General features: G+C 41.2%; 6 protein-coding genes across 11 annotated transcripts; 3 read left to right on the forward strand and 3 right to left on the reverse strand.

Moving 5' to 3' along the window:
• Positions 1-41,291: 41,291 nt before the first annotated feature.
• On the forward strand, positions 41,292-91,016 carry lnx1 (ligand of numb-protein X 1). Of its 3 annotated transcripts, XM_008407478.3 has the most exons (11): positions 41,292-41,583; positions 48,532-49,034; positions 73,024-73,271; positions 77,749-77,904; positions 80,885-81,093; positions 81,747-82,154; positions 83,619-83,753; positions 86,687-86,864; positions 88,317-88,563; positions 89,447-89,605; positions 90,427-91,016. In XM_008407478.3, exons 2-11 carry the CDS (start codon positions 48,625-48,627, stop codon positions 90,560-90,562), a joined length of 2,286 nt encoding a protein of 761 aa, XP_008405700.1. In that variant the 5' UTR covers positions 41,292-41,583; positions 48,532-48,624; the 3' UTR covers positions 90,563-91,016. The 3 variants fall into 3 exon arrangements, with proteins under 3 accessions (XP_008405700.1, XP_008405701.1, XP_008405702.1); XM_008407479.3 differs by lacking the exons at positions 41,292-41,583; positions 48,532-49,034 and adding an exon at positions 57,337-58,100; XM_008407480.3 differs by lacking the exons at positions 41,292-41,583; positions 48,532-49,034 and adding an exon at positions 61,745-61,826.
• A 645-nt stretch (positions 91,017-91,661) lies between these two features.
• Positions 91,662-112,824, reverse strand: fip1l1a (FIP1 like 1a (S. cerevisiae)). Its single transcript, XM_008407477.3, has 13 exons — positions 112,485-112,824; positions 112,332-112,383; positions 109,731-109,789; positions 109,345-109,449; positions 109,127-109,242; positions 108,937-109,013; positions 106,848-106,950; positions 105,503-105,602; positions 100,790-100,841; positions 98,039-98,094; positions 96,761-96,917; positions 91,891-92,016; positions 91,662-91,801 (listed from the first exon to the last, which is right to left on the reverse strand). Exons 1-13 carry the CDS (start codon positions 112,540-112,542, stop codon positions 91,690-91,692), a joined length of 1,173 nt encoding a protein of 390 aa, XP_008405699.1. The 5' UTR covers positions 112,543-112,824; the 3' UTR covers positions 91,662-91,689.
• A 103-nt stretch (positions 112,825-112,927) lies between these two features.
• Positions 112,928-230,901, forward strand: scfd2 (sec1 family domain containing 2). Its single transcript, XM_081606572.1, has 9 exons — positions 112,928-113,870; positions 114,716-114,884; positions 128,978-129,105; positions 138,189-138,364; positions 173,017-173,308; positions 217,225-217,370; positions 222,555-222,689; positions 226,473-226,592; positions 230,680-230,901. Exons 1-9 carry the CDS (start codon positions 113,057-113,059, stop codon positions 230,770-230,772), a joined length of 2,073 nt encoding a protein of 690 aa, XP_081462698.1. The 5' UTR covers positions 112,928-113,056; the 3' UTR covers positions 230,773-230,901.
• A 2,873-nt stretch (positions 230,902-233,774) lies between these two features.
• On the reverse strand, positions 233,775-236,229 carry rasl11b (RAS-like, family 11, member B). The gene is made up of 4 exons (XM_008407481.3): positions 235,672-236,229; positions 235,515-235,571; positions 235,341-235,417; positions 233,775-234,887 (listed from the first exon to the last, which is right to left on the reverse strand). Exons 1-4 carry the CDS (start codon positions 235,784-235,786, stop codon positions 234,390-234,392), a joined length of 747 nt encoding a protein of 248 aa, XP_008405703.1. The 5' UTR covers positions 235,787-236,229; the 3' UTR covers positions 233,775-234,389.
• A 17,741-nt stretch (positions 236,230-253,970) lies between these two features.
• On the forward strand, positions 253,971-266,340 carry usp46 (ubiquitin specific peptidase 46). Of its 2 annotated transcripts, XM_008407482.3 has the most exons (9): positions 253,971-254,435; positions 257,724-257,804; positions 258,650-258,863; positions 260,230-260,468; positions 261,324-261,400; positions 261,483-261,566; positions 261,757-261,954; positions 262,633-262,711; positions 262,792-266,340. In XM_008407482.3, the coding sequence occupies exons 1-9, from the start codon at positions 254,400-254,402 to the stop codon at positions 262,891-262,893; spliced, it is 1,110 nt and encodes a 369-aa protein (XP_008405704.1). In that variant the 5' UTR covers positions 253,971-254,399; the 3' UTR covers positions 262,894-266,340. The 2 variants fall into 2 exon arrangements, with proteins under 2 accessions (XP_008405704.1, XP_081462700.1); XM_081606574.1 differs by lacking the exons at positions 253,971-254,435; positions 257,724-257,804 and adding an exon at positions 257,828-257,931.
• A 10,785-nt stretch (positions 266,341-277,125) lies between these two features.
• On the reverse strand, positions 277,126-283,242 carry spata18 (spermatogenesis associated 18). Of its 3 annotated transcripts, none has more exons than XM_081606573.1 (13): positions 283,075-283,241; positions 282,747-282,911; positions 281,314-281,419; positions 281,099-281,214; positions 280,854-280,972; positions 280,663-280,758; positions 280,424-280,558; positions 279,308-279,539; positions 278,995-279,153; positions 277,998-278,173; positions 277,707-277,830; positions 277,493-277,561; positions 277,126-277,268 (listed from the first exon to the last, which is right to left on the reverse strand). In XM_081606573.1, exons 2-13 carry the CDS (start codon positions 282,831-282,833, stop codon positions 277,212-277,214), a joined length of 1,476 nt encoding a protein of 491 aa, XP_081462699.1. In that variant the 5' UTR covers positions 282,834-282,911; positions 283,075-283,241; the 3' UTR covers positions 277,126-277,211. The 3 variants fall into 3 exon arrangements, with proteins under 3 accessions (XP_081462699.1, XP_008405707.1, XP_008405708.1); XM_008407485.3 differs by having other exon boundaries at positions 282,747-282,954; positions 283,075-283,240; XM_008407486.3 differs by lacking the exon at positions 280,424-280,558 and having other exon boundaries at positions 282,747-283,242.
• Positions 283,243-288,358: the final 5,116 nt, after the last annotated feature.

Below are 288,358 nucleotides of genomic sequence, written 5' to 3' on the forward strand. Positions count from 1 at the left end.
TTAGATCTGAGCTTAAAATGTTTGTGTTGAATAAGAAATTGATTTCAGAATTTAGTAAAGTATTGTATCTTTTCTGTAAAAAAAAGCCTCATCTGATTTGTCCTGGTCAATAAATTAAAATTACAACCAGAGAAAAGGATAAGTCATCACGTTTGGTGTACATGTACACCCTTTTGGTAAATTTTGAAGTTTATATTATAGAGGGTTTTCCTCGGTTAGTTGCTGTAATTAATTAACTAATTAATGTTGGCTATTGATCAATTATTAAAGGGGCGGTATTATGTAAAAATCAACTTTATTGAGCTTAACATCAATTTACACTGTTACTGCCCAATCGAAAACATACCTGGAGTGTTAATTTGACTCTTTCATGCATGTCTGAGAAATCCTTCAATCTCCCATGACAACCATTCAGCTGTGCAAAACGCCTGGGTGGACGTAGCTCCGCCTTCGACGCGCTGCAGTTTCCAATCATTACAGAACGGCCTTCTCCACGCAGCTCCTCTGGACTAGCCAGCAGCAATTAGCAAACATCTGGTGTAACTGCACGTCTGTTGAGCTCATTATGTGAGCTACTTCTCAGTGCAACACTGGTAAAAACATTGTTAAAGGGTCAATAGAGGATCTCTGTTGTGATGAAGGTGGAGTTTCAGATAGTGCCGGAGTTTTTAAAGAGACAGAGACCCAATTTCAAGGCGTTAAATTACAAAGTAGGTTTTCTTTTAAGTCATATTTGATATATATATATATATATATATATATATATATATATATATATATATATATATATATATATATATATATATATATATAGCATTTTTATAACAGTTTTATAGCAGTTACTTGATTATGCAATGAAATGGCCCTAGAAAACATATAATACTTCCCCTTTAATAACTTTCTGGAAAAGATTAGATGTATTCACAGACTGCTGTACCACCAAGCTCAAACATCACCCCCCTCTGCCACCACCCTGCACTGTTTAATGAGCGATGAGAGAGAGAGAGCCGCTGAGACTGAGCAACAGATCAGAGACAATCTCCGTCCTTTAAGGGATGATATGCTCTGAATGTAGGTCTCCCATTACTGGACGGCCGAGCGACGCAGAGCACAACCCCCATGTTAATGCTAATCGCCTCAATGTATTCACTCACACACCCTGAATGATTAAACACACGCCAGGCCTGAAACAAGCAGCCATCCTCCGTCTCACGTGACGCCGCTGAAGCGAACAAGCACTGAAGCAGTGCCGGTCAAAGAGATCCGTTCAGCAGGTGAAAGTACAAACATGAGAGAAGCGGTGCGGGGCGTGACTGACTTGTAGTTTACACAAGCGTCCATGCGGTCCATCTGTGCGCGTCTGGAGTGTTTATGCATGTGGCTGTGTCCCGTGCCTTGGCTGGACTGGCGATAAGTGATGAGGGGTCACGGAGAGTGACCGGGTGGACAGCAGGCGGGAGCACGTCGGCGCGCTGACAGGTTGAAATCTGGGTTATTTGACAGGGATTTCAGGCCGGCCTCAGCACACAGCTGCCACCGGAGCAGGGCGGCGGCGGCGGCAGCGGCAGCCGTGTGTCATTAGCGCTTTGGAAGCCTCTGCGAGTAAAAGCTCCTTCTGTGAGCCGAGAGCTGCCGCTGGGCTGGATTGATATAACTCCCATGTGAATACATTAAAGTACATAAAAAAAAAGAAAAAAAATTTAACTTTCTCTCTCTCCACTTTCAGGAACACTCAAATGTTTGAGGTTTATTTCAGACTTTCTCAAAGCAGTGGTTTTACTACGGGGACAGCAAACCGCAATGTGTCAATTTTCTCTCTCTTTTTTTTTCTCTTTGCCCCCCCAAGGACATTGCTTCTTTGTTGTGTTAAACTGAATCATCTTTAACCTATAAAGATGGTGTCATGTAGGTAGTTCACCATCGGCCGGCTGTCGCAAGCAAGAAAAAATGAGTTTTTCTTACTTTGTTGCATATAAACATACATTAAATTATTTATTGGTCTACAAATAGATACGTAAAGAAAACAACCAACAGAGCAAATAAAGTACAAATTAAACTGGATACACTTAAGACAAAACACAGAACATTAAGTAGTGACATGAAAAGATGGAATTGCTTAATATGTGGGCTTGGATGCTTTTCCCCCCTTTTTTTCTTGTCAATTATTTTCTGATTATTCGTTTTTATTCATTTTTTGCTAATATTCCTTGTTTTAATTATACAGGCTCACAGATATTTTGGGTAGAAGAGATTTAAAAAAACTTTAAAAAAAACAAACAGCCAGAACAAACATTTTTCATGCTTGCGTCAGATGATTGTGTTTTGCTTCTCTAGTTTTCTACAAGCTGAAAAAAAACAAACAAAAAAAACACTGGCAGGAATCTCTAAATTGCCATTAGAAATAACTGTGCATGCTTGGTTGTTTGTCCTATAAAGTCCAGTCCGACCCAAACCCACAGGCATTGTGTCTGAGCTCCAGTCAACTAATTAACTTTAGTTATAAGCCCGACGTTTTTTAAATACAATTTCACTGCTTTCGTTTTTAGGCCGCCATGTCAAGTACGCCGTGGTCGAACATCTTTCAGCTCCATCTTGTCGCTTGTTGCAGCCGGGGGGTGAATCAGATGCAAACCTTCTGGGATGTGTGACTGATGGGAGCGGAGCAGTGTCATTAACTTCTCCCTACTTACTTTATTTATTTCCTCAACAGGTTGAACGCTCTACTCCTCGATTTCGACTACAAGTAGATCAAGACAACTTTATATTGTCTGTTCTCGTTTGGTTTTCTCTGTCCTGTACAGGCTTATTAAACGCGCCACAGGAGCCCAACCACCAGCCCGGGTCAGGCTCGGACCATAAATCTAAACTCTAGTGCGTCTCTGTTTCTGCCACGTAATGGAACGGCGACCTTTCAAGGGTAACTCTCACCTCTCCCCCAATGACAGCCGGAGAGGCACCGACTTCCTTTGCAATGAGGAGCAAATAGAACGCTGGATGAACAAATCGATATTTATCTTCTCTATTTTTAAGTCGGACTAAACGGAGAAACCTCAAGAGGCAGACCGAGAGACCTGAAGGCGAATGGCACGGTGGCGGGCAACAAGTTCAGCCGAGTGCATGCGGGTGGGGGGGCTCTGATTGGCCTGCAGCGGGGCCCCCATAAACAAGCCGGCGAAGCACCAGGCTAAGTGTCCTCTATATATCCTGAAGAGCTAATGAGGAAGTGAGCAGCAGCTGTGCAGGCAGGTGGCCGATCACAAGAGCAGTCAGGTGATTTAGCGAACGCAGGGAAGCTCTGAGAGCGCCGACCGGGCAGGACTGGCGTGACTGAGCTTTGAGGAGTAAAGTGGAGAGCGGATGTTTCACGGTTTGCAGCCTCCACCCTGAACCGACCTCTGCTGCAGGGGAGCGACCTTAGCGTTACTCCTGAATCTGTGCAACTCTATTGCAAATCTTACTTTCCCCTATTGAATTCGGTCTAAAAATTGTTGTATATTTTAGCAAGTAGCTCTTCAAAGAAATGAATCCGTCTAACGTCACCCGGTGCAGAATCGCTTTTCTAAACAGCAGATGTTTTTGAGGTCAAATAAATGATAAATATTTTAATCATCTAGTCACAGGAGCACTTTAAAGTGCATCTACCTTGGCTCTGCGCCATTTCTTTCCCTTCCATTTAAATTATTCGTGCTACGAGTTCATGCATGTTTCACGACATTCATTTTCTCATCGGAAACTAGGAACGCAAACTTGATGTTTATTTTATTTTTGTTCAGAAAAAAACAAACAAACCCAAAAACAAATGAAATACAACAGAAAAAGTAGAAACTTTATTTTTGATTTGTCAACTTGTACTTGAAAATGATATTATACACCTTCTGTCATCACTAATGCATATGAAGGCTGCATGTTTTCAACTTCAGATTCATATATGCTTGAAAAAAAAAGTCCTTCTCAATCTTACCTTCAAATATTTGTTAAGTTGGAATATTCCTGTTTAAAATCACTTTTTTTCTTAGCCTATAATTACAAAACTCCTTTTGATATAAAACAATGTAAACTAATCTGAATTTCTACACTTTGAAATGCTCAAATGAAAAATAACTTTATTTTTTTTGTCTTTGGATAATAAATCAAATAATTGTGTGTTCTTTTTTTGCTCTACTTTCTTAATTTTCAGTGAGAACTACAGATCAGTAAAACCAATAAAATATCCTCTCTGTAACTACCTTCTTATATTTATAACTATATCTTATATTTAATGCCAAGATGTTTTTTAAAAGTCATCAACGATCTCATCTCACTCATAAAAAGTGCAAATATAGGCAAAAATGTTGCAAACGTTTGCAGATATCTATGCCATAAATGTTTAACTTTGCTAAGCTGCTATATTCTCACACTGGTGAAGTAGAGCCACGTCTGTATGACGCAAACCAGTTTCATGGTGGCCATCAGTTAAATACATCAGTCAGCATTGTAAAATAAAGAACCACTGGAAGTTTTGGATGTGGTTTAGCCAAGTTGACAGGCTGTCAATCCAATCTTTATTCACCAAAAGGACAAGATAAGTATAACTTATTCAATCTCACTATAAATGTAGGGGGAAATGATTTGTTCAAGAAAAAGAAGCTTCATAATGTTTAATGCTTTTGTTGGGATTGCGTTATAGGCAATGAAATAAAGTGTCCAACTGGATGCATAGGTTGTCATGGAAACTGTTAAGCAGATATGCTATTTGTCATTAGGCCTCCATCCATTTTCTATACTCGTTTAATCCTGTTCAGGGTCACGGGGGGGGGTCAGAGTCTATCTTTAGCAGTCGATAGGCGAGAAGCAGGATACATCCTGGACAGGTTGCTATTCCATCAGTGGAACGAACACACACACACACACATGCACGAACGCGCGCACACACACACACACACACACACACACGCACGAACACGCACGCACACACACACACACACACACACTCAAATCTGAAGGGCAATTTTACAGTTATAAATTAACCAAACATGCCTGACTTTGGACAGAGGTCGACAGCTGAAGTACCCAGAGAAAACCCACACAGTTTAACCGGACTTTGTCGCAAAGCAAGCTAGTTGCTTAAAGTTCTATGAAATTTCAAAACTTTTGGAAAATCTTCTAGGACTTGGTTTGAATAGAAACAGATATTAACTGGTTAAACAGGGAGAACTTTACTTTAAAAACGTTCAGTAGCAAAGACAGTACTCCACTTCTAGCATCTAAACATCCTGTGGACACACAGGAAGGTCAGCAGGTCGGCTACCTTCACCTGCTTGGAAAAACCACAGATTTAATATTTTGTATCTTCTGGCTTATCAGTATTTTTCCTTCCATCACAGAAGTTTTATATTTTTCAGATTTTTTTTTTTTTATCAACGTTTTGATAAAATAAAATAAAAATTCAACATTATTCTTGATATTGTAGTCCACCAAAATAGAAGCACCAATACGACTTTATACTTTTCCAGTGTCATTAATGAAAAAAGACAAAATGAGCTAAATTTGCCGACTCACAAAGGTTATTTTGACTTTGACTATTTGTTCCCCTACAAGAATGTGTGCTATTTGGTTTGCTAACTTTGGAAAGTCCTCACTAGCTGTGTTTCCATTACCAATGTCAGCAAAACCTTGTTCAAATTCTGCCAATGGTGAAAAAAACACAATTTTGCAGTTATGGTTTTTCCATGAGATAAAAAAAATCTATTAAATACATGCACGAATAAGTTTGTTCACGCATTAAGTCATTAAAAACCAGGCAGCAACATCATCCTCGTTCCACTTCCTGTTGTCTTCTGTCTTTTCCGTCAGTAGTAACATCTGGTTGTGGATCACATTTAAGAAAAAAAAAAAAACTATTTTTTTTTTTCTTAAAAAAAAAGTCTTATTTTTTGCTCTAGGAGCAAAAACTATGAGCAAAAACTGTTAGTTCTTTTTGAAAACAGCACGTTTCTATTAAGCACATTTATTCTTGTAATTCCTATTTGCGCAATTTTATGGTTAATGGAAGCGCAGCGAATGAGCAGAATCACCAAGCAGTTTGTTTTTATTTTTCGCTGACATCCTTCTGCTTATACTAAGACAAGAAAAACACTCACTTATTAGTACCTTAACTTAACCCTTCCAAGTTAGATATCAGTATCTAAATCCAGTTTAGATACTAATATCTGTTACTATTCAAACCAAGTCCTTGAAGATTTTCTAAAAGTTTCGAAATTTCATAGAACTTTAAGCAACTAGCTTGCTTTGCGACCAAGTCCAGTTAAAAACCCATAAACGCACCTGGAAACAGTTCAACAATCTAAAAGTGACGTGACTAGCATTGTTGTGGCCAGTGGGCACTGAGCCTCCTCACACTGCTGCATCCTAAGGGCACAAAGGTCCTTCCTCCCAGCCACTGTTAGACTTCATCACCATCATCGCTTCTACCGTTAACCTGAATGGAAGCGACGGTGCTCCACTAGAAGCACACCAGTCCAGGGTTTCCTGCAGTCTGAGTCCTAAAACTGTTGGAAGTTGCATGTTTATGGAGAGTGGAAGCTGCTGACAGGCAGTCCCCAGGAGCGCCGTAAGCGCTGTCAGCAGCCGTTCAGCAGGAAATTCCCCGGCTTCGGGCCTATCAATGGATCCTTTCAGCAGCAACAGACCGTCTGTGTTCTCGCCAGGTAAGTGAAACATTATTCACACCTCCTGCACCAACCCAAAGGTTTTGTCCCAATGCCAAATGCATGAGTTCATTCGTTCTTTTTTTTTTTTTTGTGGATTTTGTACAGATTTCCAGCACATAGCAGCAGTAGCGCCACCCTGTCGGTGGAGAAGGACGAGCTGCTGCGTGTCTACCTTTCGTTTTTTGGAATAATCTCTGTTGTGCTGTTTTTCACAACATCCAGTGAATGATGGAGAATTAGTGCTGACAGTCTTTTGAAGATAGTGCCAAATTAATGAAGGTTGAGTGGGACTGCATGAATGAGAAATAGCTCAATTTCAGGTCTAATTAAAGTCATGGGAGGAAAAGGAGAAGTTGGAAAAATGAAAAGGGGGGAGGAACATCTGAAACCCAAATCTCATATTCATAAAGATATCAGCTCGGTGTTTTGACTTCATAAAGAGAAATTAAGACATTCTAATGAGGGCTTTGAAGTTATCGTTGATAAAAAAAAAGGAATAAAAAAGGGAAGGGATGAAAGTCGGTGTTTACAAGTCAGAGACGAGAGACAAAGCGAGGGAGGCAGGCAGCTCCTCCAGACAGCTGTTTTTCATCGTTCTGCTTCACGCTCCGTCCATCTTTCTTGTTAGGGACCCGTGTGCACGGCTTTCATCAGCCTCTCTCACATCTCGGGGTTTAAGAGAAGCAGTTTTCTCTCATGTGTTTGCCTTGCTCCGTTACATAAGTCACCTGCTGCGCCGCTTCCAAGCCTGCAGAAATAAGTCAAACAACAGCCGAGAGCCGCCTTAATAAAGAGTTTGTGTCAAATAAGGTGTTGAATTAAAACACGTTTTCCTGCATCGTAAACTTTCCCACATTTGGAAACTTCAGTGTACTTCACTGCGGTTTAATGTGACAGACCCGACATAAGGGTAGTGAGTAATTGTGAAGTGGAAGCGAAGTGATGCGTAGTGAAAAGATTTTCTTTACAGATGACATTCAAACTCTTGCTCAGAAATCACTGAGTTGGGGATTAAGGTTCCTCTGAGTGTCATTAAATTTAAACAATTCAATCCAAAACCTACAATCGGGACTACTAATATCAGAGCATGTCCATGTTTTAAAATGGCCTAGTCAAAGTGCAGACCTAAATCCAACTGAGAATCTTTGGGGAAAAAAACCCAAAACAAACATAAACGTAGATGTCGCTCAAATGTGATGAGCAAATAAATTTCTGTAGGTAGAGACTTGAACCCCAAAAGAGGATTTTACAACTTATTAGCACTCGGCAGCTAAGCAGGCTCATTATTAGGCGTTGAAAATCTTCTTTTAGTTGGTGAGCTTGATGGCACAGAGCTCAGCTTTCAAATCAACTAATAATCACACTGAGTCATCCGCTGCTGGCTGCGAGTCTTTCACCTACCCTTGTCTCGTCTCTGATCTCCCACATCAAGAGGAGTCGAGCTCCTCATCCTGGGCAAATCAAAAGGTGGCGTTCGGATTGAGGTGCCGAATCCTAAGTAAAAGTAACCACGTCTCTTGGAATGAGGTGTTCACTCTCCCGTTTCCTCTCCCCCGTTCCTCCCCTCCTCTACCTCACTCCTTCCAGCTCCTGATAAGAAGACAAAAGATAAACAACCCCTCTGGCATCTGGCATCGATCGCTCCGAGGTAAAAACTTAATGGCTTGGCTCAAAGTAATAACACTCCTGGACTTCTCTCAACTAATGGGATTGATAGACCTTCCTTCCCTCCACACGCTGCCTAGAAACAGTTTGTACTTGGGAGAGAGATGGCAGCAGGAGGATGGAGAAAAAAGAAAAGAAAAACAGATTTAGATCACACTGCTGTGTAAACGTAGCCTTAAAGAGCCGTACATAAAGGCCTGTGTAGTAAACGAACCCAAACCTAGATCCTCCTCTGCAGATGTCTTAATTCTTCTAATAAGAATTAAACCAGCCAAATTTATTGCTGCACTTCAACAATAGACAAGAAGGACACAACTGTTTCTTAAATGAAATAAAATTAAACAACTGATTGAGAAATATCGTACAACATGGCTTTCAATGTGTGGCCTGCATTTGTACTCAGCCCCCCCGTGCCCTGATACCTCTAAATGAATCCCAGTCCAAACAATTACCTTCGATTGATATCTGGTTTTGTTGTTGGGGTTCTGGAGGCAGAGCTGCACTATAGTCGACGTCACTGGAGACTGAGGAAGGGGAGCTGACTGTTTCTACTCCAAACCTGCTGATAGAGGAGCCGATTTGTGGGTCAGCTGAGGTTTGATCAAACTATGTAAGATCAAGTAGTTTGATGTTGAATGACTAGAAAGACCCAAAACCTCCAGGAATTTCCTGATTCCAGCTCAGTAGATATCTAATAAAAGAATTAGCTATGACGTGTTATTGTGATACTTTGTGCTTATATACTCTCACTTTTCTATTCTCTTGAGAAGCTTTAGCCATGTTTATAGCACATGTACATGCTGAATCATGCAACAGTGTCAGGGCCACACTAAGAAATTAAAATGTAAAAGTTACAAGAATAAAGTCAGAATAATATGAGAATAAAGTTATAATGTTACAACTTAATTCTCTAAATATTACTTTGATGTCATACTCTTGCAAATTTATTTCTGTATTATTTCAACCTCATTCTCATGCAACTTTATTCTGGTAATATGACTTCATTGTGGTAATTTTATTACTTTACCCTCATAATTTTATTTTTTAATCTTTTCTTATATTAACATTCTAATACTAATACTCTGTTGTGGACTCAAAACATTTGCCATAACGGTATAATTTCTTTAAACATGTTTCACTTCTTTTTATTAAGGAAGACAAGACAATAAGTACTTTATTTTCATCATTTTAATCTATTCTTTGTTTGCCTCTAATGCTCTGTTGTGGAATCAAAACAGTTGCCATTAAGGTATAATTTTAAAAAAAATAGAATATTATTTGTCTTCTTTTTACCAAAGAATTAACGACATGAAAAAGAGGAAGATGAAGAGAAGAATAAGAAGACATTCTTGATGATTTTGACTTTGAAAGGTTTCCTACATCGGCCTCCAGTGCCGTCCAGGTTCCCCCCCTGCGCTGGGCAGCGTCTGCTCACCAGCAGCTTGCTGGACTTAGAGTATCCGCAGCATTTTCTGGAGTCCCAACTCGATCACAGCCGTGTGTCAGAGTCTGTCATGCTCACATCAGCGTTTCCCAGGAGGAAGCCCAGACTGGGAGCCTGTGCTACCTCAAGCCTTGACAGACCGATGCCTCCGTTTTGTGTGTTCGCAAAACGTAAGAGTGACGCTCAGGCGCACCGTTTCTGGTAACTCAGCCAGCTAATTAGGGAGCTAATTGTTCTCCGAGTCATTACAGTGAATTATGAGATTGAACGGTGTCAGACGCTGAAACGGTTTCATCCTCACGCTAAAAATAAACATTTCGGGAGTCGTTCAGCCGCAGCGCCTCACACTGTGAAACAACGCTGTGATTATAATCAGTCTGATTGTGTTTACACCGTTTTTTATATTACTGTCATTCAAAGTAGGATTACTCTGTCTCGGTTATTTATGAGGGTTAAATGCCGATGACGTGACAGCAAGCAGAGACGAGCCTCTGCCGCCTCGGTGGGAACGGCCGCGACCTCTGACCTCACCTCCCGTGGGTCCGTCCGCCGACCGATCACAGACACTCACCTTCGGTTGTGTGACGGATTGAAATGGATGGCAACCTGCAAGCCACGAGGTCAGCGGAGAGCCGACCCGAGCGGGAGTGTGTTTATGTGGAGCCAGCGGCTCGTTTAACGATTCATCATCTTCAAATCAGCTCCTCGCATTTCAATCAGAGTTCGACAAGCGAGGAATGGGAAAAGGCAGATTCGAGGTGGGCATCGCTTAGCAACACAACGGCCGCCGTCAGATGCTTTTGCATCATTTGGTCGAGACGGTTCAACGTGAACCGATTGCAAAAACTGGAGTTGATAGAACTTCTCATTGAGCGTTGCTCAATGCCAGGGCATGTGAGGCACGTCTGTGCGTATCCCACTCATGGCTTCTGGTTCATCTGGCGTAATCTCTCTGCGGTCGCTCCATTCTTCTGCTTTTGATGATATCGACCCCTTCCTTCTAATCTTCAAAGTGAGTCCTGACGCTCATGAAAATGTCCCCTGGCTCCGGCGTGCGGACGCATACGTACAAACGGGAGGTGGGCTCGCGTTACGTAAGCATTCTGCCATGATAGACGGGAACGCCGGCCGGCTCGTCCTATCTCTGATATCAGTGGGAGATAGCTGGAAGGCACGCTGATACTGAGCCGATAATGAGTTCAGAGAACCTCGCTCCTGACTAATCACTGAATAGATTATTTGGCGTACACTTTAACAAATTGCGTTTTCTGCGAGCGGTGGGGGATTTCGGAGCTCCAGAGAAAAATGAAAGATCAGTGATAGCACGCTCATGAAGCAGTAAGGCAAATTTCTCATTTGCACAAGCTGAGATATTTGAAGCCCAATAGCAAATGTCAGAGAACTGAGATACAGAGAAATGGAGAGAAATAAAAATTTTCTGGTAATATCTTATCTACAGTGTCTTTAAAAACTATTCATACCCATCAAAGTGCTTCGTTTTTTTTCTGAGGTTACAAACAAATTTCATTTTTATGGCATCATAGTGTGGAAATGTTTTTTTTTTCCAACAAGGACAGACAAGCTAATAGGAAATGTTTTGAAAAAAGATGGAACAAAGAAAACCAATTAGAGGTTGGATTCATTTGATACTGAAATAGAGGTTGACCTTAAGGGTGACCTTAAAGGGGCAGTACTATATACATTTTTGAGCTTTACATCATATTATAATGTTATTCCCTCATCAAAAACATACCTGGAGTGTTGCTTTAATTCTTTCATGCAAGTTCGAGAAATCCTTTAATCTCCCATGGCAGCTTTCTGAAATGCCTGGGTGGACCTAGCTCCACCTTCAAGGATGAAGCTCCTCCTCAGAGTCGGCTCCTTCAGACTAGCCAGCAGCAATTAGCAAACACCTGGTGGGACTGTGCATCAGCTGAGCTCATTTTAGGAGCTACTTCTCAGCGCAACACTGCTAAAAACGTTGCTAAAGGGTTAATAGAGAGTGATGTTGTGATGACTTCCTGGAGTTTCAAAGAGAGCAAGAGTTTCTTAAAGAGCCAGAGGCTCAATTTCAAGACGCTGAATTACAAAGTCAAATTTGTTTAAAACATTTTTTGATCTATACATATATATACATAATTTTTATATCAACTGAAGGTAACAAAGTTACTTAAGTGTGGTATAAAAATGGCAGTATGATGTTGGGAAAACTCAGTTTCTTTTTTAAAACAAATCCGTTTAGGGGTTTTTAGGGCAGGTGAAGGAGGTCACAGAAAGACCCATGAATCAGCTCACACTCTCACACATACGCATCTGCTTTTAAAGCGACAGGAGAGTAATATGCTGCTTAAGGGTCTGACCCGGTTCGGAGGTCAAATACTGAATCTGTCCTCGCGCTGATGCTCGACTCTGAAACCTTTGAAGAGGCGTCATACATCATGGCGGGGAGTTCTTCAAGTCACAAAAAAACTGTGGAACATGGACTATTCTTTAATATTTTGGGACAGTTCCCACGTAGACTATTTCAGCATTTCATGTAGCTTTAGTTCTCTTATTTAACTGTCCTCAAATGAAATGCTTAAGATGTATGGTTTGGTTTAATAGACTGTAATCTCTGGCGCTTTTATGCTCAGTTATTAAATTCCCATCTACTTTTACTGTTAACCTTAATAATTTTGGACTATTCTCATATTTTTCAATCTATTGTACAGAATAACTAGAGTTCACATTAACATACATTAACAGTATGAATCACCACATATGTTAATCCTGCTAGCGTGAAATTTTTATCAATCTGTGGTGCCCGCATCGCCCTGATTGGTTCAGACACATTCCGACTTTAGCGGCTTGTTTTGTTGCTTCCTGAACATGTCAGCTGTTTCTCACGGAGCTAACGCAAGGAGACGCAGATAATTATTCACATCCAAGCCGTCATCACATGTCACAACCATTCAGAGCTCTTGAGGTGGTGGAAGAAGAAGGACATATTATTTTCAAAATCTGTCTTTACATACATCGGACACGATTTAATCTCAGAATAAATACAACTAGTTAGCTGTATTTAGCTACCGAAATAAAAAATGTGCCTAGCTACTGTTTTTTGTCACAGTTTCCTCTAAATACACAGTAGAGCCACGCAAACGTGTCTTTGAAAGCAAAGTAAAGAATTAGTAATTACCCTCCACAGTTATTGGCACTCTTATTAAGGAAGTGTGAAAAGCACTTAAAATAAATCGATCTTTTAGTGCAGTAGCACAATCTAACACTATAAAAATTACTGCAGTTCACTAGCAGTAAACGGTGGAGTTTTTTGTTTTTTTTTACCCTACTTACTATCCTCCACACTTGATGGCAAAATAAACCTGCAAACAGGCAGGAAAAGAGTTTGTGAGCTGAGTGAAATGTCTTTAATACAGGCAGAAGGAACAAAAGTCACATAAAAGTCCCAAACCACATAGGAGAACAAAGGGAGAGCAAATGGGGCTAACAACTGGGATAAAATTTAATCAACACGTGAGAGTACAGAATGATCTGGAAAAGGAGAAACTGAACTGAGAAACTTATATGCTGGGAAAGTTGACAGTAGGTGAGTCTGCAGAAGGCGTTGCAGCTAAGGGGGAAAGCGAGGACAGAGATAGCTGAGGGGAACTGATAGGAGAAGTCATAAAAGACACACACACATCTAACGTCAGTTTACAGTGTCCAATTAGCTTAGCCTGCTGGGGGAGACGATGTAAACTTCGTGCAGAAACGCATCAAACACAGGACTTATTTGCTGAAAGGCAACAATGATGCAAACAGAACTGATGGTGCAGATTGCCTACAAGTTCACAAAACCACGCAATGATAACGAAACGCAAAATAAAAGCTGCTTCGGTTACGTGGTTTACATGGAAATTTTTAGGATGGGCCAAAATGTGGGGCACCAAAAATGTTGTGTAAAAAATGTCCGCCATTTATCCTCACTCAATGAAATTAGTTTAAAAAAAAAAACTGCAGCTGGTTTAGGTTAAACGCACTTGTTTTATTTCTGGTTTAAGCTTTTCAGCATTCAAGTGACATTTGAAAATTGACTTTTACTAATAGTTTTAAAAGGTAACTTTTGAACTTCCATTCAAAAGTTACCTTTTGAATTAAAGGTAACATTAATTTAATACCTGCGACAGACTGGCGACCTGTCCAGGGGCTGGAGATAGGCACCAGCACCTCCCGACCACACTAAGGGACAAGGGTGTAAGAAGATGGATGGGTGGCTGGATGGATGGATTAATTTAATACTAGCTAACTAGCTAGCCAACTAATTTTAGGTCTCTTAGCTAAAATTAGTTGGCTAAAGGATTAACTTACTTACAAAAATAACCTACTTGCAAAACTAGGTTTGTAAGGGGATTAACCTTACAAAACTAGCTAGCTATTTAAGGGACCTCGAATTTATTGTATTGTAAGGTGTTAAGAAAAATCTGACTTTTTGCTTCTGCAATAAAATTGCAATTAATTTTTGAACATCTTAAAGCTGGTGTGGACAGCACCTTATGTTATGTTAGCATTTTTGTCTAAGTTAGGGTTAGACAAAAATGCGTTAAATCATTAGTGCTTCTTGTTGTATTCGGTTGGTGAGACCTTATCAACTCACTAGGCCATGACACACCACAACCATGCTGGAGCAAAGAGAGTCTTGTTAGAGCGGTCCTGCTATCTACCTCTCCCAGACAGACGAGCCGCCGCTCTTCCCCAGTTAGCACTCCACCCTCTCTCTCTCTGTCTCATCTCCCTCAAAGCCTTTTCTGCTTTCTTATAATATCCTTTGCCCTCCAGCCTTTCCTCATTCCCCCGTTCTGTCCCTCCCTGTCAGTGACTTTGTGGATTTTTGCATCTCTCTTACATAACGGCGCTCAGGAGACAAGGGCACTTCGATCGATACTTGAAAGGACCGACCCCTGGAGGACTCTGTAAATGCCACGTGGCAACATGAGAGGATGACATTTGTGGATGAAGCTGAGAGACAGCCCTGAAATACCTGCTGCTGCCAGCGGTGACAGGACTTAGGGGAGAGGGGGAGGAGGGAGGCGACGAACGGGGATCAGGCACAGCTGTGGAGGCTCAGGAATTTGAAGAAAAGTATATAAAAAAATAAAAGAAATAACAGGCTGATAAAAACATATTTGCTTTGGGGACACGAGCCCGTGGTGATTCATATGTCTGACTGAGATAAAAGCCAGCTGAATAAATAGGAATAAATTTATGTGTACCAGGCCGTCACAGGGGTGGCTAAACTTTGTTTTCAAAGGACAGAGAAGTAGCACGCGCATTTCTGTAGCAAAACGCAGCTTTTGGGGGAAGGGAGGATGGGCACGCCAAGTTTTCAGCAATGTTTGGCAGTTTCCACAAGAAACATAACTCAAATATTCATTTCCATTCACAGCTTTATATAGTGGATCCAAATCCTGAGTTTTCTTTTGCATTTTAAGCCTGACCTGATTACTACTGAGTTTAAGGCACAATAGCTGAAACTGTCGGGTTAAGTTTTGTTTTTCGGTTTTAAATCAGAGTAAATTTTCCCACATCCTGCATGATGCTACAGTTGGTTGCGCTGTTGCCTAGCAGCAAGAAAGTCCTGGGTTTGAATCCTGATCCGGGGCCTTCCTGAAAACAAAATTGGCATGTTCTTCCAGTTTTCCCAAAATCAGAAAACATGACCGTTAGCTAACTTGACGGGTGTATGCGCGGTGGTCTGTTCTAACCTCGGCTGTTTTATGAAACTGTTTTCATTTCCAGTAGCTTTACAAGAAAGTTGATCCGTTCAGAGGAGTTTGTAGTATCTGGCAAATAAATATAATTGTGGTGCCAGAAATACACTTGGCGGAAAAAAAGCACAAAACATTTCGACCAAACAAAAAGAAAAGTATATAACGCGTCACCTTAACGGCAAAACTGTGTTTTCACTTCTTCGTCCAGGATGTTTTTAGATCAAAATCTCTCTGAGCGTTGGCGGTTGTGACCTGATTCTTTCAGCCAGCGCCAAAGTTTAAATGTTTGTGGCTCACCCTGGGAGGGAACGGTTACAATGACAGATCTGCAGTTTTCTGGGTCAGGGCTGATGTGTGACATGTCATTCTAAAAAAAAACGTGCGTCTGCATGGGGATCATTTGTTTCGGGGTCCGTGTCCTCAGGAGCCGCTTCCCCCTTTTTGTCAGGTTGGAACTGTGAGCATAGGGTGTCTTTTAAATCTGATTCGAGGCACCGACAGGGAAACAAATAGTGCGTAATTGTGAGGAGGAAAGAATAAAACGATAGTTTTCATGCAGAAAAATATTTTTAAAAATCCCTTTTTGTGGGCTAGCATAAATTCACACCACACTTTTCATATTTGTATTTGAAAATAATTTTTAAAAAGACCCAAAAAATTATTTCTTTTGCACTCCTGACCTCATGTTACAGAATGATCTCGTCCGGAGCCAAACGGTAGCGGACGTGCTCAGGACAGGATGAATAGTAACATAACGCAGATGATGAACACTTTGAACAGCAGCTCCAGAGGCATGTCGTATTTTTTATTACATTTTTTTTTCTTTTTAAGGAAACAACCTCCGTGTTTATGTGTGAGGACCACTGATAAAATCTGAACCCATTAAAAGAGTGCTAACGACTGTTCCGCCACCAACGCTATCGATATGGAAAACGGATGAAAAGAAACAGGAATTTTCATGACACGGAAAGCTGAGAAATTATATCAGAATGCGAACCGTTAGTTACCGAAAGGGGGGAAAAAAAGAAAACAAAAAGCTCCCCAGACGTTTAGAATGTGGTGTTCTTTGTTTTATGGGATATAATTTAGGCAAACGTGGGAGAAAACACAGAACCGTTGAGGATAATAAAGATCCCCTCTCTAGCCATCGTTGTTTTTTTTTTTTGTAGATATAAAAGTCGATTTTTTAGGGGTTGTCGTGCCAAACCAGTTATCGCCCCGAGCCAGCTGGCACTGACCACTTAATACATGCTAGATGAGGTAACAGAAGATAATCGAGTAAAAACTGTATAAAATCAGCATTGGTATTACCTTTGAATATCCTTGCCCTGCCACTTTATTGTAATCAGCATAAAAACTTCCCAGTTTTCCTCACCTCTTCCGTCAGATCCAACATTATTTGTCCCCGCAAGTCACTTTGATAAGTTTTGTTAGGGTTCAGTTAAATTTGTTTCTGCTTCCTGTTTTAATCTACAGTACCAGCTTCGTGGCATCATAGTTTATTTTTTTGTTTTACTGGAATAAAAGCGCGCTGGTTTCTGCCTGTCTTGCCTGTCTGCGGCTCCTCTTATTATGACACCTTTCCTTTCATAACAGCGTGACCCAGGGCTTTCTGTGCTCGGCGAGATAATAAAGAAAAGCGCCGAAGCTCGTTTCTGTAGCTGCTGGAGGATTTGCCCAGCTCTTATCGGGGATGTCACTTACACACCGCGGGGAGATTTTTCTTCATTTAAACCCTGAAGGAAATGAGAGTGTTTAAAAGTTGTTTTTTTCTTCAATCTTGTTTGTTTGACTTCCAGTATTGCTCTGAATCACGCATTGCATTTGATTTTATAAATTACCTACTTGGGCTAAATTTATTGCAGTTTGATCTAACAATAAAAACAACACACATTATTTTGAAGAACGACAAAAATATTAAAGTCTGCCACGCGGGTATTTTTTTGCCACCAGGTTGAATAGAATGCCATTTTGTGTCCCTTTCTTTGCTAAACAGCTCAAACTCCGTCAGACACCCACATAATTTATTTAGAACTGAATTCAGGTCTGGACGTTGACTAGGCCGTTTGTAGACATGAACATTCGCCTCAATGTCTTTTGCCACCCAGATTGCTTTAAAATTGCACTTAGCTATCTATGCAACCTCTCTGAGAAATATTCAAATCCTTGCTGAATAAAAGCAACCCCACAGCATGATGCTGCCGCCACCACATCTCATCTCTGGACTGGTGTATTCAGGGTCATTTACTTTCACACACAACGGTTTGTTGGCCAAAAAGTTGAAATTTGCTCTAATTTTTCTCCAACAGAAAAAGAAAACAAACATTTATGGCGCCCTTTCAGAACTTTTGTTGTCTTGTGAAAGTGGGACTTTGAATAAAAGGCACAACCTCTCTATAGTGTGTGTGTGTGTTTTATTTTTAATCAGGTCATCTGTTTCTCTGTGATATGCTACTGCCGTCCTCATTCAGGTCCCTTTTCTCACGTCAGCGTAACGCCCCCGTCGCTGCCTCCGTCACTCACTGCAGCGGGGCCGTGGCGGCGCCAAATCTGAACTCGCCCCGGCTCTGATTCACACGCTACTCCCACGGACATGCGAGCAACACTGAAGCTGAATGATTCAGAATGCCGTCCCTGAGCCAAAGGTGCAGAATAACACCGACCGCGGCAGGGCTGCCACTTCCAGAGCTGCTAATGGAGCACTTTTAGCTTAGTACCTACAAATACCACAATGTAATTAATTAGTGACATGAGGCTGGCAGAGAATTACAGAGCCTTAGTCACCGAGGTGAAGAACGTATGTGGGTGGGAATGGAAAGCAAAGCGGAGGAAATATATCTTGCTCGCTTGCCAGATTTCATTTGTGCTCAATGAAAAATGTATTGATCACGCAGCTCAATCTGCTGCGTGTTATTTTTTCATACAAAGATGGGACACCGCGTTCGTGTTTGGTAGGATTAGGATTCAGATCGTTTGATTACTGTTCACAGTCAAATAATTATTTTTTTTATTCATGATCTTCTCTGCTTTTTAGAAACTGTGGCATGTATTTGTATGTAGTGCCATTTACTCCAATGCCCCTAAATAAAAAAATCCAGTATAACCAATGACTTTTAGAAGTCATCTAATTTATGAATGTAATCCACATTAGTGTAATCTAATATCAGGATAATTTCGTCTTTTTTTTTATGTCATTAGAAAACCAACAGCGGCACACAGACCACTGAACACAGCAGGAAGTGGATTTACCATCCAGTGAGACAATGAGCTACAACTGAACGGTTTTAATCAGGGGTGTCCAAACTTTTTTTGCCACCTTCACCAAAGCCATTGAGTTAGAAGAACTCCCAAAAATGAAATTAACTCAAGCAAATAAAGTTGTCAAATTTTTTTTGTAGGACTGAGAAGTTTTTCATTGTAGATCCAAAACATAAAAAAGGGATGTTACTATATTAAAATATAATGCAATAGTAATAATTTTAAAATTTGTTTGGGCCCCTATTGAACAAATTTATTTTCAGTGAGAGAAAAAGGATTTGGGTCACTTTTCGTTAAACAGTTTAATAAATAAAAGCCATTCTGCGCCTGATCAAAGCTCGGTTACAAAAACGCAAACGCTTTGTGTCGTACTCAACGTTTTCCACTGTAAGAAAATTATAAAAAGTCTAGATCTGGGTCAACCACCTGTGCTGGATGGGTCAACTTCGTATTACTCTCGAACTGCAAACTTCAGATCAAATTATATGCCTGTTGTAAAAGTTCAGATAATCCGCAACTGAGAATGTCTGGCAGGGCTAGAAACTGATATCCAAGAAAAACAAAGAAAATTGGTGCTCAAACAAATACTGTATATACAAAGAAAACAAAAAAAAAAAGAAGCCTGAAAGACTCTAAAGTACTCATAAAGTAATTCTCTCCTGAAGTAGCTGCAGAAAACAGATCAAGGTCACTCCTAAAATTTCCTCTGTTGAGTCACAGACACTTTAGCTACAATGTATGGCCACAAAATCTCGCTGAATGTAACTTTGTGAGATTGTGAGCTCGTCCAGCGACCGCAACCAAGAAGTGAAAACAATCTGCTCCGGATCGTCAGTGGGGACGCATACAGCCGAGGTACGACTGGGCTTTATTTTGTGTACATGAATATCTACCTAAATATAGTTTTATTACACATTTTGCTGTTGAGTTCAGATCAAAAATACTATAATATAGAGGAATAATTCTTACATGACTTCCGTGTGATCAGTGTCCACATGTCATCTATCCATCTATCTGTTTCTTCTGTCTCGTGTTCAAGAACCAGAAGGCATGAACTACTTCCTGTAATCCATCTCCTTTGATGTGATTAGATAGCGGTGATAAACACGATTAATCCCCCACCGAGCGCTTTGCTGTGCATAGGCCTACTTAGAATTGCAAAGCTGCAAAGATCACTCCCAAAGGAAGAGGATGCGACAAACAGCTGAATGTCTTCAGAGCTTCGTGGTGAACTCTATACGAGTCGGCGGCCGTGCTGGACATTTTAATTGCAACATGTTTATTAATCCCAAACTTGCCTTCTCACAAGTTCTCCGTTATTGGATGTTGAAGGCTGAAATGTTAGCTTGAGGCAGAATGTAATGACTGGGTTTCTACATGCATAACAATGAGGTTTGGGAGAAAGAAATGGGGAATTTTTATTTCTTTTATCGTGAGTCTTTTGATCCCAATTTGACACATAGGCTGGTTGAAACGCTTAGTAATCTTAAAACATAATTGTTCTGAGTCGCATGTTTACATTTGTGCCAACCCGTTGTCTGTTAGGCCACGCAGAGTACAATCGGCGTCCGAGGACGTTGGTTGTGTGCTTAATTATCACAGCTGACACTCACCGAGCCGAGGGAGACGTCTAAACAGTTTGCCTGCATTCGGTCCCAGTTCATTTAGCTGCTGCCCGCAGGGCTGAAGCTTTTTATTATGAATGAGGCGCTTCATTGATGTGCCTCAAAGTCAGAGGCTCATTAGAGCTAAAGACTGTGCAGCGGCTGCACTTGCATTCCGATGACTCCAGAAGCTGTACGGTTACCTCTGTCACTTTGTCCGCTTTTACCAATCAAATGAACGTGGCACAACATAATTTGACAGCATTTCTGGGTATATAGTTCATTGTAATTTTTAAAACACTTAAATACCTACACTTAGAAACATTTTATATGATTTTGCTGCATTAAAACTGTAAAGCTAGCTTTCAGAGCATGCAGTCTACAAGCTAATCCTAGCTTGAAAATGTATCTGCAATTAGTTTGAAAGTCGCAATTCTGAATCACACTAAGGATGTTTTCACACCACATAGTCCAGTGGACATATTGGGTACCAAAACTGCAACATTTGTTATATTTTCTGCTGGTTAGGTTCGCCATTTCTCTAACGCTAGACGCGCGCATCTGTTTTGGTTGTACTTACCCAGAATGCCCGGCGCTGTAGTCCACTTTCTTCTTTTGGAGCGGTCTCCGGTCCTCTTAGCATTCACACCACCAGAGTTCACTTCAGCCGAACCGATACGTAAGAGTTTGGTTTTTTTTTTGGTCTGCATCAGAGTTCGATTGCGCATTCACACCACTCTAAACGAACCAGAGTTTCCAGGCAAGCAAACCAGAATTCAATTAAAAAAGGTATAAACAGGGTTGGTGTGAACCAGGCGGCATGGGCCGGCATTAGGGGACATTGCCCGCCCACAGAGTCAGCCGTGCCGCCCCTGGACTGAAAGTTGTTGTTTTTTTTTTTACCTCAGAGTGGCCAGCTCTCTGTTATTCCTATATCAATTTGATATAGTAGGAGCTTCCGCACTTCCCATATCTGTGCCCTCTTGTCACTTTTTTCAGCAGTTAAAACTGTTTAATCGGTTGTTAACACGTCGTAACCCGTTTTTCCGAGCCGCCTTCAAACGCAACATGAACGCTGAGACGCTCGCGCTGGGTTTACACCTGTTCGGCAGCGAAGGAGACCTGCTGCTGCTGTGCAGAGCTACGCAGGTATGTTTTAATCATCGCAGCAAACCAGCTAAACCCAAAGAACTTTGCAGTTTTTTCCCCCAAACTAACCGACTGAGTTGAGTAAACTGTTGGATGCAGGTAATGTTAGTTAAAAGATGACTAGCTAATACCAGCACAGCACGTTAAGCTTATTAACAAGTAGCCTGTAGGGTACTGATGTTTTTGTCTATGTTCAGCTATGTAGATTCGCAAAGGTTATTTACAGACAATATACAAAAACACAAGTTTGAATTTATTTTAGGGTTTCTGTAATCCAAATTATGTATACATTCTTCATTGAACTGGCCTATCTCATTTAAATCGGTTAGTTTCTTAGCATGAAGCTAGCTTTTTAACATAGTTCATACATTTTTCTTACGTGTTTGAGGTCAAGATTATTAAACCATGTTTCACCAGGACAATGGCGTGTTCAGGATCATGAGCTGTGGGAGTTAAAACCATAGACATTAATACGAAGACGCCTCATGGAGCGGGCGGCCCGTTGCTGTAGCAGCGTCCGCCATATTGAATGTGGAATATGTGCCAGTAAGCTAATACAAGTGAATGGACCGAACTTTATAAAGTGCCGTTCTACAAAGTGTTTTAAGTTAATACCTTCCATTGACACATTTTCTCACACACATTAATATTTGGCAATCAAAGAAATTACTAAAGAGAGCGTTTCTAACTTTTGATGTGATTATTTAATTGTTTTGGGGCATTTCTGAATAAAAAGCTTGTTTTATTTGATAGAAATGATTCTGATCATTTTAATATTGAAATTGATGAACAGACACACCTTTACAGTGTTTTATTAAAGAATATATTTACATAATTTCATAATTTAATGTACATTTAACATTTCAAGACAAGAAACAAATAATTTTCCCGTTTTTATTTTTTTATACGTTATTGAGAAATGACTTTTGATTTATAAATCAATCATTGTCAAACCAAACATTATACTACATATTTTTCTTACTTTTTTCCAGATAATAAATATTTATTACAGTATGTTAACTCTGCTATTGACAGCAAAGAGTGAAAATAATTATAACAGAGAAAATTATTTTTATTTCATTACATAAGCTACATTATTACACTAATACTTCAGATTGAGATATTTAAAAATACACAAAAAGTGAAAGAATAAAATATTTATTTATTATACTGGGAACATTGGTCACAGGCAGGGCTGCAGTCTGCTGGTCACACTGGGAGAACTCCAATGACTTCTGAGATGTCTCACAGGCAAAAGCCAAGGATAAAAGAGAAATTATCCAAAAGTGTAATAGAAAATGCATACGATCTATGTTTCGTATACGTTTCCTTCACATTCAGAAAAAGACATTTTCAGCATGTTGGGCTCTGACTCGTAGCATCTTTATAGCTAAATACCGACATGGTGAAGCTGAGCTGGAAACAGACCTAAGAACAGCAGCTCCAGCTCTGATCCTGACTGATCTTTCCTCACAAAATCCACTTCTCCTCTAACAGCAGTTTTTCATCAGCTCTCTCATTAGAAAACAGTATGAAAACATTAGCTGCTACGCTAACAATCAGCGGTTATTTCGGGCCAATTTAACTACATAGGAAATATTTTCTGGTTGTTCAGAAGCGAATTTCTGGCTGCAAAGTCAAGTAATTCTGATCTTTCATCCTTACGTGGGGAAGGTAATCCTAATGAATCCAGTTTGTTACGTAAAATGGTTGAAACAAGTCCACATAGCACAGAACTTAAGGAGCTCCGATCGCCCTGCTGCCACATAGAAGATGGCGGACGCTTTTACGTACGACTCAGCGCTCCATGAGGGGTCTACGTATTGATGTCTATGGTTAAAACCTCTTGGTCTCATGAAAAGAGCACCTTTTGGATGTTAGCCGAGTTCTTGACATGGCTTGTGGCAAAATGCAAGCAAGACGTCTTTTTCAGCAAGAACCTTAAATAAATAGTAGACTTTTGCAGACCACAATTAAACATATTAATGTTTGTGATTTTTAACATAGTTCAGAGAATACCAAAACCTTTCCATTTAACTGGTGATGTGTGTAGGTGACGGTTTCTTCTCACTGAGAATGTTTCTTTCTCGCCGTTTCTGAACGAACCACTAATTTTAAACCGCAGACTGTTGTACTTGAGCTTTGGATGTCTGATGATTACGTCAAAGCCAAGCGTACCCCGATATCAAAGGTGTCAAATACCAAATCCCTGGTTTAGCCTGTTTTGTTGTGACTTGCAGCAGAGATTAGCAGCCTGCTTCATTAGGATCGTAGCGGCTAAAATCCATTTTACCTCACACGTCCACAGGGATGCCGCCAGAACGTCATCAAAGCTTTATTCACAGCAGCGTGAGGAAAGATCAATAGCAAAACAGCCGAATTGAACTGGATGATACTTTATTAGTCCCAACGGGAGATTAGATAAGAGCAATTAGACTCCGCACCTCCGGCCCACCGCGTGCCGCGTTACAAATTGGTGTTCTGTCAGTTTCTACCAGTCTTACATAATTGTCTTGCAGCCGGTCTGACGGGTGCGACCCCGTCAATAGCGGCACGTTTACACAGGAGTAAACAGAGGACTTCAGAGCTCCGTCCAATCCCGTTCGATGCCTTCATTTCAATAATTTAGCATAATGACTGAACACAGATGCTTTTTTCTTGTAATAGAAAATGACAAAAGAGAATGAAATGAGCTGAATCTGTGCATAATTTCCTAGCTCACCGCTCCACTGCTTTCTGTTGATTGAGGCTGAAGCCGCTCTTTGTTGTGCTTCCAGGGAGCTGCCAATGAATATTTACATACAGGATTTAAAGATCGCTTTCTTTTGTGTTCCTCTTCGTGTAATACCAAGAGGACAGGACGTATTTCCTAATGTTGGCCATGTTGATCCTCGAGGGCCTTGTTAGGCTGTTCTGATGTGAAACTTAGTGGCCGTTAGCCTTTTTCCTTCAGCTCACTTATTGACCCTTTCTTAATTAGGTAACAATTACAGTTTAAAATAAAAATGACCTCTCCTTCTGGGAAATTTCTCGGTAAAAAAAATTCTAAAAAAAATAAGTTTCAACTGATTGAGTCCATATTGGTGAACTTTTCCACAACATGTAGATTTAAAAGTCTAAAATGCTGTTTTATGTTAAAAAATTATATTTTAGTGATGTTTTGCAATATTTATTTATGAAAATATTTTGGCGAGGTTTAAATGCAAAATTTATTGTATTGTATTACTAATAATTCAGGCAAGATAAACGCTACAATAGTGCTGACACCAGGAAACCATTCTTTGATAGCTTTCCTTTACAGAGGTACCAAAAGTTTGCACTTTAATCTGATAACTGTGAGGCTATTATTGATTTATTTATGTATGTTTTTGTCAGGCGGAAATTAATTTTACCCCCCTCTTGGGTGCAAACGGGTTGACAAATCGGTCTACTATAATCTAGTTTTAAAAATGAGTGGATGGATGGAGTTTATGGTTCCAATCTGACAGAATTATAACCACAGAAGAACAACAACTTCTGTAAAAGTTGCAGACATTTAAATTAAATATCTTAGTTTCTCTCGTCTTACTTGACTCTTCGTTTTCATGTTGAATTTGCCCCTTTTCACTGGCTCGGCTCGGCTCTTTCAGAGCTTTTTTTTCGGGGCTGGCCCTGCTTTTTAGGGTCCTGCTTCAGAGGGTGCAGGACCATAGACATAATATAAGAGTAGACCTCATGGACCGCTCCCGCCTATTGTCGCTGACGAGATTTAGGGCGGCCATCTTGGAGCGGTCCACAACTCCACTCAGCGTTATGTGTTTAGCAGCACAATGACGTATCAGCGCATTTAATCAATCATAACACGCTTTTTTGTTACTGGAAACCATATTCAAACATCTATCAAAGCTACATTTATAAACAATTGTAGTTCAGTATATTTAAATATACTTAATGGCTATAACAATAGAATAGGAAAGGAATATTCTGATATTGATGTATGATGATCATATTACAAAGCACACAGCAGTTCATAAGTTATTTAATAAATTATTTAGTAATATCAATACATATTAATATAACTATACAAACACAAATAAATAATGATTAATAATGACAAATAAATAATGATTAGTACTAGAGATGTGCCGATCACCGATACCGATCACATAATTATTATTATTATTTTTTTTTTATCATAAACACTACCGGTTACATTATGTGGAAAAAGGAACCATGAATTCACCATAATTTCGACAAAAACTTGTTTTTAATAAAAAAATTTCCAAGAACAAAACTAAACAAAACCGGCATTGTGCAAATTGTACTGCTATTGGTAATACTATCTTTAACAACCTGATAACATATGAAGGCTCTGAAGAGGCTAAATAATGCAAAGAGCCAAAATAAAACCTCTCAACATTGCCAAAAAAATTCAAGTATAAAGCTTAACATTCAAAGGCAAATACAGGATCCATTACAATAAACAATCCAGAGTTACTGAATGAAAACTTCCTGATAGCATGGCGGCTAGCTGATTACTGCTACTTCTGAGTGACTGTTTCTGACTGAGCGGAGTAATTAAGCAGAGCAGGGAGGAGGTCGATTATTTTTTTTAGAGATTATCTGTCTCATGTTAGGACAGCGAAAGTTTTAATACGTATGTAAAATGTATTTTTTTAGGTTAGATGCTGCAGCTTTAAACAGAGGTTCAGTGTGAGAGTCATTACCAGGTGGAGCAGAAGCGGCGCTCCGTCTGTGAAATATTACTACCTGTAGCGCGTAGCAGCAGTTCAACAACGAGAGCAGAACCAGTGTCTTGCATCGCTGCTCGAAGACTTAAATAATTTTGCGGGTTATTTGTTAAGCTTTCTGACCGTCATGCTAATCCGGGTGAGTGTCTGTAGCTGTGGGCTGCTTTACCTTCTGTCTGATCATCCGTCTGTCTTTTTTACTGCAGTGAGCCTCAATGTAGCCAAACTCCGTCAAGTATGGCATTGTTTTTATGTCATAATAGCTTCGTTGTGTTGATGCATTTTGACGTGCTTCAATTTTCCGCCGCAACACGCAAACTTCCCCATTCACTCAGTGTGTTATAGTTCCACATCGCTTAGGATTTGTTGCTGTGCGTTTACGCAGTGTAAAGGAAAGAGGAGACCAGCTGCACAGGCAGGCTGCGAAATGAGATGCAGGTGATCGGTATCGGCAACAAGAGCCAATGACTGCCGATCACCGATCATGCACTTTTTCACGAAAATCAGCCGATTATGATCGATCTGCACACCTCTAATTAATACTAAATAATATTTATTGTATGTATGTATGTATGTATGTATGTATGTATGTATGTATGTATGTATGTATGTATGTATGTATGTATGTACGTACAAATATATATAGATATATGTATGTTTTCCAGCAGACGAGTTCTAGCTTCAGAGTGATTCAGCAGCTGAGATCGAGTCCAAAATCCGATGTGAGATTCATCCATGCTGCAGTGAATCCGTCTCTCTTCTTCCTCACATTGTCTTTAGGAAACCTTCAAAATAAAAACGGAAAATTTCAGATGTATCTTACTTTTGACAGAGTGAAATAATTACACATAAAAAATAGTCTTCACCACCTGTGTAAACTTTACTGGTGAATGTTATTACACGTAATATAAGTTTTATAATATATGTTACATTGTTTCATTTCTAATGTAGGCTCTTGTGTCAGATAATCTAAGTCAATGTTAGAGAATAATACATTTTTTTAGATTTAAGGAATCAGTTAGCCTTCATAGCGGGGCTGAACCCAGTATTACACCAAACACTGTAGCTAATATTAGCTGATATTTCGCCGGTGGACATAAATACAGTAAAGTAATATTCTAATCATAAAATATACACAATAATATGTCCATCTTACTTGTTATCTGTGAAGCCCTCACATCAATAGTCCATCGATCCCAACAACAATATCCCTCAGTGCTGAAGCATCTTCTGTTGTTTTGGTTGAGCAAAGTAGGAGGGCCGACCGCTCCAAGATGGCCGCCGTATTTCCTGCGCTGGAGCAGCCAATGCGGGGTCTACTCTTATATTATGTCTATGTGCAGGACCAATAGGCGAGAGCGGTCCATGAGGCGTCTATCCTTATATTATGTCTATGTGCAGGACCCACCGAAGCAGTTGACGCAAGCATCGCTGCTGCTCACTGATTGGCTGTGGGCGTGGACAGACGGAGCAGCGAAGAGAGAAGAAAAATGAAGGCTTCAATTAAAGAAACTGGTATCACAATTAAAGAAACTGCAAAAAAATATTTGAGAGGTGTAACAACACTGAAGATACTGAGTAAGAGTGAACTGAAATATGTTAAAATCTGAATATTCTTCTAAAAGTGTGTAGCTGAAATTAATTTAAACTACTAGCAGACGCAGTACAGTGTTTGCCTAATATCTGTACCAACAGTAATACCAAAAAATAAGGATGCACTGAAGAGGCATTAGTTTATAAAAGTCGAGGAAACCTAAATTTACCATTTTAAAAATAAAAAGCAGCGGGAGGATGTAACACAGCCTCATCTTCTAAGCAGAATCTCAAAAAGAAGCGAAAAAACAAGACATTACGCAAGAACATATTAAATCGGCGGGGCGCTCCGACTGCATGTTAAATGTATATAATTGTCATACAAACAAAACTAAGGAGTTGCCTAAAAATAATTTCATACTCCGTATAACACTACCATATTTCAGCACAAACACACTGACTTACCTGCCGAATCGCTGCTTCTGTTCTCAGCCTGTTCATAGCAGTGGATTTCCTCCCGCATTATTTTCATCCAACAAATTATTCCACTGAACAAGGCACGTACAGGTAACTTTTAACCACTGTCTTCTTTCTGACGCTGGATATTCAATATTCTCAAGCTTTGCAATAACAAGTAGCTACAAACTGTGTGTTAGCTTTAGTTGCTAAGCTCACCTGGAGCTGCGTTGGTCAGACCATAATATCCTGTGCTCAGAGTTGGAGCCGTTACCATGGTAATTAACGACTGCACCTGGGACAGTGTGTGTAACAGAGAGCAGAGCCTCCATTGACTTATATGGGGTTTTGCAGTTTTTTTGCAATTTATGTCATCATTTTAACTCAGAATCCCACTAAAAATAATAGCTCAAAAGGTGGAGCAAGCTGCACGTTTTGATACCACTTTTGTGGGGGGTGCATGTAGCAGTTACGGCTGCATTAAGGGTGGCGTAAAAAGAATAAATAATAAAGAAACACCTTATTGGGTGTATTATTAGGTAGCCATGCATTGCATAGGCAGGCCCCAAATAGCCTGTCATCACAGCAGATACCCCTCCGCAGTCAGAATCCAACCCTATCTTCTGTTCTTAGGACATCTGCATTACAGGATTAGGGGTCGCCTAAATGGGATTACTGCCATCTCAAGGACCCACTTTGATATTCACTCATTCACCCTCTGAGATTAGTAGACCACTTTAAATTACAGTTTGGTACGAGGGGCTTCAGACACGCTGACTATTTGACGGTCTGTTGCTCTGGTTCTCATTTTTAAAGACTGACTGACACAAGTCTGTACGCTCCCATGTTTCCTTCTATTAGCTTTGCGCCGATCCAACGTTGATCCGTCACCAGCCGCGTTTTCATCCACCTTAAAATTCAAGTTGGAATTACGAAAATAAATTTGCTCCAGTTTGAGCAACTGAGGTGGTTTTTCGGCTCTATCGAAATTGGTGTGATTCGCGAAACTGTATTGGAAGCACTACTTTCGCATCACACGAGTCATGTGGTCAACATGACCGGATGTTACTATTGGAGGGAAAGACGACAGGAAGTGGTAGGATTAGGGCGCAGCCTGTTTTTTAGTGACTTGTCACGTGAACAGACCTATTCATGTGTGATTTTAATTGCGATTCTTGGAAACACCGCCATTGCGAAAATTTTTATTTATTTATTTATTTTCTTTGAATCGCAGCACAATGCTGACAATGGCAAGGCTTGACAAACCTGAAATGTCTGATTGGGCTTACAGAGAGAGAAAGCTCGACACTGTTGTGCAGTCTTTAAGAATTTCCTTTCAAAAAGCTCACCTTGTCTAAAAGCAGAAACATGTGCGTGTGCGTTGCCTAAACCGTCATTGCCGACGTTTCTTTGTTAATGTTAAGTAATGAAATATTCATTTGATTACTTAACGTCTGAGAGGGAGACGTCTGGTTGCGTCTCCCTCTCAGAGGTGCTAACTTCCATGTCTGTTCGGGGTCACAGGACAGCCACGGGGGGAGAGAGACGAGAGGACAAAGATGCAACCGATGTTCGTTGAGGGAGGTGAGAGACGGAGACACGGCTTTGCGTCTGACCTCAGGTTCACCCCATGCCTTTTCCAGACTAACATCGGAGAAGCCGCATTAATCTCTTATCCCTCTTTTCTTTCTTTTTTTGCCTTTTAATCACTCACTTCTCTTAAAACTCTTTTATATACCTCTGCATCCACATCTTCTGATTGAAATGCCAATCTTCTTTCTCTCACCCCTTTTTGCGTTGGGCCTTTCTTGGAAAATCGGGACTCTGCAGAGATTGAGACCTAAAAAGTCAGTTTCGTCCGGACAAAACTGTATTTGCAGATTTTTTTATTTTTCGCTGTCACCGTGGGAGCACGTTTCCCTGCTGCACTGACTGGGTCACAAAGAACACCGAGTCACTTTGCTGCAATATGCCCCGCAAAAAGTCATTTTAAAATAGCCCCATGCTGGTCGAATTTATTTGCAAACTGTCGTACCAAAAATATTCCTAGCCCTTGACAATTTTGCACTAATAATATTAATTAATGTTATTAGCAAGCGGCTGCAGTGGATTGATAAAGACAAAAAGTGGCTGATTGAAGAAAAAAAACTGCTTGGCATTTAATCATATAAAAGTTTGTGCCAGCAGCAGGACAAAATGCGAACAGCTTCAAGGGGTACGAATACTTTTACGTAGCACTGTTGATTTTAATTTTTTTTCTTCCAGCTTACAGAAAAAACGATATTAGATATTTTACGCTAGCTGTCACGTCCCACTGCTGATAGGCATCGGCCTCGTCTCTGTGCTTTATCTGGAAAAGCCAATACACTGAAATACAAGTCATTTCACCTTTGCAAATATGGAGATGAACTGCGCATATTTACGGCTCACTCGCCGCACACAACATTCAGAGTAATTTATATTCCGTCGCCGGAGACTTCTTTTGTAGGCTGGGCTTCATCTCCCACGATGGCTAGAAATTGAATGTTTTGATGGTAGCAATACATATTCATCATTTAGAGTATTGTTGAGGTTGGGAACAAAGTTAATGGAAAAAAAAATTATGATGGTAAGCAAATTGTAAATAAATCTTATCTTAATTGGGGTTGTGTAAGGTACTTATGAATAGTCAGTAATAACTGTTTATGTATTCTAACATTAGGTGACTGTGCTGGAAGCTGAAGCGATTGGCTACTGAAGAAAAAAAACACACAACAGTTTGTTTCAGTGATATAAGATACGTTCTTTTGAATGCAGAGTTGTGCTTCTGCCTTTCTGTCACATTTAAGTGTTTTAGACTATAAAATACTTTTTTTTTTTTGGTCTATTCTTTTAAACAGAAATATTGCAAATTGGCGACATTTCGGAGTTTTCAGGCACTGTCTTCCTGTTTGAGGCCATACCACTGCAGCACAACAGAACAAAAGTCAAGACTTTGACTAGGCCACCATTTGTTAGTGTATGTGTCATGATCCAAGCAAGGTTGACCTATGGGTCACGAACAGACAACCTTTGCCTTTTTTTAATTTATTGTGAAGCGCAGAACACATGGTTCTATCTTCAGTGGCAGGTAAACCCCAGATCATCACACCACCACCACCACGTTTGATTGTTTGTGTGTTGGTGTGGTGTAAAAGTGTTTTGGGGATTGTCAAAATGTCATTTAGCCAATATGAGACAGACATTTGTAGGTTGGTTAGCACCGGTTTTCATCTTGGAACTCTCCTCCTCCTTTTTTTTTTTTTTGCCTTTTTCTTTTTTTTTTTGACCCAGTAGACGTGTTGTTGACGTCGGTCGCTTCTGAGAAGGTTCACCGCTTGTCTCACGTCTTCTCCATTTATGGATCTCAAAGTTCTAAAACTTTAGTCACGACTCTGTAACCCCTATTCACACTGACAGGTGCTTCTCATCTGTTCTTCAGTTTTAAGCATTTGGAGGCACAATGTGTCGCTTATAGAGCTCTTTTTATCCACTTCCTGTTGTCAGGCAGGACAGACGAACCATTTTCGTACTCTGCTCCATCTGTGTGTGACACTCTACAACAACAGGATCTGAACCTTTCCACCTTGACTTATTTGGCACAATTCAAGTTTCTTTTAAGACAAAAACATGAAACTTGTTTTTAGCTCATATTTTATTAGCTTATTTGAGTCAAATTTTCCTAACTGCTTGTTTTTTTGCTGTGTTTTATCCAAACATGTCTTGGATCTCAATGAGTCAATCTATATAAATAAAAGTAAAAAAAAAAAAACATTAAGGGATTTCTTAATGCCTGACATTTAAATTAGTGTGACGAAAGGGCAAAACAGACGCAGTCTGTTCTCACAGCACTGAATGCTGAAGCGTTTGTGTTGTTTTAGTTTTACAGCAGCTGATCTAACAATACGCTCCCTTATAGTCTGAAAGAGAGGCGGCCCGACGCCTCACTTCAAAGGCTGCGTTATCTGCTGGTGTCCAGCCCGAGAGGCAGAGCAGCTGGAACAGCGAGCACAATGGTCACCGCTGCACAGCAACCTCTCCAGCCCAGACAGAGACGTGGTAAAAAAAATAAATAAATAAATCAATGCAACACGGGAATAATCTGGGCCGAATTGGCAAAAGCACAACTCGCTCCAGTCGCACTCCAAAACACGAGGGCATAAAACAAATCGAGACAAATTTTCATTGAAGTGTCAACAAGCACAAAAAAGCTGTGCCAGCGAGCGTTAATGTGGAAACCCATTACCATGGCAACAGACAGGCTTGAAAAAGCTCATGCGATGTCAAAGCGGCCTCGCGAGGCGATTAGACTGTTTCCAACAATTAACTTTTTGACTTGACGAAGATTCACGTTTGGCTCCGAGTGGAACGACACGTGGCCTTGTTAAACGGACGCGTGTCGCTCCGCGGTTTCAGTGGAGACGTTTCAGTCCTCCGTCGAGGCGCTCGGGAAGATCTGAAGCTCCTCCGGATGCGATCGCAGTTAGGCCAGTGGGAGCGGAGGAGAGAGTCGTGAATATTTATAAAGGGTCTGAATCATCCGGTGCTCGGGAGTCAGACGCACTAAACAGAAACACGCTTTCTCGACTCATACAGTCTTCCGCAAAAGCTGCTGCTTTTGCCAACGTCTGGACCGGGAGCGGGGGGGGATGGCTCGTTGCTCACTGCATGCTGTAGGTGCAGATGCAGGTTGAGCTGAATGGAATAAAGGGATGAGAGGATTATGTTTGTTATGAATGAACCAGTCTGTTCACTTTCTTCATCTGGCCGGTTGCGTCACAAGCCCGTTTTTAATCACTCCAAAAATCCAGCGAAAATGATTAAAGTGAGACCGACACAAGCCAACAACAAACCTTTTTATTTGTTTCTGTATTTTTTTATTTTTTTTTGCTTGTTGTTATGCAACCCTTCCATACATTATGAAAGAGAGTCGGCGTGAGATGAGTAGGCCGTGAAGTGACATTTTTCAGGAGGAGCTTTTACTGACAGGAGAAGACATCAAGGTGCTACGGGAGGGAGGAACTCTCCCAACAGATCCTGATATAAATGTCACGGAAAATTAGACTGTGGATGCTCACGTCCCGCACCAGATATCCTCGGAGGAGTGAAAATGTGTTTTCACAGCTGGGACATTTCAGAAGCCGGCATTAAAAAAAAAAAAAAAAAAAGCTCAAAAGCATTTGTACGCGTCAAACTTTTCCCACATTTTGTCACGCCGTAGCCTCGGCCTTTAATGTGCTTCTTTGGTTGGGGTTTTAAGCGAAGATGTAATGCAAAGAGGCACCTGTTTATAAAGTGAAAGGAAAAGGACATGCTTCATTTTTTTGATTTTTTATTATTATTTTTTTGGATTGGATCCTATTGCAGGCAGGGTCAAGTGTAGAACGAAGTAACGAGAAACGAAGTTGAAAGCAGGCCGTCCAAGAGGAATCAGGAGCAACAGGAAACAAAACAACGATGACAAAGAGCGGGGGGGTCTAAAAAGGATTTGTTGTTTACTGGAAGCTTAAAGAGTGGCACAATGACTCCTGTATCTAGCAGGAGTATGGGTTGCAGCTGCGGGCGAGAGCGAAGCGGGGAGAAATGACACGGTAGCTGCGTTTCCATGACAGTTGTGCGCAAAATTTTGTTGACGAGAAAAGAAAACAAAAGATACACAATTTTTGAATTGCGCCGTTTCCGTTACATAGCAAATTAAAATCACACGTGAATAAGTTTGTTCACGTGACGAGTCATTAAAAGACATGCTCATCCTACCACTTCCTGTTGGCTTTGTCGTCTTTTCTGCCAGTGGTAACATCAGGTTGTTGATCACGTGACTCGTGTGATGCGAAAACCGTGTTTCCATCGCAGTTTTGCAAAATATGGTAATTTTGATACAGCTGCAAAACAACTTTATCCTAAACACAAAAACTTTTTATCGAAAAACTTTTTTTTTTTTTTAATTGCCGTGTTTCCATTAAGCAAATTTCTGCTCATATCTCAAATTTGCGCAGTTTTATGTTTAAAGCGCAAATTGTGAAATAAATTATGGGAGAATAAGAGCTTTCATAAGGCTCGGTGGTTTTTTATTTGGGCTCGAATCAGATGATACACAAATCAGCCGGGCTCCCTGTTTCAGTTCCCGCTGCCAATCAGGCTAATGTGCCGTTACCAACGGCAACTCGTGAGTGACATATGTGGGCGGCAGGAATCGCTGCTGGCCCTCTATCACTGGACCAGGATAATGAGACTGTCCCGCTGTCAAGCATCTGTGTCCCTTGCTCTAGTTTTTCCGTCAGCACACTTCTGCTAACACGAACCAACGCGCGCTCATTGTTTCTTCTTGTACGAATGCCTGTGCTTTGCATTGAGGTGTGTGTTGGTGTGTGTGTGGGGGGGCGGGGGGGTCTTGTTTATTTAATTAGTTAGTATAAGGCCGTGTGGGGGAAGGAGAGTTTGTAGGTGGCAGCGAGTTTCATAGCGAAGGTGCGGTTGTAGCAGCGGACACATTAGGTGCATTTATCTTCATTTGGCTGACTGTTGTTGGCCGAATGTCGCCGACTGGAACAGCAATGCTCCAACTCTGTGCTCCCCTCCCACAGACACTCAGTCCATCGCTTCGACTCTGAAAAATGAATGAGACGCACACACCACTCTCCATCCCCGTCTCTTTGTCCCTCTGGACCTCGTCGCTTGCCAGATCCTCATTCCGTATTCCGCTTCAAACTCGTCCCCGTTTCCGATTATGTACAAATGTCTTCCCTTCTTCTTTTTTTTTGTTGCAATCTGGTCTGGTGTCACTGTGACATTTGACAAATAGCGCAGCAAATCACGTCAGCCATTTCTTTTGCGCTTTGAATGATAATATCCTCACCATTGATTCCCGCTTATGGAGCAGATGTCAGGCCGGCACACACACACGCACGCACGCAGAGATTCGGCACGGGGTGAAAAACAGGATTAAAGACTAATGACTTATTGAATAAATCATTATGTGTTTAGTTTTTTTTGTTGTTGCTGCTTCACCAGGAGGGTGAAAATTAAAATCGACTGTCCTACTTTATCAACATACCTTTTAGTGCAAATTAAAAGAAGCGAAGTGAACATGCTCCAGAACTCATCCGTCCTGCACGTCTCGTCTCAGCTGCAGGCTGAAGCGTGCCAGAGGTGGCTCAGAGCCAACCGTGTCACGGCGCAGACTAATAGATGGCCGCTGCCTGACGTGTGGCATTTTTAGTGCTTATGTACCGCTTGTGAGTGCCTTTGTGAGTGCCTGTGTGTGTGAGTGCAGTTAAGCGCATATGGTTGGATGTGTGTGGCTCCGGCCGTGATGGAAAGCCACATTCCATTATTGTTGTGAGTGAAGGGTGAGGGAAACCGTATTAGACAGGAGCACTTGTGTATTTCAGATGCCATTTTGAATTAGGCCGGCACGCTGAAGGTTACCTGCAGAAATCGAAAGTTGTTCGCCTGAGAAAATGCGTTCATGTGAAGGCAGAGGATGTAGACGGCGGGGACTACTTTTACAGACTGAGTAAAACGGAAAAAAAAAAAAAACACTTCCGGCACAGTCTTCGTTTTTATTTCCATTTTATGGTATCAAATAATGCCCGGAATTTAGAGGAGAGAAGCAGACTGCGTTAATGGAAATCATTCAATCGTAGCAATTAATTAACTTCGTCTTCTGGTAGAATAATCAGATTTTTTTTTCTTTCCAAGCGAGCAGTAAGGCAGATTTAACGTGCGATAAATAAAGGCTGTGTTCAAATTGTTCCCTAGTAAACGGCGTCATGCACAGCATACACTAGGCAAACTTTGTTACTGAAGGCCTACTGAAAAAAAAAAAAGATAATTACGACTTTAATGTCAGAATCCTTCTTTTCCAGTAGCCCTTATCCTCTTCTGTAAAATCTCCTGTTTTTCACATCCTAAAGGTATTCTATTGGACTGAGATCTGGTGACTGTGGAGGCTGTCAAAGTACAATTGACTCATTGTCACAATCAAGAACTTAACCTGAAATTATTTGAGTCTTGTTATGTGGATCATCAGTTACCTGGAAGTAGCTGTCAAGACATTTGGTTACGCTACGGTCACAAACGAATGGATGTCGCAGCAAAACTCAGGGGGGCTGTGGGATTTAAATAACGTGCAATTGGTTCTAACAAATTAAACGTATGTGAATAAAATATCCTCCACACAAATTGCTGCTCACTGGATATTTCCTCTATTTTAGGGCATTTTCTGTAAACCTTAGAGAAGCAAACGTGCTACGTTCAAAGTTTTTTAACGTCTCTTCCCATTCTGATGCCTGGTTTCAGCTTCGACAGGTCGTCTTCAGCATGTCTGGACGCCTAAAGGAACTGAGTTGCTGCCATGACGTAAGCTGTTTTGCAAACTGCGTTAGTGAGCGCTTCGGTAAATCTGTAGAATAAAGTGGAACGTGAGTGTGGAGTCCATTAGTTCCTCTTGTTGGAGTGAGCAGCTGGATTGTCTAACCGGGAATCATTAAAAAAAAAAAAAAGAAAAATTGTAAAATGACACAAAATGTTTCCCAAGGTGTATTTCAAGGAGTAAATCAGTGGACGTTTTGCAGTCAGTAAAAGTTTTAGTTGTGCTGCGCTCATTTTAAGAGTCAACAACAAATGAGGCAGCACTGCATCCATAAAAAAAAAAAAAACACTTTTCCATAAATTGATTCATTTTATCCCGTGCCATAAACTCGGGTTTGGGGAGTCGGCCGTTCAACGTCTTCTCTCCCATAAGCTCAAGCAGCTTAGCCAGAGGGCTTCGTTGCTCCAGCAGTGTGAGCACTCGACTACTGAGGAGAGAAAACACACATTTAAAAAAAAAGAAGCATTTTCCGGTTGAAAGATCGCCTTCCCAAAAGTTGCCCCATTTGAGGCCGTTGTGGTCAGGGTAGAAATCCCACAGTCACAACATTTTAAACTAGAATATTTCAGGAAACTAAGAAGCTATCAAATTGTTCACAAAGTAACAATGCATTAAGCAGAGGGGAGCCGAACGGAAAGTTTTAAATTCTAAATGCTAATGATGTTTGGCTAATAAGGAGAAGAATGAGTCTGGCTAATAAAGTCTTGCAGCAAAAGAATGCCTATTTTTAATACCACCTGTGCATTTCCTTCTTTAGCTACTTCTTTGCCTTAAAAATAAAAAATAAAAGGGATATTCAAAAGTAGAATATTTTGCTATCTTAACCACCCTGTCACTACATGACAACATAAATTAACCCAAAGTCTAATAACTGGTTGTGAAACTTTTATCAACCAAAATCATCCATCAAGCATTTGAAATAAATGGCAATAAGTCTTTTTGGTCCACTCATCCTTGCAGAGTCGTTTTGATCAACGCTTTGCCATAGCAACTTAGTTGAAGTCTATATCTTAATTGATATCCAGACTGACTAGGCCACACCAAAACCTTATGAGTTTATTGTTGTTTTAGCTTTTAACGGGTTTTGAAAACCTCGTCTCGTTTCTGTTTTCCTCCAGAGGTGATTTTTAAGTACCTCAGTGGTTAGTATGGTAGAGTGGAGCGGGAGAACAGGGGTGTTGTTTAAAAAGACCTACATCTAATGATGATTTCACACCTGATGATCCGTTAGGCTTATCGGTTTGATCAGAGTCCAAAAATTGTAATGTTTGTGTCAAACAATCCAGACACTTTGAAAAACCTGTTCCCTTCCTCACCGGTGGTGGCGCTGCACCGAGATCGAGATGAAAACCTCTGAAGAAGACACTGAGCGCAACTTCCTTCCTCACGCAATGTGAACAAAAATTGGGTAGCATCAGATTTTAGTAGTTGTATGGTTTTTCTTTTGTCTTTGGTAAACCGCTAGACACACACTTTTGATTTGATTACCCAGAATGCTCTGCGCTTTAGTCCGCTTCATGTTAATGGAGCGGTCTCCAGTTCACTTGTTGTTGATAGACATTCAAATTGCGCCAGAGTACGCTTCAACAGAACCAAAACCTGGGTATTTAGACGGATCAGACTTCACTTTAAACCCGGGCTGATGCACATCAGCTTGATTACGCATTTACAATCAAGCTTACGTTTTATTTTTTCAAAAAGAGGGTGAATACTTTATTACAGGACTGTCGTATCTGTACTAAATGATGCCATCACTGTAATTATTCTGTCATTTTGTGATCCCATCAGACGTTTTCTTATCCATATTCTGTTTCCAGATAAAGTATTTGCATCAGTGCTGTGAACAAAAATACCAACCCCTTTCAACACAGTACAAGTTAAAAAGGAAAGAAGAACATGATAAGCATCTGAAAAATAGTCTGTTTAAGGGGAAATATTGAATGACTTTGCTTTGACCCTGTCCTTTCGGGTTCTCATGTGAAATCTAAGGCAGATATCTTTCATGCGGATTCATGGGGAAGCAGCGATACGGGGAACATATAGCTGAGAAGGGACGGAGCGAGTGAGATCAGCTTCGCCTCAGTCCGAGAGGAAAGGTGAAATGAGAGAAAGCAAAGAAATCGTCCTAGAGAGACGTAGGAGATTGGTTTCACCTGCACTACGGTGTTTAGATAAACTCCAGTAGCGGGGAGCTGAGGCATCAGCAGAAATGAAACAAGATGCAGGTCCAACTCAGCAACTTCAAAGAAAACGCAGAAGAGTTCGAGGAACTCTTGAGCCTCTGAATTACTGCGACAATGCACATTGCATGAGTTAGGAAGAGCGGTGCTATTTTCTGGGCACTTCTTGGCTCTCAGCACATCCTGACATATTATGCCGTCCTCTGGAGGACAGGACGGGTCTTCTGTGAAGGAAGTGGGGGGAGAACGAAAACAGCGGAGGCATCGGGAACCATTCTTCCGAGCTCTGCTGTCCATATTCAGATCTTTGAGTCAGCAGGAAAGCATAGGGTTTCCTTGTTCTGTTAACTTTCTTTGATCACAAGTTTCTGAATGCGATTGCCTCAAGCTTTTTTGAAGCAATATTAGGAACTAAATGCGGACGCTAACATCCTCACAGTAACACTGATACTGTGTTTTTTGGGGGGGGATCTTATATCAAAGAATCAAAGATCAATGTGTTGGCATTCAAACTCTTTTTAAAAAGTTGATGTACAACAGAGTATTTAGTTGATTGTGTACGCAAATAAGGTGCTTAAGAATCAAAGTATTAAGCAATTCAAAGAAGCCACAATGCCTTCAGATAATCTTTAACGTTCATAAGAAACATTTCAAACCTCCCACTTCTGCATAGCCGTGTGTATTGTAAAAAGCTCGCATGCTCTATTTTGTGACAAGACGAAGCAAGTCAGTGAAGTTAGTATTTAAAATTATCTCGTTTAAGCAGTTGAATACCAAATTTCATTGAGTGAGATTTAGTCTTTTGGTCCTGGTTGAGCTTTTCAAACATTTTGTACAATTGCAAAGTTCAATTTTGTGTCAAATGTAAGAAATGTTTTTAAATGTAAGAATGGTGCATGGTTTAGTTTGCAGTTATGAAGATGTATCCACAGTTATGGATACATCTTCCATGGGTTCTTTGCTGACATTTACGATTGTAACATGATCCAATTTGATGTTATTACTTTTCAAGACGGTAGTCCCGTTTTTCCACTGGCTGTATAATTGCGCAAATTGGAATTACAAAAATGAAAAAATTGGCTGAGCGGGAACAATTTCGGCAAAACATTTTTCAATAAAAGGCTCAGAGCTTTATGGAAATTAGTTTGTGTTCCAAAAAACTGCAATGGAAACTCTACTTTCGTATCGCACAAGTCACGATCAACAACCGGATGTTGCTACTGGCGGAAACGACGAAGAAGATGACAGAAAGTGGTAGGAGGATGATGGCGCAGCTTATTTTTTTATCGTGTGAACAAACATAATTTCTGATTTTGATTACTTTTCTTATCTAATGGAAACAGCAATCACAGATTAGTTGTTTTTTTTTTTTTTTTACATTAGTGGATTATCAACAACGTTTTGCTCACATTTGTAGTGGAAACTTGGTGACCGTCGAACAAAAGATAGCAATATATCCAACTTTACATTTTGGTGATGGGAAGCAGAATGTCCATCCCTTCATGCTGATAGTGAAAAAACAATTTAACACATAATAATCTAAGACAATGAATCAGAAACTAAATGTATCCCATGTTGCTCCTGAGGTTGCCGTTGCTCAGCAGTGGAGTGGTTTTCTTCCATTTTTTTTTTTTTTAAGATCAGGTATTCAGCATGTCAAAATGCCCTTGAGCAAGAAACGTGTGTGTCTGTCTGCACACGCAACAGAACAAAAAAAAAAAACATCAAAAAAATTATTGTATTACAAAGTGTGACAGCCAGATACGGCATTGCTGCTCAGACACATCGGGGAAATGGCTCGGCTCGTCCTACGTCAGAGCGTGACTCATAAAATTGCCGTTTTGTGGAGATGCGAGTCCCTGAAGCACCTGTGGCTCACAGACTCTGTGTGTTGGAGGGGAAAAAAGAAAAAAAAGAGGAGAGAGGAGCCATGCCTTGAATCTGGGATAACTACTGTTTTTGTACAAAGCCAGGCACAGGCATGGCTTTAAAGGAGCAGCAAATGTCAAAGAGAGGGAAAACCACGACAGAAAGAGGAAAGCCCCATACAAGCAGCAGGGATTACAGCATCTTGATGTATAGCTGTGTGTGCATTCGCCACATACGTCGAAGCATTATCACCAGTTTGTACGATTAGGGGCTCTTCATTGTTGAGATGTTTACGTGACTTTTAGTGTGCCGAAAGCAGAGACATGAATCGCTGCTGCAACTTTGTATCCCTTCATTATCTGTCGGTTAAAAACACTCGTGCAATTTTGCTTGATTTTTAAAATTCTCCTTTTAAACACATTGTTTGTGGGTGATTTCCGTTCAGACTTTCGTTTCGTCCCAATCCAGTTTCTCCCTCAACTCCCAAAGCAGGTTGGGGCAGTTCTCCTGTTTACCTTTATTTCTTGTCTCCGCCCATCTCACCGCCACTTCCTGATCACCTGGGCCGGCTAAGAGATGAGCAGTTTTTGAGCTCGCAGAAGGAGCTCTGCTCCACACGCCGCGGGAGTTTGGAGTTGGAAGATTTTCCCAAAAGTCAGGGAATGAGATAATAACTTATTTTGCCCGAAGGTCGGTCAGCCACTCAAAGACTCCAAGACCGGGACAAAGTCCTGTTTTGTGAGTCATTTACCTCTCGCTGTTCTCCACCTCCCTTCACTGAAAGGGTTTAATGTTACACCCGCTGCCAGACTCTTACCTGTGCAGGTGAGCGACGGTGCCGAAAGTGAACTTCCAAAATGAGGTTATGTGAGTACGCTTTCACGTTTCTCCAATTCCTCTTAAAGATTAGTGGGTTAAACACAACTTTAATAGTCAGAGCACTTTGTACACTTTGTAGTATAAAGCATGACAGTGATCTTTTTTTTAAATTGGCATGAAAGTCATTTGCATGTATGTTTGCACTTTCTGTTTATAAGTGAGCAGAACATGGCAGGTGTAGATTTTCTGTCACCTGTCAGGTGTTTGTATTTTGTTTTTTTCATTCAGATGTTTCTTCACCAGGCTTCACATCTGGCTGCAGCTGTAGATCACACCGACTCTAGAGCAGTCAGTCAGTATCAGTCAGGCCGCAAACACTCATGTGAACTTTATTTAATGAGACACATTATTATTTATAAATAACAACAAAAAGCGATTTCCATTATTTGGCTTTTTCCCCCTATTATTATTGTAATTATTATTGCATTGACAAAATACGCACAAACTGCATGTAGAGTATCTTGACAATTGGGCGGGGGGAAAAAAGCTGATTTACTTTCTAGCTGGTGAAGCTAAATGTTTGGGTAATGTTTCAGCAGTGTAAGCAGTTAAACAGGAACGCTGCCGTCTTTGTTCTGTCCTTGTTTTGTTGTGCGTGGTTACAAAGCAGATGTTTTCCAGAGAAAAGAAAGAAGAAAAAAAATGGTGGAAGACTTACTGGAATTTTTCAGTGTTTTTGGGGCATGTCTGAACACAACAGACTAACTATGTTGCGGTCTGCATGTGCTGCATCTGGCATGTACTTCTTTTAACTCCTGGCTGCCTGATCTTGATTCTTTCTCTGGCTCCATGATTATATGAGTCCAAAGTCTGATTAGCTATTACTATTTTTGTGTCGTTTGTGTTTGGTTTTCTTTCTTTTTTTATGACCTAATGACTGACTGATCTATTTATGAGACGGTTCTCGCTGCTGCTCCCTGAATCCAGTCACCTTTTATCGGTGGTGTGACTCACAGAGCAACTGCCTTGTGTTGACAAGGGAACTCCGCTAAAAGTTAGAAGAAAAGTTAAGTGACGTTAACACCCCGGTCATCTGTGTCGGTTCGCCTGTCATCTTCGGGGTGTGTTTGATCAGCAGATACGATTCCCTGTCTTCTCCTGAACCCGAGGAGTGGATGTGTACATAGCAACACGCCAGCTAAGTGTGAACACTCTGAATGCTGATGCAGACACAGATACCTCGCCACCGGCTTGTTTTCCACACTCATCAACGGTCGTTACAACAACAACAACAAACAAAAAAGCTGACCTCGCACCGTCTTGTGTCATTATTAAGTCGGATCACAGGAGAGAAATCCGAGACCGATCCGGCAGCGGTATTTTTTACATAAAATACTGTATACTCCAGGCGAAGATTGGGCCACGGTTTATGTCGAAGGACAGTGTGGTGAGTCAAGGATTGCCATGACTGCTTCAAAGACAAAAGAGAAAGGGTAGTATCGACAATGTAAACATTTCTTTTCCTCTTTTTTTCAGCTAAGGACAAAAGAGAAACATGGACACAATGAGATTTATGGATCATGAAAGCCCGCCTTTCTTCTGGCTGTTTGAGCACTTGAGAGGGAGTAGTATAATAATAAATAAAACATTAGTTGATGTGCTGTGGTGGCGCAGGAGCAAAGCACGACCCACGTATTGACGCCTTAGTTTTTGTGCTGGTGGTCGCAGGTTCGATTCCCGGCCTGGCAATATTTGCCGTATGTCTTCCCCCTCTTTCCTGTCGAACTACTTTCAAATAAAGGCCACTAGAGCCACCAGAAACTTAAAATAAAAATCAGCTACAAATCAAGTTTAGGGTGGATTCACACTGGCTTTGTATAGTTTACGGTATTAAAACTTAAGTCCGTTTGCCTAGAAAGTCCAGATCGTTTGAGGAAACGATCAAAAAAGCAAACTCTGGTGCTTTTGGAGCGGTCTTTGGTCCGCTTGCATTCATTCACATATGTATTCGAGTTCACTTCAACCAAACTGAGACCTGTAGGCGGACCAGAGTTTGCCCAAGTAACAAATGTTGTTACTTTGTTCCCCAATCGAACCCAGTCTACCGGACTACCAAGTGTGGAAAGCATTCATAGCCCATCAGAGCTCCCACATCGTCCTCAGCGACAGCATTGGCTCAAACTTCACTTGTCGCATAAGAACCGAGCCGGAGAAAGCCGATACTCCTCCGGCATGGGCGTGTCACCCACTCTTCATTCGTGAAGACTGGGTGTATGTAGAGACAAGCCTGTGTGTGCCATCAGGTTCATATGTTTGTGGTCTCAGGAGCATCTGTGCATGATCTTTTCTTCCAGTAGGGCTGTTTACATCAGGGTCGTTTCAGAACTGCAGCACACATCATCATTTTCCACTAAACCAACCCGGCGGCACACAGTCGGCGCCGAACGAACCTAAGGATGGAGTCCAGTAATCACTGTCAGCATGTCAGTCAGTGCGTGTCAATCGACACAACGCAGTTGACATAAAGGCAATGTGCATATAGATTAAAGATATAAAGGATATTTCAAAAGATTAAACAAAAGCTTTGCCCTTTGAACCATCTTCTCCAATTTGAGGTCACCTGAATGACCAAATTGACTAAAATGCAGTTTTTGGATTCAATCTTAAAGCATCAGTTTTGAAACTTTTGTAAAATCTCTAAGTTGTGACTCATTCGGCTCTTCTTCTGCTGCCCTTTCCTCCTGTGGAAATGGTTTATTGTAGCTCATCAGTCCGGCGCAGTGGCTCAGCTAATATTTCTGAAGAAACAACCTGTTATTGGGTTGCATGTGGGTTGCATTCAGTCCTCACCAGTGTGCAGATTTTTTTTTTTTTGCGCTGCTCTGATTTCCCCAGCGCCGCCTTGAGTTTTTATAAGACCCTAAGCGGATGTTTTATATGGAGCCCCAATTCCAGTTCACATTATTTATTGAATAAATGGCTGTAAAGGAGAAGTGGAAGCACATTATTACCCTGACTCACTCATTTGGTGTGGCTGTCATGTCTGGAGGAAGGGTTAGCAGCAAGTCATTTAGCAGTTAAATAGTTTGTATTTGTAATGCTGATGGAATCTGCCTCCAGCCCAGTGACAAGCAGCAGAACTGATTCAAGCTAATTATACGGATTTATGACTGGTAACGTAATTATTAAAGTTGGGAGTATTTTTCATTACATGACTACTACTGAAAATTAATAATTTTATTGAGTTAATGTAATTAATACACCATCTATTCATCAGCATCATTTGCATGTCTTTCCCATTTTTGGCCCAGTAAGAAACAACCTATGGACTCATACTGGCCCATGCCCCGGTGGTTAAGAACCATATGAGTTATGATTTATTTATTTATTTTTTAGAATGTGTTGGTAATATTAGCCACAAAGTAGTAATACCCAACCCTACAGTCCACTGCTTTCCACCCAAGTTGGGATAAAATCATTCCAGAATCAGAAACACGATTTAGTATTCTGGATGAGTTGTGAACAAAACGGCTTCGGTTTTTGATCATGCCGAGAGTTATTTATTTATTTATTTATGGACTCGCCCCACTTGCATTTCCTGCTGTTAGAATGAATCGTCGGGGAGAAGTGGATGTGTTAGAAGCAGATCCGAGACAACACCACACCAAAGAGCTGCCGCATTCCCTCATTAAACGAGTTTACTCGTGAAAAACTCTTGTATAGGAGATTAGGCTCCGAGAACGGATCATTTTTTCATGTCTGTAAATCTTTTTTCTTCCTTTCTGTCTTGTCTTGTCATTCTAACTAGCATTTGCGTTCGCTCCTCTTCCTCTTCGGTCTCAGGCTTGTTCTGTGATGAAAGCGCTTTGCTCCGTAGATCAGGCCGCACTCAGCAGGCGCCACAGCTTGTGATGAATCCACCCTGTCATCACGCGTTTGGAGAGGGAAAGTTCTACTTTGTTCGACAGTTCGCCCTCTCCTCGTTAGCCCTCCCGCGTTAGATACGCCACAGGCGGGAATTCTTACCTCGCAGTCTGCGGGATTCAAACTGATAATGTCAAAAGGAAAGACTGTGTTTGCTATCAAACACCCACTTACGATGCAGCTCCATGGAGTGTTGCAGACTGAAGCCGGTGTTTGTTGTGCCTTGTAAAAGCTTTCTAGCTGGGGCGGCTGTAAGAGCAGCGGAATATGTTCAACCCAAACAGAAGCAGCGGTCTCGGAGTGCAGTGCTGTGGAAAAATATTTGAGCTCTGGTAGATTTTTTTTTGTGTGTGTTTGTTTTTTGCTTTTTCTTCTTCCTAACCTCAAATATTTCTGAACATTAACATAATTTTAATATAAGACAAATCATCAAAACAAATTAAAAAAATACATTAATTTTTTTATAAAGCTGTTACTTACGGTTACGGAAACACAGTGAGAGTCATTATCTAAAAAAGGAGAAAATATGAAACAGTGAAGATTCTCCAGAGTGACCAGTCATGTGTCAACCTCGCATTCACGAGGTGACCAAAAATAAAACTTCCTTGTGTTTAATAATTCTGGGAAAAAAGCAAATCTCAGTTTTCACCAAGGGTAACAGTTATAGTCTTTATGTTTACGCTTATATCTCTTTTCTTCTTTCCTTTTAAAAATGGATTCATTTGGAAACCACCTTTTGTACATACTCGGTTTATCTTTGTCGTTAGAATTAGACGGGGCAAATACCTTTTCAAAGCTGCTGTACATTTCTATTTTGACTTCACCCTTTGCTGTTGGCGGCGTTTTGAACGAGAGCCGGTGTGTCGTCATGCAGCAGCGCAGAGCCGGCTACGGCCCCAGAAACAAAGCGAACGGAGCGCCAACACGGTCGCTCCTGCCAAAGTGGCGTGTGCCTGACTAGGCCCATCTGTTGGTGTCCATGTGCTCGAAGGAGCCCACCTGCTCCGGGTATGACGTGTGCGCCGGCTGGCCGTCCCGGCGCATCGACCAAAACATAAACTCGTGCATCAGAAAACAACAACTCGGCATAATTGAGACCGTGTCATACCCGGCCGTGGATTAGCAGAGATGAGCGATTGTCGTGGAACAGAGAGCCACAGACTCGTCTGCCACCGTCTGTTTCTGTCGCTGCTGCTGAGACGAGTGGTATTGATGTTCCCACATCCAGAGGAGAAATCGCAGTCGTTCGATATTCGTTATCTCTGTAAATCAAAGAAATGATAAAAAATAATAATAATAATAATAAAAAAAAAGAGACTGCTGCAGTTCTTTTCATATGTGAACAGAAAGGAGTTCCGCAGCCGTCCTACATTAACATTTATGTAGTGTTGAACACATCTCGCTTTTTTCAAGGGTGGAAACATGATTTTTAGCAAATAAATAAGTCCTTTGTGGCTCTATATACTTTTAACTCACTTACACTTTTCAAAATGTTGGAAATAACTTCCAGTTCCCAGTTTATCTTTCAACTGATACCAACTTCAGTTTAAATTTTAATATAAGACATAAAAACAATTTGAATACTTTTTTAGCTCTGCTGACATCAGAGACATGATTGTGACGTAATGATTCAAAGTGACAGCTCAAAAAACTTTAATATTATGAAACAAACACAAAATTATTAGAGTTGAATTTTTAAACCGACTTCAACGTTTTTTCTTGGCGATTAATCTTTTGGTAATGAGGCAGGGGTAAATATCTACATCATTGTTGAAATACATAAAGGGACTACCAGCAGAGAAAGCTGAATGGGGAAAAAACCGATGAACTGCACATTATAGCCTTCCTATTATCTACTTAAAGTCTTACTCTCACTTTTGTCGCCTGAACGAACTCTAAAGACATGACGTAGAAAGTGGGTTGGAACTGGTGTGACATGTGATAAACGAAAGGAAAAGTGAACGAGACACCAGCGAGACCAGCTACGTCCTTTAGCTTAGAGACAATAAAAAAGACAGGAGGGAGAATTGGAGGTTGCAGAGTTTAAGATGATGAGGTTCTCTTCCTGAGTGACGAGGACAGATGGCATCAGGAATGAGTTCGTCAGAGGGACAGTGTTCGATGTTTTGGAGATAGAGCCAGGAGATACCCGACTGAGAAAGTTTGGACATGTTCAGAGGAGAGACGATGATTACATCAGTAGAAGGACGCTGAGGTTGGCGCCATTGGGCAATAGACCAGGAGGAAGACGTAAAAGGAGGAGGACATGGAGAAAGTTGGCGTGAGGGTAGAGCATGCAGACTGTAGGAGTAAAAGCAGAAAAGGTCAATTGACGTGACGACCCATGAAGGGAAAAGCCAGAAGAGAAGAAGAAAAAAAAAGCTTATTTAACTGATCAAAAGACGTCCTCAGGGCATCTCTAATTTTTCCATCACCTTTTACTGCTGAAGTCTAAATGTCACTTATTGCTTTTGATGAATATATGGATTACTTTTTTAATGAGGCAGTTTTTAAATAATGTACAATGTGTTCTTTTCTTCTTCTGTTTCTGTGCTCGGTTTCTTTAGGCTGTAAAATCCCTAAATGCCACTTCCTGATGTCACCTCAGAGTCCTGTTAGCTGCAGGCTAGTCACCAGCAGTCATCCTTCACAGTGCATGGCTCTCTGGTTTTATCTGCTCTTGGTCAGATCACTAATCACAGATCACTTTTACCAAAGACAAAAGAGAAAATCCTACAAAAAAAGCTGACTCTGCTTCATTTCTGTTTACACTTTACACAGAAGGAAGTTGCACTTCTTCTGAGGTTCTCATGTCATTTCCTTCAGTGGTTTTCGCTGCAGCGCCACCACAGGCGAGGAGGTGAACAGGTTTTTAAATTAGTTTGGAATCGCTTGGCAGAGTGTAGAGTGAAGAAGAACCGCACCAGCTGAAAATGTAACAACTGTTGCAATTTTGGTCCCCAATCCTAACAAATAGCAAACTCTTGCAACTTTCTCAACTAACACAACAGTAATCTCATTACCAAGTGCTTCTACATTGTTGTATTTACGTTGCTTTCCTCTTCCTCGCAGATCTTTTCTGCTGACCCCCTGATTGACTCGTGCAGCTTAACATCCCAAGTCCCAGCTTTTCAAATGAGACTCTAGCCTGACGTCGCGGCAGCGATGGCGGAGGCCTCCCCTTTGGACATCTCCCCTACAGACTCAGATGTGTTTTCCCCGACCCTTGAGCTGTGCGCCTCCTGCGGCCACAGCCACAAGCTGGAGGAGAACCACGAGTACATCTACCAAGATGATGTGGACGACGACCTCATCTGCCACATCTGCCTGTCGCCACTCATCATGCCGCTGGACACGCCCTGCGGCCACACCTACTGCAAGGAGTGCCTCACCAGCTTCCTACTGGAGAGTGACTTCTGTCCCGTGTGCCGCACGCCCCTCATGCTGCAGAGCTGCAGGAAGCCCAGCCTGCTGGTGCATAAGCTGCTGGATAAGCTGACCGTGGCATGCCCTTTCGCTGAGTTTTGCACGGAGACCCTGCCTCGCGGCGAGATGGAAGACCACATCAAGGGCAGGTAGGCTCTAACCACCCCCTTCGCCCCCCAAAAAAAAACATGTGATCAGATACTTTAACCTTTTTCGGTTTTTTAAATCCACTAACTATCAATTGAAAGTGGCTTGAAACATACCTGGAGTGTGTTGCAGTATGTGATCCTTTCATGCATGTTTGAGAAATCCTTTAAGAGTTTTTGCTGTGGAAAACGCCTTGTTGGACCTCATCAGAGCTGCACTTTCCACGTTTTTTGAGCTTTCGCCTCAGAGCAGCCCTCCTTCACTCAGCTCCTGCAGACTACCCAGCAGCAATTAGCAAATGCCTCTGCAAACCACATCTGCTGAGCTCATCATACGAGCTACTTCTCAGTGAAACGCTGGTGAAAACGTTGTCAAAGGGTCAACAGAGGAGTTGTGTTGTGATGACTTCATAAAGGTGGAGTTTCAAAAAGAGCAGGAGCTTCTTAAAGAGACAGAGGCCCAATTTCAATGCGTTAAACCTGGAAGTAAAATGTATTTCAAGTCATATGTGATATATATGCCAACTGAAGGTGGCATAGTTACTTGATTGTGCTATAAAATGGCACCATGTGCCTGGAAAACACATAATACTGGCCCTTTAACACAGAATACAAAGTTGAAAAGAAATGAAACATGCTTTTGAAACATTCTTACAATTTTACTCTGCAGAGTGTGTGTGTGTTTGTATTCTGACCTCTGGAGTCACTGCTCTGTGGAATCACCTCTCGCTGCAGTTGGAGCTGCAAGCCTTCATGGATCTGTCTCTCTCAATATTCTTCAACACAACAGGACACAAGCTCAGTCAGAGTGGCTGGAGGGCATCTGAGAACATCGATTTTCAAGCCCATTTTCCACAAACTCAGTTGCATTTAGCTGTAGACTTTGACTAGACCATATCATTACATGAATATTCACTCTTAGCTGTCGCACTACGGCTCTGATTAGGATTGTTGCCATCGAAAGTGAACCCAAGAACGAATCTCAAGTCTTTTCCATGTTTTGCTCTTGCACTGACTAAGCTGTCTAAGCTCCATAGACTCTTAGTTTTCCTGTCCCTTGCTAAAGAAAAGCATCCCCTCAGCATGAGCCTGCCACCACCTTACTTTAAAGCAGAGAAGTTTAGGGGAATCTTGTTAAGAATTGGCTCTGTCTTTAAAACTAAAGACATGCTGTTGGTTTGGTACATTTTGATATCGCAACTAAGAAATTGGCTGAATACTTTAGATTAATTTTCTAAATGAAATGTAATTCATTCTGGGATGCAAATATGTTTAAAATGGCCGCTGTGAAACGGTGTGTGTACCGGCGCTATCAAATGACTTTTCCCATTTCCTGCATGTCCACCTTTCATTCCTCTCCATTTTGAGTTTTTTTTCCCCCATCTGCACTCATCTGTCAAAAATCGCAATAACTTGCAATAGCCATTGACCGTAGGATACCCCTTCCACGTTCACTTTGTCCATCATCTTTAAGCACCGGCTACTGTCCCCAGAGGACAGAGTTTCTCCTCCAAACAGGCTTTCATCAAACCAAAACTCCCAGCTCGTCTGCTCACGTATTAAGATGCAGCGCGGCAGTTTCTCTCCGCTCACGTTAATCCTCATTAAGACTCCCCGTGGCCCAAGTGCTGCTGGGATAATTAACGCATCTCACCAAATATCACAGACAGGAAGCAGAGGGGGGGGGTTTCCCCTTTCAAGTTGCGTCCAAAAACGTGGAAGCTCGAGTTTGTTTGAAAATCCTTAAAAAGAAATCACCAAACCTTCCTTCACCGTTGTGTTTCTACTCCTACACCATCTTTTCCACTCAATCTTTCCTTCTGTCAGTTTCTTTTTTTTTTTCTCCACTGCCTGCCCTCATGTAGCGTGGATGTCATAATGAGATGTGGATCTCTGAGGCTGCCTCCCAAAAGGATTCGGCTGCTCTCCCGTAGTTAGAGGGCGTTATCTGCGGAGGTGAGCGGGGCCGTGTCCGCTGAGATCACCGAACGCATCGTGTGCAAGGATGTGAAAAGGTCTCGGCGAATAACCCTTTTCAACATATCTATCCTGCTCCGGTGATTGTGGCAGTGAATAATAATAATAATTTTTAAAAAAGCACATTTCTTTTAAATTCTGCTCTGCATGGGTCTTTGTAACTCTGTTGAGTTTGGGAGAGTTTTTAATGATTAAAGACAAACCTACAGAGACAAAGTGTGTTATTAGCGTGGAGTCATTATGGTGCGCGGGCGTGAAAGAAGTCAAGTTGCATAATGCATCAAGCAAATGTCAAATTTAATCGCCGGAGACTTTCATTTGCATCTGATTTCCATAGCAGCAGTTTCTTTTTTAGCACGCTAACAATCTTCACCTAAACCTCGGCAAGACGTTCTAATCCGAGCTAAAGGTCTCATAACCATATTAGCAAACAAATTATCCCCCACGGTGAAACAGCAACGCTAATCAAGGCATCGACCGATTATTAGTTTTGCTATTATGAATTCCAAGGCTTGTATTTATAGGTTTAATTGGAAGCAGTTTGTCGTTATTGGGTTTGCAGTGAGACGCGTTTACCAGAGATTGCAGGTTAAAATATTGGGTTCACAAGAAAGGTACAGGGTTTTTTTCCCCCCATACATTTTTTGTTTTTACAATTAAAGGGTCCACAATATCGCAAGTTTCATGTTTATCTCAATCTAAAGAGGCGTAAATACCAGAAACGAATTAAAAAGACTCCTTTATGCGTTTATGCTAAAATATTAAGAGTTTTTATGAATGATAACGTGTTTTAGCAAATCTTCTTTTAGTGCAGAATAATCCAGATAAGATCTGGCCACTAATTATTTCAAATTTAACGTGAAATAAATGCTCATCTGAATCCATAAAATCTGAAAGAAAGCTTTAAGGAAGAGTCTGACGGTAGCGTTGTTTGTGGCTAGCGCTTAGCTAATCACAGCATTTAGATTATTTTTAACAGAATAATCAGAATAGTACAACACAAACTCTTCGCGTGGCAGTATTGTGCGGCAGGAGCTTCACCAACGCTTCTGTGACTAAGTGCTGTCAATTAGTTTAACACAAAGTCTATTTGCCGACTCTAAGAGTTAAGCAAACGCTTTCAGGGTTTCAGGAAAACATGCCACAAGTGGTAAAGTTGGTGAATGCACCGGTGACATGTTGCTGCCTCATTCCACTTTCTATCAAATGAATCTCTTTCCTCAAAGTGCCACATTATGACAGTATGCGGAAAAACCTTTGAGCGGTTTTGCAAATTAAAAAAAAAATGTATAAAATCAAGAAATCACACATATATAAGTATTCAAAGACTTTGCTTAACACTTTATTGATGAGGCATAAAATTGAGTTGTTTTCACAGATCATCCTAGAGATGTTTCTGTAAGTTTTAAGGAAGCAACCTGTGATGTATTGATTTGATTGGACTTGACTGGGAAAGACACACACGTCTATATAAGGTCCAATAGTTGTTGTGTATTGGATAACAACTATTTTGTTGTTGTCTAGTTATAATAAATTTGCAAAAACACTAAACAAAGAGAAAATAGATTAATCAAACTTGGAAAAAGAGCACAACACAACAAAACAACCAGAGAGCTTTGAATAATTTCAAAATATTCAGTACCTTCATATTTCTGGTTCTAGTCCATTTAGTTTGGGTTTGTAGCAGATATAATATTCAGCTAGAGGGAAATTTTTCTACAGCTTCTATGTACACCACAAAAAAATATATGGTGAAATCAAGCATACAGTTTCTTAATGACTTTACCAAAATGTCCTGATGACTCAAATATTTTGTGCTGTTTTAAACAACAAACATAGTCAATTGCATGGATTTCACCTCACTGAAATGATGGACGGATGGACGGACACCATTAAGGTCACTCCACATTATTATTCTGGTCCTTTTCGAACTTTTCAGCAATTTCATGCCTCGCTCATTGAACATCCCTCATATAATCCATTTTCACCTTCCCTCCAATCCGTGGTTGCAAATCTTTTTCCTTTAACGTCGTTTCAATCTGTACGCCACAAAACGTGGCTCGGCTAATATAGATTTTCCCACCTCAGCGATTTTTGACACTCACAATATGCATCATATTGAACAAACTCGATCTCGACACACAGAGAGAGACGAGTCACACTACCTCTAGGCATGACCTCACCCTTCTCCCCGTCTGTGTTTTGATGCCAGTGATAATGCAGTACATTATTTCTGCTGTTTCTAAAAAAATCTGGCAGCGGGTCAGAAGTTGTAATGACTGAGACACGGCCATCTGGTCGGGGCTGATATCATCCTAATGGAATCATTCGTGACCTTTATTGGCTTTCAGAAAGAGAGACAGATATTTTCGAATGCATCCACTGCAAACAAGAGGAGCAAAAATCTTCTCTGATCTGCGGTTTTTCTCGTTGGGTTTGTGCTGTCGGGGCTTGCACTGCGTTTTTTGGGTTTTTTTTTAGTACACTGACATGTAACCGCATGTGATTCTTTGAGCCTGTTTCTTGTTTGTTTGAATGATCGTCGATCCATATTGTTATGGTCCTTTTCAAAGTTCACATTCACGTTTTACACATTACTTTGTCTTTTTGTTCTTGCTGTAAGTATAAATATTTGACTTTTCGGGGACGGCCTCAAGCGCGCTGACGCTTTCTTCTTTTTCTTGCGTGTTTAAAAAAAGCTCGAGTTCTCAAAAGCACTGGAAAATCACAAACATTTGAAATGGAAATATGAAATTAAAAAAACGACCTGTATTCCCTCGCGAAGAGTTACAGAAATGTGCAACAAGGGTGTTAAACTCCATTCATCCGTCCCCAGTCTTCCACTTATCCCTCACATCTCCCTCTGCAGCAGCTCTCTACAGCTCTAAGTTATATCAAAGTGTTTGCAGGCCAGAGGGACATGTAATCCCTGTGGTGAGTTCTGAGTCTGACTTGGGGCATCTTGATCAGATCCTCAGCTGACTCCTGTAGAGGAGGAGCAGCGGCGGCTCCACTTTAAGCTTCCACCAGAGGAATGAACGCAGGACTTTTTACTTAACTCTGAGCCCAGTCCAACCACTAAGAGTGTATACCTGAGGTCGTCCTCTGGTGTTACAAAGACAGAGTTAGACAAAAACGGCTCAGATGTCGTACAGTGACATTATGTCTCGGAAAACCAGCCGTCGGATTCTTGTACTTCCGTTTTCATTTTGATTCGCAAGAGAATCAAAATTACAAGTTTTGAGAAGAAAATTACCAGCATTACAAGTTTTGAGAAGAAAGATGTGAAGTCCTGCTTTCAAACAGAAAATGTGTGCTCTCGAATTATGGCAGAAAAATTCCCCTGGGGCCGTTTTTATGTCATTTTGTTAGAATCTGATGGCTGGTTTTCTGAGATGTTTCTGAAGGCGTTTGGCTCTGATAATACTCACTCCAGTCCATTTGGTTTTAATCTAATTAGCGCAAATCTGTTTTCTTTTACTTGAGTTCACCGAGTTTGTTCCGAGTCAACTTGGTCCAGGTCAGTTTAGTACGATACACTTTGGTTTTTGTGACATCTTTTGGTCCTTGAGTCCGTGTGGTTTTGGTCTGTTTGGTCTGAGTGTGTTTGGCAGAGCTCTTCCTTCACCACACCAGACCCGACATCCAAACCATCTTCCAATATGTTCGTAAAGTCGTGATGGCAAGATTAGTCTTAGGGTGCTTAGTTCATTTAAGACAAACTCTGGTTTGATTGTTTAGATGTGAACACACCAATTACATTGAATACCAGTAGGCGGTGGTCTTGATACACTCCTTGAACTTGAACGTTCGAGATCCATTCAGCATGCATCTCCGATAAATTTTTGCCAGAAATAGCATCAGGGAAATGACTAAAAAGAGGATTGCATTTTGTGTTTTTGACCAGCCCAGAACACAGTATTGGGGTATGTTTCTTACCGCCGGTCTGACCAATAAACAGACTAAACATTCTGGCGTCGTTTGTAGTGACAGGTTTTGATTAGCTTGGAGCTTTCTCTGTGTGAAAGAAACCGTACCGCCAGAAAAAGCGACAAGTTAACAAACAGAAGTTCACCACAAATTCTAACTGATTGGGCTAAAGTAAACCAAACTATATGACCGAGAAACCCCCTTAGAGTTTGAGACGTGTTGCAGATGTGCTACAATACTCAACACACAATCAAAACCTTGAGTCTGTTTTGAAAAGTTTCACCAGAGGAAGATGATGGGGACTTTTCTCAAGTGATTTCCTGCCCACAGTTTCAACGTAGCGAATGGAAAAACAGCACTGTGACGCTCTGTCAGTGCAAGGTACCATTCCTACAAATGGGAAATGGAAAGGCATAATTGAGTGCGAGGACATGAGTGCTTGAGTACGTCATGATGCCGTTTTTCTGAGTTGCTGCTGAACGACGACTCCTCTGGGGCAGACCGGCTTCTGTTCGCCAAAACTGCATTCTGTCACAATCCAATTACTTTTCCATTTCCTGCGAGCCCTGTGGTCTCGTCACTCAAATATCACAGGACAACTGATGCCTCGGTTTCGCTCGCACCCGGCCATTAACATTAACGCACACTGGCCCGTAACCACGCCACCTTCATCCATGAAATATTTAGTCAGACAGGGTGTTTACCAGCTAAATTACTTTCTCGAGGCCATCGGACATCATTGTGAAAATCTGAAAAGCGGGGGAGAGATGAAGCGGAGAAAAAAAATAAGATTTATTCACTGCCTGGCCAAGGTAATTATGCCCTTTGATTTTTTTTTCTGCCTTTCATCTCATTACAAGCAGAAACATCAATTAATCAATTAATTTAATTGGTATGTTATGTGACAGACCAACACAGATTATGTGAAGGTCTCAGTTTGTATATAAAATTATTTTATTGTATATAAAATCAGTACTTATAAGTACCTCTATTTGGTACAGTTGCGTGTAACTTAGGGTATGTCTAGAAACAGTCTTTCTTGTCCATTCTTCTTTGTAAAACAGCTACGTTTTAAGTCTTACTATAGATTCTTAGTTGGATTAAGGTCTGGACTTTGGACATTTGTAACACAAAACATACTTGGATCTAAACCATTTAACTTAAGAATTGTTGTCGTGTTGGGAAGTGAACCTTAGTCCCAAATCTTTTGCTCTCTATTTTTCTCTCTCTTTCTCTCTCTCTTACTCGCTCTCTCTCTCAAGTTTTCATCCAGGACTTCATTAATCTTTCTGTCACCTCTGACCATCTTCCCTGTTCCCTTCTGAAGGAAACTGTACTGATGCTGCCACCAGTTTGTTTTAGTGTGGACATGGTGTGTTTCGGATCCATTTTCTGTCAGATGCTGAAAGCTTGGAATATTGTTTGAAACGTCTTGGTAGATTTATTCCTGACCTATGTGATTTATTCTGGGGTTTTCCAGTTGTTTTGCCTTTGTTCTCTCAAACAAACCTGAGACCTTCACATAAGCAACCACTAGAGACAAATGGCTCCACTGGATTTTATCCAAAAAAGTGCTCAAATAAGATCACAATCGGAGATGCTAAGTCTATGAGAACCTTTTAGCTTTATGGTTCCCTGCTGTTTTTCTGCAAACTACAATGAAACTAAAAATGAAACAGACAAGAAAGATGAAACATCCTTTCAGTTTCTAACTAAAATGCATCTTCTTGAAGTTTTAAGTTGCTGCCAGGAATACTTAACACTGTCAGCAGACGTATGTCTCCTCCAGTTGTTTCCTGGTTACCTGATCGGTCAAACCAAGACGTGCGGCTTTAATCCAGCTTCCGGTCTTTTGCTCAGTTTTCCTTACTAAAATATGAAGATGAAGATTAGACCTTTTTGAATTCCCTCGGTTTAGTACAGACACGCTTCACATCCTTTCGTGTTTATCCTTATCTTTCTCATTCATGCCACTCTGACAAACCCACCCCATCCCAGCAGAGCGTATTGATTTACTGGTGTGTGTTGGTCATACTCTGCCTCTCTCTGTCTCTCTCTCTGTTTTTTTTTTTCTCCTCCACGCTTGTAGGCAGATTCTTTTAAGCGATCAGACCAATCTGCTGCACTGGGAGCAGTCCATCGCTGTAAACCAGGGGTGAGGCAACGGAAAGCAACATATTCTCTCCCTCCCCAGCCCTGCAGGAGCGATACATCCACGGGCAGGGGGAGGTGAATGCAGAACCGGCACCTGTGTGTGTGTGCGTGTGTGTGGATCCGAGTGCATGCAAACGTGGCCGAGCCAATCAGAGGAGTACAAAGTACGTCCCCCCCTCCCTTCTCTGTTTTGGTTTGCGCCATCCCCCCCACCACCACCCCGTCCTCTCTTTAGTGGTTTCTGCTGCAGTATAAGTCACAGCTTGCGCCGTTCTCTCTCCGACATACACACACACACGCGCACACCCGCTCACAGTGCATACGGGCACAAATCCTCTTACAACTCGCCAGTGCCCAGAGCAGATTAAGGGGCTGCACATCTCAAATTGTATTCCAAATGTGCCACCTTTTGTATGGGTTCCCCTTCCTCTTCTTCCTGCACTTTCTCCTCTTCCTCCTTTGCCACAACCGGGACCTCTTCTTTCTTCTCTGCACCTGCTCCGGCTGATTTTTTTATTTTATTTTTTTCCCCCTCTGCTCCGTCTTCAACCTCTGGCAACCTGCCCACTTGGCTCTGCAGCTGAGATGACCAGGCAGCCAGCCTGAGGCAGAAGAAGAAGAAAGAGGAAAAGAAGAAGAAGATCGCACAGACACAAGTAGAGAAGTAGGGGAAGAGCAGAGTAAAAGGGGGAAAGAGTTGAAAAGGTAGGAAGTGAAGGATTAAATCACATCTGAGAGCGCTTCTGTTTGAAGGAAAGCGGGGTGGTGAGGGGAGAGAGAGAGGGAAAATAGGGGGCTGGGGGGTCAGAACGGCCAGGGTCGCAGAATTGGAGGGGGACGGTGGGGGCGAGGGGGAGACAGGCTCAGCTTCAGGGACCAGAGAGCAGGGGTTGGGGGGGGCGGGTGACGGCTGACCATGAAGGCTCTGTTGCTCCTGGTTCTGCCCTGGCTCAGCCCGGCCAACTACACAGACAATTTGGGCAACCTGCACATCCTCTATTCTGAACTGTGAGTACAAGACTCATTCTGCATCCTTCCACCCCCGCCCCCCCCCCATTCACTGACCATCCATCCATCCATCATCCGTCCATCCATCCATCCAGTTACTTGTTTCTCTCACTTTCACCACCCTGGCTGTATGTTCATGAACTCCACCGGTGTTTACATTCGGGATTGTCACGTGAAGAGTCGGTGGTTTGCTGATGCTGCTGATACTTTTGGGGGGTTTTGCTGGAAGCCGTGGTCCAGCCTGGCATGCAGCAGAACCAGCAGGCAGAGCTTTGTGCCGTCCAGGACGGATTCGTCCGGATGCTACGGAGCAACACTGCAGCAGGGCATCGCTTCCCTTCCTGTATTTCTCTCTGCGAGCGAGCGCCTAACTACTGGCATCGACCGGGCGGTGGAGGTGGGGTGGGCAGAGGAGTGTCAGCATGCGTTTGCACAGAATTGTGGATTTTGAGCGCTGCGCACACGGATGCCGAGTCCTGTCGAGTGTTCAGATGTTTGTAACTAGAGCTTGTGTTTGTGGAAAGGGACTTTCGCCTCGGCATTAAAAATGTACAGTCCACCCTACTCGGTTTACATCTTTGTGCACAACGTCGCTTTCGACGCGGGGGAACTTGTCAAAACAAAACACAACAAAAACACAAGCGGAGTCACATTGACTGGTTCATTGTGCTCTCCAGTCAGCTTTACAGTGTCTTTGAAAACTGTAATATTACATAAATAAGCTACAAACGCTTTACTAATGCATTTAGGTGAAAAGTTAAGACTTTAGTGATGTAGAGTAAAAGCACAGAGTGTTTTAAAGAATGTATAAACAGAGTGTAAAATGAACCCATCCATGTTTGACTAGTCCAAATAACATTTATATTTTATTTTTCTATATTTCTATGGTGGTTTTGATGGTTAGAAGTATCAGAAATGCTCCATTTTTCTGTTTTTAAAAGGTTTCATTGCCCCTTAAACTGTGGCTTAAAAAATCTCTAATAAGACCAGTCACAGTGTTTTAAATCTATATTTACATGTGTGATCAAATACAATCCAGATTCAGTGAAAACTGTAAAGTAGCTCTTTACAGTGCCAGTAAAGCTATTTATAATTTCATTGTGTTCTTAGCGGCTAATTGTTAGCCTGTTGGATTCTTACGAATTCCTTTCATCTTTTTTCTCTGTCATTGTTTATTTTCTATTAAACGGGGGATGTTATGTAAACTCTACTTTATTGAGCATTACGTCATGTTATAATATTATTCACTCATCAAACAACATACCTGGAGTGCGGCTTTGATTCTTTCCTGAACGATTGAGAAATCCTTGAGTCTCCCCTGGCAACCATTCGGGGGTGTCCTATTTCCACAAAGCTCCTCCTCATAGCGACAGTCTCGGCTCCTTCAGACTAGCCGGCAGCAATTAAAAATACATAATACTGCCTCTTTAAAAAAGTTATAGGCTTTAGCAACACTTGTGCAACGGAAAGTCGTCAGCCATCCTGATGATAAGTTTAGAAATCTCCTTTCTTACTACAAAATAAGAGTCTCAAACAAAGATATCAGGCTTAAAGAACACACTGTTATACCTTGGTTTACACCTGACATTGCCAGATGACGTCACATGCCACTTCATGCCAAAAGATACACCCCAATAATGTGTGGCAAAAAGCAAACTCACACCAACTGGTGCAACTTACTCGTGTCCCCCCCACCCCCGTTCTATCAACTTTGCAGCATTTTGAGTTCACATCTTTATACATGAAACAATCCTCAGTGGTTTAATATTTATTTAGCAGAAAAAACTAACTAATCTTCCAATTTTTTAAACCTTCAGATTTGCCTGGAATGCAGGCTGCTCTTCAATACTCTAGTCAGCCTGAATAATTAACAGACCATCTAATAGGTTCTTTCACGTCTCGGAACTGTATATCAAAGTGCTTTCATTCTTGGCTCCTCTCCCCGTCTGAACGCTGCTGTGAGCTGCATATTGGCCCCCAGACTCTCATTGTGTGGGAGTTAACGTTGACTACGTTCAGCAGCTCAATGGGAAGTCGAAGCACTCTGATCCCTGAGCCGGTTCTACTCTTCTCCTCTTCAGTTTGATGGAAACACGCCGTCAAACCGCTGGAGTTACGCTGGAACAATGGGGCGCCTTTCAAATCCACTGTTTTTGGGGCCTGCCCATAGCAATGCATAGGGAGAGCAGTGACTGAGTTGCTTTTCAAGTCAGTCACTGCACCCCACAAAAATGGTATCAAAACGTGCGGCTCAATCCCGGGAAGGGACCTATTATTTTTATTGGGGATCGGAGTTACGATGGCGACGTAAAAAGCGGAAAACTAGCGAAATTTCCAACTGCCGAAACACAAGAGTGTAACTGACACCAACTGCCGCTTATTTAGAGTGAGAAACAGGGTGAAATTTTGACCCCAAAATAATTTTGAAATTGCTCTCATGGCCGCAAAACTTGTATTATTGGTATGAAAGTTGGTCATAAAATCGCACCGAATGCCTGCTCCCGTAAAATGTTTTCAAAATTTCTCTAGAGCTTACGGTTTTCGGTCCAGGTGCTTCAGAGCAAAGTGATGGGACATGGCTAACTGACGCTCCACCCCAGTGTTTTACATACATTTCTGAAAATTTTCTGAGCTCAGCGCACACCATATTTCTCTCATCACTGCAATTACTGTGAATGACCTACAGATATGAATCACGGGACTATCGTAGACGACAAATAGCCCTCTCATACGCTTCAAACGGTTTTTGCATTGGCCTTACGGATCCTGAACGGGAAGGGGTCGTTCGGAATGATTTTTTCATTAAAACTGACTGGGTGTCTCATAAAGTTAGATAAAGTCTCTCTCACACACAGCAGTTGGCTGAGGATTAATCGCTATGGCAACAGAATACATAAAAAGCAGAGCTGCTGGTTTGGACTACAAAGACTCTGTAGTTCTAAACATGGCGGAACACTTTAATACAGAGCAGAAGGTCAGAACTACAACATGGTGGAACACTCAGTTATTACAGATGAGGGCTGAGCTGGCAGTTAAGAACTACATAATAATGGAACTCTGAGTTACTACAGAAGGAGGGTGAACAGAATGTTATAACTACATACAGGGTTTTATTATCTTTTTCTCTCAAGTTAGTTGTAATATTAGATTAGAAGATAATAGAAGATATAATATTAAAATGTTTTCTAAATTTTGCTAGGGCTTATGGTTTTTTGTCAGGATCCTTGAGACCGACGCTGGGTGTCTCACAAGTATAGAAACTCTGTCTCCAGCATACTGTCTGACAGAGAGAGCCAGCCCAGGTCCAGATAATTAATTACCATAGCAACGGGTCCCAGAGAGAGGCAGTGAGTAGTCTCACAAACAGCCGCAGATTCAGGTCTCACAATGCATTGTGGGAAGAATAAATATTTCCTGTGACTGTTCATATTTTGCTTACGTAAAATTATTATTTCTCTGAATTTTTGAGTGTGAATTAATATTCTTTGCATGAAAGTTGAAAATTTTCGAGAAATAAACAATTACAGACTGTCTATTTTTTTTTTAATTTCGGACCATGAGTGAGAACCACATGTGCGAAGCTTATAGTCGTCAGTCTCAGAAGGAAATTCTTTTGAGCATTGGGTTCAGTCATTGTACTACTGTTGCAGTGAACCAGGTCAGCCATAGAAATATCGTGATGGATTTGGCAAGAGCTTCAGTGATTGGACATCGTTAATGAACCATGTAAGGCTTTTAAGTATTACACATTTCTGCTCATGAGATGTTTTCAGGTGTAAACTATAGCTAAAATGTTTGGTTTAAACTGCCGGGCACAGTTTGGCAGGTCCCGTAAAGTTTCTGCAGGAATTTTCTAGTTTTTTCCTTTTATGCTCATCTATGTGCAGAATTACCCCCTCTGGGGCAGTAAAGACCGGAGAGCCTGTGGTTGGACAGCAACGGAGGCTCAGGAAAGATGAAAAGTGAGAATGGAAAAGGAGAACGATGGACTGAGTTGAGAGGAGGGCAGATGAAAATAAAGTGGACGAGAAGCGCAGCAAAAGGTAGCTTACTGAAGATGAGAAAAGACAGGAGGGTGAGAGATCACCTCCCTCCATCTGGCCATACGTACGGCTGCCATGGGGACGGCACCCAGCATCCCCCAATATGTTGTCACTTTCCGATGACTTCAAATGAACCTGTCCGGTGGCCTGTTTGTGCTGTGCTAAACCCTCAAACATGGGGGGTGGGTATAGACAGTTTGTGTGTGGCGTTTAGGGGAGTTTTTTTTTTTTGCTGATTATGACATGACATGGGGAGAAACAAGGAGTGGACAAAAGCGGACGTAGTGTTTTTCTGCCTGGCTGGAGAGCAGTGGCACATCATTCGTCTTTATCCACGATGTTGACAGCAGCGGTAGCTTCCAGCTCTGCCTGCGCAGAAGCGGCCTCCTCCTCCATTTTCTTCATCTTCCCTCTCTTTTCACTGTGCCTCTCTGGTGTTAAGTGATTGCTACAGTAAGATTATGTTGCATGAGGGTTGGGGAGGAGCATAGAGAGAGGCTCTGTTTCCCCCAACACATAAGCAGCCTGTTATGCAGCCCATACAGTCTGCGTGTGGATGTAACTTACAACGTGAGGGGAAAATAAACGTTTCTCTGTGATAAAAAGCTACCCCTTTGTCAGCACCAGCCGACAAGAACGCAGCACAGGCACAAAAAGGAGAGACAGAGAGACTCTCCTGCTTTATGGGATTTGTTTTTACTCCCAACTCATAAACTCTGCTGGACACCTTCCCCTTCCTTCTAGCCCTCCCTTGGCTCCTTTGACACAGACGATGCGGCGCTGTAGAGCTTTCGTGATTAATCTAAGTTCACTCCTGAGCTGTGGCTGAGACGTCTTAAACGCTACGATTAGCTTAGCTTCCGTCCTTTCAGCCCGCATCTGCGCGCCGTTTGATCAGCGCGAGCTCCAGCGGCCGTCCGGACATCTTCAGCTCGGGCGCGTGCTAACAGGATTAGCCGCGCGCTCGTTGAATCTGAACAATGCAGACCGTTTGTTTATATCAGGAGTGGTAGGGTGAACCGAAATCAAAGGAAGGGCACCACGCCGGCCGGGCCCGGTCCGGTCCGGCCTCATGTCTGACTCAGGTGAGCGGGGAGCGAGGGGGCGGGGGAGGCTTCGCTAATTAGATTTTCGTCTGGGCTCCGTATTAATCCCTGCTCCCTGTGTCTGGAGCTCACATTGTTTTATTGTAACCAAAAATACCTGGAAGCCAGCGGGAGAGGGGCTGAAATGAAGAATTGAGCTCCTTTGAAAGTAGAAGGAAAAGAAGAGTAAATTATTCCTTTGCTTGTATGAAGCTAATTCTGTGAATGTGTCATGGGAGTGCTTATTTATGCATGAGCACACGCTGAGCAAGTAGGTCTACGAGCAAAAAAAGAGAGTCAAACAAGAAAACATGCAACGGGCGCAATGAGGCACTTAGCAAACAGGAAATTATACCATATCACGTCATGTTAAAGTTCCCTGACAAAAACTGTTAACACCCCTAAAATCTTTATGGAGTTTATGTGAAAAAACAGACACGGGGGAATACATCACTGTAACGTACAAGGAGAAAGTTAAGTTATCCAATATTTCTTACTAAATTTGAACTCTTTGTGCTACATGCACATTGTGTGATGTGGCAACATCAAGCAGCATGTTTAAGTTCCTCAAGGTGGAAGTCATTTCCCTTTGGTTCCACAATTCCGTCTTCATGCTCTGATAGTCTGCGACCTCAGCAGATCCATGTTGGGTTCTTTGGTTGAATTTCTCTTTCAGTACTGGGATCTGAAAGGGTCCACAACATCTAAACAAGATGGCTTAGAACAGATGTTAGAACAGAACAGTGTTAGACTGGCCCAGTCAAAGTCTAGAAAAGTCCAAATGAGAATCTTTGTCTAAACTGAACAAAAAATGCTTGTCATACAAACTCTGACTGATTTGTGTATGACTCACAAAGAAGAATGGGCAACAATGTCAGTCTCTGGATGTGCGTTTATACAATCTTAAGCAACTTGCAGATGTAATCGACACAGATTTTTTAAAAATACATGCCACTTTTTTTTGTAAAAAAACATCCATTATTTTCTTTCTACGTCACAATTTTGCACCACTTTGTGCTGATTCACTTAAATAAATGTTATCAAAACACGTTAAAGTTTTGTGTTTCCAGTACTAGCACATGTGGAAATGCTTTTATACGAAAAAACTACATGAAGGAAACTTAAACAGAAGGCCAAAATACACATCTGGAATCATGTAAAGCATGTTCAATTCACGTGCAAACACTGTACTCTGTGAAACAGAACAGTTGAAATATGTATTCATTTATTCATGAGTAGAAGCGAACAGCAGGTCAGAGTGTTTACTTCAGCAGAGCCTTCCTCTCAGATGTGTCACTGTTCAAGCAGAAAACGGCACAAGGAGCAAGGTGAGGTGGGATATGCAGAAAAGGCTTACAGATGGCACCAAATTTTGTTCTGTCGTAGGAAAAGCGCCTCGCTGAACTTAAATACGTGTTTGTTTTGCGCAGTGCAGCACGCGCTCAAATCTGCGCTGAATCGTTCACGTCAAGCGGCCTACTTTCTCAGATCTGTCACTGAGGATGTGTGGACTGCGTCTCCGTTAACCTTTGCCTCTCGCTGGCTCAAAGTCTGGCTGCGGTTTATGGGGTTTCTAAGGCTTTGACACCAGGAAGGACGAAACAACTTCCTCAACCCCGTGTGTGCAGCAGGCTAATCTGTAGGAAGGTTGAGTATGCGCTCGCCTGGCGGGCAGCAGACCGTAACTGACAGCTGAGGGGAGAGCGGGCGTAGAGTTAATCTCTCACGTGAGCGGCGCCCTACGGACCGCTGGGGCTTTGGGTCGGGCTGAGTTGCAGGCAGGATGGCATGGGAAAGGAGAAAACTCAGCCACTGCCGTGGGCTGGTGTGGTAAAGAGAGAATGCGGGTTACTAGGTGCAGAGAGCATCGTGGGAACAGAGACCGAGCAGGGATTCTCTATGATCATAAACTGTGGTGTATTGAAAATGACAATTAGAGCAATTGGCACATCAGTGAGAGAAAAGCACTACTTTGAGACTGCTGTGGCCACTAGCTGTGCTTCTATTAACTATAGGATTGCGCAAATTCAAATTTCAAAAATGAAATTCGTTCAATAGAAAAATGGCAATTTCGAAAACTCACGTTTTTTGATAAAAGGTTGTTGCGCTGGGATGAGGTGGTTTTCCAGACATATTGAAATAGATGTATGTTGCAAAACTTCAATGGAAACACTTTTTTTTTTTTGCATCATACAAGTCACATGATCAACAGCCAGATGGTACTACTAAAAAAAACTAGAAAGAAGACGACAGGAAGTAGTCTTCTTTGTGGTTTGTAGTTTGGTTTTGCAGACAATGTGCAGCTGGATCCACCAGAGATCTCACACCATCGCACAGTTCACAAGTAGTCGTGTGTCATTGAAAACACTGCATACCTGGCCACTTCCAAGAATAAGGGGTTGATGCTCCAACGCCTAAGACAATGTTCGTTAGCGCCATAGCTGCGTTATCAAAATATCTCATATAACTGTTTACATCCGTTGCTGCCATGATTTCTAATGATTTATCACTCCTAATTTTAATGTCATGTCTTATTTAATGAAAACATGACAATTGCAAAATTGTGTTGTTGTTTTGTTCGACATCAGCAGAACATAGACAAAGATTTGTGGACATTTGCGTTGGACACAAATGTCCTAGTGTTGAGACGCATCAGTGAGCCTGAGCTCCAGTTCAGCCGGGCAGCAGAGAATGAAATCGGTGCTTGCGTTTGCTCTGCTCTCGACACGAGAGGGAAGAGATTGCCTACTTGGTAGAAACCAGACACTGACACAGTAAACTGCTGCATAAATACCCTTCCGGCTTCATCATGGGTCCAGGGCTCAACTGATGATCACCCGTATTGATTGGCTTGAAAAAGATGACTCAGGGATTCTGGGGCTGGTCTTAACTGGCAGAGTGGACTTCCTATCTGCTGGGCCCGTAAAACAATCAGTTGCATAAAGCATGGCAAACCTGTCCGACTGCTCCCTGCTACACTGGAGCACAATGGACAATTTCAGCACAAAGGTTCATCTGCGGCTCCACACTTTTTCTTTTTCTTTTCGGCACACGGTCACTTTCAAAGGCGATGAGGAGTCACACCCAACGGCTCCTGGCTTTCACTGTGCAAGTCTGTTTTTGACAAGCCAGTTTGTCTTTTTCCACATCACTGACTGCTCCATCCTCCCGTGTCTTTATCCCCCCCAACCCCAAATCATGCAGCAGATGGGATTACCCCTCACAGCAGGCGGATCCAGTCAACACACGGGCGCATCATCTGATTAACACTCCTCTGGTTCATCATTAACTGGATTACCGCGTCTTTATGTCACTCTGGCCTCAATCGTTCTGTTTTCCTTTAATCAAACCTAAAGGAATAGTTTGAACCAGGGCTTCGTTAGCAGCAGTAGATAACCCTCATAGCACCTTAGCATGTCTTGTTTCTTGAGGCTGAAGGTGACGACTTGACCGTCGGGAGCAAAGGTCGAAGTGGACTTCTGCCATTTGAAACAACTCCCACCTCAGAATCCTCTTATGCAAACACAATTTTACGATTCTTTAACCGTCGTCATGTTTGCGTTGCACAAGCCAGTTATTTTTCACACAGAGAATAGACAGAGGATATCAGCTTAAAGGCTTATGAAGTAGTATTTACATTAACCACAATGACTTTTTAGAGATTGGAGTTGTCTTAAGGTCCTAGAAATCAGCTTTGGTTTTAAGTTCCTCTCCAACAAGCCTCGTAGTTTGGATTTATACTGAATGAAGACACCAGGAGAGTTTTATATGCAGTAGGGAACAGCTTAACAGGTTGTAAGCTATAAATAAATTATGCTTATTTCAGAGATTCTGAACATTCCCTTTAATCACTATTGTCCAACTGGCAGTAGCAGTCTTCTTTGGCAACTTTACGAGTATGTGTGGGTGTGTTTGTTTTGATTGTCACTGCAGATGCTGGTGTCGCTGCTATAACACAGCGATTACCCTTTATGATTTATACAGAGTGTCAGTGAAGCAATGCAGAATGGTTTAATTGGAACAAATTACGAAGGGATTTTGCCAGTGCAGACTTCTGTGATGTCCCTTTGCAGTAAAGATGCTACCGCCTAGTTTTTCAGTCGCAACTGCTGATCATTTCACAGTGCATACACTGTGAAACTGAATTATAATCACTTTCAATTCAGAGGAAGTTTATGACATTCATTGGTATTTAACAAATGAAGCCAGAGAGACGTGTCCTGAAGAAACATCCCCCACACAAACAAACACGACTTCCACTCTGTTAGTGATTGCAGGAGGTGTGGTTGTTTCTATTTGTGCCTCCGAACACAAACACCATGAAGCTGAAAATATGAATCTGACTGAAGTGGTGTCTCTTTTTTTGGCTGTCAGCACTCGTCAGGGATTTCAGACCCGGTTACCATTCAGACAAGTTTAGAGTTTAAACTTGTCTGACTGGATTCTTTTACATTTTCAGAGGTAAATATCTACCCTTGTAATTTGTTTTTAGTCCGGTATTTACAGAATCAGCCTTTATTATCGTACAGAACCGCAACAAAATTCATTTCAGCACAGCCCATCCGAAGAGCAAACAGACAGACAAACAACATAAGACATGGGCAGACAGGTGCCTGAGGCTGCAGCCATCATGGCAGGCGCTGCCCTTTCGTTAGATGAGAATAACAACTTGAGGGTAGATGAGGGACACAGTGTGTTTTTTGTTTTTAGTCTAGTAATTACAGTAGAAATGTACAGAGACAACGATGACCCCAGAAAGCTACCCTGATTCTAGGAAAGGGTTCTTGTAGAAACGTAGCTTGTTTACTTCATAGCAATACGCTCTTCCCCATAACCCAGTCCAGTTTTTTTATACCTAGAACATTTTAAAAGATTTTCAATGAAGTCCTACCCTAAAGCTGGTTGAGAGAGAGAGTATTTTCCTATTCAATCAGGCAGATCAGATGTTCTGCAACAGCATGGTTTATGCCGAAGTCTAATAAATTCTGCCTGTTTCCCAGCGTTGCCTTTTCTGTACCGTATTTTGTACATACCGAGCACGGGCTTGAGAAAATTTTTTTGCAGCTATTTACTTTTTACTATTAAAAAACATATTCTGTTTTGTTTCGGTTAAGACAATCTGAGCTGCAAACAACAACCATCCCGCAAGCTCTAAACTGACTAATGAGTGGATAAATCTCCAACTGTGTTTGCATGTCCCCACGTTCATTAGTGTTCTAAGAATACCCTCAACACATGTCTCCAAAAGCCTTTCACACACACGCACACACACACACACTGTATTTCTCACTTTCTGTGGTGAGAAAAACCTGTGGGCCTCCTTCAGGCCTTCATTTCCTCCCGCGTTTTCACACGTCAGGCATTGCTGGGAATATTTTTTGAAGAACCCAAATGAAAGCCAGGCTGCATCACAAACAGGTGGTTGTCGCTACTAGCACACGACGAGTGACGGGACAGAACGGAGACGGTAGCACGTTTCCGTCACGCAGAACCTGCTCAGAACAACGAAGCAAACGTTTTTGAGTCCAAACAAATCAAAAAATAAAAGAAATCAACGTTTCTGCTGTAAACTTAGCACCTGAGCTGCCGTCGTCGCTTCAGTGGGGGTAATTTGCATTTCGACGGGAGGGCGAACTAACGTGATTGTCCGCCGTAGTAAGGGAGCGGAGCGTGTATTTGGGTTAGAACGGATAATCCACTCACCCCTAAAGAGGATTGGAGAATCTCACAGGCTTTGATGAGTGGTGAGCTGGTGTTTTATAGCACATCGCAAGAACACAACATGTTTGTGTTCCAGGCGAGGGGGGGAGAGGCGTCGGGAAGACCGCCATATCACTGAAAGCATTATGGGTAATTGTTATTGTACAGGGACAAGGAGACGGAGGAGGAAAAGGAGGAAGGAGCGTTTAGAAGGATGAGCACATGTCTCCGCTCTTTATCTCGCTACGGATCTTTGAATTTGGAGAGATGATGTGATAACTGAGTCAAGGCCACAGCAGTGCTAATGAGCTCCTCCTAATCTCTGTGATCATTCCTGAAAAAATAACAAGAAAATGGCAAATTAGAATAGGTCTTTGCAGTTTATGCATAAAGAGAGGAACATGTTTTGGGTTTTTTGCTTTTTTTTTTTTACATCTCAGGATGTGTTGGATCCATATTTGGTTTACCCTGCTGAGTAGCAGAGATATTTTTGAAAAATCTTTGGGGGGGGTTTTACCCTGTTTTTTTATTCCAGTCACATGGCAGCAGTTTTTGGTTTTATTACACTGGGTTACAAAATAAATACTTTAAATATGTTTTTTCAACCGAATTAGGACTATTTTGTACCGCTGAATCCAAAAATAACATCCACATCAGGTCAGGTTTTTGTTCTATTTGATTTAGAGAAATCTCATCTTCTGACTAAATTGGTTACATTTTTGTGACATTATCAGTTCATTTTCTCATCCAAAGAAGGTTTTAGGGGGGAAAATTTGTTTTCTAACAGAATGTATTAATTACATGTTACAGACTTGGATTTCTGTAAATTGTATAATAAACACTGATAAAGGTAAGTACTGTAGATGTGAATCTACTTACCCTTCATCTCCTGCTCATCACTCATTGAAACTGATCCAGACATAAGAACAAGTTGTGAATTTTGATGCTAATGATGCTCCATAGCTCAAAGTTGACCTGACTGAACAAAACCAACTTGATTTTTGGATTCAGCTCATCAAAATTACTCTAAAACAGCTGAAAAAAACCCAGACAATTTTTTTGGCTGTTGACCAGTGTAGTTATTTTAAAATCCGGACACTATTAAAAACGACGTCGAGGCCAAATTCGGACATAATTGTTACTGCCACTTTGCTAGAAAGCACAACAACCCGCTTAGTGTTTCTTTTCATATCCGACTCTGTTTATCCCCTTTATGGGCTCATAAAACTGAAAATATAAGCTGAAGAAGTTAATAATTCATAGGGGGTGGGTAAAATGTTGTTGGCTGATGTACTGGTAGAGGAATGGAGATGTAGTAGTTTTATGAATTTTCTTTTTTCTTTACTGAAAAGAAAATATGCTCCAATGTACTACTACTGGAGTCAAAACTACTATCAAAGAACCTGCAGCACATGTTTTTACATTTTAAAATCTGAATCGGTCAAAATTGGAAAAGTCAGACTGCAAAGAAAAAAACAGAAATCTAAATCAGCCAGCTAGATGAAATCGCTGTAACGTTTTTATGGGTGGATGAAAGTTTATTTATGTTGTTAGGTCAATAAAAAAAAGATTTGAAAAGCACCAGAGATCCAGTTTATTATGTTTTTACACGTGTCAAACTCGAGGCCCTGGGGCCAAATCTGGCCCGCCACAAGTTTTTATGTGGCCCTCTGCAGTTTAGAGTCGAAGCAATGACAATTGTGTGCTTGAATATTAAGCACACAATCAAAGTTGTTTTTAATAAATTATATCAATGTGTAAATATTTTGAATCTTATTACATCTTAAGACATGTTAATGAAACATGGAGACAGCTTTTTTTGTACAGTTAATAGGTAATTTTATCAATACATTGTCTGTTGATGACATTGGCGATCTTTTATATAACCCAAAATGAAAAGGAGTTATTACACAAAAACAATAATATCTCAAACTTGTTTTATTACCTCCACATCTTCACATACAAACACTTAAATTATTGAGGTAGTTGGTTAATATATTTACAAAGCTGCATCTGATTATGCAAAATGTGACAAAAGCACAACTAATTTTAGCATCTTAGTCGCCCTGCTTGCCAAAAAAAAAAATCATATTTGTACATGATTACCCAGACTAGGAAAATAATACTTTTGCAAACATTGTAAGGTTATATAGGAACCCTGAACATGCTGAATTTTGCTATGAGACGCAAAAAAATTTCAATCAGGTATTCAATTTTAAACCTTCTCTGACAGTGACTCGGCTAAAACGTCTTCCCTCTCTTTGCCTGTCCGTTCAAATATCAATCTATTGGGCTGCATCACTTCATTAAGTGGCATGTCGCTGTTGGTAGTTATCAATTTACTTAAAGAACGATTGAGTCTCACACACAGGTACACACACGCAGCGTGTCGTGAAGTCGAGCGCGGATTGAAAGCAATCGATAGGCACTTCAGCTTTGTGTAATGTTATATCTGACTGGAGGCCCCGACTTGTGGCTACAATTGAGATATAGGACCCTGTTTTTAGATGAAATGATTTTCCCCGTGCGACGTGGACAGAGAGCATGACCTGCTCAGACAGCTCTGTAATGGAGACAAAATGCTGCTTCTGGTGACTTGGCGCCCACTGGGTGCCCCACGGTTCCAACTCTGCTACAACGGCTCCAAAGCTCACATTCTTCTTCCTTTTTATTTATTTATTCATTTTTTTGTGACACCTAAGTAATCTCTTGTCATTTTGCCTCATTTTTACTTAACCTTTCATCTTTGGTTGCAGGGGGGGAAAATGCCGCACCACTTTTTTTTTTTTTTTTTTTTTTTAATTCTCGTCAGAGCTACCGGTGAAGCAGAGCCTGGGTCGGATCCAGCTCATTAAAACCGAGTTAATGTTTGCGCTGATGGCTCCGCAGAGACAGCCGGAGAGACAAGGCAGAGTTTTTCCTGCCTCTTGATGAAGCCTTTATGGCTTACAGATGGAGGGAAATTCTCCCAACAACGCAACACCCCGCCGACCTGCAGGGAAACGCTCCAGTCGCACACAAACATTCACAGTTTCGCGTTGTTACAGTGTAAAGCCTCTTATGGACGAGCGAGCGTTGCTATGAGCGCGGGAGATAAAGTGTGTGTGGCGGTGTGATGTTGACATCTGGAGCTGAAGAATTAGATTTGTTGCTCTGAGTAACAACAATCAAACCCATTTATGTTCCACATTCAGATTCAATGTCGGCTCCTCCTCACCAGCGGCAGTTTTCTTGCGTTTGCACTCGTTTTGACTGTCAGCGACGCTCTTTCTCGGTTCCACTGAGAAAGGTTAGTCTGCATGCGGTTACAAATAGGAAGCGACCGGGAGCGCAGTTCTCTCTCAATAACTTGTTGAAGTGATTTCCATGGGAGGTCCACATAGATGCGATCTGGATTCAATGTCAAAGTACCAAAAAAAAAAAAAAAAAAGAAAAGTTGTCCCATTTTGGTGTACAGGTTGTGTGTTGTTTGAGTGATAATGTCAGATAAGTAGTCTTTGTGAGAGGGCGCCTGGAGGAAATGCTCGCATCACTGTTCACAATCTGACCTTTTCGATAAATGCTAGCAGAAGCAGTTGGTTTTCACTCCGACTGCCTCCACATGAGGTTCAGTGTGTGGATACGCCGCCACGCATCGTCAGTTCTCACTGCTTCATCCACATGCAGCGCCTGTAAGAGGAGTATCTGACTTTTTCATGTTTTGATAAGTCGCAAAATCCATTGAGTTTTAATTGGATGTCAGACAAACACGGTTTAACAAATCTAGTGTGCTCCAGTTTAACCGATTGCTAAATTCATCACGATTAATCCGACAAACTACTACTGTAGTTAAACATGGTAGTGGCAGCATTATGATGTTGGGACGCCCTTTAGAGGTAAATGTTCACCTTCCAGCAGCACGACGACCCTAAACATACAGCTACATGTACAATAAAATGGCTCTATCGAAGGTGTTAGAATGGCTTAGTCAAAGCCCGGGTCTAAAAAACCCCAACTAAAAACAAAACTTTTCACACATGCTCTCCATCTGATATATAAAGTAACAGTCTCACTGCAGCCTGGAGTCAACGAGCCGTTCTCTCCTCCTGTTTGCAGGTGTAAAGGCGCCTCCCACTATGGACTCTCCACAGACAGGAAGCGGCGCTCGCAGGAGGGCGAGTGCACGGACAGCACGTCGGAGCTCACCGTCGCCACGCTGCCCAGCGACGGCCCCACCTCCGCCGCCGTGGCGTTGCTCTCGGACGAACCCGGCCTGGTCAACCCGGCGTTCGACCCCAACATGGAGGACAACAGCCAGTCAGGCAGCATGACCAGCCTGGCCGCTCGCAGCAGCTCCAAGAAGAGTGAGTGGGAGAAAAAAGGGTGTGTGTGTGTGTGTGTGTGTGTGTGTGTGTGTTCATGTGTAACTATCCAACAGGGGACATGCGTGTCATTTTACACTGACCAACAGGGGACTCACCGTTGAAGAGGGGACATTTTGTAGGTCCCCTCTTGGAAATGACCCTGTTTTAGGGTCAGGGGTTGCAGTTAGGACTAAGGTGTGAATTGACTTTTGGTTAGGGTTAGGAAAAGGGTTAGGTATGTGATGGTTAGGGTTAGGAAAAGGGTTAGGGTTAGGCTGTAGAAATGAATGGAAGTCAATGGAATGTCCCCTGTTGGATAGTAGCGTACGACTGTGTGTGCATGCGTGTGTGCGTGTGTGTGTGTGTGTGTGTGTGTGTGTGTGTGTGTGTGTGTGCGTGTGTGTGTGTGTGTGTGTGTGTGTGTGTGTGTGTGTGTGTGTGTGTGTGTGTGATTCATCTGCTTACCCAGACAGAGCGTGTTACAAATATATTAGTCCACACTGAGATGTTGCACCTGAAAACTTCAGTGTTTTTTTGTTATTGCGGATTTTTGTGTGATTGATCAGCAGCTTTGAAGTTCAAAGGAAAGAATAGATGTTTTTTCAGTTTTATGTTTTTTTCTTTCCAACTAAAATCTGAACAGTGTTCTGTGTCATGCAGCTATAAGTCTCTAAACAGCTCTGAACATTTATAGGCAAAAAATGTTGCCTATTAAAAACGACTCAAGCTAAGACATTAATTTTTAAGCTTCAAGAGTTGAGGCTTGTGCTTTGACTGGGCCATTTTAACACCTAAATATATTATTATCCTGCTTTACCTCGTACATGCTTCCTTCATCCCATCAACTTTGACCATCTTCCGTGCTGAACTAAAGCCCCCGTAGCATGATGCAACCACTACCGTGCTCAGAATGACAAGGTGCTAGTATTTATATTTGAATATTTATTAAAATATATACATAAACTGAATAAAAAATGATAAAACATACAGATTTCCACTCCTTTGTGTTGATCCATCACATAAATAATCCCAATGATATACATTAAAGTTTGTGTCTGTGAGATGACAAAGTGTGTAAACGGCTCAAAGGAAGGTAATATTTCTAATATTTCTGCCTGATACTGTACCGAATCAAAAGTAGACGGCAGTAATCTCCAATCTAACATGTATTTACTGCTGCGGTTTACCCAGCCACTGATTCACTCCCAAATACAATTGTTCTTTCTAATGCCCTCTGATAGAAATCCTATTAACCAATTAGCTCCCCTTCTCTTTAGTTTTTTTCTCTCTCTTCACAAATCCATAAAAAATTCCATTTGAGGAAACGAGCAGAGAAACAAAGAGAGAAAGTCACACAGAGAGAGGAAGTCACTGAAAGGGCAGGAACACTGTGCTGTAAAGGAGAACGGTAATGAAAGGCGGGTTAAAAATAGCCGGCGCGAGCGTGTGATAACGCCTGGTGACGCGATCAAAGCGCTCCCTCCCTCCATGTATTTTTATTTTTTTACACTCCACCTTTATTACCGGTAGGCGGTCGTGAGAGTTCCTCCCTGCTCTCCTAACGTAAGAGCTGGGGAAGCCAAATGACGCTGCAGCAGCACTTTAAGCTGGGCCAGCTGAGCACCCCACCACCATCGCCGCCATCTCCACGAGCGCTGCAACTGCTGAACAAGCTGTCAGCTCCAGCAGCCGCTGGCGCTTTTTAAAGAATAATGCGGCTGTCAGAAGCCCTCGCGTCTCTCTGGGGCCGCAGAGGGAGGGAGCGGCGCTGCGGAGCCTCAGCTCCTGGAGCAGCCGGAGCTGGGCCAGCGGCTCTGTCCACCTCCGCTCTCCAAATCAAAGTCTTTCAGCGATGCTCCGAGTTGGACGTAGTTGCCCGGGTCCATATTGTATTACATCACAGTTGCTGTTGTGCAACCGTGTAGCTATGCCTGGTACTCAGACAGGCTTTATTAATTTAAGACTCATAAAAGTCAAACAAGCTCCTCTACTTGTCAAAAAAAGACCAGCATTTGTTGAAACTGCAAAAGCTTCACAGCTTATGTAGCTGGATGAGAATTAAAGGGGCGGTATTGTGTAAAATTTGCCCTTTTTGAGCTTTACATTATATGTTATTCCCTCATCAAAAAAATACATGGAGCGTTGCTGCAATTCTTTCATACATGTTTGAGAAATCCTTGAATCACCTGTGGCAACCAATCGCAGGCGCCTAAGCGCTTCATCTCACAAAGCTCCACCTATTTCCAGAAAGCTCCACCCATTCATACAAAGCTCCGCCTACTGCTGAACTATTTCTCAGTCCATCGCTCTGAAGAACATTTGTAAACAGCTTAAAGGAGAAAGGTTGTTGTGATGACTTGCTGAAGCAGAGACAGAGTAGCAGTTTCTTAGAGACAGAGGCCCAAAATTGGAAAAAAAGAAAAGAAAAGTAAAACATGTTTCAGTTATACATGCTCAAACATGTATAGCAGCGGTCTAAAACTCCAGTCCTGGAGGGCCACTGTCCTGCAACTTTTAGATGTGCCTCTGCTGCAACACATCTGAATAGGATAATTGGATCATTAGAAAGGCTCTGGAGAACCGAGCTACACAAGAAGGAGGTAATGAAGCCATTTCATTCCAGTGTTTTGTATCTGTGGCACATCTAAAAACTGCAGGACAGCGGCCCTTCAGGACTGGAGTTTGAGACCCCTGATGCATAAAAAATGCAACTTCAGTTAAGTCATAATTACTGTATTGTGCTATAAAAGGGTTCTACGTGCATGGAAAACACGTAATACTACCCCTTTAAAAAGCAAATATCTTCCACAGCTGCATTTGTTGATTAGTCATCTTAACATCACTGTGTGGAAAAATCACAATACCCAAAAATGATTCCTATAGCGTCCAATATTAGGTAAGCTTTTCTGTTTCCAGTGGCATGCATTCACACTCTGCATGCCAATAACATACTTGGAGAGTCGGATGGACTTTTGCCTGTTTGGTGACACCGACGGACGGATATGGATGGATTAATAAAAACTCTGAAGATAACAGATGGTTGGAGAGGGGAAGGGGGCTGTTTTGATGCTGGGAAAAAAAAAAAAGAATATCACATGAAACTGTTGATTAATCATTTCAAATACCCTGCAGCCACAGTAGCACCATTCATTTTAATATCCCGGGCCAGTTTTAACTTTAGTCGGGCGTTTGTTGTTTACCAAAACAAACTGGAAATACCAACAGTCCTCGGGTCTTGTGCGGGATCCAACTGCTGATATTAGCAGCAGGAGTGGGGCGTGTTTTTCCTGCCAAATTGCCACTCAGAGCTTAGAAAGAACAGCTGGTGCTGTGAACACCAGGATTCAACTCTGTCGACAGGCCTGTCAAACCGGGTTCAGGGTCTCAAACTTACTTTTGGTTTGCTTTGGGAAAAGCACAAGAATGGAAAAAATATATATTATGACATGTCCTTCTGTTTTGTTTTTCTTTTTTTTTTCTTTTTCATGGTGCCGGTTCGTCCTGGAAATCATCTATGGCCGCCACAAACATACAAGAGCTTCTCAATATGTTAGGATGCCATTGAAAATGTAGTTTATTACAGTAATTGGGCTCAAAAATTTCAATATATAGTTTTGTTTGACACAAAGAGACGTTTTTTTAAGCATTCTTGATGAAAAGTGTTAAAAATCTGTTTTTTTTAGAAAGTTAGGGTCTTACATAAATTAAATCCTAATCATAATTTTAAGAATGCCGACTTGCCAGTTGCTGCATTTGTGCCAAATAAACTAAATTTTGGCTCTTTGTTAGCTGTAAACCATAGTCATCAAAAATAAAAACAGAAATCAGCACTTGAAACCAACCACTCTGTGTGTAATGAATCTATGTAGCCTGAGTTTCACTTTTGGAATCGAAATTAAATAAATGAACATTTAAATAATTTTATAATTAATTGAAATGCACCTGTAGACGACCCACTGCAGCCTGTACAGTCTGAAGCGCTTGTGTTCAACAGGAAGTCTGTAAGGTTAAAAGGAAATATTACCGAACTTGCTCTTTTCTCTCGTTTACACAGCTAACCAAACACAAACTCAAGCATTTATGTCCCTTTGTAGAAAGTTTTGAAAGGGTCAGGTCTGCAAATCTCACTTTAGAAAATACAGAGATGGATGAGGCTCACAGCCTTACTTTCCTGTAGACAAAATCAATACGACCCTTTTCTCTCGGTGCATCAACAGAGCAGTGAAACTATGTATTTGTGCAGGTTCTTTCTCTGTGAAGTCCTACAGTCACTGCTCAGGTAGCTCTAAAAGCAATGCGTACTTTCCTGACCTGCTCCAGACCGGTATTTCAGCTCCTCTGCAGAACTTGTCGGAACATGTTCACACAGGAGAACTCTGATTGGAGCCACAGTCAGACGTGTCCGGGCATGTTTGCAAGTGAAGTCCTTTATAAAGACCCTGTCTACTCTTCCCCCCTCTTTTCTTCTTCTTTGCAGTCAGAAACTTTGACCGCTCCTCAGTGAGGAGCCGCTCCTTCAGGAGACTGAACCGGGCGTTCAGCGTTCTGCGGAGGACCAAGAGCGGCACTGCGGTCAGCAACGAGACCTCCGAGGAACGGGACAATGCCAGGAATTCCAGCGTGCCACCAGAAGGTACGGAGCAGAAACTTTTTTTAAAAAATTTATTTTTAAATCGATCTGTATGATTCCAAAAAAAAAAAAGGGGCCACTGGAGAGAGTTCCAGAGGGAGCAGGAAGTGCATGTGGCTCCAAATGTTTATATTTGCCATGTTCAATCAGCTGTGTGAGGAATGGTGACATGGCTTTGGGGCTTGGGTGCAACAGCAGAGGCATATGTTTCTTGAATAATTCAGCCACACATTGCATAAAGGCCACTGGTGCATCACCACTGAGGGATCAGAGCAGCGAGTGGCAGCCTGGGGCATTTTGCATAGTGATTGTATAGCCGAGGTCACTGGAGATGACGGGCCTTACCACCTTCTGCTGTTCTTTTCCATCATCCGCCTCTTCGCCCGCGTCCTTGCCAGCTGCGTTTCCGTCACAAATGTAGGCAGCAAAACTTTGCCGGTACTCTGCTTCTGCTAATGTCGCAGGGAACACAATTGTTACAATTGTGGCGTTTCCGTTAAATAAGAAACGCAATTAAAATCACACGTGAATACGTTTGTTCACGCGACGAGCCGTTAGAAAACGTACTCCTACGTCTTTTCCGTCAGTGTTTTTTTTTCTTTCTTTTTTTAAATTGGCGATAAGAATAGAATATAGACTACACTGAAAATAAAATATACATTATAAATGATACACCGCCACCAAAATATGGGAGGAAATAAGGGGAAATAATTGCAAGCTTAAAGGCAATGTTCTGAAGGTTTGATAATGAGTAAAACAGATAAAAAAGAAGTTTTGTTTTCTATAGTAACAACATCAAAAAGTCTAACTTAGAAAACTTATAGTTTCAAATGTGTTCAATTTAGACCTTAGCTTTTGAATAAAGTAATGGAGTGTAAAAGTGGTCATTAGTAGTATAATTAAGCAAATTCAGGAAAAAATTAAAATAAAAAGAGGCGCGATGATAAAGAAAAGTAGTGTAAGAGGTTATTTCAGATAGCAACATTTGGTTATTGATCACATGACTTGTGTGATGCAAAAAAAGTATTTGTAATGCAGTTTTGCAAAATCTAATAATTTTGATAAAGTCGAATAACCACCTTATATTAGTGCAGAAACTTTGAAACACTTGAAAAACGTGATATCTTTTTTTTTTTTTTTTAAGAATTGTCCTGTTTCCATTAAGCATATTTATTTTCGTAATTCCAATTTGCACAATTTTAAAGTCAATGGAAACGCAGCTGGTGACCCTGCATCCCGTCATCCACCCCTCCAGACTGGAATCATCCTTGTAAAAGTAGCGAAGCGGGGCAGGCCACGCACATCTATAACCCTTCACACAGTAAAGAAAACAATGTGCAACGCAATATCCACAGCTCAGGCATTTTCATGACAAAGTGGAAGAAATACAGTCAACTGTAATGGAGCATTATGTAGAGTTAGAGGTGCGGCGCGGCGGGATGCGGAGAGGGAATATGGCATTACGCAAGAATGATGAATGACAAACGACTCGGGTGTAGATGATTCTCAAAGGCCATCGCCGAGGAGGCTGAGAGGACGGATTAAATATTCATCGAATGCTCCAGGAGAGAGATGCATAAACGCAAGAGTGAAGTAGAGAAAGATTCGGTAAAAGATGGATCCAGATTTTGTTTAAAAAAAAAGAAAAAAAGGATTTAAAAGATGTAAATAATTGCACTAAAATGTCCCCGTGCAAGCTGTAGAAATAATGAGATGGAGCGAGAAACTCAAACGGTGTGCGCTGGTGAGACAGAAAGAGGTTACATAAGAGCTCCAGGGTCCCGGTGAGAGTGCTGTGCACTCCTGGAGCAATCTGCTGTGATAAAGACAAAATATTGACTCTGGAAAGGAGAAAGTGCAGCGCTGAGTGGAACGAACCGCCAAGGCTACTCCACTGGAGACGGGAGACGGTCCACTGAGGAATACGAGGAGAGAGACATTTTTCAAATAAGATGAGGAATATGTCTCCTCTGTCAGTGACTGGGCGAAGCCTCTGGCCAGAAGAGCGACCACAAGGTTAGGATGCTGGGGAAAATAAAGAGCCAGAGGGAGGAGACAAGTACATCTTCCAGATATATGCTGACTTTCCAACAATGTGTGTTGGAGTTGGTCATTGCCATGGTTACAGCAGAAGATTATCTTTTCAGAAATTATTGGATGTTTTCACATTTTGCCATGTCACAACCACAAACTTGAATGTATTTGAAAGGGATTATAGGTTATATACCTATGAAGTTAAATTGGGGCCATGAAGTTTGTTCTAAAGTGAAAAAAAATCAACAAAGTTTTTATGGTCCCAATTTAGCTCCGTATAAACCAACATAATGCGATGTAGTTGCGTCTTAGAACAACTCAGCCAACATCCAGGACGTGAACACAAAACAGAATTGGCAAAGATTTCAGGAACCAAGATGGCGTCTCGGGCTGGATGTTCAGACCTGGTTGAAAGTTCCAGAACGTTCTCAGCTGTTCTTTTAGCAAACGCTGCACCGATGAGGTGCAAACACTGAATATGAAAGCACGCCACAACGCATCCTCCTCCTTTCAGTTCACAATAACAGCTGCGCCGCTTTTTATTTGACCACAAAAGAATACACCATTTCTGAATCATAAACTTTGGCTACTTTTGTAGTTTTTTAAAGTTTTTTTGCTCTTTAAAACTTATGCATCTTCACCCAAATAATTATCCGCTGGATATCTGAAACGAAGGGTTTTCCAAAGCACGCAGTTCATACAGATGGACTGAAAGTGGATAATGAAACAAACATCACACGGGACAATTAGCCATGGAAAAATTCTCTCGGCTTGTACAAGTTTGCTGCAGTAGCCTGAGGGAGTGGAGACAGCTGGTTCCACGGCCGAACCTCTCCACCGTGGCCTGCTGCAGGATCCCCTCTTTCCTCCACTGTTCCCTCTGTTTGATCTCTCTGTTTTCCCTAAATTAAATTGAGACGTTTTCTTCTCCATGTCCTCTCTCCGTCAGTGCTGGCTCTTCCCCAGCTCCATCACCTGATCCCTGACGGTGAGCTTACCAGTATTAAGATCACGCGACAGGATCCCTCGGACCCACTGGCCATCAGCATCGTTGGCGGCAACGAGACCCCTCTGGTTCGCATCCTCATCCAGGACATCTACAGGGAAGGGGTCATTGCTCGGGACGGCCGCCTGCTGCCCGGGGACATGATCCTGAAGGTACGAAAATGACACAAAAGCTGCGTTTCCATTAAAAATGTGCGCCAAACATTTTCGATATTCCGCTAAAGTAAAAAAAAAAAACAATTTCGCAAAGACGGTGTTTCCATTAAATAAGGAATCCAACTAAAGTCACACGTGAATAGGCTTGTTCATGTGATAAGTCATTAAAAATCATGGATGTAAACACTCACATGAGATATATTTATATTTACACCACTAGAGGAGAACATTAACCATCAGAGAAGACGTTGTTTTTAGGCATTGGATTGGCAAGCAGTGGGTACTTGGGAGTGGCTAGTATATCTAGTACATATTCTCTGTTTTCTGTAAAGTTTTGCTTGCAATTTTACTATTTTCAACCTTAGGTGAAGCCAAGAGACCTTATAAGCACATTGTTGCTGTTTATAAACTGCCGTGTTGCATCAAAAGTTTTGCCGCTGCAGTTGGGCGAAGTACACCAATTTAGAAAAACCACCTCAAGCACAAAGACGTATGGCAATTTAAAAAAAAAAAGTATTTCGATCATGTTACCGTTAAGCAAATTTATTTCCCAATTTGCCAAATTTTAAGGCCAACGTAAGCGCAGCTCCCGAGAATCGAGTCGAGCTGTGAGTGGACCGTAACTTATGTCCTTCCGTTTCCCCTTCCAGGTCAACGGCATTGACATAAGCAACGTGCCTCACTACTTTGCCGTGACAACCCTGAGGCAGCCGTGCCAACTCCTGCGGCTGACCGTGCTCAGAGAGCAGCGGCACCGCTACCGTTCGCACTCGCACGGCCACGCTCACGGAGCTGGCGTCCACCAGGCTCTGGGCCCGCCCCACCACCCGATGAGAGACGACAGCGTTCATGTGGTGCTGAACAAGAACGCTCCGGACGAACAGCTGGGCATCAAGCTGGTGCGGCGAGCGGAGGAGCACGGGGTCTACATCTTCCACCTGCTGGAGGGAGGCCTGGCTGCGCGTGACGGACAGCTGTGCATAGGCGACCGCGTGCTGGCCATCAATGGGCACGATCTGCGCTATGGGGCACCGGAGCACGCTGCCTTGCTCATCCAGGTCAGTCAGGATGGACACCAAGCATTAGCTCTGTTTGGAAAGTTCACAGTTACGATCAGGGCTGAAATAATTAATCCTTATTAATTACTTATTAATTACTCACAATTAATTAATCGTGAGTAATATCGAAAAATCAGACAACACAATTATAATTGTGATTTGATAATAATCTGATTATCTGATTAACCAGATGCAATTAACCGTGATTCAACAAGTAATGGTCATTAATCGATTATTGAAATAATTGGCAACTGACTTAGTCATCGATTAATCGTTAACTGGAGTATACAGAATAAACATTTTTTAAAAAGGCCATTTGCTGGAAGAACACCCTCAGAGTAGCAATTAAACCAAATCTGTAGGAAAAATATATTAACTTGCAATTAAGATTTAAAATAAAATCTTCTTTATCTGTAAATCTGTTCTAAGCAGAGAACCACTCAAGTGACGTAGTTTTAGCTTCACCCGGTTAAAATGCTGTGAAAAAGCAAAAACTTAAACATTTTCTGCTATGCAATTATTATTGGTTAATAATCAAGTGTATAACTAAAGGAATGTTATCTTATTGCGTTTTAGGCAGTGATATATCTATATGCTTATTTAAAAATAAGTTTGTTTTTCTAATATTGTAAAAAAAAATTGGTTAAATGAAAAATCTGTAGAATGTACCTTTTTTCTCCCCTGTGATTAATCGATTGTCTGAATAATCTGTCAAATATTTGATCGATAGAACAATTGATTCCTGAAATAATCGATAGTTGCAGCAGTAGCTGTGACACATTCCACCTAAACGTTGTTGCAGACCAGAACCAGCCTGTTCGTACTCCACCTCCCGGCGGTATTAAAGATAATTGCGGTGATTCAAGCTAATTGTGTCGAGCTGCGCTGTTGTGTCTGCCTTCGCTGCAGTTAATGCTGTTTAATTGTGGTGACTCCCCTGATGGACATGTGGGTTTCGGGTGGGGTGGGGCGGCTGCCTCTGGTTCCTGGTTGATGCCAGCCAGTGATGGCGTGTGTTTGGTTAATGGCGGTTAATTACTGCGTGTTTACGGCTGACTGTGCCGGGTCTCTGGGCTCTGAGTTCCTGTCTGGGCCGTCTGACCGGCTCTTTCTGGGTCTCAACGGAGCCAAGATGGCCTCTCAGAGCGGCCACTTTCTGTCAGAGATTAAGAACTGGCAGGGAAGAAATTGAATTAGTCCAATTAGGGCAATAATGGTTTGGACTGGCTAATTCAGGGCTCAGCGGCGTGTTGGAGAGAGAAGTCTCTCTAGGAATACGAGAGCAGGGAGGCGGCTGGCTGCAGCCACCCAGCCTGTCTGACTGACAGGCAAAAGCCTCAGTCAGACAAAGAAGGTTTCGATGTTAAAGTCTGTTTTCGAAATGTTACACAAAATTACAAAGCATATCTCCACTTCCAGAAATTCAAACATGAAGCCCAAGCGTCTGTTTGTTGGTCACTTTAGGCGAGCGAGCACAGTGTGCACTTCGTGGTGTCCCGTCAGATCTGCCTGCCCAACCCAGACATCCTACCAGAGGGGCCATGGGGCATGGACGGCCCCCCACCATACTCCCCTGTGGATATGGAGCAAACGCTGCTGGTGAGAAGCAAAACACACACACACACACACAGATATATATGTGCAGGAGACAGGAGCACTACTGAATACACAGAGAAAACCTTTGTTCCTTTTATAAAGTCTCCCTTTCAGGTGCAAATGATCCATGCAGCCGTTCTTCTCCCATCAAAGTCAAGCATGTCATTCAAAGAGGGCAGCGAGAGGAGAGCGTCTTCTATCCTCACAGATTGGCAGTGTACACACCAGCCATGTTTTTTTCTTTTCTGACAGCTACCTAAAGATTCCTATCTGTTCTCTTCCCGTAGTTTGATATAAACCAGGGCGATAGCGGTGCAGACTCATAGTCTTCTACCTTCATTATTGTCGCCCTCGCTGAATGGACAGTCAGCTTTTTATTTTATTTTATGGGCAATATCGAGCCAGAAATTACAATGAGTTTCACCTCGGCAGAGAATTTTGCCAAGAAAAACGCAGGATATGATTTTCGTTTGTCTCTTTCAGCGCACGTCTTTAAACTACGGCAAAAAGAGGTTTCGGAGCTGGATGGGGCGGTACCGTTTGGGTTTGAAATAAAGGATCAAAATTCAAAGTATAAACTACTGAGCATCATAGAACAGAGGCCAAACTGAGGGGTTGTGGTATCTGTAAAATATGTAAAAAAAAAAATTTAAAAAGACATTTTAAAGAACATTAGTAGAACTGATTACCTGAGTTTTTATTAAGTTGTCATTTGCACAGAACACTGTAGCTTTTCCTAGGAACTCTTAAAAAGTGTCTTTAGTAGAAGAAAAGATCTTGCGGAGATGTGAGCTTACAGTTTAAATAAAAACTCAGAAACATTTCTCTAAATTGCAGCGATGGCTTTTTCCAGGAAAGGGCCACAGCTAAACAGAATCCAACATGTATCTGCTATGAGAGAGGAAAAAAGGAAAGTAAACCGAATTAATAGCTGCACTTTAGTCAATTGCTGATTCCAAAATAGAGACGGTTGAACAGGGAAACATTCAGTCACTCAGGTGTAACTTGGAACCACAGAATAAAAAACCCCCCAAAAAAACGGAGAACACAAAGTTCCTGGCAGCAGTAATTGAACATAACGGCTGAATGTGGAGGAGTAAAATCTTTGCTTTGGTCTCCATGAACTCGGAGGACAGAGGAGATGTGGTTCAGACACAAAACGGTGACATGATTCAACCGTCGTCGTCTCACTGCGCTGTGGTTAGATTTAAAGAAAGACAAGAAACCAAAGGAGCTGGTGCTTACAAATGAACCTGACAGGTGATTAAATGAACCAGCGCTCTCTGCCTTTCAAAATCAGCTTGTCGTGTTTCTAAAAATGAGCGTACGTTTTTATGTCCACTGAACTGAATATAGGAAACATTAGCTTACCTCCAAATATGACTGCGTCCCCGGTGGACACCCTCATTTCTCCCCTCTGAAATTAATTCCTGCGCCTCGACTGTAAATTTGTCAATAAGACCAGCAGCTTATTACCTCAGCCTGTCATAAAAAAAAAAAAAGAAAGAAAAAAAGCTACACGGACTCTGTTAGGATGACAACCTTTAGAGCTCACTAGACACCATTAGCGTTCATTAAAAAGCTGCCGCTCAGGAGGGCAGAGCACATGACTCACACTCAGCGCGGTGCGTAGGAGGCCTCTGATTACAGACGCTTTAAGCACAGCTTGAGTCGGTGCTGAGCTCTCGGCTCGACAACGAGAGATCTGCTGCGAGCGCGGCGGAAGTGTGTGAACGCGGCGCGTTAGCATAGCGGCACAGGCTCCAGCCCGTCGACCCCGACGCGCCCATGTGCCATTCATTACCTGTCCCGAACATGAGTGAGGAGGCTCTCGAATCGGCTACTCTGCTTATCGCCGTACATCATTCTACGGCGGTTACGCTAATGAGGTCGTTCATCAACTACCTATCGCCAAAGAGCGCGTCGTTGGAGTGGGCCCCGTCTCGCGGAACACCGTGGATGGACCAGTGGACTTTCGGGCGTTATCGCCGGTCTTTGAGAAACCAGCCGCTATTTTTATTGTTATTATAATGCAAATGTGCTCCTCCGAGTTTTAATTAGAACATGCAGTTTGAATAAGGTGCCCTTGGTGTTCGTTAGCTCCTCGTGTGCTTTTGCTTTATTGTCTCCATCACAAAAAGAAGAACGTGTGCTGAAGGAGAAGAGACGCTTAAGACGTCACAGTGACAGCACGCCAGGTTCCTACAGTCTGAAGAAATGCTTAATCCATCCATATGCAATTTTGCTACTTTTTGTACAATTTTTATTTATATTAATTATTTCAGAAATGAGCCGAATCGAACTGAGAATAATGAAAATTTCAGGGTGCGTTCACACCTGTTTGGTTTAGTCCGTTTTTAATCGAATTCTGGTTCGTCTGTCTAGAAAGCCTGGTTTAGTCCGTTTGGGGTTGGTTTGGGGAACCAGGCTTTCCCAAATGCGCAACTGAACTCTGATGCAGACCAACTGAGGGCCACTTGAAAACGAAGGTCTCAGTGAAAGTATATGTGTATGTAAGTGGACCACAGGTCACTAATAAAGCAGGAAGCATTAAAGAAGACGCCCAAGTCTAGCGCCAGACGGAGTGCCACCAGAGTGGAGGTGGTGGACAGGTTTTTCAAAGGGTTTGCTTTGTTTCACACAGTGACACAAACCACAGTGACCTTTCATGACCTCTGGAAACATTTCTTAATATCTTTACAACAATAGGGACACAAATGAAAATGTTTGCTGCACAAAAGTAGCACAAACATTTCACGCCATTTTTGTCTGATTTGGTTCACTCAGGTGAGTCTACCGGACTTATCAGGCGTTAAAACACCCAGAATCTCGATTCAGGGAAAGTTTGGGATTTTGACTTGAATAATCTTTAAGAAACAACAACTTGGGTGAACTTTTCAAGTATTCTCATTTTGGCTCTTTTCTCTTTTGTCCAGGACTCCTGCCAGAAGCCCGCGTGTTACGAGAAGACAGTCACGCTAACCAAGGAGCCGTACGACTCCCTGGGCATGACGGTGGCGGGCGGCATGTCCAGCCGAGGATGGGACCTTCCCATCTACGTCACAAACGTGGACCCCGACGGCGTGGTGGGACAGGAGGGATCCATCCGCAAAGGTAACGTCACCGTCTGCCAAATTTCATGATGTCACGGGCGTTTAATTGTGCGGAATCGCTCGCGATCGCTCTCATTCGTCGCTCTTTGTCAGATCAGTGAAATATCCGTGCGGGCTTTCCGTCACGGATGAGCCTTTCTGCAGCGAAGAGCACAAACAAAATGATCGATGACGACTTCACATGAAGCTCGATCATCCAGCAGAAACCTCGGCTGCTCGTGTCGATTATTGCTCCGCAGATTTGCTTCCCTCAAAATGAAAAAACCAAAAAACAAACATATTGCAGTGTAGGGCAGATTTAGCAAAAATAGCTTTTCAAAAAAAGGGTTATTGATTTTCTTTTCTTAGTTTGTCATGTTGCAACTGCAAACTGGACATGGACAAATTAGCGCTCGATCGTGAGTAGAAGGAAAACTAAGGAGAAATATTTTAGCAAGTAAAACTCTTAACACCCTTTTAATCTGATTCCTCAAAATGAAATGTAGACATTTTTTAATAACTAATTTTTCCTTTCCACTTCACAATTTTGAACTGCGTATTGTTGGTCCCCTTGATAAGATCAGTTAAAACACATCTCCGTTTTTGTTTACAGTAGTTGCGATGCCGTTGACCATATTGCTGCGCAATTTGACATTTCAAAAGTAAACGTGCTTAACGGAAACACGGCAGTTTCGAAAAACGTTTCATTTTTTCGATAAAAACTTTTAGAACGAGGCGGTTTTTGAAAATGGTTTATTTCTCAAAACGGCAACAGAAAGACTGTCTTCACATCACACGAGTCACATGATCAGGACCCGGATGTTACCACTGACGCAAACTACGAAGAGGAAAACGACAGGAAGTAGTTGGAGGATCATGGCGTGGCACTTGTTTTAATGACGGGTGAATAATGGGAGGGGAGCGGCAGGTTTTCAGGACAAATTCTGATTCCAGGAATCCAACCTATTACGATGCCCCAGCCTCAGTTTGAAGCTTTGTTTACGGGAAGAGCAAGACAAATATTACATAAACAGTAATATGAGGACTTCATAAAATTAGCAATAAGTCTGTTGCTTTGTGTGCAGTTCAAGGTGCACATTACCGCATTCATTTGGGACAGAGCAGCAGCAGCAGCAGCTGTCTCTGTGTGCTTCTGAAAGATGTTTGTGCATTGTAACGGCGCATTCATTTGCATTTTCTCGCAGGCCAAATGTGTCCTTTGTGTTGCTTCCTAGCAAGCCGGTCTGCACCGTCCATCTTTGCATCACTTTCATCATTAACAGGCTTTTTAAAAGCCCACAGCTGGCCTTTGGTTTCAGTGTCTCTGTGGTCCAGATGCAAGGATGATGATGAATATTAAGCAGCAAGAAGATCAGCCCCAGACTCTGATGTCTCGCTCGCTCTCTCAAAAAAAAAAAAAAAAAAAAAAGGCAGTAACCCTGCGCCGAGGATAAACTGTGCTGTCAACCCACAGGTGACATTCTGCTGAATGTGAACGGCATGGATTTGACGGGGGTGACGCGAGGCGAGGCGGTGGCCAACCTCAAGAACACTTCCTCTCCCGTCGTGCTCAAGGTCCTGGAGATGCGTCCGCCCGACGACAACCCGCCGGAGTTCACGCTGCCGCCGTGTCTCGCGTCGTCGCCCACAGACAGCACCAAGAGCCCGCTGCCCAACGACGATTACTCCCCGCTGTGGGTCTCGTGGCTGCAGGTACCCAGGTGAGCGACCCCTCCTGCCATATCTGTCTTCGCCCGTACTTTTTAAATTTTTTTACTTTTTGGTTTGTGCAGCTCCGACGTGCCCTTTTGACCTTCACCAGCTGGCGCACGCTGATGTTTAGACAGAAACAGTGGGAAAAAAACGCTCATTATACTTTTAAAGCATTTTTTTTATATATATATATTCGATACTTATAAATCACCAACACCTCTGAGAACTGAGGGGTTTTTAATAATACATACGAGGTTTTGTTGTAGTCATGGAGACAGTCTTGCACTGACACAAATAGCCACTTTTCCTGCTTATGTGGAATAAAAAAAGGGATTCAGTGATGCACTTGAAAGCAGTGAATAATTTTTCCTCCTTCACCTTTTTGTAATATTTTTAATGTTGGTTTTCCACAAAAATTTCTAACAAAATACCTTAGAGCATCAAACTCATTTTCATTTTGAACCACATGAAGATCAAGAATGTTCTCAAGCGTTGGTTGTGCCAGAATGTATCATATTCCACTAAAAAATGGTTACATATTAATAAAGAGTCATCTCTGCATTCAATTGGTTCGTCTTAAAAATTAAATAATGTTCAACGTCTTTCCACGTTCATCAATCCGTCCTGGATTTTGTGATAGTTTTTGTGAGTTTGAAATACTTGTAAAGAATTCTGCAATATTTCCACTCGGGTATGACTTTAAATGTGACTTTTTACTGTTGGTGGCGTTACTAGTGGCGTTTCTGTTTAGCCGTGAGCTACTGAAGTGACAGTCTTAGCTTTATTACTCTTCCCGCCGCGTACATACTCAAGACGGTTGTACAGTTTGTTTGTAGTTTAAAGGTGAATGTAAGAGATTAGCGTGCTTAATCTCCTTCTTGGCCCACGCAGACATCTCTACTGCTGCAAAGACATCGTTCTGCGGCGGAGCACGTCGGGCAGCCTGGGCTTCAGCATTGTGGGAGGCCAGGAGGAGGTCAACTGCAATCAATCGTTTTTTATCCGCTCCCTTGTGGAGGGGACTCCGGCCTACAACGACGGCAGGATAAGGTATTCAGCAAGTGCATCTTACAGACGTCTGTCCTTTAGAGCCACAGTACTCAACTTTTATTAGAGAAATCTGTTATTTGTTTTTTGGTTGTTTTTTTTTTTTTTTTATTTGTTAAAACTGTTACCACGTTGTGACAGTGTAATATGGGACAAATCATCTGTGAAGAAATCAAGCTCGTCTGATTTTTTATTTATTTATTTTTTTCTCCCAGTGCTATTTGCAGAAATACACCACTAGGTCAAAAACACCCAATCATACCCTGGAGGCATGATTGGGTGCCTACACAAGCTTGATTAGTCAATCAAGCTTGTGTAGGCACTGCTAAATGTGCTGATGGCTGAGAAACAACTTAATGTTACAAGAAAACCGTTAATCCACAGTCATCGGTGGCCATGCTAACTCCAGTGCATACACAGGCTTGATTGACAGCGCTAAGATCCTCCTCCTGGCTCTGATTGGTTGTTTCAAACCAAGTGGCGTATTTATGAAAGTAGCTCTGGAATAAGGCAGAGGAACTTTTTTTTTACAGATTATTTGTCTCATACACGTACACAAGCTTGATTGACAGTGCTAAGACCCGCCTCCTGGCTCTGATTGGTTGTCTCTAGTTTGCACTGAGAGAAGGCAAAGAAGTTAAATTTTTCATCATATATTATTCTGTAACGACATAGTGACAGCTTTAACAATAAAAAACATATGTTTCAGAAAGCTTACATACCACAGCCTTATTAAAACCTTTTAGGCGACGCCGAATATGACACAGTAAATTAAACAAAGGTTTGCGTTTTCCCTCCTTTTTTTAAAATTTTTTTTAATGAAGATGCGGGGACATCCTGCTGGAGGTGAACGGGAAGAGCACGTGGGGGATGACGCACACGGCACTGGTTCGCCTCCTGAAGGAGCTCCGGGGCAGAATCACCCTGACCATCGTGTCTTGGCCGGGCAGCCTGCTGTAAACGGCACTCCCAAGCCATCCGGAACCGCTTTTTATCGACACTGACCGAGGAATGTGGAAGGCAGAGAGCTTTGGACCGGCCGACCACCCTAAGCTCGCTGTGTGGGAAGAGAAGCTCAGGACGGCCGCGCGGACGCCTCGCCGCAGACGGGCTGCCGGGGGACTTTGCCAGGACTTTGCAGGAGATGCAGATAAGAGAGACTGGATCGTGACCAGAAGGTTGACTCGCCCCCACGGAAATCCTGAACCGGAACGGATCCGGACCGGACGCCGGACTCTTGTCTTGCTTAGAGGACACTGAACAGCGTCCAGTGAGTCGGGTGGGAGGACAGAAAGGAGACACGACTCGTTGCCAATTTCAATAGATATATATTAGGATAATGCGTTAAGCTGGACTCACATTTCTTTTACGTAAAATGTTGGGTGTCTAAAAAAAAAAAAAAAAAAAAAAAGAAGGAAATATCAAAACGAACAAACAAAAACGTACCGAACCAAGCACTTGTAATATGTTTCTTTTGTTTGTCGTATGGCCTTTAAACTTAGGCTCTACTCTGTTTGTACTGACAGTGGTTGTCATTTTCAAGACACGTTGCCAAGTAGTAGTCTGTGAGGTTTTTTGTTGTTTTTTTCTGTTGTCTCAGAAGCTATGGCTAAGTTATTAAAACCACTGGCAAAGAAAATGTATGAAAAAAAAAAGAATCTATGTCTTCATAACTTGTTAACAAATAACATTTAAATAGGAGATTTTGTGGAGGCCTTACTAATTTTCTTACTTTCAAGAGGAAAAAAGAAAAAAAAACTGACTTGGTTTCTGTGTATCAGTGGAGGGCCTGAGGTCTGTCTGCTGTGGTTCTGTCTGTCACGCTGTGTAGTATATCTGACGATGGTACATTTGGTTAAATGCTCAATAAACTCGTTTAAAAAAAATAATTAATTAACAGTTGCTTTTTTTTGTCTTTGTTGTTTTGCAAGCAAAGCTTATATACAAACCAGAAAAACAACACAATACCATAAAACTCAGGCGTCGGAGATTATAAGGACAACAAATTCATCTTCACGTACAACTTAACCTGAGATGTAAAGGGACAAAGCTTTTCAGGTTTGGTTGTTCTGAGGGCCGTTGAGATTTTATTTTCTTTTCTCAGTCGCTTTCCGAGCCTTCCCGGGGTCTTTGTCCTTTGTGTGATTGTGTCTTGTCTTCTTGGCCTCCCTGTCGTCCTTCCTGCTGTCGTTGCTACTTCTGCCGACGGCAAAACGAAAGAATCATTTTAAAATGGATCTTTGAAAAAAAAAAAAATCGTCGTTACTTTTTGGACGTAAATTGTCGACCTCTGCGATGTTTTTCTCAAGCCCTCCTCTTCGTCTTTCTGCTTCTTTTTACCGGCGACTCCTTCGATTCTGCGACGTTTGTACTCATAATCTGCAGAGTCCCTGCGCTCCGCCGGCTTCTTCTCACTGAAACAAATGATACAATATAACAGATTTACTGTAGAAAAGATACAGCTAGCCAGTAAATACAAATTGTGGTTTTCTAATTATTTCATTCACTGAAAGGAAAAATAAAAAATATTCAGACCAACATGTGCCTTTGCTGGCAAAAAGTAAATTACCACCATAATCAAATGGCCGTGTCACAATTGGTTTTACAACAATTCCCGTCAAATGTTGCCCACTCATGGTTCCCATTACTGTAAAAACACAAACTCTTACCAACTATTTTTGGTCAAGTTTCAAGTGCAAATATATTAGTAAATTTGAAATAAGATCAAATGAAGTTACAAGTAACGTTTCAGGAACTACAGGAGCGTGTTTTAGGTCAATAAGTCCTTAATATGGATGCAAAAGTTCTAGTTTCCCTGGCATTTATTTCACTTGTAACCGGTAAGTTAGTTTTGTGATCGTGTCCAATTTAACTCCCAAATCACGTCAGCGACGGCGCCGTATACGTTTACGTTGTTCTACAGATCACAGATCAAAATGGAAAAAAAAACAAGCAAAACATTGAATTTACTTGAAACCTAAGACTTGTTCAGATAAGGGAGACGATAAGGAAAAAGTTGATGGCCAACTTTGCAACTGTGTTGGACTAAGAGCAAATTATATGTAATCATGTAGATCAGTTTAAAAAATATATATATAGAGAGATGAAGAACTTTCAGCTTTTGTGTTCACGCAAATAACTTTCCATTCAGCCGGACGAGTAAACAGAGGCAACTAATGCTGTTCAAATTATAGCCTTTGTTTACTATTGTCTGGGTGAAGGCTGCAAAAAAATAAATAAATAAACTCAAATGTCATGACAGCTCTACAAATGAGAGTGTTGTCATGCCATTTATCTAGAGAGCCAGACCTTCGTTTGTTGGTGAACACAGCTGTGAGCTTTCAGCTGGGGAAACAGAAGTAAACACTTGAAGCCTCACAAAGTTACATAACGGGTCACTGCCACGGTAGGGCACGCATAAAACAAGTGCGCGTGAATAAAAAACTAAAAAGAAGAATTCTGCGACGGGATCAAATTCGTTTTTCGCGGCACCGCAATTAATGAAATGTCAGTTGCAGGCGAAGCCGGTAGAAACTACTCCGAAAGACCTGCAGCTGTAATTGCAGCAACAGGAGGCTCTAAAAGTATTCACTTTACTGGGTTTTATGTGGATGAAAAGCACATTTCTACATTTTTATTTGTAAAAATGCATAAAACTGTGTCTGTTTTTTCCCCATTTTAGAGATAGACATTATATTCAGCTATCATTTATGCTTAGAAAGTGCAAAGGGTTTGAAAAAAGTCTGTTTCTGTCAAAAGAAAAACAAGAAACAGATTTTTAAAGGCCTTGAAAAAAGGGAGGCCTTATGCAGCGAACTCCACATTACACTGGTCAGGAGATACAGGTCATCAGTCTAACATTCAACCAACTTAAAGTTACCTTAGTCCTAACCTCACATCAACAATTTTCGTAGAGCTGCACGCAAGGTTAAGCATGCATCACAGATTCATAATAACTCAGCGGAGCCACTGCTCCCGGACAAAAGGGCATAACTCGCATGACTTTGGGATAAAGGGAGCAGTGTGTCACATTAAGGCCTGAAACAATTTGAAAAGAGGCAAAAATGAAAACAGATGTGGGCGTAGGAATGCGCTGAACCCAAGACAGGCCCCGGAGCCTGGATGGACGTAGCACATGGCACAAAAGCAGCTGATGGAAATCTTGAGATTTCTCAACATGTCATGACTCCCGAATCTGAAATAAAATCTCTGAAGTAAATCAAGTTAAAGAGCTTCCATTAAAGATCATTTTCGCCAAAAGGTGAGCAAAAATGCTTATTCTTTCTGAGAGAGAATTTTTTTGTTTTGGTCTTTTTTTTTTTTTAGGTATATTAAATAAATAAAAGAGAGATGTTTTTTTCTTTTTTTATAGCTATATACTAAATAAATACATATAAATTACATAAAGGAATTTATAAATAAATAAATAAATACATATACATTTATTAATTAAATTGTAGGTATATTAACTAAATCTGCCAACTTGCTGATAGAAGCTGATATTAGCATTTGTTACTTAGAGTTATGAGTGCTCTCATATTGTTGTTGATGAGCTGCGTCACATTTACAACATATTCCAATAACGTCTCCACTGCAGCTTCAAGCAGGACTTTTTGTACTAAACTCCCATCAACTTAAATCAGCAAATTAACTACATGTGCATTTTTTTTTTTTTGGTCAAACAATAATTTTCAGCTAGTTGAGGAGTCTTTCAGTTTGATTTACACCATTTTGGTGGACCAGCGCCACATAAATAAGCGAACCTAGATGAAAAATGGGTATTGGGTGTCACCGTCGTCTCCCTCACATGCGGCCACATGTGTGCAGGAAAGCGTTGATAAGACAGACAGAAGTGGCGCCAGCAAGAATGAGCCACATTCACGATCCAAGGCCCAGATTTACGACGGCATCGCAAGTGTTGACCAAATGGCTAATCAGGTGCTCAGCTGGTGCCCATGAAGAAAAAAGAAAAGGTAAGCTGTGTCAAAGATGTGTAATATATATCGCATCGAATTTTAGCCTCGCGTAATGCATTATCGACGGCGATAAATCAAGGGGCCATGTTTCGTAATCGCAGCCAAAAACCCAACACAGCCTGAACCCTAAAGTCAACCGGGCCAACACCTACTGGGCAGTGACCAGCTGACTCAGTGCAAGAAAGGCGGGCCAGCGAGCGTAAATCTGCCATGCGGCGTCTCCACTCATCACTTCAGTGAACAATAAGAGTGGCTACCAACAAAGAGACGGTTAGCTCCATCTGCTTTCTCTTCATTTCACACACAACTTATTTCCAGTTGGCGGCTAAAAATAGTCCAGACCGCAATCATAAATCAAAGCTAGGCTGAAAATATGCAACCTGTGCCATGAGCACATGCGTGATACAGGAGTCGAGACCACGCGAAAGGGAATGTAGGGCAAACTTGTCAGCCGTGTGCAGATTGTGTGAGCGGCGCTCTCAACCAGGCTGAAGGGATAAGTCCCCTGTGGCATTTACATCAGAATGAATGCGAGGCCGTAGTGGTGAAATCTCCTGAGTGTTTTCATAGTGTCTGTCAAGCACATGCGACTCCTGTTCCTCCTCCTGTCTTGTGCGGTTAGCCCTACAGCTTCACAGCTGTCCCCGTGTCCTGCTTTCCTCGCCTGACCCACGAGGCCGAGGCTTTAGGCGTAAATAAGGACTCAGCGATTTAAATAGGAGACTCCCTCTTTGTCAATTATGGGCAGGGGGGAAAAGAAGGTGGAACAGTATGAGAACAATTCATTAACACGGTATGTCCAATTGAACTATTATGCACTAATTTGCATGAAGCCTGACAAAGCAAGTGTGGCATGCCAATAAAGATTCTCATAGTGAAATGACAGTGGATAAGCGGTTTCCTGGAACTGTACTTTTTTCCACCATTAGCACGTATAGGAGTGTGATTGACATCGCTAAGACCCTCCTCCTGGCCCTGATAGGTTGTTCTTGACCGGGAGCGGTGGAGGTGGAGGAGTTTGATTCTTTCAGAGATTATCTGTCTCATATTATACTGTCCTCTTACTAGACACACAGGGTGCCTTATGTCACTGGAGCAATGGATGAGGAGGAAAATGTGAAATCAGACAAACTCCTGTCACCTCTGACCCTCAGAGAGGAAGAGGCCAAACTCCAGCCAACAGAGCGTACATGCAATTGTATCTTGGCTAAAATTAGTTTTTACGTCTGTTTATTACCTCATCTTCGCAGCAAATGTTTTGCATATGTTGGCACTCATTTCCCCTCGCCTTGTAATAGTCATCAGGACTTGCAGCTCTTTTGCAATACAAGGCTTTTTTTTTCTTTTTCTCCCCCCCCCACAATAGTTGTATATTTTTCCAAGACTCTCCCAGGGTTTATATTTCAGTAATCAATCGAATAGCTGGAATAAAAATCCCCTTAGTTATGCTGCATGGAAACAATTTGGCTCGGTTTATATGAATTATCTCTGCACTTGATTGGGCTTCACGCTTTGAACTGAGCAACACAGAGAGACCTTTAATCTGCTGCTCTGCAGTCAAGCTGAAGAATTAAAACTTTTCTGATGCCAACATAAATGAAATCCAAAGTGCAATAGTTGTTCCTTTTCTTGTTTTGTTTCCTGTAAATATTGAAATCTCCTCTGGAGAAATGTTATCGTCCTGTAAACATACAGAGATCGGCCATAACACTGCCAGGCAATGGGACTGTGTGTGTGTGTGCGTGTGTGAGTTGTTGTTTTTTTAATAAATCAGCTCTCAGAACAGTCAGAGAGTGGACAACGCACAGATGGGTGCAGGTTGGGTTAATCACCTTATCTGGGCACGATGTTGCGACTGACCGGAGTACATCTGCACACTTTATGTGCAGAAGAGAAAGAGGCTGACAGGCAATAGATCTATAACGGGTAAATTGCATAACTGGTCCATCAGAAATAGATTCCTGATGGATGTTGCCTGATCCCACAGCTGCTCAGCAGATTCACATTCATCTTTTGTTACAAGCACCCATGAATGGAGAAGGGGAAGTATAGGAAGAGGAGAGGGCACTCTGTACTATCATCACGCGATGCAAAAAATAAAAAATAAACTGGGAATTTAGACATAATCTCTCCAAACCAAACATACAGATTACTGGTTTAATGATAATTCCTCGAGACCCACCTGTGGCGTGACAAGGAAGACCTCTGCTTTCCTCTGTCACTGCATCGCCGTCTGTTTTTGTCATGGCCGTACTCTCTGTCTCTGCTGCGCTGCTGCTTCATGTAACATTCCCAGGCCTTGGCACTATCAACCACTGCAAAGTCTGTGGACATGTTCCCTGGGATTAAAGATGAAACAGGAGAGATAAAAAAACAAACAACAAAAAAAAAAAAACAGACAGAATCCCGGGGAGGGACGATAAACAGAAGCAGCACGCAGCTGCATCAGTTCTACTTAGAGATGTAAATGATGTGTTTTTTTTAAGTCCCTCTAGTTGTTATTTCCTTTTCTTTTGCTACGGAGGCATCTTCAAACAGAAAGTTTTTCCCAAAAAAAGTTTAGAGAGAATATGTAGGGCAAGAATCAATGAAACCTTCAGCTGTGCCAAATTTGCCTTTAGACTCTAAACTCTAAATTAGACATTTTCATAAGCATAAACTAATGTTTCTACCTGCAGATAAAACCGAGAGTGCATAGAAGCATTTTAATAAACATAAGTGTATAAAAACTGTTGGTATGACTGTCTTATTTATTTTAAGCTTTTAGAGATGTAATGGAAATGCTCTTTTTTTTAGGGTGGGATGTTTAACACCAAAATAATAATTAAAAAAGACTTGTCGTCTATTTTCTCTAATTCACACAAAGTCAAATAAATACAAAAAATATTAAAATCACCACCTCTTTCTTTGAGAAAGATGTTTCATGTAAAAAAAAAAAGATTTTAAAAAATTGGCAAAAAAATAGTTGTTTCAGGGAGGTGACAATTTGCTTTTTGTAGCCAGTAACAAGTTTCAGGCATAATTCTGACTCAATGTTAGAGCACTCTTCTCAGCAGAATTGGCAGAGTTTTGTTTTATTTTATTTATTTCATCGGCTTTTGTTTCAAAGCACAGCCCACAAATTTTCAATGCAACTGATGTCAACGCTTTCCAAAAGTCTGAAATCAACTTACGGTACTTTTTTCTGTTCCAAAACCAGTATTATGTGGTTTTATCCTGTTGAAACAAAGAACTGTAGCCAAGTGTTTGAACCTAAAGAATCTGGAAATGCTGGAGATGTAAATAAAACAGATACATTGTTTTCTTTTTTCATACTCCTCTCACATTTTCTATCAGAAAGAAATGCCTCAGTTGAAAAAGAACCATTTTCAGTCTGCCAAATATGAATAATTTTGAGCCTAACTTTACGTTGAGATTCCCCACGTGGTAATCATATCTCCAGGATGCATACGTCGCTTACCGACAAAACATGGACACAGGGAAGTCGAGGGCTCCTCGATGTTCACAAGATTGTCGCTGAAACAGAAAATGAAGGACATTTTTCAAACAAAGAACTTTAACCAGACATTCCCTTTGCCATCATTGCTCTGCAAATGGTTCAACATCTGCCACTAGCTGTTGACACACGGTACTCCTTATGTCATTCGTTCTATGCAGTGTTCCAGGCCATTGCTATGATAAAGACAAACAGCGTGAGCAAACAAATTCACCAGCGAATCGGCTGCAAAGAAAATAAAGCACAACTCTGCGTTATGATCAAAGCACTTCTCCAAATGTGCTGCTGCGTTTTCCAAGTGTTTGAAGTGACTGGCTCGTTGTCAAGGCTCAGTGTGCGCTGGCCAACCCGTGGAGAATGGATGGAGGGCATATTACGGATACTGCTAGATCTTCTGCCCTCCACATGGCTTGGACGCTCAGCGCTTCCAACAGAAAACTTCCGAGAGTGCTGAGGATGAAGTGAAATTGTATGAAGCTCATCCAGCAGCATGAGTCCAAACCGCCGTGTGCCAAAAAACAAATCTAACAGTCCAAGACACCTAAAATGTATTTTTTATTATTTCAGGCATTAGCAGATAAAGGGGTTGCTCATGAATGGAATATGGTGAATGAAGCAAAGATGGATCTGGACAAGGCATGTGGCTCACAGCAAAGATCTGACGGGTGATAAAATGAAATCTGGACTTAATGTTGCAGTAAAAGTAAAAACATTCTGATATTTAATGTGCTATTTAACGTATATCATTGCAAGTTCATGCAAAAGCGCTCTGTACTCCTAGAACCTTTTCACCTTATGCCGCATTAGAGCCACAAACTTCACTAATCAGGAGACTTGAGACCGAAGCAGCAGGACGAATATGTAACAGCTAAAACGGCGACAGCTTACACTGATATCAAAAATGACATTTTGCACTGAAAAATAAAACATTGTCAGCGGTAACAGAAACAGTGACACTGAAGAACTTCAACGTGAAGTTCAAGTATCGCACAGGTTTGGCGTCTTGTTTTCATGGTTATTATCCTTATTAGATGTATGAAACAACTACCGGTACAGTTTTATTCTAAAATAATCTAATTGGCGACTCACACTTCAAAGATGTGAATCGTAGCTCACTTTAGCCGCTAGCTAAGGACGAGCGGAAGCACGGAAGGTGCGTAAAATATTCTTCTTTTCTGTTCTAAACACAATTGTACGCCACACCTTCTGGACTTCATTTGCAAAAGACTTTAGAAAACCATGTACTGCTTCTCATCCACCCATTATAAAGGAAGGCTTTGCTTTATCTCTGTGAATCTCAATTAAGTCTTTGTCTGTAACTTACCAAAATGTAAAAAGTTATTGCATAATAAAATCCAGGCTGAATGTTTCAGGTAACTTTTTTTTTTTTTTAAATCTTAAATACCTTGGCATTGAATTAAATATTCTAAATTGTTCTGTGTTTGTTTCAAAGTGATTACTTTGAGAAGCTTACAAATAAATTAGAATACTAATCTATGGTAGAACCTTGAGCAAACAATGCAAAATGAGCAGGAGGAAAATCCGGAACATCAGAAATTTAAAACAATACCTCTTGTGAAATATTAAAGACAAAACAGATCATGCAGATAGAATAATGGTATAAAGTAGCAGTGACATAGTCTTTCCCGAAACATTGCAAGAATATAAATGTATTAAAAATAAATTTGAGGCAAATCAGCATTAAGCATGCCAGGTCATGCTAGAAATACCTGAAGTTTCTTATATCCTGAAGTAGAAGACTGGTCAGCTAACGTATGGCAGAAACTGTTGGTGTAAAATGATGAACGTGTGTCTAAAAATAAAACAAATAATAAAAAAGGGGAGAGGGGGGACAAAGGAAGTGATTCATGAAGGCACGGAGGAGATGGCTGGCAGAGTTCATAGGAACAGTAAGTCCCTGGAGGATGTGAGGATTTGGCAACTGGACTCAGATGTGAGAAGAAAAATATTTTCAGGACGAAGTCCAGAGTGAATTCAGGAACACGTCAGATACGGCAAATTAGGAGATAGGAAAAGAAAAGGGATTTAGGACAGAAAGAGACAGGAAGCTTCAGAGACAGACAAACATGGAGAGATTGAGACAAGCTGGATGCAGACAACATCCAAAAGAAACAAACCTACCATCAAACAAAACCGGAGAGGGACTGAATTTGTGTCCGTATCAAAAAAAAAAGAAAAAAAAGGGAGTTTGGGGTACAACGTGGCTCCCATCTGATCTTAGTTGTATAAATTAAGAGTCAAAGTGTGGGAGTCTGCAGATAGTTTATGACACAGATCAGAGAAGCACAGTAAGCGATGTCCTGGATACTGATAAACAGGAGGCTCTAGGCATAAACAAGCTTTTAATCAGATTTCTACCTTATTTGGCGATTTGTGTTAGTTGTAAGATGAGCAACAGCATACACTGAAAAATACCATCAAATACCATCAATACCATTATGTGAGAGAGCACTAATTTCTTATTCTCTAGTTCTACAAAAAACACACTTTGACTGTTTCAGAAGTCAAACCAAGTAAAAATCTTTTTTTTTTTTTGCACTTATTTTAATTGCTTCTTTCATCTAGGTCAAATCTCCCGATCAGTGAAATCATTTTCTGGTACTGTTGAGTTTCATCTACAATCTATTCTGATGCTCCTACACAATCAGTGTATGTTCTGAGAAAACAAACACACGTCAGAAATAATAAACTCACCTGCTGTGTGTGTTAGTGGGGGACTGAGATGGGTAAAACTGGAAAAGTGAAGCTGAAAGGAAAACAAAAATATATAAATACGGTGTTATCAAGTCAGGCACATGAAATCATGCTGGTTCACAGACTTGGAAAAGCTAAGTATTTTATCGATACTAAGTTTGATTTATCTATAGAAGCAAATGATAAAATAATGGAAGTTTCAGACGAATTGCCTCAAAATTATTGTGGCTTTTTTAAACTTCAGCATCTGGTTTGTAAACTGGGACGCAGTCGTAAAATTCAAGTTTCGAAGTTTGAGAGTTCCCAGAATTTTGCAACCTTAACCAAATCATAAGGGAGTAAAACAAGAACTCGCCATTTTGTTTGTCTGTTTAAAACAGCAAATATCCTTTGAATATCAGTCTCTTAATTATATTCACATTATATGGTGTGTTTAAGTGTTTCTAAATGTGTTGACATTAGATTTAGCAAAGAACAAAAGGCAACAAAAATTAATTTGTGTTTTTGGATGTAAAAGCCCCCCGTTTTTCTCCTTTGAGTTTTGGTCCTTAATTAATTAAAATATGACTTAAAAATTACAGACAACCTTACCATCCTCTTTATGAGACTGTGACGCAACAACAGAGTCTTCAGTTGGAGGCTTATTCATAACCACCAGACCACAGACTGCTGCAGGACATAATCCTTCCCACAGTCAATGGCGTCCACAACAACTCTTTGAAGACAATTATATAACACGAGTTGCCACAACATTCAATTTCCCTCTGGGATTAATGAAGTATTATTAAATTGCACAAGTCATACCAGATCAAAAGCAATTCAGTGCATACAAGCTCCAGAGGGAGAGAGATTAGAGTTGTCTCCAAACTTAACATCAACAAATGTGGCAGGTCCTAAACATCAGCTGCACAGAATGCTAGCTGCACAGTTAATTGTCCGACTTGTGATACTGCTCGCATTTTACGAGAGCTAGCAAAACAATCAGCTCCAAATTACACACTCAACTTGCACTGAACAACAGCTTGCGTACACGAGAATCAAGAATAAGCCCAGGCACATTAACATCTGGCTACTATCCTTTCTTTTCTTTTTTTTCCCTCCCCCCCTCCAATAATGACCCCTAACGTGAGAATAGCTTGGTGCAGCTTTTCGAGATAAAACACAATTAAGTACTTGAAACAGAAGGAATAATTATATGAGCCATTGCACAAATTTCTGTACGCTGCCCCGAGGACCAAGCTAACCCTTCATGTGAGAGGAAAAGTAGAAAACGTTTTCTTGTAAAACAGACGAGTCGTACAGTTGAGAGAGGAAGCGTACGAGGTCTCAGACATATGGAAACACGCTGGAAGAACAAAGCTTAAAAAAAACAAAAAAAATGCTCACAAACTTCTAAGTCGTAGACAGCAAAGCTAAAAGTGCAGCGCTGAAGGCCTCCGGGCGATTCCTTTAAAGACAGCTAACCAAAAGACAGTGTGATTCATCTAGAACATGCACCTGAGACAACTCATCACAAGATGAGGTCACCGCGCGTGAAACACCTCGTGAATACTGGCCGCCACATTTAAGAATAATTAAAAAGAACAGAGAAAACAACAACAACAAGCAGTGCGTGCCTCTCACCATAGCACAAAGACATTAAATGTGCATTTACAATGAGCACCAGCCTGTTCACGCAGATGCAGACAAAGTTAGCGTGAGTGAGTAATTGCTTCTACCTGCAGTGAGTGTTTGATAAGGACTGCACTTTTATGCTTGGCAGCATATGAGAGAGCTAATGGCTAAGGGCTAATGATTGCAGACTGTGTTTGCGTGGCTCTCTGTCTCATGCTAATGTTTCACAGAAGTGCAGGCTGCAGACTCTTAGATGGCGCTGATATTTCACTGTGTTGTAGACCAACCGTGGCTGCTTTCCAGAGCAGAAGAATATGTGGCTACAGCAAAGATTGCGGTGCCACACACTCTTAAAACTCTCGCCAGGTCATCCTGTCTTCCCTTTACAGCGATAGGTTTTTGATAATTGGACAAATAATGTCTAAGCTATAAAAAAAAAATCTCGATTCCTGCACTTCCGATAGCAAATGTAAGAACTAAGGAATAAGATGTGATGTGACTACTCAAATTCCCTGTGCAAAGATGAGTGTGTAGAAGGTGTAAGGTACACTTTTCCTACAGTAAAATTCAAGCACTTTTCAAGCATTTCTAAGGTAAGTTTTCAAACTTCTCCAGCAACACACTTTGGACAAATGAACTAAAGTAGACGGTTTCAATATACTATTTTATGATACCTTTTATTGCTGTTAATAATGTATTGTTAGAGTATTCTACGTGGCATGGACAACATAAACTAAAATATAACAGTACTTTATGTTTTGAAATGTCTCATTCAAAACATGAGAGACATTTCATGTTTTGAAACACCAAATACCCCTGACTGGTCCAGGAACAAAACACTAATTTAGCAAAAAGAAAAAAAGAAAAAAAAACTGTTTAAAGTATAAAATATAAGGCAACTTTTATTTCAGTCACACATATCAAAACTGTGCAGTTTAAATGTAAAGAATGTTCAAGGACTTTCCAAGCCTTGAAATCACCTAATTAAAATTCAAGCATTTTTCAAGGACCTTGTATGTATGCAGCATATTATCAACTTCTGGAAGTCAGTACCTGGACACACGTCCCTCAGTATCACCAGCTTTGCACTAAAGAGATGAAGAGGGCAGACTATTTTGTTTCAAGAACATTTATATTAATATGAATTCTCCTTTTCATCCTGCAGACAGTGTTTCTGGCTCAGTGTTTACCTATTTAGTGATGCTTCTCTCCGAGGTATTGCTGCCATTAACTCTCTGTACTTTCTCCTTTGGTATGAGGCGTGTTCTTGGAACAGTACTGTGTGTCTCTTCTCCAACCTGCAGCTAGTCACAGCAGATGGTTGCTGATACTTTGTTTGGTCCTGTTTGAAGCGGGGCTGGGCATTTATTGCATCGTTAATCATTTTTTTGCGATACGTTTCTTATTGTGACAATAATTGTGATTTATCACCATCACGATAAAATCTGATTAATGATGTTTAAAAGGCACCAAAGCAGTTCGTACTGTCAGGTTTGTTTTTTATTTTTTTTGCAATTTTTTCCACTGTTTGTCCAATGAAAGCATCAATAGATAACAACACATTTGAAAACATGATTAAATGCAGTTACTGTTTTCAGATTAATGATGCAAATAACGTGTCTTTTTTTAGAGCAGTATTTAGAAAAGCAGTAAAAAATAGTTTTTATCGTTGCTTTTACTGTCATCACAATAGCACCACAAAATATTGTGATAAAAATGTAAGTCTGTATCGCCCAACCCCAATGTTAGAAGTTGTTTTATTATGTTGTGTACTATTCATTAAGGATGTCAAATTATTTGAATTCATTTGGCAATATTCTTCTGCTCAGTTCAACAATTGGAGCAAAAGTAAACAGATCACAGAGCAGCACTAAAGTGGGTCTTGTCATAGGACATTTGCTCATGTTGCAGCCTACGCATAAAAAAAACATGAGCTTAGCTGTGGTTAAGCTCTGCAACTTTCCTGACTGTAGTGACCTACTAACCAGCTGAAGAGTCCTGTGTTCCACATGTGAGTGACAGGTTCAGCTTCAGGTGTAACAACACATTTCTGCAGCACAATCTGCACCTATGTAATGCATTTGGCACCTGATGTGACCTCAATGAAAAACAAATGGAAAAATAAAATAAAAAACCCAGGCTCAGTCTTTTCCTCTGCGCTGTTCCCCACAGTCAGTCTGCTCAGCACATTTCTCATGCTACAATATGCACACCAAGCACTTTACTCTTTTTTTTTTCTTTTATTATTTATTTTTTGCACAGACTATTTTTATCATGTTAGACATTTGCGAAGAGGCTGGGCCGGCGACTTAAAGAACACGAGTAGCTGCGCAAAGGAAAAAAAAACAAAAAACTTTTAATATACACTTCAAAGCTATAGTGTTTTCTGTTCAAAGCTGCAGTCAGCAGGATGTTTGATATTTTGGTTGCATTACCAGCCCTGGCATGGCTTTGCTGCACGATATGGGGCTCACAGGATGAGGGGTAACAGTGGGGTCTAAGCTGCAGTGTTTCTATTTTGGAGCCTTTGAAGGGGGAAAAAAAAACGTTATATCCGCAGCTGTGAGCTTTTTGCCAGGAAGTCCTTCTGGATTTTTATATATATATATATATATGTTTTTTTATCTCATCTACTCCAAAACCCAAAAGGAAGTCCAGTGACTGACAGCCCTGGCGGACCACCTCCTGGACTGAACTACAGACACCTGGCTGACTATAAACCTGCACTGCAGCCACACAATGCCTCAAAAAGTGCTGCAAACTTATCAGTGTTCACCTCTGTGCTTTTACTCCACAGGGTTGCATATTTGCACATGTGTTGCAGCTTCACAAAAACACTCTCAGAGCCCCATTAGTCATTTGTGCAGCTGGATGATGAGTTATGTGGACAGCAGGAGGCTCCCCTCGGGCCCCGCTCACCTAAACAACCTCTATGTTCAATCTAAATTTGATCCATCTGCTTTTTTAAGTGACATCATTTGTGTGTGTCGGCAAATGAATCCCGGGAAACAAACAAGTAAGCATCTAAGTGTAGTGTAAAGGAGTACTGACATACATTTGCGGGTATAAACATAAAGGTTTTGCAGCATGGTGACTTACAGGGCGGAGGCACAAATGAGAACACGGTGCGAACGTTGACCGAACGTGGCATGTCGTAATTGGTGACGGTGTCCTTCTTGTGGGAAATCCTCGCTACTGACTGTAATGCAACAAACAGCCGAGTTACAAATTAAAAAAAAAACAAACAAAAAAAAACACACTCTGGATTATAGATCTTTGCAACAAAAACGAGGATCACACAAATAAAAATAAAAATGGAATTAATAAACCTTACTGCTTAATCTCGCTCATGACTTTAAAAATTAAAGTCAACCCTAAATTTAAATATCCTAAAGCAGTTTTCAACCTTTTACTAAAGAAGAGTAATTAAAACTTCCAGATTTCTTTTTGTGTTTAATTTGAAAATGTGTGAATTTTTCATGTTGTTTCAGAAACCGATTGGAATGTTTATGTACAAATAAAACCTGATCAATACTCTCAATGTATAAAAAAAGACACTAACCTTTTTGTCTGACACTAAATAGAATAACCTTTCCTGTTTGGAAGGAAAGTTAAAACCACCTTTATCGAGTCAATAAAGAGTGCTCCATGTAGATGTTATTTTAATATCTGAGAACTATCCTTGGTACTATAGTGCTTCACTTGATATGGTTCATACATAAACTCTTCATGGACTCATAGAGCTCTATAGATGGACGTGTTGATCTTCATCTGATGTTGATGTTCATCTGAATCGAGATGGACAAATCTGTGCTGACATGGAGTAGCCGTGTTTTCTTGAGTTAAAATTGCTCTGGATGTCACTCCTGTCGTAAAATCGTTCTACTGGATTCAATTTAAAACTACTATTTCCAAAACTTTTGTCAAAACTAATGTGTTGTGTTTGGATTACTTTTTATGTTTTGATCATTTTAATTTCTTAATTTTACACGTGGCCTTCCTTCTGTGTTTACATCGCTTGCTTTATTTTTACTTAATGATCTTTCTCTTTATAATATGCACTGGGTTTTATTGTTTCTTTCTCTGAGCTTTTGGGGTTTTATGACTGTGTCATGAGATGGGCTCTGTGAACAAAGGCAGATTTGACTTGATGCAACGATGGCTATAAAAGTGTACCGCAACCTTGTGTAGCTAAATGTTCTTCACAAAACAACAGAGGCGCTGCATCCGCATCCTTTTTCCGGCAGGGTCGAGGGGATCAGATCTTTCTCTTTAATTTGTCATCCATCCATAGCTATAAATAGCTTTGGAGGCCGTGTCTTTTCCCCTCACTACACAAACACACACGCGCACACACACACACCCACACATGCACACACACACGCACACACACACACACGCACACGCACGCACACACACACACACACACACACACACACACTACCTGAGTATCTTTGGCTGCATCGGTGCGACAAGGGCGTGCTTTCTCTCTGCTTCTCCTGCTTCTCCCTTTGCCTCCACGCCTAGTGGTCTTAGCTTTTCTTCGTCTGTTGATTGGGCGATAAAAGGCGTGCAACGCACACAACATGACGTACATTTACGTGACAATTATGCAGTACAACACCAAAAAGTTGGTCACTGAAGCTTTTTTCTTCCTCCAAACAGGCTTAAATCATGAGCATATGTTACGCTGATGTGCACTTATAATATATTAAAAACACCACATTAGTTTAGCCTAATCCTCCTCCCAGTGCCCCTGCATCAACCCTCCACTGGTCCATTAGTGCATTAAACCTCCTTATCTGGGTCATTTTGTCTTCTTCTTACAACAGTCCCTTACTGACATCTACCCCCCATGTACACGCATACATACCCTCTCTAAAACACCAGCCCCTTACAGAGAAAGACACACACACACACACACACACACACATAGATAGGACACTACTAACCTCTTTCTGTCACTAGAACTTAATCAGAGGAAGAGAGAGAGAGGAAGAAACACATGCAAAAGGAGAGTAACAGTTATATCCAATGGCAGCTCATTAATGAACAGTTTCCAGCTCCTTGGTGTCTCTTTTCATCTTTGAAGGAAATTCACACAGTTTAGCAAGATCTTTGCTCCATTAAGAAGGCTATAAAAATATTCTTTTTCAATATTTTTATGAATTAGATATGCAAAAATGTGATGTAACTGCTAAACGTTGTTAAGAAAAGCACATCACGTGCAGGATTGGGCTGCGTGAGTCTGCAGCACGCTGCAGTGCGACTTCCTGCATCCCTTCTGGTCCTGCTCTGTCAAACGGAGTGGGTTAGATTTGTGACCCCGCGTAGCGCTCAGATTTACATGACCTCCCCTGAAGGGTAACCTTGCCCATGGTTGAGATCATCATCAAGAATCTTTAATTAAATAACGCGTCCTGCCAGTCCAGTCCATCCTGACAGTCAGGCCTGTGGTGAGTATCTTCCTTAACGATCAAGCTAAAGGACATTTTAGATATTTTAGTATGATGATGGCTAGTAAACAAAACAGTATTGAGTGATATATAGCAACAAATGTCAGGTTTTGATCTTTTTTTTTTCAATTATTGCACATAGAATGCGCTAAAGTAAAACCAACAGATAAGTTGCACAGGCACAGGATATATGGCGAATATGATGGATGAAGAATAGTAAATGGATAAAAATAAGACAAAAAAAGTAAGGTTATGTCATCTCGTCTTCACATTTCCTTAATTACAATATTTGGTTTCTAATGCAAATACTGCTCTTTGTATGAATGAAATAATGTATTCAATTTCTTCTGATTTTTAATAAATAATTCTATAATTTATTGCAGAAGTAATTCTCTTCATACATTTCTTTTACAATTCCAATCCGTTCCTCTTTTGTTGAAATATCTTTATTTTGCCATGTCCTCATAATTGATTCTTTTGTTTTTTGGGGGGGTTTTTACCAGCTGCTAACATTATTTTAGTCAAATATTTGTCTTCCAAGTTCATATAGATATAGCTCCTCCCAGGTATATTGAGTAAAAACTCATGTTCAATCTCCTGAACAGTAACTGAGTGAATCATTCCAGCCAACTCCTGCCAGTAAAGCTGGAGAACTCGACAATCCCAAAAGATGTGAGAATGTTTTTCGGTACAAATGTGCCTGATGAGCTTGAGAAAGTTACTGGGATTTTACATATGTCATAACAAAAAAAAAAATCAGTTTTGTAAGAAGGTTTTTTTAATTGTGAAAAAGTGACTGAATAATATAAATGTTTTTTTCTCCCTACAGTCTCTTTCTTACCAGCTCAGAAGCCTGTTTTCTTTTTTATTATGCAAGTATTTAGGTTGCTTAAGAAACGTTTACAGAGTCTACCTCTAAGCCTTGTAAAATTATTCATATCTTTTAAACTCTGTCATTCACTGCCAGTCTAAAGATCTGATCTCACAGTTGTAACACTGAATGAGATACTGCTATGCTAACTAGGACTAACAAGGATGTACACAATGAGAGCAACAAAAAAAAAACATCTTACTGACCTGCAGGATTTCCTAGATGGTCTGCCTGAGTTAGAAGAATCACACATCACCTCCACTTCATATTTAGCTTGCTCCCTCTTGAACCCAGGCACAAATACCGAAGTCAAAGTCATTATCTGCCCTCTGTCTGTCTATATTGTCCCATAAAAGGACAGTTCTCTTTTTAAATATTGATAACACACACTCTTACCATGGCATTAGCGATATGTTGTGCTTGGAAGGCTTGGAGCTTAGCATGCTTCATACGGTACGCCTTCCAGCTTTCTTCATCGAAACCGTAGTTAAAGTAATCCGTGATATCAGCCCCTACACATAAAAGAAACGGTTAAGAAGTCTTAATTTGAATGGTGAAAAAAAAAAACACAAAATGAGATTATAGATTTTGTACGCTAACTAATAACAATTTACCAGACTTCCTCCATGGCTTTTCCTCTACAGGCTCCACATCCTGCTTTGGCTCTTTGACTTCATGGACATTCTGAATCACATCTTCGTCCTCCTCTTTTTTACAGCCTGATAAACATTTTCACATTTGTTTTTTAAATACATTAATGAAGACAACTGCTAAGCATTTTTTTTTTGTTAAAATGCTAAAGAATAAATGTATTATTTTATTTTTTATTTATTCATTAATATAATGAATATTTTAGAAATAAAACAATCAAAACAATAAAACACAAACAAACTAGATTTATCTTCTATGTTTGTTTTAAGACTGGATAAAGATAGCTTCTTTTCTTAAACATGCATGATTCTTTTTTCATTTTTTAAAGTAATTTTAAAAAGTTACTTGCCAACTGGATCTGTCCTTATTTCAGAATTGAACTCAGGATTCTCAGGAATCTGCCCAGAGCTGCAAGAAACCACATTGATGCCGCTGTTATCTGCATCATTGTGACAATAACCTGAACTCAGACAAACACTTTGGACTGAGCTGAGTGCTAATAGCATTATTTCAAATGGTGCTTTGAAATGGAGGGCTAATGCACTGCGCCTCCTCTCCAGAACATTACGAAAATATATCTCAAAGCAACACCATGACAGAAGTGGGTTCCTGACAAATAATGCAGGTTCATACATATGTCCTAGAGGTAAAAAACAAAAAACAAAAAAAAACACTGCAGTTTTAGAAACATCAGCAGTTCCATTATCACTGACCCAGCCCATCAACGAGAGGTTTCGGATTTTCCCTTCAAACAAGAGAAACACAATTACTTTTGCCTCTCTATGAGTCTTACATCTTTATTCATCTACAATTAGTACAACTTATTTATTTATTTTAAATCTATCAAAAACACTACATTTCTATTTTAAATTGCTGATAATGTTTCAGTTTTCACTTTGCGTCCTAAGCCTCAGCCGATTAGCCTAATTTCAACCAACAACAAATAAGGCTCTTGCGCTTTAAACACAGTATATCATTCCTACAACAAATTCAAATGCAATTCCAGTGGCACTCTATGCTCCATTTAATCTGAGGGATAAAGCCAACCACAGGAATAATCAATGCTACGCTTGCACGACTGCTTACATTCATATTTCTAGCACACAAACAAGCGCTCTTTCCCTGGCAGTAGATTTAATGAGCATGATATATCCATTCACATTCCAATAGGCTGACTTCAAGGCACATTACAGGCGGCGCACACTGTGCCGTCACATGTACTGTGTGAAATCGTAACAATCGCGGTCATTAACGCAGGAGGAACACTGCATTCTACCTGAATACCTTGTCTCCATGCAGGAATAAGATGTCATTATTATGGCATCATCATTACACCTATGCTACTATTGGATTAAACTCAAAATCTTGTTGATGAATAATAATTTTGTCAAATTATTATTTTTTAAATAATTGAGAGTAATTAATAGCTACATTTGTAAAAGAAAAAAAACCTTGATAAACCAGAACAAAGGTGACAAGAGTTATAGAAAAGTTGACAAACTGAAATGTGATTGTCAGAAAATAAAATATTAAGGATGAGAATAGAAAATAAAATTACACAAAATACTTTTAAAAGTCCAAATGTTTTCATTCCAAACTTTTAATTAAAAAAAATAAATAAATAAAAAAAATCATAGATTGACTTCCAAAAGTATCCTGTAAATCTGTTGACAGGTTACATGCTGAGACTTTAATGTAATTTATTGGGTAGCTCTTAAAGGGTGTGTGCAGTTTTTAATTCTGACTAGCCCAAAGTACTTTACACCCGATCACAGTTCCAACCGCACTTTTATGCACAGAAATTTGTAGGTTGCCTTGCACAGGGGCACATCAACATGTGGTGGAAGGAAGCTGAACTCAAACCCACAATGTTCAGATTGCAGGACATCTGCTCTTCCCACTGAGCCACAGTCAACCTATAAAAAACTGCAGAGTTGAAAATAATTCACAAAAAATGTGTTTTGTTCTGTCCTTTTCACCCTAACATGAGTAAATACAATCTAGTGCAGTCACTTGCTTACAGAAATCACCTAATTAAATTTTGGAATATTGGTCATCTACGTTTTTTTGGAACAAGTAGCCTTTGTTGAACAATAAACTAACATGAAACATGTTGGGGAGAGAACACACACTGTAAATTTACTAACTGATGGGACAGGCTGGCTAAAAGAAAAGCTATTGCCTAATAAACCCAAAACAAGTCCTGTAGATGAAACCAAAGCTGAAAATTAACACTACACACCACTCGAAACATGGTGGTGGCTATTTTGCTGTGAGGATGCAATTCTTCAGCAAAGACAGAGATGTTTAAAACTGATGAGAAGATGGATGGAGTTAATTACGGGGTAATTCTAGAGCAACAGCTGTTATATCCTGAATGAAACTGGCATGGAAGGCATCTTCTATGTTGGAGCGGTAGCTAATCTAGAGCTGAAAGGAAGCGCTCAGATAAACTCACCAGGAAAACCAGCTTTGTGCAGCAGGTGGTGGGAGACAGAAGGACTAAGGGGCTAAAATACTGGTGGACGATGTATCCCACTCCACTGTAAAACTTTACAGCTCCCAACAATCTCAACAAATGCTCATATGCAGGTTGGTATTTGCACAGTTTTAATTTATTTTAAATAAAATTTCTGCTGGTATCTGCACATCTCTGCCTTTCTGGTTTTTATTATCACTTTTTAAAAACAATTTACCTACCCAATTGCACATTACTTTGCCAGTACAGTACAGAATTTTATTTTACTCTGTTTAATAATCTATCTTTGTGCAAACGTACTTTTTTTGATAGCCACTTTGCTGCTGTCACACTATAATAAAGCATATATTTTATACCTTATCATCTATGTCGCATAGAGAATGAAAATAGAAGACTTTGGCTTCTGAATATTTTCTTGTGATAGCGTTGATATAAATAGTGTCTTGTTGGCTGCTGTTATAAATAACATACCTATGAGGACTCTGGTAAATTTCTGTCTCCTTGTCATGGCTGTCATATGTCCCTAAAAGAAACGCAGACATACATGTCATTGGAAGCCTATAGTCTGATAACTGACCATAACGTTATAAAATAACAAAATGTAGCAATTTTGAACTTAGCTACATTGAAACGGGTCGTCGTCTTCATCAGGACCCATGTATTCTGAATCCCAAAAGAACATTTAGGAGAAAATAAATTTCTAAAATTATCCCTGTATTCCTTCCTGCAAGCTTGTAAATAAAGAAAATTGTAAAAATTTAAATTTAGGGATTATGTAAACTGCTGTTCCGAGGAAAGCCGTCACGCGCAGTTATAACCAACTGTAATTATTTTAACCGCTTAGTTTTCCAATAAAGCAAACGTTTAACGTTTGTTTAAAAAAAATAAATGCAATAACTAAATATGGCGTTTGTAAATTTGTCGTTTCTTCGGTTTGTGTTTTTGTTTGTGGAGACACGACACTTTTAAAAACACATTCAAAAATATATACATTTACTCAACACCTCCAACGGTTGGTCTACGGGCGCTGCCTTATCACTATGGCAACGTGTTTGGGTGACGTTTAAACTCTGCGACGCCCAACTGCCACGTCACCTCGAAGAGACGTGTGTTTTGGTTTGTTGGAGTAACTTGTTCTGTGACGTCTCCGATGATTCTTATTATTTACAACTGACCTACGCTGTTTATGAGCAAAAATGTCAACCGCAGAGGATTTCACACAGCTGCCGCTCCTAATGTGGGAGAAGGTGTTCGCGAAAGTGAAGAAAGCCGTGGTTTTTATGGACGACAGGTGTGCAGAGGCTCTCCACTGGAGCGGAGGGGCTGCAGCCTTGCTGCAAGCGGGAGCCAGGAACGTGAAGCAGTTTTCGAGCTTCGAAGCGTGCGGTGAGAACGAGCCCAAAGCCGTGTTCGTGGTGAGCACTTTGTTAAAGGGGAGGACGGTGGACATCATAAAAGACATCATATCCCTCAGTCACTTTCAGTACTGCGTCGTCTTCACCGCTGTCCCCCACTCCGTCCACCTGTTCGCCAACAACGTGTCCACGGAAATGGAGGGCTTCCCCGTGTTTGAGCAGTTCGAGGAGAAGCTCTGCGAGTGGATGGGGAACATGAACTACACGGCAGAGGTCATGCACTCTCCTGTGGTCTTCGCCCACGTGTCGCAGCAGCTGATCGTAGCGTCGCCGTTTGCTCACCTGTTTCCCCTGCTCCCAGCAGACCTGGAGAGCATCAATGCAAAGCGACCGGAAAAAAAGAGGTTTGGCACTTTAAATGACCTGGATGGGCATTCGCTTCCGGTGGAGCTGCAGGTTGAAATTAAAAGCTTGGTTTCGGCGTTAAACTCGATGTTTGAGGCCGCAGGGATGAGGGAAGAGAGTTTTGCTGTGGGGCCAATGAGCCGCATCATCGCAGGGGAACTGGCCAATCACAATCAGGCGAAAAACCGAAGAAAGACTGCTGCTAATAAAGCATCGATCATCTTTATAGACCGAACAATGGATCTTACAGGTGAGGTCTTGTTTGGAAGCAGTTCTGTAATCTCATAATAATCACATTCTTCCTTATTTACCTATACACTTAGACTAAAATAAAATTATGTCTCATGTCTGACCAGTTTAAAAGATAGCTATGTATTGATCTTCGATATCATTACAACCACCAGGATAATATTGTTGGTCCTCAAGTTGCCAAAATTAAGCCATGATCTCCTTCCTGGTTCCTCACTTGGCCATTATCTTGTTTCTAAAAGAGCAAATGTTCAGTTTTGGGGTTTTGCAATATGGACTTAAGTTTTAATCACGATATTTTATCGTGATAACAATGAAAGTAATGATACAAACTATTCATTACTTCTTTTTAAGATACATGTATGACTGTAAATGTGTGTCACAGCTATTATAGCTCCACAAACACAAATGCCGCTCTCGAAAAACATTTCTCTTGGTATTACACCTCTTTAGGACAACAGTCACACATGAACTGTGATTTGTATCACAAAAAAGCAAACAGTAACTGCATTTGTCATATTTACAAATGTACTATTATTTATTGATGCTTCCATTGAATGAGCAGAGAAAATGGTAAAAAAAAAAAAAATCCTACAATGTGAACAGTTATTTTAAACATCATTCGTGTTAATCTACCATGCCAATGATAAACCAAAATCCTAAGAAATTTATCACAATAAATGATAAACAATACAGTGACTGCCCAGCCCTACTTCAGTTGCTACCTGATATGCATGATTCACTTCACCTGTCAGTGTTCATAATGCTGCGACTGACAGCACAGACCAATGCATCATTTAAAAGCTTTCTGTGCGCGCTCACTCTGTGCTTTCTTTATTCACAAAGGGGCTGTCGGCCATCACGGTGACAACTTGGCTGAAAAGATTCTTACCGTGCTTGACCCTTTGCCTGGTCACGTGACGGATGTGCAAGTGGACATGTTGGAACTCACAAGTGTACAGAGAACTCCTCACTCCCAGAACACCGTGGCCCCTGGCTGTCTTGCTCAAAACCAGTAAGTTGAGTTCAGCTGTCCTTTTTTTTCCTCCCTTAACGCGCTTTTCAAACAGAACTTAAAAAAAGAAAGTTGAATGAGGCATTTCTGTTTATTGCCAACAGAAATTGCAATAAAATATTCATTTACAGAGGGAAGTTGATGAAATTATAATGTGTATATTACAGAGGTGGTTTTAAATCCCATAAAACAAAACACTGTAAAGATGTTAGTTTGAGAGACTAGTTTAATGTGTGTTATAAAAATGAATGTCATGGTCATGAATGACCCTGAGGTTCTTTCCACTGCACTTTATGGCTGGTCACTGAATCATGGAGCTTTTGAGAAACAAAAACATGACTTTAGTTTTCTCCGAATTTAAGGGGAAACGGTTATTTTTCACTCCACATTTTATACCTCTGAGACAATTCTGTAGGGCAAGTTGCTTTTCATAAACACAGACACATAAACCTGGGTGTTTTGTGATTATGTCACCCAATGGGAGAATGTAGAGCAGGGGTGTCAATCTCAATTTCACAGAGGGCCACTTCAGCATATTGGCCACCCTCAATGGGTCACATTGACAGTACAAATCAGGAGTTCCCAGGTCCAGTCCTCCAGACTGCAACTTTTAGATGCATCCCTGCTAAAACACCCCAGACTAAAGGTTGACTTCCCTCATCAGCAGCAACTCAGTTCTGTAGAGGCTTATAATGAGTCAATGATCCAGGTGTGATAGAGAAGGAATACTTCTAAAGTTGCAGATGGTAGCTCTGGAAAACTAGACTTGGGCAGCCCTAGCATAAACGTCTGTCCGTTTCGGAGAAAATACAATGTTAAAAATAGATTAAACAACACCTCATATTGTTAAATAACAATTTGGAGCGTCTGGTTAGGAAGCGCATTCAAAACCTTTGGTTGAAATGGCGCGTTAAATTCAAGTCTCCATTACAGACCAGAGAAAACTAAAGAGAATGCAACTTTGTGTTAATCCATTTGAGGAGCCGGCAGTTTATCTTGAGGAAATAAATGACGACGTAGAAGTTAGTTAGACTGTAACATTCGCAGTCCGCTGTCAACCACTGTGGACGCGGCTCCGCTGCTGCGAAGAATTAAAAACCGCTGGAAGTAACTCATCCAGCGGATTTAACAAATGGAGCCTTCTGGGTGCATGTTACCCAGGAGAACGGCGCTCTGGAGGAGCTGCAGAGGTAACATCTGTCAGTTTTGGAGAAGCAAAACCACGCAAAAAAAAAAAAATACTGTTAAAAGCCCACACCGGACCGAGGGGGTACATAAAATTATATGGCGGGCCACATGTGGCCCGCGGGACTTGAGTTTGACACATGTGATGTAGAGCATAAATGTCAAACTCAAGGCCCGGGGGCCAAATCCAGCCCACCAAATCTTTTGATATGGCCCTCTAGAGAGGGGCGCATAAATTGAACCTCCAAAATAACAGTTGTGTGCCTTAATATCATTTTACATTAATATTATTATCAAAATAATTATATCAACTTTAAAAGCAGACTGGAAATCTTCATAGAGTTAATTTTTATGCAGATGAGCAGCCAGTTTTAACTAACTTTGTCCAAATTAAATTCTTTAAGAAGCCTTGATAGGTGTAAATGTGATCGTCATCTTCACCATGCTCTGTGATTTTAATTAAAGCTAGAGCTGATTTCACCTTCCAGTTTACTTAGGTTTCTAACAATGCTTGTGTGATTGCCATGAAGCATTGAGAAGGCTCCAGTCTTCTCGCATGATTTCTGTCATTAACTTTAGGGATTTGATTGCAGAGCTAATCACCGCATCGTCTAACGAAGAGGGCAACAATTAGCAGGTGACTTGTTAGATTTCCAGGGAAAGAGTACCACATTAAACTATAGTTTTATATTTAGAATAAATAAATAATAAAAACCTGCCAAGTCATAATAATGTTTTGTCTTGTTTCATTTCTGCTCTGTAAATATTTTTTTGTGTTTGAAAATTAAAAGAGTGAGAAGAATCTCAAGGTTCGCTGCCAGTAAATATTTCACCTTCTTTTCAATTTGTAAAATATGCAAACTCATTATGTTTTTATCAGGTTTACTGTGAAATCACGGTTGCATAGAATAAACAGAAGGAGAAATTAAACACAAACATTCTCCTGCAAAAGTGTTCATACCCACTGAAAGCTTTCCATGTTTTACGTTACAACCATAAACTTAAACGCATCTTATTGGGATTTTATGCGGTAGACAAGCACAAAAGGATGCATGTGTGTATATTCTGCCCCACCCCAAGTCAATATTTTTGGTACAATTAAATTTTTCCGACTTCATGTATATACATGCACTTTCATTTTTGCAAACCAGCACCAAGAGCATCTCTAAAAATCACTTTTAAAATCATGCCACAAATATAGGTCTGGACCAAACCAATACGTTGTGTTTCTATCTGTATGTATAGCATGATGATGTAGCCGCTGCTGCATCATCATGCAGTGATGGTGTGCTGAGTAGGTTTTCTCCCAGTCATCATGTTTTGCATGTGGACTAAAAATTTAGTTTTGGTCTCATTTGACCCGTACACTGCTTGTGACAAACCAAAAAAAGCAAGTTTTCCTACTTGCAAAGAAGCACGTCTTCCCCCTTGCAACTATTTCTTTAAGGATCGTTTTTATCTCTATTTAATTTGTTTCCACCTTTTGTTGTTGTTATTTTTCAAAGAAACATTTCTTGTGTTTTTCTCCCATAGGAATCCCTAAAAAGCATACTCAAGATATAATGGAACAAAATATAAAATAGTCCAAGGGGTTTGAATAATTCTTCTGAAGTGATCAGTAAATGTACTTTCTTTCCCCCAAAATTTTCTGATATCAAATGAACCAAAATATACAGGTTGCCTGCGCGTCCTTAAAAAGTCTTTTTAAAAAAAATCTTAAATTTATGCATCTAAAGTGTCTTAAATTAATTTTTAAACTATGCTAATCACATGTCTTAAATTGTGTTGCGACAGGGCTAGTTACTCTTATATATACAATGTCGTTTTCTGTCAGGCAAATGTTTGAGTCGCACACAGACATCTTCATTCCATTCTGCGACCTGAAGTAGTTGAGGCTACCGCTTAGCTGCTAACATACCCTTGCTAGTTAGCGAGCTAGCTTTTTGCTTCTCATGGGTAAGTGTAAATCTATCGCGATGCTAGGTGCATTCTGTGCTAAAAAAAAAAAAACAAAAAGCTTGGCACTACTGCAATATAAAATATGTAATTTTCTTTTGTACTTTTTACTCAAAATACAGGTCTTAAATTTCATTCATAACGGTCTTTAAAAAGTCTTAAATTTGAGCTGGTGCAACCTGCAGAAACCCTAATACAGGTTTTTCCTGTTTGGTTAGTGTCTCATTAACTGTAGCATATATGAAATAAATCAGGTTTTGAAATTCAGCCAAATGCAGGACGGTTTATCTATGCATAGCTCCGATGCTCTGTGTATGACTGTTTACTCCTCTTATCTTCTCAACACTTTTTAAACATACAGTTCAGGCCCCTTAATGACGTGGCTTTTTCTTTTCCATCTCTTTAAGTCGTCTGCATCTTGTCAGTGTGGTCAAAGTGCCACCCAGGATGAGTTATGTTTAGGAGTTCATGGCAGATATTGCCTTAACCAACCCCCAACAGAAGAATAATCCAATTTAATCATCGAACTAAACCACACGTTATAATTTACTGGCCACATGTGTGCTTGCCCGGGGCGGAAAATAGAATTCAGCAGCCCGAGCTGCACCTCTGCGACTGAACGAAGCAGCACGTGACCAGCATGGGGTGCCGGTCGTCGTGCTCTTGCCTGGGCAGGTGCATGTGTTAAGTGCCTGTGGTGGGGCTGTTGGTGATGGCAGTGTTTAGCCCTACATCATGTGTTCCAGTCGGGCTTCGGGCCTTTATGTGGTTGCTAGAGGAAAAGACTCTGACTTTTAGGAAAAGTGTGGTGGCTGGAGCTGCAATGGATTGACTGTAACCATGGTGATCTTTCGAAGGCTTACACATAACAAAAAAACAGTAAATTTTGTTCCTATTTGTAGGTTGTAGCTTTTAGGGAAGCTTTTAGCCGACTTAACTTGCAGTTATTGTCTTTTCTCGCTTCTGTATTACGTCAACTGGGGCGACCGTGGCTCTGTGGGTAGAGTAGTCGTCTTGTGAGCGGAAGGTTGTAGGTTTGATTTCAGCTGCCACCAGACTGATCTGCGTATCGGTGCAGAAATGTGCATTGGTGCGTGTGAATGTGACTCTAGTGTAAAGCGTTTTGAGTGGTCAAAATGATTGGAAAAGTACTTTATAAGTTCAGTCCATTTACCATCATGCTATCTAGACTGACCATTCATAACAAGTTATGCTGCAGCATAGCAGAGGGCAAGGTGGGATGAGCAGCACCACACAAGTTTGTGATTGACAGCATTAAGACTGTCCTCCTGCCTCTGATTGGATGTTTGGATTTAGCACTGGGAAAAGGGAGAAGACGACAAAAAAGATTATCCAAAAGTTCATTTTTCACAAATGGTTTTAGCTTGAGGTCTCCATAAATTGTCAGAATTTATTTAGATTTTTAACCCATTGCATTCCGTTTTAAGTGATAAAAATATATGTTAATAAAACAACATCTCAAATATGCAGATTTGTGTTTTGTTTAAAGGACATCCAGCAACACACAGATGTCCTTCCTCTTGCTTCACACAAGTACCAGTCTGAGGAATCTCACTGAAACTACTTTAAACCTCAGGAAGAGAATAATGGTCGTTTTCAGCCATTTTGTGATAATTTAACATTTAAAACTTTCTTAAGTCTCCGATGGCTCCCAGCCAGCCACTACCTACAAACACACCCAGTGTGGTCGTTCTTAATATTCTGGCTGCATAGCACAGAAACAAATCAGAAGTGTTTGTGTGGAGTGCAGATTGGAGCCGATCAGCAGGAGCGTTATTGCCGGTGCTATCTCGGAGCAGATGGGCCAGTCGAGCCTTATCACAGATGCTTCAGACGCTGAAGTGCTGCGGAGGCCGAGCCAGAAAGAACACCGGCTAGTTCCCGCTAGATTTAAGTGCACTCTAAGTGCACCGCTCGCCACAGGCACCGTTTACGTTGATCGCTCCAGGACGGCAAAGCCGACGCTCTCCTTATGTACGAGTTTGAAGGTGTTCATTCGCAATTAGGCGGAAAATATTTTATTTTATTTTTTCCCCCTCCTTGAGGGGGAATGTTTTTTTTTTTCTCTTGATATATTTGATCTCTGTGAACAACAAGAGCCCCTTTTTGGCTCCAGAAAATGAATTTCCTCCTGCTGGATGTTTACACACCCAACAATTTGCAAGACTATTTTTAGTAGGTTTTTGAGTGTAGACCATCTTAAACCTTTAAATATTAGGTGCGGGCTTAGTTTGACCCTCTTTGTATGATGTTTCCCTGTGTAATTCCAGGATATTTTTTCTAGATCGCCGTGTCTTAAACATTCTGTGGGTGGTTGTTGACTCTAGCTCTGCAGGCGAGACCCCACAGTTACTTTTGCAATTACTGTTGTATTCTCTTTCATAACCTGGTGAGGATATGCCAAATCCTACAACCTCACTTACACTCTGTGGTTGCAGCGATCATGCCAGAGAGAAAGTGTGCTTTGTGTGTGTGCGTGCGTGTGTGCGTGTGTGTGCATGCGTGTGCGTGTGGGGGGGGTGTGCGTGTGTGTGTGTGAGAGAGAGAGAGGTTTTGCACATGCACACTTTGCTTATGGATGAATTTTGTTCTCTGCCACCATAAGATAGTCTTTTAATTAGCAAATACAATCAGAAGATGTATGTTTTTTTCCAATCTGTGCAAAGAAAGTGGCACTGGAAGTTTTCTTTTTTTTTCTTTTAATCTATGTGTGTGTGTGGGTGTGTGTGTCTATCTTTGTGGTCTGGTGCCTGCCAGCCCCAGTCTGTGTAATTTGCTGTGCTTGGCTTCACAGCTACTTTTTACATCCAGACTAGGACCTTTGAGTTTCATTGGCAGAGGGCACAGAGTTTCCCCCAGTCTCCAGCTGAACCCCGCAGACCCGTCATTTGTCCATCTTGGACCTTGATGCTGAGGTTGGAGCGTGTGCAGTGTGGGCAGACCAGAGCATGGGTGGCCGAGGTGCTCTGGGTCTCCCTCAGGAACTGCTGAGAAGGGAGCCAGACACAGACATTGACCCCACCCTGCCATTAAAAAAAAATAAAAATTCTTCTCCATAAATCGAGCCTGCATATCCTGCCTCTGTACCACCAGGAAAGAGGAAAAACACCTATTTCTGTCTTAGCTGGGAAACAAAAAGTTCCAGATTTTTTATTTTATTTTATTTTTTCTAGTGAAGGTTCATGTGGGAAAAGGAACAAAAGCAACAGAGATAGTCGAGTGTGGCAAGGATGGAACAAATGAAAGACACTCGTGCATAGCTGACCGCTTTCTTTTTGTTTTGTTTTGTTTTTTGACGCTACAGAGGATGAGAAAGGCGGCCGTGTTGGTTCGGCTGTGGTTCCCAACAGTGCTGTAGTTGTTTTTCTTCTACTTAGACATAAAACAGTGGCTCAAACAACTGAATTAAGTCATTGAAGTTATTCATTGGCAACCCAGCTCTGTTATTACGCTTACAATGTGTGTTATACAGAGTGGATAAGAAGCACTCCATAAAGTAGCAGGTTTGTTTGAAAAGAAGACAAGCACTTTTGAACGGCAGCGCTACAAAGGATGCTAATTTTGACCGAAGACGACGTCTGGGATGAAGGCCAGCCCATTACGCAGCTTGCTCGAATGTCCTACTCAGCAACGACTTAAATGAAGCTTCTTGTTTCGTTGACCTCATAATTTACCAGCCTGGTAAAAACCAGCCCCCTTTGTAAGCCTGTCACAATAATCCATTAATCACGTAATAAATTATAATGAGCTTGATAATATCCAGCTTTGTACACTTCCTCTGTTCTTTGTTAACTTAGTCTGGCTGCTAAGACCTCAGCCAGACTGCAATTCTTAAACGGTGAAGAAAGCATTGTTCACAACTCTTGTTCGCTGATTGGCCCTGTTGAAAATCTACGGCAGAAATCCAAGTCAATGGGAGAAATCCCAGACGAAGCAATGAAGAGAGATGAGAAACAAGCGGAATAGCTAACATTGACCAGGCTAATTGATCAATTCTGGGCCAACTCCTTCCTGTATGATGCCCCTTCCTCAACTTTTCTCCAACATGTTCACCGCCTCTGTTGCCCAGGTCAACAGCAGCTGCAGATGCCTGGCGCATGTTGGATCATCCCTGATCTTTCATGTGAAAATCAACAGGTGCTGCAACTCCAGGCCACGTATTTGTTAAAGACATTAACAGCTTTGCTCAGCTGTTGCCGCCTCATCATCACCTCGTGTTCACCTCAGCCTTCTTGGTCGTTAGCTGTGTCTCCTGTTGGCGCGTGTGGTCACCAGCTAAGCCAGGACATCCCCCGTTGTTCCTGTGTTTATGTTTTATTTGTTTGCTAAGTTTCCTCAGCCTTCTTGGCTGGCTGCCCACCCAATCCCGCTCTCCTTCCTCCAACCTGGAAGGTGTCTTTTAACTGAAATCCTCAGTACATAAATCAAGCAGATTACTTTCACCTGAACATCTTGTACTCTGTGTTCCCATCGAGACGGAGATAACGTAACCTATTCTGTCTTATGTGCTGTCCTCTGCAGCTGCGATTTGATTTGCACTACCGAGCACATTTTCTCCTTTGGATTTATTTAGTACGTTGATAAAGCGCCCCCGAGGATGTTACTTTGCTTTCTCCAGCCCCTTTCCTTGAGAGCGGGTGCCTGCTGATGGATTTCAGATGAAACGGTAAAGTAGCCAAGACACATGAGAGGAAGAGGGGTCCAACATTACTGCACCTCCTTCCTCATCCTTTCATGTTGCCACATGTTTTACCCATCTGCCGATGCTGCAAAAAATGGTTTCTAACTATAGCTCCTCGCAAAAGTGTTCATGACCCTCGTGCTTTTGTCACATCGCAGCAGCAAACTTCGACGCATTGTGGTAGGTTGACACAAAGTAGGCCCTCGACTATAAGGCGGAAAAATGACACGTAGTTTGCAAACAGATTTTCAACGAAAAATCTGAAAAGTGTGGCATATGTATGCATTCAACTATCCCGATTCAATGCTTCTTCTGATTCTTTCAAAAAGGCTCCAGTTCCTTCAGATTGGATGAAGCGATGTTTTCAAAGTCTTGGCACAAATTTCTAATCATACTTTAACTGGACCAGTCTAACACATGGGATTACTTTTATCTAAAAAAAAAAAAAAGTTCACTGTAGCTCTGGCACTGTGTAAAGAGTTGCTGTCCTGCTGGAAAGTGAACCTTAACCTTGTTTCAGGTCACCTGCAGCCCCAAAATGATTTTTTTCCCCCTGCGGTTGCTCTATATTTAGCGCCACACATCTAGCCTTCCGCTTTACAATAGTTTTCTACTTTGTGTTGGGTTATCATACAATGTCATGAACATTTTTGTTTGCAACGTGTGAAAACCTAAAAAAATTAAGGGGTACAAATACATAAGTCTGTCACAAAAAGCAATAAATCAGTTTACGGTATGATAAATTAAAACAAACTCGATCATTTTCATTTGCATGATTTATCGTTTTTATTTTTTCTCTCTTTTTCTACCAAAAACTGGATGATAAATGTCTTTAGTCTGGTGCTTTGGTCTCACCTATCCCTTTTTTTAAGAAAAATATTGTTTATAGAGACTTCATAATTCACTTTATTTGTTATTTTATTTATTTTGAATGTTTAAAATGTCTTCCTGTTCCAGTATTCATTAGAATTTAAAGTTTACTGCTCTTTCAGAATGTATTCTTGCATTATTATGCCATTATCATTATATTACTTGAAAATGGTCTCTAAACAACAATATTATCGTTTATCGCTATAACTTTTGGGGCAGTTTATCGTCCAGCTAAGTTTGTTGTCGTGACAGGCCTACAAAGTCAGCTGTATGGATGTTTTGTCAATTTCACAGATGAAGGGCAACGTAATTAACTAATTATTATTTCAGATTAGTTAATGTCTTTGGCGTAGTATGTCTGGAATTTATTTTCTGATTTTTTTTATGCAGAAAATTCAGAAAATTAAAAGCATTTTTATGCAGAAATGCATAAAATGAAAGACTACAATATATTTATTGCAGTCTTTTATATTACCTGGCTGTTTTGGTCAAAACCATACGTTTAGCTGGCTTTCATGTCAAATTCACGTTAATCATAAGCTTGAACAGCCATGTTAGGTCATTTTAACTTTACTGCAGCATACTGTGCATGAGGCGGAACAAGCTTAAATGACATCACTTTAGAAAATGTATCCAGCCTGGCAAAACGTCCTCAGTTTCCACAAAGAGCGTGTATTCAGACCTGTAAACAGCATGCTGGCACGTAAAGGCCTTGTTTTTCTATAACCACTTAAGAATGCGCTAATCTGCTGAAAATGTGACCTACGACTCGAGGAAATATAACTGGCCAGTGACATTTCCTTTTTTGATGCGTTTCTTCTTCTTCACTTCATATTTCACAGTCTGTTCTGCTGCGTTCATTTGTTGAAAGTCAAGGTCAGGTCTTCTGGTCCAATGTCCTCCCTTTCTCTGCTCTGATTTGCGTTTTCCTGTAGGAGAGTGTTTACAGGAGGACGTTTGCAAGAAACCAACCACTTTTTATTTATTTTTATATTTTTTCTGGTTTTACCATTAATGTCCATAAAGTAACAGATCAGAAAGCAAAGCCGATCTTGTAAAGTTGTGGAATATTAGGCTTCTTCTGGTATCAGCGAAAGCAGCGTTATGTGCCGTTGTGAAAACCAGATCTTGGAGAATAGTTTGTGAAAGATATCTGACGGAGCAGCTAAACAAATGCAAATCAAAACTTACAGAATGACACCTAAGCAAAACAAATAGTATTTTTTTCTTCCACCAAAAAGTCTTGAGGGAGGATGTCTGGCCATAAGATCTAAAACAGAAGAAAACTCTAAAGGGGCAAACACTTTCTCAAATGTAATAATAATATTTTGAATAAATAAAATGAAATAAATAAATGGAGAACTTTATTTTTCATTTTATTGCTTTGGTCTTTCAAGCTTATGAGTTTACTGCAACTTTTAATTAGTATTATAATTGATGACTTCCTTCTTCTCTGGGGTATAATTTGAAAGTGACATGAAGAACAATTGATCCGAGTTGCACTGTGGAAATAAACCAACAAATATGCCATCCATGTTTTAGGAAGTGATTTCAAGAATATAGCTTTAAATTTGCTCATATCTACAGTTAGAGAAATAATTGCATTACTTTAATGCAATTATTTCTTCCCATCTCCCCATTCACAGTGAGTAGGAAAGTATAAACGAGATAAAACACCTTCCTAAGTTCATCCTTAAAGAACCTCAGCAACTGTTTCAGTGTCTGATTATACTATCAATAAAACATGCATGTTTTCTAAGACTTTAGCAAGTAAATGTAGCATAATTTGTACATAATTGATGTTTTTATTAAGGTTATTTGCAATAGATTTTATTCTGCTATTGCTTCCACTTTCTCAGTGCAGCTGAATATGGTCCGTTTTTATTTATGGTGCTGAAACTGTTCCGTACATTATTACTTCCCCCCTGATAAACTGCATCGGGGATATTCTATCCTGATATAGAAACCGAGCAGAGGAAGGGTAGAAGTCGCACTTTATAAGAAATCTACACCAGAACACAGTGGCTGCTTTATTTCCTGTGCAGTTTCTTGCAAGTAATGAAAAGAGCTAAAAAATGAAGAATAACCCTGAGTCAGAAGTAGCTTAAAAGAAAAAAAACAAAAACAAAAAAAAAGAACCACTTGAAGCATTCTTTCCTTCTGCATCATTCGCTGCCAGGAATAGTACTCACTACCCCCCAGCCCCATTTCCTCATTTCAACAATCACCTACTGTAAATACAATATGAGGCACATTCAGGGGACTGTGTTGTCTGTTAAGGTCTGGCATCGGATTCGTAACATCCTTTTAACGCTACGGCGCTCATTATGGTGAAGTCTCCCAACACACCCGCCTCAGCCTGGCTCTGCAAAACCAGAGCTGGGGAGATGTGGAGGGGGGGTAAGGGGGAGATGTTCACCATGCTGCGCACAAGTTAAGAGCAAGATTGCCCCCTACAGAAACGATTCGGTTATGTTCCACTAAGGAGAGAAACTGCATTCAGAGCTTGCAGAGTCCCACACACCGCCCCCTTCCCAGTTCACTCATTCCCGCTTCATAGTACGTAGTAAAGTTGTTACTCAACAAGATTTCTGGGCTGGTTAAGGAGTCAGTCTCACACCCTGCCAATGTCAACCTGGGCGGCCCACATTTATCCAGCCGGTCGGCTCAGAGGAGGTGGGAGGGCGGGGTGCATGGGCGACCCACACTGATGCCCGTACAGGGGTTGGGATTTGGGATTGGGGAGGGGGTGATTGGAGTGGCAAATGAGAACCATGTTGTTGTTTTTTTTCTTCCCCCACATTTGTCAGAGCCCCACTAACTTTCAAGAGCAAACACAGAACGCAGGGGATTGTGTGCAAACATAACACACAGACGCATGCGCAGGCAAACACAAACACACTCGCGGGCCGCTCCGATGCGTCCCGGTCAGATTACGCTGCTGGTATTCCAGCAATGACAAACATATGGAACCTCCTGATTTGTGTAATCAGAATATTTTCTAATCCATCATTTGGGCGTGGGGTGGGGGTGGGAGGGGGCTTTACTCAAAGCTTAAGACGGGTTTTGGCAAACCTGTATCCCTCTGTCCTACTTTTTGACTGACAGCTTTAGTCTACGAACTCATATTTAATGTTGAGTAAGTCAAGTTTTATTAAAATCTGGATTTATCTCACTGATTTGTAAAGTCCCCTTTTCTTGTCTCCTTCACGTTTTACTCTAAATCGGATTGTTCCCTGGCTCTCGCTGTGTTTGCAAGTCTCAGTGTCTAGTTCTGGTGTGAAGATGGCGGGCGTCCCAGCGTGAGCCCCATTCCTCATCATCCAGCCCCTGCCCAAGGTCTGGAACGCATTACATCTGATATTAAACACATGGCAGCAGTTAGAAAGGAGAAAAGGCGAGAGGAGTGAGAGGGGGGGGACAAAAAAAATAAAGTTTAAAAAAAAAAAGACAAGAAAGCAAAAGAAAAACTGTGGATTTGTCAGCGATGCCCCGTCTCCCTCCACTCCTTCTCAGTCCTTTGGTTTCATTTTTCTCCTCTGCCTCATTCCTTTTGTTTAGTTTCTGGTAAATTGTTGGAGTAATCATCATGAGTGCATATGTGTTTAGTAGGCATGGGTTAGTGTGAGGTTCTCACAGTATCGTAACCTTTAGTAGATATGCTTTTTAGTTCAGTAAATATATATCAAAATGAAAAAAAGATGCTTCACGTGACATGATTGTTTTTAACACCAATTAAATAAGAGCAATTGATTTGTGCTGTCATATTTGGAATTTATTTATTTTTGGCAAATAAATCTACGCTAAATATATATATATATATATATATATATATATATATCCAAAACTACTAAATTTAGCGTAGATTTATTTGCCAAAAATAAATAAATTCCATATATATATATATATATATATTTTTTTTTTTATTTTATTTTATTTTTTTTTATTATTTCCATCCAATCAAAAAGCTTGTTTTGGATTGGAAATGGCAATAGTAGACAGTAAAAGGTGTATCAATTTAGAACAATAATAATTTAACAGCTTTTATGTAAGTAGTTTCTAGAAAAGGCATGGCAGAAACTTTTAATATCCTTATCAAGAATGTATAGAAACACCTTTATTGGTAACATAGAGACTGCAGCTCAATGGGAAGAGAAGTCTTCCTGCAATGTGAAAGTCGTGGGTTCGATTCCCTGCCATTGTGTCGTCTGTGTGTCTCTGGGCAATCACAAGTTGCCTGCTGATCTGTGTATTGGTAGAATGAGTGTGTTTGCGAGTAAATACCTTTGGACTTAACTGTAATATTGGCTAGTGAGAAGTTTCACTTGTACTTTGTTTTTAGTGCTAAAATCAACTAAAACATCAAATCTAGTCTGACTAGACTGACTTCGGCCTTAACTGCTGTGACAATGACTTCACTTTTTTTCTGTGTAGTAGATATCTGTCTTCTACGTTGAAGGGAACTTTTAATACCCTCACTTCAACAATATCAATACCGTCCATTCACTCTAAGTGACGGGTAGTGCTCCTTTCGGGTTTCTCGCCATCTGAAAGACTTTCAAAGTGTTAAATTTGTCTATTTTGTAGGTTAGAGAGAAATGCTTGAGACTTTTTTTTCTTCCTCAATCAGCTGATTGGCAGCATATACAGCAATGGGAGGTGAAGAATCAGCATTTTGTTTCCTTCTGCTCTCATTCATTTTCTCTGAAAATGTTGAGCAGTTTTGAAGCCCTTACTTCTTGAAACCTTGGTATACGCTCATAGCAGTAACTGTTGCATGCCTTCTGTCTAGTTGTCAGAAGCAAGGACACTGGTCTTATCTGAGCATATTTAACAGACAAGGTTGGAAAAGAGACAAATTTATACTTAGATATGAAATGTGTCTGGTGCCTGAAGTCTGACACCGGCCGCTTTGAAGAGCAATTCCTGTCATCTGCAAATTTAACGATGATAAGGTTCCTCTGTGACAATTTTCTGATTCTTTATAGGAACCTTTTTTTTTTTCTTGCTGGGAGCAGATAGTATCATCCCCACACGTGGTTTCTGTCATCACTCGCAGTCAAAGATGGGAATCGGGCTGTTTTGTAACCTACCGGATAATGAGATGAGGGAATGAGATGTGCCCAGCGATGGCACCATGGAGGGTGTCTTGGTCTGCAAGCTGTTTGGCTTCAGGCACCGACTGGGCCTGACGAAGGCTGGCACACTGGAGTTTTCTGTTGGATTGACATGATAACATTCTGCATCTACCCCTTTGTTTAAAAAAAAAAAAGTTTTTGGTTTGATGACAAGACAAACTCTCGATCATGTCCAAGATGAACAAAAACCAGTGACTCTTCTTTGCCCCTAAGCTCTCGTGTTGAATTCGTCTGCTTCTCAGGCCGTCCTCTGCGAGGTTGCTGTGGGAGACGATGCTCACCAGTAAACACAAGGAGGCTCTGATGGAAGTCCGACGCCACCTGGTGGAGGCGGCCACCAAAGAGAAGCTGCCAATCAAGATGAGTATGGGTAAGCATTAGAGATGCAAGTTGCATATGAATGAGTTAATCTAAAGTTGATTGATCTCATCAATCAACTAGACGGTCAAGACAGCTGACCGTCTATCTGTATCATAAAGGGCAAAATTTTTCATCGTATACTGAATTAAAAAAAAATATATATATATATATATATATATTTTTTTTTTTATTTATTTTTTTTATTTTTTATTTTTTGGCTCAATTGGCTCTGCTTAACGATGTCAAGCGGCGCCCTCTGCTGAATGGAGGCCAATCTACAACACATAAAGAAGGTCTTAGTGGATGTTTTTAGTCATTTTTAATCTAGTAAACCATAAATCGACAACTAATTGTAGGTCGATTAATTTGTTGTATGAATGCCACATGGGATGGTTACCAGTATCAAAGCATACCAAATTTTTATAAACCAACACTACACCTTTAAAGAAGCAAATGTTTTCTCTCACGCCTTTCCTACGGATGTTGATAAGAGACAGAAATTTCTAGACAGACTGGAGATTTTTTCTGACTGTGGATCGTAGAGCACAGAAGTGCTGACCTGTCCCCCCCCACCAGTTGTTGCGCCACATTGCCATTTAGCTGGCTAAAAAAATATCTACTAAACCTTTCTGAACCTTCCTCACTTTTTGGTTGCAAAAAAAACAGGAACAGTCATAGGGTGGAAGCTTAAAGCGCTCTTGCCATGGCTCTGGTTATGACGGTTCTATTTTCAAAACACATTTTGCAAGCTACGAGCGGCACATCTGCAAAGCAGTCAACTACTGGCTGGCTACCCAAGCAGATAGCCTGACTAATTACCCAGCTAGAGTCAGCTTGTTATGCTTGTGTTCATCTAAAGGAAGAACAGCAAAAACATTTCTGCTCAATTCGAACTTGAAACTGATTCAAAATGTAGCTGATGTTTGCTATAAATAAATATAATATACAGACAACATTGGTGTAGCAGTAATAGAGAAGAGGTTTACGGCCACTGGAAAAAAAATACTAAGATTGTAGTCAGAACTATTAAAGTCCACCAAAACCTATAAGTTTGGCCATTTTTGGTTTGTGAACACAAACATTGCAAAGAGCTAAATGGTTGAGTTTCTCTCTTGAATTACAGTACATGGTGTTAGTTTTAGTTTAGTGTTTAGTCTACTATTGGCTCTAAATAGAGTGAAAAAGTAAACTAAAACTAACACTATGTACTTCAATGCATTTTCTTTTAGCTTGGTAAAGAAGATAAATAAATTAGTACTTCAATAAGGATGTTCTTGATTCTCTGTCAGATTAAAAACGGCCTCAATCAAAGAACCTTCAGCACATTTTTCCACTTTCAAGAGTTGTGACTCTAAAAGTGGCCATACCTCATAGAGTATGTCCAAAAAACTGAATTGGTCAAAAAATGAATCATTAATTGCAAAATCTCTTATTTGCATCGGCTAGAGGAAGCATGATTGATGCATCAATTATACAACTTCAGCATCAGTAGAACCGATTGTTGCTGTTCTGTTCAAAATAAAAGCACATAAATTTTGTAACATTTTTTTTTCTATTTGTTTGAAACCCATGGTTGTTTAAAAAAAGTTGTTATGCCTTTATAATATCATACCAGCCCATACAAAGCCACAGATGAGGCTGATTTTCTATGAACTATAAAACAAACTAATAACAATGCCCAGAAAAAAACGAAACATAAACATTTGCATCACATAAAAGCGACGCATGTAGATATTTACTCTGGAGGAGAAGCATGCGCCTGTATTTCAGCGTTTTGCAGACGGGCTGCAGCGGATCCCACTGAGATCCAGCTTTTCTGGCTTGCTGTGTTTTTGCACATGTGGCCCCAGAGGAAATCTGAACCACATGTTGGCTGCATGACACACCATCACACAAATACACATGTTCGCTCGCTCGCATACACACACACACACACACGCACACTGCTTTTTCGAAAAACTTTTGTTGTTTGGTAATGAAGCAAAGGAGTCTGAAGCAAGGGATGAAAATATGTGCAGGCACGCAAACGTGAAGTGGCTCCATGCACCTTGGACTTTACGCTATCCTTTGCTCACATGCACACACTCCGGTCTTAACATTCAGGTTAACATCTGGCATAAAAGGGGGCTTTTAAAAAGGGAGGGATCGTGTTGGTCCTCGAGCCCCTGTAATTTGTGAGGTAAAGAAGGTCTCATAACAAGATCACACACACTCTCAAACACAGCCTTGTAAAGTTTTTTGCATGTGCACGCTGTGCCGTCTTTTCGCACTTTGGTGATGCAGTGCATATTTTGTGGAATCCAAAACGATTTATTTAAACAAATGCTCTGCAGAGTTTCGGAGTGACAGTAAAGTCAGGAGTATATGAATAAGGAGGTGCATTAAAGCGGCCTTTGCCTGCTGACTGACAGTCTGTTGATTTAATGTCTTTGCTGAGAGAGAGAGGGAGAGAATGGGCCACTGTAAGGCCCCTCACACACTAAACCTTTATGCATAACTGGCAGAGGCATGGACACCACCATGGATCCCCCTGTGAGCTACCGATGAACTCCCCACACTGTCTTCCTTCTCAGGACAGCCAAGTTCTCAATCCATCATTCTCTCCTCCAATGCGCCACATGGAACTCATTCTAATCTGCTCACTTGATGCTAAGGACACGAGTTATCAATTAACGAGTGAATCTAAAGTTGATTGGTTTTATGACTAGTCTTTGACTAGCCCTATGTCCTTGACTGGACGTTTCCTTAAAATCTTGAGTTTTCTATGGTATCAAGAGGACTGACAATCTTTCCATCAAATAAAGAGTAAAAATGTTCATATGCTGAATAAAAAAAATCAACATTAAATTAAAACTATTTTTTGTGTCTGCTGTGTTAAATACTGACTGAACAAACAGAAAAGTGTGGCTTTCTCACATTATTAAGCTTAGACACATATGTGTATATATATAACATAGCAGAACAGAAAACTCTTAGGTTCCTTAACAGAAAAACAAAAAATGAAAAGCATAAAATGCAGCTCTGGAAAAAATGAAGAGCCCACTGCACTGAACCCCATTGAAAACCTTGTGGTTATTCCACCAAATATTGATTTCTGGACTCTTCCTGAGTGAAAACATTAGTATGGTTGTTTAATATAAACTTTGTTTTCTTTGCATTATTTGAGGTCTGAAAGAACCACATCTTTTTCGTTATTTTGACCATTTCTCATTTTCTGCAAATAAATACTAAATTTTTGCTTGGAATTTCAGAGACATGTTGTCAGCAGTTCACAGAATAAAAGAACAAAGTTCATTTTATTCAAACATATAAAAAAAAATCAGCATTACTTTTTGGTGTCATGTTTTTTTTCCATGTGACAAGTTTTCTGTGCTATCCTCGCTTCGGTTCACATCTTCGCCTTCGTAACACATCACTAGTTTTTGATTGAGAAGTTGACGCTCCTCAGTCAAGCAACTCGGGAGAATCATCGATATTAAGGTGAAACCTAAAGAGCTTTGCGTGTTTATATTTCAAAAGAGAACTGCATATAGTTAATATTGCTTCCCACGCCGGACTCTGTTCGGAGTGTTTCTCTTTCTCGTTCTGGTATGGCTTCGCCATTATCAACTGAAGGGTGACCGGCGGTGCTCTCTGCTGGGTGGCAGCCAAACTACAACACCAAAAGAATGTCAAAGCTGGTGTTGTTAGTTAATCAACTGGAACTAATTTTAATCCAATAAAATATTCATCAACAATTAATCGTAACTCCATGAATCGTTTGCATCCCTGCTTGGTGCCCTGCAGTTCTCTTAAAGACTAACATTTTTCCACTCATATCTGAGCTCATTCTCGCTCTTGTTGGTTTTTCCAGATAAACAAAGAAAATACTTTGCATGTGCACTGCAGGGCCTCATACGTTCTTATTGGTTTTATACACCCTCGGATCCAGCTTGGCTTTTCAGCAGAATAGGATCATCCAGAGAGACACAGAGAAAATAATCCATTTCTCAGAGCCTGAGGTTGACCCGTTTAAGGTCTCATAGGATGTAATAGGATTGTAATAGGATGATGAAATTCCCTCAGTGTGCGTGAGAACATGCACGATATGTGTTTGTCTTGGGTGTTTTGGCTCCTAAATGGGACTTTAATAGATACATTTCATCATCTGTAATTGTGTTTATGCAAATCTGCCTGTGTTTACACCAGACTAAATGGATAACAGAGTGGTTGTGCAGACACCCTGCTGCTCCCGTGGCAGAAGGGCAGGGCATGCCCTTGGGCTTTGATACCAGAGGGGATTGGGTTCAGAATGGATTCATACAGCTGCTGCATTGTCATTTGTATCAAGTCATCCTACAAGCGATATAGCTAGAGCCCTGATGATCCAGCAGTATCATCAGGGCCTGAAAGAGTTTGTATTGCCTGAAAGAGTTTGAGAAGAAATTTCTGAATCTTGATGCATTCATCCATCCATTCATTATCTTCTGTTCGTCAGGGAGTCGGGTCACAGAGACAGCACCCTAAGCACAAAGACCAAGACTTTCCACTCCCTGGGTCTTCCTCTGAGTCTCCTCCTGGTGGGACATACCTGGTACACCTCATCAGGGAGGCATCCATGAGGCATGCTAACTCCTCTTGATGTGGAGATGCAGTGAAGTCCCTTTCCAGGGAGAAGAACTATGACTGAACTTCTCACCTTGTCTGCAAGGGAGAGCCGTGACACCCGGTCTTGTTCTTTCAGTCACTACCCAGAGCTCAAGACCATAGACCAAAGTAGACTGGCCGGTAAATCGAGAGCTTCACCTTTTGGGTAGCACTTAAGTGTCCCTATCAGTGGTCTCTAGAGCTGATTCCCAAACAACTTTCATCACATATTTTCTTAGAAATTATTTGAGGTAATTTTGTTTAAAACGTAAATGATTTAACCAACTGTTGAAAATATAGATGACAACTGTCGTTGCCGCTGAGTGATTTGGTGCAGTGTGTGCCTGAATGTGGTGTAGACTCCAGAGCAGAGGCCCCAACATTCACCCATAACCGAACGTTTTCAGGATGTTCCTCCTTTCGGACCGCATAAATAAGTCTCTCAGACTTCCTGCGTCCCTCAGTCTTGCGGGATTACTTATGAGGCTGTCCGACTGCTGAGATGGGTCACCACTCAACTCTGCAACTCGCATCAGAGATCACTTAGCTCCTCTGCAACCCCGTGCACCCAGAATGTAAGTCATCTTCCAGTAACGGAGCTAAAGCATCGTTGCCCTTGGCTGCACTTGCGCTGTGGAAGACTTTGATCGTGATTGCCATGTCTCAATTGCCACCTCTGCACATCCTGCTCCGAAGGACTAACGCTCAAGCCGTTTTAGCACGAGAATGAAAATGAAATTTGCTTTATGTCTGTTCTTTCTATAAATGCCCTCTAAAGGACAATAAAATGGGCCCAACGGTTCAGGTTTCTCAGCCATCTTCATTTAAGGGCTACAAGAATAGCCGTGCAGAGACCGACCTCCTGGCATATGATACTTATGAACCACATGATGTCATAAGTTACAGCGCCGCACATGTCCCTTTACCACATTTAGTCATTTTACAACCACAAATTAGATGTATTTTATAGGAATTTTATGCGATTGATCACCACAAAGTACCTCATGATTGTGAAGCAGATGAAAATGGCACATGGTTTGGAAAGAAAAAAATGCATTTGCATTCACCCCCATTACTATGAGACATTAAGATAAAATAAAGTTCAAGCACAGTGTGAATCCAGCTGTTCTGTGAAGGCCTGAGAGATTTCTATTTGTCGAGGAGTTTAGAAAAGAGTCGGGTCAATAAAGTAATATTCCAAGCTTTCATCATCCTACAGAGCGCTGTTCTGTCCATCATCCATCAAAACGAAGAGTTCTGGACAACTACAAAGCTACCAAGACATGGCAATCAACCTGAACTGGCAGTCTGTAGATATTAGTAAAGCAGCCAAAAAGTCTCATGATAACTGTGGAGTGGCTGCTTAGATCCATAGCTCAGGTGGGAGAATCTGTTGACACGAGAACTACACACATCTGGTCTTTATGGAAGAGAGACAAGAAGGAAACCATTGATAAAACAAATACCTTTTGCAATTAGCCATGTAGGAGGCACAACAAACATGTGGAAGAATATTTGTTAGGCGAGACCAAAATGTTTTGGCCTACATGCAGAGTGCCACAAATCGCCCTGAACCCACCACCCACAGTGAAACATGGTGGTGGCAGCATCATGCTGTGGGCATACTTCTCTTAATCAATGACAGTGAAGCTGATCAGAGTTGTTTATGGAGGATATCTTTAAATATTCAAAATAATTTAAAATAATTTAAAATATTTTAGACTGGAGAGGAGATTTCATCCAATATAGCCAATTAATATTTTAGTAAGGGGTTATAGTTTGTGCACTCAACATGTAACTTTCTGAGAATCTTTATATCATCTATATTAATTTACAGTTGGACTGTGGAAAACTTTTTTTGTTGCGGCTTAACATTAGAAGTGAAGAACACGCAGCCAGCTGTCTTTCTGAAGACACCCTGATCTGGAACAAGAGCTCAGCTGATAGATCATCTCTCTCAGATTCCTTTTTCATCTGGCACAAAGATGCTGAAGGAATCACAAAGCTGTTTGGAGGGAAGTTCTGTGACAGATAAGAGCCAAGGCTCTGCCAGGATGCTTTAAGTGTGTAATGCAAAGCAGGTCCCTTTGTGTGTCTGCTTGGCCTATTTGCTTTTCTTTGGTTTCTCTAATGTCTTACATTTTCTCCCTCAGACTGTGTGCTTTCACTGTAAAGCCTGATTACATTTGGCCTGCTCTGCACCATTCTTAGGTGCCCATTCAAGGCCGGACTAGCTTTGAATATATTTCCTGGTTCTGTCTTGAATTATGGTTGGCACATCAAGCTTTTGGGGAGCTTTAGTTTTACTGCCAGGATTTTTATGGTTGGATATGTTAACAAAAGAGCTTTTCAGTATTCCGACTAGGTCTGGACCGAAGTTTCGGCTTCAGAAATGTTTTCAGTTCAGAGAGAAACCTGAACCCATTTTTTTTCTTTTACTTTTTAGATATTTCCTCAGTTTGTCTGTTGTTTACTCTTCCTCGCTAGTTATTGTTTGAGGCTTCTTATAATTGCGTACAGCAGGGATTGGTATTCGGCTTCTTCTACCCATTAGGAGGACATTAAGTTAGAGCGTCTTTCACAACAAAAACAACATGAAGTACTTTGCAAAGAGTGTAAGAATTAAAACGCGATCAAAAAGAGATCCAACACCATGCATCCTTTTCCTTTCACTTTACAATTATCTGCTGCTTTCTGTTGTCCATCGCATAAAATCCCAACAAAACATACAGAAATTGTACTGTAATTAAAAAAAAAAAAAAAAAAAAAAAAAACAAAACACTTAAGGAAAACGAGTGCTTGTGCCGTTGACTATAGCGAAAAAAGCCTTGAACTCATTGTAGATTGTGAGTTATATTTGGCATTCTGGAGGTTGCCGGTCTATTTCTTATCATCAGTTTTACCTTTGGTCATATGTTTGGCCTTGCCAAAATAAATTTTGGTCATATTCAAACTCAAAATACACCCACATCTAGTGCTAGTTCAAAACATCAACACAAATGAAAATGATCATACGGAGGTGTTATATCCCATCTTTCTAGTCTTTTAGGACTCGACTATTTATACTGTTGTTGCTAAGTTTTGCTCATATCCTTCCTGAGGAGTGGAGGGAGAGGGGGCTAAGAAGATGGCTGGGGATTTGGAAATGTTCAGCGGAGCAGATCCTAAACATTGTCTGTCTGGTTTCTTCTCTTACGTATCTTTAAGTAATCAGCAAAGGCCTCTCATTTACACATAATAGTCATAGCCCAGACAGAATTTCAGGAGCTCCAATCAGTGTTCCCGCACTATTTCTTTAATTACAGTCAGTAACTCATGGTAACACAGGGTATGTATTCGCAGTGTGAGTAATATTGCTTCATGACTGCCTGTTTTAAACCCCTGGAGCTTTTACTCAGTAAGACAAAACATGAAACTCAAAATGAATTGAAGCCCTCAAGAGAAACGGCCCATATTGGATATAAGTGTAATGATTTCACGAGGAAATTATTTTTCTTTTGTAAAGAGCTAGCAAATCTAGAGGGGACAGCTCCAAACAAAAGTGGATGGATCATGTGTTTGGCAGTCGCTCTACAGCTGGGAGCCTCTGGTCAAGGAAAATCGCTGGTCAAGGTTACTGGGCACAAAGAATGCTTTGTTGATGGATTACGGACAGCACACATCTGCAGTGGACGATGTACATCAAAGATACGTCCCAATTATTTTCCAGTAAACAACACGACTCATCCAAGGCCGTGTGTCCTGCTCCGTTCAGTAGCATCAATAGCTGCATTTCCACTGCAGATGGGCTCAAAACGTTGTCGGTATTTCGCTAATGTTGAACAAAATATGATTTTTGTGTTTGCGGTGTTTAATAAGAGAACACAATTAATATCACACATGAATGAGTTTGTTCACGAGATAAATCATTTAAAAAAAAATACAAAACATGCCATGCCATCGTCCTCCTACCACTTCCTGTTGTCTTCTTTGTCATTTCCACCAGTAGTAACATCAGGTTGTTGATCACATGACGTCTGTGATACAAAAGAAGTGTTTCCATTGAAGCTTTGTGAAATAAACCAGTTAAATAAATCAGATCTGATACGGCTGATAAACCACCTCATCCTAGCGTCAAACTGTTTTGAAAAATCAAGACTTTTTTTTTTTTTTCAAAATCGGCATGTTTTCATTATGCCAATCTATTTTCAGAGTGTCAAATTGTACAATTTTAAGGTAAATGGAGAATCGGCTATCGACTGAGGATGTCCCAAACCTTGGAGACATTGGCTCGCTAACACCGTTATTCATTTTATCTCGTATTGTAATTATCAGATACAGTCACATGACAAATCACAACGTCCAACCACTTTGTCATTTCCTGTAAAATGCTTTTACTACTGCTTTTATTACTACGTTTGCTAATATTTATTGCATCCACTGCTCTGTTGGGTCCAAATATCTCACCCTGCATCTCCCTCCTCTCAGGTCGCGTGACCCCCGATCAGCTGTGTTCCTATGTGAAGTTGTTCCGGAGCAGCTGGGAGGCGCTAGAGAGTCACTGCGGGGTGCTTCAGCTGGGCTTGGCCACGGCCCAAACGCTCCGACACCCCAACTTGGCCCGCTGGGATTCCTGCCTGGGTTTCGAAAGGCTGCTGCTGCAGGTGTGTGCTCATCTTGCATAATTATACCATCCATTTGTCACTCACAGTAAACACTTAGAGCAGGGGTGTCAAACTCCAGTCCTTGAGGGCCGGTGTCCTGCAACTTTTAGATGTGCCTCTGCTGCACCACACCTGAATAGAATAATTAGGTCATTAGCAAGGCTCTGGAGAACTTACCTACACAAGAAGGAGGTAATTAAGCCATTTGATTCAGGTGTTCAGGGTCGCAACTACATATTATTCAGGTGGATGCGAAAACATAAATCGGCGTCCCCCTACCCCCTGAAGGAAGGTACGTCAGGGTGAAGGAGCGTAGAAAACATACGCTTGCTCCCCCCCCCCCCCCCCCCGACACTAAGACAAGTGAAAGGTAAAACTCGCTACATTTACCCCGTTATGTGCGCGAGGTGAAGGAGCGTAAGGGCGCGCTGAAGTTTATGCAAAGACATCATCGGCGCGCCGCCCCCTCTGGTGCAGCGCCCCTATGCGTTGCATGCGCTGCATACCCACTTTTTGCGCCACTGAGTGTAAATATATTTGTACAATGGAGTATTAGGGCTAAGAAAATAATAAAAAAACTAACAAAAATTACGACAATAAAATCATAAAATTACGAGAATAAAATCATATGCGAATAAAGTCATAATATTACAATAAAGGTCAGCATAACGAGAATAAAAGCATAATATTATGACTTTATTCTCAAAATATTATGACATTATTCTTGAAATTTGACTTTATTCTCATATAATTTCTACTTTATTCTCGAACTTCTTTAGTCTCATACCTTTTTCTTCTCGCTTATATTATAACTTTATTCTTGTAATTTTTTTTACTTTTTCTTCCAATACTCACACATTTGAGTCTACATGTAGAATCTGCACATTATGTGAATAAAACCCACAAAAAATGTAAAATTCGGATCCATTTCCTCTTTTTCCTTGGTCTATAACCATCTATAAGAAACTACATTTAAAGTAATTCAGATAATGTTTAAAAATCCCATATTTGAAACATAAAGAGGAAAAAAAGGAAGCCTGAACCCTCGGGCTTTTGAGATCATCTAAGCAGGTAAGTGGCTTGTTTTCAACATGTTGTGTTAACATCCACAGATTTCTCTCCTCCATAAACAAAGTCAGTTTTCTTTGCAGGGTAAACACTCGGCTCCCGTAAACACAGCAAAAAGTCGGAGTCCAGAAAAGGAAGAGATCCATTTTTAATAGGGGACGACGCACACGTGCGTTTGCCTTCCTAAAGGTCAGAGGTCGAGTCTGATGCACGGGGCAAAAAGAGTCAGTGTTGGGAGGCGGAGGAGTAATAAGAGTAAATCAAAAGTCAAAGTGCACACAGTCACCGGTTCTTCACCTCTTGTTTCACTTTTCCCAGCGGCGACCTGGACATAACTTCAAGCTCTCTTAGAAAAAGCAGAAGTCTAAGCTGCATCAAATAAAGTCGCTGACTAATGCCGCAGCCATTTCCTCCGCCGTCCTCCTCATACTTTGCTACTTTCGTTGAGCCTCTGTACATTCCTGGATCCGTAAGGCAAGCATTGGGACGGCACAGTATTTAGGAACTTATTAAACTAAATCACGGAAAAATTAAACAGGCTCTCGGCCATGGCCGAACTGGAATTTGAAAACAACCTCTTAAACCTCGCCTCTCGGCTAGGTCCGCTCGTTTATTAAATGAAGGGAAAGGGGAGGGGACTTTTATTTCCAGTGTCCATTTACGTCGTCTCTCCACTTTGACGATGGTCGTCTAGAGAAGCTGGATAACCCAGAACAACTGTCCTGTCGCACGTTTCCAGCTTTGGTCTTATGAGTTTGGAGAAGAAACGTGAAATTCAGACGAGGCTGCGACTGGAGCACGCTTGGGTTAATAAGAGTTGCATCTAACGTCGCTGCATTACTCGACTTTGAAACACTTGGCTTGAGTTCAAGAAACACATTAGCTGAAAATCGGATCTCAAAATGAGGCTTTAAGAGCGATATGAGTTTGCAATCAAAACGGCCCTGAGTTTTATTGAGGTATTAAGGGAAATGAGTTGTGTGTCCTCGCTGCCCCTTTTTGTTTATTTAATTTCCAGGAGTTTTGTTTTTTTTTTTTTTGCTTGAGTGCAAGAGGGAGACATTAATTACAGTAGAAAATGGCTGGATGAAATGCCTCCCAGTCGTGCCTGGCGGTCGAAATGTTTGCTCTGCCTGAGTGTGTGTGTGTGCGTATGTGCGTGCGTGCGTGTTTGTGAGGGGCTGCTGTGGGGACGACCCACCAGAGCTGGACGCTGCGTCGCTATGGTGGTCAATTTGAGTTCATCCAGGCCAGCTCCTGTGTGCACTAGCTTGGGGCCTTGAAGCAGGCCGCAGCTCCACAGAGGTTTAGAAATCTGGAATCTGTGCTTTTAAGTTAATTGAACACAAAAGTGGAGAGGGGTATTACAAGATCCTAAAATATGGCGGTATTTAAACGTCAGTCTAGTTTGCTCTCAGCATGTATATTTATATGGTGATGTATGTATATGTCAAGTTTGTTTGTGCAGCACATTTCAACAACAAGGCATTTCAAAGAGCTTTACACCATGCAAACATAATACAGGAACCAGTTGTGAAACGGCGATAAACTTTGTTTTGTCAAATTCCATCGTCAAAATCACTAAGGAAATATACATCAAATATATTGATCAATCTTCAAGTTATTATTAATCAGAGGCAAATCTAAACAGGTGGGTTTTATCCTTGATTTAAAGGAACTCTGTTTCGGCTGTTTTGGACTTTTTTGGAAGTTTGTCCCAGAATAGCAGAGCATAGAAACGGGATGCTGATTCTCTATGTTTGGTTCTGATTCTAGGGATGCAGAGTATTTATGTTAAATAACTCTCATTTTAACATAAGAAAGAAAGTGGTGGTTAAGTTCTTTAGTTACGTTTACAGAATTGACTTCTCAGACTTCCTGTCAAGCTGAGCGACAACATGCGGTTGCAAAAGCTGTGAAGAAGACCCTCTTCGTTTTTCCTCTCATGCCTGTAAATAAAAACGAGAAGTTTTGAACGGACTACACGTCACATTAAGTTGGAAAAATCTTGGTCTTGGTTTTTGCATTACAAAGCGCTAACATTTTAGTAGAATGTTTTGTTCAGCTCCAATCAGCTGCTACAGTTTTCCCTGAAATTGTGTTAGACGTGCCATCTTGCCTCCTGCGTGCATCAGCTGTTTTAGGCAGCACGGCTGACGCAGCTCAGCCTTTGGGACTGGAGAAGTGTTTGAATACGCCTGAACAGAAGTAGAAATTTTTTTTAGTAATGAACACCACTTTTGCAGATGTGAAACTGTGCAGTTAATCTGAAAGGTGATATACCTGTGAGTTGCACATGGACGGTTCATACAAGGAAAGTGGTCAGATTTTGGTTTTGAAGGTTTATTTAGGAGAATAACCTTAGGAGGATTGTAACATCAGTGCGGCTGGTTTAATATTAAATGTTTATCCCGTCACTGGATTTATTACCTCCTCAATATAAAGCACACGTTTGTCTGGGACGGTTGCATATATCGGTTGCATATATTCCCATTTGGCGTGCCACCCTGCCTGCGCCCTTCCTCTCCCCCACCCCGCCTGGCTGTCCCGGGTGTCGGCCGTGTAATTGGGTTTTAGTCTGAAAGGCTCAGATTGAGCAGGCCTGGTCGAGCTCCAGGCCACTGTTAAAGAAGCGGTGTGTGCGAGACGTCTTCAGCTCTAGACAGCCGGACCTAAAACCCGACAGACTCTCTCTTTCACCACTTCCCAGAACATCACAAGCGCGCCGCTCTACCTTCCCATCAGCCACCCAGTCAGGCGCTCTTCATCGCCAAAACAAACATGTTTGCTACTGCTGTACCTCCCACTCACCGAGAACGTAGCTCAGACATGCGGTAGCTCCATACTTTTGGAATCCCAGGCTCTGTAAGGCCAGTATTGTGGCAGTGAGAGCCTTACATTTGGACTTGAATTAATTGTGATCAATCAACAATTGAAATGATCCTTTAGTAATCGATTTAGCGTTAACTGGAGTATACAGAGTCAAAAAGTCAATTTGCAAACTTATTCAGAGCAGTAATTAAGCCAAAGCTGTGCAAAAATATATAGATTTTCCAGCTATAATTAAAATACCTTGTTCTGTAAATGTGTTTTAACTAAAACTCCTCAAGTGGAACAGGTTTAGGTTCAGATTTTCTAAATGAATGTTATGTTGTTGCATTTTAGGCAGTAAAATGTTTTGATTTGTGGAAAATGGAACTGAATTCTTTGTGTTTTTGCATCTATAATGTATTTGTAATCTTGTATAAAAAAGGCTTAAATGGTGAAATGAAAAATCTGCGACGGCGTATTAGGGCCATTGTAGATAGAAAAAAAAGAACATTTTCGCCAAGAAATTTTGAAATTAATCTGAGACATTTTCTAGGGAAAACAAGAAAACTTTTAATCTTGAAAAACTGAAACTTTGCTAGAGAAAATCTCAGAAATTTTGAAATTAATCTCAGACGTTTTCCAGGAAAAACAAGGACATTTTTGTGCTTGAAAGATTTAAAATTTGCTAGAAAAACAGCTGAGAAATTTACAGGTTAACTTTCAGAAAACGAAAATTTCTGTTTCAAAAGTTGCAATTTCATTCTGTTTTTCTAGACATTTTCTGAAATCATTCTCAGTATTTCTGAGTTTTATGGTGGAATTTTACTCCCCTGTTTTTTTTCTTCTGTCTACAATGCTAATAATACGCCGTCGTAAAAATTTGTAGAATGTGCCATTTTTAAAAATCTGATTACAGTAATCGTTAGCTGCAGCCCCAGTCTGCTGCTGAGAGCTCTGTCACATCACTGGACACAGCTGGGATGACAGCAGCGCTGCAGAGAGGAGCTAACCCTTCTCACCCCGGCCCGTTGCTCGAGTCTGCTGGGACTAGCAGGGCACGCCTCTGCAAACACTTAAGTTCAGAGTTATTGCTTGTCACAGCGGTGCTGGGATGGATGGAAAACTTCCCTCGGCCGCATGTCCCCATCTCCCACGGGTGACTCAGACTGCAAGCCTGTTTATCTCAGCTTGTGACATGGGTTTAAGTCTGCAGAAGTAAATGGTTTGAAATTGAGCTGTAGATCCAGATAATGCACACCTAACAGTAATTTACTTCAGTTAAACTTTTGTAGCTGATACGTTTTACGTAAATAGGAAGCATATGTTGGGTTTTGGTATAAATCTTACTTCTAAAATAGTCTTAAAAAGGGATGCATGAAAACCACTGAACGGACGCTTAAGGGTTTGGTGTGCATTAAATTCTATACATCCAACAAATTTATTGTACTGTACAAGTACTTTATTTCATAGTGTGATGCAGTGTTAAAATACTGTTAATTCTCTGTACAACACCACAGTTGCAATCTTTGCAACAGAATCATGTCAAATTGTATCATTACTATGCGAAGCTTTTTGCTTGAAGGCTAAAAAGTAAAAAGTTGAATTTTGGTTACATGTGTTTGTGACAGCAAATAGTTCTTTTTTTATAAAGACTTTCTTCACATCAGTTTCATGAACGCCATATTTCAATAGCAAAACTAATAATTTGCCCTTTAGCATATTTCCTCCCCCCCAGAGATGTGAATCTCTGCAATCAAGAGTTTATGTGGAACTCATGACTGCTTCTGTGATAAATAAAATCTCTGGATGGTATTGCATGTGCAGTACTATAGTTAGAGTATCCATGCATTCAAGAAAGTTGACTGAAGTTTGTGGTCACAGCATGATTTAGATGTCTTATAATGCATTCAGTGCTGCTTGAATGACTTCTCTGTTGTTTATGAATCTGTTCAGTCTCTTGTCTTTGGATTTGTACTGTGTGTTTTTAGAAGAATTATTTACGCTACGAAAGTGTTGGTGACAAGATTCATTTCTGTTTGAATGCATTCACATTTTAAATGATTTACATATCAAGCAGTTTAAATGCGCACAACCTTCTTCACAGGCGTAAAGCTTGCAAATGTGTCTTTTTGTTTTTGCAAAAAAGAAAAAGAAAAAACCCAAATCGGAATACATACAATTACCACTTAGAAAGAAACACAACACTTACTTTTCCTGAGGGGAAAAACACACCTGCTTTCCCCTCTGTAGTAAGACGTTACTGTGCAGTTTAGGTAAAATCCTTCAAGATGTACCTCTACGTACGTTTTTAATACGTTTTTTTTAACCTCTTCTATTAGGAGAAAACAATAAAAAAAAACATCAGCCTTATCTCATGCTGGAGAAATTCCACTGAAGTCCTTGCTAAAACAGACGCTTTGTAGAGAGTTGTCATGGTTTGTAAAGCTTAAACGTCTTGAACCTTTTTTAAGCCTTTTCTGCTGTACGTTGTGTTTGCCAAGACGAGTCCAAAGTTGCTTTCAGATGGGTGCTTCGGTCTGTTTGTGCTCAAGTCAGTGCTGGCAAGTCGTCAGGAGTTAACAGAAACGTCCCCCATTACCTACAACCACAATGTTCTGGGACAGAGACGCGTAACCCCTTGACCTCCCACCCCTCACCAACACTCTCCTGGACATACACTGACCTGCGGATCTGCTCTATGTTTACTGCTTGACAGTGAAAAATCCATGTAATCTCCTCCCATGCTAATCAGTTAGAAAGCATGCCAACCCGTAGGAATGCTGTGGATTTTGCAGTTGCATATATGTAACATCTGGATTGCATCACTCCTTATGGCGGCACAGGGGAAAAATGTCGATATTGGTCCTGAGTAACTTTAATCTTATCTGAGGTGCGTGCCGCAGAAAGAGGGGGGGGGGGGGTTAAGCCAGTAATTGGAGTTACCCCCCCCAGGTGGGAGGGGGATGGAGTTTGTCCCCACATCCCAGACATTTCCTTCCCTTGTGGAGCATCTCTGCTGTGGCCCTGTCTGCTTGGTGGAGTTGGCAACAAAGAAACATGAATGAATGACTTCGGGGCGCTGCCTTCGAATCCAGCATTGACCTCCTCCAGTTCCCCGACTGTTTAACAGCCTCGCATCCGCCCTGACCCGGACTGACCGTCTCCGCGTCCGTCACCTCCCCATACTGGATTCCGCCGCTTCCCGGCCCGGAGCAAGCAACACGGATCCGAATACAGGACCAGACACAGGAGGTTCGGGATCTTCTCCTGTCTCCCTCTAAGCCAGGCGGCCTCTCTGTCTCTGTCTCTCCGCTCTGCTTTATTTTCAAAACTCAGATGGATTGTATGCTTTCTGTTAGCAAAAAAAATGTTGATACCCCTGAACTTTCCCACATTTCGTCCGGCTAACACAACAAGCATCCATGAGTTGGGCTGGGATTTATGTACCAGACCAGCACAAAGCACCAAATAATACATTTAAATTTTTTTCAAGTAGAAATTGGAAAAGATTAGAATGTGTTTGTGTTACCTTAAAGCTTTGTACTACTAACTTTTTGCTATAATCAGAGCTGTTTCTGAAAGCTTTCTACTTCTAAAGATTAACATTTTAACCCAAGTAGTTATTACTCCTCAACTTTTTTGTGAACAACTAAACTTTTTGCCACAGATCTCAATTGCATTCAGATCCATACTTTGACAGGGTCATTATAAACCACACAGATAGAAAGATGAACTTGCACCTCAGTCTCAAATCGTTTGAATCCCCCAAGGTTTTCTTACAGTATTTCTCTGTTTTTTATCTCCACCCATCTCCCCACCAGCTCCGACTAGCTTTCCAGTTTCTGCTGATGGAAGCATTCCCACATCATAGTGCGGCCTCCCCCATGTATCATAGTGTTGTTATGGCGATTCTTTTTCTGCCAAAAGTTTGTTTTGTACGTAAAACAAAAAGTTCAACATTGGTCTCACCTTCTTTTCCCATGTTGGCTTTGTCCTTACATGGTTTATTGCAAACGGGACTTCTCACAGCTTCCAACCGCTCTTCCATAAAGGCCAGATTTGTGAACCCGGGAACTCAAAGTTGCTCTGTCAACATATTCTTCCTCCAGAGCTTCCGTGAACCTCTCGACTGCTTCTCTTAGTGGTTTCCTTGCCAGGCCTGTTGGTTCTGGTGAGGGACCGTGCCTTAGTGGTGCTTTACTCTTTCCATTTATGGATGGCTTTGTGGTGTTTTGTATTGCCTGGTTCACACGGCAAGATGTTTAAGCGTGTCGGTCCATTTCCAAAACCCAGAGAGACCCCACACATGGTGATATAAAAATAAATAAATAGATACAATCATATATAGAACAGCTTCGGTCCTACATTTTGTGGCACAACACACCACATGGAAAGATTTCACCCACGAACAATTGTGAGTGAGCTTGCAAAACCTCTCAAGCTCAGGCGCGAGTTCAGAATAAACAAACATGGCCGACGAGGAAGAAGGAATTGTGGTAGTTTGTGGACTTTTTTTTAACAGATAAAAAAAACAAAAGGAAACGTCTGCAGCGCCCATCGTACTTTTCTGGTGCTCAACAGCAGTTTTGTTTTCTGTGTGTTTTGAACTCCCCTTCAAAGTGTCACCTCGCTTTTTGATTGGCTACAGGTCACATTTTGCAGGCTGCTTGTTCGTGTGTCCTCGGGCGACACCACACATGCCGGGATATCAGATCAAGACTACCTAACATGCTGAATATGTCCGATTTGTGATGTTCTTCCAAGTACCAGATCACTATTAACACACCACACATGGCAGGAATACCTCTTAAGATTCTCTATAGAGTAATCATGATAATCAGAAAAGTCAGAAGGAGAAAATCTTACCTCCACAGTGAGAACCTGGCATAAGATGTTCAAAGCCAGAGATTTTGTTTTTTATTATATAACCGCACTTAAATATTTAATCAACAACTTCATCCTTGTTATTTCTGCTGTTGTCCTTGGTCCTCATTAAGATGTTGCTACTCTGATTTTCTCCAACAAGCCTTTGATGCCAATTTACTGAGAGTAAATTATACACTACGGACTCTGTTTGTTGTCCAGGTGATTTACAAAGACAGTGGGGTTGCATTAGACTTTATTTTGTGGAATCAAACGGTGTGAAAACTCATCTTTCTGATTATCTGTGGGACTTTTATGAACCAACTGTCTTTTGCGTCTTCTTCACAATTATACTCTACTTTCTGTTGTTTCACCACACAAAAAAGACCAATAAACTACACTGAAGTTTGCGGTTGTGAAAAACAAGAGGCTCATGTTAAGTGAAAACATTTGTTGAGTCTTTTTCTCGGCTACGCACTACCCAAACTTTACGCTTTTACTTCACATGGTCACCATGAACTTCTGTACTCTGAGAAAGTCAGTGTCTCTGTGTTTTCTCGCATAACAAGAGGCGTAAAACTGGAGAGAACACACATAGTTGGGTTTATCAGAAGAATGAGTTATTTACCTATCTCTTCCTTCCTGTGTTTGGTTGGAAAGGATTACAGTGCAGGAGAGCGGCGGGGAAGGAGTTCACTCCCAGGAAGCCTCAGGAGAAGCCCCCGTCTCAAGCCCCTTTCCTTCACCCCCCCACCCACCCGTCAGAAACGTTAGCCTGCCGGCTGTGTTTATATTGTCCTTTGCTGCTCGGTCCTAATGTACTATCTGTTTAATAGGGAGAGAGAGGCCTGTTTATAGAGAGGGACCTTTTTAACTGAGGTGATGGCTTGGTGGGCTACAGGGCAACAACAACTCATCTCGCTTCCTGTTATCATTACCTCTCGTCTCCCAGACAGATAGGCTGACCGCATTACTTATCTTTAATCGCCCGGCCATCCTGCCGGCTATGGCTCTGTTTAATCTGTCTCTCGGAAGATCGAGGAACACGAGAGGACCAACCCAAGTCGCCTCGCGTTGAACCTCGCGGGCTTGAATTCTCAGGTCAACAGTAATTTGCCTGCTCTGCATTTTTTGGGCGTTCCGCCGAGCATTTTTCTAATAAATCCATATCTCAACCCACTGAGCTGAAACTGTATGTTAATAGTTTGATGCTAATGGCTGCAGAGTTATGGAGCTGCGGCTTTCTGAAGGCGAAAGCTGAGGGAGTAAAACGGGCTCTGATGTGTGTGTGTGTGTGTGCGTATGTGTGTGTGTGTGCGCGCGCGTGCGTGCGTGTGTTACGCTAAACGTTGTCGTCTTAAGAGGAATTGCTTCTCCCCCCCCTCAAACTTTCTGTGTGGATTCGTGCTTGACCCTTTCATAGGACATAGAACATAAAATATATTCTGTGAACCTTTTTTTTCCCCACATTGTGTGAAGATAAAACTGCAAACTTCAATTTGCTTGTGAGATTTTTATGTGGCAAACACACTGTAGTACATAAATTCAAAAGCGGAAAATTAGATGGGTTTTCAAAGAGTGTATAGTGGGTGTTTGAAATTTAATGCTTCATTTATTTCTGTCTTTTACTGCGATTAAAGCTGCACTTCTTATGGGCTTTGCACTTCCAGAGACAAAGTTTCCACCTTCTTTGCAAGATATATTAAGGTCAGTTAAATTGAATGGAAAATGTCTATAAACATCCTTACCCAAGATTTTCAACTGGATTGGATTTTGATTTTGCCTGACACATTTTAACATATAAAAGTGGCACCACTTTCCACATATATTATTTCCCTTACTTATGCCTTTTTATTTCACTTTTCCAAAAAGAATGTATTTACTTGGTGCATTCATAGCTGTACTTAGTTCAATTCTGACAAGAATAAGTTGCATTGGACCTTATTTTGAAGTCAGTGTTAAAGGAGTATTTTGTTGTTGTGTTGGTGTTTTTTTGTAAAACAGAATTTGAAACTTCATCACTGTCCTCCTGCTTTACAATTACGCACAATTTTCAATTGGTCTATCACTTAAAATCCCAACAAAATCCATTATATTCCATGTCACACCACTTTCATGTTACAAAACAAAACCAGTTTATTTGTAGAGTACATTTCAGCAACGAGGCAATTCCTTTACATAATTAAAACAGAAATCATGATATGGCAGTAGCATATCAAAGGGAAATAAATGGAAAACTGAGAGAAAAACAGAATTGTACTCCATTCAACTCTGAGACTTCTGTCTTGTACATTTTGTGGTCAATATTATCTGCCTTTTATAGCTAGTCAAATATTTCTCTAGCCACCCATAATCAGCTTTTTTTTTCTTTTTTTTTACTCTTTGCCATTGTGCAGCTAATTTCATTTCATGGTAAAACTTGCTTGTTAGAGATGACATAGCAGGTAAAAAATAAATAAAAATACCTTGACTAATACAGTGAACAGGATGTAAATTAGATTTGTTTAAACTACTATACGAGCAAAATTTCCCATGGTGCTGCCAACCCATAAAATAGTATGAATATTATATTCATATAATATATTAAAACCTTGCGTATGCAAGTGCAGAGAAGCATCCCGGGCCCTTTAAAGGGAGGAGCTGTTGCACGTTTTTATTTCTTTTGGGGGTTTTAGCACCAACAGGCTGAAGGAACCACCTGAATTGTCTGCTTCGAACTGCAACAGAAGTGGATCATGTTTGATGGGGCACTTCAAAGTGTCCCATTAAAATAAAACTATGACAGAAACAAAGAAGCCAGAGGTCGATTCTCTAGGAAGGTTTAGCAAACACACAGGTTTTCATATCAGAATAGACTGTTCCAGCTATTTATATTGGGTACAAAGGGAATATCAGTAAGTGCATAAATGTTTATGTGGTTTTTTTTTTCTATGCCCTGTTATTAGTCCCACTACCAGAAACAAGAACATCAAGCTGCAAGTGGGTGTATTGTGTGTTTTTTATATGTCCTGTCTGAGCATTGTGGGCCTCATCAGCAGTTCCTTGGTCTCGCTTGCTGGGTTGTTTTTCCCTTCCATGTGTGCTTCTGATTGGCAAATTGCAGCTCGTCTTGTCTCTGATGACTCAATCAACCGTGTGGGGAAAAAGAGCAGGTGCTGTTCCCTTTTTTTTTTTTTCCTCTAAAGTGACGAACCACGGACAAACCTGGGAACCACTCCAGGTGTCTCCCAGAAGATGAACTGAGCACAAGCGTTTGCTGCTTCCTGTGTGGAAAATACTTTACGCAACTTTTCGATGATATAGAAAGTTGTCCACTTCAGACATTATTATACCGTGTTGCTCTTTGTCTTTTAGAGTTAGAATGCAGTCCTCAAATTTGCAAAGTCATTGGACAGTTTGTGGGAACACACAACTGGATCAGCACATTCCTAAAGACTGCTCCCGATGTTTGTACTGGACCTACCGGAGAATGATGTTCGAAGAAGTTTGAGTTGAGTTACGACTTGGTTTCACAGTATATATTTCCCAATATGCAATGCATCAGAATACAAGTCTTTAGGGAGCTAATTTCATCTCCGGAGGGAGTTTTGCTCTCTGTAGTTGCAGTGACTGCATATTATCTTGGTCTCTATTGTTTACTCTGACTGTTAAGCTGCAGCGTCAAAGACCCTTCACATCTGGAGAACTTTTATGTGGTTCTGTTTTTTGTCTGTTTCACCGCACTGATGTTTGTATTATGAGTGTTTTGCATGATTCAAAGAATGTGGTTCGTTTGGGGTTTTATTAAATTTTTTTTTACATCTTCAAGCAAAGGGACCCTGGTACTCATTGAAACCAAACTGTCAAAATTAAAATGGTCTTTCTTGTCCCCGGTTGTCCACATTTCTCTTCCTGCGTATGGACCGCTGCGGTCCGTTTTCCAAGGTTTTAATGAGCTGCTCAATAAAAACTCAATCAGAACAGAGTCACAGAGTGGTCACTGCCTCCCTGGTTGCCCCGTGAATCAGGCCTATGTGGGCTGCTGACTTGGCCTGCTGGTGTCAGACTTCATCTGACCAGGCTCCAACAACACACCACAGCTTCTGGAGAAATACCACAATGCCCAGCATTCACGCTTGGATTGTTAACAGGGGAAGGCCATTTAAAAAAAAGCTGACCATTTACCAGAATAGCAGGTATTTGTAAAAGACCTAACAATGGCCGTCTGTACCCAGACTGAACAAGCCAATGAACTGGTTTATGGTCGTCGGAGCAGGGTGCAAGCATTTGCTTGTGTTGCATCTCACCAATCACTCTTTATTTACCATCCTCTCCATATTTTTCCTTCATTCGAAACTATGTCCAGATGTGCCTCCAAGTAGGTGTGTTTGCGTCTATGTGTGCACGCAAGCATTCATGCATGTGCGTCCTTTTAATGTGCTTACTCTGGAAACAAAGTTTCAACTTCCTGTTGTCACAAACGGCTCCCTTGTTCCCCATTGAAAAGCTGCACCTCAGGACAGATTAACTATCAGGTCATTTGTCACTACCTGCTGAGCACAGGCCAGGGAAGGTCACAGCCCACAGGACATGCGACTTTGTCTCTGTATGTCTGATCTTGCGTAGAGACAGAGGGACATTCCAGGACCTCTGGTTGTCCTCTCTGGGAACTGTTTGACTCAGAGACACATAGATTGGCTTTTTTCAGAGACTTCCAATTGATCAGGCATTCATCCTTGTGATAGCAGCTTGTTTTTATTTGGTCCAACTTCTAGTTTCCTTGGAATTTTATTCAGATAAGCTACGTGTTGAGGGGTAGATTGGTAGTGGACGGGCAAAGGCAAGACAAAGAAAGAGCACTCTTGTATGAGACAGGAGGCCCATCGTAGCTCTAGAGGAGCTGCAGAGATCACAGTTCTGGGAAGTTACCGATCAGTAATGCATTTCACAAATCTTGCCTTTAGGGTAGAAAGTAATTGTTGAAGGAACAACATAAAAATTCCCATACATGGCTGAAGTTGACTAAAAACTAAAAACATTGTGCGCAGCAGAAAACTAACACTGCACATCCCCCTGAACGCATCATCCCAACACACCTGTTAAAGGCTGCAAGACGATGGGCTGGGTGACATGAAACGTCTAATCAGCAGGACAATAAAATAGGGCTGAAACAATTAATAGTGATTAATCAATTATTGTCCACCAATTTGGTAATTGATTAATCATTAACTGAGGTATATAGACTCAAAAAACAGGCAATTTGCTATAGGAATAACTCCCTCATTGCTGCAATTAAGCCAAAATTGTAAAAGATACATAGATTGTGCATTTAAGGTAGACTTTGTAAATTTGTTCCACCCAGAACTCCTTATGTGCCGTAGTTATAGCTTCACCTGGTTAAAATTAGGCAAAAATTTAAAATATCCTGTTAGTGACCTTTTTGCTATCCAAATATTAATCGGTAAATAAAAAAAGAAAATCGACAGATCAGCTTTTAGTGTTAAGTAAAGCTGAACTAGCTGAACTTTTCACATGTTGATGTCAGAAGCATTTTTAGCATTCACTGGAAGAATGCTACATTGTTGGATTTTAGGCAATAAAATGTGTTTTTTAGTGAAAAAAATTATTGGCTTGTTTATCTACGTCCTTTAATGTATTTCTAATTTTACATTTAAAAAAAGGCTTAAGTGGTTAAATAAAAAAAAATTACAGAATGTGCCAAGGTTTTTATCCAATTAATCAATCAATTATCTGAATAGCCAGTAGAATAATAAATTACAAAAATAACATTTAATCAGTCTGACCTGCACCTGTAGTCGTGGTGAAAGGCGGTTCTACGAATGTTGAAAAATCGCTTTTGGCAACAAAAAAAAAATGGCTTAAGCCATCATTTTAGGAAGGTGACAATGTTTCATGGTTGTGCTCTACTTTTATAATTCTCCCCTGAAGTACACTGAAGTCTGTGAATGTAACATGATCTAATGTGAGAAGGCTTTTAAGTGCTTTGAATGCTTGTGAAAATTACCCTGTATCATGAAGCAAAGGTGGGACAAGAGGTTCTTTTTGCTGGTGCATGTAATAGTACCCATCTGAAACTGCAGCCCAGATCCCAATTCCCCTCCACCCAAGTTGCCCCCAGGCCCTCTGTTCACTCAAGCTCACCCCTGCGGACTACCTTGTCACCCCAGGGACTTACCAGATCACCCAGAGGGGAGTGAGCCTGACCAATCACCGCACTGACTAAACAGTGAGGGTCAAACCGGGTCAATCAGGGACAGACTGTTACCACCCCTCTCTCTCTGTCATTAATTACGCACACTTCCCCAGGGCTGTACTCCAACATGTGGCCACATAGCGGGCTGAATCCGAAGTGGTTTCGAGCGCATGATCCGACGGAGCTCAGCATGTGCTTCGTATGTGTATTTACAGCTGGGTCCGTCTCGGTTTTATTGCCAGCTAACGTGCGGTGCCACATCTGACACGGTTTTGAACCCCAGCGTGTTTAGAGGCCGGGTCACTTCAGGAATAAGAACTCGAAATCCGTCCCGTGACCTGTGCAATCCGACGGGACCTCTAATTTTGAGAGGAAGGCTTTATTTGATTAAAACCCATCGTTGAGGAAGAGTGTGAGAGAAACGCCGCAGCTTCTCTGTACCGTGGGAGCCGTTTTCTTCGGCGGAGGGTCTTTGCTGTAGTTTAGTTGTTTTTTTGTTTTTTTTTTAGGAATTTTGCTCTCCAGACATTCGAGTTGCTCCCACTTTAAATATTTCAGCGCTTATGGATTGTTGCAACAACACCAGCTTTGTTTCGTTTGGATCCCCGCTTTCACCTTGAAGCTGCTGTTTGTTGGAATATATTGATGTAGGGACGCACACAGCAGAGTTTGCCTTTTGTTTGTGTGAGTTGGCGAAGTTACAGAAGTCTACATCCACACATCGTTGGCAGGAATCATGGTTCTTAGCTTTAAAAAATGCCTTTTATCTGTTCTTCCTCCAGGGTAGAATGATCATACAACAAACAACTCCACTGATTTTTAAAAAACAATAATAGGGTGCACAAGTTTGAGTTTAATGTGGGTTATGCTGAGGGGTTTGTTGTGCTGCCAGCGATACTGGCAGGAAGGTGGAATACCTTCAAATTGTATAGCTTCACGTCGAGTCAAGAGCGAGATAGTTGGAACTTGTACACCACTGTGTGCCTCAGCAGAAGAAACGATCACAGACACACATCAGAAGTGGTTCTTAAATGGGTACGCCAGGCTCCTGGAATGGTCTTGACCTCCGATATGTAGAACATTTATAGAGTATGATTAAAAGCCAGGCCTGTGCCAACGACTTTAATGAGCTCTGAAATTTATACTCGCTGGTAGACAGAGCGACCCAGTATTGACTCAGACTTATCCTAGGACCCGTGTTTCAGATGCAGTTTGTTGCATACAGATGTGCCAAATATATGCACGCACGTGAATGCTTAAAACTTTTAAGACCAGTTGGAAAATGGCAAGAATTTACATTTTGCATTGTCAGATCTCAAGAAAGTTCTATGTAGAGCTTGAAATTGTAAAAAGAAAATATGGAAGCGAGACAAAAACACAATATCTGAGTCAGCATTTTATTGCAAACAACCATTAAGCTGAAAAGGGCTGCTCATCGTCACTGCAGTATTCAGGCTTTCTGCATCATTTTGGCTGGGTTGGCAAAGAGGGATGCTTCAAATAAATCAATGCTATCAGTGGATGTAAACTTCTGACTGGCATCGGACCTTTTAGTTGCTGAAATGAAACTGGTGCACAGTGGAAAGCGTGACTGACATCTGGGGTTGAGTGAATATGGAGATGCATCACCCCAGGCTCTCTGCTGGAGTCTGGAGGCAGTTAAATATTCCATGCTGCCACCCTTTCCCCTTCCCCGCCTCTCCTTCCACACCATCACTACTTTCTCTCCTGGTTTTAAATTTCCCCTCGTCCCTTTAAGTATATTTTTTTCTTTATTTGTGCCCTGAAATTCTTTAATCTGTCATCAGTAGTTCTGCCGCTCATGTGTTTATTGATGCAAATTCGTCTCATTTTATGTTTTGATCCCTCATACGGGAGCAGAAGGGAGGAGATTTGATGCACCGGTGAGAAGGGCTGCAGCCGCAGGCTGGAACGTCCCACAAGAAATCGGAGCAAGCAAGAACAACCTAGATGAAATATTTGTATATGAATTTAGTAGAAATCCTTCAGAACGTCTGCCAAACGCTGGCTCTGCTTTGGGTGGTTATGACAATTGGAAACAACTGCCCACATGCGACCAACACGACGCTCGCAGAAAGATGCGTTTCGGCGAGCCACGCAAGACGCATAAGTGAAACAATCGAGCGCGTTGGGCTGTTGGGCAAATTGCGAAATATCTGCGGGGTGCAGCTGAAAAGTTTTCTCGCTCGTTGCTCCAAAAAAAAGAAAAAACTGAGCTTTTCTAGAGAAAACCTCATCAATTCCTGCGTCTTCCCTCTCCATCTTTCATCTGGGGTGAACTCACACACCCCGCTTTGCCAGTTCTATTGTTCTTGATGTAGTTTAAGACACATGTGGGCCTGTTTGTCCCACTAATGCTTTCATGGAAATGGGAAGAGGCATAAAAGTAACCCTAAATGAGCATGGATGCCCAACCGCTAATTATGAGTGGAGTAAAGGGGGAGGAAGACAGGGGGAGAAAGGTCTCTGGTACGCCTGTGACGCCTCCACCCATTGGTTCCACGCTACTGCCTCCATCTTTTCCACCCTATTCTGTGATTTGCTTTTGCTCAGAGTAATTCTTTGATTTACTTTTATTTTATCTCCCCCCACATTACGACGCATCTACGCTCCGACAAGACGTTTGAGCTGCAGCGAAAGTTTACGGCCCGTTTGTGAGGCGTAGTAAATCACGCCACGTATGATTCGATCGGTGTGTGTTCTGTTTGGGTGGCCGTGTTTGTGTTTGTATAGGAGTCTTTTTGTGACACCGTTAAACTGTTTGTTGTGGTTATCTCGAGTTGGCGGCAGAGAAAGCGAAGCGCGGACTCCGATAACGTTGTCGAAACTCTGAGAGCACATCTGGCTGGAAGGATCAGAAGTTCAGTCGTCCTCGCTCTCGCAGAAATAACCTCCTCTCTCCACATCCTGACTCAAACATAAGAGCCCACGAGGGAAACTGCAGAATCCATTCTTTTTTCTTTTTTTTTTTTTGCAAGTTTGCATTAGTATGATCTGTAATTAGCTGACTCTGACTAAACACTTTTTTTTCCCTTCCTTTTTTTTTTTTCTTTGAAAGAACTTTCCTTACGCTTTTTCTGTTCTGAAAACTACACACACTCACACAGCTAAATCTAACGCTATTTTATTCGGGGGAAGTGCAATAAATCACACATTTATCATTTTGCTCGTATTTTGTTTGAATTTAGGAGGTATTAGTGAGGCTGACTCAGCCCTTTGGTCCTTTTTTTTAGGAAATACAGTCAGGCCACTCTAGTAAATCTTACTTTAACTTATTTGCAGGCACCAGCTGTACCTTTCCATCTCCTTTAATATCACAGGAAGTGTGTTTAGGTTGTCGTGTGTCGTCAGTGTCATTTTCTGGTGAATTTTATTGCTACATTTTTATTTGGTGAAGAAATTATATTTTAATTGCTAAACATTGCTATGAAAAAGCCATTAATTATAATCTTTTGAATCCGTTTTGCCTTTTTTGGCGTTGAAATGCTTCACTCATTGCCGGCCAGTTATTTACACAATAACGATGCCACATTTTAAGGGGAAAAGGTCGACCAATCAGAGAAAGAGAGAGAAAAAAGCTTTGCAATCTGGGTCATCTCAAAAATATGACTTTCTCACCACAACCGTTTATAGGGCTGAACTTTTCTCTCAGCAACACCTGGCCTCTCTGGTTGAAAGCAGATGGATCGCAGCTTTAGAGCGTAAAGGCACACTTTGACATAATTCTCCCAGTCCTGGTGGTGTGTGGAGAAGCAGCGCCTGCTCCGCCTCCTGTGTGGTGTGAATGGCAAGGCTCTGCTCTGCATCACAGGATAGACAAAGAGACGGGACAATAGAGATGTGTTCACCAGCTGCTCGTGGACATCGAGAGAGGATCTGGAGGGAAGACTGTCTGACAGGATCGAGTCAAGAAATTACCCCCACGATATAAGCGTTTCATATCAGTCGATATCAATGATTGTCGATATCGATAGTTAGTGATTGGTTTTTTGTTTCAAATGTCTGAACTGCTGCCAAACTGGTGGCATGACTTTTCCTCTTTTATCACAGTTTTCACTCCATGCGGTTATTTTTCCCTCGATGAGGGATTTTGAAGTATTTGGTGAAACTTTGGTCTAGAAAACTAGCCTCAGGGTCTCCCCTGGATTGAAAGCAGTGAAACGAGCTAAGTAGGTTCGATCAGACAGTCCACTCACGATTTCACATGTCCGTCCAACACTTCCACTGTCCAACAGGATGTTCTCACAGTACCTCAGTGCAGCTGAAAGTCGAGTCAATGTCTCATGCTTGTGAGTTCTGGGAGTTGTAATTTTGACAAAGTTGTAAGTTATGACTTCTCAAAGTTATATTTGTCTTTGGGATTTCGGGGGGGAGGGGGGGTTTTATCAAGGGAGATAAGAGTCTGTGGGATTTGGCATGAACAAGTGAAGTATAGTGAGAAGAAGAGAGACGGATGCACGTGGGAATGGGTTAAGAAATCTGTAAGGGAAGAGAATGATGTATTGTGTCCAAGACAAATTGAAATGGATTTTTAAAAGATAAAAAAAAATAAAAAATTCTGGGCTGTATTAGTGGTTTTGTCCAGTGTCAGTCGTGTTTTTTTGGGGAGTTTTTTTCACTGAGCTGTGGGCTCAAAGCGGTGGGAATGTTTTCACAGTAGAACCAACTCTGGACGACGTTGTTTGTATTGTTCTTTGTGCTGACCCAGACTCAGCGAATAAGGTATGTTTTGTTTTCAAAGGACACCAAGACCACTGTATACATGTGATCCAGCCTTACACCGACCCAAGCCTCCTATTCGGCGCTTTTCGGGTTTTCAGCGTTCCAGTTAGTTCCCTGCTGACAACCCGGAGAGTGAGACCCAATGGGTTCAATGCTGAATGACGGGCGTTGGGGGTGCAGACGCGTAGTCTGCAGACAGATCACCGGTCGTCTGTGCGGCCTTTCTTTCTGCCGTGTATGTTGTGCGTAACGGCGCCCGGTGACACGTCGGTCAACACAGCTCCGTCTGTTGCTGGGGTTGTCGGTGTGTTTTCGCCGCTCAGACAGAGTGTGAAGTGTGCAGCATGCGGCCATGCAGCCTGTGCCAGCAGGGGCTCTGTACTGTACTGTTGGTGGGGGCAGAATGCCACCTTGTCTCAGTTCTTCGATTGCTCACAGGAACAACTTTCTCTTCACGACTCTCTGCTCTGCGGAGCTTAACATAAAGGACAAGTCGCTACGCTGCAGCCAAAATCTACCACAAATATGTATTTAAGTTGAGATGGTCGATAAGAACTTTATTCCTTCTTTCTTTGCTTTCTTTGAGTCTTTCATTTTATTTTTTTTATTTGGGCAGAAGAATAATATGTAAAGTAAGATGTGTAAAGGGAAAGACAGTAAGGTAAAAATATTTATACATCTGCTTACTTCCTTTTCAAATAGATGGTTTTGGAAATATGTATTGTGGTGTTTGAACGAAAATATGTTTGAAATAAACTAAACGTTCTTTCCTTTTTGATCTTTGTTCTTTTTTGTTGGTTCATTTGTAAAGTTTTGTTTGTACATTTCTTTGTAGTTTTATTATGTATTCTAGCTTTTTCTCTCTCTGTTCTTTTTCTTTCCTCCCGTTTTATTCCTTTCTTCCTTTGTTACGTCTTATCATTTTTGTTCTAATTCTTTTTCTTTCTTTCTTTCTTTTGCTCTTTCTTTCTCTCTGTCTGTCTTGTACTCTCTCTCTCTCTCTCTCTTTTCTTTCTCCTCTCTTTCTTTTTTGGTTTTTGCAGGTTTGTTTAGCCTCTATAGGATAATCGGCAGTAAAGTCACTGTAAACGTTTTGTGTTTACACTTCACAATGGGCCAGAAATGGACTGAGAAGTCTGTTCATAAGAGTCTTGTGAACTTAAACATTTTTGTTAACATGAATAATGTGAAGTAACTCATCCCCGCCCTTCAGTTCGAACGTGAAAAAAAAAGAAGTTCTCTATGAGGGAGGGACGAGTTTTAAACAATATTTCACAAAGTCGACGATTTATTGTTCTCCTCTAAATTTTCCAGGGTTCTCATACTTTTGTTTAATTTTTACTCATTGCCATGCAGTCGGTCTCCGTGATAACTCTAAGACAACCTCTGAGATCATAAATGATAAAGTGGGAGTTATGTAATGAATGGGATCATTGGGGAGGATGATCCAGCCGGCACACTCACGCCATCGTCACTGCGTCGATAACATCAGTCTGCCCTGCCGGTTCTCTTCCTGTCAGCCCAAGTCGACTTATTTGTTGTTGCTTACTGTTTGTTTGCTTAACCAGCGTCTGTCCCTCGTGCCTCAGCATCCACCTGGGGAATGAGAGGCCGTCTTTTCCTGTCCGTGTAACGTGTGTTGGAGGAGTGGGAGTGCTTTTCGCTACCGTAAAACGCTCAGGTTGGTGGGAAACTCCAAGTAATGATGCGGGGCATGTTTATACCACAGGACAAAATGTGCATCACCCGGAGTTCCTTGACGAGATTGCTCAATTTTTTTCTTTGAGTATCTTTGTGTAAACAGCAGATCACCTCTACTGTCTGTGTCTTAATGCATGGTTGAAGCAGAAGTCCTTCCTCCTGCCTTAGTAGCAAAAATAAGTCCACATCTCCCACCCTCCTCCTCCTCCTCGTTTATGGCTCTGTTGTACCTCTCTGAGTGTTGACAAATGCACTACTTTGTTTCTGTTTGATGATGCATTCCATGTTTTATATAAACTTGACTAAAGGAACCCACCCTAGAGCCGTGCCAAGTTCACAAACACATAGTTGTGGTCCTATTAGCGTCAAAATACCCTTTATTTCAACTGCAGACCGTTTCCTGTGCACTGAAAGTTGGAAGGAGTTTTGGAGGGAAAGAGAGAGTTACGATTCACTCCATTAAGGCTGGCCTCAAACTTTCCCAGGCCTGGTGTGGTGCAACAGTGCCCCCTAATGGCTTTAGATTCAGCCAACAAATCCCCTCAACAAAGAGCATAACCTTCTGTAAAAACAAAAAGAAGAACTGAACATCTCTACCATTACCATGCTCTAGCTTTTGGATTTTATTTTGAAGGAGCCTCCTTTTTCTTTTCTTTTTTGCCAGCTTCAATGTGTTCATCTCCTCTCCCCATGTGTTTAGCACCTCCATCCATGTGTGAGGCAGACGCTCAGATCACTGGGACTGTTTGAGTCTCTCATCAGAAAACTACTAGATACAGTGGTGTGATTACACCCGCAACATCAGTTTAGCGCGCTGACCTTTTCACCTAAGGCTCATGTATGTTGTCGCCGTAAATCAGGCCTGGCTCTGACTTCGTCTCACATCTCCACTGCGCAGTTTGTGATGACTGCGCTGTTGTAATGGAGTACTGTTGAAAAAAAAAAAAAAAAGCAACCCGCAGACAGACATGCAGTATAAACACCCAACTAAACACTCAGTAAGTACGGTAAGTGTCTTGTGTTTTTTTTCCAAGAACACACACACATGGATGAAAACATACCATTCACGCTGACGCAGCTGGTAAAAAAGAAAGTGAGCTCTGATATTAAAACCATCTTTGAGTGGCCGTGCTGAAAAGTGCAAAATATCAATGACAAGTTCTATATCTTCTACATTACATCCTATACAACGCGGTGCCAAAAGCCATGACTCATTGCTCGTCTCTTTATCTTTTGCTTCCCAGGAAAGTGGACTTGATCAATAATTTTCGTCAAACTCAAGCAATTTTTTAGCCGGTTCCTCCTCGTTAAGTCATTCATCTCAGGCCTGCGAATCATTCATGCATTAAAAACGACCATGAAGTCGAGGGATAGACATTTGTCTGAGCAAATCAGGAAACTGAATTAAAATTGAATTTTTGTTGAAAGTTTGTCAAAAAAGAAAACTTTTTTTTCCTATTTACTTAGTTATGAAAGGAGATTTCACTGACTTTCAGTTTTTGGGAGATCTAATTACCAGCAATCAGAAACTTTGTTTTAATTTACGAGGAGCAGAGATAAAGCCACACTGTGTGTTAGAGGACACTATTGTAAACAAGGTTTCGTTCATATTTTAAAGCAAAAATGAAATAATTACTCATTTGGCTTCTGAAAATATTATTTTTGAGATCAGTCAGCATTGGTAATTGTAAATACAAGCCCCTGTGTTTATTCCCTTGACCTGAAGTGTCCATCTCAAGACCTGCAGGTTTGAGGTGTGCTACCTCCTCAGCTTGTCATTATAAACCTGTTAGTGAATTGACATGTTCGGACATTCAGGAAACTGACTCTTGAAGACATGAGACCCCTCTGCCACAGAGACAATGGACTCTGATGGATGACTAAAACACCCAAAGCCAACCGAAGTAGAATCTTTAAAAGAATAAAAATGTTGGTTTCCTTCATTCACCCTTCTTGTTAGCTGCTCCCTCTCACTTCCTGTTTAGCAAAGCTTGTAGGCAGCTAACAGAAAAAAAGTTACCTTTCAGATATTTTGGTTTAGCTCATATTTGTAGAAAAATATCTGACTTTGCCTTCATCCGCCCGTGTCATCTACCATGCTGAAAAGCCTTTGTTGCCCAAGTATGGTGGGTTCACTGTTTGTAAAAAAGTTGTGCTTTTTTGAGTTTCTGACCAACTAATTGTCATTCAAGGCAGTCGAACTAGATTTGCTTACGGTCACCAGCTGACTATCTGCCATGAAGTCCAAAGAACTGTTTACTGATTACGTGTCTAATTTTTTCAGTTGATGACTTTCAGTTTCTGGTGTTATTTTGTAAACAAAGCTTAACATCTCAGTTCCCTCACAGTACATAGTTTATTTTCATGGTTGGGTACATGTACTGGGCAGAAAATGTCAAAATACAGTAAAATGTCCAAAGAAAAACTTTTAGAAAATCTTGAGAAATATGTAGAACACTGTAAATTGTTGGAAATACAGGGTGTCTGCGCATCTTTAAAAAGTCTTAAATTCATTAGAAAAATGGAAGGTGGCCTTAAACATTTTATCACATGTCTTCAGTTTGTGGTAAAACTATTTTACTTCATATATTTTATGTAGTTTATTTTTCTCATGTCAGAGAAACATTTGAGTCACACCTAGAAATCTTCATTGCATTCTGTGACTCAAGGCGGTTGAAGCAACCTCTAAGTAGCCGCTAACATACCCTTGCTGGCTAGCTAGCAAGCTTGCTAGCTTTTTGCGTCTGTCATGGGTGAGTGTAAATTTATCGCCAGTTGTCTGAACGATGTTCGTCTTCATCACTGCCTCACTTCTCTTGCCAACCCATGCGATGCTACATTTGTTCTGTGCAAAAAAGCTTGGCACTACCATTATATAAAATATTCAGTTTTCTTATGTTCATTTCAGTTGTGATACAAGTCTTAAATTTCATTCATAGTGGGCTTAAAGAGGTCTTAAAAAGTCTTAAGTTTCAATTGGTGAGAGCTGCAGAAGCCCTGAAATCTTCGTTTTTAAACATTTCCTTTTAGATTTCTGCTTATTTTCTTTGTCAGCTGTTTACCTCAGGAAGCCTCCTCCCCACTTGGTGCCTCCTTAGTCAATATATAGTATTTAGCAGCTTTTTTTTGGGGGGGGAGGCATTGCATGCATGATTCATTTTGTCCAAGTGTGGGGAAATAGAGACAGAGACTTTACTCGACCCAAGGGTTTACAGCTGCAGAGCAGCTCTCATCTGGTGAATTACGCTATTATCCGTTAAAGTCTATGCAGCAAAACACAGCCTCATTAATCGGCTAATGTTTCCAAGCATTCGGGTTGTTGCGGCTCAGATGCTAATTTTTCAATTAAAAGTTTTTGTTTGCTCCCACCCCACGTCCGTCCTCTCACACGGCTACATTTGGACGGATCTGCGGGTCTCTGCTGAATCGAGATAAGCAGGCAGCGTGTCGTGTGCCAGGCAGACAGGATCCAGCCGCAGTGACCAGCATGTGGCTTGCTGGTGGTGGCAGGGTGGAGTGCGTGGACTGTCTGTTTGTTTCTCTGATTGGGTCCCGAGTCGCCTCCAAATTACAGCCCTGGAGCTCTGAGCCAAACCGACTTTTGACACACAGAGCGCAAGAGGAAGTAAAAGGCAGATAAAAGATGCGGAGATGCAGGAGGAGACTGTGGATTAAAGGGGGAAGAAAGGTGGACGAGCGAAGGATTGATGTTCACGCTGTTTCATGTACGGATGGCGAGGCCGGATCCTGTTTAATTTCTGGCGAGCTGATCTTTAACGGTCTCTCTCTCTCTCTGGGTGTCCAGTGTACAGTACGTTGAAAGAGTTGTCATTCATCCTAGAAGTTCTTCACATTTTGTCATCTTATTACCACAAGGTCCAGTTTAATTTAATGAGATATTTTTGTTACAGACAAACACAGAATAGTGTTCAGATTTGTGAAGTGGAAGGAAAACAGTACGTGTTTTATTTTTATTTTTATTGTTGACTAAAATAATCAGAAAAGTTGGCGGCATATTTGTCGTATTCTCTACCTGCTGTCTTTGCAAAATAACTCGAGCTCTGTCAGACTGAATGATTTTCAAGTTTTGCCTCACGTTTTCTTTATGAATTTAAGTGTGGCCTTTGACTAGGCCATTCTATCTGATGAGGGTTGGTGTAAACCTTTCCACTGCTGCTCTGACTTCATGTTTCAAGTCATCGTCCTGCTGGAAAGTGAAATTTCTCTTCAGTCTTGAGGCTTTTTCAGTCTTTACCCAGGTTAGCTTGTATTTAACTATGTCCTTCTTTTTCTCAACTCTTCCCAAGTTCCCTTTCCCTGCTGAAGAGCACCATCCCTACAGCATGACCTTTCAATTTTGGTCTCATCTTCCTTCTCCCAAAGGTTTGCTGTCTTCTTCGTGGCTTTAAACAAACTTTACACTAAAATTTCTTGCAGCCTTTGCTCTCTTTTTGGCATAAAATACAACTCCTGTCAACAGATCCTCCCACCTGAGGAGCTTTGTTCTCAGCTGCTCCTCCAAAGTTATCATCGAGCTGCTGGATGCTTCTCTGATTGATGCTTAAAGCTTGGGATAAACTTCAACTTCACTCCTGACTTATCTGAAGTCTTCCTCGGCTCTCTAACAAACTTCTCAGATTTATTATGATATTAGTTTACGTGCAGATGGACTGTGTTTACCAAGAAGGTTTTGAAGGCACTTGATCTTATTTATTTGAATACATATAAAAAAACTATCATTCTACTCCCAGTTTACAATTCTGATCTCCTCATTGAGGTAACAAAACGGGAAAAGGTTTGAAGATGGGAATACTTTGGCAAATGCTAATTGATAACGTAGGCTCCGTTTTATGTCTCATTTCTCTTTTGACTAAAAAGCATCAACCTATGAAGTTTCAAGCTTATGAGTTTTCCCTCTCTATCAAAAATTACATCATAAACGAGTTCCTCACATGAATCAAAATACTCAAAAACGTGCTAATAAGAACATGTTGAATAAAAAATGTTACCCAGTACAGCCTGATATGAAAAACAGAGCTTTGTGTCATACTCTTTCTCAGCATTCTCACATTGTTGAAGATGATATTTAGATGGGGTTTTTTTGCGGTTTGCATGTGTTTTCACTTGTTCTGCCTGACGTTTCTCTGCGCCGCTGTAAATCTTTAGCCTTCCGACAATTTGGGTCCTCTTGTGTCTTTGCTGTATTGTTGTTCTGACTCCAACGTGTTATTTTCAGTGTGGGTTTCTCCCATTGCAGACATGGAAGAGTTGACTGACTGATGGATAAGTCAGAACAGTGGTCGCACTGCACACGCCTGGCGTTGCAGGGTGCTAATAGATTTGTTGTAATAAGAAGTTCCCGGTTTCTTCTGTACGAGAGCCGTTTCTGCTTAGTCATCAGGTTGGCCGGGTGAGGGGAAGGTTGAAGAAGACGAGCGACGACAGGCGCCAAAATTGCAATCCGTAGGGTTCCAGTCGTGGTGTGTTTTGGCAATGCCTGCGGTCGCTCGCAATATCATTATGTGTGGTGTAATAACAAACTCCTGGCGATGCTACTTTCAGTCAATCGTCACTGCAAAAATGTCAACTTAATCTGCAGATGGGGAGGTTTCCTCACTGTTGAAGAGGATTCAGTTGTATGAGCAGGACATCTGAAGAGATTTAGTTAGACAACTTTAATTATTATACTGGTTTTGCATAGGACTATCCCTGTCATGATAAGTTTTGCTGGATGATAAATTGTCACAGAACGTATTGCGATAAACGATAATATTGTTGTTTTGAGACTATTTTCAAGCAATGCAATAGTAATAATTGCATCTGCAAATAAATGCACGAATGTCTCCTTTTAGTTCTTGAGAGTTATTGAACAAACAAGCACAGCTGAACATGTTTAGAAGTTCAAAATAACTTGACTTCCAACGTGTTTATTGAACTCAAAATGTTGCCAAACTGTTGATGACTCATTTTATTTGAGCTCCTCCTCGACCAACTCTACCTCTTGCTGTTGGTTAAGTTTCGGTCCATCGTCCAGGTCTGCAAAAAAGTGTATAAGCCCAAAGTAGAGGATAAAGGTCATTTCATATATTACAAATATGAATCTGAAACGTTTGGCCTGCATTTGTATCAGAACCATTTCTACTGGCATTACGGCTATGTGACAAAATGCTGTCTTAAATCTAATGTCTCACTGACAAAAGTCGTGGTTTTAGCGTTCAGTAGGCCCCTTATTTTTCAAAATTAAAGATTCTGAAGATATGTAGAAACGCGGATGTTACGAGAATGAATCGCAGCTAGTTAATGACTGATTTATTGGTTCCAATGCTCACCGGAGCAGGCTATCTCCTTTTTTGTGTTTACAGTCACGTTTCCGACATTCTCCATAAAGACCAGTGCTCTTTTCACACAAGACAGAATAATAGCTGTTTAAAATACTCCAGAGATAGACCAGGTTCTTTTTCTTCTTCTTCTTTTTTTTCCGACTCTCGCTCATCTTAAGGCAAATATCCGCTCTTTTGATAAACAGAAATTTCCCGGCTGGCCCCGTTGTCGGATTTGTCCCCGTCACCACTGCAGGTAACGCTGAACATGTGCCTCGTCCGCTGGGATCCGTGTGGGTTCGTGTTCTCCCCCCAACCCCGTTTCTCCCGGAGGAGAAGATGAGCCGTGCTCATTAACAGCATGTCTGGAAAATCTGCTGTGATTTTTACTTTTATTTTTTTCCTAATTCTTTGGTTCTGGTGTTGTTTACTTGTTCAGAATTCTGCCAGCTTCCCCGAGTCTGAGCACATTAGTTGTTTGTCTTCCAGCTGCTTTACGACAAATCAATAGCGAGCTTGCTGAACATGATTTAGCGTCGATCTTTAGTTGCTGTCTTCTGGCTTCAAAATTTATGGATTGTGCTTCTTAGAAGTTTGCCTGTGTGCCTTTCAGCTTTACATGTTGTTATTTGTGAGTGCAAATTGGATGTGATTATATATTTGAAAATGAAGCACATGTGTGCTTCCAAAGGAATGTGAGAAACTTATTTATTTATTTATTTATTTATTTTTTTTTTTAAGGTTGCCATGACAAATGTGAAGCGATGCATTTGCCTTGAATCATGTTCGAACAGAGACTTTCGGTCAACAAGAAGAGCAAATCTGCGTCCAGTTGTTGTTCTTACTCTCACAAACCTCCAGTACCCATCCCGTCCCCCTCCGGCCCCCCCACAGGACCCAGAAAAGGGGTTCATTGTGCAGGCAGTGAGCAACGTTAACGCAAGCGAGGCCTGCTTCTGGTTAGCGCACTGCACTCCGTCTCAAACATTCACCTTCCTCCAGGGGTTGCATCTGGAGCTGGTTTCCTGTTGAGCCGGGCAGAGGCGGGGTTTTGGCCCGGGCCTTTCGATTGGGTGAGATGGAGTCCTTATGGAGCCCAGGGTGGTTGGAATTGCCAAGCGAAGATCTGTCAATCACTTGCACACAGATTCGAACCAGAACGCTGCACAGGAGAGAACCAGCGACAGCCTCAGGTTTCCATTAATAACCTGCTGGTGCGTTTTAGAGTCGGTGTGTTCGGGGGAACAAAGAGGTTGTGCAAAGTTAGATTTTCCTCTTAAAACTTGGTTATTTAAAGCAGTGTTGTCGTTTAGAAATTTGAGTACCTAAAATTAGCATTTGTGTGACCGAGTAATACCGCTGTTATGGTGTAATTGTGCGTAATGGTCACATTAGCGCAGGGCTACATGGTCAGTGCATCCTGTAATTGTTATAATAATATTGTTGGTTTCCTGGTATTATGGTAGGAACCTGCACTTCTCCCTGAATTCTGAATTTACGAGATCTTATATCTTGTGTGGAAGTTTAAATGGGTTTTATTTATAACTTACAGAAGTGGTTATGTGTTAGCAATAGCGAAATGTTTAGCACAGGTTAGATTAGAGAAAAATTCCATTCAAAGACAGAGTTTGAATGTATAAATTAGATTTTCTATTCCATATATTTACAATCTCTTATAGTGTAATACGGCGCTCTGAAACACAACCCATCAAAATAAGATGTCAAATTGAGCAAAACACGATAAACACTTCAGTCTACTGAAGTGAGATTGTTTGTGCTTTACCAAAAGCCACATTTTATGATTGCTTACACTCCATACAGTTGCACGTTAATTGGATCCAGCGTAAACACCCGATATTGCGATGTTTCGTTTCTCTGAAAACATAAAATTTAGCAATCTGATTCCCCATCAGTCCTGATCAGAGCCATGCCTGTGCACCAGCATCACGGGTGCGGTTGAGTTCAGCGCAGGGGTTGCTTTCTCTCTCGGCTTTCCTCGGCACAGAGTCTCATTTCTGGAGCAAAGACCTCCTTTTCCTGCTCTGGCGCCATGACATGCGGCTGACAGCAGCTTTTATAGGCCTCTTGAAGGGACCCAGTTGCGCTCAATGCTTCCTCTAGCATGTGAAAAGAAGAAAATGTGCACATACCACACTGTACACAGACTGTACAGTGCACAGAGTTTGGAAAAGCACAGTATGGTGCTTTTTGTGAAAGGTAATTCAAGATGAATGACACAACACTGAACACTGTGAACCTTCAGAAATATGCCACCCTCCTCCAGCGCTAAGGGTCAGCTCTGTCTCACCTCTGAGAGGCTGTAATGAGATGTTGGACAGAGACACGATGGGTCAGATCGTTTTGGCTTCAAAAGAAGACGTGATCCGACGGATCATGACAAGAGCTATTTACAATATTCTGAGAAATGTTTACCCAAATTACTCTACCATCTCCCTTTTGTTGTTTGAGTGAGTAAAGATAAAAAGTCTTTACTCACTCACTGATTTATTCCTCGTGACGTGGAATAAATCAGTCTAAGTCATTTAGATTTTAAGCCCGAGGTGATCAAATGCAGTCCAGAGTTACTTAAAATAGCCATTTAGTTATACAGTGATAGGAAGCTAGAAATCAGATGCTAGCTTCATCGTCATTACAAGTCTGCTTGGAGCCAAAAATGCTGCTACGCCAGCGATCACTTGGTCAAAAACAACCAATCATAGCCAGGAGGGGAACGTCTTAGTGCCGTCAATCAAACCTGTGTACATGCTGCTCAGTGCCCTAACAATGGAGAAACAATTCACTGTTCCAGGAAACCTGTTTGTTTGCCGTCATTGGTGGCCATGCTAACCAACCAGAGCGTGTGAGCGGTGCGTACACAAGTCTGATGGGCAACGCTAAGACCCTCCTCCTCCTGCCTCTGATTGGTCATTTCTGACTGCTCAATGAGAGCACTGGGAGCAGATAAGAGTTCAAATGTTCACATTATCTCTTGCTATAGTGTCACAACAAAGTGACAATTTTAACAAATGTGTAAAAAAAAAAATATATATATAATATATATATATATATATATATATATATATATATATATATAATGTTGTTTATGAAACTTACATAGTGTTGCTTTAAAGTGGTGGAAACTTCTGCCATAGTTTAATAACCGAAAGGCATCAGTAAGCACAATGACCAGTTCTTATTAATTGACTACTTAAGCACAAAAGGGCAACTAAATAACTATTTCCTCCCTTGTTTCAAAATAAGAGTCTCAAACTCATGTTTATATCTAGGGCTCATAATAATAGGCTCCTTCCAGCAAAGTCATCCAGTTAAATAGGTGAAAATGCCCGCAGTTCACTTTGTGGCAATACATGTAATGGACTGTCATGGGTAGATAATGGTTTTTGTGAAGGGGTTGCAGCCAAACACCTTAGAGGTCACAACAAAGTTAATAAGTCAAGAGTAAAGGCTTAAGGAACTAGGCTTTCTAACACTGCAGAGAACATACTCTTTGTCTGCAGAGAGGTCCAAAAGGTAACACGAGCCCAGCTCTGCAGTGAAGTAATTTCTAACAAATGAGTCCCTCCTGATCTCCCCCCTTTCAACTTTCTTTGTCTCCGTTGCCCCACGCTGACGGCGTCTGGTGCCAAAGCTGCACGGCAAACAGAGCTTTCTGAAACGACGATGCTGTTTGCTGACCATGGCACGCTTAAGGATCAAATAGACGTCCTCCAAGATGTGCTCAGACAGACATGTTTGGGATGGATGAATGAAAGAGGAGATGGGGAAAAAAGGAACGTGCTCAGCAGCTCGCCGTTTACAACAGCCGCTAACGTCTTGTTTTTCCTCTCCCTTTCGCCGTCCGCCCGCAGAAACGAGCGAGGCAAAAGATCCTGAACATTGTTTGGCAACTCAGACGAGCGCGACTTGGAGAGGTATTCGATTTCACAACGCTTAAAAAGAAAAATGTGTGGTGAGATTGTGTTTGAAGAGTCCCCGAGGGCAAGTGGTTGGCTGGAGCCCAAGGTGGGGGAGAGGCCCCTTTGGGGTTGAGCGTACCGGCAGAAACACCTTCCAGAGACGTAGCGCAGATCGATTATTCGAGCATGAGGTAAATGTCAAGAAGTTAGTATGGTGTTAACTTTATTCAGAATCCTACATTAGCAGTCAATAACGAGTACGTATTTGGAGCAGTCGGGGCGTTCTGGGGGTTTGGCTGGCCTGTACTGCATCTTTGGCTCGGCGCTGAGTTCCTCTGGATCAGACGTAGTATCCAATGGTTTTCCCACCACAACAACAACATCAGCAGCCTGTCATTCTGTGAGCCTGTTTTTTTCTTGATGAGAGGGACCACAGTGCTCTTCACAGAGCAGTCCCACGTCTAAATAAAACGTATCTACAGGGACGTTTTGAAGCCTCGTCCGACACAAACGGACCATTAAACTCTTAACAATTGTTTCCTTTCTACTATCGTGAGTCTTTCCCCTTGTCGTATCTGTTTTGGTGCCGTTTCCTCTGAGCTTCATTATTCACATTTCACGTCACTTGGTCAGCCTGCTGCCTGTTTTTCTATTCTCCGGTCACTCTTTCATTTGAGCTTCATGTTTTTCATCAGACAGATTAGGTCCACGCCCTTGTTTATTGGTGTATGAGCTCACCCTTGCTGTAAGAGTGGCCAGTGGCCTGTGAAGGATCTTGTGATCTATTGCTTGTTGGACCAGAGCCCCATTCAGCCACATGGCACTCCCGACTACTTAGACCTGCAGAATCACAAAAACAGGCCGCTGCACCTCAACTTTGCCCCGAATCGTGGGTCCGTAAGCATTTGTGCAGAAGTGCGCAGTGTTTGGGACACAGAGGGCTTCCAAGAAAATTAAACAGACGAAGGAAACCAAGCAGAGCTGTAAAATTAGCAAATGGAACAATGATGTCATGCACAAGTCGAAGGTTTATATAATTGTATTTTGTTGAATTTATCGAAATAAACATTTAATCTACATGAACGTTTGCCTGTTACTTTATTACATGAACTGATTTCAACCTCTGTCTATACATGGCAAGCCTTAGTGCTTACTGTAAGTTGCATTGTGGGAAATTAGGTCTGAAAAATGACTTTTCTCTGTTGAGTTTAAATTTAATCGACAGTTTTTTCTTCTTTTTTTTGGATCACGTAATCAGGAAATGGCAATATTGTTGACAATTGCAACAACAGCATTGGCTTCAACTAACCCAGATTTTTATGGTTCTTTTCCGTCTTTTTCATCATCATGATGTCACCACAACTGTTTTCAGCTTTAGGAACTTGGTCACAGTGTCAGTGGGTGGGCATTAAGGGCAGTAGTAGTTCAAATTCAAGCAAAAATTATCGAAAAGATGTCAACCTCTTAACCCTGATGTCTAAATATGTTTAAAAAGTTTTTCTGGCAGATGAAATGAACTAACCAGTCCTGTCTGTCACTGTCTTAGTTTAGGCTAAATTCAGTCAGGACACAGAGACTAAAACATGTTTGATTTTTAATGTATTTTTGCAGCCTAAAAACATAGACTACGCAACTTGCTTTAGCCAAAAATATGTTTATGGGCATCCAGTGTTTGAAAGGTTCGTAACACAAGATGTTATCATAGCATTAAAGTATTTTAGCCCAACAAATATTACGTCTGAGGGGTCTTTTGTTTTTGTGATACCACACGCATTGATATATCAGCATTTTGCGTAATTAGCAACTGTAACTAATCAGTTTCTGTGTCTCCCACTTAGAGAGTGTAGACCTTTACCTTTTCTCTGCCATTTCTAAAAGACATTTTCACATCCAACATTTTCCATAATGACAAAGACTAAAAACTCCACAGAATTAAAGAACGAGTTTTCTCAGCCTCACAGTTGAAAGTCTGGTGCTAACGAGAATAATAAAAAGAATAATAAAAAACCTCAAATAGCTATTTGTGTAAATGGTTTAGTCTTTAAACACAATGTCGTGATTCAGCGTCCGCCAAAGCCTTTTGTGCGGCGTGTTCAGTGAGCAGGATGATCAAATGTAAAGGTCAGATGAGAAACACTTGTTTTTGGTTTAGACTCTTTGATTTACAGTCAATAACTTGTAAGGTCATCATTTGAATATTTCGATAGATCAGTCTACGTTTTGCAGACTGGTCAATCGGTTATTAAGCATTTTCTGCATGTTTTCTTCGTGGAAGACAAAACTATGGAAATCTTTGGATTTGAGCTTAGCAAAAGATCTGAGTCCTTCATCAGCTTTGTTTTGTGTTAACAGTTGTTGTTGGATTCACGTGTTTTATTGAGATCTGACCGTGGAAATCAGCATTTTAACGGCATATCCATTTTAAGTTAATAATAACAAAATAAGTCTGTCACTTGGTGGTATTCCACGAGAGAATGGACCGCTCATAGAGCATCTTACAAGGGAAATAACAGTGTCTCTAGGTTGCTATTGACTGTTGGTGTTGGAATTAGCAAACAACATTCCCATTCTCTACAAATCCAAGAAATCATGGAGAAAATGGCCTGTGGGATTCTAGGGGAGGCAATTAAAGTGTCCAAGGACTGAGCTGGCTGTAGAGTGCAGCTCTTGTTTTACTCTGCAGCAACACCTGCAACAACATGACCTTCACAAAAAGTTATTGGAAGAAAACATTTCCTGTTTCCTTACAAATGAATATCTATATAAAAAAAAAGGAGGGGAGACAAATTTTGGAAATAAGATCCTTTGGATTGATTCAGAATGAATAAGACATCCTGGCCAAAATTAGCAGATGTATGTTTATAGGAGACGTTGCCCAGTTTTGTGTGTAAGACCGAATTTGTAATGAAATGTGTGACCTGGTTTTACCGACAAGGTTTTGACAGGGGCAGCCTTAACTTTGCTGCGCTCACATTTCCACGATGACCACATTGTTAACGTGAAACGCATCTGTGTGTGTGTTTCCCCGTGTCCCAGGCTCTTGGAGACGGCGACTTCCCGGCTGTGCTGAGGCAGCTGCTGCCCCTAATGAAGCCCCGCGGAGGCGAGGACAGCTCGTCGTCAGGATCGAGGCTCGGGCAGGACGAGTGCGGGCCGGACGAGCTGATCCTCCTCCTGATCTATCTGTACACCCTGGCTGAGGAGGTGCAGCACTTCGCCGATGGTGGGGAGGAGGAGCTGGAGAAGCTGGAGCGCGAGCTGATAGGAGCGCTCACGCTGGTCGTCACCCGGGAGACGGAGCTCAGTCCGCTGCTCCAGAGCCTCACCGGTGAGAGAGCGCTCCCGCTGCCACACGTGGTTTGCCCAGGTGTTAGCAGCTGGGTGTGTGTTTCCTCTGTCTCTGTCTTCTGTGCTGCTAATAGGAGGATTTCTATCAGTGTGTTCACACTCCATCCTTCTGCTCACCTCCTCGTGTCACGCCTTTTGGGGCAAAAACACGCACACTTCTACAAACTACACAAAATAAGTCAGTTGTTGTAGCATTGATAGCTTTAAACTCCAAGCCCATACCCTGTAGCTGTAAGACATGTTGACACTAAAGCCGCTGTGTGTGACTTTTTATGATTATTAAAACTGTCTCCATGTCGTGACAGTATGTTATGAGGCAGATAATCTGGGAAAAGATCAATATTCTCCACCTCTTCTCTGGAAGAGAAGAGATGCCTCTTCCTGTTCTACTTGGCTGGGTGCAGTTGGTCGAGGGGCTTTGGGGGAGAGTGGGGAGTGGGGTGGCGCTCGTGGCTCCACCTCTTCTCTTCCAGAAGAGGTGTTTTGGGTGCCATCTGAAGAAAAGCACCAAAAACAACCAATCAGGGCCAGGAGGAGGGTCTTAGCGATGTCAATCAATGCTGCTACATGTGCTAATGTTGAATAAACAATTTAACATTACGGGAAAAGTGTTTATCAGCTGTCATCTGTGGTTGTGCTAATTAGAATGAGCATTCACAACATGCTGAGCTATGCTAGCAGCAGCATATGGTAGTGTTAGGGTTGGGAGGGCTCTGACTGGTTGTTTCTAGTTAGCACTGGGAGCACTGGGGGAAGGCAGAGGGGGTCCTTTATTTGACAGACTATCTTACTCCAACCGTACTGTCACAACATGGTGACATTTTCAATAAATAAAAGAGTTACACACTGCAGATTTACGTCTTCTGCCTTCAAGTTGCTCAATAATAAACCATTAACTGCTTGTTAATTATTTATTATTGGTATATTACAAACTTCATTTTGTTTGTTGTTAGGTATTATGCTGTAAACCAACACAAAGTAGCACATTTCAGTCTGTTCGATTTAGGCCTATTTTTGGGGGTATTCTCACGATGGTTCATGGGTTCAAGTCCCAAAGTGTTTTTTATGACGTGCATGACAGATAGATTTTCTGTGGATATATTCTCCTACCTGAGTTATATGCATTTTTGCATCTCCTCCAGAGTTGGAAAATGGCTTTATAACTTAACCGTTTGTTCAGGGTGCATTCACACCAGCCATGTTTGGCCCGCTTCAATCAGACTGTAGTCTGTTTGCCTAGAAAGTCAGGAGTGTTTAGGGAAGGGTTAATTACACAACTGATCTCTGAAGCAGACCAAAAAAAAGCTAATGGAACAAATGTTGCGATTTTAGTCCCCAATCAAACTGAGTCTACCAAACTATCGGGTGGGAAAACACCCCAAGCTTCTCCACAACATTCTCCTTGACCTGCCTGCTAAAATTGCAAATCACACAATTTAAATTTTAGTTTTAATTACAGTCACATATAATTTTCCTTCCATTCACAATTTTAAAAAAAAACTGTAAATAAATTTGAAAAGAGCTCAGTGGGTCTGGGTTGTTTTTGCAAGGCGCTGTATTTGTTGACCAAGCGGCTGGTGAACTGTAGTGCAGATCAAGGCCTGGTCCTAAGATGAATGGTCCGTCTGCCTCAGCACCACAGCCAGCGCACCTCCCTCAGAGTAATAGCATCTTTAACCTTGAGCCTCTAACATAAGCTCTCCTCCCCCAGTCGTAAAGTTCACAATTAATTCCACTTTTGGTTTGGACTTGCACCATACCTTAGCACAAGCCGTGAAATAGCACACTGCGGTTTCCTCTTATGTCACATCTGGGGTCATGTTGTATATAGGGGGATTGGTAAATCTTCATAGCGCGCTAATAGAGACTGCTGACCTCTCTCTATCCCACTTTTCTGTCCTATGAGAAGTCTCTGCCTCTTCCTGTTCCACTTGGCTGGGTGCAGTTGGTCGAGGGGCTTTGGGGGGGAGTGGGGTGGCGCTCGTGGCAAGTTCAAGCTGAGAGTTGTGGTTCATGTAAGAAAAAAAAAACCCCTGATTTTATTATAAACACTTTCTTGGAAGGAAGCCCGCGACAAGGTGCCAGGTGCATTTAAGACAGAATAAAGACAACATGTCAGGGGAAACCTGGCAGTTTGTGCACTTTTTAAGATTCAAGTGTGTGTGTTTGCCTGCGTGTGCGTGCGTGTGTGGATGGTTTTATAGCGGCCAACAAAGCGCTTTGGCTCGAGTAACATGAGGAGGAGGTCGTCTGTCTCAGCATCCAGAGCAAAACATTGATTGTGACATTCCCCCCAATTAAAGGAGTCGAATAAAAACCAGACGCCGAACGGAGGTTGGTCACCATGAGAACGGGCGCTCTCGCAAATTCCCCCCCCTCCTCTGCTTTTCGCATTTAGCGAGCGGCTCGAGTTTTAAGCGCACTGTGGATGAACTGTGGGTTGCAAACGGGGTGCAGAATCACCAGAAAAATATACAGAGACGACAAAATACCAGAGGACAAACGGGAACTTGAGAATATAGGAAAGTAAGCATGACAGTGCATCCCGCACCGTGTCTGATAAACATCTCCGTCTGAGAACTTAGGAAAAGATGTTCTTCGGACTTCCAGGCTCTGTCGTTTTTGTTTGCTCAGAGAGCTGGAGAAGCTTTGTCTAGTTTACGTGTTTAAAAGCAACGTTCATGGTGTTTGTTTTTTTTTTTCGTAACTAATGCCAAAGTGTGGGATAATTTCACAAAACAGTTTCCCACTGGAAGGAGGAGAATCAGGTTCTGGAAATGCCCTAGTCTTACCCAAAACACGCGGACATTAATCAAAGCTAAAAATACATCAGACCTCATGCTTGGTTATAAAAGACACTTCTTTTCAAAACAAAAGTGCTCGCATCTTGATTTTATTGAACTGGGTTTAATAAAAACAACATGACTTTTGGGGTCCTCTTGACTATTTCACTCTGTAGTGCGCTATACTCGCATCAAACGATGAATTAATCGGGTAATCAATTGATTTGGGTTCTGTTTTTATTGATGTCACATGTGAAGTAATCACGCACTCTTTTAAGAGCAACAACAGGATATGAAGCAAAGTTACGCTAATCTGTTTAGAGACATAATTTGTAAAGATATCAGAAAAAAATAGTCTAACATCTCTGGTATGCTTTTTTTTCTTCATTTTTTCAGGTGGTGTTTTTTTTTTTTTACACAACCTGCAAGACACAAATAACGCTGATCTTACAGAATGCAGCACTGCTTCCTCTGCTTGTAATTTCCCTAAATGCAGTGATAATGTCTGATGTTGGTGTGCTATTTGCTTGATTGAACTATTCTAGAAGTAGATCATCTTTTTGCACTCTCCTATAGCTTCATTAAATCTCCCCAGCATCTAATGGCGATGTCTTTTCATATTTGCTGTTTATTTTTGAAATAACATTTTTACCTCACTGTTAGCGTGCTTGCTGTAAGAAGCCTTGGTCTTGCTAACGGTGATCAGCTTTTATTAGTATTGTTTTTTTTTTTTTTTATTTAGCATTACTCCTAGCAGCAGTGCAATGCGTTGTCAGGCAGGTCAATACATGCTGTAAGATTCCTCTGAGATCTCAAAGCAAATATTTAACAGGAGTGTTTTTTGCGCCCAACTCTGTAGTGTCGAGCCTTTCTGCCGGGGAATGTTGCGTATATGATATTCTACCATAAACAATTAGAAATCTGTAACATAAAACTATATGTTATTGTAACTTTTTCACCTTCCAGAGTCCAGAATGTCAGCTCTCCATCCAAATCTGAAAACGGAGCAAAACTATTTGTTATTTTTACCCCCTTAAACACTTTCAAAATGTTGGTTTTAAGAACATGATGGTAAGTTTAGTTTTTAGATGTTCAGTGATGTGCCAAAAGTCAAAATACCCATTGAGTTGAATCACATTGCAACCTCAAATTTTAGTATATTCTGTTGGAAATGTTTGTGATAGACAAACATAAGTAAGAGGAAATGTTTATTTTTTTTCTCCATATAAATACAAATCTAAAAAGTGTGGCAGGCATTTATACCCAGCCATCCCAGCCAGTACTTTGTGGTTATCGTCTCTAAAAGCTCCTGTTTTGCATGTGAGAAATGTTTGCCTTGTGCATTTTAACATCGTTTTCTTCTAAGCAGCGGTTCTATGCTTATGCTCTTTCTTCCAACCGTTACTTCAAAGTCCCATAAAGCACTTTGGGTTTCCCTGCGTATGAATAGTGCAAGATAAATCAAAAGCATTTTTTTTTTATTTTCATCTACACACCAGCAAAAAACTGAGGGAAAGCCCAGCCTACCCCAAAAATATTTCAGCATATAGTTCCCAGGTTTACAATGCAGCGCCGCATGTTTATAACCGAGTGTGTGAAACTTGCTGTTGTGTCTTCGTATTGTTGTCTCAGAGTATGGATGTGATTAAAGGGCTCGAGAGTATTTATCCAAGAAAATGGTTCTGCTTATTGCAGACTGGGAAATGATCTCCCAAAACCAAAACGCTCCACAGCCGACACCACATGTGGGGGAGAGCCCGATTGGCTGCGGGCGGCACCTCGGAGCCAGAGCGAGCGATGGGATTGGACAAAGATCCCCGGACTGCTCCCAGAGCCGGGCTCTGATTGGGCCCTGCCGGGCTCTTCAGCGTACAATGCTGCGGTGTGTGTGATGTGTGCAGGTTGTAAATAGCTCCAAGCAGTTACTGTTAATTCCTCGCTCAGTTGTGGGAAAAAAACTACATTTATGCTGGTTGGAATAAAAACCAAAAAAAAAATCCTCAAGCTGTTTTATAGATGTGCTTCCTGTAGGGCCTGGTAAAGCTTTTGGTAGAGAATCAATCATCAGCCCTGTTTTTTGAAATTCTCACTTTTATGGTTTTTATTTTCCTTTTTTTGGGAGGGGGTGGGGGGCAAGATTGAAAGGCTCAGCCAAAGGTTTGTAAATCCCCACCCTTGGACAGCTTTCAGATCCAGGAAGCTGAATCATAGCTCTTGCTGAATCAGAGCAACAGTTATGTTCTGCAGAGGTGAGAGTCAAGTCTTAAACCCCAACTGGTGCTGATGCTAGTGTTTTAGTCAGTACACTTACACAAGAAAATGACTAGTAGTGGGTGGTGGATGGTGGGGGGGGGAGCAGGGAAAAAAAGTGAGTTTTAACGGGAAACTGTGGTTTTTCATCTTGTTCTTCTCTTTCTGCGTCAGCCACTCCTTGGATTTGTTATTCATCCTGTCAGTGTTGTATGCATGGGGTAAGAAACGGGGGAGCGAGGGGAGGGGGGTGCAGCAGACCTCCCCAAATGCGAATGTTTGGGTTGGCACAGCAACATGAGCCAGTCAGGGGACTTGAAAAGGGATCACACATAACTCTTGCCACCAACTGTCTGTCTGCCTACTTTTTAAACTTTTCTTCTCTTTGTTTCTTCTTTTTTTTTCCATGTGTCTGCATCTCTTTTCTCACCCCTTCTTATTTCTCCTCCCTTTCCTCTCTCGGTAGGCCCCAAAGTGGAAACCCGGCAGCCGGGGAAGTGGAGCATAATCTCGCCTAATGATTTTGCTTTATTAAGCATATTTCCCCTGTTGCACTTGCTTATGAAATTAGTTGCAATTATTTTTAATTGGTGGTCTTTCCTTTACTTCCTCCTCTGTTTGAACAAACAAGAACCCGTTCAGACACTCACTACGAGAGAGAACAGTGGACCCGGGGACAACCGAGGTACCCAGTGGCATTGGCGCCCCCCCCAGTCCCTTCACCACCAGTTCACTTCATCAGATAGGCTGATGACAGGGAGTTTTAATTAATATTGTCTCATCAGCTACTTACTGCAGAGCCAGGGAGGCCTGGTTAACAGGCAGGCCACACACAGCTGGTGGTTGGATTGGATTAATCGTATGGCTGATTGTTGTAAAAGATAAAAACTCAAATCTGTCATCAGCTGCTGTTTGTCGGTTGTGATTTGCAACCAAAGTATGTTGGGAGTCTGAGGAAGTTAAACTACATTGGAGTACTTTTTTTTTTTTTATCTCTTAAAATCAAGCTAATGGGTAAATCCTTACCAGGAAGGTTGATGTTAACAATTTATTTTGTGTCAATTTATATATTTTCTTATCAATTCAATTCAAATATTGAATTGTTTCCATTTGTCTCCAACATTGTTTCCAAGATTTAGTTTCCATTTGACTCAAATGGAAACTAAATGTTTCCATCTAGAAACATTTAGTTTGGATATAACATCCAAATATCTTCAGTATCTGCATATTAACAGAAATGCTAAAATTGATTAAATTTGAAGAAATAAAATCTATAATTATGTTTGACGTTAATTAAACACCTATCACTACTAATTAAACAAATTCAAACAACCGAGAATGAATCAAACAACACTAAATCAAACCTACATGATAATATATTAATTGTGCGTTCACACCAGCCCTCTTTAGTCCACTTTAATCGACATTTACTTTGTTTGTATAAAAAGTTCGGTGTGAAAGCGCAACGGAACTCTGACGCGGACCAAAAAGCAAACTTTGGTCCGTCTAAAAATCTTGGTCTCGGTTCGGGTGAAGTTAACTTTGTCGCAGTTCGAATGCATACTTGGATGGACGCGGACTGGAGACTGCTCCAAAAGCAGGACTGTAGAGCTGGGCATTCTGGGTAAACCAAAACAAACATGTCAGACTAGCGCTAGCAGGAGAAATGGCTTATGGTCTTTTATCAAAGACGGAAGAGAAATCCTACAACCACTAAAATCTGATGCCACTCCATTTTTGTTTGTATTTTGTGAAAGAGGTAGTTGTGCTCACTCTCTTCTTCAGACATTTTTGTATTATTTCCTTCAGTGGTTTTTGGCGCAGGCGAGGGGGGGAATAGGTTTTTCAAAGGGTTTGGATCGTCCAACACAGTGCAGTGTGAAAACGAACCGTAGCAGCTGGAAATGTAGCAAATGTTGCAATTTTGCTCCCCAATCGAATAAAGTTTACTGGACTACAAGATGTGGAAATAACAAAAGTCTCTCTCTTAATCTAAGCATCATTATAAGGTGTCAAAACACTAAGACTGTAAGATGAAAAACCCAGATCTGTTAAGTCAGGAAAATAATGTGCATGGCCTAGATTTGAGTCTTGAAAGCTGGTTTAGAACATCTCCTCTTCAGCATTTTCTTAATTTTTTTTTGTTGTTGCTTTAGTGGATTTCATTAACAGGAAATTGGCAGAGAGAGAAGGGTTGGGAGATAAGCAGCAAACAAAGATGACCGCATCAAAGACTATAGCATCTATACGTATGGGGAGCCCGCTCTACTGCTGAACAATGCTGCGCCATTCGGAGAGAACGGTGCTCAAGTCACCCTTACTTCACACCTACTCATTAAATCAGCCTTGTGAAACTTTGGATGCAAGTTCATCATCCAAAGAGAGCAGCTCTCCGCTCTGGTCTTTTCACGCATCACAATAATGCAGATGGAAAGCTGGGGACTGATAAGAAAGTGTGAAATACATGTCCAGTCAGCAGTAGCCTAAATGTGCTGGGCGGTTTTCACATTTACACTTATGTCTTCTTTTGCAGAGTGTGTTAGCAAATACACACTGTACTAAGTTCACCAACACTTCTTCCACCTCCGCTGGGATTTGGAGCGAAAAGCGACACCGTCACGATCTCCCACTACGCTCCATGTACATATCCTGACTTTAGCAAATCAGTGGCAGGAACACATTCCAGAGGCACATGCGGCCAGGCTCCAGAGGGACCCTAACAGAGACGGCGGCCCCTGAACCTTCCGCACGTGTCAATGCACGCCGGGGTCGAGCGGTGACCCCTGGATTGGAGGGTCAGGAAAGGAGTCTGGCCAGTGTTCTTCTTCCCGCTCATCCTCCACGTCTATGACTCCTCTGGGAAAACATCCCTCTCCATCTGCGTTCATGAATTCTTTCGCATTCTTGTGTTTTTTAGAGCATGTATTTCATAAATCATCCCGTCATCCACTCCTGTTCCGTATTAAAAAGGAGCCTGAAGTAAAAGTAGAGAGACGACAGCAGAGACGCGTCCGGGCCAGGTCTGTTTTGTTGGGATGTTTGAGAAATAATACAAAATTTTTTTTTAAAAAGTCTTGCGAGATCTGACCAGAGAAAGATCTCTCAACAGGAAGGAGCAGTTCACTGAGTTTCTCTGTGTGAGTCTGTTTTTCAGCAGACCCGCTTGTTTCTTTTTTTTGTTTTTACGGTATATCTGCGTTTTATCTGTTCGTGCGGAAGGACTTGTTTACGTTTGAGATTCCAGTTAGCAGTGAAAGATGACCTGTCCTAATGTACCCGCTTTCCTCCCCAAACTGTCCCCGTTCCTTCTCCCTCCGCCGACCCCCTCCCACACTCGCCCCATCCAACTTCCTCCATCAGTGTTTCTCTCTAAATTCAGACCAACTTTTTTCTTTTCTTTTTTTCTTTGGCCTCATGTTCCCTTCAAACCTTTCCCCGACTAACTAAGAAGTGGAACTGTAAATGATGATCTTCGTGTTTATTTTTTAGATTTATAGTGAAAATCTGCAGTTGGCATCGCTCTTGCTGTCTGCCTCCCAAAAGGACAACAAGAACAGAACGATGCTCCCCGTAATCACATCCTGTACCGATTGTGGGACTTTATCGGAGTCCTGAAAGCGAAACGTGTTCGTCCAGTCCTCTCCTGGGTGGAGAACTCCTCCGTGGCCTCGGCACCAGATGGAAGCTCTCCTGGCGTTCTGAGCTGGCCCGGTCATTTCCTGTCAGAGGTCTGGTGTTAATCAAGGCCTGAGCCAGCAGAAACGCCCCCCCAACTTCCCCACCTCCACCACCTCCTTTTTTTTTTATTGCTTGTCTCTTTTCCCCCTTTCCTCATTTTGAAGGCAAAAAAATACATTTTTCCTCTCTCCTCCCTGTCTTCCCTTTAGTTTATGCTCCTTTGTCTCATACGCTGTACCCCAGCTTTGTTTAGCAAATGACAGATCTCGCTGCAGGCGATTGTAAATTGTGTTCCACGTTATCAGAGTCACTTCTTAGAACTGCAGGTCCAGCCTGATAGGGAGAGATAGTAAGGACTGAGCAGAAAGGAGTCTTTCTTAACTTCCAGTCTGGAGAGTCTGGTTACGTCCTAGTGTCTGTTTGCGTCTTCAGGACTTTGATGGACCCAGTCACAGATAGGCTTATCTTCCTGCTCCACGTACTCTGCCGACCAGACACAGACCCTAAAGCAGATGGGGGTCCTCCAGGTTCACCTCCATCCCTCCTGCCTTGGGTTCCTGCTCAATCTTTCTTAAACCGGTCTGCGTGCCTCATCTCCAGTGCAGATGGTGATGGTGACACATCACTTAGACTTTTCTGCTACAGGCTCTGCACTTATGACTCGTCTTATACTCAGAGGAATTTATCAGAACAAGGGAAGAGGGGAAATCAGCTAAACTGTAAATCACTGTAGGATTGAAACTTTGGAATATTTAAGCAGCCTTTTTTTTTTCTTTGGAAGGTTTTTTTTTAAATCTGCATCAGATCCAAATAGTCGTAAATAGTTTAACAGCTCAGTAAAACTGGCCCGGCTATTGCCTTCCTATTCTTGATTCTGATCTCCTTTTATTGCTCCACCTGAGTTTTCTCCCATTGAGCTGAATTCCTCTGGTAAAATGTCAAACGGACCAATTGGTGAACAGAAGGAGGAGCTGTGAATGACGATGTCGGTGTTCTGCCCTGTTTCAGAATCGTAGTTTGCCTGCGGTTTCAGCGATGGCAGCGGAGGAAGTGAACGAAGCCATTCAGTCCGTGTTGAACACGCTTCCAAATGTTGGATTAGCTTTAGCAGCCACTTCGCTGTGATCAGCACTTCTGCTCATAGTGGGGGATGGTTGTTCACAGTGCAGGCAATTTTCAGTAAGCTTCATAGCGTTGAACTCTATGTCACGGGCAAACTTGAGTGATTGGGTAAACTTTCAAACTTCAGCAGAGTCTACACCTCCAGGAATCAATCATTTCTTAACTGAGTCTAGCCCCTGTAGAAGAGGCAACAAGGGGCTGGTTTTTACCAGGCTGCAGCAAAACAGGCCAGAGAAATGTATTTTTTAAAACATCATTCAAGAGAGGTACATAATGAAAGTGTTGCTGATGTTAAAATGGAAAAGTTTACCCCCCTATATTTAACATGTATACAGATCTTCTGGTTTGGAAGACTTATTCTCTATGTGTCGTTACCTAGTTTGATTTTTCGGGTTGTGTGGATTTAAGCCCTCTTCACTCTGATAACCCCTAAATAAAACCCAACCGTTTTCAGAAATCTCCTCATTCTTAAATGGAGTCCACTTGTGTGTGAATCTGTATGAAGCTGCTCCGCGAAAGCCCCAGAGGTGTGTTACCGAACGTTAGTTATGTTCTTAAAAACCAAAGGAACATACAAAACAAACACTGCTTATCTGCCTGAACACATAATCCCCACGTTGAAATACGGTGGTTGCACCATCATGCTATGGGAATGTTTCTGTTTGAGGCAGGATGGATGCTTCTGGGTAGAAAACAAGACTTTAGACTGAGGAGGTTCACCTTCTAGGAGCACAACCCTACAAATACAGCACAAGCTTTAATGAAAAGGTTTAGGTTAAGGCACATTCATGGGTTGGAATGGCCTAGTCAAAGTTGAGAAGTAAATCCAGTTTTTTGTAGTAAGACGTGAAAAGTGCTGTTGAGCCATTGCCAAGGCTGAGCTTTTTAGCAAAAAAGAAACTTCTGAACAACGGCAAACTACATCCAATAATTCTGAAACGACTTTGGAGACGAGAAGAAGGAAATGGAAACAATCAAAGCCGATCGATTGCTCTAAGTTGAACCATAGGGGTTATTTAAATGTTAAAGATCAGCTAAAACTGTCCTAATGACTGTGAGCTCTTTTGCTTTAGTGATTTTGTTCCACTTTTAGCCAAAAAAACAAAAAACAAAATCAGTGACTTCAGTCTGATGAAGTACAGGCTCACTATCGTTTAAATCCAGCTGTCAATAGATCCTCTTTCCTCATCACATCATCTGTCCCCTCCTCCATCTCACTCCTTCTTATCTTCTCCCACATCAGTCTGAGTCTCCATCCCTCTTACACGCTTTTCCTCTCACGCACGCACACTCTCCAAACTGCTCTTTGTTGCCGTCACCCCGGCGGCATCTGCTCTGCGTCAGATAGCTCGGCGCTATCGCATCCGACTCCGCCGCCCTCGCTCCAGGTAGACGTCTCGGGCGGAGGAAATGAATGGGCCGGATGTTCGAGACGCTTCGTCTTTCTCCGGCTCTAGCAAGAGGTTGAAGCGTTGAAGCGGAGAGCACAGTCACCGGCGCAACCAAAGGCGCGGGCGTACAGACGGTGATAATGAAGGGTCTGCAGGGAGGGCTGCTGCCATGTAAACTTAACCCCCCTACTTAAAATAAACACACAAATACACCAAACTTTATAACCCCCTTTGCTGTAAAGTCACCATTTATAATTGTACACTCCCTCTCGCTCCTCCTATAGCATCTCTGACCCCGAACATACAAACTCCAGTCTGTGGAATTTTTTTAATTTTTTTTAATTTTTTTATTTCGTTCTCCATACAGCAGCTCCAGCCTGTCTACAGAAAATCTGCCCAGTAGTGAGGGTGTTATTTCCAGGTTAGGATGTATGGTTTTAATTTTCTTGTTTTCCTGTGGTGTTTCTTTTTTTTTTTTTTTTACTTCTCCCTCTACGAAGACTTTTTCCTCACATGTTGCTGCTGGAAGCGTTGGACGTTTCCCGGTCCAGAGTCTCCCAGTTGTTCACAATAACCTCTCTCCTCTAATGAAACACTTACATGCGGTGGAGTGTTGACAGAGTGACATTAAAGCTGTGATGTCTGAAGCTCATGTTGGATGTGTGTCATACAGTATACACTGATACAGCTGATTATCATATTTATGAACCGACTATTAGCATAAACATTTATGCCATTTTTTTTTCATACTTCCTTCCTAAGAGCAAGACGTTTTCATATTTTTAGGTGTCCTTCTGAGATCTTGGGTTCATCCATCCAATTGTAGGTCTTTGAATCGTACTGGGAGAGAGAAAACTTTTACCACTTTGTTTTGCACAATTTCTCAAGATCACCCGGAGTTCTGGCTCTGTTCTGCTCATCCCACTGCTTCTCTATAGCATTCAACAAGATTCCCAGGGCCTTTGGAAGAGAAGCAGGTCCACAGCATTCCTCCGTTTTTAGCTGTTATTCAACATGTTCTTAGTTTTAAATCTGTGTAGTATAAAGTATTGCCTAAGGCCAGAATTCTGCTGTCATCAAACCAAAATCCACGATTCCAGGTAGAGAGTCAATCAAACTTCGAACCTTTGTTTGCGTAGGTAGGAGAGGAAAGGCCTTTTCTGGACAGGCCCCCTAAAAACCGCTTAGCATGTAGATTTGCATCTTATGGTTGCTATGGAGACTTGAGGACTCCCAAGTTCTCCATCTGTGCGCGTCAAAGATTTTATTTACCCCGCCCACCCCGACCATCCTGCTGACAGGATCATCTGGGGTCCTCATCCTACCATTTGTTACAAGCTCCATTTGTGTAAACATTTCAGTCTTTGCTCCGACTGTACGTACAGTCACAATCAGCGAGTGTTTTGACTTATGATAATCAACGGGGAAAAAATGAAGAGTGGTCTGTAAGAAAGAACGTCTCTGTGCTATTGCATTTCAGGATGTCTTAGAGTTCAAATTTAAACGTCTTAAGTAAAATAAAGTGCAAGTTACAGATTTTTTTGCACATTTATGTTTTTAGGAACAGCAGTGAATTTATAAGAACATATATAGTTTTATAACTCGGTCTTTTTCCCCACAGATTAATAGTACTTGTAGGTTGTTTTTTTTTCTTTCTTTTTTTCTAAAAGTTTCACTGTGAGATTGTTTTTAAAAGGATGATCCTGGCGAGGCGTCTCATCCTTTGGCCGATCCATGTGCTGAATTCCAAGTTAACCAATATTTCTTACCAAGGTCAAAAATGAAAACATTGCAAAACCTTGAGGCAGTTAAAATAATATTTAATTAGAGCGCAAGATCTCTGGTTGCTTCCATGATAAAGAAATGAGGCATACTCCAGATTTTATCTGGATGTGTTTTTGCTAAAGTGCAATGAGCTTAAATTGGATTTATTTAACGTTGTGACAGCAGGGTTAACTTATTCCTGCCTTCTTGTGTGGATGCATTGACACAAACACACACACACATGCAAATATCTGCTCTCAGGTGGGAGGCCTCCTCGCATCTCCACCAATTAGGAGTTTGAACACACACACACAGGTGCAGCTTCACACTCTCACCTGATCTCAGTAACTCTGAAACAAACTTCCTTTGCTGTCCGCGTGTCTTTAGTCGCGAGAGCGATCAGTTCTCAGATGGGATCTGCGAAGGCAGATTAGATTATTGTTTTAGAGGGCTGGATTAGGAGGTTTTTAAAACATGAAGAGTTATAATAGTCTGCGGTCAGTGGTCGCACTCTACATCTCATGAGCGCATTTGGTGTTTTTAGTCTGTTGCCTGAAAACTCGGGCAATTAAATATATATATTTACGCAAATTCGGAAGATTGAGACGTTCCATTAAACGTTCCGAGGTCAGAAATAACGAGTGGTCTGAGTTCGCCAGTGGTCAGCACAGCAGTAGACTTATCCACCCTATAATCCACTTTGATGTGGACCTAAACCCCAGCAGGACGTGATGTTTGTGTAGGATGCCTGCCTGGACGGATAAGTATATGTGCGATCCCGCTTCTGTCTTTCCGAGAGTTCCACACGAGGCGGTTCCGAATGAGGAAGCGGAGCCGTGATTAGAGGGATCTGACATTTGCCAAAGAAACTTCCTGAGATAGGAGGCTTCCTCTGTGTCTGAGGGACTCGCCTCCTTATCGCTCGCTGTCTGCCTCCTACTCCGTCCTATCTCACCGATGCCTCAGCAGATCAGTTCCACACATCTAATTGGAAGCAAAATTCTCACCTAACATTTGTCGTGTCTAGTCTCGGTTCTGCTTCCTGTGCAAATTTGACTTGATTTGAGAGCATTTCTTTAAGACCAACACTGTTAATACCATCTTGTATGTACAATGTGCTACTCATTAGCTGCATTTTCATTACTAATGGGAACTTTTTTGATATTCTGATAATGTAAATAAATAAATCACAGTTTCGCAATTGCGGTGTTTCCAAAAATGCTATTAAAAATTCTGAATGTAAAAGCGCATGCAAGATATATTCATAATTCAGCCTCGGCATCTCTTTTTAGGCGTTGGAGTGACAAGCTCCTCATACTTGGAAGCGGCTACTTATATATACAGCATTTAAGGGAAATTGTAGCCTGCAGTTTTACAGAAGAGTAACGGTTTTGAATGACAAACTTAACTTTTGATGAACTGTTTGATGCTGTGAGGCCTCTGATGGAGCTAAAAAAAAAACAGCAATGAGCACATTGCTGCAAAAAAAAAGTGTTTCCATTGCAGATTTGTGAAATGCACCAATTTTGATACGACTGAAAAACCACCTTATACTAGTACAAAATTATTTTTCAAAATTGGCGTGTTTTCATTCAGCAAATTTATTTTGATAATTCCGTTTTGGGCATTTTTATGGTGAATGGAAACACAGCTACTGTTCATTTAATTGTGCCTATTTAACCTGGAAATTTTAGTTTATCAGATTAATTATTTTGCTGCCAAAATAATCCTGGGATACATTAGGAAATAATCTGCATTATACATTAGGACATTAACAATACCTTCATTTCTGAAAGAGGAAAGCGACCAATGGCTGCCTTTAGGGCACCTTTCCTGATCGCCAGGACGCACGCCGCAACTGACCTAAAAGGGCAAGAAGACTTGGCTGCAATCTACCCAGAGCTGAATTACATGAGTCAGAGGTCTGTGGTTTCCGTTCTGTGTAGCGATGACCTGAGTCACTGCTGCACAGATGACTCAGGTCTGGAACGTTTTAGGCATGTGGATCAGCGTTGTGTTTAGAGTAGTTGGAAGTAGGCATGCATTGCAAAGGAAGCCCACGCACAGAGTGAAGGGAGGCAGTGAGTCAGTGATGCTCTGCGGCTTCTTCCTCTGGTAAGTGTTCTTCAGAGAGACATCGTTGGGAAGCAACTGTCTCTGTGGCGGTTGTTGTTGTTTTTTGTGAACAGCTCCTTGTGGTGTGAACCTGAAGGTAGATGTCCAAGCAGTTTTTGTCCAGGATGTGTGGGGTCTGCAGAGATGCCCTCAGTTGTGTAGAAAGAGAGAAGCGAACTGAGGCAAGAACACACCCCTGGAGGACGCCGCCGCTGATGGCTCTTGCTGCATCTTCTCCCACTGAAGAACCATTAAATTGTAGGTTCAATTACAGCTTCCTCTAAACATATTGATGTGCCTCTTGGCAAGACATGAAACCCTAAATTGGGAAGACTGAGGTTCCTCTGCAACATTGACCCACGCTTGTGTTTTGCTGTGAAATTCAGCAGCCAGTTAGTGGTTCAATGATTTTTCAACTGCAGTGTGATTTCATGTAAATTACTTGAAGATAATATTGTTCTGGCTTAAACAAAGACATTTTATTGATACAAGTAGAACCAGAACAATCAACGCCTTCAACAATGAAAACAAAAGTTACAAGACTACTGCAGCTTATCCAGATCAGTGGTACTCGCATGTTTAGATTCCCCTGGCGTCAAATACACACGGGGACCTGTAACTGTGACCGTGGCTTATTTTATCACAGAAATTATGATAAAGCCAAATTAAAAAAAAGAGCAGACCAACGCAACAGCACAAACAGTCCCAATAAACATCATAGGACACTGCCGTGTCACGACCAAGCATCGAGTCCCAACCCCATCTTTAGAAAACACAGATCTATAGAGCTTGTTTAATGTTTCCCACTAAAACTCACATCAGCTCAGAATTACGGCGCAGCATTTCATTGGCAGCTTTTATTCCATGGGAACGTCCGTGCTTCTAAATCCAAGAAAGTTTTTTGAGAACTTCTAGAAATAAGTGGTAAAAAAAAAAAAAGAAAAACATTATTTTCTTGGATTTGATTATCACAAAAAAAGGAAGCCTTTTTAATCAGAACTTTTAAGGAAGGTAGGAAATTGGCTGACTAGAGTTGATTGGAAAAGGAGTTCTTTATCAGATGCTGTGACCTAAAAAGAGAAGAGACTCTTTGGAGGTGAGGAAGGCTTAAAGGCCAATACGGAATCTAATATTAACTTTTAATTAAACTTTCAAATAAATGTCAGTGTGTCTGAGAGTCATAAAAACTGAATAAATAATTTTCTATCTTGCAGATTTATCTTCAAGATTGGGGAAATGGAAAGAGTAATCTCTCGTTATCATGCTGCAGCGTTTTATCATCCTGCATATCTCCGTCAGTTTCCCCTACTCGACCTTTGTAGCATGTCTTGCTGCAAAATTATGCAAATGCTGGTTCTAAGTGTTGATAGCAGACAGTACGTTGCTTACTGGGAATATATGTCTTTGGTCTAATCCTCTTCAGTTAATTAAATGCGGTCTCAAGAGTTAAGCACAGAATGAACTGGTATGTAGAGGCGTATGCTTCTCTAAATAACACTGAAGATGTAATACAGGAGCAGTAACAAGACTGAAGAGACAAACACATGCTGCTACTATAATGCCCTGAAATGATCAAAAAGTCTGTTTGATTTCATTAAAGCAGGGGTTTTGACAGTTTATCTGCTCTGGAACGACGTGGAGGTATGTTATGAATAAAATGTCAAGCAGGAACGACATCAGCAATGACCTCAGTGAAGCAATTTCTACCCATCGGACGAGTCTATCATTCTTTATTGAGGAAGGCTTCCAACAAACGGAAAAGAGATTGTTTGCAATCTTCACATTTTACCAAAGGTCAGCCCACACGATGCTCTGAGAAAAACAAATCAGACTCTTTCCATAGTTGGCATTGATGACAATACATTCACGAGAGTACTGTAAGAAAAAAAGCTGGACAAGTATGGCTACTCTGGAAGGACTCACTGGAAATGGCTTAGTAAAAAACAAGGCTAAATGTTGCCAACAACCATCAGGCATGACGGCTGAGGGTTAGGGTTAGTGATTTGTGGTTGCTCGGTACAGGACCAGGACACCTTGCAGACGTTGAGTCGAGCATAAACCACTCTGCTATGCTAGAGTCACATGTGTGGCAGGCGGTCTGACACATCACACAGCACAATGATTAAAAACAAAATGGCAATTCTACTACAAAAGAGTTGAGAGAACAGAATTGAGTTGTAGCAGTGATTCAACCAAGTCCTAAGGACATGCATTGTCTCTGTGTCTCTGATCTCAGTGAACCAGTACTGGCAAACCTCAAGGAGAGTGGTCCAACCTCCTCCCAGCAATCTGAGAGACAGATAGTCAGGCAGAAAACACTACTTTAAATTATTTGTGCTGAAGGTGGCTCAAGCATTTGTTTTTCCAATGACCCAGTGCTGCCATATGCCAGGAGAACCTATGGAGTCACTGTACTGTATGCAAGAATTGTCCACCGTTCACTGTTAAGTCGTTCTCCTGCTCCGTCAGATCGAACAGTTCCTCGTGCTGTCCAGCATCGGAATCTTGTTCATTTGTGGAGAACAAACGATGCTACAGCTCTTTGGTACGGTCTTAAAGATGAACAATTTCATTATTGTGCTCTGCTACTTCACTTTCTGTTGCGTCCTTTGTGGGGACAAGATGAGTCACTCCACAGCAGGACGGTCTGCATCTGAATGAGCGGATGAGTGTGAGTCACCGTAAAATGACGAGTCTTCACGAATCGGAGTTCAAGCTGGGGAACTATGCTTACGTACGTGTAGCGGTGTACGAGCAGCACATAGATGTCCGTCCTGGCCTTGATGAAAGACCGTCAGGGAGAAAGTATGAAATAGTCCGGTTTAATCAATCAGCCTGTGTGCGTGCGTGCGTGTGTGTGTTTGTCCTATGTGCACTGCGCCTCCACATGTGGCTTTAATCTCTGCTTTCTTTCGTGTACCACCCATCTTTTACCCTTCACAGAGACTTGTGACCACCGAAGACGTCTCACTGGTTCAAAACAAGTCGATTTTCTCCAACCTCTACTCCGTGTTTCGGCTTTTCTGTTTCTCTTTATACCATTGTGGCCCCAAATATCTCATAGTGTAAAAATCTGCTTTCATATTCCGCGTCCTGGTGGAGATTTATCTCAGGCTGTGTGTGTGTGTGTCTTTGTACCGTGTTGACTGATCATCCAGTAAACAAAGCTCAGATTTCACTGGAGTTTATTGCTTTGGGTTCAAATCTGCCATGTTCAGGTTGTTTATTTGCCCTGCAGGTATCACATTCAACCCGCAGCTATCTCTCTCTCTCTCTCTCTCTCTCTCTCTCTCTCTCTCTCTCTCTCTCTCTCTCTCTCTCTCTCTCTCTCTCTCTCTCTCTCTCTCTCTGTCTCTCACTCTCACTCTTTTTCTCTCTCTCTCTCACGGTCACATGTGTAGTCCCTCAGCCTGACCATGCAGTAATAGCTATGCAGAGTCAATAAACAGTCATGCATGAACTTGTTCACAAAAATACACAACTCTTTGTCCAGTACTTGTAGAAACTGATCTCTCGCTCTCTGCTTTTCTCACAGACACTTTTCTCTCCTTTGTTTCTTTTTGTTGCTCGCATCTTCTGACAGTTTCATTATAACATAATGTGAAGCTGCTAGATTTTTCTGATTTCTTCAGCTGGCATTGTAACTCGGCACCTTTTACTCTATTCTTTGATTGCGGTGAAGAACTTTAGTTCTCAAACAGCATCATTAGAACCGATGCACACAGCAGAAACGAATCAGGGACAAACTTGTGGAGAAAGTCGCAACAAGGTCTTCTGAAAGGGTGAACAATGTGGCACAACTGTAAGGTTTCAAGACATCCCCGTCCATACACATTGATTGATGGGGGAGGGAGAAGATTAACCCTTGTGTATGTAGAAATGGGGTCCAACCAACCCCACACATGTAAAACGTGTATCATCGTTTGCCTCAGTCCTCGCATGCACAAGGGTTAAGAAGAGAAACAGTCAAGATGCCTGTTGTAACTTTGGAGGATCCATAGCTTTGGTTGGACAGTCTGTCAACAGGGTAACCCCTAAGGTCAAGATCGTATTCCTCATCCAACCAGACAGAAAAGCAGGTAGGACGATGTAAGCAAGGTAGCAAGTGGAACATGTTAAAGTTCATGGGGCCTCGCGATTCCATGCGACTGCGTCTCTGACCGTTCGACCAAATTACACCCCTGGTCTATCTTGGCCGGAACTACGTAGCAATTTGACAGGAATGTCATGAGAGAGACGGGAAGCAAATCCGCTTTGGAGGAAAATGTAGATTAAAATCTTTTACTCATAAACAAAGCAGTGAACTTGTCCTAAATGAATCTTCCCCACCGTGTTCTCACTGACCAGTGTCTGCTGTGTTCCTTGCTTTTTCTTCACTAACTTTTTAGAAGAAATCTCAGAAGGCTTCACGCAGCACCTGGATTTATGTTGAGATAATATCACACACTTGGAATCCATTTGCTAAGCAGGTGACTTCTGGGGGCCGATTGGTTTCTCAGATTTTTATTGAGGGGTTTCAGATTGAAGGGGGGTTGAGTAAGGAGGTACTCCTTTTCAGATTTCACATTTGCTAATAACTTTTGTCAATCATTCATCTTTTTCCCTTCATTTCACAAATTTACAATAGAGGTGGGCGGATCAATCCAAAATATTGGTAATATTGATACCAAGTCAATAACAATATATCAATACTTTAGGTCCAGATTTCCTTTTTGAATTTGTTTTTATTTTTATATTGTAGATTCTCAACTTCAAAAAAAGTTTTAATTTGCTGTAAAAACAATTTTTTTGTACTTTTATTTAAAAAAGTACACAATTTGTTTTGTTTCTCCACTGCCTTTGTTTGTCATGTCACTCTGTTAACGTATTTTATAGACACGTATCAACTTTGTCCAAATTGTGTCCTAACAACTAACGGTCAGAAGTTTGATGACATATCAAACTTGAATAATAAAACGTATCGGTATCGATAATTTCAATAATGATCCAGTATTTGCTTTGTATCAGATTGATGCCAAAATATCAATCCGATTGATTATCAGAGGTGTGCAACAGCATTAGTTTGTGATCATTATGTCACATGAACCCTGCCCCTCCCCCCAAAAAGTCAGTGCACACAATAAAAGTTTGATGTTGTAGTGAAATGTGAGAAAAGTTCCCCGTGTGTTTGACCATTTTTACAAATCACTGTAGTTCGCTCCAGCAGCTTGCAGGGACCCCACGGGACAGAGGCTACGCAACAACCCCAACCAACATGTCAGCCGCCTGTCAAACACACCAACTTACATAAACATACGCAGCGACCAGGACTGACCCCCCCTTCACACACACACACACACGCACACACACACACACACACGCACACACACACACACGCACACACGCCCCCCTCTTCATCCCTCCATCCCATTATCAGTGGATCTGAACAGCGTCACTGTTATCTGTCTCTGTCTCCTCTCGGGAGCAGCGGAGCACATAGCGCAGTTATCATTCAACAAACACACACTCTCACTCCGACTCTGTCATTCCTGCGCACACACACAGACTTACACAAATGCAGATGCTGCAGAGTACGGATCAAGGGTTAATCAGGTCTTTTCATCGGCTGCACCACCCTCTCCTATCTGTCCTCCCGCTGTCTAATGGCTGTGTTTATATATGTGTGTGAAGCTGTGTGTACATGTGTCCGAACACCCTGTTGTCTCACCAATTGCGTTTTTTTTTTCTCCTCTTTTGCTCCCATAAAGTCAGTAAGGAGTTCTGTCGTCCTCCACTGTTTTCTTCTCCAACCCGGGAACGTTTCTCCTCTATGAATCTTCAAAACGTGTGTTTACATTAGGTGATTAAAGGGGAAGCATCGCGTCTCTTTTGAGGTTATAAAATCGGCTTTTTATTTTGACGTATGCTCAAGTCACGTCAGAGATGTGGGCCTTTCCTTATAAATTAATAAGCAGGCGAGATTTAAACTGAACGTTTCATATTCTTGAATGAGCATGGATCCTCACCGAGAGAGGAAGCGCTTCCTCATTCAGAAGGTGTCCTTTCAGAGAGCTCTCCCTGCGCCCCGAAAGCAACATTTATGAAATGAGTGTTCAAAAACCTGAAGCCGTGTTCAAGGTTCACAACACCGACTTTTGTTTGGAGCATTTTTTTCCTCTGCTGCCTGAGGCACAAACCTTGGAGAGCTCTGTGTGGTAATAAAAAAAAAGAGTAATTTTGGCAGCTCATTTTATCTTAAATGCTGTTTTTTTGTGCTGTTGTCATATTGAAGAAATAACAGAGTTCGTGACTGCTTTTTATGCCGCTTTACGATAAAAGATGCACATTTTAATATATTAAAGTACTATGTAAAACTAACTTTTTTGGGCTTTACATTATGCTATAATGTTATTCCCTTATCAAAATCATACCATATTTTTTTCATGCATGTTTGAGTCTCCCATGACAACCATTCAACTTTATGCAAAACGCCTTGGAGGGACCTAACCTAAGAAAGAAACTCCTCGTCAGAGCGGCAGTTTCCAAGTTTCTCAGCTTCCACCTCACAGAGCAGCCCTCGCCTGCAGCTCCCCCACTCAGCTCCTTCAGACTGGCCAGCAGCAATTAGCAAATTAGTGGTACTGCGCATCAGCTGAACTCATTATAGGAGCTACTTCCCAGTGCAAAGCCAATAAAAATGTTCTTAAAGGGTTAATAGGGGAGTGATGTTGTGATGACTTCCTGAAGGCGAAGTGTTAGAATGAGCAGGGCTTTCTTAAAGAGACAGAGGCCCAATTTCGAGGTCAAATATCTTTTAAGTCATGTTTGATATATTGCAGCTGAAGGTGACAAATGTACTTGATTGTGCTGTGAAATGATTCTATGTGAGTGGAAAACATGTAATACTGGCCCTTTAAGCCATCCGTTAATTGATCCATCTATTTATGCATTCACTTATTAATCAATCCATCCATCCATCCATCCATCCATCCATCCATCCATTTTCTTACACCCTTGTCCCTTCAGTGGGGTCGGGAGGGTTGCTGGTGCCTATCTCCAGCTAATGTTCCAGGTGAGAGGCGGGGGTCACCCTGGACAGGTCGCCAGTCTGTCGCAGGGCAACACAGAGACATACAGGACAAACAACCATGCACACACACACTCCTAGGGACAATTTGGAGAGGCCAATTAACCTGACAGTCATGTTTTTGATTAATCAATCTATCTACCTATTTAATCATCCATCAATTTCTCCATTCATCCTTTTGTCTGTCCTGTCCATCCAGTCTGGCTAAGTCTTACATTTTGAGTTTGAAACTCAGAATACTCAGAAATAATCACATCAAATCATCATTGATATGTAAAAAAATATTCAACCAAAAAAAAAAGAATAGTTTGTGGATGATCTGGAAAGAGTTGTGAATACAAAACTAGATGCGTTTACACGTTTCCTGTGGGAGTTAATTAGTCTGTCAGTTGAGTTTGTGACAGCATCACATACATATAATCCTGTGTTTAGCTGTGCTGTGGCGTCTTGCTGCAATTTGCTGCCTTTCTTTGGGACACCAGGCAAGTCGCCTTGGAGGAGTGGCTGACATTTAGTCTTGCTCTTAGGCAGCTCTGCGCCACAGTTCGCTGACGATAACCCCAACCGTGTGGCTGGCCCGGAGCCACGCCGCCCCTTCAGCTCTTCATTAGCATTGGTGCTGTGGGATTGAGCTGGGCCACCGCCAGGCTGCACTCAGGGCAGTCTGGGCTGCCATGCACATTATCACATTATCGTGCTTCCTAGTGTGTGGGATTGAACATTTGCCATCAGGCTTCTAAGTGCTTTTACCAGCTGATCTTACAGACTTGCAGAGCTTTTGAAGTCGCTGGCTCTCTGATGCACAAGTTCATCTTTGAGACTGCAGAGTTTCTGGATTGTCAACCATTATTATTATTAATAATAAGTGTTGGCCTTCATAGTTCAGACAGTAATAAAAACCTTTAAAAGATGTTGCTATGGAGACTCTGTGACCCCCCAACATGTCACTTTTTGTCACTGTTCTCAACTATTTATACCAGATTTTTTTATTATTAATGATTTAAGCATTCAAGCACTCTGATCAGTTTACAATGTTGAATATAAAAGATTAAAAAATCTGCATTAACTTGATCAACATTTTCATAAAGGTCAGAATGTGTGAACTTTTGTGTCTGTCTCTGAGATTCTCACATTTGTTAGTTTCTTTTATTTTATTTCATTCCGCTTAGTAATATGCTTAAATTCAGCGGGTCGTCTCGTCTGATCTGAGGTCTGGCATGTGAGATGCTTCAGAGAAAAAACTGGTTGTTTTGTACTGTTGTCGTATTTTGACAGAAAATAAAAAGAAAAAAAATAGAGAAGAAAAAAACAAAGTTAAACTAAAACTTCTCGTTGACCCTGCTTTTATTCCAGTCCAATGAAAGTAATGGTTTTAGACCGGGTTTGCGGTCACATAAATGAAAGAAACAAAACTTAGTTCAACACTTGATTTCCTATTGGGTTTAACTTTTGAATTGATTTGGCCCGGACTCTTTCTGTGAGGCATCCTGTGGTACAAATTTTTACACTCGTTGGCTCACATTTTTACTAGTGCATAACGTGGTGCGTGGGATACGTTCATCTGTTGTGACACTGTTGTAAATAAAAATATGACGCAGGTCCTATTTTAGATGCCTTCCCCCTTCATCCTGTTTTATGAGGTACCAAAAAACGCACAAACCCACGATCTGTCCTTCAGCAAAGCCTTCTCGTGTCTTCAGCAGCCATTGTAATGTAATGACTCACTCTAACTTGGAACAGATTATCTAACTGGCTGCAATAAACTGCTTTAAAAAAAAAAAAAATTTTAGATCTTGCAGCTTGTTCCATGTGGGGACATTTCTCCGAAGGAATCTATTGTTGTTTTGAACAACAAAAATGTGAATACGAACTAGTATTTCCCTCCTGTTTGCAATTATTATCCGAAGCCGGCAAAGCTGCTTGTTTAATTTTCTATATTCCGACCAGAAACCAGAACTGAAAGCCGTTTAACCGAGCCTCTGAAGTATTCAATCAAAGGCGGCCCCGTGGAAAATCTACCAAAAACACATTGAAGGCATTTCCCTTGTCCTCAAACGTTATTCAGCAACACAGAGAAAACTTTGTGTTTCCTGTCATCGCTAAAGCCAGCATCTCCGATCTTTCTGCATTAAGCGCAACATTCAGTTATAGTTTACAGAAGTCGGTGGGAAAAGGATGAGTCTGTAGCAATGAATTATGCGCTCCTCCGTGTCCAGGTGTTACTGCGATGACTTCTTATTCAGCAGAGAGCAGGAATCGGTTTGTGCTGGAAAAAAAGTAAAATATGAATGTAATCCACTGAAACCTAAGAACTGTAAATTGAAACAATGTTTCTCCCAAAGAAACAAATCCAAATCTCTTGGATGGAAATCCAGCATTCCTTCCACACATCTGTACATTTCGCCTGAAGTGAAGTTTCTGGATCCGAATACTTCCTCTTCAGAGCGGGGCCTATCCTCGTGTCCTGTGAGATGTTTCATGTTAACCAGAACGGGGGAAGAAATTCTGTTTGCATCAAAAAAAAAAAAACTCTGTTAATCGACTTTCTGGGGCCCAAAAACGTGATTTTAACTCCTCAGTTGCTACCCCGGTTTGAGCATTTTTAAGGTACAACCCAGGTGTTCTTTAACCTGAGATCACAAACTGATAGCTGGAAATTGCCCTGTGGGATTTACGGATGTCAAACAGATTTTATGGTCCCATCCAAATTCAGGTCCTAAAGTAACTTTTTGTCTGGTCAGCCCACCTCATATCGTCCCCAAAAGTCTTGGGGATCCTCAGGATTCTTGCTCTGGTAGATATCTAAGTTACATTTTTATTCCTTCTGGTCAGTAGTAAGTTTCACCGTTAAACTTGTATGACATTTTCGCTTAACCTCGTTCTTGCTTCTTGTTGTTGTCTTGTCTGGCCTGTGGGGTTTTAGGTCTTATTCAGATTTCTTTTGACAACTCCAGGTTTAGTTTGCACCAGCTTCCCGGCGACCAGAAGCTTCCACAACAGCATAGTCTTAATTGTTAGTCTTTTCCTCGACTGCTTGATGAAGCCTTTAAAGTGAGACATGGATGAAATGAAGATATTGTTTCAGCCGAATGCCAGGTCACAAATTTGTGCAGCTGGTCTGTCGTTTTGGGCGTCGTTTGTCCTCCTCTTAACGACTCTTTCGCCTTTTTATTTCAGAGGGCTGGGCGCAGCTTTTTACGCTTCTGTCTCTCTCAGATGTCAGCCTGTGTCCAGTATGATAGTCTATTAGGATAGAATATGCCATTTCATAGCTGCTCCACCCTCTATTTTAGCCATCATTACCATTTTACAGGCCACAATTTGTGCATGCGGCTCTGCACTCAGATGTGGTTTAAGAGACGTTGTACCGGAACAGTCTGACATGTCCCACCCAAACACTGGGGGAGTGTAAAGTGCCCCTCTTCTTTATTTTGTACAAAAAGTCTGGTATAATGAGGGAGAATGTGTGTGCTAGTCATACTGCTTTAGTTAATGTACCTTCAAGGTATTGAGGCATGTTTTTGGGAACACAATAAAACAGCAGAATGCATATGCAACATGTTGAAGTTTGAAGCAAAATAATTAATTTCAGGCTTTTCAGCAAGTAAAAATGTGCAACTTGAATTTGTGTTCAGGTGTTTTTATGTAGAACAACCTTTTGCTGCAGATGCAGCCGTAAGGCTTTTTGAATATGGAGTTTTGCAAATCTAGAGAATGAAAGTTTTTTTTTTTTCTTTCATTGGGATTCACATTGAATAGCAAAACGTTTGGAACAACAGTTTTTAGATCTTGATACGGTTTTCAAAGTCATTTGTAAGATCGGTTGTGTGTTTAGCGTTGCTGTTCTGATTGGATGCCAAAGACTTTTGCACAAGTCTTTGGCGTGTAACAGTTTTGTTTCCAGGACTAACTTGAGTTTTTTTGCTCCATCAACTTTGTCTAACATCTGATGCTGCCATCACCATGTTTTACCAGTTCTGTGGTATTTTATCTCAGAAATCGCTTTGTCGTCACCACTTTTTCGTAAATGCCAGGTCTTTGGAGTGCACGACTAACGTTTGTCCAGGCTCGTGTAAGACGTAAAATATCCTTTCTTGCCTTTGCACTACTTTGCAGTGCTCCATCACTTAAAACACCAATAAAATGAATTGACATTTGTAGCCATGTGCACTAAAATTAATGAAACAAATTGTTCCCAAGCAAATTTAAGCTCTTAAAATTGAAAATAGTCACCTGGGATTTATCTTAAGAAGGAATCAGATATGTTGGCCTCTGTTGTTCCTTATCCCAGCCTCATGTTCCAGGGTATATTTTTAAAAATACATATCTGTACTTTTCTCTACAGAGCACCACAAAAACAGAAATTAGAGTTTAATTTCAGTTTTTTGGGGGAGGGGTTCGGGGTTCTTCCAACGTGAAATTAGTCCGGCCCATCGGTCAAGAAAAGCAGTAATACCTAAATTAGATAGAAAAACACTGCGAGAGCTGAGAAGGAGGGAAAGTGAATGTTTTCGTAGCCGAGTTCGAGTTGGTGCCTCACATCTGGGCCACAACCTCTTTGTATTATCTGAAATGGAGAAGTTGGACACAGTCATGGACAACAAAAAAAAAGGAAAAGAGACGCTAATCTCCCTCAGGCGAACAAGAGAAAACAGTTGAGTCGTGGCAGCGGCCTGTTTAGAATTGGTACGTGTTTGTGTGTGTGTGTGTGTGTGTGTGTGTGTGTGTGTGTGTGTGTGTGTGTGTGTGTGTGTGTGTGTGTGTGTGTGTGTGTGTGTGTGTGTGTGTGTGTGTGTGTGCGTGTGTGTGTGTGTGTGGGCGTGTATTTGCGTTGGATAGCATGGTGGGTTCAGGGCTCAGTGGAAGGTGCAGCAGTGCTCCCTAGTGTCGCCTTTAGGAACTACATAACAAGACGTTGCATCACAATGAAAAACCTGTGTACCAGGAATGGCTTAAAGGAAAAATATTTTCCTCTGTGGATGAGACAGAGTTCTGCAGAACATCATTAACTCAGTTTCCCACCAGACGCCTGCATTCTTGGGAATGAAACGTCCTTAAAGAGCTCGTAATGGAAAAGGAAGGAGAAGTCTGACACAAAGCCCGAAAAGCCCAGATATTCCTGCGTTGTGAAAGTGCTTTGTTCTTACACAATGTTTGTTTTGGATCTTTTCGGATTTCTCGGTTCAATATGAACTAATACAAAACAAATGTGGGACTCGGCCAGAAGACAAACAAGCAGCCGTGTCCCACTGCGACTCGAGACGAGCTCGTTTGCGCCAGACATTTGTACACATGGCCTGAATTTCCAAGCAATCTAATTAAAGTCTGTTTTAGTTGACATCGTTGTGCTTTGCAACGCCAGGACACAAAATCTTACTAAGTGTTTTTGATTCTAGTTCAAATGACTCGGTACATTTGAAGTAAGACGACGCTAACTTACGAGTAAGTTTTTAGCTAGACATAAGAGCTTGTTTTAAGTCAATAATTCCTTGATATTAATGAAAACGTACTAGATTATTTCACTGATGACGTGGGAAAAATGTCTTGTTAGAAATGGAAAAAAATCTGCCACTGGAACTAGTAGCTTTTCATCGATATTGAGGAATTATTGACTTAAACTCTTACGTCTTGCTGAAAAGCTACTTCTAAGTTAGTTTTGTCTTCTTTCTAGCATACTAGAAACTGACCCAGAATCACTTGGTAAGACGTTGTGTTGCTGCAGTGTTGTGCGTCATTACGTGTGGAAAAGCCCACATGTTTGTGTTCAGCTTGTAACTGTAGCCCAGCATGTTGCTCCGAAGAGCACCGCAGATGTTCAGATGTTTCGTCTGAACAGAGACGCTTCTCTCCATGGACACGAGGACCGTCAAAATAAAAGCTACCTCTACCCCCCCTGCCTCCTCCCTGACTCTGCCAGCTCTCCCCTTGTTCTGTTCTGTTCTGTCCGGACGCTCTAGGTTCAACTCTTTTACATTCTGTTTGTTTGTGCGCGAGTCTGGACCAGGGGAGGGGCCTTTGAACTAGACAGTTCCTCAGACTGGGGGAGATTTAAAGTCCTGAATAGGATCCATGGAAACAGAGAGAGAAAAGGAGACCCCCCACCACCACACCTCTCCTCCCACTGCCGTCCTTTTTTTTTTTTTTTTTTTTTAGCTGTCAACCTTTGATTATTGTTGCTCCTCTCTGTGTGGCAGAGGCTGCAGGGGCCCCCAGGTGAAGACCTTGGGTGACTGAACAGGAGAAAAAGACCACAAAGCTTGTGTGCTTTTTCAGCATGCTACACAGAAGGTCAATCATTTTTCCAGAATCTCTGGATAAAACAAGACGTGGTGAAAGCACATAAAGGGTAAGCCATTTGTAACAGGGCTGATAGCCTGGGATAGGCTCGCAGTAAACTGGAGAATCAGAGCCGGTGGGTCATAAATACATTCTAGTTTCTGTCTGTGATTGAGTGGATGTTGTTTTCCACCGGGCCGAGGCGGCTCCATCAAAGCCACGGGCGTTTAATAGACACAGGCATCGTCCATTTTCTGATGTAAGGGTTTATCGAGGTCTACCGTTCCTATGCGCTAAACTCCTTTTAGAAAGGTGTCAGAGAAATCACTTGGTGGCCAGAAATTCCCTTGGCTGAATGGAGAGTAGAGTAATGAAGTGTTGCCCCTCCCACACCTGTTTCTGCATCTTGCTGGTCAGCTGGAGTTACGCTTTTTCTCAAATACAAGACGGCGAATTGGTCTGTTTTGAGATAGTCCACTCAAGTAGGGCAGGGCATATATCGTATCATTTATTGTGATTTTTTTTGTTTGTATAAGAATTCTGATTTACTGTTGTCACAATAAATTCTAATTGATGATGTTTTCAACCCTTCCAAAACTTTCCGTACCGTCTGCATTGTTAGTTTTACCATTGTTTATACAACAAAATTACCAATAAATCATAATTAATTTGAAAGTGATTTAAAGCAGTTACTGTGTGCAGTGTATCGATGCAAATCACACTTCTTTATGTGACCGGTGTCCTAAAGACGTACATTACTAATGGGAATGTTTCTCAAGGGTCATACAGTTACCTGAAAGAGAAGTAATAAATAGTTCTTATCACTTTTATTGGAATGACAGTAGTACTTCAAAATATTGTTATGAAATTGTAAGTCCATATTGTCCACCCCTACAGATAAGACACAGTGCATCTCCTTATTAGGCTTATTGTTACTTTTATTACACTGTGCAGAGAAGAATTCATATTTTAATCTCCAGTTAAGCCAAGCTTAAAATTCGCTCACCTCGGTATGTCAGATGCTTTAAACTGAGTGAATCTGAGCTCCTTTCTGTGTAACATGGCTGATAATTATTATAGTGTAACAGATAATCATCTGAATTACTTGGGAGCACACATAAAGCATGGAGACCTCGTTCTTAGATGTTGTGTCAATCCTTAAATATATAAGAAAATAGAACAAGAGAGGGAAATCAGAGTAATGGTAACATCCTCCATCCTGATGCAGCAGAACAGAGTGAAGTCTGTACATTTGATCCCAATACACATATGCTGTTAAAAACTGGAATGTGTCTAAAACAACAGACAAACTTCAAAGATGTGACACAAAATAAACCTCAATTTCCTCATGCTTAGCCTTCTGGAGCAATAAACCAGCAAATATCTGCTAGCCTACTCTATCAACAGCAGAATGAATTGTGCCACATTCTTCTAAATGTGACTTTGAAAAGTACTGTTACAAGCTGTGTATCAAAGCATGGAAAAACAAATATATGGTACGAACAGTATTGCAGCCATACTAATTAATCACCTGGCATGCCGACTGAGTTAAGGAGAAGCAATAATTGAATTTCAAACACCACAGAATGAGTAGAAACGATGTTTTGTTAGAGTTTCTGAAACCGCCACGGAGTTTATGACGGGACTTGTTCCAACTCTCCTTACTTCAGCAGGACGCAGCCCAGCTGTGGTTACTCATTAAAGCGTAGGAACTGGTTTGCGAAGCGTCCCGTTCTCAGAACTCCCTGACAGCATTTGATGCAATATTGGAGACCTGCACCACTATGAGCTTGTTTCCTCTGGGCCACATGTGTTGGCCGCTGCAGAGCGGGCTATGAGTGTGGCTGAAATGAGAAGTCCAGGTGCAGAATTTTACCCTCGGGGAGGAAGTCCTTATTTACTCATATTTGACCTCATCTCTGGCCCCCCTCCCCTCCCCCCCATTGTCTTTTCTGTAGGGTTTCTAACCCTTCCACATTTTCTGCCACCGAAGTGAAAGTTCTGCAGAAAATATTGATGTTGACCTGATTTTTTTTATCATCATTATTTTTGCCAAAATGATTGTGAATCAGAGGAGCTCCATCTACATCAAATAGGTCATCTCACATTTCTTCATATCTGACTTCCAAGCAGCTGCACTTTCTGACAGGTTTATGGCGATCTTAATCAGATGTCTTTTAAAGTTTTTCTCTGGTCTTTGTCCGCTTCTTCACTCAAACCGTAAATGTGTCATTTCTGCTTCAAAAGTTATCAAAGTGGATCAGAAAAGGACTATTCTAGAAACTGAGTAGTGTTTGCCTCTTTGGGGAGTAGGATTTTTTTTTTTAATTATTATTTCTTGAAGGAGACAATAAGTATTAATCAACATGAATATCCATGAATATGTCAGACTTTGCCAAAGAGGCTAATTTTCATCTGTAGTCTCCTAGCAGTTTGATGGAAAGAATTAAAAAGAATTACAATTGGCATCCGTAAAAGCATATATGACCCATAGTTTATAACAGATTTCATTGTAGTGTATTACTGTAAATTACAGTAGTGTAATTTACAGTAAACATTTATGATAAAAATTAAAAATGTGTTATTTTTAAAACGACTTAATTTAAAAAGAATATTTTATTAAAATCCTATTTTCACACAATGGACCTCTGAACAAGTCCGCTTTAAAATGTTACAGGAACACTGTGGTTAAAGATGACAGGAAGACTGCCATCTTTAACCACAAGATGGCAGTCTAACATTGTTGCTCGTTTTGTTACATCAGGATTTGCCTTTTATATATATATATATATATATAAAGTTAAATGAAAAATCCAAAATCTCTAATGAACTTTGTTTGCTACATTGCACTATATTTCCTTTTTGTAATTTAATCCTTTTAGTAAACTAGTTTACTTACCAACATGTAGTTTACTATTTGCACTGCCGCTCTTCTCCACCAGGGGGCTCACTGGCGCCGCTTTTACTTCATGTATGGCTGTTCCTAAGTTTTCCAGACAGTGAACGGCTCTTTACTTGTGTTTGTTTGAAAATGTCTCTAATAGCCATTTGGTGTGTATTTTCAAAAAATGTTAGGACCAACTTCTGATTATGTAACCCAAATCCTAGGTCTCATGAGAAGAAATGTTTTTCTGTTTAGGTTAGGTTTAGTGTTAGGTCTGTAACGATTGGATTTAGTGTAAGGAAGCTGCATAGAAATGATAGAAGGATGCAATGTGTGTGTGTGTGACCTCAGATCATCCTCCAGTGAAAGTATTAGTCAGCAATGCTTCTTTACCACCAGCTTCTGTGGACAGATTAGAAAAAAAGAAACGGTGTGAATAGCTTTTTTTTTTTTTTCCAGCGTAGCCCGTTGGTGTCTGACTAGAATTGAGGAGTGATGAAAACTGTCTCACTCTTGCAAACACACACACACACTTTGCCAGAGTGTGCCCAAGAACCCATTCAAAATCCGAGCATGTTGGACCAGAAACCCCTGGTCTGGCTCTCACACGCCCTCAGTCATCGCAGTGCTAATGACATTCCTTCACACACATGCAGGTATGGATGCTTAGCAGCGCTCCGTAGGGTCAGCCGGGTTCAGGATGGAAACCTCTTTCCTACAGTCTGCCGTAAAAACCTCTCTCACATCCTCGCTCCATTGTGATTTAACAGCTTTTGTTATTACAAGCACAAATGCTTTTTTTTTTTTTTTTCCATCTCCAGACAATTTTCAGCCACGTCATGAAATTCTGTCCTACTTATGTAATGCCTTAATATTCCCTTTCTTGCGTAACAAATTCACAGTCAACAAAGCGACATGATAAAATACCTTCTGGCTCCAAAAAATGTAAGCGAACACCCCGCCTCCCCACACCCCTCCTGAACGTTAGCCGTTAATTAAAGGGCTCCTGTTTCACATGGCAGAAAAAGTCCCCGCTGCTAAACACGCGATCTGCTTGTACGCACACGCATGCAGGCGCCCCACATCGATTTCAGCGCACACAAGGGGGAGGGAGGACCATGGGACTTCTTGAGGCGCACTGAGCCAGTTCAGCCCAGGCAGGCTGCGCTATCTGTCTGAGGGTTGCCATGTCAACTACCTTTTCACCCGCTGTAACACAAATCCCAGCCCGCGCTGATAAGCTCCTTGTGACACACTTTGTGAACTCAGGCAACCTAAATATCTCGCCCAACTTACACTTTCACACACATTTCCTTTGTTGCTGCTCTTGGCAGACACTTAGAAAGTAGAGCTCATGAATGCAGACCAGGTTTTCCAACTACTTTCATGCCTTGTTTTTATTATATGTTATAATAAAATGACGGGTGATTTTTAAAAGGATTTTCTTTTTGAGTTCTGCCTTGATTCTGTGCTGTAGCCTGATGCTACATTGTTAGCGTTTCCAGACATAAAATCGTGGGACTTGGTGCTTGTTTTGGCCTGCCATGACTTTGCTGGACGATAAATTCTCCCAGAAACTTATTGCGATAAACGATAATATTGTTGGGTTTTTTTAGACCATTTTCAATGGCAAAATGATGCAAGAACGCGTTCTCGAAGATCAGTGAACTATAAATGAGCTTTTAACGCTGGAACTGGAAGGCATTTTAAATATCTAATACAAACGAAACAACAGAAGCGATAAATACAATTAATCATAAAGTCTTTATCAAAACTGTCCTTCAATTTTGTGCTTTTGGCTAGTTGAGACAAAAGCACCAGACAAAAGACTTTTCTCATCCGGTTTTTGGTAGAAAGAGAGAGAAAATAGAAAATTGCTAAGTCATACAAGTGGAAATTATTGAGGTTGTTTTAATTTAGCATGCGATTAATTGATTAATTGGTTACCGCAAAAGGCCTACTAACTACTTTTTGATGAAATACATGCCAAAAACAACATATTTATTTTCATTTTATGGCAGGTAATTAGTGGTGACAGTAAGATGAATATTTAGTAGAACTGTCCAGAAGAAAATGGCAACATTTGATCCAAACCGTCTCTAGAAAGACAAAAAAAAAAAGCAACAACCTGCAGACATATTTTACTCTATTTCAAAGCACAATTAAAAATCATAAGCATGTATATGTATTTCTATGTGTTGAACCTTTTCACATTTTGTCACATAACCTTCCTTAGTGGGACTTCTGACTCATCTTCAGAGCAGCAGGAGCCAGTAGATCTGTCCTTTGATTTGATTATCTTCATGTGAGAGAATGCTGACTCACACAAATTGGTGCATCAAATAAAAAAGGCCGTCAAGTTGAAAGAACTTATGCTGCAATTGGGCTATTTTTCCGTTCCTTATAGAAGTGTCGGCTCAAACCAGATGTTGGATTTTATCTCAGTGTCATTTGTCGGTGTTAGCACTTCATTTTCAACAAAAGAGCTGAAGTTGTAAAGAATTAGCGACTTTGATGCTAGCGACAAGAGTTGGTAGTCAGCAACTTTGGTAGAAGAATGAGAATAGTCTCATTTTGGAGACGGATAGTCTCATCAACATCAATAGTTCCACTGAATGGGAATCAGGTTTGGTAGAGGCAAAGTCAGTAAGGCTTTGCATGAGACGAAATGCATGAGAGCACCAACCAAATTTCTCTTTTAAACTGGACAATTAATTTAATTGTACATAATTGCCACTGTAGAAAACATAATTCTTTAGATGCTTTATGATGTGTTTTGTCCGATTTGATCACTATTTGTTATGAATATTGTGACGTCTCAAGGACAAACGAGACACTTCAGTTCAGTCGATTTTTTTTTTGGCTCCTGGATGCTGAATTGAAATGTTCCCCACACTTTTCAGATTTTTAGTTCTAAAACTAAACAAAAATTCTGTCAATTAAAAGTTTCATCTTTGCATTAAAGTGTCATTATTTACCAAATAATGCAACTTTGGCGCTTTTAATGGATTTTTAATGCAACTTTTAAAGCAACTTTGCACTAAAAAAATATTCAAATATTCTCAATCTAAAACTATTGAATCCATAATGAAGTACTGTGCTTATAACTTCAACGTAGCACTTTTATTGTTTAAATGTACTCTCAAAATAATTTCCTGTCATCAAGAAACAATGCATACTCCAAGGCTTCTTTTATTCCTTCATTGTGTCAATTAAGAAAATAATCGTGAACGTTGCAGAAAAAAACAAAAAAAAACACCAAAATCTAGTGCCAACGAACTACAAGAATTTCTGCCATCTGTCGAACTATTTTCAGCTCATTAGTTTGTTCTGACGGCCTTATGAGCTGCTGACTTGCTGAGTCACAAGAAACAAGGCAGCAAATTCTCCCTCATCCAACTTCCCAGTCATTTTCCTTGTTAATAAATCAGCGGCTCTGCTTTGTACACAGCTTATAAAAAGTATTCACCGTCTAGGATGTTTTTTTTTTTTTTCCTTTTGTTGCTTTTACAAATCAATGGTGATCAATAAAATTTGGCTTTTTTGACAAACATAAAAAAAACTTCAAAGTGAAAACTTATTTCTATAAAAGAATGACAATTCACTTTTGGACAAAAAGTCCAAAATGATCTTAGAAATGCAAGTCCTGCCTCTGTAGAATAATTTAATACAGGCTGAAGATTGCAAAAAATGGATAAATTAAGACTTTTTTTTTTTTTGCGACTGTAACATGTCTTATAAAATACACAGTTTGCTTCTGACACACACAGTGTTTTTGGCGGCGTCTCAGTGCCTAATAACAATTCAGCTTTGACAAAGATCAATGCGTACTTGATGGTCCGTGTGGCTATTACATAAGCCATGCAATATTCAGCAGCTGTAATCAACATTTTTTCCATCGACATAGCGCCTTACCAAGGAACACACTGGAACACAAGCCTGTTCAGGGTTTTTTTTTCTGCACGTATCCCGTCAATATCCAAAGATACTTTGCAGCAGTCGTGTACTTTAGCACCGCTCGGATGTCATTGCGTAACAACTGGATAATTCACAAGACAGAAGAGCCAACATGTTGTACGTTATGAGCTTTGAGGCGGACCGCCGCAGCGTAGAGCCAATGTGGAGAAAAGGGGGCCTCTTTCCCTCTCCACCATGATGTTAGCCCTATTTCACACACACTTCTTTTCCTTCAGACTCGTCATCCAGCACGAAGGAAGGGACTCGTATTACGTTGCGTGCAAAGATGCAATTTTCTCTGCGTCTGGAATCGGTGGCTTTCATTTCGCCCTTGGCCTGATTGATCTACCTAACCTCCGCGCGCCAGCCAAACTGCGACTGTGGAACGTTCTCCCGTTTCCAGAAAAACACACTCACTGGGAACAGGCGGCCTCTCTGCAATCACAGAGGATCAAAGTCCAACTCGGAGGCTGCGATAATTGGCTTAATGGTTTGGCGCGGCGAGTCGAAACACAAATCTTAAGCAACAATATCAAAGAGCGAATGACTTTGTTTGTTCTGATCAAAGGTAGAACTCAATATGTACGAAATGGTTCAGTCGATGTGTTACAAAGGTGTTGCATATTTTAAAAAGTTGTGATAAACACCTTTGATGTCGACTCTGAAGTATATCGTCTTCTACTTTTTAACATTTTGCCACCTTACAGCCACTCAGTTCAGTGTATTTAATTGGCTTTGTGTACGACAGACCAACACAAAGTTAAATGTGTTGCAAGCATTTCATATGAGTAGCTAGTTTGTAAAAGCAGCTTGCACTGCAATTATAGCTGAAGGTGTTTTTGACCACCAGCTTTGCATCTCTAGAGACAAAAATATTTTGAATAATTTAATTTAAAAAGCCGTTCTTTGTCTTCGTGCTGTCGTTTGCTCACTGATCTTCTCTGAGACTTTCACAGAACATCTTCAAAACTATACACACACTTCTTAGAGTTTCGCTTGCACCACATTCAGGAAAGTAAGTATATAATTCACTTCCTATTTTACGTTACGTTGCGCTGGTTCACCACAGAAAATCCCATTTAGATACATCAGTTTGTTTTGCAATTTGCACGAATGATAAAGCAGGTTTACCGGAGAATGTCAAGTTTATGTGTTGCACATTTCTGCAGCAGGGCAATTGGAAAATGCTTTACACCATAAAAACATCACGATAATTATGAAACGAGCAATAAACGTTACATTTTGTCCAACGCCATCACCAGAATCATTAAGCAAGTACATATCAAGTATATTGATAAATGTTTCATCTACTACTAATTGAATGCGGCTGTAAACGGCTGGTTTTTTACCTTGTATCAAAGGAACTCAGCGTTTATGTAAGTAGAAAACTGAAGACACTGTGGCAGTAATCACAGTGTCTTCAGTTTTGCGACTAAAGATAAACGCATGGATGAGTTTCTCCAGATCTTGCTGAGACATTAGTCCTTTAACTGGAAATGTTCTTCATGGTGATGGAAGGCTGGCTTTGTAGCTGAGTTTATGTGGCTGTGAAGGTTCACAGTGATGGAATGTGGTTTCCATCACTATAAACCACATTCTGGGTCTGATCGCTGGTTTCAAGATGTAATAACTGAAACTGTGTGCTAACTCTGGATCCAAAGATAACTTCAGTTTTGTTTCTGTTCTGGCACGTGCGTGCATGCGTTTTGAAAAGTCATTTAGACGGACGAGAAAATTAGCAGATGACACATTTTAATTCATGGCGTATAGATGAAGTGGCAACGTAACACTTTTTGACACACTTTCCAAATTTAGGCCGGCATTCCAGCATTCTTTGTCAGTCATTTACTGCACCATCAAACAGAAGACATTACTCCCCTCTGGCAGCAGAAAGGTGTTTCCCCCTGACTGCCTCCCTGCCAAGCCGCTGCTTGGCTCACATTTGCATGTCCATCCTGCTTATATGAAAACACAGAGGCTGATAAACATGTGCATCCCTTTGCCTTGTGTCCCCCCCCCCCCTACTGCCCCACCACAGTTGTGAAGTACGTGGCCTTTTTTAACCATAACGCTGTTCTACCAGATCTTGCAGAACACCGACCACCCACCCGACCGCCATGCTGGTCCGCCAGCCGCTGAGTCAGCCGTCTGACGTTTGCCATGCTGGCATACTGTACCTGCTGTGTGTTCATGAGGGGGCTCCTGTCGCTTTGCATTTCGACTCATTCGCACCCACATAGAAGAAAATCTCACATCTCTATTAAAACCTCTGCTGGTCTCAGCAAGCTGTCTGATCAGAGAGAGATGCTGTAGCTCCTTGATGCCCCGAGGTGTTTGTGGTGGGCTGCTGGGGGGCGATAAACAGTTTGAGCCTCATTGTTCTTTACTTCCTGTGGAGTCTGTGAAGCAGCCCCAGATTAACGGGTCTTGTGTTTTCTCTTAAGCGGGCCACTGCGGCGAATATTACACCTCAACGCTGGAATAAAAGCAATCGTGCAGCCAGCTGTCTTTTTCTGATTTTCTTGTCAATGATTATCTGTACCACTAAACGTATGTACCGTTACATTTTGTTCTTTCTCTGTCAAAAAACACAAAGAGAATGTATTTAAATGAAAGCTGATTTTTCTTTGTTTTTCTAAAAAAAAAAAAGATCACAATCGGTTCAGGTTTCACATTTTGGATCACTACATATTTTTAAATTTAAATGCAGTAATTCAGGTCTTCATTTGGTCATTTTCTTTAAGCTGAATACATAAATTGTAAATGGGTTAAAAATGCTGCTAACACATAATATTTATTAGGTGGAAATTTATGGTTCTTAAAGCATCTTCACATTTATGTACACTCATTTATTTGTTTTTATGTTGGGGACCAATCAGAAGGAAAGTTTTTGGTTCTCTCTTGAGGGGGAAAAAAAAATCATGGGGTCAAATTGATGACATTTAATATTTCATGTGGTCTCGATTTTTTGGAGGCGTATTTGTCTGATTTAAGAAGGCCGTTTTTATTAAGAAAACTTCAAACCTTAGAGATTTTTGGCTATTTATTCTACTTCATAATGACACATCTATATCAGGGGGCTTTTATTTCACTGTTATTCTCTGAGTCTTTTTTTCTGCATGTCTTACATTTGTCAGACAGACGGATCAACAGCAACAGTAAAAAAGAATCTGGTGAGAGAGCAGGCAGTCTCTTTTTTTTGTCTATGCTGATTATTTTTGCTGTTACTTAGAAAAAATAAAGCTCAGAAAGAAGCAGAAGCAACATTCAACTTTGTTTTTAAAGGGGCAGTGTTATGTAAAAAGGGTCAGTATTATGCAAAATCAACTTTTTTCAGCTTTACGTCATATAAATGTAAAGCATGTTATGCATGTTTGAGAAATCCTTTAATCTCCCAAAGTAAAACTTAGTCGACATCAATTAACATCTTTGTGTCTCATGCAGTAACCTTTAAGACAGAATCAAATGTTTTGCGATGCTTTCTATGTGTGTTCCCTCAGTCTGTATTCTCCATGTGACAGCCTCATGAACCAACTGTGTGGAAGCAGCCACCATATGAATCACATATTGACAGGCAGCATCGTGTATAGGAAAGGGGGCCCGATAATCACTTAGCTCTAACCCACCACATCCGTCTCTTCTCTTTCATCCTCAGAAACGGCAGCAGAGAGTTTTTCGTCCCCAGCATTCCTCACAGGATTTCACAGATTCATCTGAGTTTCTCTCTCTCTCTCTCTCTCTCTCTCTGTCTTTGCATGTCTCCAAACCATCACACAGTATCATACCTTTCCCAGACCAGAATAGCATATCTGATCAGGTTTCAAAATATGCTCGGATATTTATAAGTAGTCTCATTCCCTGCATTCCTGCTCTGAGAGCGGAGTGATTGTTTTCGATTGTTGGGTCGGGGGGGGCGGGCGAGCCGTCGCGGTGTTTGGAGGGTTGTTGAGGTAACCGACTGTTTTTTTCCTAATCCAATGTTCCCTGTGTGTTCTTCTGCAGCAGAGACCTTATTTCCTGTGAGCAGAACAGTGTGGCAGTGATAATAGACAGACGTGCTCGGATCTTTGTTCTTTTTTCTACCCGCCGCTCCACTCCGTACATTCTATTCCTCATTGTTTCAGCGAGGCTCTGCTGAAAATAAAAACACCCGGTGAACGACAAAATGAGACCAAATCTGCCTCATGTGGGAAATTGTATTCCTGAGATATACCATATATGTCAACTGTGGTTTGTTTTGAGCAATCCTCCCATTTTAGCTGTTTGTGTGCTCTTTGCCACAGGGTTTGCTTGCTTGTCAGATCAGTCCTAAAACCTTTGACCACCATGGAAATGGAAATTTGGAAACAAATTAATGTCGGAACCAACAGAGGCATTACTTTCCATATAAGACGTCAAACTGTAACAAGCTGGAAGGCTGAGAGGTGCAGTGAGCTGCCAGATGAACTTATTTGATTGTTGTTTTTTTTATCGTCTGCAGTATGATTGCGAATAGTTTGTGTGGTTCCTGTTTTAAGCAATTATAGCAGTGAATGAAAGCTCAAATAGCAAAACAGCTACTACCGTACATGTGTCAAAATCTTATTTTGATCACATGTAATCTGATTCCACCCTGTGTTGCTTCAATAAAAACAAATATTTGCATCAGACACTGGACATGAAATCAGTCCTGTCCAGCTTCGAAATGAAAACATACATGCTGTTTGGTTTGTTCGGTATAGCACCAGTCGATAAAATGAAGACTGAATGTATTACAGCTACGTTGCTCTGTTGAACGTTGCTCGGCTGAACGTTAACTCAGACATTTTAAAATTTCTGTGTTTAGGTAGGCCTCCTCATTATTGATAGAATACATGTAGAAATGTAAAAAATAATTTCTTAAGTATTTTGAGTTTTGAAAAACCAGTAAAGCAGTGTTTTGACTCACACACACAGTGTGACATCTCCTCTGCTCCTAATGTAATAACTGATTATGACTCACTTCAGGCAGACTTGGAAAAAATATGTCTTTAATGTTGTTCTCATATCTTCTTATCTTGTGCTGTGCTTCTTAAAGAGAAATCAGCATCTGGTCACGTTATTACTGACAAACCAAAACTTTTCATACTTTTGTGTCTCTGGTCTGCATCTTCCTACATGATTGAGATGCGAAGCAGATCTGCAATAATACACGGATCTGCAACCTGTGGATCCAGAGTCAAATCTTGCTCTTTAATAAGCTTAAACTACAACCTAAAATATGAGACTCAGTTGGGCTCATTCTGGAAAAGGTTTTCTTTTTTTCATATAATTCTTAAATTTTCTTTTTTTTTTTGCATCTAAATCTAATGATAGAAATAAAATTTGTAACTAAAATTTTACTAATAAAAACAACACTTCCAATAAATGTTAAAAAATTTAAAGAGTTTTTTAAGGGGTCAAATTGGTTTAGTGGCTCAGAATAAGTTTTATTCTGGTGGAAAAAAGACAAAGTCACTGAGTTGAACATGTTGCAGTGACGGGGGTTCAACGCTGTATTTTGTTTGTCCCTAGGAGACGAGCTTGTTGGTCCACTGACCTGAATTACTTTGGATAGAAAAAACTGGTTAGCTACTCTTTTGTAATCAGAGTAATAATCCGTCTACATTACTGCACCTGACTGCTGTTCAGTCAAAAACAAATTGCATAATTGTGAACTTTCTTCAAATAAAAATCTACTGGATAAAGAACGTGAAGACGCTTTGATCCAAACTATTATCGTTGTTTGGTGAGCCACCACCAAAGTTTAAAGTCTTTTAAAGGTCTTTGTCCAGGGAATGCCCCGTTGTTACCTCCCGTTGTGTCTCAGCAGCTCCCCTGTCCCCGCTGAAGGAAAGCACGGTGTGAGTTCAGTACCACACACAACATTTTGAGTGCAGGCCAACGTTTTGATCTCGTCTGAGCAGAGGAACATTTCCCACATGTTTGCAGTCGCCCCCTACATGGCTGAAGGCAAATGAGTCTTGTTGTGTCTTTCTTTCAACAGTTTCTCTTCGACTTGGGGAACTATTGGCATAACTAATAGTTTCCCTGTCAACACATTCTCCTATCTATCAGTTACACTGGATTTTATTTTGGGGTTTCATAATACGGATTACTGAATGCAAATTCACCCCACTGTTTTTTTTAAATGAGAAAACTATATATTATTTTCCTTCTACTCCACAAATATATGTTGCTCTGAGTTGCTGTGTCACAAAGATTTCCAGTAAAATTCATTGAAGTTTCAGAGGTTTTTTTTACATTTAGTGATACTTTTTTGAGCAAAGTGTCTGATGTTGATATCAAAGCTGTGGGATGGTGGATGAATCCAGAGTTTTGACATAAACCTGCAGCTTTTCTCTTTATATCGGCCCTTATCGTTTCAGCTCAGTGGTTTGGTGTCCAGCTTCACTGTTTTGATCCACGCGGATGCTTCTGAGTTTCTCTCTCTCTCTCTCTCTTTTTCTTTTTGAAAACCACATGCAGCTGTTTTTATCCCCCCCTGAAAAGCAAAGCCTTATCACACTGAAGCCAAAGCTCTGCATACCAACTTTGCGTGAGTAGACTTGGCAGATAGGGCCTGGTTTCATTCCCGGTTATTCTGTTTGCAGTTTATCATTTGGCGTTTGTTGCCTGCACTGTCACGATCAAATAAAGACGAGTAGGTCCAACTTTCTGAAGAAAGGCTCAGAGTGACACCACCTGCTCAGCCGTTCAGTTGGCGGCGCACTGGAGTCGCTTTAATGCAGGGTTTTCCAACGCAGTCTGGAAAAGTATGTCATTTCATACAAGTAACTTCCAAGTATGGAAAAAGAAAACACAGTTCGGAAAATATTTGTGTTTCCAGATTATATTCCATGTCCCAGGGCGCAGCAGTCTTTCTAATTCAAAGAGCCACTTTCCCCATGTTGCTCTCTCAGACTACAAAAAAGTTATATTTTTACAAGTGTGTGCAAAATGAAGTGTTTTATTGCAAAAACTAGGGAAATGAACCCTTAATTAAATTATTTTGCCAAATTTTTGAGCAAAATAAATCATGTAACTTTTGGTAAGGTAATAATAATAAGAAGAAGAACTTTTCTATTTGTAGAATGAGGCAAGCTGAGTGAGAAATAAAAAAGGATAATTTGCCCACTTTAAAATCTTAAGCACACAGTTTGAACTGCAGTATTGGTGCCTTTGTGTTGTGATATTTTATGCAGATAATGCATGAAAACATGCAAAGAACTGCTAAAACCACACTTTCTTACTGTCCTTATAATTAAAAACATGTATTTGTTTTACAAGAGCCACAGCAAAGGAGCCATATGCAAGTATGGAAAAATAAAATATTGTGGAAAATCTGTTTCTAGATCATTTCTTATCGTGTGAAAGTGTTTCATCTGAAACTGCGTTGGAAACTTGAGAATGTCAAGATCTCCAAATAAACTATGATTTCTTTTTTTTATTTAAAGACTGGTACAGAACCCTTTGCATTGTAAGCTGATAGCTGCTAGTACGGTTGTGGCAGTAGCATAGCTGTATTTAAATCATAAAAAATATGGGTGAATAATTTTTTTTTTTAAAGGAAAACTTGCCATATGCAGCACAAACACAGATAGTAAGCTTACAACACAACATATAAAAGCTTGTAGTTTTACAGTTTTGCTCTTTAATGGTCCGGTCAATAACGGTCAGTCAGAACATGTGGAATAATTTGCACTTCTAAAAACAACAAAGTTCTCTGCAGAGAAATTGTCAGTCATCCATGCGTCCACACACACGCTCACCCAGCCCTGCATGGAGTCATGGCTGTTCCTGGGGGTTTTGTGCAGGTCTGGTGTTCTCACAATATGGTTGTGGCTGCATGTTTTATAATACAGTTTTAGCAAAACAGCATTTACTTTAGACAGAAAGGTCCAGTGAGATGCTGCAATTCTTAGAATGCAACCTAGATATTGACTGGTGTTATTTTAGTTCATAAAGTCTTTACCTTTACCTTTCATGATCTGAAGGTAGCCTGACTTGCGTAGTGACTAAAACAGAAGAGCAGGACACATTTCCTTCCTCCATCGTTTTTTTTTTTTTTGGACACCCATGTGTTGGAGGAGGACGTCCTTCTCTCCCTTGCTTTTCATCTTTCTGTCCTCATGTTCCCTGTCTGTCTCGCTGTCTGTCATTTTCTTGTACTGTTTTTTTTCTTGTGCCTCCCTCTGCTTTCTATTACCCCATCTTCTCTCTTAACATCGCCACTGTCTTTTTCTGGTTAATTTCACAATCTTCTCTTATCTGTCCACTTCTTTAGAAAGATGGGAACATTACCTTTCAATTATATGGCAGCGGAAATAAAGGAGCCCTTGTCCTCAAACGTCCGTGTATTTACCTTGGTAATTGGTTTCAGTGCACACCCAGCTGAGGAAATGGCCCACAAAAGGCATAGTGCTGCATAATGTGGCCTCTTGTTTCTCCAAATCCTGATGTTTTGTCAAAAAAGATTTTCTTTTTTTTCTCCCTCTGGCCACGTATAAAGTGAGTCTGACTCACATTAACTTTTGATGCAGGCTATTGTTTTTTCATGTAAAACTCTGAATAAGTTTAGAATAAAGCCTGATAAATTGTTTTGTGTTTTAGGTTGTGCAGCTGCAGAGGAACTGACCACAGAAAGAGCCCATTCTGCAGTGGGGAAGATGTTTGAGACCCTCCGAGGTTTGAGCCACATGAGAGACCACCTCAAGCAGCTGCGCTCCGTCTACACTGCAAGTGACGGAGTCCACCAGGTCACTGACATTGTCCTAGTTTAGGAGGCATTTTTATTATTTATATATTTCCATTGATATTATTATTATTATTAACACAGAATTTTGCAATGGCAACATTAATAACAATTGAGCTATAATTTTTAATTCTTTCTTTTTCTTGACCACAAACTCCCCAACGCTTTTTGTGAGCTTAATTATAACTGGGCTCTTGACGTTGTATGCATGCATTTTAAAATACATTATTCTACCAAGCGATGCATCCAAACAGTTCTTTGCGACTTCAAAATAACAAACATTAATTCTGCAACAATTGTTATTAGTTACATTGTGAAGCTCTACTTTACATATTTGTCACAGCAACACTAAATTTTATCTTCACAACAAAGTTATTAAGAGCCACAAGGTGTGGAGGATCCTAGTGGCTGGCCTAGTCACAAGATAGTTGGTTTGCAGCAGCCAGAAGGGTTTTAAATTACTTAGGAGTTTAATTTGTTCCCCATCTTAAGTCATCACATCAAAAACTTAGCAAATTAAACTTTGGGGGGCTTGTCCAGGATCCCAAAAATCCCAATGTTTTTCCTTTTTCTCATAACCCTTCTATAGTATTAATTATGCAAAAAAAACTTTTGATTTTTTTTTTTTTTTTGCATAATTAATTGTTAATTCTACTGGATTCATGCCTAAAGACATGTTACTCAACTGTAACTTTTAACATTTAAAGGTAAAGGTAAATATTTCAGTCTTTACTAGGATAAGTTATGCTGTATTAATTTGGTCAAAAGGACAACTTTCAATTATTGACATGAGTCTATCAAAGTATAGAGGGCAACTCATTAGATAAAAAGTGCCTACAAATGTCCTGATGTCCAAAAATATGACTAAATGTTCATAAAAAATGGACAGGATTTTATGTGTAAGACACGCATAGAGGAAGACCATTTTAAATTTTAACTGTTTATTTTTGGAAACATAACTGAAAAGATAGAAATTGTGTATTTTAACTTTGGCTTATGCTATCCCCATTTACCATGAAAGAGAGTATGAATGTGTTTCTAATGATCAAAAAGTTGAATTACTGAATTGCACTACTCGGTTACAGTCTTGCTACATTTGAACGACAATGAAAAGCAAGATAATTATTTCACATTACATGTCAGCACCTTACTGACGCAAATGTGCAGCCGTCCTCCTGTCAGGAGAGATCTGTTCATCCGTATTTCAGAGGAATTATGGAAATGACTTGATATGAAAGGAGAACAGCGTGATATCTACCAGCTACTGCCTGTTCTCGAGAAACATCAGAAATCCATCAGCCTCTCCCAGCTGGGCTCCTCTAAGTTGGATATTCTTTGATCCAGATGGCTGTCAATCTTCCGCTCTCTTTTATGTGCAAAGGTCCCATTTTCCTGGAAGTGCTGATAAAAGGTTTTTATGAGAAGAGAAAAAGTCAAGTTGTTCTGGGTCACCAAAATTTGTGTTTTTTTTATTATTATTTTAGTACCGTTAAATGAGGCTGTCAGCAGAAAGGTGGTAAAGGACTCTCCAGTCTCATTATTTTCTTTGTTTGTCTGAATGAATCCCATCTCAAAAGACATGGGAGGTCACTCGTTCACATTATGCTAGTATTGCTCCTAAAAACCTATAGAAATCATTTTATTTTTGAGGAACTCTAAATTTCAACCTCATCAGACGTTCAGCAAAACTATTCATTGTTTAACTTTGGCTTTAGTTCTAATTCACTCATGTAGAGGCATGCCTGGTGGGAGATTCGTATTTATATGAGAATGTACAATTACAACAGAAAATATGATCTAGCTGCTTTTATATTTAAAATAAAAATGCAACAATAAGTCTTCCTGGTGCTGAAATAGAATACTATGTTGACATTTTTAGCAATGATGAAGCTTTTCATGTCTTTACTATTTTGTTTTTGATACATAAAGTTTAGCCAAAATATAAAAAAAATTAAACACCCAAAACATTTTTTCAAGTACTTATTATCCAATCCTTTTGTCCAATTCGGTATTGTTAAAAATAAATCTTCTTTGTGCTCAAGATACACAAAGATACACGTTGGTTTGACGGAGTGGTCCTCCGTCAAACCAACGGAGGACCACTGCTTGGTCCTCCGTTGGTTTGACTCTTACCTAAAGATGAGGGATTTCTCTTTGTCAATAGGTAACTTCTCATCAGTCACATTTGGGGCACCCCAAGGTTCAAATCCTGGGTTCGATGTTAGAAAGCAGTAAGACTGGTGTACGCATATTTATTTATTTATTTATGTGGTGATTAGTGTTATATAAATACATATGAAAGCTGCTTCATCAGAAAGATTTCAAAGTAAACACACAACATTAATGAAGACATGGCAGCTCATCTGTTGGCACTAATTATGCCGCCGATTGTTGGAGTCATAATTTGAGTCATGCCGGCAGAGAGCAGGAACTGGACTGCGTTCCAAGAAAAGGAGAAGCTAAATTAGCTCCAAGTGGTCAGTGCTGAGACCGAATGAGTCTGAACCAATAAACCGAGCTCTCCAGAGAGACGGGAGGCCTAATTCACCTGCTGGTGCAAGAACCCTGGTTAGGTTTAGCAAGAAAAGATACAAGAGTTGCATAAGAGAACCAAACATTGATTTGATCAGCCATGTTGTTTTTTGAAGTAGGAATTTCGTGGTCAAAGCGCAAGCTAAATTTTGTTGCTACTCGTTGCTTTGTTGACGAGTTTGTAAGATGAGAGTCAGACAAACTGATCCTTATTAAGCTACCGAGCGGCGTGCACAGCAAAGCTAACCCATACACTCCAAACCGTGTGTCCAATCTGAAAAATGATACCAAAAAACAGAAAAAATCTTGGCACATTTTTCGAGAACAAATCAGAACAACAGGACTGATTATGTCTTGTACTGGATTCCTACCAAAGACATTCCATTCAGATATTTCTCACTGTTTCTATCAGTGTCAGACTTGGTTGTTATGAGCCATTATTTTTGTTTCTCCACTGAGACACCGCTAACCCCCCACCCTGCTCCCCGCCACCCCACAGCCGGCGGGAGAACTTGATACTCATTTTTTATTTATTTATTTTTTGTTCTGCACGTTTTAACATGCATGTTTGTGTTTTCAGAGGAATATTTAGGCCGCGTCACTAAGCTGTGAGTAATTCTGATGTTGTTTTTGGTCCTGTGGGTGTTTCAGGCGACGGTTTAATTGGACTGCTTTTAGCTTTGTGAATATCCGATGAAAAAGGAAAGGTGCGCGGCCGAAGGCTCGACCTGTTTACGGCTGGTGTTGCGTATGCACATGCAATGAGTCATTACTTTGTTTACTCCAAAATCGGCTTCTGTACTCTGACCTATCGGTGGAGGCATATGTTAGTTTAGGCAACTCAGATCGCAGAATTTCCCAAATCCTAATTTGGGGGCTTGTTGGAATAAGGAAGAAGTGGGGGTGGGGGGAAGCCATCTGCGTGTATTAAGATTTATACGACTTTATATCTGTAGGCGTGCTTGAATCAACAGTTTGGTGAATGTGGTCACATCCTTTTTTTTTAATGAGGTGCGATTGAAAAAGGTCGGTCACGATTTAATTCGGCTTTTGGCACAAAGCCCCTGACGTGTCACCGAGCCTCAGCCTCATCCAGAGTAAGAATGTGTCCAGTGTTCCAGGCCAGCATGTTTATATAAAGATGTCTGCTATTTCAAGCTCTGCCAGGTCTTATCTGGCTCTTTATTGTTCTCTGAGACAGCAAACTTCACTCTCGTGAAAAAAAAAAAAAGCCCGCTTTGAATTCTTGATCCGTCAGCTTTAAGGGCTATAAATGGTACATTTTGTCCTGAGTAGCTGGGTGGGGGAAAAAAAGAAGTGAGTCCTTATTAGTGCTGAAGGGTTTTTACCATTCAGAGGTAACCCATTAAGAGCATGAGACGGCATTTAATGGGAGGTTAGCTGAGGTTCTGCTTTTCAGCTCTACCGAGGGCAGCTCTAACCAATCACAATCACCAGACGTTCTGCCCAGAATGTGTCGTAAACAAGCGACAAGAACAGAACAGCCATTTTGTTCTTCCATCTCTGAGAGGAATCAGCTGTATTACCCTAAAAAGTCATTGCAAGCTAATGCTGCTGATGTGTTGGTGGGAAGTTAAAATACTGTTATATAACCCGTCACTCATGTTGCTCAGACACTAAGAAAAATAAGTCAGTGATTCACCTGTTTATCTTGGGTAAACATGCAGGGGAAGTGTTTGGAGAGGATGATGATTTATTTAGTAACACAATTTTTGGCCGTGATTCGGTGCTGAAGATGTTAACCTTCCCCCCCGCCCCCCCGATGGAACCTTCTCCTCACAAACACCAGCAGTGGTCCGTTCCCTGTCCTGGCTGCTGACTCAGTCTGTTGTAGCAGTGCCATGAAATGTGAAGCTAAGATTACAGCTGCTTCATAATCGTCAGGCAAAATGTCTGATGTTTGGGTAAAGGACAGAGCGCTCACTCCATCCGTTTCTGTGCAGCCGGCCACAGAAATGGAGAAGACCCTCTCTTTTAAAGACCCTCCCTTTTAAAAGTATCTCTTTTGTCAAGAAAACGCTCTGCGTTCTGTTTAAAAGAAATAAAGTCACTCACTGAGGATCCAGAGGACACTTCCTAACCCCATACGTGGTAATAATCTGTCTCCAGAGGCTGTTATTGTCGGTGTCTAAATGTTACTTACCTGCTTTGAAAAGCAGGAAGTTGTTATTTATGTCAGTACTAGGTCTTGTGGATCTCTATTGTGACGAAATATGCGCTAAATTTTCATGAATCCAGAAATATCCTCACATCTCCGGCTTTAAAACAGTCTCTCGTTTCATATTTCGCTTCCAAGTGTTGATTCCTAAATTGATTTATCCGCTTCGTCGCCCACTCGTAATTTCTGCTTTTAGCCACATCTAATGGCTTTTTCTGTCTTGGCTGCAGAGGTGTGTGAGCTCCTCTTCCTGACGTGACTCACAAGTCAACAGGCTGTTTGGCCGAGATGAGCTGTTTATAACTCTGTGGGGAGATATTTTACACAACACTACGAAGCGGATGATGAGCACAGAGTGAAGAGGGGAAATCAGGCTTCGTATTAATCGTATACAGAGAGAGTTAATTACGGCTCTCGCCGCTTGAAGTGTTGTTTTGGTCCGTAACTGTCCTTCCCGTGTGTTTGCATTCCCTCCAGGCCTCGTACCGCCCGTTCCTGCGACAGGTCCTGGAGGAAGTTTTCCACCCTGACCGACCCGAATGCCCCGACATCGAACACATGTCAGGAGGGCTGACGGACCTGCTGAAGACCGGATTCAGCATGTTCATGAAGGTTAGACGCTGCCATCTGAAGGTCTGTTTGTGTTGTACAAACCTTTTCAGGAACGATAGGGTCGTTTTTTTTCCCATCCCGTTTTTTCCACCACAGAAATCACAAACAAGTGGGTAGAAATTGATAAGAATAAATTATTCTGTGTTTTCCTTCCATCTCTTTTAGCTAGTTGCAAAGCTAAAGCTAAAGGAAATGATATTAGGAAACACCCTCAAAGCTGAGGGTAGAGGATATGACACACCAGGGAACGCCCTCTTTAGGGCGTAGCTTAGAGACAGGCTAACAAAGGAAGTTACCAAGTGTTACTTGTTGCCATTTTGTCCTGTTGACTCCTAAAGGTAACATGAGAAATTGACATGCTGTATTTTGCTATTAATAAATGGAACTCATGAATTTAATTCACCAACTTTTCTTCAGCCTCATACGTCAAGAACTCAGCATGGAGAACGGATAAATTCTCCACAAAATCTTAAATATTTCTCACTTCTTCAATATTGTCACCTTCCTAAAATAATGACCAAAGTCATTTCTTTTCCAAAAGTTTTTTTTTTTTTTTTCTTATATCATCTTTTGGCAAAAACCAAAAAAAAAGAGGTGGTGATATTATCAGCAAATTATTTCTGTCAACACTCAGTTTATTCCCTGCCTGCAGTTAATATTTTCTATTAATCTTAAATTTTGCAACAAAAGTTTTGGAGTTTTGTTTGCAAGCACAACAATTTAAGCTCTGCTATTCCAGTGGATGGAAATCTTCTTCCCCAGATCGGAGCGACACTCACGCATGACTCAGTTCGCTTATGTTGTTCTGCATAAACGGCACGGCTTTTAGACCCACAGTACAAAAAACAACAACAACAAAAAACAAAAAAGCAGGCGAGTTTTTTCTCTCAAAAAAGTTCTGGGAGAAAAAACAAAAAACTTTCAGAAACCTCTTGTCAAAACACACCTTGATAAATACTTCCTATTGTCCAAAAAGTGGCTTCCTTCCTTTACTGTAGGAACATGACCTGAGTCGAGTTCATGAATTCATTGTACAAAACAAAGTCCAGGGCTAAACCCTGGCCAGGGGACGTATTATTAAAAACGTGACACGTTCTATATTAACTCAGAAGAAAAGCACCGTGCAGGCCGGCCTTTTCACCGAGATCACACTTTATTGGACCAACAGCCACGTGTCTCCACATGGAGTCCCCAGCTGCTCCTTTTCAAAACGCTGCAGCTGAAGGGCCTCCCAGCTGAGAAAAAGCCCCGAATCGTTACTGAACGTTCACGTCTAAAGGCTCGTATGGCCCTGAAACAGACTGGTGATCATGTCAATGTCTGTGGTCCATTTACAAATGGGGCGGTGGGGGGTTTGCTCCACATTCAGTGACTTACGAAAGTATCAACCCCTCTTGACCTTTTTCATGTTTTTAATGTCACAACTTTAAAAAAAACAAAAACAAAGTTATGTTTGATCATTTTCCAGATCCCTGAATGTAAAACTTTTGAAAACCTTCCACTTCACTCTGGTCTGCCACATTTAAATCCCAATTAAATAAAGTACAGTCTGTATTTGTAATGTGAAAAAAGCATCGTGGGTGAGAAACTCACCCAGTAAGTCAATGTCATAACCGTTCAACACTCTAATCCCTCTTTTTTTTTAGTATTGTGAATATGTGATAACTCTTTTCTCTGTGGGAGAAAAGAAACCGACTACAGATGGAGGCGCTGGCGAAGGCTGCCTTCTTCTAGATCATAATTATAGTTGAGGATAAAACAAAATAAAGAACCTCGACTTAACAATTACACAAGTGAGCAGAGCCGTGGCCTAGTTCCACACTTGTTAGGAAACTTGGCGTGAAAAGTGGCAACTCAGAGCAACCAGAGCCATAAACCTGAACTCGAGGCGCACGCACCCTCTTTACGCAATAAAACACCGCCGTAAAAACCTCTATTTTTACCCAAAGCGCCCGCTGCGAACACAGTTTATACGACTGAAGGCCGGACCCCGCTGTCTGAGCTCCAGCCCCACCGACGGCCTGCGCCGCGTCTCCGACCACAACTGTTTGTGCGCGTCTGCTGTGGCGTGTTTAGTCTCCGTTGAAACAAAGTCCCACTCTGTCCCGGGAGTCTGACTCCTATGGCTTCGCTTCGGCTGGCGCGTGTTTAAGTGTTAAAGGCTTCAGCGAAAGGTCAGATGAGTCCCAACGCACTGTTTGGACACCGGCGTTATTGATGAGAAACCGCTGGACGTGTTTGGGTCGGAGACGTCAGGAGATGAGATCATCTCAAGCTTACCAGTGAAAGGTGGATCAGCTGTGATCCACAAGATGACAGCAGCGCACAAACATGAGGGTCTGCTGCTAGAGAAGAAAGAATCTGTCGGGGTTTTAGAGGGGGGGGGGTGAAAAAATAGTTGAAAGTCCATTACAAGTGCCAACTTTGCATTATTTTGTAAATAATGACACTTTAATGCAAAGCTGGCACTTTTAATGAACTTTCAATGCAACTTTTAGAGAAACCTTGCATTAAAAGTGTCATTATTTACCAAATGACACTTCATGACAACAGTCATAGACATTCATAAAGACTCCTTCATGGTCATGACAGGTGTTATGTCAGTGTTATGCACACCTGTCAAATAAAGTGTTACCCAAGTAAGTTATTCTGTGTACCATAGTTTGTATACATGCTGCACAGTTTGCCTTATACTCTAGATTTTACCCTAAAAAGCTCGATTGGCTGCAATCTGAAGTCCTTTCATGTTTTCTGTGTTTGTTTTATGACCCTTCAGCTGGACAAGATGAAGTCGCTGTCGGTCCGTTTAAAAACAAAAGCAGCACACAGTAAGCAGTAAGCTCTTAAATTAATCTGCGAGACTCTCCTGAAGAGCAAGACCGTGAAACACGTTTTTTTTTTTTTTTTCCCCACTCGGTGTCCCTCCCTCTGTTTACCCCATGGCAGCACACATGGCTCACACCGTGTGTCTGTGGATGCACACAGGCAGTGTTGTGCTCTCACATGGAGCTGGCTTGATGTCGAACTGTAAAACAACACAAGCAGGATCAGCCTAAATAATATAATAATATTCACTCACACCTTCTTTTTTCAGATTTTTTATTTTTTTTTTTCTGCCCGAGGAACACGTTAAGCGCATCCATGACACGCCTCAGCCCAACCGCCTGCCGCTTCACGTGTTCAGCCACCCTCGCCGCGGATCCAACCCCCCTCCGACTCTGATTGCTCGGTTAGCATTCGCAGGCTCATCCCGGCTGCCGCCAGCCAACCAATCGCACCACGCCTTTCTGACCCAGCAGCCAATAAGGTTCCCAGAAACACTAGACCCTGGTTTGCTGCAGAAGGACTTCTTGGAAAGGGTCTGTGGGAGTTTCCTCTGCCACAGGATGGTGGGACATTTGTGCGTGTGTGCGTGTATATAAGCAGGTGCTCACACCTGCCTTCATTTCCACGTGTCAGCCATCATGACACCAGTGTGTGTGTGTGTGTGTGTGTGTGTGTGTGTGTGTGTGTGTGTGTGTGTGTGTGTGTGTGTGTGTGTGGTGAGCTTTGTCTGCAGCCACACAGAAAGCAAAGCGTACAGACACAGTTAGAACCATATCACAGGCGTCCAGCTGGGCCGTTTCCCCAGCAGCCGCACAGGCAGAGCAGCAAACATGGCGAGCTGCGGAGGAAATGTGTGAAAGGGTTCCTAAAAGCAGGGGAGGCTGTTTACCAAATAAAAGTGAGTCTAGAATAGAAACCTGAGTCAGCAACTTCAAACAGAGCTGTCCTGATTTCCAGGTGAGCCGTCCACGTCCCAGAGACAACCCTCTGCTCTTCCTCTTCCTGGTTGGTGGCGTCACGCCGTCGGAGCTCCGCCTCGTCAAGGACACCGTCGCCGCGCTCAAACCAGCAACACAGGTCAGTGAGGCGGCAGGCGTGGAGTAACGTCAGGTTCCTGGTGGAAGTCCTTTTTTTCGTAGGCCGGTGTGTGTCCACTTTATGATCTACTACATTATTTAAGAAACAGTTGTTTTTATTAACACCATGGGTGATCGTCTACTTTCTAGAATCAAACATGGAGAACCAACATCTAGTTTTATCAGATCCCAGAGAAATTTCTACGAGTTTATAAATTACAGACTACTTATTCTTATTTAACATGGGGGAACCAATATGTAGTTCTATACATTTACCTTTTTTATCTGTCTTTTGGTTTGTTGTTTTGTTTGCATTTCCTTCACGTTAAGCACTTTGAACTGCCTCGTTGCTCAAAATGTGCTAACTAAATAAAATTACCTCGTAGCAAAATGTTTTACGAGGTTGGAGCGAACACACGGAGAGAGAGAGAGATCTTTCACCACTTCAATCTCTCAAGATTGTCCAGAGTCGTTCTCTCTTCTCTTCAGTTCACCTTTTCTGTAGGTTTTCACAGGGCATCCTTAAAAAGCCTTAAATTTGTGTATCCACAAGTAAGGCCTTAAAATGTCTTAAATTATTATTTTTTTTAATATGTTGATCTTCAATACATTAATCACAGTTTTTTTATTTTGTCATCACATGACTATTTAATCTTGTATATTCTATGCAGTTTTATTTTCCACGGGATGTTTCTGTCAGGCATATGTTTGAGTCACATGCAGACATCTTCATCTCATTAAGTGACTCCAGGCGGATGCCGCTACCAGTAACTAGCTGCTAATAAACCTTTGCTAGCTAGCTATTATGGGTAAGTGCAAGTTCATCGCTGGTTGCCTGTTCCACATTTGTTTTCGCCGCTGGCTCACTTCTGTTGCTAAGCCGCGGTGTATTCTGTGGACTCGAACTTTTACTCTTAGCACCTCGCGTGTCTTTAAGGCTCTAGCAGAGCCATATGCAGCAGAATGCCCAAGCCGTTCCCTGTATTTATAGCTTTGGTCTTAAATTTTACCCAAAGTGGCATTAAAAAAGGTTTTAAAAGTCTCAGCTTGGACTTGCTGAAACCTGGAGTTGCCCTGTTTTAACTCTGGGAACAGAGACAACCATGGAAAACTGTTGATTTTTGTGCCTGGTGAAGCATTTCTAAGTCAAATGTTCTGGGTTATTATCTTGCTGCAGCACCTGTTGATGGACCATATTTGTCGGATGTCAACCTATTATTATTATTTTATTTTATTTTTTTGGAAAAGTGCTGGTTTTTCAAAGAGTTTCTGATGCTGTGCACTTCAAAAAGGTTCCTCGAGCTTTTGGAGGAGAAACAGGCCCACAGCATGATACATCCTTCACCGTACTTCATTCTGGGAATGATCATGTAGGGTGGACCCACCTGGAGAGTATACTCTTGGACGCTTTGAGAATCTCCAGTGACCAAAGTCCCAGTGGAGTTTGGAGTGTTTACATTTGTGACGGAAGGAGAGAAAATACTTTTTTGCCTTCGTATAGATGAAGTCTTATGGTTGTCATGGTGACTTGATGAATCCTCCATGTTACTCTTTGTTGTTACTCTTTGCTGCAGCTCATCAGCAATGTTCTTACCTTTTTACTGGAACTGTTCCGATACCTTTCCCACCATTGATTTAGTAAAGAAATGATCATTTGCTAACAAGTATTTGAATCTTTTTACACATGTACCCGAATCCCAACAAGTATGGATGTCTCTGTATTTACACCGGATTGGTGGCATTATTGGCTCGTTTTCAGATAATATTGATATTTTAAGCATACATGTTCTAATGCGCAAAGACTTTAAGGCGAACAAATATACCAGAAGGTGTGGGGGATAGAAAACGGCACGTCGAATGTGTTGAGAATTAGAAAATATACCTAATTATATGGAGTTCTGTAAGATTTCTTCCTTGTTTATCTAGAAAAAGAAGGCCAAGCATGCAGTTTGTTTCAGTTTTTGCAAAGATTTGTCAAAGGCAAAGCGGTTTTGAGTATAATTTATTTCTTTAACAAGATTTAATGACCGACTGACGGTGAGGATTGTTACATTTTGTCCAGTAACGCAGTAACTGGCGTTATTCCTATTCACTTGAGGCTGAGATGAATCATCTCTTTAGCCTTGACGATTGAAGGTAAAGACCCTGACTGCATGTGCTGACCTAAATACGCAGGTGTCTGAGATCAGGTGTGAAGGTGAGAGAGCGCTGCCTGATCTGCCCATGTGTTGATGCAGTCGTCACACGCCTGCCTGTTTGCTCAGGGCGATCTAAGTGCCTGATACATATGCAGTCCACACCGACACACAGAACATGCAGATGAATGCAGTTTGTCTGCTTGAGCGAACTGTATGGAAAGGAGGGGGGGGTAAAAAAAAAAAAAGGACATCAAGCTGGGTGATGTAGGGTTTTCATAATAAAAAGGCTTTGAGAATTAGCCCAGAGGCGATGAAAGGCTCAACAACGATCAAAGCCGTCCGTGTTGTAATCAAGAGAAGTGAATAAAGATGAGATTATACAATAACCTGCTGGGGCCACACACACACACACGCACACACACACACCGAACCCCTACCAGATCCGTGTGTAACACGCCGCCTACACGTAAACACATGTACGCACGGTGGCTGGTGTCTGCAGGCCAGATGTTCCAGATGTTCCCGACGGGTTTTTTTGTTTTGTTTTGTTTTTTTTTTGGCTTCTGCGAACGTTCTTCGCTTCTGCCATAACCGCCAATTTTTGGGGGTGCTGACCCGGAGTTAAAGCAACACTGCTGAGGAGAAACAGAGCTGCTCTGTTGTGTAAGGAGAGCCCCGCCCACCCTCATCCTAACCATACAGGACCGGGAGTGTGTGTATACACACACACACACACACACCAACAACTGAAGCTGCAGCCTTCTGCTTCATCTGCCCCCGATTGGCTGCTCTGCGTCAAAATAAACACTGATTCCACAGCACCAGACACCGAGTTTTACTGGTGAAGATTAAACCGGGTCACACAAACCCAGAATAGGTCTCATATTTTAGATTCTCTGCTTTCCTTATATTGCATGAGCGAAAGAGGAACGGTTTTTACTTATCGGCTGAAGAGCTTCTTGCCTTCTTAAGCCCTGTTCACACAGACAGGGCCGAGGCTTCTGCCTTATGCAGACGACGTGCTTTTCTTTTTCGCGTGATGAATTCCAGCTTTCCTTAATCTCAGTATCCACGTTGCAAATATTAAAATGTAAAAACCAAGACACTGTTGGGAGCTCAATGGCAGAATCTCAAAATTTGACCATGAGAAACTCGACATTAGACATGAACTGGCTTTTAACCCCAGCTATAGTACGAGTTACAAAGATGAATTTGTCTAATTTCTAATCCTGTGTGACCAGGATGCTCCGGTAAAATCCCTGCTCGACTTTGAACACAGAGAGACAGAAAATTGTTTGCATGTACGTCAAGGTTGTGATTCACTAACTACAAATCTGCGTCATGTGAAAGCTCTTTTAGTTACAAAGTGAATAAATAAAACTTTACCTTGCACTGAAATGACCTCTCTTGTTGATTCAGCGGTCGCCGAGCTTCCAGTGTTTTTTTACTTCGTGTTGTTAGCGCCTCTGTTTTGAGTGTAAGCCCCTCAAACCCCCTGCAGTGTTGACAGGTGAATGTTAAAGGTCAGTGTGAGTGGTTTGCTTCTTTACATTGACATAAAAAAAAACTACCCAGCTTGAGTTGCAGGCAGTTTCCATGAATCCTAGAGCTTTTTTCACACATCCTTCATCGCATGTGAAAGTCAGAATAAGCATCCTGTTCGACTTTTACATTTATGTAGTAAATGTAAAGTCGGTGTGAGGTTTCTGTCCCGAACTTTGACAAAAAAATAAAAAATAAAATCTTATGTCACCTACTAAAAAATTACAGTTAGACCTAAAAAGTAAACGAGATGAACTATACACAAATTCAAACGCTTGTTAAAAAAAAAAAGCCAGTTTTGTTTCCCGTTGATTGTCGACGTCTTGATTCGTTAAACTGTAAGTGTTGAGTTACAAGCGTTTCCGTGTTTTAACCTCAATGATGTTTTGTTTGTTTGCTCCATCCCAGGTACTGGTTCTCTCCACCCGCTTACTAAGACCGACGGATATCCCTGAGCTGCTCTTCAGCACCCAGAGACTGCGGCCAGATGTCGGTTTCTGAACGGCCGGTGCGAGGAACGAACCTCACCGGCGTACGTTTGGACAATCAGGTGTCGAGCTCAAGTAGTTAGATTTTTATACAAATGCTGAGGGATTTAAAAAATAAAAAATAAAACATTCCTGCTCTGTGCGTCAGCAAACAAATCCCTGAACACAAACCATTAAAAAAAACAAAAAGAAAAAAACCTAGCTGTGTTTTATGACTCGAATGCATCAATATATTAAATCTGACAATAATAATCCAGACAGCGACGAGATGTGCTGCTGCTTTTTGGTTCACATACACCGTAAATAAACCTCAGACGTTTGCGGTGTGTTAATCATGAATGTGGGGAAAGTGACGCTGCGCAGCAGCTAGGAGGGCAGGCACTCCGTCAGCACCATCGCCTCGTCACGTCATGACAAAGAAAACGAAGGCACAACGTTAAACAAATCACCTGACACTCTGATATTTGCTCACACCTACACTGTGGATTCTCTCCTTGGTTGGTTTTCTTCTCTCTGGCATGGCTGACCTCAGCTGAAGCTCAATCATTTCACCCACCTCCACACCTGCACATGACAACAAGAGGAGGCTTTCTGGTTTACTCAGGTACATTTCAACAGATTCGGACAAGAATTTCTTGATTAACCATCTGGAGGGAGAAGGCAAGGTCGTTTCTAGTGAGGTTCTGTGAAAAGTGTAAGGGGAAAAAATCATCTCCATCTTTGCTTCTTTGTTTGGTTTAAACTTTAAAGGATTAACTAGACTTTAATCCATTTATTAAATGACTTCTATGCATTATTGTAAATTCATTAAAAAATAAGGCAAAGTAGAATCTATAAAAAGACAATTGGAGAAGTTTGGGGAGAAAATAGAAAATATCTAAAATGATTAAAGTTTTTACTTTATCAGAGTTTTTGTTAGAGCTCAAATTTTAGCTCAGGCTCAATTAATTTTTTAAAATTTTACACCGCTTTAGCTGCACTTTGGACTCTGTATCTCCATAATTATATTATGTAATATAATAAATATATTACAATAATAATACTTATTATTAAATAATATGATTATTAATTTAATTATATAATTTAATTAATTAATAATTATTATTAATTATTTGGCTCTTGGGACATTCCACGTCCCAAGAGCCAAAGCGGGTTTTCTCCGCAGGGTGTCTGGGTTCTCCCTTAGAGATGGGATGAAGAGCTCGGTCATCTGGGAGGGACTCAGAGTAGAGCTGCTGCTCCTTCACGTCAAGAGGAGCCAGTTGAGGTGACTCTGGCATCTGGTCAGAATACTAGATGCCAGAGTCACCTGGTATCTGGTGCCCGGAACACCTACTTAGGTGTTCCGGGCACGTCCAACCCACGTCCCTACGCTGGAGGGACTGTGTCTCTCGGCTAATGCGGCTTTCGTCAGAGTAGAGGTTGAGCTTTTAGACTCAACGGTCTCCTTGTCAAACTATTAACCCTTTGCAACTGCGTCACTTAATCATTCGAGGCGCCATGACGGACTTCAGAAGGGTATATTTTAGGAGGGTAGGGATTAAAACAGGGATCTTAATGGTTAAATATTAAGTTTAGATTGACAATGGTATATTAAAACCATTAATTTAAGTTGGATTTTTCATTATTATATCAGGTTTAAATTTTGAATCATACTTGACTTAAAAATATCTTAAAAGTAAAATTAAATGTAACTTACAGACATTTGCTGCTGCTGCTGTTGTAAATTGTGACAAGAAATTTTGCCTACTTCGAGAAGAGCTACAAAGAAATAGTTTTGGTTTAATAATTTTACACGTTAGCATAGAAATAGAATAAAGGATGATCCCAAAGAAATGGTGCTGCCGCTCCATATTTGATGGGTTGTAAACGACCCACTCGAACACATTTGTTCTGTACGGTGTGGAAACGTAAACAATAGACAGAAAGTAATGTCTTCCAGCTTTTTCTGTGTAACTGAGAGCTCGACACCAACAGCAGCACAGCGTCAGCTGCCCACATTGCTGATAGCCGGGAAGGAGATAAATGAGTCCATTTCTATGCTTTCCTGTAAACCGGTTATGAGTCTGTTGGTTTTTCACTTTTCTTGTATTCTAACTATTAAACCAAATGGTAAACAAATGTTTATATCTGTTTTTAAAAGAATTGTAGCTTCTCTCTTATGTCTCCATCAGATGAGCAGCAGTAGCAGCTTTTGGTGACATTACTATTAATAATAATTAGATTGTTTTTGAATATGATTCAGGATTTAAAATGAACTGATGAAGATGGTCTGTGTGTCTAGTCTGGCCTGGGAGAGATGTCTGTGGTTCCCTTCTGGACCTGTTACCCTCATCAACCCGATGTGGAAGGCTATGTTCAGAATTTAGGTCTCACGGCATCTCAACGTGTCGACATTGCAGCCAGTGGGCTGAGGAGGGAAATACAGCTCCACTTTGTAGCAATTCAAGAGCTACACAGCTTTTATCACAATTATATATATATATATATATATATAATTGCTTCTTTGTGTGCTTTTATACTTTTGTCATAGTACCCCCAAGAATTTAAAACTACTTTCACCTCTGGTTATAGTGGCATTCCTTCTTAGCCATGCCTCTCAAAAAATCTCAGAGCTTTAAATATTAAAGTAAAGACAGTGAAATTAACACATGAAAAGGTTCTGCTGTTGGAAGTTCTTCTTCTGGGATTAGAGATGATCTGTAGCAGTAAAGCACAGGCATATTTAAACATAAAAGAATCCATTAAAATGTGCATGAAAAGCCACATTTTAATTTGGTGTATTCGTGGGTTACCCGTTTTTATTTATATATACATTTGGAGTATTGAAGTGGTCTGGCACTGCAGTCACATCAACAGGCAGTGTACAGTCATCGCTCTATTGTCTTCATGTGATTCATAGCTGCATGTCATTTCAGAAGAGCTGCTCTATTCATATTCATGAGCCAGACAAGCTTTTTTTTTTTTCTTTTCCCTTCACAGTAGGAAAAAAAGAGTGAAACATGAACACACGTCTCGTTTTAACATTTTATTGTGGACAAAGTGTAACAAATAAATAAACGGGTCCTTTGGACTGGTCTTTCTTTTATATATAAAGTGCATCAGTGCTACATCCCGGGTCTGCTGCAACACTTCGACCTCCCACTGCAGTGATGATCCATAAAGCTGAATGACGAGCACATGAACTGCAGATGTTGACATTACAGACTGAGCATGCACAGAGTCCTTTCTGAACGGGAGCCGCCAACAGTGCCGTGTAGAGGCAGTGAATAGGAAAAAAAGAAAAAAAAATCTGCCACAATGGGCTCAGCTAAAAATAAGCCGTCCTTCAGCTGTTGCCAAGAGAAGCTGGATTTACACTTTTGAGTTCAACCGATTCACAAAGCCTGGTTGAAGCCGCCGTCCCTCGGCCGTCCCCCCCACCCGTGTCTCTTTACGCGTCTCTTCCTGAGCAGATAAACTTCCTCCATGCCATCTGACACCAGACCGCTCTTCTTCAAGAGGGTAGCGCCTCTTTTTTTTTAATTATTTTTACCCACTCATCTGCCTCTTTCAGTCAGACTGATTCAGGACTTTAAGAAAGGAGAGTTCACCTCCTGTTTTCTTTCTTTAATCTGCTCACAGTTCTCCTCACACCGAGGTCACAGTCCTGACTTTGGCCGACAGCGCCTGTTTGAAACGCCTCTTCAGATCTTGCATGTTGGGGGACTTTGGCCGGGGGATGAGGGGCGAGCGCCTCTTCTCCGTGGCGCCGCTGGCGGTCGGAGGCGACGTCGGCTGCTGCTGCTGCGGCTGCTTGGCGAGCTGGCAGCACAGTCTGTGGAAGGCGCCGTGCACCTGGTTGTAGTCCTCGCTGGCGGAGACCTCGTAGAAGGAGCAGCCCAGCGTCCCCGCCAGCAAGGGGCCCTGCTGGGAGTCGACGCGCCTCAGGTGCAGCAGGTCGGCCTTGTTGGCGAGCAGGATCACCGGGGGCGCGCCGGCACCGCCGCTACGGGCCACCAGCTGGTGCAGCTGGTCGATCAGTTCGAAGCTGCGCCGGTCGGTCACCGAGTACACCAGCACCACGGCATCTGCCCACTGGATGGAGCAGCTCACGTGGTCGGGGAGACTGATACCGTTATCAGTCATCTGAGAACAAACAGCAGAGACAAAATGATTAGATCATACACCTTCCTCTGGGGGGTCAAAAGTTCTCAACTTCTATAATGACAGGAATGCCGACTCCTGCTGACTCCAGGAGAGAGGTGTGGATGACTGCGGAAACTGCTGGATTTGGATCAGGGTATCATTTACAGCCGCCCCAGTCAACCATTACCCTAAATGGTAGATTACACAGCCCAAAATGAGGGGCTTGAAATCTGCAGCATGTCTGGTTGAAGAACTGAACCCCAGTATAAACTAACATCCAGAAAGTGAACGGCCGTCTTTTTAAAGTCAGATTTGGATTATTAATGTCTCGTTTCTTCTTGTGGTAGTTTTAATATGTTTATAAAGTTTTTACTCTTATTTATGGACGGCTGTATGTATGCCAGCATAATTTCCTCTGGACTGATAAAGTACCGAATGTGCGCGAGGACCCACCTCTGCACCTGGCGTGTCCTGGACCTGGATGGTCACCTGATCTCCATCCACCTGGATTTCTCTGGAGTACAGATTACCTGCGCGCGCGCACACAAAAAAAGAGGTGAAAATTAGTTTGGAAAGTTTTTCCCCATTTATTTTCTCAAACTGTTTTTTTTTTTTTTTTAAGCTTACCTGCATTTCGCTCATAGTCTCCAATGAACCGCCTCGTTAAGAATCTCACCACGAGCGCTATAAACAAACAAAAGTGACAGAAAATATTAGACTTGAATTCATTACTACTATGAACTCCTGCATTATTGCTACGCATGCGTTTTATTGACCGTCTTACCCGTCTTCCCCACTCCGCTGCCTCCGATAACAGCTATTTTGATGACCCGGTTCAGGACGGAGTATCCAGGCGCGGTACACTCCGCAATGGTCGACATGTTCTGAATGAGCCGCATTGTTCTTCCCGGTGGTTAAATTCCGACAAGAATAGAGGGGGGAGAGGGGGTGATATAAAAAAAAATAGGTTCAAACTCGTTTAGGAGTTGTAATAGGTGGAGATATTCCAGTGTTCCTGCTGAGAAGACGGAGTGAATGTCAGCTCGGAGAGCAGAAAGCGACTGCTGCTGCGGAGGAGCCGCTCTCTGCTTTTAAGGCTCCCCGCTGCCGCTCGCTTCTGATTGGCTGCTCCCCATGCCCCCGTGCGCTCGTGCTTTCCCCGCCCACACGTGGATAAACAACAAGTCGGTTTCTGAGGAAGAGCTGCTCCTGTAACAGGTGGGAGCCAACAAAACAGGCTTTCACAGGGCCTTGAAGACTGCAGATATTGCCCCAGTACGCTGCACGCAACACAAACACCCGATTCGCAGCCTGGTGGGATAGGTGGTGTTTTTTCTCGTGTACAGTGATGTGACCTCTGAGGAAAAACATGTTTCAGATACTATCAGCCAAGAGATGGACTGATCAGAAATGTGTGGCCGGTTACAAATCTCTCTTTTTTTGCAAACTTTTGATCTGCTGATTCAAGTCAACTAAAATAATCACATTATTCCTTTAACAGGAGCATGAAATTTGTTTGTCTCAGCTTTCGCGTAAACAAATAGACTCTCATGGATCTATCACAATAGAAGATGGCAGAATGTCAATTTTAGACTTTAACCAGCTAATCTAATCATAGTCACACCTTCATCTTGTAAGAATTGAGAGAATGATGAAATGAAAAGACATTGAGTCTGATTACAAATACACCAGCATATTAACAGCCTTATCTTGTCCCTATTGTTATGAAGAAAGAATGGAGGTAAGAATATTTGGTATTTTCCTCGTTTATTTTTTTATATACATTGAAGTAGTTAAAAGTAGAGGTGCACCGATTTGTCAGGGCCGATTTCCTTAATTTGACTGACACACATGTGAAGCCGATCCTATCTACCTCAGTGAAGATCTAAAATCAGCCACTGTTCCCTTCTGCCCTCCCTTGACAAAATCTCCCCAATCAGCAGCAGCCGACTAAATCAATTGTTACTCATCAAAGAACAATTAACTACATTACTTACTTTTAAATCTTAAATCAGGTTTGATCTCCTGATATCAGTGCTGTTAATCCTTTCCAGAAGCTGTTGAAGCCCAAGCACAATCCAGATAAGCGTACCTTCTTCTCTGTTCACTTTTGCTCGAGAGAATGAATTGAGCACCATACCTGCGATGCTTTCAGCGGCCGCTTTAAATAAAAGATTCTTCAGCTCAGGGCAGCGCCCAGAAATGAAACCTCGACTGTCTGTGGTTCAATTCCCAACCCTGGGATCTTTTCTGCACGTCTTTCCCCTCTTCTTTCTCTCCTCGTTTCCTACTTGACTGCTTCGAATCAAGGTCACTGGAGCAGCAGGAATCTTGTTTAACTTTGGACCAGATGAAGTGAAAAGTTTTATTTGATTATAGGAACAGACGAATAGTTATATTCTGATATGTGTGTGACTCACAGGGATGTGTCCACGGGTTTTGAAGCAGTCAATAAAGGATATGTTTCTCTAATAAACTCCAAACAGAAAAATATAGCTTGATGATTATTTATGATTAGCTGCTTTATTGCAGCTAAAGTTACCAGAAAATGCTAGAACAATCGATTCTTCAGCTGCAACACCAGGAATAAGACGGATAGGAAGATGTAAGAACCACATTAAACATCATTTCTATTTACCTTCCCCGATGTGACTTGCTATTAAAAGTTTTTGTCAGTAGCAAACGTGACGTCACGAAGTGTGTGAGAAAACTGGTTGAAGCTTCAACGGTAATGCTTGTTTCATCTCAAACTGAAAGCTTTGAACATTTTCTGCACTGTGCCGTTCTCTTTTCATGATGAAGTATTCACCAAAGTGATCTAAAAACACATTTTTCTTTGGGCGCTCATTCATTCATATGTACTTTATAATTAATTAATACCAAAACCTGTTGCTTGTGTCACAGTTTGACAGAAGGTAAACCTTCAGCTCAACTCTGACATTCCCAAGATTCACGTTGAAAGTTCAAAAGGATAAAACTGAACAACTTTCATACTTAAACACTTAACCGATACTAAAAAGTAGCCTTAGAGTCGTCTTCCCTCAGTACAACCATCAACACCAAAGAGTGTTTTTGCTACCACCACATGGAAGTGCTTACGTTTTCAATTCCCCCAGATCGTCAGACGATCGTTGAGCTCCATCAACAGCAGGTATACATTTCAGATATGGCCACAATTATCGTTTGTATCCCTAAAATTCAGCAAATTGTTTTATATAATCTAACTCTGACATTGTATATCGTTTGTGTCACCATTGTAGACACGCATGTTTGTCTCCAGATCCAGCATTTTGAATTCAGTTTTTCAGTGCTGGGTGTCAGCAGGTGACTTGTTCGGGCATGCCCCTTAATTTATCCTCACAGGGGGTTGAAGACTGCTGATGTTTCCCCAGTACGCTGCACGCAACACAAACAGCAATACCTTAAGAGAAGTCATGCAAACAATTATGTTGCCTGGCATTAATAGGAAGATTTGAGAGGCAATTTGGTAGCAATGCTGTCTTTCCATAAGCTTATTGCTAAGTAATTACGCATTTCTGTGATTTGCCAGACAAATACTTTGAGCAGCTAAGGGATGTCGTTTTCTCCCACTTTCTTTTTCCTCCTCTGCCCCATAACCCCCATAAACCTCCTCCCTTCTTCCTCCCCCCTGTCTTTCATTTGCGCTCTGAGGTATTTTGGCATCCAGTCCTCCTATGATTACGGTCTGGTATGTATTTTTGATAAGGGCGCTGATGACAGGCGGCGGTGCTGAAATATGAAATTAGTGCCCAGTGTTTGGGAGAAGCCATGGCTGCAGGGTGGTGCACCCACGCAGATATCCCTCTGACCACATCACAGCCAGCTCCACCCCGGCGGTTCTGGGCAGTGAGGCCTGCTCTCTTGTTAATGGCGAATAAACACATTCTTGCATTTGATGACACGTCGGATTCCCTGCGGTTCGCCCGCAGCACAAGGCAGGATTGGGTCTCTGTTGTTAAATGACTGATGTGAATGAGGGTGTCACGGCCTCAGTATTTTTGTGACAAATTAAAGGCGCTACGATTGTTCCCTCCTCTTGCAGCCAGGCGAGAAGGCTAATGATGGCAGATCATAAAGGGGAAGGAGGTATCTTCATGGAGAGCAGCAGGCTTACTCACACACGGAGGTCAGAGGAGTTGCTGGTCAACACAGTGACTCAAACAATCAATTTGGTGACACATCTAATGTCCGACAAACCCAATAGTGGGTCCGTAAACTCCCACTCTTCCACAAGGCTGTGCCTTCAGGCTGGTATGGCCTCCACTGGCAGTGAGATACGGCTGCAAGGATCTCTGTAATGTCTTTGAGCAATGACCACTACATAGGGAAACTAGGGAGGGTTGTGACTTACACAGAGGTGGCAAGTCATGGTTCAGAGAATTCAGGATTTTTCTTTAGCTGGCATTTTAACACAATACTGTCAAGTGTTTTCCAGGAATGTACAGGTTTTTATTTCTGACTTTATTCTACTACGGCCTTATCTACCTACCCACCTTTACATCCTACATACCATCCGATCGCCTTGCTACCTACCAACCTATCTATGGTCCTCCCTACAATCCATTAAGCCCAGTCCATCCATCATGGCAATTGTCATTTATTGTCTGTTCCCCATTTAAAACTGCTCTATCTTTAATAGATTTTCGTGAAATTTTTCCAGCAAATTGTCCGAAGAGGGTTGTGAAGCTCAGGCTCAAAGTAGATCAGCCATTTTCCCTTCTGTGCAGCACCCAGGTTCATTTACCAGTTCAAAAACCCCTCAGTGTAAATTACCTTGAGAAATAAGATTTGGTTAAGTATATAACAGGCTTTTTATGCTGAAAATGATCAAATGTTACAAGCCTTGCAAGTCATACAAATGGAATAGAAACAGCGACATTCACCGTCCAGCACTGGGCTTTTTTTTTTTACATGTGAGCGAGGGCTGGTTCCCTGGGCTGGCCTCACCTTCTGCAGCGTAGCTGAAAATAAAGCATGCAATCACCACTTGCCCCAAAGGCTTAAACCTGCAACAAGAGGGTCATTTGGAATATCAGTGAAGCACGGCGCAGCTTAAAGACTTCCCCAGGGTAAACAACATCAGCAACAGTCATGTGTTCATCAGATTCTTATCATCATCCTCCCTGCCTTTAATCTTTTGTCAGCAAAGGTGATTATTTGGATCCGGATATTTTCACAGAGCCTTGCTATTACATTTTGATTGCCTCAAAGCCGTGCACAATTGGGGAGAAAAGAAAAGCGTCTGGTTTGTGTTTAATCCTGTTTTCCTTCCTGATTCTGCTGCAGATATCCACACATCTGTTCTCATGGAACAACCCATCTCTAACATGTTGTTCCATGGCACATTTGCATCTCCACTGGCCAAATGGAAATGGGATTGGCCTGCCAGCACAAGCAGCTCGTACCCACACAAAGGAAGAGAGGTTGTTTTTGTCTTATTGAAATGTAAACCTTCCAGCATGCCTGAGCATTTGCATGCTTCTGAATGTTCACAGCATTAGGGGGGGGGACGGCCGCAGTGGTTTTAGCTGCTTGTGTGTACGCCGGTGTGGGTTTTGAATGACAATGCCCCCCCCCGAACTTCGTTCAGATCACACGCCCTCCTCCGATGGAATGCCACCTCCAAGCTTTATGACTAGAGTTTGCTATTTACCCCACTTAAACGAGTCGATTGGAAATATTTAAACCGTTATGCAGCTTTAGAGATATTTGCATTCCATAGCTTGTCCCTCCCATCACACTAGATAGTTGGATTCTTCTCGTTTCTGTTGACTGTAGCGCTCACACGCGGGTCCCCACTGCGTCTGTGCTGACATGTTGAGTCCATGCGATAAGAAGAGAGCGAGAAGCAGCGTCGGGTTTTGCAATAATAACGTAGGATAAGCGTGTTTTGGTCTGACACTCATGTGACTGTAACCATGTGTATTTAAAGTAAGACCTTAAACTTCGGGATTATCCTGTTGTTGCTGATTCAGGGATTTTTTTTTCCTTCTGTTTTCGTTTGATGGACCCAGACTTAGAACTTGCACTTCGTGACTACACGTTTGGCGTGATTTCTAAATGTAAACACAATTAAGCCGCAGCCGTAGCTGCAGAAGGCGCCTTGCAACACAATGAGGACGGGCAAGAGTGATTCACTTTTCTTTTTTTCTTTCTTTTTTTTTGTGCAGCACCATCAACTGATTTTCTGCTGAACCCCTGACTTTAATCGGATCATGTTCACAAATCTAAGATATACAGAACCTTGCAAAAGGAGTCGCACTCCTTTAGCTTTCCCTCAGCCGTGTTGTCTTGTTGCTGCCGTCATCACCATGTTTAATGTTTGCTTTGGGATTAGGACTTAAATAGTGCTTTAAATTTCCACATGATTTTTTTTGTCCTTGGTCTCCATGGCGATATTTGTTCTCTAATATTCTCTCACAAACCTCTGAGGCCTTTACCAACCACCTGGATTTATCTTGAGATGAAATGAGATGAAACTCTTTTTAGTAATTTGGTGTTTTTTCAAGCCTGCTGTTATCCCTAGGTTTTATTCAGGACTTCCAGATTAAAGGGGAGCGCTAAGTACAAAAACATGCCACACATTTCAGATTTTTATTTGTAAAAAATATTATCTAGCTCATGTATCATTTTCCCCTTCCATCACAATTATGCAAACATTTACATTTGTTTCTTAAATAGTGTCCCAATAAAACTTTTCAAGTTTTACATTTCTGCTCTTTGCACATATGAGTCTGCACATATCTTTCACATTATTCCCTGAGTCATTATTGCAACAAGCGTTTTTATGACACACAGTCTTACTGCAGAGTGATCCATGGGAGCTGGGAACAGAGACCACCCTAACAGACATTACAGAGTCCCACAGTGAGGCAGAAAGGGAAACTCAGGACGGATGGCGTTGGGACACAGCGTTCGATGGTTGGGATTTACGACTCAGTTCAGGGAATCTGTCGGTCGTTCAGACTTTCCCCTCTCCAGGGATACGTCTCTGCGTCTCGTGCCGTTTTTACTGCCCAGTCTGAGGCGGGCTGGTATGGATCCTGCTGGAGGCACGTACAGGTCCAGAGAACAGCCTCTGTTGTGCTTTCACTGGGACAGACGGTGTCCCAGAGGGACAGAGCCAGGTCTGGACTTTAGATCTGTTTAATTGCCAAAGCCAGAGCACTTCACATATACCGGTGCTTAGACAAACACCGCCTCCGGAGGTTTACATGCTGATGTAGCATGTATTTGTATTCCCCTCCGTTCTTCTGAGTCAATACTTTGCAGAGCTACATTTTGCTAGGCGAGAGGACACATTATTTGAGCATGTCCCTATGATGGTGGGTTGAACTCAGAGACCTTCAAAGCTTGGGTTATTACAGGTAATTCCTGCTTCAAATCTCTACTCCCTCCCTCCCTCCCCTCCATCTCAGTCACATTTTTTAAGAATTTGATTTGAAAAATCTGCATGCTCTATACTTTCCAGGTCACAATTATGCGTCGCTTTGTGCCGATCTAATGCATAAAGCTTTCATAAAATGCATCATTGTGGCTGTAAGGTCCCAGTGTGTAAAAACCTAGTGCACAGGAACGCTTTTGAAAGGCACTGTAATGTGATGAGAAATGTCTCACCTTTATGTGCAGCAGAGTCAACACGATGCTCCGTCTTCCCCTCCGGTGAGTTCGGTGCAGCTCTTATCACAAGCGTCAGTGGGACGTTGTGACCCGTTCCTCTCACTGCCTCAAACGTAACAAGAACATAGGAACAATGTTTGAGTGACTTGGATTGCATGGCAGGAGGGGAAATAAAAAAAAATAAAAAAATAAAAAGCCATAAAAAAATAAATAAAAAATAAAAAAGCCATTAAAAATATTTCATCTGGTCATGTTATTTCTTTCACACGTTTTGGTCCATCAGCTGGCATTATTTTCCCCCGCATCGTAACTTTTAATGACCTGGCTTTCGTCACGTGTCTGTCGTCTCCGGTCTTTGTCTGTCAGGACCGAATTAAATCCGGTGTCGAGACCGACATGCAGGCTTGCCGCTGTCACTCCCACCTGCAGGAAGAATGGACCCAAATGCAGGTGGATTAGGACACCTGCAGACACAAAACTGCTGGCTTAAATGTGCGAGAAAAAAAAAAAGTGGAAAAACAGGAAGAAAGGAGATTTGAGCAGCAGATGGATGGAGAAGAGGAGTCTTAATGCAACAAGATAACGGTGTTAAGTTGAGCTCCTGCGGTCTGATGCCAAGTTTGGACGGATAATGGTATCTCCTGGTGAATGGAGTGAGAAGAGATGCTTTTCAACAACCCTTACACCTTGATGTGTAATGTTGAATATAATTGTCCAGTTTAGGAAAAAGGTCAAATAAATGTAGAAAGAGATTTTTTTTTAAATCAAAGCACTTCTTTAAAAGGGTTCAAGGCACACCATCTCTGTCATTAAACACTCTTTTTTAATACCGTTATATCCAAAAGCTTATATTTTTGACTTAACTTCAATTTTGTCTAAACTGGAAATAATCAAATTCATCCTTGTATTAACAAATGATTATTTACTTACAAAATTTGGCCTCTCCTATGACTTATGTGCACAATGACAGCCCAGTGATGAAAATGGAAAACAACCATCAGACACAGACAGAAGCATTTGTCTCTAAAAAAAAAAAAACCCCGTCTACTGAGTTAGTGGACCGAGCGTCGTCTGACCATTGGCCGTTCAGTTCGTGTTGGCCACGCTTCCACATGTTAACAGTCGCCTCATTCAGCTCGGCTCTTCTCTCTTCGCAGTGGAGGATGGTTGTTTACAGCGCAGAAAGACGGGGCATCAAACTCAATAAGTAATTCAGTGACAAATAATGAACGTTTTGCTATTGAGTAAAAGAAGGAAACTTTTTGTTTCCCCCCAGCAGCTTCAACCTTCACACCTGAACTCAGGTAACGCTGCCTGGTCCCTGCTAAGCTCATCTGTCATGATTTCATCTTCATCACCTTCAGTCGAGCAGGATCTACTCCGAAGCAGCTGGAAAAGCCTCCTCCCATGCCACACACTCTACGCCGTCGCTGGCAGGTCCCACTTCCATTCATGTGCAGCCTCACACCTACGCCGACGCTCTCGCTGTGGTGGATCCGCAGTAGTTATCCTGCCAGCTCAGAGATGTCGCACACAAAAACATAAAGCATTTCCCCGTGAACGTCTGTGAGTGATTCAGAGGCAGACGGGAGGCTGCGTGGGTGACTGAGTTGTAGGAGAGCTTGAGAGAAAACAGAAGGTGTTGCGTTAATCTATGTGCCTTAACAGAAAGTGCTACTGGAAAAGCAGATTGTGTGAATCTGACCAAGAGTTTGCAGCTGAAGAAAGAGATGGAGGGTTTATAGTTTTCTCCTGACTTTGCTGTTTTTTGTTGAAACAAATCAAACTTTCACAAAGATACTGTAGAGTTGGTGCGTCTCCACAGCGCTGCTCATGAGGACTCATGTCTCCTTCCCCGTTTATCCCAGCCAACCCGCAAAATCCACGGGATCATTGCGTTTCCCCCCACAGCCTGCCTTTCAGAGACGCGCTCTGCACGCAGTGCGGTGACATGACTCGGGGTCATTAGGATGCCGAAGACGGAGAAGGGCAGAAGAAGAGGAGAGACGAGCCAAACCGCTGAGGGCGATAATAGAGGATATGCGTTAGAGGTCTCGAACGGTACATTCTGTTCCCTGATCTGTGTCTGATCTGTTCCCTATGTACAAGGAGGAAAAGGCTTGCGCCAGGAGGACGGAGGGAAAGCGCCGCAGCAATGTGCGCCGAGTCATTATGTCACTAAATTCATGTAGAGAAATCTGCTGCATCCTGGCTCTTAACTGAACACGCAGTGGGCAACATGGACGGACTCAAAATGACACTAAAAGGGAACATATTGTGAGAAACATAACTTTCTTAGCCTCGGTCCATCACAGAGACACACACACACACACACACACACACTCACGCATATACCTACGGACAATTTAGAGACCAATTAACCAAACACAGCGGCTGAGTTTCCATTACAAATGTGCGCAAAACTATGTTGATATGCCGCTAATATAAAATAAAATAAAAACAACTTTGCAATTGCAGTATTTCCATTAAACAAGAATAAGACTGTTCACGGCATAAATTGCTCAAATTCATCCTCCTACCGCTTCCTGTTGTCTTCTTCGTCTTTTCCCACCGGTGGTAACTTCCGGTTGTTTGTCACACTCGTGTAATGCGAAAAAAAGTGTTTTCCATTTGCAGTTTTTCTAAGTAATTTCGACACAAATGAAAAACCACTTCATCCTAGTGCAAAAAATATTTGAAAAAAAAACAAAACAAAAAAAACTTGAGGTTGGATGTGGTGATGATGGACCCAAATGTAGCAGGCAGAGGCGCCGATTAATTGATGAATATTTAATAAAAATTTAAAAAAGAGAGAGAGAAATGAAGAAAACTTACAAAAAAAACACAGGGAACACTGAGAGCCACAACAGAACAAACAAATAAATCCAAGGGAAAAGATGGCAGGATATTGACAGGATAGTAACGGGATTTACCAAAGAATGACTGAGAATAAGTTAATGAGGCGCTTGATTAAAGATGGCTGATTAGAAACGAGCTGCAGGTGTGAGAGGAGAGAGAGAGAGAGAGAGAAATTAATCCAACAGAATCAGTATGATTAACTTAAGGTAAAAACAGAAACAATGCTGATCTAATCAAAGAAAGAAGCTAAAATAAAAAAAAACACAGAAAAATAATAAAACTAGAATCAATAAATCAAACCCCAAACAACCCAGGACCTGACATAAGTTTTTTGTTTTGTTTTGTTTTGTTTTTATTGTTTGTTTGTTGCTGTTTTTTTTTTATTGGAATGCTTCCATTTAGCAAATGTATTTTTTGAAATTCCAGTTGGCGTTTTGATGTCATTCAGTCAAAAATGAAGAATATGACTCCTCTGTGATATTTATGTTGAGAATGTGTCAGGAACTAGAGCTGTCATGTTACGCCAAATAAAGAAAAGAGCTCTGCAGAAAATCCACACAGAATTGCTTTGCTTCTGTATTGATAATGCATTAACACACACAACAAATACAAATTTAAAACAAGAATTCACTTTCATAGAATTCTGCCACACATTCACCCAGCTTGACGCAGAAGAGAAATTCAAGGTGAGGGCAGTGACACATCTCTAAAGACAGTTTTTAGCATTCTGCTGTGAAAAAAAATGAGACTCCTTTGTCATGTTTTGCAGCAGCTGCGTCAACAGCCAAAAGAATAAGAGATTCCTCCACATCAAGGCTTAATCCAGGCACACAAAAAACAGGATCATAATATAAAAGTTTCTACAAAGTCAGAATTTCGAAATCAGAGACCTTAGCTGAACGAGGAGGAAACCTGAAGTGGCGTTTCTCAAGACTCCAATTTTGACTCCAGTATTTGTGTGACTTTTTTTTTTTTTATCTATATAAGCTGTTTGGCATTCCAGTCCGTATTTTATAAAGATAAGTAAAAGCTGTAGTGAAGTTCACCCAGCAGAACAGAACTCCCAATCTCCCGGCGCACCTGGCAGGATGAATTTCTGCGCTTCACAGCACTGGAAAGTGGGTCAAGCTCCAGCGCTTTCTGCAGCCATCTCATCTCGCTGCAGACATTCGCTGATACAAGCAGATCTATTGTTGTATTGACTGCGATCAGGATGAAACGCCGTTGCGACTCCCTCCGGAGAAGGGGGCAACGCGAGGAATCTGAAGCTCCTGGAGAGATGTGGAAAATATGTGGGGGATTTAAAGAATCTAGCGGAGGAATTTGTCCCCTTGAGCTTTTCCAGGTTCTGTCCCCCTAAAAATGACTATGACTTTAATAGATTTCAGTCGACGGAATGGCTCCTTTTGCTGTTTGAGTATTTCAAGCATGTCAAAGCAGCATTTGGTCAGATGAAACCAGAACTGAACTTTATGGCCTGCTTGCGTAACCCTAATCTAACGCTCCACACGTCTTCCCCACGTTAAAACATGGTGGAGTCAGGGTGATGCTGCGCTTTTCATCAACGGCGAAGGCAAATTTGTCAGAGTCGATCAGAGAATGGCTGAAGTCCAGTAGAGGACAGTGCTGGAAGATGACCTGTTGGGGATGAGACTGAGGTTCACCTTCTACCAGGACTCTAAGCATGCAGCTTCATACAATAGAATATTTTAGATCAAAGCATGTTGCTGAAAGAAAGGACCTAGTCAAAGTTCAGACCTAAAGCCAACTGAGAATCTGTGATTCACAGAGGTATGGAGATAGGCAGGCTACGCTAGCTGCCTAACGGATTGATCATTTATTGACTCTATTGGGGAACTTGGACAACTGGTTCTAAAGAAACCTGCAACCATAATTACAACAGTGGCAGCTAGGGGTGCACCGATCTCAGTTTTCTGGCCGATCGCAGATTACCGATCTTTTAAGAAGAAATTAAGGAAAGTGGCAGCAATAAATCGATGCACCTCCTAGTGCAGCAGTAACGCACGAATCCATTCACCCGCAGAGCAGCGCCAATGGAAGCTGAGTTGCACTACTTTGTGTTGGTCAACCATTTAAAATGACAACAAAATATGATGGATTTTGTGTCTGTATTGTGATGAAATCTTCACTTCTGCAAGTCGCCCCTAGTCTACCATGCACCAGTACATGGTAGACTGGCATGTACTGTATTGTATGTTCAATAAGTAACGTTTCTGATATCTGCCTGGACGTATTGACTGAAACATTCCTGGAACATTCCACACGTCTTCCTAATGCTTATCATCCTTTAACTTTAACTTCTCTTTTTACTGTTTCTCATCGAGAATTGTTCCAGATTTCATTTTCATCTCACTTTAGTTGTTTTTTTTAACTGTTTCATTTCTTTTTACTGTCTTTAACTTGTCTTTTTACTGTTTCTCATCCAGAATTGCTCCATCTCGCGTGACTTTGTTCAGCTGGGTGCTACGCATTAATCAGATTGCACCGAGCAATTCCCATGTTAATATACAGTCGTATAAATGCGTGTAACTGAAGAAGCAGCCGGTTTGAAGGGCGTTCTGTGTTGGCCAGCCTCCTGCTCTCTGCTTTGCTCGGTGAGAACAATGCTGCTATTGACGTCGCCGCTTCGCTGGAATCAGGTGGTTGTGAGGCAGAAAGGTGGACTTGGAGACGGCAGCAGGAGAGGCCGCGGGTTTATTTTTCACCCGAATAAAATGCACGTAGACTCTCCTATTATTTTTGTTGCTTTTCAACGCAAAATGTGTTAATGAAGCATTTAGGTTGAATCAATAACGGGTCAATGTTTGGACTGGTTTTCTCAAGATTTTAGAAGTTAATGAAAAGCTGCATAAACACAGCTGAATCAGAACTAAAGTAAAAAGATCGCAGACATGCGGATCTGAATGATGTTGACCTGAAGAAAAAAAAAAGCTAGAAGCGATTATATATATATATATATATATATAACATCAGAAGAGAGAGTGGCGCACAACGCTTTAGCGAAGTGGTTTACGTCACAGTCAGGGAGGCCTTATCTGACGCTGCGGTCTGACTGCAGACGGTGTGCCGAGGTCGCTCAGATCAGCCAACAGAGAGACGAGATGTACCCTCAGCCAAGTCCCCGAAAAAGACCAAACTGGTCATTGTAAAGACTTATAATGTCCCTGTGCTTATTGCATTAATGTCTCAAGGTGCAAGAGCAAAGGATGCACGGTTTTTAAAAGTATTACACAGAAAAATCTGTGAAGAATGTGATGTATATTTACTATTAACAGGCAGTTTTAAGACTTTTACAAAAGATGATTTTTTTAAACAAGAAGTGAGACAGGTATCTTTTAAAAATAATAAAACAATACAAAAGAAGAAACAGTTTTTAAAAAGAAAATAAAGAAAAATATTAATTGTCATTCAAATTGTCTTTGCATCTTTCCGCTGATATCTTGAAGATTTATCCACGTCTTTAAGGATGGAAGCCCTTATTGCCATCAGCCTAAGTTTTAATGGTGGTTTTGCAAAAGAAGGCCTCGCAGATTTGTTTGAGAATAATAAAAGAACACTGAAGAGCAGTTAGAGGTAAAACATTAAGGCCAAATGTGATGGAGGCTTTTTTAGGTGTTTATCTGAAATAAATGCAGCATGAAACTCGGGTTGTGTGTGGGCTACACTGGGCTTCATTACACTGGGTTTTGTTGTTTCAGGGCGAAACGCATACTGCTGTACACAGTCAGATACTGTGTGTTAATATTTCCATGAGATGTTTTCATTTCAGTCTGCCAAAAAAAAAACCCAACTGGAGATTGCTTCACCCACAAAGACGTTTGAAACCAATTTCATTTCTCTCATTTCTCCCTTTTATGATGCCTTATTAAAGTGTAGCTTTATTTTGGCTTATGAAGCTACACATAAAAAAAAAATCCACTTAGGTTTCAATTTTGTTTTTGTCTTTTTGCCCTGCTTGGTTGTATATTTTATAGCGTTGCATTGCGTCTGTTTTATTATGTCTTCGTGTTTAGGTCTTGTTGACACAGAAAACATTCTGCGTGCCAGTGTGCTAACTCTGCAGTAAAGCTGCTGACTTTCTGCACCCATCCTGGCCCGCTCCTCTGTTTATAGAGGCGGGGGGGGGGCACTGTACATGCAAACCAGAAACTGCTGGGAACAGAATGTACCAGAACCTAATATCGCTCAAAAGCTCATGCGCTCAGCCGCTAATAAACTCACCTTTGTGTCTTAAGGGTTCTCTCTTCCCATGGCTGGCTCTTATTGTTTTTCTTCCTGTCTGCCTGAAATATTGCAGTTGATTTCAGAGCTAAAGCTGCAGCACAGATGATCCAACCAAGGCTTGTGCACGGGCACGCGTGTTGGATGAGCAAGGTAACAATTCCTCGAATGAATAATGTCGTTTTGGTTCGAGTTCCTGATTTTAAAACGGATAGCTGAGGCAGAAATGACGATAAGACTGGCACTTTGATCTTTCCAACACTTGGATGAATTTGAAAGAGAAATGCCCCTGGAAGTAAATGAGGGGAACTCAAAGAAAGCAAATATTTAATATTAAAAAACAAATATGAGGTTTTTGTATGGTATTAGTTTTTTTTTTTATTTAGTTTTTGCTACATACCTTGTAGGTGACAGTATTTACGGAAATGTTGGATGTTTCCGCAGATACTGAAACATCCAGTATTGTGTTTATTTTTTCTTTTTCTTCTTCCTTGTTGGAATTGTGATTTTTAAAAAAAAATATGAGGTTTGAAAAGCCTAATAAATATACTAAATACTAAAAAACAAAGGTGAAACAAAATGTTGGAATTTTTTCTTTCTGAAAAGTGTGGTGAGCATTTGTATTCACCCCTCCCCCTCCTTACCCCCTCTAATTAAAAATGAATTGACTTTTCCAGACATTTTGACCACTCAAAGCGCGTTACACTAGCCACATTCACCGATTCGCACTCGCACAGGGACAGACATTTATACACCAATATACAGACTGGTGGGCAACTTGGGGTTAAGTCTTTTCCAGGAGTGCATCAACACGTGACAGGAGGCAGCTGGAATCTAACCAACAAACGACAACTCTACCCAATGAGTCACAGTCGCCCCTAGATACCCTCTTCACTGCACTTACTTGGTGGTATGTCTCCTCAAAGAATGGACTATTGCCCAGTCTTTGTGAAATATCTATCAGATTCCTCACACCTTTCCATAAAGCCATCTTGTTGACAGATTCCCCCACCTGAGCTGTGGATCTGTGCTTCTTCTCCAGAGTAACAATGATCCTCTTTGTTTGTTTCTCTGATTACTGCTCTCTCTCTCTCTTTGTCTGTCATCTTAGGCCATGTCTTGGTAGGTTTGTAGGTATTTCTGTTAGTGGCACTCAAAGTAAAACGGACTGAATTAAAAGCCAGGCCGTATTTTTGTTTTCTACTTTGTCTATCACATAAAATACCAATAAGAGATAGATTTTTTTGGCTATAATGTCCAGAAGTTCAGTGGTATAGAAACCTTTACATCAAACAAAGTGATCACAGTGGACTCAAAAGCCACTGCTGATCTTCATACAGACATTTGTTGTGGTTCATCTGTTTGCAGCCGTCATGAAACTCCCTCTCTGTACAGAGTAAGTTCAAGCCACCTCTGTGATCGTGCCAGATGTAACAAGGCTGCTTTCGATCACAAAGCTAAATCTAAAGGACTTTTTTCCTGGCGGCACGGAAATTATGCATAATTCATTTTACCTCTCTTTGTTGAAGCAGAACCGCAGGAAGGTCACCAGCGCTTTTTAGTAGTGCAGCCAGCCTCATTTACTGGAAGCATATTCTGAGCTCAAGAATTTATTTATTTTTTTTTTCATTTATCTCATGTGTGTGCATGCGCAGTTCCACTTCGGCGCCATGACAGGGCAGGCAAAGCGGCTGCACTGAGGTTCACCTGCTGGGGGGGGGGGGAAACACTGCTGAGCTAGAAAATCTCCAAAAGTTTATCTTAGTAGGATTTCATGTGACAGACAAACACAATATAATGCAAAACTCTGAAGTGGAAGGAAAAGTGTGCATGATTTATTTTATTGTATTTATAGGGAGAAGTCTGGTGGCCATTTGCATTGTCCCAGTCGTAGTAGAAAATAGAACAAGCTCCATTTCTGAAAGAGAGCACAACCGTAAACCTATCAACACATGACCGTCCACCTGGACTGACACTTGTTGCTTTTCCTTTACAAATGTGAGAAAAACTTTCTCAATATTCTGATAATATAAAAAAAATAATAATAACATTTTTTTACATTAATAAGTTTGTTCTGTGACATCATCCTCCAAATACTTCCTGTCGCTTTCTTCTTGCACCAGAGGCAACATTCAGTTATTGATCATGTCACTCGTGATGCGAAAAAAGTGTTTCCATTGCAGTTCTGCAAAATAAACCAATTTTTATATGAACAACAAACCAGCTCATATAGAGGCAAAACATTTTACTGAAAAACAAGAGCTCTTTTTACGTAGCCCGTCTGGTGAAATGGGAGGGGGAACAAAACAGTTTGTGGACACGACTTGTTATAATTAAGCCGTTCACACAAATTAAACACATCGCTTCCGTGAGTCATTATGACAAAATGAATTTTTTTTTAAAATTCTGGCCTCTCTTTTTCGTCACCAGACAAACTCCATATTTTTTTCAAAAGCAATTTCATTTTTGAAATGTCAAATTGTCAAATTATATATAAATTATATGGTCAACGGCAAAGCAGCTGGAGAGGGCAGGGAAAGCATTCCTTAGAGAATGTTCAACAGGTCCATAACTCAGGATTTATAATGGAATTCCATCATGCACAATTCGGATAAATAAATACAAGAAATGTTGACATAAAAGTGGGACCGTGGCAAAAAGTAAGAAGTTGAAAGAGCGTTGCCTAAAAAGACTATTAGACGTACAGAAGTTTATTTCGCCTGATTATTTAGATGCCAACAGTGAAACCAAACGGAGGAACACAAGTGATGGCAGTTCATACGAGTCATAAATGGAGCATCTGCATCCACAGTCAGTCCTATTAATGCAGAGCAGACTGAAATAGAAAGTAAGTCATGGGAACCATCTCTGTCTGGAGCCCTCACATGTCATTGTTTCCCTGCCCATTAAAGTATTCATAAATAAACATGACACAGCACACCAATAAGCAACTTTCTCAATAACAGCATGCTTATCAGAGCAACAATGAGCCGATCCCATCCTCCGCAGCTCAGACCGACAACTCTATTATCCTCTTATTTGTTTTGGCTTGAGTGCTTTTATTCATCTCTCCTTTCCCACTGCGTTTGAAGTTTGTCTGTTGTAATTATTTGTTGTTTTCCTATCTTTTTTGGTTAACATTTGAATGCTAAAGGGATAATTACCAAGAGGAATGTCGTGAAAGCTCAAGCAGAGCTGCTGGTGAATGAGTGCGTCCTGAGGGCCCAGGGCTCCTGCAGGGCCCTGCAGAAAGGACATTAATGTCCTCCCTCTTCCTATTGGAGGGCTAATTGGTGGTTAGAGGGTAGAATACCTGCAAATTCAGTGGTTAGTGATGAGACCTGCCCGCTGTCATTTGAAAAAGGATCCCCAGTGAATAACACGTCTGAAGAGAACAAGGCTCGCCTCTAGGCAGTAAAGGAGGCTGAAGCTTATCCTATAGATTTTTTTTTTAAAGTGTGTGAAAAGCTTTCATCTTAACGTAGAAATTTTCTTTTGATTCCAAAACGCTTCTTTAGTCTTGATAAAAATTTGAAATCTAATGAAATTCAAATAAAATTAGCTAAATGGAAGTTTAAAAAGTTATAATTGTGTCAACAATGAAAGTAATTATTATAAATTATGTGTGATAATCTTACCGATTAAGATATTTAGCCATTTTGTTTATTTCATATTCCCAGGAAGCTAAACAGATGTTTTGTGTGCTACGTTGTTACAGAATTGTGTGAATAAATACCAAACATGTGGATAAATGTAATTTTAAGTCAACTTTTGCATAAAGAGTTGTTTATGTTTTTTAACGACAAAAACAATATGTCTAGATTATATTCTATTAAGGTAAAGATAGCTGAATAAAAAAATAATAGTAAAATGATCAAAGTTGAATTAAAGTTAATAGAAATAATTTATTACTAGAATTATATGCCATTATTTTTGTTGTTTCTCAAATGAAAACAATTCTAAAAGTAAATAAAATTAAGACAGAATACCAAGTGATTGGTATAAAAATTGCATCAAGTGATTGAACGCTGTTATTATACCCATCACTTGATTTCATATTTTAACGTAAATTTACATTTAATTAACTCGCATTTAAACAGTAAGGGACAAAACTAGAGGATAAACTAGAGGAAATTCACTTCTCTACCAGCCTCCCGTATTTGATTTTAAATATATCTACTTGATTAATTATATATGACAAATGAAAACCCTTTGACTACGTTAGTTATTTAATCATTGTTTTGTTTTTGTTTTTTCTTTGTATGAAAGGTGCATAATTCGCTTTCCTCAAATAAACTACATGTCCCTAAATCAATATTTTCAGTTAGTTGATGGCGATTGGTTGCAACTCGGTTAAACTTCACCGTGCAGCTCTGTGTGTGGTCAGCTTATCCAGTCAATCAAACATGTAACTCTGGTCCAATCAGCAGCGGGGCTTTGCTCTAGTGGGCGGGACTACATCACTTCCTCGCGCAGTGGGATAGTTTTCTGGTCGCTGCTAGCAACCTGCCGCCTGTAACTTCTCCTCTCCTCCGGACGCTGTCAGTTTTTAAGCTGAGCTTCCTTCAACATGTGTGCGAGGATGAAGCCGTGCGGACGGTGAGCGCAGCGCGGCCCTCGGCTTGGTGTTTCCCCGGCTGCATGGTGCTCTCCGACGTCCGTGGTTGCGGTTTGGCCTCCAGCCGCGGCTGCGAATGAACTTCATTTCTCAGCGTCGCCCAGCTCTGTTTATTTTATAAAAATGGCGGTGTGGGGGACACTGTGAACTAAATGACTGTCAGAAACATCGCCTCCATTTGTAATATGGTGAGTAAACCTCCGCGTTGTTATTGATTGGTTTGCAGCAACAGTTTTGAACCTGGCTGGACGGGGATGTTTGTGGCTGGGTTGCCTCCCACCTGCGCCCGGACTGGGACTCCTCACTGGAGGATGCACGGGAAGCCCTGCGGGGCTTCTTTACACATCTCCGGGTCTTGTTGTTCACACAGGCCACGTACACCAGACCGGCGTGTTTCAGCACAGAGTAGGTAATTTGTTCGTCTGTCAGCTGAGACTGACAGGAGAATGAAGCGGCTCGTGAGCCCCTGACAGCTTGTCGGTCCCGGTTGCATAATATGGAGCTGCAGCAGAGAGCAGGAGTCTGCACTAATCTGTGTTTAACGTTGTGTTCATGGCTGGAGAAGAGTGGGGAAGAACAGACTTAATGCCTGTGTTAATGCCACTGGCCCCTGCTTTATTTAGACGGGTCACTGATGTCAAAACCCGCTAGTATTAGTCTTCTTTGAGCGCTGCTTTTGCACACTGTTATACTTTATCCCTGCACGACTTTGAACATTGTGCTTGTTGTGCAGGATAATCCAGTGCAAGTTTGACTGATCCATGTATTGTGGGGTTTGATCTGTGGAGGCTTGGAGTACCAAAGTTGCAGTAGAAATGTCTTTTACATCTTCTTCTTTTTTTAGTTGGAGCCAAGTTTACACAGAAGACAAAAAAAAAAAAAGATGTCTTTAAATGTGTTTTAAAGAATTAGTATTGGAAGATTTGACACATCAAAAAGCCCTGAAACACCCTTTGGTCCAAATGCAGATGCGTATCTATGCATTTCCAAAAATAGTCACAGAAGGAAGCAGGATCAAAGAAAGCAGTGTGTAGAAAAAGTGTTCATGTTTGATTGGCAGGACTGGTGGAATTAACCATGTTATTTATGTTGATCAATAAATCTTAATAGATGTTCAGGTGCAGTTTTTAGCTATTACTAGGACAGATGTTTTTTGGGTGCCAAATTAGTGCCATCTTTTTCAGGATGCTTAAGACTTTCATCAGTAATTAGGAATCTTTTATATCTGCTTTAAAAATCATTTTTCATATTCTCCTCATGGTCTACTGTAAGAAAATATGGTCACATGACTCCCATTAAATCAGCAGGAAGTCAAACTGGTGTTTTGGTTTGATCAGGAATCATAATCTGTCATATTTTCTGTGTTTTCCAACAAAAATATGTAATTGTACTCAATTACACACTTCAACCTAAACTAAACTTGTGAAACTTTTATGTCCTTCGTTTTGGTTGTCAGAACCACAGTGTTCATGTTCTGCATGATAATTGAGGTCAAGAGTGGACCTGTCTGATTTTGGGCAGAACATCAACGCTTGCATGTCTTTACATGGTTAGAAAATATAAAACTTTAGTGTTTTTGCTTTTTAGATCATTTTTATGCTCATTGTGAGTAACTGTAAAACTATAAGCAGTAATCATTCTGGTCTAAAGTGTCAGGAAGAGTTTAATTCCCCACAACAGAACCTGTGTCAGTCCTTTCTCTGTCTCTCATAAATGTTCTGTATATATTAGCCGGGTTTTTAGGTACAGTTAAAGTACGCATTAGCAGACCTTCCTGCTATGATTGGTACAGTTTGCAGACCTGCGTTCATGTTCTGGAGGCGGTTAAACGGACAATGGGGCATTCAGACTGCGCTTTGACAGAAAGAAATGAGGGCCAATAAAAGTCAAAGGCATCCCCAAACTAAATTGTCCGCTGTGTTCTCGCGACAAAGCCGCGGTTCATTTGGAAAAAGCTTTGAGCTCATACAAAAGAAAAGGCTGTGACAGGAGATAAGTGCTCCGTCTCGGCAACCAGGAGCTAAATCCTCCTGACTTTTGACATGACTCTGCTTGTTTAGAGCGGATCTGTTTCCGACGTTGAAAGACTGCGCTTTTCTGCCTTTATGATAGATCCTTTTTAGTTGTTACACTTTATTATCAGGGTTTACTCTAATAAACCCAATCCACCGATCCACCTTTGTTCTCTTCCGATACTAAAACTGTGTCAGATATCTGTATCGGCCGATGCCAATCTGATACAGAAAAACAACCCTGAATTGACTTAACTTTTAAACATAGACATACATGTACTGAATTATAAATGTATTTGATTGCTCTTCCGCTGTATAGCGTATTTAAATACATCAATATCTTCACAAGCTGGGTCAAACATGTAAAAATAACACACCTTTAATCTGTTCAGTCTGTGCAATTAGGAGCTTAATAGGGAAATGGAAAAATAAATAATAAAGAAAATGAAAATGAAAAGCAACAAGTTGACTACCTTGGTCAAACACAAAAAAATAAACTCCAACAAACCTTCTTTGAAATTGTTCAGAAAGTAAAATTAGGGATTTCTTCAATATCCGGACCGAAAGAGATATTGGTATCGGATCAGTGCATCTGCAGTTTCCTCTGCATGTAACAGATTGTGGAAAATCTAAAAACTAACACTAGGCCTGTCACGATAATACATTTTGCTGGACAATAAATTGTTCCAGAAGTTATTGTGATAAACGATAATATTGTTGTTTTGAGACAATTTTTAAGTAAAATTATGGTAATGGCATAATAATAATTCAAGAACACATTCTAAAAGATCAGTAAACTTTTAGGTTCTAATGAACATTTAACACTGGAAGATATTTTAAATATAAAAAAACAAAAAAAAATGTAATTAAATTAACTTTGAAGTCTTTGTAAACAAAATTGTCCTTCAATATAAGATTTGGTTGAGACCAAAACACCAAACTTAAGACTTTTATCACCCAGTTTTTGATGGAGAGAAAAAAAGAGATAAATGATGAATCATTCCAATATGGAAATCGAGTTTTCATTTATCATGCAGTTCATTGATTTATTGATTTATTGATTTATTGATTATTGCGACAGGCCTGACCAACACCACAGGCTCCTGTCCGGCTGTGTTGCCGGCTACTGCGCGCTGCGCCGCTTTCAGGAGTGAAGGAAAAGTACAGACCGCAGTTCGTAGTAGAGAAAAGGGAAAATTAACTGGCTGCATTCAAGCCTGTGAAAACAATCCTAATGTTAACATTTGCTGCATGTGAGTGACGGTAATGTACGTACATTTTGAAGGCTGCCTCATTATGATATTTAGCGGCGTTGTGTAATCCGCTGTCGTGCAAACAACCCGTTGCCATGGTTCCTAGAGGAAACCCTGACTGTAGTCAACCAGCACGCTGTAACTTCATGGTCTCCAGCAGGCGACCATGTTGGCGATCCTGACGGCAAGTCTCATGTTTTTGCTCCCGCAGGGCACCAATGCCTCCGCTCTGGAGAAAGACATCGGCCCAGAGCAATTCCCGATCAATGAGCACTACTTCGGGTTGGTCAACGTGAGTTTCACTAAATTCTCTCATGCATTCACAGCACTCATTGCCAGATAACACCGGAGTCGCATTTCAAAACAAAGCGGCGAAGGGGGGTTGAGTCACGTCTGCTTTTGGACAGCTGGCGTTCAAGGTAACAGAGCTGTTTGTTAATCACGGGATGTCCTGCATCTTTAATGTGCTGTGAACAAACACGTTTCCCGACACTGTCCACTAAATACGGGACCTTACAAATAATTACTCTCATTGTTTTTCACATTTTGTCCCTTTACAGATACAAACTTCTGTGTTTTTTATTATTATTATTATTGGGATTTAAGGTGATGAACCGACACAAAGTGGTGTATAATTATAAAATAGAAGAAAAACGAAACATGATTTTCAAAATAAACATCTGTATTTCTCACTATCGATCCCCGGTGAGTCAGTCACTTGTACTGTAACTCCAGCTGTGGGACCTTTTCACATCCCACATTCAGAAATCTTCACCTGTTGTTCTTTCACCCCCAAAGCGAGCTCCGATGAACAGCACTTTCAGGGTATTTCCACTAATTCTTAATCAGATTCAGGTGTGGACTTTGACTGGGCCATTCTAACCACAAATGTGCTCCGATTGGAACTGTTCCTCTGTATCTCTAGCTGTGTGTTCAGGGTTGCTGAACACACACACTTTTTAGATTTTTGATTGTGAAAGAAACAGTTCTGCTTTACTTTGTGTTGGTCCATCACATTAAATCTTATTAAAACACATTAAACTTCATATGAACACACGCGTTACAGACTAAGCGTACACCTGGACGGTATTGGAGTTCTTGTTTTGACTAGGCCCCTCCGTCTCCGTCTCTCCCCAGTTTGGAAACACTTGCTACTGCAACTCGGTGCTGCAGGCCCTCTACTTCTGCCGGCCTTTCCGGGAGAACGTGCTGGCCTACAAAGCCCAGCAGAAGAAGAAGGAGAACCTGCTCACATGCCTGGCTGACCTTTTCCACTCCATCGCCACGCAGAAGAAGAAAGTGGGCGTCATCCCGCCCAAGAAGTTCATCTCCCGGCTACGGAAGGAGAACGGTGAGCGCGCCGTGGCCGACTAAAACACACCAAGGCTTATAATCGGATGGACGCTCCTCCGCTGTGTGGTTTGGGTAGAGCGGGAGGTTTCCTGTTCTCTTAACGCGATACGTGGAGAGCTCAGGTTTGTGTTGTGTGTTTGCGGCCGTTTCAGCTCTAATGTAATCTGAATATTTAGAGTGAAGGGCAGCTGCATGTTGGCGGTAAGGTCGTTCAGAGCGGGGCTGACAGAAAGCCCGATTGTTCTCTACTGTCCATATTCAGGAAGGCCTTTATGTATGAATGAACAATGTGATCTCTGTCTGGGCCCAGCTTTGGTCAGCTGCCTCCTCTGTGGAGGTTTTTTTTTTTTTTTCCTGCTCAGCTCGTCTCCTCCACTTCTCAGTTTCACCTCTCACATTATGCATGAAAACAGGAGTGTGTACAGGTGCTGCATGTATTATCAGCAGGGTCTGCTGACTCTGTTTACTTGGCCTACAGTTTCAGAAATCAGAAAGAGAAACTGTTTTTTATGGAGAGGTAGAGTCAGGAGGAGCAGTGCTAACGCTAATGTTGTTACATCAATAGGTGACTCACATTGTTAAATACTTTCTTTCCTGCTGCTAGAAAAAAAAAATCCTGCTTGGATTTATGATAAAGTAGCAAAGAGAAAATGTTTTTCTTTGTGTGCGTGTTTTCTTAAAATCATCATATCTCTAAGTGCCTTGTTTCACATTAATGCTTCTGATTCTCTTGTCCATATTTACAATATTATGTTTGCATTTAAATGCCCAGCTTTGCCAGCACACACCCGGCACAGATGTTAATTATTTTTGAATAATTAGCTCAAATCTGCACTAACATCAGTATCGGCCATTTTCAACATTTCGATATCAGTCCGATTAATAAAACTGGGCCAATATGAACATCCAATATTTACTTTTTTCTTGTTTTTATTTTATTGCCAACTGTTTCTGGTCATATTTTTCCTAAAAGTGTCAAAATGGTAGTGAAATATATGCACTATTGATAAATATTGATAAACAGCAATTTTAGTATCAGATGTTCATATTGCCCCGAGTTTTCATATCAGTGCATTCTTTTTATTTTTCTACTTAAATGAATATCAAATTACACACTGATCCCTTTTAGAGTAAAACTGAAACCAAAATGGACCCAAAAAAATCAAACAAATGTTCAGAGACGGGGCTAAACAACAAGTGACTGGAGGTTTTGTGAGGGGCTTACAGACTGATCTTGCAGTATGAGGTCAAAATAAGGGAGAAAAAAAAATCTCCATTATAAGATCAAACTGCACACATTTTGACCCACTTGTTTCTGTCTGAAAGCGATCTTTGTTTCCTCCCCACCTTTCGTCTCCCTGCAGATCTGTTCGACAACTACATGCAACAAGATGCCCACGAATTCCTCAACTATCTGCTGAACACGGTGGCGGACATCCTGCAGGAGGAGAAGAAGCAGGAGAAGCAGAACGGGCGCCTGAAGAACAACGGCACGGCTGTCACCGCCGAGGCCGAGATGGAGAACAAAACGGAGCCCACATGGGTTCACGACATCTTCCAAGGCACACTGACCAATGAGACGCGGTGCTTAAACTGTGAAACAGTATGTAAGAGCAGACCTGTTTAGTTTGTTTGTAATGCTGCACGGTTTCGAGTGTGTGTGCGCATCACCCTGAATTTGGAGGTGTGATCTATAGAGGCTTTGTTTACACAGTTCTGAGGGCGAGCAGAGGGCCAGGTTGCCCTGAGCAACCCCTGTAAACACCCAAGACTCTGCCCTGTGTTACGGCAACGCTTCCTCTGTGACATACACATTTAAGAAGGGCAACATGGAAATAAAACACCTCTTCACACATCCTTAAAAAGTCTTAAATTCATTATCTAAAATTAAGGTCTTAAAACAATGTAAGTTGGCCTTGACTATGTCTTAAATTTTGTTGAGACATTACAATTTAATCTCATATATTCTATGTAGTTTTCCTTTCTTTGCAGGACTTCCCATCAGGCAACAGTTTAGCATTTTCATGACTCGAGGCGCTCCAGGCTAACGCTAACTAGCTGCTAATGTACTCTTGCTAGCTAGCTAGGTTTCTTTTGTCAATCATGGATAAGTGCAAATTTACCGCCAAGTCGGCTGGACGAGGATCATCAAGTACCAGTCATTCCTGTCGGAAAATATTATGAATTTGCCAAAATTCATAACATTTTGTATTCTTTTAAATGTAACTTTATTTGATAGGGACAGACAGAAATCAACATAGGCAAACTGAACAAAACAACAGTCCCATGTTTGCATCATAGAGCTTACTTGTATAAAATTTTGTACATTTTTGTTGCAATATTAGTCTTAAATTTCATTCATAGTTGTCTTAGAACGTCTTAAATTTGAGATAGTGGGACCTGTCCTCTTTGAGTCCATCAGGCAAAGATGCATCGGATTTTCATTTCTGTCTTGCAGGTCAGCAGCAAAGACGAGGACTTCCTGGATCTTTCTGTGGACGTGGAGCAGAACACATCAATAACACACTGTCTCAGGTAGGATAGCTGCTGAATCCCAGCAGAAGAAGCAGACAGTGGCAGATTAACCGAGCCTCCGGTGGCATGCTCTCTCCTCCAGGGACTTCAGTAACACAGAGACTTTGTGCAGTGAATACAAATACTACTGTGAAACATGCTGCAGCAAGCAAGAAGCACAGAAACGGTCAGTGAAGCCCACACTTTAAAGGATTCTCATCTTTTTACTCCATCATGTAAAATCTCAATAAAATGCTCTGCGCGTGTGTGTGCGTGTGTGTGTGTGTGTGTGTGCGTGGTCTTAAACTGTGTGTGTGAATACCTTTGCATAGCTCAGTGCCTATGATGTCTCTCTAAGCCTGCCTGTTACTCTGCAGGATGCGAGTGAAGAAGCTTCCTATGATCCTGGCGCTACACCTGAAGAGGTTCAAGTACATGGAGCAGCTGCACCGCTACACCAAGCTCTCCTATCGGGTGGTTTTCCCTCTAGAGCTCCGCCTCTTCAACACGTCTGGGGACGCGGTAAACCTGGATCGCATGTACGACCTGGTGGCGGTGGTGGTTCACTGTGGGAGGTGAGGCCCATCTGAGGGAGGTGTTTACATTAAAAGTGTTCGCAAAACTTTGTCGATATTCCGCTAATGTCGAAAAATCACAAGTTCGTAATTGTTCTATTTCCATTAAATAAGAACGGCAATAAAAATCGGGAATAAGTTTGTTCATGACATTAACGTCAGCTATTTTGGAGAACGGGTTTGCATCTTAGATTGTCAAATTCTAAGATGTTACTTTTAAAAACAAAAAGTCAACTTGTAATTTTTGATGAACATCTACTTCAGGTAATTTACAGAACCCATCCTTCTGTCTGTTTTAGATTTTAAATGAAAGACAAAACAAAATATTTGCACAGGATGGATATGTTTCCTTATGTTGGATGTTGACATTTAAAAAAAAAGTATATTCTAATTTAATGACTAATAAAAACAGATTAAAATAAAGATCTAAAACAATATCACTCATGTTTTTTGTGGAAAACCGATTTTTCACATGGAGAAAGAAAAATACACAGGTAAAACCAGCAGATATATAAATAAATATCAATATAAATATATATTTGATAAATATATCAAATTTATATTTAAGACATTAGTTGCTTTATCATTTTTTTTAGAGCTACTTGTGGAGTTTCAGCAGCAGTTTCTGAAAATTCAGTCACGTAAATTATTTTCTTCTTTTTTTTCCTGTGACCTCAGCGGTCCCAACAGAGGTCATTACATCACCATAGTGAAGAGCCACGGCTTCTGGCTTCTGTTCGACGACGACATAGTGGAGGTGCGTCGCTCCGCCTGCCCGCCTTTGTCCGTCCGTCTGGGCGCTCTCTGTTCTCATCACCTTCTCCCCGTGTCGTGCAGAAAATTGACGCCCAGGCCATTGAGGAGTTCTACGGACTCACCTCAGACATTTCCAAGAACTCCGAGTCGGGATACATCCTCTTCTACCAGTCGAGGGAGTGATGCCGGCGCCGGATCAGCGACTGAGTTACTTTTTACTTACCTTTTTTAGGATAAGAGACCCAGACGTTCCACATCCACTCCCTGCTCCTCCCCACCTCTCTGACATGTGTGCCAATTCTCTTCTGGGTGTTTTTTTTTGTTTCATCTCTCCTTCTCCTTTAGTCTTTTAGTCACCTGCATCTGGACTGCACTTTACTAAGGAAAAGCAAAAACGCTCAGCAGCGTGGCGTTGCTGCTGGGAGACGCCTGCAGACGTAGAAACCCGGTAGCCTGGGGTTCTCCTGCAGACGGTGGTCAGAAACTGAACCATATCAGATTTAATTATGTATGGTCCATCATGTGCCACCCAGTCATGTTTCCTCTCATTAGGACTGTTCCCTATTTTTCTTCTACTTTTAAGCGACTGGATGAAGCTGGAGACAAACGCTGTACAATCCGCAGAAAATCTCAATCTGAAGCAATATCTGAGCGTTAATCCGGAACCCGTAGTAGCTGAATGATCAGAACCTTCGACACTAACTGAGCCACATACTCTAAACACTACACCTGCTTTTCAGAGACGCACCAATCAGGCGCTTCCGGGCCGATACCGATCAGCTCTGACTATCTCCATTTTAACCATTTTATTAAGCTGAGAAAAAGACGTGAGAGCGGTTGGTTGGTGTGAAAATGCATTTATTCAAATATTAGAGCTGATTGTTAACAGAGCATTGACTGATTCTAATCTCTGGCCAACTGATTGGTGCAACTCTGATTATTTTCCCATCAAATGGATGCCTGGAATTGGCTGAATTATTATTTTTTGGTTTGAAAAGAATTCAACTATTTATTGAAGTTATTATATTTATTCTGCTTTTTTTTTCATGCTGACTGATAAATGCCGGTGTGTTGCCTAAGCTCTCTGTAATACCCAACGTAAAGCTTATGGGTTAAAAAGACGAAGTCAGGAGACTCATTCCACAACGGTGTAACCTTTTGATGTGCATCGAAAAGTAAAACTAGTGCAATATGTGACGTTGGTAACAAACGTGGATAAGATGGAGCATTTGCATCTTTTTTCTTTTTTTTTTTTTTATCAGTAGCTGATTTGTTTATTTGTTAATCATTTTCTAGTGCGACGTGTCTGGCTGTATCAGATTACAGTGGATCTCAATAGTCTACACTTCCCTGTTAAAATGGCAGGTTTTGAGTCTGGTTTCAAATTATTTAAAACTTTTCTTACATTTATCTAATGTAAAGCGATGACATATCCTGGACAAATTAACAGAAAAACTAATTTGTTCAGGATGAACATAGTGAACATAAAAAAGCAGTAACAACCTGTTTGCACAAATGTGAACACGCCTTAAATCTGCAGTATGTAGCTTTTATAAAAAAGATTTATTTACATTTTTTACATATTTGTTAATTACTGCTAACCCCCCACAGCAGAGCTTGCTATGAGCTTGCTAGTTAGCATGACCATTGTGACTGCAGACACGTAACGGTAAAACATTTCTCTGACATTATCACATTTAGCAACGTGTCAGCTAGTGTGATTGGCAGCATTAAGACACTCCTCCTGCCTCTGATTGGTTGTTGCTGACTGGGAGTGTTGCATTCTACATTGGGAGCAGGGGGATTTTTTTCATATATCATTTACATATTTAAAACATATGTAAATGTACATATTTATAAGAGTTACGTACTGCAGCTTTAACACCTATACTTGATGATGCACCATTTGATTGAGTTTAGGCGTTCAACCTTCTTTGCTAGGAGTTTGTAGGCATGCCTACATCCTGACTCGGTAATACTTTGAAGAAAAGTAACCCCAGAGTATGATGCTGCCACCACCATGATTCACTCTGGATGTTGTATCTTGTGGCTGAAGGTTCAGTGTTGTCTTCATATTTTGGAGAGACCAAAAACAAGTCCAGTCTTTGTCATTCCCCACATTATCTCTAGTAATTATGACTGTTTTCAATATGCTGACTGGTGCCTTTGTGCAATTACATCATTTTTCGTCCTTTGTTACTTCTGCATTTATGGAAGGGAATTCTAAAAGCTGAAATTGTTTTCATCTCACTCCGATCCAATAAGTGGCAGACGAATTGAAGACAAACTCTGAAATGGAATCAAAAGGGGCTTTAATTAAGCAGTAGATTAAGACCGGGCGCATTTTTGCAAACAGGTTTATTAAAGCTTTTGCTTCATTTTCACCTCTAATCGATTAGTTTTTCAGTTGAATCACAGAATATTTGTCACATTGAAGGTGAGAAAAATATCGACGTTTAATAATAAGGCTTCCAGTTTTTACCACTAAAAGCTGTCATTTTAACAAGGGGAGGTTTGAGAGGTGTGGTAAATGTTTCTCTGGAACTCGGCCCACCTATTGGGAAATTAACTACATATCTCTTTGGAACTGCACACAGATGTTTTTTAACGTTTTGTTTGTTTCTTTTCCACGTTCCTACATTGAACACCAGCTCACTTGTTTGGTCTTGGTTTTTGTCAGATGTTTCTATGTAGCACACTGGAGTCCTGAAGGTCAAGGATCCTTGTGAATCCTTTGTACTGTAGATTTTCCTCCGTTAGGAGGGTTTCTTTTTCTTTTTTTGTTTGGGGCTTTTTGGCCGTTTCCTGTAGAGTAGTGAAAAGTCAAACTTTTTCTTTTCTTCAAATGTTTTTGACATTCCTGTTTGCTGCACATGAGTAAGGAATCACCATTTCACACATCGTAGATAAAAGGTAGGATAAATAATTTACTAAATTAGTTTGCGTGAGCGAAGCAGGAGAGGCAGATCTGAAAGTGAAGAACCGGATGTTCTCTCTCTCTCTCTCTCTCTTGTTCTCCGTGACCGGAGGAAAACGTGCCAAACCGGATTCAAATACTGACTTTGCAGCCGTCTTTAGCGGAGCGTTACTTTTCTTCGTGAAGACACACTTGTGTACTTATTATAGCTACGTGGAAGAGTACCTCTAGGAATAGGAAATATTTTTTTAAAATGAAGATCTGAAATAGGCAGAGATCTTAAGCTTGAGGTCGGTCGGCAGCGAAGAATAAAAACCTGCCTTTTTCCAATCACAACCGCATCATCAAAGCAACGCGCCGACACTCACGTTTTGTCACGTTGTTCTAGTAATAATGGGTTCAGACTGTAGAAAACTGTGGCAGGAGCCGATGTGAACGGACTCGTAAACATGCCGAGCTTCCATTAACTTATGCACTCTTCCTCACCGGGACGCTCGGTCGTGTCCTGGCAGCGCGTCTTGGCGCTCTGCGCCGTGTCGGACATGACCGGGCCTCGGCGAGGGGGAACGACGAGACGAACGCGTCTCTACATGGCAGATAACTGCAAGTGCACTTTATCAGTGATGATTCGAGGCTTTAACGAGATGAGCCGCAGTGTAACACCCTCACAATGACCTTTTTTCTTGTGTTCAATAAAAATGACTATGAACTGATCTTCCGGATGCTTCTTTTTATTTCGTCTGTTGTCGACTCTTTCAGTGAGAATCCACATGAGCGGTACTGAAGTGGAGCGCTGCTTAACAATTAAGTTTTAAGTCAAAAGTTTGAGAGACACACAAACATTGTGTCTCTTGATAAGGCCAACATAAAGTGATGCATAAATGTGAATTAGAAGGAAAATTGAATTACGTTCCAGTTTTCTTTAAAGATCGCAAATGTGTCGCACCTTTCTATTCAGCTGACCCATACTGATACTTTTTAGAACCACGTTTCTTTGCAGTTACAAAGAAAAAACGGTTTCATGTATTGGTTTCCCCCAGAGAACTTGCTAACCCTGGTGGCTGGGTGCTAGGACAGTCATCCAGCGGCCCGTTGTCTTTTTGAGTTAAAAAATGTGTAAAGTTGACAGGGAATTTTAAAAATATCACTTGATAATTATGTGTTATTAAAATATTGGAAGCTTGGACACCTGGAAACCAACTATAAAGTCTTAAAAAATGCAAACATTTAAAAAAAAGGGATACTTAGCCTGGTGGGGGCACAAATAAATCCTGGTGACCTGCCAGGCTTATGTCACCCTAACCCCTAATATATTAAAATACAGTGTGAAGAGGTTCAAAGGGTGTTGAGGTTTTCTAAGGGCACGGTGGCCAGATTGTCAGTACGCGTTACAATCCATAATTAAATAGTTAATGGCAACACAGTATGTCAGGATTTTGCCATCGTCCCTTAAAACAAGATGTACATTTTCATTTAAAAAATTGTTTCCAAAAGTCAAACATTTCCCTGAAACTTTTTGTAAAAACCCAGACTGGTAACCCATCCGAACCCCATCGGGAGAATACACCTAAATGTTTTGGAGAACCCATGTACCATTGTTCCTTTATTCCTGCGTTTGCGTCATGGCCTCCACTCAGTCTGCATTCAAAGGACACCGGTGAATCACACAAAGGATTTTAATTTGACTTAATCACTGCAATCATCTGCATCATTAACTCGTCACACTGCACACTCCTAGCTTGTTACCGCCGGCGAGTAAGTTCTGGAAAAGCCTTTTGTGTGCTGCATTAACGCATGGATTACAGGAAGTTCTGATTGACCGATTAGAATCGCTTTCTGTTTTTTTCTTTTTTTTGCTTTAATTAACCAGGAAAACCCTTTCCCGTTTAAAATTAAGTTAAGAAGGGAGCGGCTCAAAAAAAAAAAAAATCTAAAAATAATGAATATCCCTCAAGCACTTTCACATTGTGTCAAAGTACAGCATCCATTATTCTTATGTTATTTTATGCAGTAGTGCACTAAAAAAAACAATTTATGTTTTTAAGTGTGTTTGCATGTCAGCACAAAAACAGTTTAGCTATAATGCATATTGATTATTTCGGCATATTAGATTTTATTAAAAAGGAGGTTTATGATGTTTGACCGTTTTGAAACCAAACTCATTTATAGAACATCTGTTATTTATTGATCTGCAGAAATACTACAAAACATGCAAAAAGTTTTCAATAGGAGGCAGTACTTAAACACATTAAATGGATGTCTAGTGGAAGTGAAAGATTATGATTTTAAATCTTTGGAGAGATTCAAGAACCAGACATGTGTCCAAGAAATAAGTTACAAATATTAAACTTACTGTTTTCACTCCTGAAGCTTCCTAGTTGTTCTAAGAAAAAAAAGGCCTGGATCATTTCTAAGTGGTTCAAATTCCTCTTTTATAACACACTGATGTAACCCGGTAATTACACCCCAAAAAAAAAAAAAAATCGCTCCTCTGAATAATCAGCGGTGATCAAAATGTCAGAACTGAACACAGCTTGTGTCTTTCCCGCTTTCTGGGGTTTAGCGAATCAGCAGGTAGATTGTGAGGCGCAATCAGGAAGAGTGAGTATAGTCTGTTTGTCTTTTCCCGTAATTTGCTTCAAGAGTTCGAAACGGAGCTACAGTGAACGCCCCGCGGGAGGTCCAGAGAGGTTCAATGATCTCTCACTCAGCTTCCATGGAAACATCGCAGAGACTTCTTAGAAACACTTCAGCTCCTCCAGGGAGAAGCAACGACGAACAGAGAGAGATGGAGAGAAATTTTGTAGAAAAAAGACAATATCCTTCTCATCAGAACATTCTGCCAGACCTTCTGCATCTTCCCAGAAACTAAAGACACAAATACAGGAAGATGGGAACTCATTTCCGCTCCGTGAGACGTTTAATGGCTGACGGTACAGAGACCAGAAGTGGATGTTGATGTTAACACCAGCTTCATTTACACAGAAATATGCATCTATTCAGAAGTTACTCATCTTTATTGTACCCAGATTTTTTATTTTATAAAATCAAAGGCCACAGATGACCGTCCATCTTTCATTTGAGTTATTTTTGTCTAAATTTTTCTGTAGATTCAGGAAGCTTTCAGAATTGTAAAAAGACAAAATCTTACCAATTGTTTTTTGGTCTAGTTCCTAGTGCAAATATCTGAATTGACTTGAAATAAGACAAAACTAACTTTTCAGCAAGAAATAGAAACTTGTCTTAAGTCAATATTTTCTTAATACAGATTGGAAAAGTAATAATCAGAGGAACAAGACCGGAAAAAATGTGTTGCTCCACTTGCAGGTTATTTCAATATAGCCAGAACTTTTTCATCAATATTAAGGAATTATTGACTTAAAACAAGCTTTTATATCTTGCTGAAAAGCTGTTCGTAAATTACTTTGATCTTATTTCAAATGTACTTAGATAAGATAAAAATACTTTTGTGTTTTTGCAGTGTGCTTTGTGTTGGAATAGTTTTGCAAACAGGTTCAGTAATAACACGTTAGTTGGTTGGTGTTGTGCACACAATAAGCTGGAAGAAGGAAATGTCTCAGGAAACATAAATATTATTTCTGCAATGTGCTTTTGCCTCAAACATATTGCATAATTGTTTAGGGGAAATCATGAGTCTTTCTAACTTATTCCTCTTTTCTCGTTCAAGTTTTAAATAACTAAAGAGCACAACTATGAGTGTGCGTTGTTTTTCTTTTTTTTTTTTTTAATAGTCCAAATATTTCCATGAAGGGTAATTTAGTCATTACTCTGAGCTTTATATAGACCAGCACTTGTGGGGAAAAAGTCCTAAAAATAAGTTTCTTCAGAGGGGAAACTTCCAGCAAGTCCTCGTCGAGCTTCATCTGCCAAGTCGGCGTTTGTTTAGAGAACGTCGCAGCCGAGGTCAACTTGAGCTGCTTTTATTGGGCCTTTTGTTTCCACGCTCTATAAAACTTGGCAAAACAGATGAACTCCAATAGTAGGAGTCTTCTTTATAATCAATCCGACTGAATTCAGATGTCGTTTTTCCACGTGTACAAGTCATGGTCAGTTTTAATCAACAGCAAACAAAGAACCACATGGTCTGGTACGGGGGGTTTTAGTTAATTAAATGACCTTATTGACTTTTCAATGCTGCTCTTTCTCGAAAACGATCGCCGTACACACAAACACGCTTATCTCCATAAATCCTGGAAACACCAGGAGAGGGCTTTTATTTCACTTCATCGATCTAAAACAACACGCTACTCAAAGCCCTCAACTCGAGCCACAGATGATCATTGTCACCGTCGCTCTCTGCTTCAGTTTTGCACTCCATAGAAAACTTGAGGATTTTTTGAGTAAAATTCTGACTCAGACTCACAGAAAGAACCAAACGCAGAACACATCTATGTTGAAATCTTTCAAAGGGGTAGTATTATGTAAAATTGACTCTTTCTGTGGCATTATGTCATATTACGATGTTATTCCATCATCCAAAACATTCCTGTATTGTTGCTTAGATTTGAGAAATCCTTGAATCTCCCACGGCAACCATTCAAGGCGGCTAAGCATTTAATCTCACAAAGCTCCGCTTATTTCCACAAAGCTCCTCCAACTTTTCTGTCCCCACGTCGAGCTAAAGACCCCTCAGCTCCTTCAGACTAGCAGCAGCAGCAATTAGCAAACACCTGGTGGAACTGCTGAGTTCATCACACAAACTATTTCTCAGTCCAGTGCTCCGTTATGTAAAAGCAGTGTGCTAAAAGGCAGTGTTGGAAAGAGTGCGTGCTTCTTAAAGAGACAGAGTCCAGTTTCAAAGTTGTGAAATCAAATATCTTTTATATTTTATACATGCTGCATTTTTACAGCAACTAAAGGCAACACAGTTACTCGATTGTGCTATAAAATACATAACCCCTCCTCTTTAAAACGTGTTTATCAGCTGTAATGCCGGCTGATTATCCCAAATGAACACAAACCAGTTAGGAGAGAGATTTTTTTTTTCGTCAATTCACCTCTTAAAAACTGTTTTTTCTGAAATCCTGCAGTGTAAAATGCATGCTTCATAACCCAACTGTGTTTTTTATGATCTGTTGATTTAAAAAATAAAAAAAGCACAACACTGGATGGTGTTTTATTATCAGAAACCGTCTGTGTTCATGAAGAAATGTGTGACATATCTGAAGTCTGTTATGAAGAACAAACTTACTTTACGTGGTCCTAACTGGGACATTTTTCATGTAAGTGTGGACAGAGGAGCAGCTGCTCTCCTCATCCACCGCACAGACTTAGTCACTTTCACTGTCAAACACTCGTCTCTGTTGTGCCAACGACTCAACGGCTGCAAGTGTGCCATGAACAACAGACTGAGGGGCTGACTCGTCTCTTTCACTCTGTGAAAAGAGAAGCGGACGGTGACGTAAATGTTGCACAAAGTGCTAGGGATTTAAATTTCTTCCCTTTATGCAGAGCTCCTTAACTGCCTGGTCGACCTAAAAAAAATGTTTAAAAAATGGAAGAATTGAAAACCAAGCAGCACCTTTAAATCTTGATTAGCGAAGAAACCTGAAATTTGATCTCTGATGACCCAGCGCAAAACCAGAATGCCTTAGCAAATTTTAAGATGAATTCAACTTAACGGTGAAACTGAACGAACCTCCAGAGTCTGATGCAATGTGTGGAGGTAAGATTAGAAACTTGGTCCTGAGAAACCGTTCCAAAAAGAACACATTATTTACATACTGGTGATCAATATCAGTTTAAACCTATTTAATTGTTCTTAATGACAGTTGAGATTTCGGGTTTGCCATACGTAGGACAAGCAGTTGCACATTTTTGCTGTCGTGCACATCATGGTTTGGCATGCAAAGCTCCCCGCATAAGATTGTTTTGCATTTTCCCAACAGTGTTCATGTTTTAGTGTTAAGTGGAGTTAGACTGCCATCTGGCGGTGGACATTAAAAACTCACACTAAAATAAAAACATATGGGTGCCACTTCACAACAAGGCTCCGCATAGAGATGGATGATAATTCATAGATGTGTCACTAATTCATCTCTAAACACGTATTTTTATGCACTAATTAAGACTGACAAGCAGAGAAAATCTACCAGTTTCTTGCCAAATAGTGATCCAGATCTGTTTAGTGTCTAGTTGTTATATTAAACATTTCAGACTGCCTTGTAAGCACAATAAGCATTTGTAAACTCCTTATCATCCTTAATTAAGCCATAATAAACGATTTATAAAGTGTCTATTGATGAATTGATAACAAAATGTAAATAATAAATGGAGAAGTATTCCACATTAGTTTCAAGCGAAAGTGAAATAATGAAATGGCCAAGCTGACCTGGTTGTAGAGGCTATAAACTCGTTTTCCATTAAAAAAAAAAATCTCTCTCATGTTTTAAAGCCCTCTATAATCTACTCCGCAGAGCCACACTTTCATTTAATCTGTGCATGAGAGAATTTTAACAGAGTCGGGCACATTTAAGGACACCCTGCCACATTTAGCCGTAACCAGTCCAGATGACCGAACCGGGCACTAGAGTGCTTCCATATGCACCAGCCACATTCCATAAACCTTTTCTCCCGTTTTTTTTTTTTTTTTTTTTCTTCAGGTCAGCTTCGGCATGACTAACGTTAAAACCAGGCTCGGATTTGGCGCCGGGGTCGATCACGTGTTTCTGAAAAGAAAGAAAGAAAGAAAAGGATCAAAAATCCAATGAGTTAAAAAGCCCCAGAGGAGCAGTGACCGTTTTCCCGAAGTCACACCTGCAGCCTGAGATGGAAACAGGCGGCTGGGGTTCACGTCACATTCATCTCTGCATCCAGATGTGTTTTTATTACGCAGCAGCAGCAGCAGAGGACGAGAAACAGGTTCTCTAGTCGGAGCAGACGGTGGCCTCGATATCTTCACCCTGCAGATGGGAGGAGAAACTTTCCTTCTTTCTTTCTTTCTTTCTTTCTTTCTTTCTTTCTTTCTTTCTTTCTTTCTTTCTTTCTTTCTTTCTTTCTTTACCTCCCAGATCTCTCAACCTCCAGTCGATCATCTTCATCCTCTGGCGAGAGAAAAGGTTACAGCAGCCGGAGGAGATTTGTTGATGTGTTAAAAACTCATTAAGTGGAAAAAAAAAAAAAAATCATGACGCAGGCCGTCTCGCTCAACACATTTTTTTTTTTTTTTTTTGTTCAAAGGCGGTTCTTGTTGAAAGCAGTTCAGTTCTGAATGATTTCATGAGAAACTTGAGCAAAGATGTAAAACCTTCAGATGTCTCCATCCCAGCGCTGCTCGCCGGGGCTGGGAGGGGAATTAGAAACCCATCAGTCCAGAAGTCAGACCTGGACATTTTCTACAACTTGCCTCAGCCGTCACGTCACTGGATTTTCACATAACAGACCAACAAACCGATCCATAATTGTGACATAGAAATGAGATGATGGGAACGTGATTTTGTTAAAATCAATAAATAAATAAATCGCAAATAAAAATCAGGGAATAAAAGGTGGCGAGTCGTTGAGTTTATCTGCTTGAGTCCAAGCTTTGCGAAAACAGCTAAATGGCTCCAACTCACTCAGATTGAATGAAGAACATCTGAGGACGCACATTTTTAAAAGTTTTTCCTCAAATCTCAACTGGACTTACATTTGGACTTTGTCTAGGCCATTTTAGCACATACGCTGCGATCTAAACCGGTTACTGTAGCTGTCGCTGTTAATGTGCTACACAACTAAATGTGATTGATTGATTGATTGATTGATTGATTGATTGATTGATTGATTGATTGATTGATTGATTGATTGATTGAAATTAGCTGTGACCAGCTTTCCTCCCCCTGCTGAAGACAACACTGTTAACAATTTTTTCTAACATACTGTTTGTTCACTAATGATCTCCAGCAAACATCATCTGTATTAAACTTACACACCAGTGGACTCTACTTGTTAACAGGGTCTCTTAGTATCAGTGTTGGCCGCACTTTATTTAGGCTGCCAGAAAAAAAGGGGGGGGGGGGGATAAATACAAAATGTAATGCTTTGCGAGTTCGTCATCTGACAAAATGTGGGAAAGTTCAAGAGTTATGAATACATTTGCACGCTACACTTCACTCTTCACTTTGCGCAGATGTGCAAAGGATGACGGAGCAGGATGGAGCGCGGACAAATGTCCGCTCTGGGAAAAGACCCACGGTCCAAATCCGAAGTCGTTTTTCATTTGATTTGAAGGTCGTTACGTTACAGGGAGAGGAAGGAAGCAAGAAGTCGTCTCTCGGTGCCTCTGGAAGCGCTTGCTCCGTGTCTGAGAGAGAGAGAGAGAGAGAGAGAGAGAGAGAGAGAGAGAGAGAGAGAGAGAGAGAGAGAGAGAGGAGAGAGAGAGAAGAGAGAGAGAGAGAGAAGAGAGAGAGAGAGAGAGAGAGAGAGAGAGAGGAGAGAGAGAGAGAGAGAGAGAGAGAGAGAGAGAGGAGAGAGAGAGAGAGAGAGAGAGAGAGAGAGAGAGAGAGAGAGAGAGAGAGAGAGAGAGAGAGAGAGAGAAGAGAGAGAGAGAGAGAGAGAGAGAGAGAGAGAGAGAGAGAAGAGAGAGAGAGAGAGAGAGAGAGAGGAGAGAGAGAGAGAGAGAGAGAGAGAGAGAGAGAGAGGAGAGAGAGAGAGAGAGAGAGAGAGAGAGAGGAGAGAGAGAGAGAGGAGAGAGAGAGAGAGAGAGAGAGAGAGAGAGAGAGAGGTCAACAGTCACGCCTGTTTACTCATCCGCGTCCATCGGGCTGATGCCCGCAGCCGGACCGCGGGCCAATGACCTCACACACCACCAGTCAGCGCCCCGGGGTGGGGCTGGTGGGGGTTGTAGGGGGGTGGGGTTGTAGGGGGGTGGGGACCCTGGGGAGGCGCAGAGAGGCTGGAAATGAGAACAAGCAGGGTGGAGTTTGGTCATCCATGTGGTGAACTGGCGGTTCACCACGACTTTGTCTCTCCTGGCGTCCTCCTCTGCAAAAAGAAAAACTTCATCCTGTTTTATTCCAGATGTGGACAATAGCCTATGTGGGCCACAGACAGACAGACAGACAGACAGCTCCTCATACCCGCTCTGTTAAAAGGTGAGTCTGTCACAGCAAAGTGTCTTGGCTTAATGATTTCATCAGTAGGTCCTCATCTCTGTCTGATGGGTGAGCAACCATCAACATCATCTACGCCTCGGCTACTTAATGAGAAACAGTTTCTAGAGTAGAAAGTAGAGTACCCAAAAGTTGTACTCAAGTAAGAGTACCACTACTTCAATGTATTTTTACCCAAGTAAAAGTAAAAAAAAGTATCAAAAAAAAGAACTCAAAAGTATCTGGTATAAAAAAGAAAAAACCCGACTCAAGTACTGAGGAACTGATAAAAGAAATAAATTAACATTTAAAAATTACATAATCAGATGGACTAAAATATAAAGTTATGTGGAAACTTTGGTATTTTAAAGATCAAAATGATAATAGTTCATTAATAATAATTACATAATTTTTTCAAATCAGTTCCTTTCACTTATGAAACCAACAAAACTGTAGGTGAGTTTCTAGAAACTTTACTCAGGTAAGAGTAAAAAGTAAAATTGAGTAAAACATACTCCTGAAAGTACACCCCCCCCCCCCCCCCCCCCCCCCCCCCCTCCTGTAGGTAGTTACTATCCGACTCTGGGCTGCAGCCAGGGAAACTCCAGCAAAGGCCTCGCTGAGAACAACCACAGGAAACATGGCCCGCTCCAGCAGCTCCGAGCCAGCCCTCATGCCACCAAACTGGAAACTTTAATTCTGTCTCAATCTGGTAAAACTTTACTGCCACCGCAGCCATGAATTGTTGCTTCTGTTTTCAGTGACAGCAGACATGAGGTTTCCTCTATGGCTGTCTGCATGACAGACAGCGCTCCGTTCTCCTCCTTCATCTCCATCGGTCCACACGGCGTGGCTGCGCCTTGACCGCGCGGCACACCTGAGTAAACAACCTCTCCCATCAGGCTCCCAGCAGGACAGCCGAGACGATCAGCAGGCCTCATGTTAGCGGGACCTGCACTGGTCACCAGGAGGAAGACCTCTGAGACCTTCTGAAGATCAGAGAAGAGGCTCGCTGTGTGGGAACGTGATGTGACTTGGTTGGATATGAGATCAGGGTTTTTATTGGTGCTAACGGACCGGTTAACTAAGAAGGTTCTCCAACTTCCAGAAGAAATGAAGAACTTTCTGCATTCCTCTTACATCCGGAGTAGGTGTAAGTGGAAACACCTGCTCCACTTTACGCCTCGTGATGTAAGTGGAGTGATGAACTTACACCTACTCCACTTACATAAATCGTGATGAATAGATTCTCAATTTATCAGATTGATGAATCGATAATTTTAATTTTCGTCAACCAATTTGTTAATCGAATAATTGTCAACCAACTCAAGAAAAAAATCTGCTTGTTAAAAGAACAACACAGTCGGAGCAGTAATCAAGCCAAAGCTACAAAGACATATATCTGCATCTGAGATAATAAAAAAGTTAACTTAGTCAATATGTTCTATACAAAACTCCTCAAGTGACACAATTTTACAGACCTGCGCTCAGCAGAACAAACGCCTGCTTTGGGATGTTAGATATAAGCCGAGGACGTAATTAGAGAATCCCTGGCGGGAAACTGTATCTGTGTGTGTTTTAGCCAGCAGATGGGAAGTACTAATTAAATATCATGAACCAGTAAAGGCAGGGATGTTGCTGCTGGGCTACCCTGCAGAAAATGACTCAAGTGAAAAGATGCTGCACTGACACGCATGCCTTCAGCAGAATGTTGGTTTTGTTTTATTCTACATATTTCTACAACTAAATGCTTTTTTGAACATGGAGATATGATGACTACTGTTCTGCTTTTTATTACAGAAAAAATATTGAATTTATTAAAATTTGTCATAAAGAACATTTTCTTCCCACTACAAAATTAAACTCATAGTACGATTTTAAAAAGAAATGATCATTCAAGCCACTACCTAAAATATAAATTATTATAATGTTCATTGAAAAAGAAAATATCCTGAACTGTAATAAGCTAAAATCTCTTTCTGAGGCCTCCAAGCATTGCTCCATAATAAGGCATTTCTTTGTTCCACGTTCAACAAGTTAATACCGCACACAATAAAATTCAAACAAAAACATAAAAGTAAACCCAAAATTAAGCTATGTCAATAGACCAATATCAGATGCTGAAGCAGTGCAGGATTTGAGGTCAGAACCGGTAACTTTAGCACCATAAGGTAACATCCTTCACCCTCCTTCATATAAAGACTACAGGCCTTGGAGACAAACAGGAAGCTGACAATGTCAATATGACTTTTGTGGATGCATCCAGAATACAATTTATTTAAAAAAAAAACTCTGCCAAAGTAAATATTGTCACAGTAGCTGCCTGGCTGGTTTTGCACCTCTGGTTGGTAATATAGTGTGAGATTATAACTCCTTATTTGGATGAAGCAGACCCAAACAACACAGAAATCAAATAAACAAATCCGTAAAAGTTTATTTCACGTACAGGAAGCACAGGTGGACTTCACTTTACTCTTGACCGATGAGGCGAGTGCTTACAGGTGTCTGGTAGAGAGGTGTCCAGGAGACAGGCTTCCTTTGTCACTAAATCTCTGTAAGATTAAACAAAAAATAAAAAAATGTGAGTGTTAAATCTGTATTTCCTATGAAGTGTTCAGTCACACATCCAAATTAAACTGGCACTTTTGTCTTAGAAAACATATCCTTAGAGCCACGTGTGAGCATGCATGTTAGAGATTAATTTATCAACAAATTTGCAAAGTTTGACCATAATCTTGTTGCTCGGTTGGAACTCTCAAATGTTATAAAGACTTACAACGCTGCGGGTCGGGCTGAGAGATCGGGAGCGTGCAGGGCTGGCACTTCTGCTCCTGTTTCTGCTCCACTGCAGAAAAAAAAAAAAAAAAAAACCCAGAAACATTCACACAAAACTGTACTGTTCAACTCTGCAAGAGCCACTTCTGTTTTCATCTCGGTTTCCAACATAATTATAAATTTTTAAACTACTACTACTACTGTGAATTATTTACCAGTGCGCCTCTTTTGGTCACGGCTTCGCCTTTAACAACTACCGTGCTTCCATCCATCAGAGCCGGCCACACGTAGTAGGCCACCAGAGGAGCGCTGAAGTCAGAGTCAAAGCTGCGACGATACCTGGAACACAGAAAGGGAGATGCGAGTCTCCATCATAGATAAACTGAGGGTGACACCTGCTGGTCGGAACGATGTACAACAGCGGTGGGCTGCAGGAAGATGAGGCCGACTGCAGTTAACTCTTCGCTTAGCTACACACATTCCCCAGAAATCTACATTATACTAACTTGGTATTGTTGAATAGTTCACCGCTGCTTCCATAGACCAAGTCAAGAGGTGTGTCCAGTGTTTGCATGGCAAAAGCCACCCTGCAGGTCTCTCTGATCAAGGGACAGATGAGTCTGAAGTCCACTTCTGGAGGGAAGGAGATCTGGGGGTTCTTGTTCATAGCAATGATTACATTCTAAGAGGAAAGCACAATAAGATACACAGTGTCCTATTTATATCTCTGCATGACATTCAAAACATTGGTATTGTTTAATCTCTGTAAGATTAAACAAAAAATAAAAAAATGTGAATGTTAAAGTCTGTATTTCCTATGAAGTGTTCAGTCACACATCCAAATTAAACTGGGACTTTTGTCTTAGAAAGCTAAGCAGGGCTTAGTCCATTTGAATGTAGCACTCTGTACTCTGATAGCAATGGATAACATGCAGATAAATATTATTGCCTTTAGATGTTACCCTATGTTTTTTCTTATTATTATTTATTAATGCTGAGGGATAGAGATGGATTACATACATGTAAAACGCCGTGATTGGCTGGAAAAACTTTTCTAGAAAAAAAAAACAAGTTCAGACCTATACACAATTGAGAGTTTATGTCAAGACTTGAAAATCGCTCTTCGGAGATGTCCTCCTTCCAAACTGACTGAGCTTAAGATGTACTCGGAGTAGCCGCAGGTTTCAGCAAATTAAATTGTAAACTTTTAAAAACCTCCTTAATGCCACCTTGGCTTGAATAAAACTGAAGGCAGAGAATCTATAAATATAGAGGATGTTTGGGGGGTTCTGCTGTATTACAAGTGGTAAAGACAAACATCGTCCAGCCATGATGCACTTACCCATGATTAGGGTTGCCACCTTTCAAAAATTAAAATAAGGGACCAGTGGCTATATATGTAAAAATTTGAGGCCTGTCACTAACACATTTAAGACGAATTCACTTTATTTTATATACATGAATTTCATACTTTTTAAGACAATCAAAATCATTTTCTCTTACACTGACACTGCACAGGACATCATAGAGGTCCAGGTTCCTAACAATGTAGTCCACAGCCGCGTCCTCGAGACTCTCCGGACCAAAGTGGGATGCGGACAACGTCTTTCTCACCTGCTGCTTGAACTGACGATAGGCCAGTTTTGCTTTTTGGAAGGACTCCTAAAACAGGGAAAACATACGGTATTCCTGTGGTGCAAAACACAACGACGCTACACAAAGTAGCAAGAGTGAGAAATATAGAATTTTGAATGTTGATACTGAGGTTGTGCGTTGCATTGTAATGTTCTGCTTATATTCACTGAAGGCTCTGTACCATCACAGCGATGAAGATGATTCTCTGGACCATCTCCAAGTCCGGGATGTAGCGCCGTAGGAGGCTCTGTGCGTCCAGACGCTCCATGGTGTACAAATCGCTAAAACGCGAGACGAGGCGTGCATGGCGTGAGGAGTTGGTCAGCTGGGCTCTGGTGGGTGACGTGCTCCTCAGCGGGCTGGCTGAGCGGCTCAGTAGGGGCAAAGGGCTCGGTGAGCGACTTCTAACCAACCTGAGAGGTGGAAACCAACACGGCAACTACACCTTGTGAAAACATTCACAATTTTTGAACATTTTCAACAATTTCTCATATAACCATGAATTGAAGTTTATGGCATTGGGATTTAATGTAATAGACAAACACAAAGACTGCAGATGACGCTAAAGATCCTTCCTGCTGGAAGGATCACCTTCCAACAGGATGACAACCCTAAACTCACAACCAGAGCTACAAGGTTCATATCCAAACATAATCATTAGTTAGGATGGATCAGTGATTGTGCAACGGTGGCAGACATACTCCAAAAAACTTGCAGATTAAGGGTGCATTCACATCAGCCCTGCTTAGTCCATGTTAATTGAACTGTAGCTCGTTTGCCTAGAAAGTCCGGTTTGTTTCGGGAGATGTGAATGCGCAATCAAACTCTGATCTGGGCCAAGAAAAACAAAGTCTGGTTCATCTAAAAACCTCGGTTGTGAACTCTGGAGCAGTTCGAATGCGTATGTGAACACCAAGAGGACCGGAGACCGCTCCAAAAGAAGTAGGAACTGGACTATGGTGCAGAGAATTCTGGGTATGTACAACCAAAACAAATGTGCAAGTCTAGCAAAATGGATTCTGGAGAGTTGAATATAAAATGCTCGCTACATTTTTCAGATTTTAAATTGCATAAAAAGGAATTGTAAAGCAATTCTTTTTTAACTGTATAGTATATACTACTTGTGTTACTCAGTCACTGAAAGTCCCAATAAAACAGGATGAATTTTCTGATTGTTTCGAGATCAAATGTGGAAAAATCTCAATGGGTGTGAATATTTATACAAGGCAGCTTATGTAGAACACCACTGCATGTTGGCGTGAGACGATTCAATGTTTGCACATCAGTAAGATGTTACCTCTCTTGCAGAATCATCTTCTCCGAGCTCAGATAACCTAACTCATCCTTCAGCAAGCGAATTTGCCGCTCATAGTCATGAACGGCCTCCTGCTTCCTCTTATACAAGTCCAACTGTTCATTTGTAGAAACCAAACTAAAACACAAAGTCAATATGTATGGGGAAAAAAAAATGTATCTCTCACAACATAACCGCGAAGCATGTGCAATGCCGTAATGCTTCTGAACTACATCACCCACTCCGCTTTCAGCTGTAAGATCTCATCCTCGGTGGCGAGCAGGGTGGTCGCCGACTTGCACTTTGTGTCGTCCAGCTTCTTCTGAGCCTCCTCGAGTCTGGTACACAAGGATGCATTTGCGTTCAAATGGTAAAATGTTCCATTTCCCCAAACAACTCTCTCAAATATAAAACGCATGATAATATGACTCACTCTGCAGTGACCGACTCCAGCTGGAGGCTGGTAGAGTTCAGCTGAGCTTCCATCTTTCTTATCTCGCTCTCATGGGACAAAGCGAGCTCCTTCATCTTTCTTTCCTTCTCTGCTGCATCCTGATGGCGACAAAATGGCTCGTCGTCAACGCAGCCGCAGAGCCACGATGCGATCACAACCGCTTGATCACGCGGTTGATTTTTAAGATGGCATTGTTAAACTGGAGGAAAGGCCAAAGGTCAAACCTGGAAGCGGTGCAGGCTGGTGTCGTCTGCGACGGAGGGCCTTGAAATGGGAAAACAGCTTCCAAGCCAAGGCAGAAAACGCGTTTTAAGAGTGTCCACTCCACCATAGTGACCACCTGATTCGTGACAAAAAATATCAGAGTCGTCTTTCAAAGATCAAATTGGATTTTTTTAAAAGAAATCTGCTTCCCGAGCAGTCACGACGCAAAGCTTACCCTCAGCTGCGGTAATGTTTAGGATGTTAAACAGCTGGCCTTGAATTTTGGCGGTGAGCTCGATCAGCTCACAACATCTGTTCACATTCTGATCACAGGAAAACACCTAGGTGAAAAAAAAAACACGTTTTAATTTATGACTTAACTAAATCAATGGCTGCTGTGTCTCAAGATGGAGCCTGTATGTCAATTCAATGAATTGAACTCAATTCAATGTTTTTTTTAAGTGTCTATGAAAACAAGGATGTTATTAGCACTGTTGTAGAAGATGACAGCTTTAGTTGAAACTAAAGCTCCATTTAATTTTTCTATTCGTGACCTAGCTACTGTTACCCTTGTAGCGCAACAGCTTCTACAGAAAGCTAGAAAAGAAGTCCCATCAGCTACTGGTCCATTCCCAGCTGGCTGAACAAAAAATTGAGTCGAAATATCTTATGATTCTGTGACTTTTTCCCTCTCAAAAGTCATGGACTGGAGCTTGTGATTGATTAATTTACTTTTTAAAAAATTTCTTTGCCAACCAATTTGGCAAATAATTAACACAATACTTACTGGTTCCGTTTAGTAGGTGGGATAGGTCAGTTACATAGGGGTAAAAAGTGTTAAACATGTTGTTTTTTTTCTTCAGTAATTATATTTCCAAAAACACAATGCCCCAGGAATCCACACAAACAAAGAAATCTATCTATAAATTAAGGTATGTTTTGCATGAATTGGTACATTTAGTGAATACATAAAGAAAGACATGTTCAAAAACGCATAAAAGATAATAAACCAGCTGAAACTTGTCAGTATTCAGAAAACATTCCTGATTAAAAACTGGTAATAAACTGTGTGGATTTAAGTACATTTATTTCCTGGAAGGGGATAACTAAAAAAAAAAAAAAGGACTAATATTTTTGTCCAGTTTGTTACTTCCTCGACTGATTTCCAACACCTTAAACCTCATGTCGTAAACATTTACATTTCTGTACAAAATTTCTGTACAAGAAATAAATAGAGGAATTATCTTAACAGCGAAAACATCTTTGGAACGGCCCGACCGTTGCCACGGCGATCAGCGTTCATGACAACCAAACTCTACAGAGAAATCAAAGTAAAAAAAAAAAAAGAAAAAGGAAAAAAAAAAGGCATTCATTTACTGTGATATGTAAAAACGTCATTTATTTAAAGGACTTTCACTTGTTACCTAAAATTAAGTACAAATTGTAAGCATACTTAATAAACACATATTCTTACTTTAACACATTTTCGACATGTTTCGTTAGAAGATGACGGTATTTTTGCTGTCATTTTTCGATGAAATCATATGCAAAAAGCACAATATTGTGTTGTGGGACAACGTTGGGTGAAATGAATATCCGGGCCAGGTAAAGAGCACCCGAAGTGCTGTGGTCAGATTTAGGTCGATCGTGACTTATTGATTAACTTACGTGGTAGTCTCTGTGCCAGTTCTCAAGCTTGTCCTGTAAGACGCTGAACGAAGACGCATTGGTCAATCTCCTTAAAATCTCAGCCATGTCCCGCTAAATCAACTAACTAATCCACGGAGGTCTGACGATTTGAAGGAGGAGGCGGAGGGCAGCAGCAGCGGGAGGCTTGTAGTAAAAACAACAACAACACTCCTACAGCTTTCTGCTCCTGTGATACACACACACACACACACACACACACACGCACACACACACACACACAAAGATGCCGAGTAGCGCCACTGGCAACCAGGCTAGAGGACCGGGGAACATATATACCCACACAGACCTGCTATGTAAAAACTCCTGCCGGACGATGCGGCCTCGGTTGTCGGTCCTCTACGGGTTCTGCGTCCGTGTGATGTCATACTGTCAAACGGAACCAAACCGCTGAAGAGCAGAACCTGGGGAAACACAAAACACGGGTGTAGATGGTTCTGCTTGGTGTATATCTATGTGGCTGAACTCGATCCAATCCGATTGCAACGCCCCACGGTACGACACACCGAGCTGAATTAATTGTACACTTACACCTAATTTGTTTCTGCTGCCATAACCTCTGGAGCGTTATTACAGCGAGGCAAATAAACTTAAGTAGCAGGCAGGAAAAAGCTAAGTAAGAGCAACAAAAAACTCAATTAAACACGAAGGAGAATGCGTTGACCTATTGCATCCTACTTAACAGTAAAATAGTAATAACTATGTGTGACGTAATTAATAGTGCATCGCAATTTAATTGATTACTATAAACATGTTATTTTATTCCATTCTCATTTTAGAGTTAGCCACTCTTTCATTTAATTGGATTTCATTATGAATGTCTTTGGCTGATGACTCTTCCATGAATTTGAGGTTAAAGGTCACTCCTGCTTATGATCAGTTATCAGGGGTGAAAGTAGTTTTAAATTCTTGGGGGTACTATGACAAAAGTATAAAGCACACAAAGAAGTAATTATATATATATATATATATATATATATATATATATATATATATATATATATATATATATATATATATATATATATAATTGCTTATATAATTGCGATAAAAGCTGTGTAGCTCTTGAATTACAAAGTGGAGCTGTATTTCCCTCCTCAGCCCACTGGCTGCAATGTCGACACGTTGAGATGCCGTGAGACCTAAATTCTGAACATAACCTTCCACATCGGGTTGATGAGGGTAACAGGTCCAGAAGGGAACCACAGACATCTCTCCCAGGCCAGACTAGACACACAGACCATCTTCATCAGTTCATTTTAAATCCTGAATCATATTCAAAAACAATCTAATTATTATTAATAATAATGTCACCAAAAGCTGCTACTGCTGCTCATAAGAGAGAAGCTACAATTCTTTTAAAAACAGATATAAACATTTGTTTACCATTTGGTTTAATAGTAAGAATACAAGAAAAGTGAAAAACCAACAGACTCATAACCAGTTTACAGGAAAGCATAGAAATGGACTCATTTATCTCCTTCCCGGCTATCAGCAATGTGGGCAGCTGACGCTGTGCTGCTGTTGGCATCGAGCTCTCAGTTACACAGAAAAAGCTGGAAGACATTACTTTCTGTCTATTGTTTACGTTTCCACACCGTACAGAACAAATGTGTTCGAGTGGGTCGTTTACAACCCATCAAATATGGAGCGGCAGCACCATTTCTTTGGGATCATCCTTTATTCTATTTCTATGCTAACGTGTAAAATTATTAAACCAAAATTATTTCTTTGTAGCTCTTCTCGAAGTAGGCAAAATTTCTTGTCACAATTTACAACAGCAGCAGCAGCAAATGTCTGTAAGTTACATTTAATTTTACTTTTAAGATATTTTTAAGTCAAGTATGATTCAAAATTTAAACCTGATATAATAATGAAAAATCCAACTTAAATTAATGGTTTTAATATACCATTGTCAATCTAAACTTAATATTTAACCATTAAGATAGTGATATTAGAAGACTGGACCCATCAAGAGAAATCGTCCTAGGGAACGATATCTAAAGAACAAACTTCCCCAGCTGGGGAAGTTTGCAGTGACAAGGAGACCGTTGAGTCTAAAAGCTCAACCTCTACTCTGATGAAAGCCGCATTAGAAGACCGGACCCATCAAGACTGATCTGTCCTAGGGAATGATTTGGCCAATCTTCCAAAAGAGCTAACTTTCCCGGCTGGAGACGTTTGCTCTGGAAAGAAGAGACCTGACTATCAAACCTTAACTTGTGTGCTGCAGAAAAGGGCAAAAGAAGAGAATATTTACAATGTTCAATCTCCCAAATAATCAGAATTTGCCGTCTGCAGAGCTTGCGATCAAAGAAGTTGATATCAGCACAAACCTGACGCTAGAAATTCTTGTTGTCCATCATCTTGACAGACAGCATGTTATCTGTCGCGCTCCCCCTGATTTTTAGTATGGCAGAGATCTTAGTCAGCATGTTTTTTCCCCCTGTGTTTTGGCATTGGATATTTGATTACCTCAGGAATGAGGAACAGTTTTGACAAACTACTTTCTGGTAGCAATTTAGAAAAAAGTAGCTCTCAAGACGAGTGCACTTTCTCTCGTTATGATCTTTTCGATGAGTTTCATTTTGATCCTTCCCCGGCTGGGGAAGTTTTCTGTGAAAAGGCGACAGCTGAGTCTGAATACTCAACTTCTACTTTGATGAGAATTGCATTAGAAGACAGGCCCCCTGAAGAGAGCACTGTCCAGGTAATGATTTGTCCAATCTTCCCTAGGAACAAACATGGATACAGAGATATGGATATGGATGAATATGTTAATGAACAGTGAAAAACTTGCGTAAAGTGTAAGGGAGTTGTAATTACAACTGTCCATCCATTTCATCCATCCATTTTCTTCCTCTTGGGTCAGGTCGTGGAGGTAGCAGCTTAAGAAGGGAGGTCCAGACTTTCCCCTCCCCAACCACTTGTTCCATGACCTTTGGGGGAATCCCGAGGCGTTCCCAGGCCAGCCGAGAGACACAGTCCCTCCAGCGTATCCTGGGTTTTCCCTGAGTTGGACTGGTTCAACTAACCAGTTCCCTGGTTAGTTGAACACCTAAAAAGGTGTTCCGGGCACCAGATACCAGGTGACTCTGGCATATGGTATTCTGACCAGATGCCAGAGTCACCTCAACTGGCTCCTCTTGACGTGAAGGAGCAGCAGCTCTACTCTGAGTCCCTCCCAGATGACCGAGCTCTTCATCCCATCTCTAAGGGAGAACCCAGACACCCTGCGGAGAAAACCCGCTTCGGCTCTTGGGACGTGGAATGTCCCAAGAGCCAAATAATTAATAATAATTAATTATTAATTAATTTAATTATATAACTATATTAATTAATAATCAAATTATTATTTAATAAATATTATTATTGTAATATATGTATTATAATATTTATAGTATTATTTATTATAAATAATATTTATGAGAACATAAATATTATTTATATTCTATATTCTATATATTATTATTTATATTATATAAATAATATATATTTATATATAATATAAATAATATATTTATATATAATAAACACTGTTTTTAACACAGTGTTTTGATCATTAATAAAGCACTGTACTATTATGATTAAAAACATAATATAACATAGTTATATTATAACAACATAACAATATTAATTTATAAGAACAAATTCTTGTTATTATTACTATTGTTTTTTATTAATAATAATAATAATAATAGTACTAATAATAAAACCCCCACAAAAAAATCTGAATATCCAGTCCATTACAGTCTTAACTTTTTATGGCTTGATGTTTATTTTGTGATTATTAATAAGTGATCAATGTGGTAGCTACTCCAGCTATTAGCTAATTAAACACCTGCTGTACTGATGATCTGTCAGAGTTGGTGTTTTAAGTCTTAAGCCTTTTATTTTCTAACTGAACTCAAACAGAATTCCACACCACATCTACATCTTAAGGTTGTTCAAAGTCAAGCTATCATAACTGAACTACTTCCCTCTACCTCCATATTTTTTTCTTAATTACCTTTTTCCTGAATATGTTTCAATATGTCTCAAGTGTTTTCAGTTTGAATAATTTCTTAACGCTGTGTTCCATAACACTTTCTGCTAGGGCAAACTACAAACTTACAGTGCATAGCTAGTGGTTATGAACTGATGTGGTAAATAGTAGTTATTTACAACGTACAGCTACAAGCTAAAGGGATGAGGGAAAATTATGGAGATACAGAGTCCAACCAAAGTGCAGCTAAAGCGGTGTAAAATTTAAAAAAATAAATTGAGCCTGAGCTAAAATTTGAGCTCTAACAAAAACTCTGATAAAGTAAAAACTTTAATCATTTTAGATATTTTCTATTTTCTCCCCAAACTTCTCCAATTGTATTTTTATAGATTTTACTTTGCATTCTTTTTTAATAAATTTACAATAATGCATAGAAGTCATTTAATAAATGGATTAAAGTCTAGTTAATCCTTTAAAGTTTAAACCAAACAAAGAAGCAAAGATGGAGAAGATGATTTTTTCCCCTGACACTTTTCACAGAACCTCACTAGAAACGACCTTGCCTTCTCCCTCCAGATGGTTAATCAAGAAATTCTTGTCCGAATCTGTTGAAATGTACCTGAGTAAACCAGAAAGCCTCCTCTTGTTGTCATGTGCAGGTGTGGAGGTGGGTGAAATGATTGAGCTTCAGCTGAGGTCAGCCATGCCAGAGAGTAGAAAACCAACCAAGGAGAGAATCCACAGTGTAGGTGTGAGCAAATATCAGAGTGTCAGGTGATTTGTTTAACGTTGTGCCTTCGTTTTCTTTGTCATGACGTGACGAGGCGATGGTGCTGACGGAGTGCCTGCCCTCCTAGCTGCTGCGCAGCGTCACTTTCCCCACATTCATGATTAACACACCGCAAACGTCTGAGGTTTATTTACGGTGTATGTGAACCAAAAAGCAGCAGCACATCTCGTCGCTGTCTGGATTATTATTGTCAGATTTAATATATTGATGCATTCGAGTCATAAAACACAGCTAGGTTTTTTTCTTTTAGTTTTTTTTTAATGGCTTGTGTTCAGGGATTTGTTTGCTGACGCACAGAGCAGGAATGTTTTATTTTGTATTTTTTTTAAATCCCTCAGCATTTGTATAAAAATCTAACTACTTGAGCTCGACACCTGATTGTCCAAACGTACGCCGGTGAGGTTCGTTCCTCGCACCGGCCTTTCAGAAACCGACATCTGGCCGCAGTCTCTGGGTGCTGAAGAGCAGCTCAGGGACATCCGTCAGTCTTAGTAAGCGGGTGGAGAGAACCAGTACCTGGGATGGAGCAAACAAACCAGGCACGTGCAGAGGGGGGGAAGCTGGGGGTACTTGAGCACCTGCCCCTTTTGCTACTTGCCCCCAAGTGCCCTTTTGGTCAAATTTTTTATTATTTTTTTTTTGTATTATTTTCTAAGCCCTCTTCTGACACATAATAACATGTACTAAAATATATATATATTATTTTGTACATTTTTGTCTCGTGAACTTAAAAAGTTATTTGCCAAACAAACTTTTATTTGCACACATCAGAAATATTTTGTTGCGATTTTGGGCCCT

Source organism: Poecilia reticulata, chromosome 4 (genome assembly GCF_904066995.2).
Source record: "Poecilia reticulata chromosome 4, P_reticulata-male-v2, whole genome shotgun sequence".
In the NCBI taxonomy this organism is placed as follows: domain Eukaryota; kingdom Metazoa; phylum Chordata; class Actinopteri; order Cyprinodontiformes; family Poeciliidae; genus Poecilia; species Poecilia reticulata.

What these genes read in the sequence shown, in the direction of transcription:
- lnx1 (XM_008407478.3), top strand. Translation starts at nt 48,625, where the DNA reads ATGGCGGAGGCCTCCCCTTTGGACATCTCCCCTACAGACTCAGATGTG. An exon ending in CCGGGGACATGATCCTGAAG is followed by an intron (nt 81,094 to 81,746) that starts GTACGAAAATGA and finishes TTCCCCTTCCAG; the next exon opens with GTCAACGGCATTGACATAAG. An exon ending in TACAACGACGGCAGGATAAG is followed by an intron (nt 89,606 to 90,426) that starts GTATTCAGCAAG and finishes TTTTTAATGAAG; the next exon opens with ATGCGGGGACATCCTGCTGG.
- fip1l1a (XM_008407477.3), bottom strand. Translation starts at nt 112,542, where the DNA reads ATGTTCTTTTGGGATTCAGAATACATGGGTCCTGATGAAGACGACGAC. An exon ending in AATAAGGACAGATCCAGTTG is followed by an intron (nt 109,450 to 109,730) that starts GCAAGTAACTTT and finishes AATGTTTATCAG; the next exon opens with GCTGTAAAAAAGAGGAGGAC. An exon ending in TTGAGAAAAACATCGCAGAG is followed by an intron (nt 91,802 to 91,890) that starts GTCGACAATTTA and finishes TGCCGTCGGCAG; the next exon opens with AAGTAGCAACGACAGCAGGA.
- scfd2 (XM_081606572.1), top strand. Translation starts at nt 113,057, where the DNA reads ATGTCAACCGCAGAGGATTTCACACAGCTGCCGCTCCTAATGTGGGAG. An exon ending in GATTCAGCATGTTCATGAAG is followed by an intron (nt 222,690 to 226,472) that starts GTTAGACGCTGC and finishes CCTGATTTCCAG; the next exon opens with GTGAGCCGTCCACGTCCCAG. An exon ending in CGCTCAAACCAGCAACACAG is followed by an intron (nt 226,593 to 230,679) that starts GTCAGTGAGGCG and finishes GCTCCATCCCAG; the next exon opens with GTACTGGTTCTCTCCACCCG.
- rasl11b (XM_008407481.3), bottom strand. Translation starts at nt 235,786, where the DNA reads ATGCGGCTCATTCAGAACATGTCGACCATTGCGGAGTGTACCGCGCCT. An exon ending in AGACTATGAGCGAAATGCAG is followed by an intron (nt 235,418 to 235,514) that starts GTAAGCTTAAAA and finishes GCGCGCGCGCAG; the next exon opens with GTAATCTGTACTCCAGAGAA. An exon ending in AGGACACGCCAGGTGCAGAG is followed by an intron (nt 234,888 to 235,340) that starts GTGGGTCCTCGC and finishes GTTTGTTCTCAG; the next exon opens with ATGACTGATAACGGTATCAG.
- usp46 (XM_008407482.3), top strand. Translation starts at nt 254,400, where the DNA reads ATGACTGTCAGAAACATCGCCTCCATTTGTAATATG. An exon ending in CCGGCTACGGAAGGAGAACG is followed by an intron (nt 258,864 to 260,229) that starts GTGAGCGCGCCG and finishes GTCTCCCTGCAG; the next exon opens with ATCTGTTCGACAACTACATG. An exon ending in TCGACGACGACATAGTGGAG is followed by an intron (nt 262,712 to 262,791) that starts GTGCGTCGCTCC and finishes CGTGTCGTGCAG; the next exon opens with AAAATTGACGCCCAGGCCAT.
- spata18 (XM_081606573.1), bottom strand. Translation starts at nt 282,833, where the DNA reads ATGGCTGAGATTTTAAGGAGATTGACCAATGCGTCTTCGTTCAGCGTC. An exon ending in TGACCAAAAGAGGCGCACTG is followed by an intron (nt 277,562 to 277,706) that starts GTAAATAATTCA and finishes TTTTTTCTGCAG; the next exon opens with TGGAGCAGAAACAGGAGCAG. An exon ending in TCAGCCCGACCCGCAGCGTT is followed by an intron (nt 277,269 to 277,492) that starts GTAAGTCTTTAT and finishes TTAATCTTACAG; the next exon opens with AGATTTAGTGACAAAGGAAG.